The sequence below is a fragment of the Dendropsophus ebraccatus genome, chromosome 6, assembly GCF_027789765.1.
Source record: "Dendropsophus ebraccatus isolate aDenEbr1 chromosome 6, aDenEbr1.pat, whole genome shotgun sequence".
Lineage (NCBI taxonomy): Eukaryota > Metazoa > Chordata > Amphibia > Anura > Hylidae > Dendropsophus > Dendropsophus ebraccatus.
In genome coordinates this window covers 9350057-9638414 of record NC_091459.1, presented here as the reverse complement: position 1 = coordinate 9638414, position 288358 = coordinate 9350057, and the positions used below count along the sequence as shown (strand labels likewise).

General features: G+C 42.2%; 1 protein-coding gene and 1 long non-coding RNA gene across 3 annotated transcripts; both read right to left on the bottom strand.

Moving 5' to 3' along the window:
* Positions 1–68747: 68747 nt before the first annotated feature.
* On the bottom strand, positions 68748–83380 carry LOC138794637 (uncharacterized). Its single transcript, XR_011363481.1, has 3 exons — positions 83139–83380; positions 74950–75038; positions 68748–70869 (listed from the first exon to the last, which is right to left on the bottom strand). It is a non-coding gene; the product is annotated as an uncharacterized lncRNA (long non-coding RNA).
* An 18593-nt stretch (positions 83381–101973) lies between these two features.
* On the bottom strand, positions 101974–282799 carry KHDRBS2 (KH RNA binding domain containing, signal transduction associated 2). 2 transcript variants are annotated; one of them, XR_011363480.1, is made up of 11 exons: positions 282530–282799; positions 235367–235494; positions 209567–209683; positions 175461–175607; positions 157467–157594; positions 156235–156427; positions 132922–133004; positions 119372–119430; positions 111544–111718; positions 109594–109650; positions 101974–102150 (listed from the first exon to the last, which is right to left on the bottom strand). XR_011363480.1 is itself a non-coding variant. In XM_069973408.1 (9 exons), the coding sequence occupies exons 1-9, from the start codon at positions 282618–282620 to the stop codon at positions 111621–111623; spliced, it is 1044 nt and encodes a 347-aa protein (XP_069829509.1). In that variant the 5' UTR covers positions 282621–282799; the 3' UTR covers positions 111283–111620. The 2 variants fall into 2 exon arrangements, 1 of the variants encoding a protein (XP_069829509.1); XM_069973408.1 differs by lacking the exons at positions 101974–102150; positions 109594–109650 and having other exon boundaries at positions 111283–111718.
* Positions 282800–288358: the final 5559 nt, after the last annotated feature.

Here is a 288358-nt window from a genome sequence, read left to right as displayed (position 1 = left end):
GTTAATATAAAGCAAAAAAAAAAAAACTGGTTCCAACAACTATACAGGAAAACAAATATACAGGATAGCTATACTTTATTTATGATATCAAATGTCCTCTTTATAATAGAATTTTTCCTAAACCCTCTTAATAAACAAGCGTCTGTTTTTTGCCACTTTGGTTCTCTGACCCCTTTGCAATCTTCAGTAAATGATATATTGAAGTGGGAGCTCACTTGTCTTTTCCAGAGCAAAGAATTGCTTTAATAAGCCACTGTCTTCCCCATTAGGATTAAAAGAAATAATCTGCCTTCACAAGAACACTTTGGTTTAATAAAAGACGCAGCACAACAACATATTTAGCTCAAGATTATTTTCCATCTTAATGTATTAGCGGGTTAGATACACTTAAAATTTCTGTTTTCTATCAGGGGGATTGGATTGCAGAAGTTTACTGCCGCTTATAATTAACTCTGGAACTTTTAGAAGTGCAGTAATGTGCGAAACTGTGCCATGGACTTACTATACGCGAGACATATTCCTGTTACAATAAGCAGAATTTTTTTTTATTTTTTTTATTTTTTTTAATTGCTTACAGAAAGTAATTACTTTTTATAAATGTCTTCAGTGTGTTATAACTACATTTACTGGTTAAGGTGGGAGATATGTATTGGCACTGTACACTACGTTTTTGTAATCAGTTTTTTCATCCATTTTTCAAAAAAACATAAAAAAAATGGATGGGAAAAAGAATGCATTTGTGTGCATCTGTTTTGGGCTATGTTCACACTACGTAAAACAACGGCTGTTGTTTTCACCGGCCGGAATTTTGCGGTCAAAACAACGGGCGTAGAATTACGAGCATACGGGCTGGTCGTGAAACAATGGCCATTGTTTAATATTGCCTCCTAGCATGTTTTTAATCAGGCACAACTCCCACAAGAACACATACCACATTGTGACCCATGCTTCTGTGATCTGTGGGGCAATCTACTGGGGATGCTACTTGCAAAGGGGACCTGGCTAATGGGGAAGTTAAAGGATTTTTTTAATTAAAGTATTGTATTGTAAAATATTATATTACCACCCAAAAGGACTCTGCTATGGCCGCTGAATGGCTGAGCTGCCTTGAGACGTCACATCTCATGCCGCAGCTCACATCGGGAACCAGTAAGGTAAGTGACCGCCGCTGTCGGTAACCACCCCCTCCCCGGCCCCTTTAACCAAAAGCACAAGAAAAATCACCTCCAATATACTCAAAACCATATAAATAGGCTGCTGGAGTTTGGGGTTACTATTAGAGATAAACGAACCTCGAGCGTGCTGGAGTCCATCCGAACCCGAACTTTCGGCATTCGATTAGCGGTGGCTGCTGAAGTTGGATAAAGCCCTAAGGCTATGTGGGAATCATGGATATAGTCATTGGCTGTATCCACGTTTTCCAGACAACCTCAGAGCTTTATCCAAGTTCAGCAGCTAATCAAATACCGAACGTTCGGTTTTGGATCGACTCGAACCCGAACCCGGTTCGCTCATCTCTAGTTTCTATTCTATGGAGCAATTAAACAATACTGGATCTTTCCAGACCTATTAATCAGCAGTATGTCTGACCAAGGGATCAGGGATCAAGGATCAGGAAATCAATGGAGAAAACACCATGCCAGTGTTGGATATGGCACTAAATTAATGTTTCTTCCTCCTACGCGCTGGACATAAGATGGAATTTAGTATCTCGATATACATTCAATGCATTGACTATTAGACTTTTGTCTCCAGTTTACCTAAATTATCATCATGATAAAACCGTATGCCTTTCCAAAACCTTTGCCATACACTTCATTTTTACACGACGTCTAATTTCCTTCCGAGCAGTAATAATTTGTATCCACTCAATCTATTTCTAACAACTAAGGGAGAAGATTAAGTAGAACTGGAGAGGAGACTTTCATTAGTAAATAAGTATGAAGGGATTAAACACCCGTCTAGCTCTCTATGCAGACAGACGATTCTGATTCCAAGTCCCCTTCAGAAAAATTAACACAGCCTAAAAGGAAAGTAAAACTGCCTGCTGGCTGCAAAATTGGAAATTGCCTTCCTGGGGCTTCCTATATACTCCTCATTACTTGACTAAATCATTGTTCATTATAAAGGTAGCAGACAGTAATATAGATTAAGTTGGATATATCTCAAGACACCTGATTTTTCTTGGCAAAACATGTCTCAAAGTAATTCTAACAAAAGGAACAAGACAACAAGAGTAGTCTATGGGGAGGTACGTCAAAGTAAAAACGGGCCACAAAAATGTCACAATAGGTGTAATGTGTAGGGAAAATCTCGGCACTCACCAATAAGTTTCTTTCATTTTTTCAGTGCAGATGCATGAGTAGTTACAACCAGTAGGCATTTTGGCCAGGCATGGCCTTCATCCACCTGGCCAAACGTGTACTGACTTTAAAGCAACTCTGTACCCACAATATGTGCCCCCAAACCACTTGTACCATCAGATAGCTGCTAATTCAAGATCTGTCCTGGGGTCCATTAAGCAGGTGATGCAGTTATTGTCCCAAAAAAACAACTTTTAAACTTGCAGCCCTGTGTCAAATTGGCGTGGCCTAGAGTGTCCCTGCCTTAGGATTGCGACGCCAATCCGTCAGCACAAAGGAAGATCATTCAGCCGTTGCTGTGGTACCGGCCGGAATGATCTTCACAAACACCGGCCGTTCTGTGAGCCGGACGGGTCACAGAACTGCCGGTATTTTACGATGTGTGAACATGGCCTAAGGATGGTAATATAGCAATTTTAAGGAACATTATTTTTTTTATAAGGTTTTAATTTTTTAAAAGATGTCAAATGAAATATCATGCATATCATTGTAATTGTACCGATTTGAGGAACATATAGAACAAGTCAGTTTTACCATAGGGCAAAGGGCATAAACACGAAACCCTACCCAATAAAAAAAAAATTTATTTTATTTTTAATTTACAGCGCAAATTTTATTTTATTTTTTTACAGTTTCTCAGAATATTTTATGGAAAACTGAAGTCTGTATTTGCACACTACAAATAGTGGCACAAAAAATAAGGGCTCAATTGGGTTTGTAGGGGGAAAATGCAAGCGCTATGGCCTTTTAAACACAAGGAGGAAAAAATCATATGGCTCTCACTCTTATTCCTGATTCTTTATTCCTGCATTAAAGTGTCACTTTTTTTTTGGCAGAAATCAATAGTCCAGGCGATTTCAAGAAACTCTGTAATTAGGTTTATTAGGCAAATATGCCATTATCTGCATTCAAAAAGCCTTTCCCCATGTTTCCCCCCCCCCCCTTCTCTCTCTCATTATGAGAAAATCTCTTAGTCGAGCCCTGTGTAATCTATGGAGTGGGGAGGGGGGAGGAGAGAGATTAGTCGCCAGCAGAGAGCAGAGAACAAAGGATTACACAGTAGAAGCTGTATGAAAGCTGATAATCAGAGGTCAGTGCTGACTTCCGAGGAGATAGCTGCAAATGTAGCTGCAAATTAACTCTTTGTTGTCCTGTTTTGGTGCCTTATCTCCCTCCACCCCTCCCCTCTCCATAGAAAACCATGAAGACAGGGGGGAGAGCTTCAAACTGCTTTTTCATAACAAAAATGCAGTTTTCAGATAATAAACCCAATTACAAAGTTTTTTAAAATCCCCTGTACTATTGATTTCTGCAAAAAAAAAAGAAAAAAAAAAGGAATCTTTGTAGTTAGAATTTGCAATTGTTGGACTTGGACTTATTATTGTAATTCACCAAATACAAGCTGAGATGATTGTAAAGTTTTGTGATGCATCTCTATATTCATTTAATGCAACAATCCTGGGTCCTGAAACTTGGAGAAGAATAATTAAGCGATGAAGCAACCAAATCTGATTAAACTATTTTCCCAGTGGAATATCTCATCTCGGAAAATGACCCCAGTGTGTTTTCCTGCGTAACAATGGTAAAACCGCACTTGTAATTAATTTTTTGAGAATGACTCATAAATCATAAAGTAGAAGCCCTCACTATGGGTTCTCTGTTGGGAATGGCTTCCATTGGGGCCATCCACCCCGTGTGCTGCAAAAAGGAAGACGTGTATGCACAGGAAGCTCACTACCGCCCTCTTTCTATACCTTGAGTATGTGCAGTGTATAGATCTCTGTCTTACTGTTGCAGTGGTCACGTGGAATTACAGATGCTGCAAATAGCAAAAAAAAGAAGGAATGTAAGTATAGTATTATAATTTATTGCAGAAAGAGGAATTCTGATATAATTTGGATCACAGAGATTGTTTAAAATGACTTATACCAAAATAACTGTGAATTTTTAGACAGTAAAAAGGGGCATGACCTTGTAAGAGGAGCATGGTTTTGTTAAATGGACAAAATCCAATATTTAATCCCTTCATGACCAAGTCCATTGATGCACGGATATCCAGGTCAAAATGACTCACTGTTCCTCCCCGCCTTCTAAGAGCCATAGTGCTTTTATTTTCCATTGTGCTTTCATTTTTCCACCTACAGGGCTGGTTGGGGTGTAATTTTTTGCGCCATGATCTCTAGTTTTTATTGTTATCATATTGGTGTAAGAGAAAAATTTTGATTTTGACTTTGGCTTTGAGGCAGCTCAGCCATTCAGCGGCCGTAGCTAGTTAGCCGGTCAACTTTGCCATAGCATTCGCCAATGCTGTCAAGGGCTATGTGCGCCTGCCTGTGTGAACAATGAAGAGAAGGGGTACGCACCTGTGATATCATTGGCAAACTGTTAGGATGGCGCACATAGCCCCTGACAGCATCAGTAATAGATTTTATTAAGCAAAAGAGTTCCTTTTTGTACTCCAAGAGCTATTTTCCTACCTCCCCCCTCACTTCAGAAGAAGCAGGATTTCTGTGTCCATTATAGGGAGGGGTGGATGGGGGTGAGTGAGCACGGAGAGGAGAAAAGCAGGCCTATACAAAACATCATCCTGCAATCTTTTCTTACCAAGTTCCCAGACTAGAACTGACCTTTTTGACCTGTGAATCCAGCGTTTTATGTGCCTAGACAGTCTCCAAACTGTACAGCTACTTCTCCGCTCTCCCCGCTCACTCATCCCCCTTTGACCCCTCCCCCCTCCATAGGTTATAAAGGACTCAGCAAAACCCGTCTTCACTTTGCTCCTCTGTAATGAAGACGGCTTTGCCTGATAATGCACAGATAAGAAGTGAGAGGGGGAGCAGCGTACAGAAAGAGGCTTTTTCATCTTATAGAACCTATTGCACAGTTTCTTAAAATCACTTGTACTATTGATTTCTGCCAACATTTTTTTTAAATGATAGCTACACTATAAAACACTATGTTTTTGCAATCCGTTTTTTTTTCCATCCAATATTTGGCAAAACGGATGAGAAAAATGGATGCATTTTTGTGCATCCGTTTTGATCCATTTTCCCACTGACTTCCATTATAAACAGATCCGTTTTTTATTTTAACGGACACAAAAATTTGGTTGACTATGTTTTGTGTACATTGAAAAAGATGCATTTCGATCCTTTTTTTAATGGAAGTCAATGGAAAAAACGGATGAAAACGGATGCACACAAATGCATCCGTTTTTTGCAAAGAAAAAAAAAAAAAAGGATGGAAAAAAACGGATTGCAAAAACGTAGTGTGAACCCAGCCTAAAATTATAGTGACTGTCCAGAAATCGGCCAATGGCAAACTGTAATCTGGTCCTCATTCGTAAACAGATGTGTATCTAACAGTAGTTTTATGCAAAGACAGCGGTATACACATGTTTTAGTGCTTTCTCCAGTATAACCAGTTAAACCGCTTTACGACCTCACTAAGACTTTAATACCTTCCTAAATGCTTGTTCCACCACAGTAACAGTTTTACTTTAGTTTAATGTTATGTTCAGAACTCGAGATCCCATCATCTGAACTGTTAATTGATCCTTGAGAATATATATATATTTATTTTATACAGGTTACAAATTTGGCATTGAAAGAGTATCTAATTGCAAATTAATTTAAATAATTTAATTAAGTACTTGAATGAATGAGGTGAGGAGAAGGAAGTCAATTATTGGCCAATTCAAGTTTAAATGTAGCTTTAGGGAAATGTCAGTTACTTGTTGAGGAAGGAATCAATTACGGCCTAAGATGTCATCAATTAGAGGTCATTAAAGGCTCTCGGAAGTGTAACAGTAGACGGTTTTGGGGCATAATTAATCATTTTCATTACAGTATTATTGTATCATTAATAGAATCAACTTCCCTGGTGAATTGGTATTTTTAGCCTATTTAATGGGACGATTACACTGGTTTTAACGCCTTTTAGATTCTCATATACTTTATAGTTACTGAGTAAAATAAGTGCATTCACACGTTCCGGGAAATTGTCCGTGCGCACGGACAATTTTACAGCGCATTGCTTTCTATTGGGCTATTCAGACGTTCTGCGATTTCACAGATCCGTGATCCGTTCCTTTTAAAAATAGGACACGTCAGTACTCGTAACGGAAGCATGGAACGGATTTCCCATGGAAATCATGGAGATCCGTGTTTTTCCGTTAAAAAAACGGATGTGATGTAATCAATGTAATTTAAAATGCTGTAAAACAGATCAGTGAAAAAAATGGACACGGATGCAAAAAGGATGACTTTTTTGCACGGATCACGGAGGTAGCTACCAGACCACAATCACGGACTGGGAAAATCACTGAACGTGTGAATGCAGCCTTAAGGTTCTATCCTACCTGTGAGAGTTTCATATAGTACAAGAAGGTGATAGTTGACTAGTAGGACAACTCCGGCGGTACAAAAAAAAAAAAACACAACACACACATTTTATACTCACTATCCCTCCAGTGATGATCGCCACTTGAATTTCTGGTCGGCCGCGTCCCCGTCAGCTCTGGGCGGCGTCTTCGGATCTCCCTCTTTTCCGGGTTCCAATGAAGTGAATATGAGAGAAAAGGCTGCTGGTCGGCAGCTTTTTCATCGGCTGGAGCGCATCACATGACTTCCAGCAAGCTCAGCCAATCAGGGCTGAGCAAGATGAAAGCCATGTGATGCATTTCAGCCAATGAAAGGCTGCTGGTGCCTTTCAATTTCCCATTCACTTTACTGGAAGATGACAGGGAGGAGAAGGACCAGGCACCCCCCCCCCCCTCCCGATCTGACACAAGATGGCGGCCAGGAGAAGAGGACATAGTCAAAAGTTATAGGGTATGTATTCTTTATTTCACTTCTGAGATGGGAGAAGGTTGGAGTGGGGCCAGCTAGCTTATTAACATACATTACAAAGTTGTATAACTTTGTAGTGTGCGTTATATAAGATAAAAACACAAATCACCTGAAGTGTCCCTTAATGCTATTCATAATGAGAACAGTTTCCTCAAACAGTCAAAACATACAGATAGGTGAATTTAGATTGTGAGCCCTAATGTGGACAGGGACCAAAATTGGCAAACTATGTAAAGGGCTGTGGAATCAGTTGGCTCTATACAAACAAAAAAAGCATTTTTATAACAACAAAAAAAGCACATTGGGGAGATTTATCAAACTCTTGTATTTCCAGTTTTGGTGGGGTTTTACTATTAGGTTTATTCACTTCAATGGAAATAAGAGAGGTGCTGAAGAGAAGAGAGAGAGGTGCTGTTTCTGGAAGAAAGCATCCATGATTTATAGGCCTATGTTCACACAACATCAAGAAAAGAAAAAAGGTGTCCGCTTTTCTTGTAAAAAGACATCCATTATTGACGCAATTTAAATGAGTTCAATGCAATGCACACAGTTTATAAAATAACGGTTGTTTTCTGCGCGGACATCAAATAATGACAATTATTTTCGGACGTCTTTTGCAAACACCGGACGTTATTTTTTAGTTGTTCACAGACAGTTTTTCTTTTTCACCGTTTTTACTTTTAAATTCAATGGACTTTTCAATTAAAGACAAAGGGCGATCAGTCCACCTGACCTAGAATAACGGACCTACAGCTCTGATGGGCGGCCAAGCAGCAAAATGACGGACGTCATTTTAAATAGAGAGGAAAGAACGTTGTGTGAACATAGCCATGCAGAAACAAACCAGAAGATACTGTATCTGCACCAGGATCACGAGGCATGTTTTCAGTAGAGGTGAGCAATAACGCCGTCATCATCCTGTCACTTCAGGGAACGCTGTGTGGGTGGAACAATTTTCTCTTTTAGGAAAATTCTGTTTCAACAACCTGACTAGTGTGTAACCGATGGAGAATTCTGAGATAAATCACTGGAGACATTGTCAAATCCAATCTCCCACCAGTAACAGTGTGTGACTTCTGGTTAGAGGGCAAAGCAATTATTACAGTGGATCTTAACAATATCCAGTAATGGTAAAAATAAAAAATTAAGAAGTGTTTTTTCCCCCAACATGGAGGAAAAGTAAACCAGTGTCTTTCTATGTATTTCTATATCTAAGTATTTTACTAGATAAATGTGTCGTTCTTAATCTTTCCCAGCATAGGCCAGTCACCTGCACTAGATGATGGGAATATAATATGAAGTGCGGACTCTATAATCACATACAAACACTGAATTAAAATGATTACTTCTTATTCAAAGCAAACGTGCCCCTTTTCCTGAATGTTGTACAATATTAGGGCCCATGCACGTAGCTGTATAGGACTTGTGATGTATGCATGGGCCATGTGCGGGGGAGCTTGTGCAGTGTTGTGGAAACTCTGTGGGTGTAGGGTCACTTGGGCCCTTGTCACGGTGGCCAGGATAGGTGTTGGAACCGACCCCCGGACAAATAGGCCCCACACTCCAGGTTTGAATAGGTGCAGTAAAAGATTGACCAGAGACTTAACCACAAGAACTTCCATTTACTTAGACTCTTCAGTGCAATACAAGATAATAATAAGAAGACTTTGGCATGCAGGTGCAAGCAGGAGACAATTATGGTAGACTGTGAAGTGAGAATAGAGTAGAGTAGCGTCTTGAGGGCCTTGTCCAATGTACATAGTTAATATGGTTAAAAAAAGACACGTCCATCAAGTTCAACCAAGGAGGGGATGGATACAGGGAAGGGGGAGGGGCGCCCCCTTGTCTCTCCAGGCGGAGGCGGTGCCCCCTTGTCTCTCCAGGCGGAGGCGGTGCCCCCTTGTCTCCCTAGGCGGAGGCGGTGCCCCCTTGTCTCTCCAGGCAGAGGTGGTGCCCCCTTGTCTCCCCAGGCGGAGGCGGCACTCCCTTGTCTCTCCAGGCAGAGGTGGTGCCCCCTTGTCACCCCAGGCGGAGGCGGCGCCCCCTTGTCACCCCAGGCGGAGGCGGCGCCCCCTTGTCACCCCAGGCAGAGGTGGTGCCCCCTTGTCTCCCCAGACAGAGGTGGTGCCCCCTTGTCTCTCCAGACAGAGGTGGTGCCCCCTTGTCTCCCCAGGCGGAGGCGGCACTCCCTTGTCACCCCAGGCGGAGGCGGTGCCCCCTTGTCACCCCAGGCGGAGGCGGCGCCCCCTTGTCCTTTGAGGGGGTTTTACCTGAAACATCTTTTGCCCATATTTCTTGTAGGGGCCATTTATATATTTAAATAAGTTAATCCTATCTCCCCTTAAACGTCTCTTCTCCAAACGAAACAAATGTAATTCTTTTAATCTCTCCTCATAACTAAGATGCTCCATTCCCCTTATTAGTTTAGTTGCCCGTCTTTGTACCCTCTCCAGCTCTAGAACATCCTTTTTATGAATCTGATTCCAAAACTGGACAGCATACTCCAGATGGGGCCGCACCAAAGCTTTATAAAGCGGTAATATTATATCCCTGTCCCGAGAGTCCATGCCTGTTTTAATGCATGACAATATCCTGCTGGCCTTAGAAGCAGCTGACTGACATTGTGTGCTGTTCTGTAGTCTATTATCTACAAGTATACCCAGATCCTTCTCCATCAGCGACTCTCCCAGAGTAACTCCCCCCAGGACATATGATGCATGTGGGTTATTAGTACCCAGGTGCATAACTTTACATTTATCCACATTGAACCTCATTTGCCAAGTGGACGCCCAAACACTCAGTGTGTCTAAGTCATCCTGTAACATCTGCACATCCTCCATAGACTGTACTGTACTACAAAGCTTGGTGTCATCTGCAAAGATAGAAACATTGCTGTTAATTCCATTCTCAATATTGTTAATAAACAAGTTAAACAGATGGGGGCCAAGTACTGACCCTTGGGGTACACCACTTATTACCAGGGACCATTCGGAGTAGGAATCATTGACCACCACTCCCTGGGTTCGATTATTAAGCCAGTTTTTAATCCTGTTACAGACTAAACTTTCCAAACCCACAGACCTTAACTTACCCATCAGACGCCCATGAGGGACTGTGTCAAACGCTTTTGCAAAATCCAGGTACACTATATCCACAGCCCCCCCCCCCCCCCCGCCCCCCCGCAACTATGCCAAGATAGTATAGCTGAGGATAGAATTAACAGAAGAAGAAGAAGATAGTTATGTATAGATACTTTGAATCTGACCGCCTTTTGCCCTATAGCATTGGCTTCCCGTCCTGCTAGGGTAGTACGAGGTCCCAGGTCCCTGAGCTAGGTTAAGCAGACTTTCCAAGACTTGCCAGAACAGCCATGTGTTGCATTAGGCTATGTAGGCTTACATGCTGCTTTGTCCTACTGGGGTCAGTACCTAACTCCAGGTATACAGCCCTGTGTCTTGTTAAAGGTATCGCTGGCATGGACAAGGTTCTCCTCAGATGACTTCTCTCCCTCCAAAGGGTCTAGCACTGCATGCTAGCAGTAGTTAACAGCTTAGAATACATCTCTCTTGCTCTGTGTGTCTCAGTCTCTCTCCACCTCTACTGACTAAAGAAAACGAACCCTGACAACTAGCTCCTGGTTTACCTTAACTAGGCGTATGGAAGAGAAAAGAGAAATAGGGTGAAAGAAGATTGAAAAAAGGCCTGCACCTGTAATAGGTGGAAAACACAACATGTGACAACAACAGTTAACACATGAGACCTTCAGCTGTGAAGAGTACAGTATATTTCAGAAATACAACAGTGACACCTAGTGGGGAAAAACACACAATACACTTTCTGTCATCCCCTTCTGTGAGAACCTGAGTGAATTACTTTACGCAGGTGTGCTGGGACACTACTCATGGAGCAATGTAGGGAAGAGTACTTCTGTACTTATTAATTCCAGAGGAGCAAACTGTGATTTCTTTATTACTATTATTATTATTATTATTATTTTTTTTTTTTTGCAGGCGTCTGAAATATGTGAACATGCTATAAGGGACCTATATATTCCATATCATATATCCGTACTTCTCAAGGGTTGTTCTAGGCCATAATATAGCCGTGTGCATAAGTATAAGCTCTTGACTAAATTTAATAACTTTTTTGAATGCTTTATTTTTATCTTTTCGAAATTCCAGGATTTAGTCAGGAAATCTATAAAGATTTAATATCTACCATCTACCTTTATGTGAGGCTAATGCCATACAGAGCATATCAAAGTAAAGCTTATAAAATGAGCCGATGGCAGCCGTCACAAGTCGGAAGTGAATAACTCAGGAGATTATCCAGGTTGGAGATATTTCAGATAAAAGCAGTGATCCCATTGACAAACACTACATTCAGCTCCTCCTTACCCTCTTGGAGATAACAAGAGATTTAATTCAGCCGTACAGATAATGTAGCTATAGGCGGTCATCGTTCATATGACCATGGTTTTGGATATCCTTGATAGCTGACATAATAAAATACCAGGGAAGTATTGTTAGAATTATAGCTTACTTTTCTTTCTTTTCTTTCAGATCAAAGATATGTAATTTACTTCTTTTGAAAATTCTTGTCTTCCAGTACTTATCAGCTGCTGCATGTCCTGCGGGAAGTTGTGTATTCTCTCCAGTCTGACACAGAGCTCTCTGCTGCCATCTCTGTCCATGTCAGGAACTGTCCAAAGCAATCGCAAATCCTTCTTCAAGTCAGTGTTTGACTCCTTTAAGAAAGTCTTCGAACATAATTGGGATTTAGAATACTGAGTCAGACAATCCCCAAAAGAGAAAGTTACCCATTTGTAGACAGCTGCTTAATCATTGCTGCCCTTAGTCAGTAGAGAGTAGGGTGCTAGCTGGCTGCAGAAAGGTCTATTGTCGTGGATTTAAAGGGATAATGTTTTTCCATATGTTTCCACAGATTGGTAACCTTCCCTACTGGGAAGTGCCTGGCTTTGTTGATGGAGTCAAACACCGACTTGCAGGGAAAGCGATCTCCCTCCGAAAGGTAACATCGGAGATCTGTGCGACATTTCTTGCTTATCCTTCTTCACAGAATTCCCAGTGAAGCATGAATGGCTTCACACATCTAGATGAAGAAACATTATCCCTCTGGTCCCACGATTACAAAAAGTTGTAAAACTCGCTTTTCTCGAACTCAAACCGAACCGAACATTTTACTTTTTGCCAGCCAATCAGTGCAGAGCACGTAGAAGTGTCAGAAACATCATTGCTGAGGTGTAGGGGTCTCATTGGCTGCTAAAATCACATGACCATCTCATATATAAATCACTGTGATGTGTTCTGGACGCCATTTTCTCCGGTGGGACTGGCCTCGGGACCGCCGCCAGTTCTGGCACTGCACAGGTCATGACCCAGCTGATAGACTGGCCCCTCAGCCAGTAAGTGACTGGGGCGGGTCGCAGCTCTACTCACTGATTGGTCGAGTGGCCAGCCCATCAGCCGGGACAGGGATTTTTCCCTAAGTCATGACGTCATCACAACTTGGGGTAAGATGACTTCCAGTGGGGATTCCTAGGTCGGTCCCACCACTCACTGCGGGCACGGAGAGGGGTAAGTTGTTACTTAAAATCAATTTCCCCCCTCCCCCTGCAGGCTGCCGAATTTTAGAAAAAGCTGGACTTCTCCTTTAACTTTGCACTGGTCATTGTTAACAGAATAACTAAACTTGTCATAGGCTAAAGGGGCGTCCGCACTAAAATCTCGCCGTAGCATTTTTTAAAGGGCAACAAATTGCTCGGAAGTTTAGAATCAAATGACTGGAGTTTTAAGCGGGACTGTTTACCTCTTATTGTATCTACATTTCTTTTATCCAGAGAATGCATTAATGAGCAATTTCAGTAGATCTGGAACATTTCATTCCGCTCCGCCATGTTGTGTATTTATAGCCGCGCAGGATTATTTACAATCTGCAGCGACATCAGAACGGCGCTTTATTTATAGAAGTGCAGAGCTTAACTACAAGCCACTCTATCTGCTCTTACATCGCCGCTCTCCGTTCCAAATGGTTGAACCTGAAAGCCGCGATTGCCGACACCTCTGTGTTTTGTATCCTTCCCCCTTTAGAGATATGACATTTGGAACCATTATTGAAAGTGATGGCGTTTCCCTTTGAAACGCATTGGCTAGCGTCCAGTTACCCGGAGCTGGCGTGCTACATTTTGCCTATACTGTATATCTGATCTCAAATCTATTGTTATGGTACATATATCTACTTATTGATCTATAATACACCGAGACAGCAGCACAACGCATTAAACGACAGGTGAGGGTGCATGCAGTTCAGACCCAGGAGCTACGTCTATAGAGATGTTTTATCCCTATAATAAATATTACTTTTCAGCCTGAAAAAGAGTCCATCACAGGATTCAAACTTTGGGGGACATTTACTATTGAGTCTAAAATTTGCGATTTGTCTACAGAGTATTTGTTTTTTTTACCCAGCTGAATATTACTGATTCGCAGCAGCAGCAGCAGCAAATCCCCATAGAAAACCTCTCCTACTCTGGACAGTTCCTGTCTCGGACAGAGGTGGCAGCAGAGAGCACTGTGTCAGACTGAACAGAATGCACCACTTCCTTCAGGATATACAGCAGCTGATAAGTACTGGAAGACTTAAGATTTTTAAATAAAACTAAATTACAAATCTATATAACTTTCTGGTACTAGTTAATCTGAAAGAAAAATATTTTCGCCGGAGGACCCCTTTAACAAACTATTCATACATTTTTCAATAGAATATTCTCAGAATATTCACAAAATAAATTGTGCGATCACATTCATCTGGTACTGACCAGACGTAAGCCTGCACCTATTTGTGCAAATGATAACTTTTGCGCAAATTCCTGATCTTGCAAATGTTTGGGTGAATACACAAAACCGGAAGCTTAAAAAAAATTGCATCTAAAAAATATTCACCCTTCAAATACTGGTTCCTAAATAGAACTTAGACCAAAAATGGGTGAAAAATCGAATTATTCACCTAAAAACAAATGTATTTTTGGGCACTTGGGCATTGTAGTTTTTAGGCACTTGGGCATTGTGTTTTTTTGGGCACTTGGGCATTGTATTTTTTGGACACTTGTACTTGGCATTTGGGCATTGTATTTTTGGGCACTTGTACTAGTCACTTGGGCATTGCATTATTTAGGCACTCATACTAGGCACTTGGCCATTGTATTTTTAGGTACTGTACTAGGCACTTGGGCATTGTATTTTTAGGTACTGTACTAGGCACTTGGCCATTGTATTTTTAGGTACTGTACTAGGCACTTGGGCATTGTATTTTTGGGCACTTGTACTAGGCACTTGGGAATTGTGTTTTTTGGGCACTTGGGCATTGTATTTTTGGGCACTTGTACTAGTCACTTGGGCATTGTATTTTTTAGGCACTTGTACTAGGCACTTGGCCATTGTATTTTTGGATACTTGTACCAGGCACTTGGGCATTTTATTTTTGGGCACTTGTACTAGTCACTTGGGCATTGCATTATTTAGGCACTCATACTAGGCACTTGGGAATTGTATTTATGGGCACTTGTACTAGGCACTTGGCCATTGTATTTATGGGCACTTGTACTAGGCACTTGGCCATTGTATTTTTGGGCACTTGATGCAATCCATTCACTTCACCTCTTTATACAAGTCTGCAGAGTGATGTTCTTCTACAGAATCTGTGAGTTTAGTTTTCCTTCTTTATTTTATTTCAGTGCACTACATTTCTCTCTTTTCCTTTTTTTTTTTTTACTCTTCTGAGAACTGTGGCTAAAACGACATGGAAGAGAGATTAAAGTCGGGCCTGCTCCGGCTTAGTAACATCAAACGCCACGAACAGTATGAGGCTGGGATGAAGTGAGCCATGTAGACTTTGGTTTCAATACAAAGCAGCTCATTGTTATTCCTGGAGTGCACGTTCTCTCCTGTTTTACAGAAGTTTTAGATGCCCATTAGCAGTCATAAATATCATATCCGCTGAGATTACAAGCCGTTTAATCCTCACCTTATTAACCCCAAACAGGCTGCATTTAGTATAACTCTCACCTACATTCAGTTGAGTCACTCCATGGCGGTCACTTGCTTTGTCTCGTGACCTTCTGTTCCCGAAAGATAAAAATACACCTGCGATAAGTGACCGCGACCTTCCGGCTACCATGGAAACTGCATATTTGTTTTTGACTACTCTTCCAGAATGAAATAAATGTTAAGTATGTCTATGGGTCTCATGACGCCTCCTTTTATCATACGGCGTTTTATCCTTAATTATCCAATGCATTATAGATCGTTTGCATTAATATATTATAAAGCATTTGGACAAATGATCTGTACATGAATATACGGCCTCCCCGGAGATGACATATCCTCAGCTACAGAGCTGAGAGGGAGATATCAGGCATGAGTCTATGTGATCGATTAGTACAACATTACTGCTCATTATCAGAGCTGCCTGACATTTGGTGGAATGATTGATCTGGATACGGCGTACACGGAGCAGGAGGTATTAGCGGCGGTGCTAATGGGAGTGCATGGCTTCATTAGAGCGTAATAATAGTGTAGATATTCTTAATATCAGGCCAGGGAATTTCTTATAATAAACAATAATTAAATATTCATTGAATATGCTGATTTTACCCATTACAGGAAACCCGCAGATAGCGATAATAGACATATCAGGCTTCCATTGAAGGGGTTATCCAGCAAAAATTTTATTTATTTTTTTCCCTTCAAATCAACTGGTTTCAGAAAGTCATATAGATTTGAAATTTACTTCTATTTAAAAATCTCAAGTCTTCCCATACTTATCAGCTGCTGTATGTATTGCAGGAAGTGTTTTTTCTTTCTAGTCTGACACAGTGCTCTCTGCTGCCATCTATGTCTGAGACAGGAACTGTCCAGAGCAGTAGCAAATCCCCATAGAAAACCTTTCCTGCTCGGGTGGCAGCAGAGAGCATTGTGTCAGACTGGAAATAACACATCATTTCCTGCAGAACATACAGCAGCTGATAAGTATGGGTGTATAATTTTTAAGTTATTCACTTCATTCTAAGATTTTGATTCTGTTTATTTTTTTGTGACGCATTGGGGGACATTTAGGGCTTTGCACCTATTTTTAGGTGAATTTTTTTTTAATCATTTTTGGTCAGTTTGGTAAAAAATATTTTTAAATATATTTAAAATTGTCCACAAATATTTTACACGTTTGTAAAAACAAATTTTTACAGATACAGTGGTACCTTGGTTTAAGAGTAACTTGGATTAAGAGCGTTTTACAAGAAGAGCTCACAGTTTTTTAAAATTGTAACGGTGTAAGAGCATTGCTTTGGTTTAAGAGCTCCCTGTACTGGGTGGGAGGGGGAGCAGGGGAGGGGCATGGTCTGCATAGCGGGGTCTACAGCCCTGTACTCTCACCCAGGAAGTCTCCCTCACCTTCCAAATCATAGCATATCCACTTCAGGCTGGGGCTTACATCAGGGGACATGACTGTGGAGGTAATTTCTTCATAGCTGTAACCCCTTTCTCCCCAGACAGAGAGCGCTACATTTATGTGCCCACAGATACCTTGCTCGTTCCTTCATGCCCCCTGCAGCCTCTGTAAGCCCTTATGTTTCCCATCCTCTCCATTCCTGATATAATGTTTCTGCACTCACACACTCATACACACTGCTGCTATAATGTGCCTACACTTACACTCAGCTATACACACTGCTGCTATAATGTGCCTACACTTACACTCAGCCATTTACACTGCTGCTATGATGTGCCTGCACTTACCCTCAGCTATACACACCTGCTACAATGTGCCTGCACTTACACTCAGCTATACACACTGCTGCTATAATGTGCCTGAACTCACACTCAGCTATACACACTGCTGCCCATGGTGGGACTATTAAAGGATTATCTTATCTTATAATGTTCCTGCCCTCACACTCAGCTATACACACTGCTGTATACAAAAGGGGGAATGTTCTGTGAGCTTACATACAGTGTGAGGGCTGCCTGTTATCTGTTGCTGTCTGAGAATCCATCCGAGCTCAGCCACAGTACAGATTTCCAGGGGGCGGGGCAAACAAGAATTGACAAGTAACACAGAGGCAAACACAGGACTGAGGGGACTACATGTATAATAATGTATATTGCAAAACTTCTTATCATGGCCTAAGCTCACTAAAATTAAACTGACAAAATATTTTATAATTACGCTTTAACATTTTTTAGAATTTTAAATGGCTCTTCTCTCTCTGTAGTCCTTTATATTTGGGTCACTTAGCAGGAGACTCTAGATCTGTTATACAGTATGGTAGTAAGCATTTTTTTTTTTTTTTCATTTTTATTTTACTCTTGAAATTTTTTTTTTATTATTATTTTTATTATTTATGTAACAACCGCTAAGTTATTCATGGATGAAGATTATTCATTAGAATTTCATTGAGCCACAATTACCTGTGTGCGCCAGATTGATAAATCAGTTGGGAAAAGCAATGTCAGTGGGGGAAACAAGCCGAATAGTCAATCAGGGCCTATGTTATTATATACTTGATATACATACATATTCAACATGAAGAATACATGCTATACATGGCGTAACAACACAGTAAAGCCTATGTACAATCGGGTTTTCAGGCACGTTTTGCCCCAGAAATGTGAGAATCGTTACAATTGCTTCTCATAACATGAAGTGTCTATTGCTATTTTCAATTTAGAAAAAACAAACAAAAAAAAAAAAAACCCCTAGCTGCTGAGACTGTATGTTTAGTGTCATGCTGAGTGCAGAATGGGAAAACTGATAGCTATGGAGATCCCGGCTTCTCCGCTGCTTTATTCCACTCATGACAAAGCATTGAGTGCATGGGTCTCTTCCCTGACAGTCGGTATTAATGAGAATTGGAAAATTGGAGGCCACATATAATTTAAGCTTCAGTCCCATCACGACAAAAACAAATGTCCAATGTATTTACCATCTTATCACTGCTGGGGTGTAAGGTTAGGCCCTGCTGTTTACAAATACCATCCTAATAAAAACTACACTGATCAATACTGAGGTTTTCTGCGCAAGTCTAGCATGTAGAATAGTTGTACCGGAGTCAAAGTTCATTTTGGCTTAAAGGGGTACTCCAGAGAAAATATTTTTCTTTTAAATCAGCTGGTTTCAGCAAAGTTATATAGATTTGTAATTTACTTCTATTTTAAAATCTCAAGACTTCCTATCCTTATCAGCTGCTGCATGTCCTGCCTTAAACAGTGCTCTCTGCTGCCACCTCTGTCTATGACAGGAGCTGCTCTGGACAGCGGTGGCAGTAGAGAGCACTATGTCAGACTGAAATGAAAACATTTCCTGCAGGACATACAGCAGATGATAAGTATGGGAAGACTGGAGATTTTTTTTTTTAAATTGAAGTAAATGACTAATCTATATATCTTTTTGAAACCAGATGATTAAAAGAAAAATATTTAACAATTTTAGATGTGGTTGGTTCCTGCTTTCTCTCGTAGACATCCATTGTTTGTTTCTCTTTCTAGAAAAAAAAGTGTTTTATTTTTATCCTTTTTTGTTTATTTTTTTTTTTAAGTCAGAATTGGTTCAAAAGGAATAGGACATATATATAGGACTGAAGGATCCAGTTTTAACCAGGCTGATGCCACACAGAGCATTTTCCCTGCTTTTTTATTTTTTTAGCAGAATAATGCTGTGGGCAGATGTTAACTTGAAATTTATACAGAAATATGAAATGTCCTCGCAATGCTTTTTTATGCAGTTTTTCTTCTTTTAAACGGCATCTATCCAGATCCTCATAGCGGACCGTATACAGAGGCACATGACGCTTTATATATGGGGCTTCCTGCACTGTTTTGATTAACTAACGGTTGGAATTATATATAAATTAGGCCATTAGATGCCCCGTGTGTGTGTGTTTACTAATTCTAATTACTAATTACTAATACTAAATCCATGTGCCTCCATGTAAGGTATGTTATAAGGATCCATCAGCCATTTAGCATGACTTTAAATTAGAATGCTGGCATAAGGTATACATACAGGGTACATAATAAAGAAGTCATACTTACCTGTCCCTGAGCACAGTGTCATCAAATCACTGTCAGCCTAAGGCAGGGATGGGGAACCTTCGGCCCTCCAGCTGTTGTAAAACTACAATTCCCATCGTGCCTGGACAGCCGAAGCTTTAGCTTTGGCTGTCCAGGCATGATGGGAATTGTAGTTTAGCAACAGCTGAAGGGCCAAAGGTTCCCCATTCCTGGCCTAAGGTCTGTGTCTCCCAGCTTCCTGGCAGAAAGTGCCTGCTCAGCCAGTAAACGACTGCAGAGGTCACTTACTGGCTGAGCAGGCATCTGTGAGTCAGCTCGTGACAATGCACACCCAGGAGCTACAGGAAGCCAGAGGGGGTCTGGAAGCGGTGACAAGGACAGGTAAGTATGACTTCTTTATTATGTCCCCCCCCCTCCCAGCGACCTTTATGAATTTTTAAATTATGCCTGGACCTCTCCTTTAAGGGCAGTTTGTGGTAGTTTTTTCGAACCAAATCCAGAAGTGAATTCAAAAGGCCGTACTTTACATTGTGTTAACAGCTATTGTTTCTGGATGCTGTTCGCCGAACAGCGTTCGGAAATAATTGGCATGTTCATTATTTTAATGTCCGTTCTAAAGAATAGGAAGTAGCGCAGACAGGTAAGTATGGCTGCTTTATTGTTTTACTTTGTATTTTGTTTTACAAGTATTTTGTTTTACAAGCAAGCCAGGGAGGGTGCAGAAAAATAATAAATAAGCTATACTTACCTTTCCTCGTGCTGCTCCTGGGTCCCATTGACAGCTGCCAGTGACCTGCAGCTCTTTCATCGGCTGAGTGATTGGCCACTCTGCCAATCAGTGACTAGGGCGGCAATTGCTTAGCCGGTCTGGGATGTTGCAGCTGGAAGAGCTGGGTATGTAATGTACTCGGTTTCCAGCAGACAATTACTGGTCAGTGGGACCCGGGAGTGACGCAGTAGAGGCACAGGGACAGGTGAGTTTAGGTTGTGTATAAATTTCCCACACCCCTTTTTTTAAATTTAGTGGGACTTCTCCTTTAAACAGTTTCAGAGCTATGAACAATGATGCTAGGAGCTCCGAAACAGTTTAAATATTTGCACCAATGTACTGACACAATGCTCAACACTAATGGGGATAAAAGGCAGAAACCTCTCCTGATGAAAAGAGTACCCATCTGTAGACAGTGGTTTCAGGTGCTTGATATCTTCATATATACTTTGTTATATGTAGAGCTTTCCAAATATCTTAAAGTGTCACTGTCATTTCCCCCCCCCCCCCCCCGAAATCAAGGCGATCTTAAGAAACTTTGTCATTGGGTTTATTAGGCAAATATGCCATTATCTGCATTCAAAAAGACTTTCCCCAGCTCCCCCTCCCTCCTCTCTCATTCACTGCTCATTATCAGGAAATCTTGACTCTTTTACATCAGTTGAGCCATGTGTAACCTATGGAGAGGGGAGGGGGGAGGGGGGAAGATTAGTTGCCAGCAGAGAACAAAGAATTACACAGTGGGAGCTGCATGAAAGCCGGTATTCAGAGGTCAGAGAGGTCAGTGCTGTCTTCAGAGGAGATAGCCCGGTGATGTCGCTGTAAATTAACTCTTTGTTGTCCTGTTTTGGTGCCTCATCTCCCTTCACCCCTCCCCTCTCCATAAGAGAACCATGAAGACAGGGGGGAGAGCTTCAAACTGCTTTTTTATGATAAAAATGCATTTTTCGGCTAATAAACCCAATTACAAAGTTTCTTAAAATCACCTGTACTATTAATTTCTGCAAAAAAGAAATAAATAAATAAATAATAGAATTTAAACAACAGTGACACTTTAAAGGGAACTCAATCTCCTAAATGACAAATAAACTATGGCTTGTCCTGTGTGTATGATACTATTTTCCTGGGGCCACCATATAGATATTTCCGAATATCTTTAGTAGTAGATTCTTTACTACAATGTTTGAGCTGCCTAACACAAATTAGTATTATTTTCATTAATTTTTTTTTGCTTACTGAATGTGTTTTTTAGTGTTTGAAAGTTGAAAACAGGGACAACATTGTTTATTTTCTACTAAGGATCGTCTGCAGTTAAGGGCATCGACTTAATCAAGGTGTCTTTGGCTCTCGGGTACTTTGCTGCAGGGATCACATTTTGAGTCTTGAAGCCGTGCTTAACTACAACACTGAACAATCATTTCCATTGTTCATTCTGTCAGGTAGTCAGAGGTACAAGTTCAGCTCATTTGTTAGGCCACTTACAGACTATACACAGAGGAGATGCCAGGACATGATATGTAAGTCATTCTGTGTAAAGCTTCACATCTATTTCCAGCTCACAAAGCAGGAACACCTTGAGTTGCATCGGTTAAACAATTTAAACAGTTATTGAATCTCAATCAAGTCTATGTATTGGCAATGTGAACTTGCATGTATGAATGTATTTATGCATTGTCTTGCTGTATAGGTTATAGCATGTAACAACAGCAGATGTATAGTATCAGCACCCGTCACTTTAAAAATCTGCTAACAGAGGGGCTATGTGTGCAGCGGATCTGTGAAGTAAAGAGCCTTCAGCTCCCCTGCACCTGCGGAGCCTCCAGCTCCACTACACCTGCACAGTGCATTATACCTCATTAAGAGGTCACAGTGCATTATACCTCATTAAGGGGTCACAGTGCATTATACCTCAATAAGGGGTCACAGTGCATTATACCTCAATAAGGGGTCATGATTAAGGATGCGATAGCATCAGAAACGTATTGACATCTTGGGAGAAGTATGCTGATGTGTCTGTGATTTTATGGCCCTGGTCCTGTACATTGTTTTGGATAAGCTAAGCACCTGTTGGATGATGGACCGTGTGTAGCAGTCCTCTGTCCACTGAGCTGGCTATCACCTTGTGTGGTGTCCCACCACGGGTGTTGCTATCGGTCACATCCTTCGCAAAAGCCTGTACTTATTGTAAGTTAGTGGTGATGTAGTAGTGATAAAGTTTCGCCACTAGATGTCGCTATTATAGGTATGTGTACTTAGTTGCTGCACGGCTGAAGTATGGAAAGGGTTATTGTTTACTTACTGTATGTGTCACATGGATCTGTGAACCTATGGGAGTGTCTTCTTCTTCTGTCCTATCATCTTTTACTTTACTTCTTCTTTATGCACTCTTCACCCATTCACAGGGCACCTTACAGGGAGATGTAGATAGGAAATCACGTGGGAAGAGGAAGTGTAGCGTAGTCTTAGTCAGGTTCCTGTATGGTGAGGAAGCAAGACAAGATGCACCTAACAGTTTCTCCTCAAGCAACATTGCTTAGCACTATGCAGTGTTAAACCCCTGACTAGGAGAGTCACGGTGCAGGACATTATCCTCAACAGCAAAAAGCTAGGAACTGATCCGGATAAAGCAAAGTTGCTAGAAGCCTATGAACTCTATCTCGCAGCACAGTTGTCAGCAGGAAACCCTCAGCATTTCGCTCATCCCAGGTAACAGGGTCTGGGGCTTGTGGCACCCTCTAGGATGGGTCCCCCAACACTTGTAGGGGGAAACAGGTGGTTCATTCTGACAAAAGGTTGATGCACAGGCACAAGTATTCTCTCTCAAGTATTCTTATATCTCTACCTCATCTTCCAACATCCCGACAGAGCACATTACTACTTGGGTTGGGACTCTCCCGACATCCTCCTCTCTGCTTCTCTGATTCTTCTACGTATCTCTCAGCATGCAACCCAGTCAGCACGACTGTACTCCTCATTATGCTGAATCCTGTATTATTAAGTGCATTATCAAGTGTTCTATCAAGTGTAAAGTATCCTGTCAATGCACAGCTGTATGTTCTGCTGCACACAAGTACTTTCCGAGTAAACAAGAGATTATTTATGGTAAAGAGACTCTGTGATTCTTCGCCCCGCACCAGCACAGTATGCACACACTTCTTGGGACATTTCCCCTTTCTGTGGGTGGCGGTACCGATAGTCCGGGAGGATCACTACACCACTCCGGCCCACCATGATAACAGCCCAAGGGACCCCTCAGCAGCCTGGCAGGTCACTGACCACAGGGGAACAAGGCGTATCTGGCCCTTTGAACTAAAAGCAGGTGTGCCACCATACCTGTGTGCCCAACCGGCACTAGCATCACAACATAACACACTACGGTCCGGGTACATCTCGGCCAACCACCACAGGAGTGGCGTCACACTCTACCATCTAGCAAGAGGCCAGCCGTACCTCCGCCATAGTACCGCGGGGGGGCACCACACTTGCCTGGTCACAGTGCAATATACCTCATTAAGGGGTCAAAGTTATATCTAATTAAGGGGTCACAGTGCATTATATCTTATTAAGAAGGGAACAGTGCATTATATCTCATTAGGTGGGCACAGTGCATTACATTTAGTTGAGGGGACACAGTGCATATTAAAATAAATTGAGGAGATATACAAATTGAGGGGGTAATGTGTGTATTGTAACTCATTTCCATGTGTAGCAGTATTATATTCTGAGGATGTACAGTAGTTTGTTGCAGCATTATATTTAGGAGGGACGGTGTTCACAGGGTGCAGTGTGTGATACTAAAAGAATCTTAGTTTAGAGGATGAGGATCTCCTTGATCTCCTGCAGAGAAAAGTAGATGGAAGAAGTCATGGACGTCTAGATTAGGTGGGGTAGAAAGGCAAAAACTACGAAGAAGATGTCACCTGAGAGTCACTGGTCTCATTGTGTAAAAGTAAATGTTGGGCCAGGCTGTACCCTACACCTACAGAGACCACACAGTCAATAACAGCAACAATACCTTCATTAACAATATATATGTCACGGCCCTGGCAGTGGTCAGAGTCCTGGGACGGCAGAGCGCACATCCAGGGGCCCAGCACCGCCTCTTCAGCCCTCTCAGGCGCCTCACCATCCTAGAGCGCAGCCCCGCCTCCTAGGGCACGTGCCTGCCAGGTGTCTCAAATTTAAAGGGACAGTACTTGCCTAATTGGATGTGCACCCAATCACCTCCCTTCTAAAGCTGCACCTGTCCTGACATTCTTTGTTGGAGCCTGTGCACACTTCCATAGTGTGTCATCCCAGCTCTCTGTGATTCCTGCCTGTGGTTCCTGCTATTCCTACTATCTGTGGATCCTGCCTGTGACTGCTATCCCGCTTCCAGCCGCGTGTCCTGCTGTGTTCCAGCCTGCTTGCCTACCTGTCTCCAGCTGCACCTCGCCCACCACCGATAGCGAGACAAGCTAGGGGTAGCGACCTGAGGATTCCCTGCCGCAGTAAGTCCATCCCGCCTTGCGGTGAGCACTGGGGAAGACCAATGGCCCCTTAGACTCCACTCCCTTGTGCAGGTTACTTCATCGCTAGTGGTGGTACAGCGGATCCACAACTCCAGTCGTTACAATATACATTAGACATACCATCCTGGACATAGCCACTATCTTTACAGCCGCCATATTGGATCAACATATCAAAGAAGACCACAATTGTCTCAGAATTGCAGCAATCAGATTTGCAAATACCTCTTGTAGTTTAAAAGTTATCATAAGTTCAAAAGTTTTAAAAAGTTCATTGAAAACTGGATCTGTGTTCAGCACCAGGGACAACACATTGAACACTTCAAATAGCTATGCATGAAAGGGAATGGTTTCTTTGTTGCTACCATTTGAACCTCAAAATATATTGCATATCTGATTGTGGTAATTGATTTCTGACTGATTACAGAGGGGAAAGCTCATTTTAAGTCAAAGGAGCCCAGTTATTAGTATAGTTGCTGGTACTGTCCTGCAGTCTCATGGTGGATGCTTAGGGGCAAGGTGGTGTTGTTGGTGGGGGTTGGCTAAAGGGGGCAAATACTTAGTGGTGTCAAGTCAGTAAAAAGTCTGAAGATTACCTACTGTGAGCATCTAGCTGATTCTGAGAAAATTATCTTCATACTGGGGGTATCTACCTGATAGGGGCAATATCCCCCGCTCTGGGGGTGTCTAGGTGATGGAGGGAATTATCTATATAATGTTGGCATCTACCTGATGTGAGATTATCTACCTACTGTGGCATCTAAGTGATGAGGGGGAAATATCTACTCACCAGGGGCATCTACTTAATGGGATAGGATAATCAACCTACTCAGGGTAACTACCTGATGGAACAAATTATCTAGCTTCTAGGGGCATCTCTATGATGGGGGTAAATTAGGAATTATCCGTCTACTGAGGCCATTTACCTGATTGGGGGGATTATCTACCTACTGGGGGCATTTACTTAATGGGTGAAATTACCTACCTACTGAAGACCTACCTACCTGCAACAGGTGAGGCATTATTTGTGGCACCTAAAGTAGGGAAAAAGTGGGACATCTGCTGCAAAAATGTAGCGCCAAAGATTTTTGTCATGGTCGGAAGAAATCTTCATGGATGTCTGAGCTGGATAGAGAAGAAAAAAAGGAGAATCCCTCCAAGAAAAATCTACTTATTAATCCTTGGATGTAACTGCACTGTAATCACTTATACGGTCTGCAGATCCAGTGTAGAGCTGTAATCAGCACTATATTGTCACTGTATAGGGGGAATATTGATCTGTATATAGTGTTTTTTTTTAAATACAATATTGGTATGATGTATTGCCTAGTCACAATGTGGTGGTAATGGCAGTGGTTATTGTGTGCTGGTATTTTCGGTCCCTTGAACAGTGATATTCACCTGTGTATACTGGGGTACTACGGTATTATTTATACACTGCTGTGGTTCTATATTATTCTCACATGGAGGAATTATTTACTTTTTTTTAATCCCCGCTCCTTGAGAAAATTCTGCATGCGCCACTGATGAACAGCAACGCATAAACAATATGCATCCCCACTCTTTTCCTTTCAGGGTCTGGGTTGGGGCAGGTGCTGTTCTGTAATGAATTGTGTTGTATTCTGACGGAATACTGACCCCGGCGTTATACCTAACCTGACCTTGTCATTAAATTCTTCCTAGATTGAATACTTGTTGCTGACCTCTGGACTTTTTGACTTCCTATCAGCCTGTTGTTCTGGGATTTGTATTTCTGCTGAACATCGACCTTGGCTTGACCTTGCTGCCTGCTTCTGTATTTGTCTTGAAGACCACATACATAGTTGCTTCATTTTTATTTTAAATCGGTGGAGCAAAACGAATGGTTGTAAGGTGAACTTACTCTTTGTTGTTTCTGATTGCAAAAAAGAACATGAACATATGATCCTTTCAGACAAATTCCATCAAAGCTGATATTGCGTATTAGTTTTTCTTTACTATGATCAAACACATGTACAGTACATGCTATCTTTTTGTAGAGAAAAAAAATCTTGAAATACAAGGCCTCACGCACACATCTTATTTAACCTGTAAAAAAAAAAAAGAGGACATGCATTAATGACATCCATATTTGTGGAACAGATGTGCCCATTGAAGTCAATGGGTCAGTGTGAAGTAGATTTTACCTTCAGTATGTTGGCAAAATCTGCGGTTTTCCTACAAACCTGGCCCAAGCTCCCCCCAGAAGCCAGAAAATGGTTTCACGAGAGACCCTGTAAACTTTTGTGGGAGTTTTGGCCGACAATGACATTTACTCCAGATTGCCCCTTTTTTCCTGACACCTTCAGTTTTTTGCAGATCTATAAATGTGGATGACATGCAGATAACATACAGATACTTGATTGATTTTTTTTTTTTTTTGCGGAAAGCTTGCAGATCAACAGAAAAAAAACTTTAGAGAATATTTACTACTAAGTCTAAAATGTGCAAATTAACAAACCATGCAAATTTTTAGGTGAGTACTCAAAACAAGCAGATTTTTTTTTTTTAAAAAAGTTGCCCGTTGAATACTGGTTCATAAATAGAACCATAAATAGAAAAATCCAATTATTTACCTAAAAATGGGTGCAAAGCCCTTGATAATTCCCCCCCCCCCTTTGTAAACATGAGGCCTATTAGTGTTAAAAGGGTATTTAAGGTTCTAAGACTTTCATACACAGTAAGGCTATGTTCACACAATGTATATTTTCATAAAAGTACGGTCGTTGTTGCAATGGGCAACAATGGCAGTACTTTTTCCGAAAATATATGTTGCTTTGTCTTCTATGGAATCCCGGCCGGAGCGTATACACAAAGTATACGCTCTGGCCGGGATCTCTTGCGGGCCGTAGAAAACTGACATGTCAGTTTTCTGCGGACGCTATTCAGTGAATAGCAGCCGCAGAAAACCCTGTCGGTTCACACTATGGAGCAAGTGGCTCCTGCTGCTCACTCCAGAGTGTGCAGTGTGGAATTCAGATGCGGGTGTGCACGGATGCGCCCGCATCAGAACTCTGCGGCTGCAAAGATCATCCGGCCGGTACTGCATTACCAGTCGGGATGATCTTTTCAGAGACTGGCCGGGTCACGGATCAGCCGGTCTCTTACGTAGTCTGCACATGGCCTAAAAGCTATTATCTCCAAATAAAGAAAACTTTTTACATAAAGAGGCGACTAAAATTCACGGTTAATCAGGAGACAAATCCGCGAGAAGTGCCAGGAGGGAGGTGCTCTGCATCGTCCCTCCTTGCTTGTTCTACTGAGCAATCAAATTTAATGTGGGGGAGGCACATGTACTACACATAAGACCCCTATTGAGCGACGAGCCCTTGAGGATTATCTCTTTTGCTGCATAATTGCAGGTCAGATAAACACCAGTCCTGAGGTTCTCCTATTGGCAGCAGGTGAATGTGGGAGGTGACAGCAGCTAGACTCCCTGCCATCAGCTTCTCATCTAATTCACACACATAACGGAATTGCTGCGGATTTGCTGCAATTCCTGGTACTATCAGTTTGTATGGGTTAACTTACTCGGAGCAGTATGTAAAGCATCACCCCCCCCCCCCCCCATTAACTCACCACAGCCCAGTGAATACTTTACCTGTCTGCGCTCCGGCCTCCTTCTGTGGCCCCCTGACGTCCCGCACAGCCAATCAGTGCGCTGTCCCGCTGCAACCACTGATTGGCTGAGCAAGACGTCAGAATGCCGGAAGCCACAGAAGCAGGCCCGGAACATGGATGGGTAAAATATTCATGGGACCACGATGGGTTAAGGGAGATGGGGTTTAGATACTCACAGCAGTATAAAAAATTCAGGTAAACCTATACAAACTGACACTATCGAAAATTACAGCAGATTTCTCTGCGAACTCGGAGCGTGATATCCTCTGCGATTGCAGTATGTGGGAACCCCCCCTTAAGAAAAGTAGTCAACTGAAACAATGTCCGAAAAACCATGCACTTCAGAGAGATCTTTGCAGTCTATATATTGTTCTAATCCACAATTGTACATATAGGGGGAGATTTATCAAACATGGTGTAAAGTGAAACTGGCTCAGTTGCCCCTAGCAACCAATCAGATTCCACCTTTCATTCCTCACAGGCTCTTTGGAAAATGAAAGGTGGAATCTGATTGGTTGCTAGGGGCAACTGGGCCAGTTTCACTTTACACCATGGTTGATAGATCTCCCCCCCCCCATAGTCTGTGAATGAATTTGTGAACATGCAAGAAATGAATTGATTATTTCACAAACTAAAATAGAAATTCTTTAATTATTATTTTCATGTCCTTCTTTTTTTGTATTTTATTTCCCTGTATTTAAAGTCCTTCATGTTAAATCAAGATTTGGAAATTGCTAAAATCTTTTCTTTTTTTTTTAAACAACAGTTTTGGAACAGAATTACTTCAGCTAGTTCTGTCACAACGTATCCGACAGAAGGAGGCACAGATGTGTTCTTAAAATTATCCTTGAAAAGTGTAAATGAAAGCAATTTAAAAATGACCCGAATTAATTTTCCAATATGCAAATCTCTTGTGGGAATCGAAAGGTCAAACAAATTTTGTAAACTTTAAAACATGTCCTTAAATTTTTTAGCAGATTTGGGTAAATATCAAGTTATCTATAAAAATATATAAAAACAAATACAATTAATGAGTATTTATAGATATTAATTTTAAAGTAAAAATATTAAAGTTGCCATATATTTGGCATAAATTCAACATTTTTAATCATACAGAATAACAAATAGCTCGCTAATGCCTTAATATTTATTTTCTACTCTTGACATTATTACTTGGCTGTAAGTTGGAAAAAAGTCTTAAAGTTAAATGAAATTTTTATTTGGTTTTCATCTTACATTGAAAAGCTTGTTCCCGAAATAAATTAGATTTTAGAATAAATTAGAATTTGCTTAACAATAATGGCCTGTGAGCCAAAGTATATTTAAGTGTACCTGTCGTTTCACAAAACTTTTGACATGTCACAGAGATGTGTCAAGAGTTTTGATCGGTCTGGGTCTGAGTGTTCACACCTGTAAGGATCAGAAGATGGAGTCGGGAGAAGACTACACTAAGCGCGGTCCTCTCCGGCTCTCTGTCAAGTGATCAGTCAGACCTATAATGGAGCCTGACTGATAAGTCCGACTGATCACGTGACACACAGGTAGGAGAGGACCATACGGTCTTCTCCCGGCTCCATCTCCCGATCGGTACAGATCTGAACACTCAGACCTGGACCAATCAAAACTTTTGACATGTCTCTATGACATGTAAAAAGTTTTGCGAAACAGTGACATTTTAAGTACCGTATTTTCCGGCATATAAGACCCCGAAAAATCAGGGTTAAAGTCAGGGGTTGTCTTATACGCCGGGTATGGTCGCCCCATATGGTGGGGGGGGCTCAAAAATTGCCCCATCCCCATTGTATGGGGCGACCACTATAAAAAAAACAAACATTTAACTCACCTAGGGCCCGTTCCTGCGTTCGCGCGCCTCCGGTACCGTTCCCGGCGCAGGCAGTGTGACATACACTAACTGCGCCGGAGATCGCCGAACCTCTCCCCGGCAGCCGAGCGTCTCATCAGAGATGCTCCGAGACGCTCGGCTGCCAGGAGAGCTTCGGGAGAATGAGATGCGCCGGAAGTTCCTGAAGCCTCTCTCATTCTCTGGAAGCTCTCCTGGAAGCCATGCGTCTTCGAGCCTCTCTGATGAGACGCTCGGCTGCCGGGGAGAGGTTCGGCGATCTCAGTCTCCAGCGCAGGTAGTGTATGTCACACTGTCCGCCCAGGAACGGAACCGGAGGCCGGGAACAGGCCCTAGGGGAGTTAAATGTTTTTTTTTTTTTTAATTTAGCTGCAGTTAACCCCTATCTGACTGCAAATAATAAAATCGGTACTGGTGCTTAATACACTGTGTGACCATGTCCCAACAAAAACCAAGCCGCTGACCTGGTATCCACATCAATAATAACCACAGCAATGGGACTGTAATCCAACTTGAAGTTGCAAAAATATTTTTATCTTGGAATAGAAATGATACAAATAAAGTCTTTTACATAAATAATATAAAGAAAGTCACCACAGTGTTACAGACGGACGGACGCCAGATGGTCTTCGCACCAAGCTCCGGTGCACGGCAAGTCTCAGTCCTTACGAGGCTCTCACCCTCTGGGAAATGATGACGCAGAGACGTACGCTACGTTTCGAGGGAGGAGCCCTCTTTCTCAATCGCTAAGACCATCTGACCACAGCAGGGCTAGCGATCAGGCAGGGGTTAACATTTTCCGGCATATTAAGGCGAGCCCCTGACAATCTGCTTAAAATTCAGGGGTCGTCTTATACACCGGAAAATACAGTATATAAGATGGACTAAGCACCCAGCTGGGAAGAGAAGCCCACAGCTGCTGACTTCTCCTGGTGATATCTGGTGATTATTGTAGGTCCTAACACTCAGGCCCAACCAACATTTGACAACTGTGCGATGTCAAGAGATTTCTTTTTTAAGAAATGCCATACCTAGTGTATGTCGGCAAAAGGGCGCAGCTTTTTTTTTAGCATACCATTTGTGCCCTGCTTGCCTAATGGCTTATAGGGGGTGGACCAGCAAGGTAGGAAGGAGGTGTGCCCCCCCTGCACCTGATTTATCATAATTTACACCTGCTAAAACCTAGACCAGTTCCAGAAGCAGACTCATATTCTCTGGATTTACTCCGGCCTCCTGCACACATCTGTGGCTGTTTTTACGGTCAGGAAATACTAATCCTAAAGCCTTTTAGGAGACTACTCCTGAAGTTAGGGGGAAAAAACATACGTACTGGCTGCAGCTGTGTCCTCCTCTAGCTTCTTCTCCTCCCTTCCCGCTATGTGGGTGCACAAGTAGGTTCACTTGTGTGCTAGCAGCCCTAGCCTAGGTGGTGATGCTGGTCCGGGCTGGCAAGCAGCGCATTCAGAATTCCAGGTGCTCCCATAGGGTTCTATGGGGAATCCGGTGCAAAATTCTAGAAAAATATAGAACATGTCCTCTGTTGTCCTGACTTACTTTCCGGCAAGGACACCTTTCATAAAGATTTCTGAAGGCTGTGTGTGCTCAATAGAACTATGGGACAGAAAATGAGGCATGAGGGAGGGGATTTAGCCATGACCAGTGTACAGGTATGACCGTCTTGATAAATCCCCCCAGTCTTTAAAGCCTAGATTATCCTGTTCTAAAAGAAGTTGATGTTATCTAAGGTTTTTTTTTATACAACTGAAAAGACAAAAGACTCTTTTCAGAGATAAGTTTAGGAAATAAGGGAGCTTTACTAACCAAAATAAACCAGAACTATTGCATTAAAGGGATTGTTCACCCAAATTTTTTTTACTTTCAAATCAACTGCTGCCAGAAAGTGCCAGAGATCTTCCAGTACTTACCATCTGTTGTATGTCCTGCAGGAAGTGGTGTATTCTTTTCAGTCTGGAGAGCAGGAGAGGTTTTCTATGAAGATTTTCTCCTGCTCTGGACAATTGCTGACAAGGACAGAGGTGGCAGCAGAGAGCACTGTGTCAGACTGGAGAGAATACGCCACTTCCTGCGTGACTTTATTATGCCTCAGTTAGTTACTAGTTCTGTTGTTACAGATGTATCCTAGCATTTAATTACTGTGCTTATTTTAAAGCAAACAAATATGGAGACAGCCGGAGCCGCCGAAGCTTTAAATAAATTGAATCCTGTTAAAACAGCACATAAACATAAATGAGTTGTGCGTTTGCTGTGAGGCTGAGCTTCTTCACGTTAATGTTGTAGCTATCAATATGCATCCGGCTTACTAATGTGCTAATTAGGTCTGTAAGGATAATATTAGTCGGAAAACACTTCAATCTTTCTGCAGAACATCGCCCTAGAAAATGCCGGGATACTTTCTTGTTTCACCTTCACAAAGTCTCTAATGTAATACTAGACCAACACTGTAATACATCCATGTTGCTAAATAAATCAACACTGCTTCTATGTGACTCTAGTGATAAACACATTATAATGTTCTTTAACCCCTTCATGTCAGTAATACGTAGATATACATTTCTACTGCACATACCACGTGCAATAGGAATGTATATCTACGTTCCTGACTTCAGGGGTTTGATGAGTGCGGGGCGGCTGCAGTGAGAGCGGTCCTGCACACATCAGTGTCCCGGGATCCCAGCATAATGAGAGGCAGCTGCGATCCCACAGCTGCTTGTTATTAACCCCTTAACTCCTTCCAGACCGAGCCCTTTGATGCACGGATGTCCGAGTCAAATTAGTGCAATGTTCCTCCCCGCCTTCTAAGAGCCATAGCGCTTTTATTTTTCCACCTACAGGGCTGGTTGAGGTGTGATTTTTTTTGCGCCATGATCTCTAGTTGTTAATAATATCATATTGTTGTAACAGAAAATTTTTGATCGCTTTTTATTAATTATTTTCTGATATATTAAAAAAATCAGCAATCTTGATGTGTGTGTTTTTTTTTCCATGCCATAGCATAGCACAGATCAGTGTTATCGGCAATCTATGCATAGAGCCTGCCATAAAGCAGACTCTACGCATAGATCGCCCATTCGACTGGACGGAGGTAAGTGACTTACCCCCACCCGTCGGTACAAGCCTTGTTGCGGGGGTCCCGATCACTCAGTGACAGGAACTTGTCCTTGTACCTCGTATGAGGTGACATTTTTTTGCACCATGATTGGGTCGCTGGACCGCTGGGCTTCTCTCCCCTGTGGGAACTGGCTTTGCGGTGGTGGTGGTCGTCGACAAAAACTGCACCATGGCTAGAGTAGGGACTCGTGTATCAGAGACCTGCACATGGTACATGAGGCAATATAGTTTGATCAAATTGTATACTAACTTCTGATGTTGCTTTTTAATGTAGCTGAACAAGCTTTAGTATCAACCATGGGTGCGCTGTTCAGCCATTTCCATGTTCTCCAGGCTTTTGCATTTTTGAAATCTGTCCGTTTTCTTTGTGGTTTTGCACTTCTACCAGTAAGACCCATATGTGACCAATTAGCGGAAAGTGATGTGCATGGTAACTACCTCCTCTTTCCCACTTTAGCTTGGAGCACATGGAGTGAGCTTTTAGATGTGTTCACACTAGGTTTTGGCTGCGGGCCATTGCCTCTTCTGGCCGTGCCTACGGGGTGGAGCGGCTCTGGCCATGTGGGCTTGTTTCTGCGACATTGGGGTCGCTGGACCACAGGGCTGCTCCCCCCTGTGAACACTGGCTTTGCGGCGGTGTTGGTCGCTGGCGAATGCTGCACCATGGCTACAGTAGGGACTCATGTGTGTCATAAGACCTGCACGTGGTACATGAGGCAATATGGCTTGATCAAATTGTATACTAACTTCTGATGTTGCTTTTTAATGTAGCTGAACAAGCTTTAGTATCAACCATGGGTGCGATGTGCAGCCATTTCTGTGTTCTCCAGGCTTGTTACAAAGTTATATAACTTTGTGATATGTGTTTTATAAGCTAGAAACACTATTCACCGGAGTTGTCCTTTAAATCATCAATGGTGGCCATGTATACCTTATTATCAATTAAAGGTTCATTTGTGCGAAAAAAATGCCGCCCTCATGGTTTCTCTGCCAGGGTAGCATACTAACATTTTTAAAGTACAATTTCTACAATTCTGAATACAGTTTTGTTTGAAATATTTGCCTAAATTGCTTTGTACTAACAAAGTCATTTCCAGAGTTTATGATTTTCAGCAGCCGGTGGACTAACAAAGCCATCGAACCTCTCTCTGAAAGATTACAGCGTCTTTGATGTAAAATACTGTCAGCTCGGTGATAAATGATAGCGCTGTTAGTAGATGATGCCGTAATTAGGTTTTAACATAATGTACTTGAAGGAAAGATTCTTACCTCCAAAAGATGTTTTTCATAATATCACAAACACAGTAGGTTTCGTATATAAAATGCTGTTTTTGTCGCCTCTCATTACGCCATATTTGTCATTATCCGTAATCCTGCACTATTAAAGTAATTCTACAGCAGTATTTTGGCATTATAGAACACATTAAAGGGGGTTACATACTAGAATAAATCTATGTCACAAAGTGCCAATTTCTAACATTCCGTAATTTATGTGTCAAAAATTTACCTCTGGAAAAAAAACCTCAAACACTTTTAAAGGGGTTGTGTCAAGAAAACTTGGTTTATACTGATGCATTATATTAAATGAAACACATTTTTAAAGGGAATATGTCACTAGGTGTATTCCGCCTTAACCCCTTAAGGACAGAGCCTGAAATGGCCTTAAGGACAGAGACAAATTTTATGAATATGACCAGTGTCACTTTATTCATTAATAACTTCGGGATGCTTTTACCTATCTGGCTGATTCTGAAACTGTTTTCTCGTGACATATTGTACTTTACATTTCTGGTAAAATGGCGTCGATACTCATAATGAATCTTTATGAAAAACACCAAAATAATGTGAAAAATTGTGAAAAAATGCATTTTTCAAACTTTGAAACCTTTCTGCTTATACAGAAAATGGTTATGCCTCATAAATTATATATTAAATAGCATTAGCAACATGTCTACTTTATGTTGGCGGCATTTATTAAACTATATTTCATTTTTTTTAGACAATAGGAAGCTCTAAACATTAGCAGCAATTTTCCAAATTTTCTGTAAAATTTCAAAATCAGATATTTTTAGAGACCTGTTCAGGTTCAAAGTGTATTTGAGGGGCCTGTATGTTAGAAAGCCCCACAAAGCACCCCATTTCAGAAACTGCACCCCCCAAAATCTGCAAAAGCACATCCAGAAAGTTTTTTAACCCTTTAGGGGAGTCACAGAAATAAAAGCGAAGTGTGTAAGAAATTTGAAAATTTTTATTTTCTGTGCAGAGATTTTATTGATCCAATATCTTTCATAATGATAAACCTATTAGCAGAGAAATGCACCCCAATATTGATTGCCCCGTTTCTGCAGTTTATAGAAATACCCCATATGTGGCCCTATTGCGCTATTTGACGCAACCACAAGCCTCAGATATAAGGGAGCGCCTAGTGAATTTCAACGCCTCCGTTATATTTGGTCATTTTTGACCATACCACTTCAGGTTGGCAGAGGCTCTGGGGTGCCAAAACCTAAAAAACACATCTAAATGGACACCATTTAGAAAACTGCACCCCTCAAGGAATGTAACAAGGGGTGCGGTGAGCATCTGGACCCCACAGGTGCTTCACAGATTTTCAGAACAATGTGGTGTAAAAAAGGAAAAATTCTATTTTTTACACTAAAATGTTGTTCTAGCATTCATTTTTAATTTTTACAATGGGCTAAAAGAAAAAAAACACATCAAACATGTAGCGCAGTTTCTCCCGAGTACGGAAATACCCCACATGTGGACATAAAGTGCCAAGCGGGCGCAGGACGAGCCTCCAAAGGGAAGGAGCGCCAATTGGCCTTTGTAAGCTTGATTTTGAATGGATTTCAAGGGCCACGTCGCATTCACAGAGCCCTCGTGCTGCCAAAACACTGGAAACCCCCCACAAGTGACCCCATTCTGGAAACTACACCCCTCAAGGAATCTAACAAGGGGTTCAGTGAGCATATGGACCCCACTGGTGACGGGCACAAATGTGAAACAATGTGACGTGAAAGGGAAAAATTTCATTTTTTCACTTTCACGGCACAAATGTGGCCGTCATCAAGGGGTCCATATCCTCACTGCACCCCTTGTTAGATTCCTTGAGGGGTGTAGTTTCCAGAATGGGGTCACTTGTGGGGGATTTTCAGTGTTTTGGCAGCACGAGGGCTCTGTAAATGCGACATGGCGTTCATCATCCATTCTGGCCAAATCCAGCCTTCAAAATCCAAATGGCGCTCCTTCCCTTCGGAGGCTTGCCCTGCGCCGACATGGCGCTTTATGTCCACATGTGGGGTATTTACGGACTCAGGGGGAATTGCTCTACACATTTTGTGTGTTTTTTTCTCTTTTAACCCCTTGTGAAAATGAAAAATTTAAGGCTAAACAGACATTATAGTGTAAAAAATGTAATATTTCATTTTCACGCCATATTGTTCCACATTTGTTTCCGTCACCAGTGGGGTCCATATGCTCACTACACCCCTTGTTACATTCCCTAAGGGGTGTAGTTTCCATAATGGAGTCACTTGTGGGGGGGGTTCAACTGTCTTGGCAACACAGGGGCCTTTTAAATGCAACATGGCCCCTCGAAATCCATTCCAGCCAAATCCAGCCTCAAAAAGCCAAATGGCGCTCCTTCCCTTTGGAGGCTTACCCTGCACCCGCATGGCGCTTTATGTCCACATGTCGGGTATTTCCATACTCAGGGGAAATTGCTCTACACATTTAGTGTTTTTTTTATCTTTTAACCCCTTGTGAAAATGAAAAAATCAAGACAAGATCAATGATTTAGTGTAAAAATTAAACATTTTTTACACTAAATGTTGGTCTAGCCTTTTTTTTTGTCCTTTTCCACAAGGGGTTAAAAAAGAAAGTGAACACAAAACGTGAAGGGTAATTTCCCCTGAGTACGAAAGTACCCCACATGTGGATATAATGTGCCATATGGGCAGAGGGCAAGCCACCAAAGGGACAGAGCGCCATTTAGAGGCTGGAATGGAGGATGGAGGCCATGTCGCAATTACAAAGCTCCTGTGCTGCCAGGACAGTAAAAACCCCCCACAAGTGACCCCATTCTGGAAACTACACCCCATAAGGAATCCAACAAGGGGTACAGTGAGCATATGGACCCCACTGGTGACGGGCAGATAAGTGGAACATGTGCCATGAAAATAAAAAATACAATTTTTTCATTTTCACGGCCCAAATGTGGCCGTCACCAGGGGGCCATATCCCCACTGCCCCCCTCGTTAGATTCCTTATGGGGTGTAGTTTCCAGAATGGGGTCACTTGTGGGGGGTTTCTACTGTCCTGGCCGCACAGAGGCTTTGTAATTGCATCATGGCATCCTCTAATGGGAATGGCGGCCATACCTATTTAGCTGGGGAAAAGGGACCATTCTGATTTATTTGGCGGTATTAGGCCAATTATTAGTTTATAAGGTTGAAAATGACAGGTGTCCATCAAATTCAACCTGTGTTGATCCAGAGGAAGGCAAAATAAAACCCTCGTAAGGCAGACGACAGTAGCCTTATCACAGGGAAAAAATTCCTTCCCGACTCCATAATGGCGATCAGAATAATCCCTGGATCAACGTGACCCCTGAAATAGGAATAAGGGACAGAATTTAGATAATGTGGAACTCCAATGATGTGTGGTGCGCCTTGAAGCAATCCAGTATGCAGAGGCCGGGGGGATCAGGACAGGTGTTACTGTCACGACCAGTCACACCAAACACACAGAGACAGTGAGCCCTGAGCTCAGCCCCGCCCACTGTCCCTACCTAATTGCCGCAATCTGCCCTAAAATGGCAGCGGACAACTTGGCGGCGATCCCTGGCCTGGATACGTGAAACAATAGACAAGACAAAACGAACAAACACAATAAGAATGGTCAGCAATCCGGGTCACAACAGTCTGGCAGCAAAGGTACAAAATCAGGACCCAAAAGAGTAGTCAAATAACAGGCAATATGGTCGGGGGCAGGCAGCAAGCAAGAGAGGTCAAAAGATATAAGGCAGAAATCAGGAGAAACCAGAAAACAGAACACACAAGCAGGCAGAGACTAAGTCAATAACCGGAAAGGCACAGGCAGAAGCTGCAATCTTAAATAGGAGACCAGGAACCAAGTCCAGAAGATGATAGGAGGGACCAGCTGTCAATCACTGAGGCAAAGGCAGGTTAACCGTTACATGACCAGGGAAGCTTAGAAGCACAGACACGGGTGGGGCAGGGAAAACAATTAGCAGACCAGAAGAAATAAGACACAGTTCAGACAGGGCAAAAATAAGGCAAACAAAACACAGAATAAATGGAAGATTATGGCCAAAATCGCAGTCTTTGGCGCAGAGGTCGAATCTTCGCAGCAGAGGGTGGCACTGATGCCTTTTCAGGTGCGATCATGACAGTCACACTGGAAAATGGTGTCCTTCCTGATCCCCCGTTACGCCACACTCTGCACTTCTTCTGGGGTCTCCTGTTTTCCAGTGTGGGGGACGTCACCTGGTAAATGTTGTCCTGGTGCGATACGGGGTCCTTCATATCCAGAAGCGCTGGGTCCGCTCCATGGCTGCTAAATATTAGGGCTTTATTACTACTTCTGATATTTACGGATCGTGCGGCAAGCTACAGTAGCTCAGGCAGCGAGGGACCGGAAGAGGGGGTGCTGGTATAAAAGTTATCCCCGTACAGGTGGTAATCTTTATTCAGCAATGGGAAGATCAGTTCCCGAACGATCTCCCCACTAACTCGGAGGATGGGGGGGGCATCTGGGGGCTGGATTTGGTTGTCCCTTCCTTCATACACTCTAAGGGTACGTGCACACTGCGGAATGGCGAAGGATAACCCTTTGTGCATTCCGCAGCTGGCACCCGCCGGTGGACTGATGGAGGCGAGCGTCTCCACCCGTGTCATAGACTCCATTCTATGCACGGGCGGATTCTGCCCTCTGTCCAATGTGTTCATTCTTTGGACGGACGACGGAATCCGCCCGTGCATAGAATGGAGTCTATGACACGAGTGGAGACGCTCGCCTCCATCAGTCCGCCGGCAGGTGCCAGCTGCGGAATGCACAAAGGGTTATCCTTCGCCATTCCGCAGTGTGCACGTACCCTGGATCTGTAAGTGTGCCCTGAGGTACTCTCACAGAGTTTGGAGAATTTCACGCCATACCGTCATCTCTTATTGGGACGGTACTGGCGGAAAAGACGTGTCTGGGGGGCAGCGTATGCTACGCTACCCCCAGACACGTCACTGGATGATGAGGATGATGAGGATGAATGGAGGAAAGAATGGACCCTCCATTCATCCTCACTGGCTGTTTCGGTGTCGGAGGCAATAATAACGTATGCGTCCGACACCGAAAACACCCTGGGGGCCATCTTTATACGGGGATTGGTATATGGGGTATGTAAATGTGTAGTGGTGTAGTGTAAAACTTTATTTCATGTAGTGTAGTGTAGTGTAGTGTTTTTTAAGTGATTTTTTGACAGTAAGAAAAAATATCCCTTTGCCAAGAAAGGAGCTGCTGATAAATGCCGCACTTATGTGCGGCACTTATCAGCAGCCAGTGGCGGTAGGATATAGGGGGGAAAAACGCTCCTACGCCAAAAAGGAGGAGTTGCTTATGAGCGGCGCACTTATGTATGATGCTGATCAGCACTCAGCGGCGTTAGGGCGCAAAAAAAAAAAATCTTTTTAACCCAAAGCAACTGATCAGTGAATGATATTCACTGATCAGCCGCTAGGGGGCGGTAGAGCGACGCTGACGGAGATTGCCGAGGTCCGCCGAACCCGAGGACCCGAGCGTTTCCGAAGATTTTCGACGCTGGACGACCGAACCCGGAAGTGAAGCGAAGAAGACGCGAGGACGGCACGGACCACAGATCGTCGCTCCGGACGCCCAGATCAGGTGAGTATGGTACACCTGCACCACACACACCTGTTCTGCACCCCTCAGCTACCTTGCTGAGGGGTGCAGAACGCGACAAAACTGTTTTTTTACAGTTTGATCGCCATGATGGGCCGGCCGGTACTGGCCGGCCTATCACGGCGATCGTGGGGGTGGCATCGGTGCCATCATTGGTGGGGACACTAATGGCGATTGGTGCTGTCTCGGACAGCACCAATCGCCATTGCTTTCCGGGTCACCGGGTCACCGATGACCCGGAAAACTGTTTTCAGCTGCTATATGCTGATCTGTATAGATCAGCATATAGCAGCGATCGTCGGCACGGGAGGGGTTAATCACCCCCCGTGCCGACGAGCAGAGATGGCCTGCTATACATTATAGCAGGCCATCTTCCCCGACCGCTGTGTGTGAACACACAGCGATCGGGAAAACATCGGGCGTAAGTATACGCCCGTTTGCGTTAAAGCCCACCCTGCGGGGGCGTATACTTGTGCCCGATGTTGTTAAGGGGTTAAATGAAGGCAGCATAAACTAGTGACAGAAATGCTGAACAGATCGGTGTATTTCTTACATCATTCTGTTTAGCCGTTCTCCTAATAAGCAGGAGAATAGGATTCTTGTCACACACCTTCACCTTTCCCCCCCCCCCCCCGCCCTCCAGCTGCTGATTGACAGTTGACTGATTATATACAGCATGGATAGATAACTGGCAATCAGCAGCTGTTGGGCGGAGTTTTTTGCGTCTCATGAATGTCCAGGAATACTGGGCTCATGCACATAATGGAGAGGACGACTTATTGTCAAAGAGACTGGTACCTCCTCCTGCAACACCAGAGACCGGTACCTCCCCCTGCAACAACAAAAGGTGCAGCACGTGTCCTCACATACTACAAGCACACTCCGCATCTCTCTGACTGCTCTGGAGCATTCCTTTAATGTAATCTAATTGTTACCATAAAATATAGATCATAGCGGATTTGTAAATGAATAACCCCATTTTTATTGTATGTATCAATGTAATTCTGCATATTGTAGATGATGGAGGCATTTCTAGAATTTCATTGCCTAGTATGATAAAAAGGAAAGAATAATACAAAATCAATAATGTACTAAAACTCCTATAAAGGGCTCATTCGCACAGTTACAGCAGAGCTCTTTGTTCCTTTCTATAGTTTTCCAGTATAAGCAGGAACAAATCCCAGCAGGTTGTAGCCGAAACCCCTTCTTTTAAGAAAAGGTTTCCCTTCTTTCTTCTGCTGAGACCCATTCTTATATTTGAAAAAAAGGAAGAAAAAAAGAAAAAAAAAAAAAGACCTCAGATAAAACCATATGAATAAAACAAAACAGAAATCCCTTTCGCGCCTCATTTTCACAATTTTTTTTTCTTTGCTGGCTTTATTATTTTGATATACCATATTATCATGATTTTTTTTCCCCTCAACGTTTCAAGGAAAGGCTGTGGAGAAAATCCCATAGAAACAACAATACCTTGAGCATACCATGTTTTTTAAAAAAAAAAACAAAACAAAAACAAAAAAAAACAGTAACAACAAACTTGAAAAACACTAAAAAAAAACCACCAGAAACTTCTTGTCTCTTGACTTTAAAATAACGTCTTGTAGTTTTGACCTTAAAATGTAGTTAAATGCTACCGTATGTTCACACACAGTAACACAAAATATGGCCGTATTTTTAAATGTAATAATGGGCTATATTGAAGTTTATGGGGAACTGACCACCAGTAGAGAAAAACAGCCATAATTAAGTATGGCCGTAAAAATAATGAACATTCTAATTAGAGATGAACAAACTTTTCAAAAGGCAGGTTCGCCAAACTTTTTAGCAGTTCAGATTAGTTCAAACTCTAACTGAACCGCACTAAGGAGCTAAACTATTGCAATACTTACCTGTCTGTGCTACCCCGGTGTCCTGTTTCCCTGGTCTCCAGTGTCCCCCACAGCTGCCTCAAGCCTGCTCAGCCAATCACTGACTGAGACAGAACATCGCTGTGGCCAGTGATTGGCTGAGCGGGCTGTTGCTCGCATCTCAGGAGTGACAGCCCAGCACAGCCAATCACTGACTGCAGTGCTGTCCTATCTTAGTCAGTCAGTGATTGGCTAAGCATGCTGTCGCAATGCTAAGTTTTTCGACTCCTCACGAGTTACAAAAAGGACCCATCAAGGCACACTAAGTGGGCTATTACTTTCGAGACAAGTCTATCTTGCAAGCAAGGAACAGAGAGTCCAAAGACTCAGGACCGAGCTAGGTGAGTATCTGTTTTGTTTTTAATTTTCCAATAGGACCTAGCAAAAAAATTTTTTAAATTGAAGAAGACCCGTCAGTAGCTTTTTAGCACCTAAACTAATTTGCAACAAGTTCCTACCCTGAATTCATAAATTTCATTCTTATTTCAATCCAGTGTTCTACTGCTGACAAATAAACATTAGAAGTCATATGTAAATTGGGGCATAGATCCCACAGGGCATTTACAATGTTAGTGAAAATGTGTGGTTATTTGATGTCTCTAACATGGAACCCATTTTGTATCTTCTATTTGAAGGATATTATAGATTCCATGTTGTATTTCAACTAAGATGAACTCTTAACAAAATTACCATTCTTCACAGCTGTATGAACTCAATTATCTCACAATTGCACAACTAGAATAACTTTGATATCTAGGCTTTTGTTTCTTTTGTTGATTTATATTCACATAAATTAACATCATGTTCTTCATTCGGTTAATTTCACATATGGTTAGTTGGAGTTTGTTATTATTTAGTTTGAAGATTATATTGAGCATCTTGTATGAATGTTTGGAGCTGGCCACTCCACGGGAATGGACAAGAAAGACACACAACAACTGTGTATTCCATCCTTATACTACAGTAGGTTGCGTAAGCCATTTTTAAAATTGGTATAAAAAGCTGTGTGGTGTCCTGATGAAGGCAGAAGCCCTGTAACCATGCATAGAGGATGCTCTTCATGCTGTTACTTGTAACCGTGACTTGGGAATGCCTGGCATGATGTTACTCTCCCAGGGGATCTCTGTCTTTGTCATTGGTTTCAACTTCAACAGTTCTTAACTTTTCTATCTAGAATTTTTTTGTAGCTTTTTTGTAGCTAGGTAACAGGACAAGACAGACAAACATCAAAGGATGGTAGTACGGGCCAGGATCCAACCTAACAGATGATGCAGTACAGAATCCAAAAATAGTAGTCACAGGTACAAGATCCAAGATCAGAATAATCAGATAAAGAGATACAGATATAGAGAAGCAGGGTACGCTTCACTCGCTCAGTGAGATTAAATAGCTAGCAAAGAGTACTGAACAACCAAACACTTTATAGGAGGCCAGGGTCCCGGTCCAGCATGTGATTGGACCAGGCACACAGAACACAGGCTGACAAAATAAGGTTAAATGTTAAATGACCAGAGGGAACTTGGCAGGAAAGAGATGGGTGTGGTGATGATCAATCACTAAGGAAGAAGGAATTGAGCTGTGTTCCGACAGAGTTCAGACTGTTGCAAATGAAACACAGAATTCAAATACCAAATCATGACTAAGAGCACTTTCTTGGCCGTATATCACAAGCCTAAAAACGTGACGAGTAGTGATGAGCGAACATGTTCGTAAATGTTCGTATGTTCGTACGAACATGATGCTAATTGTTCATGTTCGCCGATCACTATGTTCGGAATGGTTATAACGATCATTTTTAAACATATTCGAACTTGGAAACGTATGCAACTGCGTAATTTACACTTGATAATCTGTACGCATGTGTGTAACTCTAGACCAAAATAAACGCAATATGTATGCAATCTGTACCCAAATGAATGCAAATAAAATACATGCGGCCTGTTCCCGGTTAACCTGTTCCAAAGATTATAATAAGAAAGGGGCCTGGCAGGGGCGGATCAATGCTATCGGGGTAGAGCAGCGCTACTTACCGGTACCCCTGTGCTCCTAATGGTCTTACCGGACAGTGGGGCAAGCTACTAACTGCACCAGAATGGTGCCAAGGAGGAAGGTAAGAGACATACCTTCCTTCTCTGAGTCTCCTGTGCAGTTGGGAGATTTGTCTTACCTGCTGATAGTACCCCTTTAAAGGAGAAGTCCGGCAATTTGTAAAATGTGTCAGCCGGCAGAGGGGAAATTAAATACAAGTAGGAACTTACCTCTCTCCGTGCCTGCGGTGAGCTGTAGGAATGGCTTCAGGACCCCTGCCAGGCTCTGGGATCTCCGGCGCTGACACGTTACAACCCAGCTGATGGATTAGCCACTCGGCCAGTCAGTGACTGGGGCGGGACATTGCTCCATTCACTGATTGGTTAAGCGGCCAATCCATTAGACGGGACAGCCGGAAAAACGCCTTCTGGCGGGGGTCCGAAGGCCGGTCCCGCTGGTCACTGCAGGCACAAGGAGAGGTAAGTTCCTGCTTGTAATAAATTTCCCCCCTGCCGGCTGCCGCATTTTAGAAAACGCCGGCCTTCTCCTTTAAAATAAATTTTTCAATCTAGGTTTATCAAACTACAGTATTTTCCTAAATAAATAACCTAAAATGAAAGTTTCCGTAGTGAATATCTTATGACTGTGGGTCACTTTAATTATTTCCCTTACACTGCTAAGGCCATGAACCCATGTCTTTGAAAAGTATAATAATTTTATATTAAGCTGATTTTCACAAAAGCGTTACATCTGCAGATGGTGTTCAACTGCATGAAATTAATTAGTATATGTGCCGGTTCTACTTAATTAATTCCGCTGAGGCCCATGAAATGTGATTTTTAATAAAGGCTTTTAGCTTTTGTCTGTTCATGTGTTATATACTGTATGTTGCACATTAGAGAGAATAGTGAATTAAATGACGGGATGAAAAAGCGTTCTTCTAAGTGAATACACTTGTTTCTTTATTCATCTTACACTAAATTGATGCTAAATTCAAATATCTTAATTAACAACATTTATACCATAAATCCTGGAGGTAAACGTGAGCTATCCATAATAATATCAGTATTTTTGTTGGATTAGTTAAAGGAGAAGTGTGGCCATTTAGAAAACCCGGCAGCCGGCAGGGCCGGAGGGGGGGGGGGGGGGATTTGATAACAAGTAGGAACTCACCTCTTCCCGTGCCCAGAGGACCAGTCTCAGGACCCGTGTGGGGCTCGGAGATCTCTGGAGCTGACACGTCACATTGGCTGATGGACTGGTTCCTCAGGCAGTCCGTAACTGGGGCTCCACGGCAAGGTAACGTATATTTTCTTAACAATCGTGGTCGTTGTACAACGCCCGTGGTTTTACGAAAATATACGTTGTGTGAAAATAGCCTTAATATGCTTTCTTTACAGTAAATTGAAGTCCCCTCAGGGCCCCCCTATGAGCAATACCATGATTCCATTGCTCAAAAGGATCAATGCAGTACATGTGTACTGCAATGATCAATGTAATCTATACTCGATTGTTTTAAACTTCTAAAGTGAGCGCCTGGGTACAGAGAAGAATAAAGTTGTGAGCTTTCTGTGTACCCTTTTAACAGGGCATGAGGGTTATACCTGTCATGTGCCTACACCCTACATTCTAACCCAAAATCCGATGTATATACGGTATACAACGGATGGTTGAATCTGGTCTGAAATTAAAGATAATGCCACCAGAATGCCTCTTGGGCAGACAACAAGCTGACAGTACAGTTCTAGATTTGTTTCACTCAGCAACATGTTTTACCGTAAGCCGAAGATGATTCACACTGGTATCAAAACCCTTACATAGAGGACATTGCTGACATTGTTGAAATCATGTAGCGAAGAAGCAAAGAAGTGACCGTTTAGCTGTTCAACAAATATTTCAATTTTTTGGGTGAAAAATATTATAAATCTTAAACTGTACAGAAATTGCCGATAGCAAAACAGAGGTTTGTGTACTTACTACTTAGTAAGATACGTGATTTTATATATAGAATTTAAACTGCTTATCCATTCCTGGAGCCTCGGGGTAACTAAACAATTCAAATGTCCTATGTGCTCGACTTAAATTGATTCAATGTTGCAATTTATTTTTAGAATTTGAGGGAAAAAAAAAACACTAAAAGGGTTTTCTGAAACCATCACAGATACACTGAACTAAAGTGCTGAAGCATTCCCTGAAGGCCACTAGTGCTTCTTTATTTATCCAAGGACACTGGCTTGTCTATATACCACTATGTCTACATGGTACTATATCTATATGGTACTCTGTCTATACGGTACTCTGTTCCCCATTAGGGCTCTTTGAAGTGATCACACAGTCCAGACATTTGCTGTGGCAACCAAAGGTCTCACTTAGGCTCCAATATCCTGACTATGGAAGCCAATAAGGACTTGATTGGATGTAAAAGTCCCCCAAAGCCCCTTCCCCAATAAAGATTAAAATCACACCCCTATCCCATATTATAAATAAAACATATAAAAATAATTAAATAAGCAAACACATTATATACTGTAGCATGCGTAATTGTCTGATCTATTAAAATATAACAATCATCATCCTGTACGGTGAATGGTGTAAAGAAAAAGAGGGGGGAAGGCGCCAGAATTGCAGATTTTTTGTTACATTATTTGTTTAAAAAAAATTATAAAAAAAATTATAAAAAATGTTCGATCTACACAAATATGGTATTCATAAAAACTAGAGATTATGGCACAAAAAATGACACCCTATACAGCCCTGTAGGTGAAAAAATAAAACTGTTATAAGAGTCACAATATGACCATTTAATTAATAATTAATTGCAAAAAAAAAATATTTAATTAAAAAAAAAATATTTGAAAATCTGTATAAATCTGCATATGGTTGTGTTCAGACTAACCTATAGAATAATGTTTTCATGTCGCTTTTACCGTATAGTGCATTACGTGGACACAGAAACCCCCAAAAAGTTACCATATTGCATTTTTTTTTCCAATTTCACTAATTTATTTTTTTTATAAATAATATTTTCTTATGTCATACATGTTATGATAGAATGAAAGACGCTATTACACAGTAAACCTATTCCTGGGAAAAAAAAAAAAACAAGCCCTTACATGGCCCTGTAGATAGAAAACTGAAAGAAGGCGAGGAGGAAAAAACGCAAACGCAAAAATGAAAATTGGTGTGGTCCACTGGGTCATTTTAGGCCGGGTCTCAAGGGGTTAATTGTTTTTAAGTGGGTGTTTTAATGTGTATTTTAGTTTAATGCAATAATAAAGAATAAAATTATATATTTATATTATATGTGTATATTTGGGTGGGATCTATAGGTTTTCTGTTCCTTAGTTGTACAGTAGGTCTGAATAATATTGATTTTATTTTATATTTTTAATTTATAATCTAAAATTGTCGAAAAGAAGAACGGTCTTTGTTACCCATACCAACCAATCACAGCGCAGCTTTCAAAGCAGTACAACCAATGAAAGCTGAGACCTGATTGGTTGCTATAAATCTATCTACTTTTCTATCTAGCGTAATACTTATCCCAAGCTTTGGAGTTACATCACCTTGGCATAACATTAACGGCTTCTAACGTTGTTCCAAATATAATTGTATGAGTTGTTACAATTATATTTTCAGTCTTACACATTGACACGAGATAACAGTATTCTCACAAAAAAAAATTGCAAGAATTAGTTATCTCTTTTACCACATTGTATTTTTAGTAGCATTAATAAATTCCCACCCATGGGTTGTAGACAGTATGCCTCTCAGGTAATCGGTGAATAAGTACCATATGTCCTTGAAGATGCCGGAAGTAGCAAAAAAATACTTAAAATCCCATCACGACGACAACGATGGCATCAGTTTGGAGATATATGTGGACGTTCTTCATTAATATATTAAAAGCAGTGACATGAAGGTTTAAGTCGAAGCTTTTCTTTTGTACGTCTCATGCAAATGAGCTGAGGGAGGTAGCTGATGTTCCAGGTGGTGCTTGCAGCGAGCGCGGTAGGGGATATATGATCCAGAAAATTCTGTCCTTGTCTCCAGTCTGTTCTTCCACAATTAGGTTTGCGCACGGGAGTATAAATCTGTCACTATGAAAATATGCGTTCTGCATTGGTATATTAAGCCTCCCTTATTCTCTCATTACACTGCCGTTTCGCTTCGGAGAAACAAAGGAAAACAACATTGCTTTGGCAACACGGAAAAATACTTTTTTGTCTAAAAATGTCCTCGCTTTCAAATACCAGTCATATAATGCAGCGGTACGATAAAGCCGATGCCGGCCATACAGAAATTGAGTTTTGTCTCTGATCAGTTGGCTTTATTACAAGGGACAGGGGTATTGATTTTAGCCTGAAACGCCAAATATAGCGGCTGACAGAATCACACCTCAGATTTGTGGTCTAAAAGAGAGAAAGAGAAATGCACGCGAAGACAAGGAAAACGGCAAACAACTGGTTTCCCCTGATAACTCCGGCAATAAGAAAAGAAATAGGCGGTGACAACTTTGAATAGCGCTGCTCTCGACCCTTAGGTGGTAAAGAAGACGTCCAAAGAATGATCCTAATAAAACAGTCGTCTTGTATTGAGTTACGGTCCTATTACACGGAGCGATTTTTAGCAATTAACGACTAACAATAAACGATCACAAACGGGATTGTTTATCGTTAACCGGAAATCGTTCACCATATTACACAGAACGATGGACGTTAGTTACCATCGTAAATACGATCGTTTCTGCAATCGTTACTTCTGATCTCAGCAAAACAATGAACAATGTGCAATTACACTGAACGATTAGTGAACAAATGCGGAACTTGAGCGAACGAATGTGGAATTACAGCGAACGATTAACGAACGATTAACAATAATTTTAGGTTCAGATCTAAATCAACAATCAACAACATAAGAACAATTTTTTGCAATGACACAGAACGATTATTGTTTAAATTCGATTTAACGATTTTTCACACGATAATCGTCCTGTGTAATAGGGCCCTAAAGCTATGTTCTCACTACGTTCTTTTTTGGAAAAGAACAGACGCTGATTATATTGAAATCGGCGTCTGTTCTTTTCTGTAGGGGCATTAAATTGAATTTAACGCAATGCTGCCTGCATCCAGAAACAATAGCTGTTCACACAATGTAAAGTACGGCCGGCTGCCGTACTTTAAATTGTAGTAAATGGTTAATTGATTTGTGGGCACAACCAACGGTGCCTGCACGTCAATTGTAAAAGGATAATGGGGGAGATTTATCAAACTGGTGTAAAATAGAATTGTCTCACAGATTCTTTGAAAAATTAAAGGTGGAATCTGATTGGTTCATAGGGCAACTAAGACAATTCTACTTTGTACCAGTTTGATAAATCTCCCCCAATGATCTTGCGGCCGATACAGCAGTATAATGCTATGTAATGGATGGTGTTATATGTTGTGTGAACAGCCTAATAAAGCCTTTGCCAGATACAATCCAAATTAAAAGAAACCCAAATTCTTAAAACGTTAACAAATATAGTGAGACCCAAGTTTAGAATTTTTCTTTAAATATACAGTATGGTTGAGATCGGACATATGATAGCTGGCAAATGTTTTCATGATGGCCACCCTATTCCCTGCTATGTTCCTATTGTGGGCGATGAAGAGAATGTGAAGGAATTGTTAGGATGTATGGTGACCAGAGAAGAGCGAGCACCAAAATACAGCAATGCTCGTTACTTGAGTCGAGTCAATTTTTCAATACTAAAGTGCTCGAGTCCCATTGAGCCCCATTGAAATCAAAGGGAGATTCAAGTATTTAACCAGGTGCTCCTGGTATCCAGTTAACCTGAAAGTGATGGTCTGGCCCCCAGGAGGTTAGGTTAACCCAATAGGGGCCAGACTGTGCTCTGTTGGTGGGGAGAGGAGCGGGGAAATTATAATGCATTTCCACAGTTTTAGGCTATGTTCACACTACGTAAGTTTCCGGCCGTAGCGCGTTCCTGGAATAAGCGGCCGGAGACTTAATGGAAAGTATACAATGTACGGCTGCACAGTTCACACTACGTACGAACTTACGCCCGGATCGCACGCGGCGCCGTAAAAAATGAACCAGACCATTGTTTGAGGACGAAAATGCCGTAACTTATGCCCGTAGCGTAACATGCGGTCCCGTACGTAGTGGTGATTTCTTCATTTTGCAGCTTTTTGTGCCGATCCAAAAGGTTCTGTGGGGTATCCGGGGCTAGGCGAAGCTTTCCAAGTAAAAGACCGCTGTCAGATCGCTATGTAGGGCACTCGGGAAGCGTAAGTAGACTACGGGCATAAGTTTGCGGTCCGTACGTAGCCGGCTGCAAGTAGCGTAAATCTCCGGCCGGAGTTTACCGCGTATATGTCCAGCCACGAAAATATGTGGCCGGACATATACGCAGTGTGAACATTGCCTTAAAGAGAACCTCGCTCACCAGAGGTGAGTCCGACGTCCATAGAGAATGACTGGAGCTGTCCATTCTCTATGGGCGTCAGACTCATCTCTGATGAGCGCGTGCTCGGCTTTGGACAGGGATTTCTCGGCGGAGGGATGGGCTCCAGGACCGGGACTTCGTGGAAGCGGTAAGTATATGGGTCTGCTTAGAACTTCAACAAGCTTTTTGTAGACGAGCCCCCAAGCAGCATGCAGTACTCAGTACTTTTTGGTAGCTGATCTGTAATAGTGCTATAGTGCACTGCCATCTAATGAAGGGGGTGACTCTCCTATTTGTGCTTTACAATAAATATCCAGGTCTAAAATACCCTGACTCTTGTGGACATTCATCTGGACAACGCTAGTGAACAGTATATATATGTTTTTTTTTCTTTTATTTTACACCGTTTGCATGGGTCCCTTTAAGGGAACATCCTATTTTGTATACTACCAGCTTTAGCAGTCCTTAGATGTCCCCAGCCCCATCTACCTTCAGCTTCCTGCGCTTAATCCTGACAGTCGTACCCCCAACCCACAAAGCCAAAGGGCAGAAAGGTGAGCAGATCTACTGCATCATTTACTATCCCTATTTTCTCCTTTCTCTCCCTATCTATAATGGTGACTATAGAGAATAAATTAGTGTTGACTATAATGGGGTCTTGGATTAGACTGGAACATAAACAGGCAGAGACCTTACCAGACCTGAGACAAAATAAGGCTATGTTCACAAAACGTCAAAAATGGAGAAAAAACGTTCGATTTCGCTATTTAAAAAAACTTATGTTTTTGCCACAATTTAACTGACTGCAATGCCATTGCATTGGAGTCAATGGGAGAACGGATGTTTTTGCCGCAGACGTCAAAATAATGAACATGAACATTATTTTCGGACATTTTTTGCAAATAGCGGACGTTTTTTATTAGTTGTTCACACACAGTTATTCTTTTGTCACCGTTCTTTCTCCGTTTTTACTATTAAATTCAATGGATTTTTCAATTAAGCCGAATCCAAAGGGAAATTAGTAACCCCAAACTAGAATAATGTACAAAGACCAGTCATTGTACTAAGGGGATGCCAGGCTTCTAAAAACGTCCGTTATTTTAGACTCAAAATAATGGACGTCATTTTAAATGGAGCTGAAAAAACGTTGTGTGAACATAGCCTAGGAGTGGTAAACATCAATGATGAGGCTTAGAATCCATTAGAAGCTATAGAAGCCTAAGAAAATTAAATGCATTCAGAACAGCTATAATGTTTTATAAGAGATGATTTTTAGGCTATGTTCACACTGTAAAATAAAGGTAAAATATCCCTATATTTTTAATATAATAATGCCTTCCCGTTGATATTCCATTGACTGCTATTGAAAAGTAATCTGTACAGCGTTATATTACAAGGTGTCACCTGTACGTAATAGATGAAAATCACAGCTCAGCTGCTTTCTCCTTGTGGAAAGGTCACAGAGCACACCCAAGCACCTTTCCTAATTATGTCAATGGGACAGCTCCCGTCTATTGTCCCCTTTGTTCTTGGAGCTTAAAGTAAAGCACATTTAAAACTGCTGGTAAAAACAACTCAGGCAAGATGGCTGCACTTGTAATCATTTACAAAAAAAAATTATTAAAACATTACAATGAGAAAATACTATAGCAATATAAAGATGTATGGTGACTTACCGGCCATTCGTGCGCCGTAGAAAACGATTAGAAAAAAAAGAAAATGTTTTTGTATCTGACTCTAATCAGTTGCCTAAAATGACATGACCTTTAAGGGGTTAAGGGCGGTAATTTGCTATTTCAGGGGATAGAACCATCCAATACTCTACACGATAGGCTTACATAAAAGCTTGTAGGAATCTGGAAGGGATGAATGTCAGCGATTAAAATAAAGGTCCTACAGAGGGTGGTAAAAATCTGAATAGCCTAATAGTATCCTCTGACATTTCTTTATGGGAAACACTTGTCACTTGCCTGTAATACCTACTGATACTGGGAATGACAGAAAGTGTGTGGAATTCATAAATATTATTTTAGTATCATTCTTTTTTTCCTGTTTCAGTTACATTTCACTATTTTTAAATGTGGAGTTCTTGAATCTTCTACTCAAGTAGTTTTATGTTTATTCTATTAAATATAGTTATTGTTCTTTAAGGACCATTTAGCCATGTCTTATGTTTAAATTTGGAATGCTTTTGTCTTTGTCAAAATTGCTCGGTAGCATAAACTAGTGACAGAAATGCTGAAGAGATCCGTGTATAACTTACATCATTCTGTTCAGCCGTTCTCCTAATATGCAGGAGAATAGGATTCTTGCCACACCCCTCCCCCGCCCTCCAGCTGATGATTGACAGTTGACTGCCTTTACACAGCATGGATAGATAACTGCCAATCAGCAGCTGGTGGGCGGAGTTTTGTGTTTCTCATAAATATCCAGGACTACTGGGCTCATGCACATAATGGTGAGGACTCCTTATTGTTTGTGTTATTCAGGAGGAGATCTCTGGATCAGCTGCACAGAACAATGTAAGTGATACATCATTCTGTTCAGCTTCTCTGTCACTAGTTTATGCCGGTGTTAGATAGGACACCATAAACCTACTGACAGAGTCTCTTTTAACCCTTCTGGGCCCATGAGGTGCCAATACACCATGGGTCAGGAGAGCTAGCATGGTGCTGGCTCAGTTGGCTGCTACCTGACACCTACAAGCAATAACTAAAATTGAAGATCACTCTGATACTGATTATTTACAGTAACTGTGTAAATGCCTGTACTGTGGAAGACTTTACTAAAAGAGTGCACATTGAATAGATCATATATGTGTTATACTAATCAATAAGCAATCCAATTATTGTTTTTAATAGGCTCATCGGGGAAGATAAAAAAAAAAGTGTGTTTATGAAGTTTTTTTAAAAAAAATCCTGCCCAATAAAAATTCTTTTCCCATTTTCCAGATGAAAAAAATAAATTTGGTATCTGATCCATCATGGATCAACGGCATAAATGGAAAAATAAACATCACATCCCAAACCAGAAAAAAAATGGATTAAAAAGTGACCAAAAACTCATTTCTATTGATATAAACTACAAATCACAGTGCAAAAAGTTTTAGAGGTCAGAAGGTAGAATAATACACACACACACACACACACACACACACACACACTATATATATTATTTATTTTTATTTTGTAGTAAAACAAAACAAATAGTATGTGATATTGTTGGAATCGTACTGTTTAAACATTATTTATCCTCTTTTTTTTATTACACTATTTTATTTGTATAGTTCTGTTTGTTTCTGATAAAACCTTATTTCATCTTTCTTATATTTAGCGAGCTCCCCTGGGATCTCATTAGTGGGAGTGGATGTGTGCCGTGCTTTATTTGCTTTTCCTATAAAATAAGACATAAAAGGCGACATTTTGTAGGTTTTGTCCTAAGGCTGAAAAAGTCCCATGATCTTTTTCGTTGTTTGTGCTCGGAATATCACCTTTAATTTAAGCTGCCACGCTGCGGTGAGTCATATAAAACTGTACAAATAGTGTCTGTAAGAGGGCGAGACTCTGAAATAGATGACACGTCTGAAACTCTTTACAAGTTCTTTCTACTGAATTCACAATCACTCTTTATGTTGCCTTTTGAGCATATATATATATATATATATATATATATATATATATTACAGACTGTTACAGTCTGCTTACCACCTGCCATCTTCACTTCCTATAATCCTTGTTAGAGATGAGCAAAGCGAATCTGGTGAATCAAGATTTGCTGCGATTCGTGCTGTCAGTTTGCTTCATTCTGCAAAGTGAATTCCCGCCAATTTGTATAGGGACAGTGAGAAGAGGAATGGCGGAAATTGGAGTGACTGGCTGATTGCCTTTTTTTTTTAAAAATTGTGATTTTACGCTTTAACAAATTCGCCCTTCTGTAATAGTCCCAGTGTTGTAGCTTCTATAGTTTGGCTGTTTTAATGAAATTTGTTTCATTCGATTTGAGAAAAATTCTGACACAAAGATCGCCAAACAAACTTCCGCCTGCTTCACTCATCTCTAATCCTCATCACAAGTTCATGTAGAAGTGTTTCCTTAGTCCCTTCTGTCCAGATCTGAAACAGATCATAAATGTAGGACACATATAAAGGAAAGACTGAGACTTTTATGCTGGTCAAATTTATTCCTTTATTTTTTAAAATAAAAACAGGTTTGTTTGAAACTTGCCAACAGGGGGGAGGTGATTCCTTTTCCTGTAAGTTCTGTGTCTGTGTGAAAACTCTAAAGAGAGGGAATCCCATCGGAGGCATTCCTAATGACGAGGAGAAATGGAGAGGCAGCGCAGACCTAGGGCACAGACACTCTAGGCCACGTCAGTTTGACACAGGGCTGCAAGTTTAAAAGTTGCTTTTTAGGACAATAACTGCATCACCTTCCAAACAGACCCCAGGACAGATCTTGGATTAAAAGCAGCTATCTGACGGTACAGGCTTTTTGGGAGGCAGATTGTGGGCATAGATGATCGAACAGCAGAAAATCTTAGGTTCTATAGAACTCGAACCTTGCCGAACCTGCCCCATTTGATTCCTGATGCCTTCCCAGTCCGTAGGGAAGGAGGAGACCACCCGGGTACAGTCTGGAATTCCGGGATTCAGCCTAGTTAATAGGCTGTATCCCGGAATTCCAGGCGGTTCTCGGGCTGTCTCCTCCTACCCCACGGACCTGAAAGGCATCGGGAATCAAATGGGGCAGGTTCGGCAAGGTTCGAGTTCTATAGAACCTAAGATTTTCCGCTGTTCGATCATCTCTAATTGTGGGGACAGATTTTTTTTTATGTTCCATTCATGCCAATGAAACTACGTTGCGAAACCCCACCCAAACTGGAGACGAGAGTGGTGCTGTCTCAGCACTCCGTGGTGTGATGACAGTTGGATCAAGAAAGCACTCGTACTCACCAGAGGAGAAGCCTTCTACGCAGGGGCGTAGCTAAACGCTGATGGGCCCTGGTGCAAAATTTTAGTTTGGGGCCCCCCCATGTCTTCGGATGAGCGCAGTCACACACACACAGCGCACAGACACAGATACACTCAGCGCACACAGCCACACTCAGCGCACACAGACACACTCAGCGCACACAGCCACACTCAGCACAGACAGCCACACTCAGCACAGACAGCCACACTCAGCACACAGCCACACTCAGCCAACAGCCACACTCAGCACAGACAGACACACTCAGCACACACAGCCACACTCAGCACACAGCCACACTCAGCACAGACAGACACACTTAGCACACACAGACACACTTAGCACACACACACACTCAGCACAGACAGACACACATACACACTCAGCACACAGACACTTAAATGAGGAAACTTTATCAGCAGCTTCATGCCCCCCTCCTCCTGCTTTCTCTTTCTCCTGGTGCCATGGCGACCGCTGCGACCCCTATAGCTACGTCACTGCTTCTACGTTTTATTAGAAGTCTGAGACACAGGGAGGGGGAAGAGAAGTTACAGGCGCGGGGCGTCTCCTAGGGCATTGCCATTTCGGGTCCACGCCCTTCTACCCCTTTAATTGGATATGTTTAGTACATTAGTAAAATACACATAGAAGCAAAGATAACTGATGCTATGTTTACATAAGCCAAAGGCTTATTTCTTAGGACGCTGTTTCAGTTCGGATATCCTTCAGTAGAGTAAAACGTTTGCACACCCCAAACAGTGCGCCTAATGACCCCTAAACATTTCACCATTCCGTCTAATTGGCGTGCGCCCTCGGAGGAAGCCGTGTGATCTCCACCAGGAGGGGCTATGGATTATCTCAGAAGTTGCTGCTAAAAATAATAGCGATAAAAGATTAAAATAGAATTCATTTGATTTCTAATTAGACGTCGGCTGATTTCCTCACCTAGGCACGTGCACCATTTCTGGAACATAAAATGTTATTAAATTTTTCCGCTTCAGAGATAATAGAAGGAATCTGTAACCCGACACATTTTCTTTTGTCGCTACATGGTCGGTAATCGGAAATAGATGATGATTCTTATTACTTTCTTCCCGATTGTTATTCTGGTTAGTTTTTCTACGCAGCTAAAAGTGAATTTGTAGATTTAAGTTTTAACTAAACTTAGCAAAGTAAGGGAACTGTTCTTGTGGTAACATGTTGGCAAATTGTGACTCCTCCTGCTAATGTACAGTATTTGCCTATACAGATGGGTAAATATTAGACAGTTAATATTTGGATATATTAAATTGGTTAGCCACATATAAACGATGAATGTATGTGATTTAGGCCTGATTCACATCCGTGGCTCTCGCTCCGTGGCCGTGGACTGGCATCTACTGACAAAACTATGGATGTGCATTTGCAATTGTCTGCAGAGCAGCAGTGGCACAAACAACTTTATTAAAGGAGAAGTCCGGCCACCCTTTTTTTAAAGGCAGGGGCATGGGGGGAAATAACAAAGGGTAGTAACTCACCTCTCCCCATACTTCTTCAGGGCTGGATCACTGCTCCAGGACACCCACCAGGCTCTGGGATCTCTGGCGTGGTAGACGAAGACGTCACCACCGAGCGGATGGACTGGCTGCTCAGCCAGTCAGTGACTGGGGCGGGACACCGCTTCAGTCACTGATTGGTTGAGCAGGCTGTCTATAAGCCGGGACAGGCATTTTCCCCAGAGTCGTGACATCATCAAAACTTGGGGGAAAATGACTTCTGGCAGGGGTCCCTGGGCCGGTCAGGTGGCTCATCGCGGGAACGGGTAGAGGTAAGTGAGTCTTCATTTTTACTTTCTTCCCTGCCCCTGCCGCCTGTTAAAAGTGAGATGAGGCCGGAATTCTCCTTTAACAATCGGTTATTTGTAGCAAATACAGGCTGCACAATGGCTTACCCATTTTTTTCTTTGCGGCACAGATCACGGCCCCATGGTTACAAGTATGGATGTGTGTATGAGGCCATAGAAATTAATGTGTCAACTATCTTTCCTCATGTTATTTTACTTTCTGTATGTCCCGTCATAAAGATTTCTGAAGCCCCATTTCCCTAACCACCTGTCCATCTGCTTGGTGCTCCTGTTTATGACTTGTTGTCCTAAGAAGGAACATATGACCTTACAGCGTCTCCCAGCCTCCTCCACTGTGTCTGCTCTTGTTCCTAGTGCACAGTCTCATCCAATATGTGATGTAATGGTCACATGCTCCTCCATAGTCCTCTTACGGATAGAAGCACTGTCCAGATGGCCCAAACAGACTGGCGATTGGGGGCCAATGCTTTATCATTATAAATAATTGGGAGAAAATAAAATACAGTAAAAGAGTAAGTCACTTACTTTTATTATTCATGAGTGGCCAACCTTTTTACTGAAACCAAAGTGGAATCTATTTTCTGTTTTGTTAAACATATTTATACCTGCATTTTTTTTTATTATTGCTCTGCCACATCATAGGAGTAGAACAATGGAAAAACATCTGGGCAGGATCTGCTGCATGTCTGGTGAGGCCCCGGCATCCTCTTGGTCAGTCTGATGAGGGCCCGGCATCCTCTTGGTCAGTGTGGTGAGGCCCCCGGCATCCTCCTGGTCAGTGTGGTTAGGCCCCCCGCATCCTCCTGGTCAGTGTGGTGAGGCCCTGGCATCCTCCTGGTCAGTGTGGTGAGGCCCCGGCATCCTCCTGGTCAGTGTGGTGAGGCCCCAGCATTCTCCTGGTCAGTGTGGTGAGGCCCCCGACATCCTCCTGGTCAGTGTGGTGAGGCCCCCGGCATCCTTCTAGTCTTTCTGGTGAGGCCCCGGAATGCTCTTGGTCAGTCTGTTGAGGCCCCGGAATGCTCTTGGTCAGTCTGGTGAGGCCCCGGCATCCTCTTGGCCAGTCTGGCGAGGCCACGGAATCCTCTTGGTCAGTCTGGTGAGGCCCCGGCATCCTCTTGGTCAGTCTGGTGAGGCCCCGGCATCCTCTTGGTCAGTCTGGTGAGGCCCGGCATCCTCTTGGTCAGTCTGGTGAGGCCCCGGCATCCTCTTGGTCAGTCTGGTGAGGCCCCGGCATCCTCTTGGTCAGTCTGGTGAGGCCCCGGCATCCTCTTGGTCAGTCTGGTGAGGCCCCAGCATCCTCTTGGTCAGTCTGGTGAGGCCCCGGCATCCTCTTGGTCAGTCTGTTGAGGCCCTGGCATCCTCTTGGCCAGTCTGGCGAGGCCCTGTAATCGTCTTGGCCAGTCTGGCGAGGCCCCTGGCATCCTCTTGGTCAGTCTGGTGAGGCCCAGCAATTGCTTTGGTCTGTTGGGTGACGCTCCAGTAGAAAAAGTTTGAGAAGCGCTGCTCTAGAGAAGTAAAGAGTCAATTGCTAATAGAAATAGGGCAAGAAACATACAAAAAATTATAATGGTAATTTGGTAATCTATCACTTAATCTGTCACTAATGTGTATATGTAGATAAGGCTGTTAGTATATCTGATGCAGAGTGATATTACCAGGTGATATTATTGCCTTGTATACCAGGATCACTTGTTTATGAAATTCCAGTTTAATATAAAATGAAGCCAATATATTACGATACCTTACCATACTCAAACCTCTTTACGCACAACTTTCCTTTGCACATATTCCGTCTTTGAGAGTATAAATAGCATATTTGCTCTAATATCGATGTCATTATATACTGCTGGGTTTTAGCTGCATTTGAAATTCTAGAATACACCTCCTTAACTAATTCCAGAGAAGGAAAATAAAGCTGACATGGTACAAATTTTGGCAGTAATGTCTATTACCACCTCAGCAGTATATTTGATGAATTCCACCCACAGATAGAATTTAATCTAGTAGTCACTGCAGGGCATTATCATTTATTCACAGCAGTGAACTTTACCCTGCAGAGCAGTAGTCCGTACTTAAGGGTTTAGGCTGGTCATACTACACGGTAAGACCTGCAAGTCTTGGTCTCTCTTGCCACCATTCCCACAAGTTCTGGTTGTTTACTTTGTGTTTTTGTGTGCTTTGCGTTCTCCTTTCAGTTATATCTATTATTTGGTTACTTGTCTGGTAAAGTTAAAAAAAAAATAATAATCAGGGTTTGTATATTCTTAAAGATCTTAGAGTGAACTTTAAAGAAGTAAGGTGGATTATAAAATCCAGCAACCAACATGGGGGAAATTGATTACAAGTACTAACTTACGTCTCCCCGTGCCCACAGTGAGTGGCAGGATCGGCCTCAGGACCCCTGCTGGAAGGCATTTTCCCCCAAGTTGTGATGATGTCACACCTCCAGGGAAAAGGCCTGTCCTGGCCGATGGAGTGGCCGCTCAGCCAATCAGTGACTGGAGCAGTGTCCTGCCCAAATCACTGAGTGGCTGAACAGCCAGTCCATCAGCTGGGTCGGGATGTGTCAGCTCCAGAGATCCCGAAACCCGGCGGGGGTCGTGAGGCCACTAACTGCGAGCATGAGGAGAAGTAAGTTAGTACTTGTAATCAATTTACCCCTGCCAGCTGCCGGATTTTATATTCTGGCGTGAGGCTTTGGTAAGGGCAGTTTCCGTTGGGTGTTTGGGGCGGAAGTCGGATTGCAGGGAGTAGAAAAGCAAGTTGGAAGAAAAGTGGGAGGAGAGTTAATGGTAGACATGTTGTTTCAGGAGTTTTGAGGCATAGGGGAGAAGTTAGATGGGGCAGTAGCTGGATAAGGAGGTAGGGTCAAGGGATGGCTTTTAAAGGATGGGTGTGATGGTTGCATTTTTTTGATATGGAGATGGGAAGGTGCCAGTAGTTAGTGATAGATTGAAGAGATGAGTTAGTGCTGGGACAAGTGCTGAGGAGAGGTTGGGGCTAAGGTCAGATGGGATTGGGTCAAGTGGTGAGGTGTGATGTGGAGAGTAGTTTGGAGAAATGTTTTTCAGTGATAGTGGATAGGTGATTTAGTGGTCCTTAATTTACTGTTTGAACAATGTGGCAAAATAAAAGCTACTATATAAAGACCAACATATGAAATGACTCTACTTTGCAGGAGACAAATAATTCCACTAAACTATGGCCAATACCCTTACCACCACACCTGTATCCAGATCAATATCCCCCCATACAGTGCCCTTCTAGTGGTGATCCCAGCTCTACACAGGAAAAAGACTCCTTCCTACCATGACTCATCTCCGCAGGACCTGCAAAACATCCTGGGATCCACATTTTTCCACTCATTCTCTACTTTCCCCCCCCCCCACTTTTAGTACCCCAAATAATGCCCCCCGCTCCCCTTGGATCCCTGCATTATTTGTGTAAGTGGGTTAATTGGGGGGGGGGGGGTTGTGGGGTGGGTATGACTTCTGTGGGTAGGTAATTCCACACCATTTTGTAGATGCCTTCCGTAGGTAAATAATATCCCCACTTTGAGTAGGAGCCCTGAGTAGGTCATCCACCTTCTTGCGTAGGTCTACCCTGTGTAGACAAATAAAATCCCAGTAGGTTATAGCCTCCTATTAAGTAATCCCCAACCTATTCTCCAATCCCTAATCAATTAGGTAGATGACCTACTAGGTAGAAGATAATCTCAGTATACCTTGTTTTAGTTTCCGAAACATGGAAGATTTTAAGGTCTTGTGTCACCATACCAACCCTTATTCCTATGCTGTATTAGTACGCATGGATGTCATGGAGGTAGGGTCTGCTCTGGTGGACAGTGTGTTTGTGCATTATACGTACAGCTGTTTATGTGAATAGCTTGCATGGGATGTTATACCTTGTCTACAGTAGCCACATAAAGGAAGTCTGTAGCCAGATGTGTCACTCCGTCGATAAAAGCCGATTGCTGGAGATTAGAAAAGACAGAGGCTTACTTGTAAAGAATGTTGTGTTAATAATAATAATAATAATAATGATAATGCAATATATGTCATTTATAGACATTGAATGCACAAGGAGTTGTATAACAATTGTTTTATTGTCTTCCTTTAAAAACATTCCCAACCGAATACACATAGGTTTCTTCTTTTGCAGTCCTAGCAGTTGCAATATAACTTAGCATTCAATATATTCAAAGTAGGACAATCTGTCCTATAAAGTAGCAACGTGGATAACATATTACCGAACTTTAATGTACTTAAAAGATGAATGTATTGGAAAGAAATGACTCCTTGCCGTGTTGTTAATGTATCCTTTGCTTACCTGAGCAATACTTTCTAGATTATTTGATGACAAAGTTATGAGGCTCAGCACGGTGATCTGCCAAACAGAATAGCTTAAGCAGTGTTATTTAAAGGAACACTCAAGGCACATAATCCCTTTTAGGCTGCATTCCCACGTTCCGTGATCCTGACGGATCACAGACGTGGAATGCATGTACCGGAGTCCCCCCGCGCCCGGACAGCATCTGTAATTAGATGCTGGAAGCGGGGGAGACTATTCATAAGTGCCGCGCTGTAATGAATCAGCCGCGCGGTGCTGTTACTACAGCGCGGCACTTATGAATACAGTCTCCCCCGCTCCCAGCATCTAATTACAGATGCTGTCCGGGCGCGGGGGGACTCCGGTACATGCACTCCACGTCCGTGATCCGTCAGGGAACGTGGGAATGCAGCCTTAGACTCTGCACTAGACAAAACACAGTTCACCAGTAAAATCCAGCAGCCGGCAGGGGGAGGGGGGAAATTGATTAAAAGTGTAGTGACCCAATACGGGTGCTTAAGCTTTGTTGCACTTGAGTAAGGTAACTCTCTCGGGCTCACACAGGTGGGATGAGGTGAGTGTCCAATGTACTTAGTGTGTTTTCCGACTAGGTGTCACTACTGTATTTTGTGTAACCTATCTTTTGCACAGCTGAAGTCTTCCAGAAGTTAACTAGTGTATGTCACATGTTGCCTTTTATCCACTCACAGGTGCAGGTGCTTTCCCTCCTTTCTTTAACCCCTTAGCGACCCATGACGTATCTGATACGCCGGGACCCAGCTCTGAACGGCGCTGATCCCGGCTGACCCGTGCAGCCGGGCAGTGCCTCTATTAGCCAGCGCGGGTCCCGTTGCCGCGGCGGCTAATTAAGCCTCTAAGTGCAGCTGTCAAACCTGACAGCTGCACTTAGAGGCTTTCCTCCGTGCATCCCTGGTGTCTAGTGGGACGGATCTCCCCCCCGCGATGTGATTGCGGGGGGGGGGGGGGGAGATCCGTTCTTCTGCCCGTGCCGGGCCTCAGTGTCGGAATGACGCTGATCCCGGCTCGGCAATAGATTGCTGTGGCCTGCAGCAGGCTATAGCAATCTATGACCGATCTGATCAATCTTTGCTGTGTATATACACAGCATTGATCTCTATGAGAGATCAGTGCTATGTATATACAAGTCCCCCAGGGGGACTTCTAGTTAAAGTAAAAATAAAAGTAAAAATGTTTTTTTATTAATAAAAAAATCCCCTCCCCTATTAAAAGTCCAACTCACCCCCCTTTTCCCATTTTATAAATATAAATAAATAAATAAACAAATATGTTTGGTATCGCCATGCGCGTAATCGCCCGAACTATTAATCACATTACTGATCTCGCACGGTAAATGGCGTAAGGGCAAAAAAAATCCAAAGTGCAAAATTGCGCATTTTTGGTCGCATCAAATCCAGAAAAAAATGTAATAAAAAGTGATCAAAAAGTCGTATATGCGCAATCAAGGTACCAATAGAAAGAACGCATCATGGCGCAAAAAATTACAACTCACACAGACCCATAGACCAAAGGATAAAAGCGATATAAGCCTGGGAATGGAGCGGTTTTAAGGAACATATATCTGTTAACAATGGTTTGAATTTTTTACAAGCCATCAGATATTATAAAAGTTATACATATTACATATCGTTGTAATCGTAACAACTTGAGGAACATGCACAGCAAGTCAGTTTTACCATAGGGCGAACGGCGTAAATGCAAAACTCCCCGAAATCAAAACAAATTCCTTTTTTTTTTTTTTTTTTAATTTGACAGCGCAAATGAGTTTTTTCCGGTTTCGCAGCATATGATATGGAAAAATAATGCCATTGCAATGTCATTGCAAAGTTCAATTGGTTTTGCAAAAAATAAGCGCTCATGTACGTCTCTAGGTGAAAAAATGCAAGCGCTATGGACTTTTAAACATAAAGTGGAAAAAGCAAAAGTGCAAAAACGAAAATTGGCTTTGACCTTAAGGGGTTAACCTATCTCTTTCATTTTCTTTTCTCCACACACACAGCGAATCCCAATCACAGCCAGGGTTAGTTAGATCCCAGTAGTTAGGTCCCTGTGTGTTGGAGTAGGAGGTAGACTAGAGTCTAACAGAGACACTACTAGCAAGTTACCGTTTTCCTCTATGAGCACTAGAACCGCTATGCAGTGCTAAATCTTCACAAGGGGAAAGAAGCCTAACAGGGATCACCTTGCCCACGCTGTGAACATCTCTAAACCATGCAGGGCAGTTACCCCAAGAGTCATAGGAACTCATCCCAGTGGAACAAAGGTACTAGAAAAAGTGTACGTATTCCACTGCGCAGCGCAGGACAATCAACCCAGATAACAAAGCCTGGGGCTCATATTACCCACCTAGGATGGGTAGCTCGCAACTAGGGGCAATAAGGCGATCAAGACTAGAAAGTCATAAGTGAGTACAAGTATTCTTTATTCTCTTCTACTACACACCTCTACTGCTCCATCAGAGAACACTTCTACATCGGGCAGGGACCCCCTGGCAACTCCTCTACTCTACTCTCTCTACTGCAAAGCACTTTGTTACCTCAAGCACCTGATCTCTACCTTAACTGTTAACACCTGAGAAATCACAAGACTGTAACGATTGTATTGCATGTTTTTTTTTGGCAATGGAGCTGTTGACAGAGGCGAACAGATCGGCCCCGCTGATCCCTGTGGTGCGAATAGGGCCGTCTAAACACAAAATTACGCTCTTCGCAGACTATGTCATCTTGATTACATCGGATCCACTTCGCTTCCTACAGGCCGTTTTTGATATTCTACACAGGTTTAGTGCTATCTCCTGCTACAGAATTAACAATCTCAAGTCGCAGATCCTCCTCCTAAATGTTCCCCGCAGGTATTGGCCTCATTAAAAGCAGCCTACCCTCTAAATTGGCCATCTACCTCCATGTTGTATTTGGGAATCAAGTTATCATCTCCTACCTTGTCACTTTATCACATTAATTTCCCGCCACCTCTGCTATGTCTTGAAAAGGAGATTAATGCTTAAAAAACCCTTCTATACGTCCTGATTACGTCGCATAGCAGCCTATAAAATGCTTCTTCTCCCTAAACTTCTCTACCTTTTCAGAACTATCCGTAGCTCTCGACCTCAAGACTTCTTTACAAGATCTACTAAACAACTAACGCAATATGTGTGTGTGTGTGTGGGGGGACTCTAAGTCTCGTCTTGCCAGGAAAGTAATGTCTTGGCATAGGAAGGGTGGTGGCCTGGGCCTTCCAAATATTATGGACTATTAATGGGCTGCCATCCTTGACCCACTGAAACATTGGTGGGCTGCTCACTCCGACAATACTTGGGTTGAAATTGAAAACGCTGTTGATGGTTTGCCGTCACTCAAATCCTGAAATTGGGGACCATCACCCGACCGCTTCCGAAACTCTTGACAACTCGGACACTGCGTGGGATCTACTACTACGAATGCCCCAATGGAACCACATGCTCTCTCTGGATACTTTCCCTATCGACATCCCATTTTTGCATATAGCGCACTGGAAAGCAAAAGGTATTACCTTGGTGAAGGACTTATATGATGATTCTGCCTCCCTGCATTTCACACACTTGATGGAGAAGTATGCTGTCTCCAAGAGAGACTTTCACAAATTCCTGCAAGTTCAAAGCTTTCTTGCTAAGCGCCCGTTACAAGGGATTTCCTTCAACGACCTTACCATGCTCTTCTTCACTACCATGTCCTCTATGGTCAGAGGTATTACCCTGTTCTATGACTTACTCTCAGACAACTTTTCTCTAAACCATCTGTGTTTGCCAAGTGGGAGGAGGAGCTACAGGAGCTATTTCGGAGGCCCCGTGGAGATCCATGCTGGAGATGGTGTACAAATCAATTCGCTGTGTAAACCACCAGGAGGCTGTTCTTAAGACTTTATACAGATGGTACTTTCATCCCCCCCACCTACATTCCATCTACCCAACTTGCTCACACCTCTGCAAGAGGAACTGTGGTCAAATAGGCACTCTTGTGGAAGGCGGCATTTCATATCATCCAGCACTACACCCATGTTCTCCTGCCACATAATCCTCAGACTGCCATACTATCTCTTGGCATCAATAAGTTCCCGCTGTCTAACAGGACAGTGATGCTCCATGTCCTGATAGAGAGCAGGATGGCAGCCGGCAGTTAGAGCAGAGCAGGGAGAGACTAACAGAGTAATATAGGGACAGAAAGGAGAGGAATAATTAACTTTTTTTTAAATTGTGATTTTCCGATTTTTGGCACTTTTACAACATGCTTTAACTAGTTCCCCCTTTTGTAATAGACCCAGTACTGTAGCTGCTATAGTTTTGGCTGTTTTAATGAAATTCCTTAAGATTTAATTCAAGAATATAAACGAATTTGACCCAAAATTCGCGAAATTTACATAATGAATTTCTGCCTGCTTCGCTCATCTCTAAACACAATCTTTCTGTTAATATCTTATCTTGTAAAATTTGTTCTGTCTGTTCATCATACCCAACTTCATAAGAAAGAAATACTTCTTGTGTAAGCAAATCTAACTTCAATTAGATTGGAACACACTGTAAGCTGTAAATAGAACTAAGCATGTTACATTTTCTCTCCCCACATACGGTAGGTATTCTTGATCCTCTCTGATAAATCGACAAGCAGAGTAATTAGTGTCTAGACAGAGAATCACAGTCACGTTATGTTTCAGTAAACACCGATCAACCATAACATTAAAACCCACTGACAGGTGAAGTGAATAACATTGGTTAACTTGTGACGGTAGATCCCACCAATGGGTAAGATATAAAAGATAGCAAGTGAACAGTAAGTTTTTAAAGTTGATGTGGAAGAAGGGCAGATAGGCAGACTTTATGGTCTCAGCTACTTTGCCATAGGCCAAATTGTAATGGCATGATGACTAGATCAAAGGATCTACCAATCAGGTCTTATAGGGTGTCTCATATGCGAGACATCGGTTGAATAGGTAAAAGTGTCATGGGAACTTAAGGCCCATTAACACATGTGAAGACTAAAGGCTAGTCAGTGTAGTCTGATCCAAATAAAGGGCTACCATACCACAAATGACTGAGAAAGTTAATTTTGACTATGACAGGTATAAGGACAAACAAACAGGGCCGGACTGGCCGTCTGGCATTTTCGGCAATTGCCAGAAGGACCGGTGGCCTCAGTGGGCTCGTCCTGTGCTCCTTTTGACCAGGCAACTCCCTCCCTCGTAGGCCTATTTCAATATTGTTGCGCCTACACCCTTTATTAGGGCAAATAGGGACCAATATAGATGTGAAGTTTGCAAACAGTCCTGTTTAGCGGCAGTGGGATCAGCAGAGCAGGCAGCAGCAAAAATACTAGTAGCTCTATAAGTTGTAGCACTAGAAGCCGAGGAGAAGGTAGCAGGTAGGTGACGTCATCACAACTGGGGGGGAAAATGCCTTCCAGTGGGGGTCCCTGGGCAAGTCACATGGCAGATGGCAGGCACGGAGAGAGGTAAGAACTGGTTATTACCCCCCCCCCCCCCCCCCCCCGCCCTTTAATAAAAAAAAAGTACTTGGCTAGACTTCTTTAAGCGCTATAGTTTTAAAAAAAGATTCTTATGGTTTGGCATTTCAGCTCTTTCATAAACTCAATTTAGTGCATGAAAAAAATCTAATAAAAAGAAGGCCCAAGTATCCACGTGGTGGTGCTTTATACCTGAGGGCCGTGAGCATGCCAAACACCACACCAAGGCCACAAGATATTTCTAAATACTACGGATTTAGGTTCATAAATGTTTTGTTGACTTTTTTCAGTAAATACTTGTTGCATTATAGAAAAAAAGGCATTTAAAATTGAAAATTTACAAAAATATTTGATTTTATCTCTAGTTTGCTTTAATTCCTGTAAACAAAGTTCAAACCTGCCATCAATTCTTTGCTTTATGAATGCTTTTTTTTCAACCACAAGATTACAGCTGATCTCTAGGATCAAAGCCATTAACCGATCTTTCATCAGCTTATTTGCACACAATCCCTTCTAGGAAAAAGAGATTTCCAAAAGTCACAATACAAATAAACATCATGAAAAATTGTCACCCCTGCCAATCAGCTGTTATGGTTCAGTGGTGTCATAGACCAGCAATATATATGCTACATTAACAATAAAAGCACAACAAAGCCTATGGAAAAGTGTCCATTAGTGTACACATTTGGGGGGGGGGGGGGGCCCAGTAAGGGCTGTGTTTGTGAGGTCGGTCATGCCATGATAAGCTGGGCAAGAAGGGGTTAAGTAATAGTATTATGTCAGGGGCTTTTATTCTTGGAGAAGCAAAAAAGTTTGAAGAATCCTAGAAATACATGTTATTCATGGTATAGCATATCAGATTTTTAATTTAACTTATCCAGGAAAGTGGGTGAACTTCAAGTTTAAGTGATTCTGCACGCAGTGATAGCAAATATAAAATTGGAAAAGGGGGGTGATTTAAACTTTTATTATGGAATGGGATTTTTTTTATTTATAAAAAAAGTTTTTTTTGTTTTTCTTTTAACACTAATTTGTAGTCCACCTAGTATGTACTGCATTAATCTCTGCATTTGGCATTCAATTACTAAGAGTTGGTGAAGCCCATAGTAAACGATTGCCGAGCTGGGATCAGAGTTATGGTATTGCTAAGCCTGGGACCTTGCCTGGCAAGTATGTTGGATCCCCCCTTTATGATACTATAATGGGGGGAATCCCACCACTAGACCCCCATGGATTTAACGGCATCTTCTCCCAGTTTCCCAGGACTGGATCCAGTTTTTCCCAGCACCTGGGGAGGAGCAGCATTGAGCATCAGCTGACTGATGAGCAGATTGCAGAGAAAATTAAGCACTTCGTTTCATTATTACTGTAAATCTGTTCATCTCCATTTGTAGATATCATATAGGACATGCAACATTGGTCCAAATATAAGGGATAACATTCCTTTAATAACACGGATACAAATATTTTATGCTTTACGGTTTTTATTGATTTTTTTTTTTAATGTAATAATACTGTGGACGAAACATTTGCTGTATAAGCAATACCAGATCTACAAAGACAATATGAAACTGAAAACAGTCAAATTGTACAATAAAACTGACCATAAACAAGTAACATTTGCCAAACCCAGCGAAACAATAACCATGCATGCTCAGCGAAGCATTCATATATTTGTTTTTATAACAGGGAGAGAACAGCTGGTCCTGCAGCACTATGACTGTGGCTTATCTCTTGCAAATACAAGGAAATAAACATTCTGAAAGCCAACATCCTCCATCCTTCATTCTACCGACACCAGCATATTTGGCCGACATTTATTTAATGTGCATGGTCAGTTCAGGTAAAAATAAATGAAATTATTGTGCCTGTGTATCACTAATCAACTCCATAAAAACACAACTATAATTTTTGTTAACCATAAGTGTGATCATGAAAAGAACTAGAGGAAGGAGACACAGAAAATTAGTTGGAGGGAAACCACATGGCAAAATAAATCAGGTTTGTTCTGAAGATATAATACAAGATAACAAATCCTTACCCCTTACAGGAAGCTGTGGCCTTCCCTATTAGATTAACACCCACAATCAGCTCTGTCCTGGTCTAGCAGATTGACCCTTTACAAGCAGCTATGTCCTAATCTAGTATTTTAACCTATTAAAATTACCCCCTCAGAGATGGTACTACCCAGAGAAGAAGAGAATGACCACTCAAAAAATAATACTGTAATACTGTGGAAAATCATCCATTTTTATGATTATATGGATTTTAGAAAATCCATTGTCATTTATTGCATTTTTCTCAGTTGCACATTGGGCCCTCTTTGAGTCTCTGACATTAAATGAGATTTATGACTAAAGCAATTCCTTTTTAACGTACTAAACCACACCATACTGTACAATATAATAAGAGGGAACATATGTTCCCTGTTAAGAGATTCAGAACAAATGTTTTTTGCATACCTAATGTAATGATTTTAAAGAAAGTACAGTAGTTATGTCCTGAACAATGGTATGGTTGGCTGGGGTAGTTAGGCCACTAAATGTATGTAAAGTATCCCTAAATCCCCCATCTGTTCTAGAATTAATAAACAATTTTGGGACATCCTCTTTAACTTTACAAACTACACATTTCAGTAGGAAATGTAAAACAAAAGGCAACAGGACCGGTGGTTTGTTTTATCAAAATGTATAAGAAACATGTTTCAGTGTGAGGGTAACCCCAAAATAACTAAGGGATATTAGTGTTGTCCTAGGAAACAAGCCACAATATTTAGCTTTGTGTTTTCCATTGTTAGGGTTTGTGCACACGGATTCCGGGTGGATCATCCGCCGCAGATTCCGCCACTCGCCCCCACTCACACCCATGCCATAGACTCCATTCAACAGGTTCTTTGGGAATCCACCCAACCATAGAATGGAGTCTATGGTACGGGTGGAGATGTGCGTGGGTGTGAGCGGGGGTGAGCGGAGGAATCCATGGCAGGTGATCTGCCTGGATTCATCAGTGTGCACATATCCTTAAAGGAGAATTTTGGGAAGAGGGTACCGTGCACTAACCTCCCCAGCTCCAGCAGCAGGTAGGTAGCAGGGGTCCTCCTTGGCCGGTGACTTGCTGAGCGGGCCTGGAACATCATGTCCCAGGTCCTCTCTCTTACCAGGATGCAGCCGGGGTCCAGGGGACTGGAGCTGCGGTAAACGGGTACCAATGATGGAACTGGAAAGGTAAGTGCACGTTATTTCTTTTATTGTCTTGCTCCCCGGCACTTTGGCAAAAAAAAAAAACCCCTGTCTGGAATTCTCCTATAGTGTTTTATGCCTCACTTATTCTTACCTAAATGGAAATTAGGAGCATTAACTACGACCTTTTGGCTTTGACAGTCTTTGTCTGCCATATAGAACAGTACATCCCAAGTAAGTACAATAAAAACACTGTAGGCCAATTTTCCTGTGGCAGATTTTTCAGTTCCACCATATATTATGCATATTTACCAACTTTTTCCAACAGACCCCCTTCCCGAAAACCAATTTTCAATGTAATTTGATCATATTCCATGAGGTTTCCCTGTATAGTAATAATAATAATAATAACAATAGAGAGTTGGTAATAAAGATGACTAAATAGGATACAATGGTATTTTCTTCACATTCCACTTTAGCACCGTCCTTTATCCTGTAAAGAAAAGGTGTGAAATCAAGTTAACAAAAGGCTCTTATATAAATACAATAATAAAAGGGCAACTTAAAGGGGTTGGCCACTTTATAGTAAAATAGGTCAGTACAGAGTATTAGTAAGTGTACTCACTGTATATACTGACAGCAGCTCCCTGTGTACCTCATAGAGCTAAAATCAGACTCCCCTCCTCCAGGCTGGGCTGCCCTGCTCTGTTTTGTTTCAGTCCATAAAATGGCCGACATGGAGGAGCATGTGACCAGGCCCTGTCCCCTGTGTCCTCCATAGACATATACAGGCTCAGTGGTGGACACTGGGGGGCAGGGCATGGTACACATGCTCCTCCATGTCAGCAATTTTATGGACCAAAACACCACAGAGCAGGGCAGCCCAGCATGGAGGAGGGGAGTCTTATATTAGCTGTAAGAGGTACACAGGGAGCTGCTGTCAGTATATACAGTGAGTACACAGGGAGCTGCTGTCAATATATAGTGAGTACACAGGGAGCTGCTGTCAGTATATACAGTGAGTACACAGGGAGCTGCTGTCAGTATATAGTGAGTACACAGGGAGCTGCTGTCAGTATATAGTGAGTACACAGGGAGCTGCTGTCAGTATATACAGTGAGTACACAGGGAGCTGCTGTCAGTATATACAGTGAGTACACAGGAGCTGCTGTCAGTATATACAGTGAGTACACAGGGAGCTGCTGTCAGTATATACAGTGAATACAGGGAGCTGCTGTCAGTATATACAGTGAGTACACAGGGAGCCGCTGTCAGTATATACAGTGCGTACACAAGGAGCTGCTGTCAGTATATACAGTGAGTACATGGAGCTGCTGTCAGTATATAGTGAGTACACAGGGAGCTGCTGTCAGTATATACAGTGAGTACACAGGAGCTGCTGTCAGTATATACAGTGAGTACACAGGGAGCTGCTGTCAGTATATACAGTGAGTACACAGGGAGCTCCTGTCAGTATATACAGTGAGTACACAGGGAGCTGCTGTCAGTATATACAGTGAGTACAGGGAGCTGCTGTCATTATATACAATGAGTACACAGGGAGCTGCTGTCAGTATATACAGTGAGTACACAGGAAGCTGCTGTCAGTATATACAGTAAGTACACAGGGAGCCGCTGTCAGTATATACAGTGAGTACACAGGGAGCCGCTGTCAGTATATACAGTGAGTACAAAGGGAGCTGCTGTCAGTATATACAGTGAGTACAAAGGGAGCTGCTGTCAGTATATACAGTGAGTACATGCAGCTGCTGTCAGTATATAGTGAGTACACAGGGAGCTGCTGTCAGTATATACAGTGAGTACACAGGAGCTGCTGTCAGTATATACAGTGAGTACACAGGGAGCTGCTGTCAGTATATACAGTGAGTACATGCAGCTGCTGTCAGTATATAGTGAGTACACAGGGAGCTGCTGTCAGTATATACAGTGAGTACACATGAGCTGCTGTCAGTATATATAGTGAGTACACAGGTAGCTGCTGTCAGTATATATAGTGAGTACAGGTAGCTGCTGTCAGTATATACAGTGAGTACACAGGTAGCTACTGTCAGTATATATAGTGAGTACACTTACTAATACTGTACACTGAGCAATTTTACTATAAAGTGGCCAACTTTTTTAAAACTCAACTTCATGAGTTTTAAAATGTATTAAAAAAACATGGCTGCTGATTTACCACAGTGCCCCATAAAAAACAGCTAAAGCAGAGTATAAACACTTTGTGAGAAAAAATGTAACTACCTAATCAAATTGGTATAGTGTACAAATTAGTTCTTCGACAGTAGAAAACTATATCATACTATCCACATCACGTGTGTATAACTGATAGGACCAGATAGGAAAACTTCATAATGCTAGTAAAAGTAACCAAATTCAATAGAAAGAAATGTCCCCATACTAAACCACAACGGTACAGGAAAGAATGGTTGCCCACTTGATTACCCATGGACCTATAGGTTTAGCAAACAGATCTCCAGGCTTATTAGAAATCAGGTACTTTTGATGGAAAACTTTCATCCAACGTTTTTCCAGTAAACTTGTGATCTGTAAGTTCAGGTTGAGACAGTCAGGGCAAAACCCAAACTAGGCCTGACACCTACTACTGAACTCACCTACTACTGAACTACCACTTGTAGTTGGTATTGGGGCATTTGTTTACTGAACATGATTGATTTGGGTTAATTTTAACAGAGTAACCAAAATATCACAAACCAAAGCGTAAAAAAAAAACCCACGCAAAAATGTTAATGTAAAAAGAAAAAACCTAGGAGACCAGTGCTGCTCTTTTATATCCATATGAAGGTACTGTATGTTTTCACTACTCTAATAGCAAATAATATTATGCATTGTATGTTTGTTTTGTATGAAGCTGTAAAAAAAAGCATTTCGTAATACGTTCAACCAAACCCAATTCAACCAAGAAAGAGAGGTGATGAATGTAGGGGGTGTGGATGGATGAAAGAGAGGGGATGTGGATAACCAGAGAAAATAATCCCATACTCTACACCAGGGGTGTCAAACTCAGGCCCTCCAGCAGTTGCAAAACTACAATTACCATCATGCCTGGACAGCCAAAGCTAAAGCCATCGGCTTGTAATGTATGTATATTTCCCATTGACTATACTTCAAAGCTAGATTATAGTTACCTAAATATAGTTGAAGCAGAGATACATCCATGTATACCAGCCATATATCCATATTAAAAAAATAAAAAATAATAATTATATATATATATATATATATATATATTCACTACCATTCAAAAGTTTGGGGTCTCATTGAATTGTCCTTATTTTTGAAGGAAAAGCACTGTACTTTTCAATGAAGATAACTTTAAATGAGTCCTAACTTTAAACAAATACACTCTATACATTGCTAATGTGGTAAATGACCATTCTAGCTGCAAATGTCTGGGTTTTGGTGCAATATCTACATAGGTGTATAGAGGCCCATTTCCAGCAACTATCACTCCAGTGTTAGAAAACCCTTGTGCAATCATGTTCACACATCTGAAAACAGTCTAGCTCGTTACAGAAGCTACAAAACTGACCTTCCTTTGAGCAGATTGTGTTTCTGGAGCATCACATTTGTGGGGTCAATTAAACGCTCAAAATGGCCAGAAAAAAACTCGACAGTCTATTCTTGTTCTTAGAAATGAAGGCTATTCCTTGTGAGAAATTGCTAAGAAATTGAAGATTTCCTACAACGGTGTGTACTACTCCCTTCAGAGGACAGCACAAACAGGGTCTAACCAGAGTAGAAAAAGAAGTGGGAGGGCGCGTTGCACAACTAAGCAAGAAGATAAGCACATTAGAGTCTCTAGTTTGAGAAACAGACGCCTCACAGGTCTCCAACTGGCATCTTCATTAAATAGTACCCGCAAAACACCAGTGTCACCATCTACAGTGAAGAGGCGGCTGCGGGATTTTGGGCTTCAGGGCAGAGTGGCAAAGAAAAAGCCATATCTGAGACTGGTCAATAAAAGAAAAAGATTAAGAAGGGCAAAAAGACACAGACATTGGACAGAGGAAGACTGGAAAAAAGTGTTGTGGACGGATGAATCCAAGTTTGAGGTGTTTGGATTACAAAGAAGAACGTTTGTGAGACGCAGAAGAAATGAAAAGATGCTGTAAGAATGCCTGACGCCATCTGTTAGCATGGTGGAGGTAATGTGATGGTCTGGGGTTGCTTTGGTGCTGGGAAGGTGGGAGATTTGTACAGGGTAAAAGGGATTCTGAATAAGGAAGGCTATCACTCTGCACCGCCATGCCATACCCAGTGGACAGCGCTTGGTTGGAGCCAATTTCATCCTACAACAGGACAATGACCCTAAACACACCTCCAAATTGTGCAAGAACTATTTACAGCAGAAGCAGCAGCTGGTATTCTATCATAGGTAATGGAGGGGCCAGCGCAGCCATTAGATCACCACCCCATTGAGCTGTTGTGGGAGCAGCTTGACCGTATGGTACGCCAGAAGTGCCCATCCAACCATGTATTTGACACTGGGAATATGATCCTTAAAATACAGAGGAATCCTTATTCTACTTACCCTTCTGATAAGCAGTATTGAAACAGAACATAGACGACTGGTTGACCGTCAAAATTAGTGACATTTTAGGTATGCCTCAAGAAGAAAATCTAAAAAAGGAACAAAAAATTAGATATACATAATTTATTAAAATTACCATATTTATTTATGTTATATCAACATTTGAGTTTCTATCTAGTGATAACTGGAGTAATAGCAGCCAGACGATGCATTTATCAAGCCTGTTTTAGCTTTTATATTTGAAATAATAAAACATCTGCTGCAGTAAGAAGAGAGAACACATTTTCTAGTAGCCACATAAGTCAATGCCAAAAAAAAGGATGTGAAAAATAAATATGTGCTGCACATAAAGAAAAAACAATGAATAAGGGCCGGCTAAATCAAATTACCACTGCCAAAACGTTAATTGTTTCCACTTAATTTCATTTATGTGGTGTTGAAGTGCTCATTCATTTGGAACACAAAATGTTCTCTTCCGAATAAAACATTGTGTAAACTATAAGACATTCTGTTATTGGGAAAAGGACAAAAAAAAATAATTTTTTTTAGACCAGTAATCAAAAATTGGTCTTACTCCAGTTTCACACATACAGTATTGCAGCAGATTACACACTGCGAGTTTCGCAGCAAAATTCGCTGTGAAACACTTTCTTATATTCTCTATGGCTTTACATACTCGCTGAAGATTTTTCACTCCGTTGTGAGAAATTAAAGCCCATTCCCACTTAACCCACTGCTTTTGCACCTTGGTTGACATAGGAGTGTGGTTTCGTATAATAGTACTAGAGATGAGCAACTGAAATTCAGTTCAGAAATTTGCTAAAGAAATTGATTCAGGAACAAATCAAATTTTTCGAAAGTTTGTTCTGAATTTCACGAAAATTACATTGCAACAAAAGCCTGGGTGCAACGGGTTAATGTTTTGCAGCCAGGTAATGGGCTGCAAGGCAACCCCCTCCTCCCCGCAACATCACACTTTCTCCTTTACTATATATGTTGTAGCAAGTCAGCTCCTTTGCAGTGCACTGAACACATACATTTTCACTAGCTAGAGACAGATAGGTAAAGGCAAGGCTAGAGAGGGTTATAGAAGGTTGGTTAGGTAACAGTGGAGGAATAGTGTAAGGGTAGTAGAGTAAACTGTGTAGCTGTGATATGGCTCCTGTCCTGTCTACTTGTGTGCCAGTACACCCTGTCTACAGCTCTCCTGTGTGTCAGGTTACCTCAGGTGGCCTTTTCTAAAACCGTGTCTGGCAGCAGAATAACTGTCATTGACAATTTTACAACAGGTCACCTGATGTAACCTGAAAGGTGACTGACAGATTTAACTTCACCCAGGAGAGCTGTGGACATTGGTAGACCACTGATGTACAATGAGCCACCGTAAACAGCTCTCTTGGGTGATGTTAACCCAGTGGGTCACCTGGCAGGTAATCCTAGGGACACCCTAGGTGTTGGTGAGGTGCAGTAGAAATCATTCAGAAGGGATACAAGGTATTATTGTTCAACAGTAACTTTACTCAAATGTCAAGTACAATGGTGTAAAGGTCTATTAATTACTGAGTGTCTTCATAGCTGCCAGCCAGAGATAGATCAAAAAGTTTCTCTTTTAAATACAACACATATACCTCATATGCAAGATAAAGCACTAGTAAACAACATGTGTAATCAGTGTTCATTATGGTACAGAGTATCTCTTTATCAAAACTAACCCCCCTATAACAATAGTCAATTTTCCTGCTACATACATGGTGTAATGACAAGGAACTTTTCTTGACTGTTACATTTGGTCAACATGGCACATAACCAATAACTGCTCAAAGGGTGCAATCCACATAAGGCTTTCTAACTGGTCCTACTTGGCAAGAAAATCATGCAGGGCCAAGAGGTAACCTAACCTCAACATGTTGCCCATAAGACATCTGGGCACCCTCTCACACTTGGGCACCTGTGGAGGTAAAAAAATGATGTGGCAACACACCCAGACGGGATATGGGACTTTTCCCATGGCCCTTGCATATGGGTTTTCCATGTTCCAGGTTATGCATACAGTCCGGAAGGTTGTCCCTTTTCACAGAGCTACTGGCAACAAACATGGTACAGCCATGTACTAGGTATTTCACAAATCCATGTCCTTTGGGTTTGTTAAACTCCGGCTTGCCTTCCTCCATTTAGGACACACCTGGGTCTGGGAGCTCCATACTTCTCCTGATATCCCACTCCGGCTCCTTCCTCTGTCCAAACCATGTACAGTAGGTCAGTCCACTCTGGAACTGCTGCATGCACACAGCTTGACGTTCTTTCTGGGACTGCTGCACGCTGACAGCTTGCCAGCCTTTCTGGGACTTTTATCCCAAAGTCTCTTTCTTGAGGTTCAATGTTTGATACAGGCTCCCAGTAGAAAGGTGGTGGGGTGTGTCAAAGTAGCTCCTCTTCCCAGCCGGACTTGATTGCCTCCCTGTAACTGGGCAGTGATGGAAAGGGACATGTGGCACATCCTCCTCCTCCGCAGGCCACCCCATAGGGACTCATGGATGACTGGGCTCCTCATTCTCCTCAGGCCACCCCAATGCACCGGTGAATGCCAGGGCACCTTATACTCTTTGGGTCACCCCATAAACACTTGTGGATGTCCACACTTCAGATAAGCACCTCACTCAAGAACCCTTGCATATTGCTGCCAACTTGCCCCCATATTTTTCTCTACTGTGGTCTCACTTTCATGCAGGGCCGAAAACACGGGGAGAGATGCCACTCCACAGGGCTGGATACACAGGGGCAGCTTTCTAATGGTGCTTAGTAGGCTTTTCTTGCGCTGGTTTTGATGCATTTTTCTGTGGGAGGGTTATACAGCAAAAATCACCTTTTTTTTGCCAAAAAAGAACACATGTTTTGTATGTGGTTTTCATTACAAAAAAGCCCTATATAGTCCCACTAATGTTGCTGCCATAGTTTAGTTGTTCTAGTGAAGTTCCTTTAGGGTTCAGTTCAGACTAACCCGAATTTTGAGCCAAAATTCTGCAAATCTGTCAAATTGCCCTCAAATGTTGCCTATTAGCCATGTGTGTGGCCGGACTTAACCACGGTTCCCAAAACTTCCTAACAGCTTTGGCGTATTGTTCTAGATAGCTGGCAATTTGTTAAAAAAAAAACATCCTGCTTATGTTAGTATGCACACCCTCTCTTAAAGTCTATCTTCAAGTGCAATATAAAAGCATGTCTAGCAGTCAACAATCTGTCACCAAGAGGTACACTACCTACAAGTAGCTTCTGAGAGGAGAACATTTTACCTCCTGCTGTGGCAAGACTGTGTGGCTGTGATATGGCTCCTGTCCTGTCTACTTGTGTGCCAGTACACCCTGTCTACAGCTCTCCTGTGTGTCAGGTTACCTCAGGTGGCCTTTTTTAAAACCGTGTCTGGCAGCAGAATAACTGTCATTGACAATTTTACAACAGGCCACCTGATGTAACCTGACAGGTGACTGACAGATTTAACTTTACCCAGGAGAGCTGTGGACATTGGTAGACCACTGATGTACAATGAGCCACCGTAAACAGCTCTCTTGGGTGATGTCAACCCAGTGGGTCACCTGGCAGGTAATCCTAGGGACACCCTAGGTGTTGGTGAGGTGCAGTAGAAATCATTCAGAAGGGATACAAGGTATTATTGTTCAACAGTAACTTTACTCAAATGTCAAGTACAATGGTGTAAAGGTCTATTAATTACTGAGTGTCTTCATAGCTGCCATCCAGAGATAGATCAAAAAGTTTCTCTTTTAAATACAACACATATACCTCATATGCAAGATAAAGCACTAGTAAACAACATGTGTAATCAGTGTTCATTATGGTACAGAGTATCCCTTTATCAAAACTAACCCCCCATAACAATAGTCAATTTTCCTAGCTAATCGATAGCTGGCAATTTGTTAAAAAAAACATCCTGCTTATGTTAGTATGCACCCTTTTTTAAAGTCTATCTTCAAGTGCAATATAAAAGCATGTCTAGCAGTCAACAATCTGTCACCAAGAGGTACACTACCTACAAGTAGCTTCTGAGAGGAGAACATTTTACCTCCTGCTGTGGCAAGACTGTGTGTCTAATTAGGCCACAGCTGTAATAACTTACATATCCTCCTGGGACATATCTGCATGCTGAGTTCCACAGCAAAACCATATTTCTATACGGGTAAAAAAAAAATTTGTCAATGAGAGTATACATAGCATTTCACACCAGCTACATAGAGTACAGGCAACGGTATTCTGGAGCTGAGTGTTCTACGCCTCTAGTGCTCTGTGAGCTGTATAGAAGCCCCTGTGCAGCATTCGGGAGGAAAAGAACCTAATCCATCATCTTTGGTGTAAAGTGAAACTGGCTTAGTCGCCCCTAGCAACCAATCAGATTCCACTTTTCATTCCTCACAGACTCTTTGTAAAATGAAAGGTGCAATCTGATTGGTTGCTAGGGGCCTCGGTGGGACAGTTTCCGCTTGCTGTCGCGGCATGTAATAGCACCAGCAGTGAGCAGGGAACGAGGAGCAAGTTGACTTGAGAGGTCGGCGCTCGCTTGCTCCCGGTGATGAGAGATGATCGAACATTGAAAAATCTTAGGTTCGATCGAACTCGAACCTTGTCGGACCTTTCACATTTGATTCCCGATGCCTTCCTGTTCCGAGGGGAAGGAGGAGACAGCCCAAGTACCGCCTGGAATTCCGGGATACAGCCTAGGTAATAGGTTCGACAAGGTTCGAGTTCGACCGAACCTAAGATTTTCTGATGTTCGATCATCTCTACCGGTGATCGCCCCGTGTAATAGGGCTTTAGCCATTGTGGCAAATTGTGAAATAGAAAACAGATTAGATAGAACTTGAATTACAATCTGTACTAGAAATATTAGGATAATAAAAACCAGCTCAGGATTTATTGACACCGATGCAAGTTATTTCTTTTTCTATGTGGAATTAGAGAAGAGACCATGAGAAGATTCTCCAGGTAAATTATCCAGCACTGACGCACGGTCAATAAATCTAACTGTTCACGGCACAAAGAAAAAGACTCAATTAAGGCGAATGCTTTTTCAGATTTATGCTAAAATTGTGAAATTAATTTGAAAATGTTCTACTAGAAATAAAATACACGGGGAGAATGAAGAATTATACAGATATTCAACCCAAGCTGAATCTGTGCAACAGAGCAGGTCTGCATTAGACACCGTCAGGAGAGCGCACAATGACACCTGCGAAACACAGCTCCCACATCTACTGAAACAACAGGAATATGATGGACTGTATTTCACTTTCTAGATTGCCGATATTGTAAAATGACATGCAGCTTATGGCTTTGTTCACACTCGTTAAAAAAACAACAACTTTTGTTTAAAAAACAAACATCCATTATTGCATCATTTGCATTGAAGTCAATGGTATAATGGGCGTCGTTTGCACACAGTGTATCAAATCGGGGACGTTGTCTGCGCCGACCTCAAATAATGATCATGACAATTATTTTCAGATGTCTTTTGCAAACAACGGACATTATTTCTTAGTTGTTCAAACAGTTTTTTATTTTCACCATCCTATAAATGAAGGTTTTTCTACAATGTTAGGCACACTACGTACTTTTTATGCAAAAAACGGATACTGATTGCAATGGAATCAGCATCCATTCTTTATTGCAGGGGCAGCATTGCATTAGATTCAGAAGGGACATTAAAATAATGGAGCAGAATTGCATTGAATTCTTTAGAACGTGGGTTAAAATAATCTACCTGTAATAATGTACGTCCTGGGTGTCTAAGGTGCGCTTCATAACATTAATGTTAATGACAGGCTGCATAGCAATGATCAGTGTATGCAATCTGATGATTGCATGTAAAAGTGACCTAGGGGGACTTAAAATGTAAAAAAAAAAAAAAAAAAAAAAGTTAAAATGTTTTTAAAAATACTCCAAAGCCCCTCCCCCAATAGATTAAAATTACCCCCTTTCACATTATATAAACAAATTATATAAAAAATAATTAAATAAACATATTATATACCGTAGCGTGCGTAATTGTTTGATCTATTAAAATATAACAATTGTCATCCCGTCATCCCGCACGGCGTAAACGAAAAGATGGAGAAAACTGCCAGGATTACCGATTTTTTTCCCTCATTACATATTTAAAAAATTAATAGAAAGTGATCAAAACGTCTGAGCTACACAAATATGGTATTCATAAAAACTAGAGATCACCCCATACAGCCCGGTAGGTGAAAAACTAAAACTGTTATAAGAGTCACAATAGGCCCATTTTATTATTAACTGATTGCAAAAAAAAAACAACATATTAGAGAATCTGTGTAACCTGCATGTGGTTGTGTTCGGACTGACCCATAGAATAATGGTATTATGTCGCTTTTACCATATAGTGCATTACGTAGACACAGGAACCCCCCAAAAGTTAACATATTGTATTCTTTTTTCCAATTTCACTATTTATATTTGCATAAATAATATTTTTGGGGTTCCAAATGGTAGAATGGAAGACGCCATTACAAAGTACAACTATTCCTGAAAAAACAAGCCCTTACATGCCCCTGTAGATAGAAAAATGAAAGTGCTAGAGCTTTTAGAAGGGGAGGAGGAAAAAATGAAAATGCAAAAATTAAAATTGGTGCAGTCGGCTAGGTCATTTTGGGCTTGGTCCTCAAAGAGTTAAAAAAATAACTCCTAGCCCAAAAAAACCCTTTAAGGTGGTCATACAGAACATTAGAACTAGAGCTAGAATACTTACCTGTCTGCGCTCCCCAGGGGCCTATCTGTTTGCATCTCCAAGTCCCCCACTTAGTGACGGCCCGCTCAGCTCATCAATGGCTGAAAAGGGACAGCACCAGCTGATCGGCTGAGCAGGCTGTTAGTGAGGGCCTTAGAAAAGCACGGACAGGTAAGTATGGCCCCCTTTATTATTTTTAATATAACATCAGCACTATATATTCACTTCTACAACGCTATGGATTTAATTCTCACAGTGCAATCAAAATCCGCTGCAAGAACTGAGTACTATAGACTTTAATCTCTGTACGGTACATGTGAACGTACTCTTAGAATAAAGTTAGGTTGTCAACTTTACCATACAAAGACTGATGATTGCCTATATATATATATTTGGAAGATGAAGAAAAATCTAAATTGGGGGGTTTGGAAGGAAGTTAATGGTAATTCCCTTTTCTCCATTTTTATACTTTGAGTATGATTAAAAGAAAAAACACGACACGTTGTGAACCCAACATTATAACTGTTTATCCTAATTTTCTGCATATTAAATTCTGATGACTTAGATCTGTTTTTTTTTTTTTAACATTTGGGAACATATAACTTTGGCACAGAGGAAACCATTTCATTTTTAATCTCTGAGGTGTCATCTATTGATGTGGAAATGAAAGCGTTACCAGATGGAGGATTTGAGATAATTTATGATACACTAATCAAAAATAAACGAAAATTACAAAACTATCTGATCATCAGGGAAAGTGCAATGTGCTTATAAAATGAAGTTGATGAAGTTGCTATGAAAGCATGTTACGTAAACAGAAAACTGGAGAAAAGTTTGATTTGTAGTAAAAATTTATATTCCACAATAAAGCATCTTTATTACCTAAAATTCCAAAATTTACTGATAAAGTTTTTATCAGTAATAAAATATTTAAAAACCTGATCTGGCTCACAGATCAGTTAAATTGGTCACCTGAGCAGATTAACTTTAACTTTATCCAAGCCTTAAAAAAAAAAATCAAAAAAAAAAAATCACATGTTTGAAGAGACCATGGCACTCATGAGCCCTGTAATCTACTTTATGTTTATTTTATATTATACACCTACAACTGAATTTCCTGCTGAAATGACCATAAAACACCAAAATTAGACAAAATGCAAAAATTATTTTACAAAAAGACATGTTAAAAAAACAACACAACTTGGAAAGATAGAAGCCAGTGCTAGGACTGCTGAATGATACAGTTCTTAATGTCGCAACTTATCGATCTCCTCCTCTAAGATTGGAGGAGTGAAACATTGTTGGAGTCTGAGGTGAAGACCAATGAGCTGGGACATCAAGCACTGTATCTTTCGTATACTTGGTATTGTTGCATCTTGAATAAAGTTTACATTGCACATACAGTACAAGCCACAGCATGAAGCATAGCACTTACATTTTATAGGTCTGTTTTATGCAATTGCGGGGTGTTTTTTCTTGTTAGCACATGCACATGATGCACTGAAATCACTTTATATTGCATTAGGCCGTTCCCAGCTGTCCGGCCTTCTTCCTCTCGAGCTGCAGTGCTCAGCAGGGCAGTAGCCTCCTAAAACAGCTGACTTGTAGGGGTGCTGGGGGTGACCTTGATGACCTATCAAAATGTAAACCTTAAAGGGAAACTATCAACCTGCTGATATATCCTCATTGCACAGGAGACTCAGAGGAGGAAGGTGTGTATGTTATAGTATGCCTCTTACCTTCCTCCTCGGCACCATTTCAGTGCAGTTAATGGTGTGCTCCATGGTTTGATGAGACCGTTAAGAGCACTAGAGCACCATTAGTCTGACCGGGTCTGGCCAGATGGACGCTAGGGAGGCGGGCAATGCTCCTAACGGGTACTCCAGTGCTCCTAATGTATTTGCCAGACCATGCAGCACACAGCTAACTGCACTGGAATGGCACAGAGAATGAAGGTAAGATACATAACTTCCTCCTCTAAGTCTTCTGTACAATAGGGACATATCAGCAGGTTAGGTTCATCTAACCTACTGATAGTTCCCCTTTAAGACAACCGTGTTAGAGCGTACCAGTCATAGTTCTGGCTTCTACAGTATACTTGCTTCATCTGTCAATGTAAGAACCATGACACGTACCCTTTAGTGTTTTATCGCAAACATAAAATCCTACAATTAGTTTAATCTCTTTTTGATTGAACTTAAATTTTAACTTAAATTTGTATAAATTTATTTTTATGTAAATTAATTTTATGTAAAAATACAAATGAAAACATTCTGGCTTTGGACTTCTATTCAAAGAAGCTGAACCATTCCAGTGCTTGCTGTCTTACTATCTTACTTTAAAGGAGAAGTGCGGGGAAAATTTTTATTAAAGTATTGTATATCCCCCCAAAAGTTATACAAATCCCCAACATACTGTACACTTATTACGGGAAATGCTTATAAAGTGCTTTTTTCCCTGCACTTACTACTGTATCAAGGCTTCACTTCCTGGAAAACTTGGTGATGTCACTTCCTGGATAACATGGTGATGTCACTTCCTGGATAACATAGTGATGTCATTTCCCGGATAACATGGTGATGTCACTTCCTGGATAAACATGGTGATGTCACTTCCTGGATAACATGGTGATGTCACTTCCTGGATAACATGGTGATGTCACTACCTGAATAACATGGTGATGTCACTTCCTGGATAACAAGGTGATGTCACTTCCTGGATAACATGGTGATGTTATGACCCGACTCCCAGAGCTGTGCGGCTGTGGCTGCTGGAGAGGATCATGGCAAGGGGACACTGAGGGACACAGGGCACTGGAGAGACACTGAGCACCCCCTGCCATCACCATCTCCAGTAGCCACAGGCCGCAAAGCTCTAGGAGTCGGGTCGTGACATCACCATTTTATCCAGAAAGTGATATCACCATGTTATCCAGGAAGTGACATCACCATGTTATCCAGGAAGTGACATCACCACGTTATCCAGGAAGTGACATCACCATGTTATCCAGGAAGTGACATCACCATGTTATTCAGGAAGTGACATCACCATGTTATCCAGGAAGTGAAGCCTTGATGCAGTAGTAAGTGCAGGGAAAAAAGCACTTTATGTGTATTTCCAGTAATAAGTGTATATTGGTGATTTGGGGGGATATACAATACTTTAATAAAAATTTTTGCTGGACGTCTTTAAGGAAGCGCTGTCATAATTTTTGTGCCAAACAAGCCTTTAGAAATGTACATTGCAGACATTGCATCTGATACTCTGCTATATAGCTTTTCAGGTTAAATGCTCTTATTGCTTCATAAATCAATTTCCATTGAACCTCTCTCTAGGGTTCTTATTTCATTAACCTGTTTACTACCGCCTATCCCTTCATTATCCCATTGTTCATTTCAGAAATCTCCAAAGTGACTTGCAGATCTCTTTTCTATTGATTAACTTTAACATGGTCCACAAGCAGCTCTCTGGCTCCAAAAACAGAATTCTACATATTATCAAAAGAGATTCCATTCCCTCCCTCCCTTCTTTTTAATATGACAAATTCTCTGGAAGAAAATTGTTTAAAACGTAGTCTACAAAAATGTTCTGTTTAAAATAAAAAAAAAATCCACAGATAGTACCTTGCCTGTATTTCATTAAACATATACAACATCCCCTTATTGGTACAAATCCAATTAAAAAAAAAATTATCTTCATGTTTTCTGCAATGAAACAGTTGGATATAATTTAGCAGTCTCCCAATTGCTGGATGTTTCGCACTGTATTAATATTTTGAGAATGTTTTTGAATCTGAATCTCATTTAGAATCTCTAGATGGCCAGAGTGACTTTCAGGATAATAGGAAAGTCTTTTAGACAGCACTTCTGTGTCTATGGGTGGTGCTTGCAGTAAGAAAAAAAATTCCAGCGATATTGTAAAAGTTCAATCTCGGCACTCACCATAATGCTTCATAATTTTTATTGTAGAAAAAAAATCCATCACAAGATACAACAGCAACAGCTTCGGCGTCAAGCTTTTCTCAACTTCATTAAAATTATGAAGCATTATGGTGAGTGCCGAGATTGAACTTTTACAATATTTCAGGATAATACAGTATTATTCATGCTGCTAACCACCTTGTCCTATAGATTAGGTAAGGAAAGCAAAGCAAGGGACTGGCTTACCCATAGATTCCCATGATGAGTGAAGGGTATAGCTAAAGAGGTGAACACATCTGTCTGGTCCTGTCATTAAACTATCAGCAGTGCCATGTGTGTCAGGTAGTTTTTCAAGTAGGAAAGTCTTTTAGACAGCACTTCTGTGTCTATGGGTGGTGCTCGCAGTAGGAAAAGAATTCCAGCGATATTGTAAAAGCTCAATCTCGGCACTCACCATAATGCTTCATAATTTTTATTGTAGAAAAAAATCCATCACAAGATACAACAGCAAAAGAACGTTTCGGCGTCAGGCCTTTCTCAACAGTTGAGAAAGGCCTGATGCCGAAACGTGCTGTTGCTGTTGTATCTTGTGATGGATTTTTTTCTACAATAAGAATTATGAAACATTATGGTGAGTGCCGAGATTGAACTTTTACAGGTAGTTTTTCAGTGTCATTACACTGAAGAAATAACATGCGCATTTGGCTTAATCAACATCAAAATAGTGAAAAGAAGAATGACGTACTCACCAAGTCTCTTATTCTATATGAGACACTACATACGGGGAGATCAGCGTGCAGCAGTTGCTGGAAGGATGGCAACAGCTGTTTTGTGGGTAAATTCTTGCTTCCTAGGCAAGAAAGAGACTTGGTGCCCCTGTTAATAATCTGTTGACCTGTTTTACCAATTTATGCTGAACCCCATCATATCTCTGCATAGAGATCACCAGCACCTCAAACCATAGGGATTGGAGACAAGCAAATTTACAGTACAAATGAATAGCTTTGTTAGCTCAGGTAGCTGGCTTTCTTTGAACTCTGTGCCGCTCCCCCCCCCCAGGTGTCTGGAAAAGCTGGATCTAGTCCTGGTAAGAGATGTTTTCCAGGACTGGGTCCAGCTTTTCCAGGCACCTGGATTGGAGAAGCAAGGAGTGACATGGATTTCAAAGACAGACGGATGATAAGTAGATTGCCGAGCTAACAAAGCACTTTTATTCATTTGTGCTGTAAGTTCGCTCATTTCTAATAGGCAAAACAGTTAACCTGGCTATGCTGCACAAAAAAGGGAACAATATAGTAATGCAATCACCTTCTGCCGCATGAAATGATCGCATCACCTTCTACCGCATGAATGTATTCCAATAGGAAAATGTTTATTCTGGCTAAAAAAAAAATAGCAAACCGAATGCAGGGCAATTTGTAAATGAGGACATATGGCATGGTGTTTGCTTAGTGCTGATTATAGACAAAACTTTAAAACGTGTGTGAACATGACATGTAAAATTATATAACTATATGGTCTTTATGTCTTTAGTTTGGCATATTTTTGGTTGGCATAAATTTTTACTGGCAAATGTTAAAATATATTGCAGAAAAGAAGTTCTAAGTGCGAAACGTTCATATAAACTAAATAAAAAGTTAGGAAATTAAAGGGATACGCCAGAGAAAAAAAAATGTTTTCAAATCAACAGGTGGCGCAAAGTGATACAAATTTTAACATTAATTCAATGTAAAAATCGCAAGCCTTTAGATACTTTTCAGATGCTGCATGTCCTGCAGCGAGTAGTGTTTTCTTTTCAGTCTGACACAGTGCTCTCTGCTGCCACCTCTGTCCATGTCAGGAACTGTCCAGAGCAAGAGAGGTTTTCTATGGGGATTTTTTACTGCTCAGATGGTGAGGTGGCAGCAGGGAGCACTGTGTCAGACTGGAAAGATAATGTCACTTCCTGCAGGACATTCAGCAGCTGTTAAGTACTGTAAAGCGTGAGATTTTTTAAATAGAAGTAATTTACAAATTTAAATAACTTTCTGCGCTCAGATGATTTAAAAACAATTTTGTTTCCCAACAGAGTACCCCTTTAAATAAATGTACATACTCTGTGGAAGAGTACTAAGAACACTTATTATTGAACCACCTCCCAAAAAAACAGATGGATTTACGACAAATAAAAATGAGCCAGGATAACCTGCTGGCTGTGGACATAATTTGGGAAATTTCATGTATGAGCTTCAGTATAATCAAGGCTTCATTATTCACATTAATAATTTGGTGAGATTTAAATATCTAATCCCTGCAGGCATTAGACTAACATTAATTCATGCTCTTTTATCCACATGTTTAGATTACTACAAAGCTTTCAGCGTGGCCCTTTCAGAGAAAACACACCAATTAGCTAGAATGCCGAATGCTGTGTCTAGACTGCTCAGAGCTTATCTCTTCCACCACCAACAGAACGGGATTCTTCACACCATCAGCTAAATTGTATCTTTTCCTGGGAATAAATCCCTTGTTTTGTTATAACTTAAAGCCAATGCACCATCATGTACATCACTTTAGGTTCTTTACCTAAACGGATTGGCGCCAGTGCGGGGATAGGCCTTTTTTTAAACTTCCTCCCGATTCCTGCAAACGGCATCCGATCGCTGTGCCCGCTAATTAGCCTTTTAAATGCAGCTGTCAAAGTTGACAGCTGCATTTAAAATGCTGCCTATCCCTTCCCTGGTGGTCTAGTGGGGGGATCACCCCCCACCCCTCACCTCGCTGTTGTGGAGGAGCGATCCCCGCATCTGATATTGGACGGGGTCTGCGCTATAATCCCGCTTCGGCATTCTATTGTTTTCAGCTTCAGCAGCCGAAAGCAATAGAATGCCTATCTCATGGATCTATGCAGTATAACCATACTGCTTAGATCTCAATGAGAGATCAGTGTAGTTATACTAGAAGTCCCCCAGGGGGAATAACCCTAACCCCAGGGGGGCTTCTAGTATGTGTGTAAAAAAAAAAAAGTTTTATTGTTAATAAAAAGCCCCCTCCCCTAATAAAAGTTTAAATCACCCCCCTTTCCCCATTTTATAAATAAAAATAAATAAATAAACATGTTTGCTATCGCCGTGTGCGTAATCTCCAGAACTATTAATTTATTTCATTTCTAATCTCTCACTGTAAACGGCGTAGGCACAAAACAATTCCAAATTGCAAAATTGGGCATTTTTGGTCACATCAAATCCAGAAAAATTGTAATAAATAAAGTGATCAAAAAGTCAAATAAGCGCAATCAAAGTACTGATAGAAAGAACACATCATGGCGCAAAAAAATAACACCTTACACAGCCCCATAGACCAAAGAATAAAAGCGCTATAAGCCTGGGAATGGAGCAATTTTAAAGGAACATTAATTTATTAAAAAAGGTTTACATTTTTTAAAAGCCATCAAATAATATAAAAGTTACACAAGTTATATATCAACTTGAGGAACATGTATAACAACAAGTCAGTTTTACCCTAGGGCAAACGGCGTAAATACGAATACTCCCCAAATTTTAAAAATGGGTTTTTTGTTGTTTTTTTTTTACTTTCATCACACATTTAATTTTTTTTTCTGGTTTTGCAGCGTATGCAAAAGTTAAGCCTGACATTGCAAAGTACAATTACTGGCGCAAAAAATAAGGGCTCAAGTGGGTCTGTAGGTGAAAAAAATGTGAGTGCTATGGCCTCTTAAACATGAGGAGGAAAAAACAGAAGTGCAAAAACTAGGCTGGTCCTGAAGGGGTTAATTCGAATGGAGCCGTATCACAGAGGGGAGGGGAGATCGTCACACTGGGGGCCATTGGGCCTGCATTCAGTCCAAATGTTGAGACCCTGTATGACAAGACAGATCCTTAACCTGTTCAGTGCTGAACTAGCGGGCGATTCCAGCTGCAGTGATAAAACGATTTTCCATGGAGATTCTCTGCATTATCCTGTCCAGGGGCGCAACTACCACCATAGCAGCCATAGCAATTGCTAAGGGCCTGCCACATCAGGGGGCCCAATAGGCCACTCCTGCAATACATTGGGCCCCTGAAATGTCATTAATTCAGGAAATTAGCACCAGGTGCCAGAAGAAGACCAATAACTTTGTCTAATTGTGATCACTGTTCTTTTTGTTCTTTTTTCAAATATCCCTTTTATGTTTTTATTCTGTGCTTTAGAATATATACAATCTTAGGACAACACAATGTCCTTGACATTAAGGAAATAGTGTGTTCTCTAATTTTGATCGCCACTGTAGATACTATTATCTTAAGTAAAAAAAAGGAAAAGTTCAACAGAGAACAGCTTATGCCTCCTTAAAGGGGTACCTCACCAAAAGTTTTTTTTCCTTCAAATCAACTGGTCCCAGCAAGTGCCAGAGATTTGTAATTTACTTCTATTGAAAAAATCTAAAATTTTCCAGTACTGATCAGCTGCTGTATGTCCTGCAGGAAGTGGTGTATTCTTTCCAGTATGACACAATGCTCTCTTAATAGTTTATCTTTATCAATTAACAAAATGCCAAGTGAATGAACAGAAGAGAAATACAATAGGGGGTTCTGATAAGTCTTTGGCTGTACCAAGAAAGATATGAGATAGGAAAATACTTTACATTTATCCCACACACTTTCCACTGATGTCAGCACACTTCCTACATCGCTATTCCAAGTTCTGTAAGCCTTGCAAAAAGAAGGATTTCGGTTGTGCCCCAAACCAGCCGTGGCATCAGAAATGGTGTGAAATTTGTTTCCCTTGAGGTGTTTCTTTAGGTTTGGAAACAGATGATAATCGGAGGGAGCAAGATCTGGTGAATAAGGTGGGTGGTCAACCAGCTCGAGGCCTAGCTCCACCAGTTTTGCCGTGGTCACTTGCGGAGACGTTGTCTTGCAGGAACAAGATTCCCTTGGACAGCTTACTGCACCTTTTGGCCTTCAGAGCTGCCTGCAATTGGTCCAAAAGTTCAATGCAATACCTTGTTTTGATGGTGGAACCATGTTGAAGGTAGTCCTCTAGCAGCATACCCTCCTTATCCCAGAACACAGACGCCATCCCCTTAGTGACTGATTTGTGCTCCCTGAATTTCCTTGGACCAGGAGAACCACTGTGCCTCCACTCTTCTGACTGCTCCTTGGTTTCAGGGTCTTACAAATGAATCCAGGTCTCATCCATAGTAGTGATGAGCGAATACTGTTCGATCGAATAGATATTCGATCGAATAGTGAGATATTCAAATATTCGATATTCATACGAATATCCCGAGAATATTCGATAAATATTCGATAAGCGTTCAAATCCCCCAGCTTCCGGTTTCACCCTCCAAATGGTCAAATAGATGTTTTTCACTAATCGAATACTTGTTCCCATAGACTTTAATGGGATCGAATATTCGATCAAATATTCGAATATTCGCGGGATATTCGTACGAATATGGAATATTCAAATATCTCACTATTCGCTCATCACTAATCCATAGTGACCAGTCCATCCATAGTGACCAGCCTCTCCAGGAAGTTCTTATCAGTCCAGAAACGCTGACAAATGGAGCAGGAATTTTTCACTTACATGCTTTCCTGATCTGTTGTCAGACATTTGGGGACCCACTTTGCAGATGGCTTCTTCATGTTCAAATGTTCATGGATAATGAAACAAACACGTTCAGGAGAAATCCCCATGATGTCTGCTATCCATTTAGCTGAAATTTTCCAATTCTCCAGTATGAGGTTGTGCACAGCATCGATGATCTCCGGGACAACAACCACTCTCGATCTTCCAGGACGTTCCTCATCATTGGTGCTGAAGCGGCCCGTTTTAAATTTGGCAACCCAGCTCGTACCTGTAGAATATAAAGGGCATTGATCCCACAATGTCTGTAAAATATCACCATGAATATCCCTCGCGGACTTTCCTTGCAGAAACAAGAATTGCATCACTCCTCTGCTCTCATTTGCTTTGAATATCGCCTTAGACTCCACCATTTTGGTTTTCTGTGCGCCTAGATTACTGTTGCCTTAAAGGGTTACTCCGGCGCTGATAGAAAAATCAAACAATAAATCATAAACATAATTTTTACATTTACCATCCCTCCGGAGTCTGTCTTGGTTAGAATATTCCTCTGTTTGCAGGTCCCTGAAGCTCCAGTTGGTGGTTCATTTTTTCTTTACTTCCTGGTTTGGGCTTTCCCATGATGCACTTTGTCTCCTGTGATGTCTAACTGACTCTGTAGAACTGTTAGATGGCTTACAGCTTGCTCAGTCAATCAGAGCTGAGCAACCTGTGTCATATGACAAAGGGAGGCTCACTTAACAGAGCTTAGACCCGCCTTCCTCTTGATGATGTCATTGTCACAAAATGGCTGCCACAGAAAACCTGGGGTCAACAGTAATTAGGTAAGAATGACTTTACTTCACTTCCTGGGGCAGATAGGTGATTGAAGCATATTACAAAGTTATATAACTTTGTAATGTGTTTCAATTATTGGGAAAAAGCTTTTTGCTGGAGTACCCCTTTAGGCTACATACACAAAATTTGGAAAACATATATTAGACACATAAGGCCTTCATGTGATGTAACATCCGTTACCAAAGAAACAAACAAAAAAGAAAGAACACAAAGTCAAAGACTTATGAGCAGCCCCTATGGGGCTCTATGGGGGCCATATCACCACTTCCAGGGCTCCTGGCTCCTCATTATGATGTAAATAGTTTCTAATGACTCCTGCCTAAAACTTTGGCACAGTACTGTAGTTTTGTAACACTGGCACTTTGCTTTAAGAGACTGCAGGCATCAGCTAGAGCATACAGTATGTAGTAGATACTTGGAACAACCTTCCAGCAGATGTGGTTCGTAAATCTACAATAACAGAATGTAAATCTGCCTGGTATATACATATATATATATATCCTAAGAGAATAAGAAGTGAAATACTAAAGCAGCCAACTAGATGTAGCAATTGGTCTTTTACTGCCGACAATCTTCTATGTTTCCACAATGTAAAAATAAGGGCAAAATAATGGCCGATATTAATGTTCATGAGGATCACTGAGGAAATTCATTAATTGCTGGACCTGGACCGCTTAGGACGTGGCTTCGGATTATAATATGGTCAATCAGGACAGGATTTTATGGAATAGAAGATGGTGCTGCGCCCTGGCATGGGCAAGGGGAGCCACAGCGCTGGAGCCAGGAAATGCAAGTCCAGCCCACTCTAATCAATCTAACACTATTGGAAAGGCTGACTACTATGTGGGGCACTATTAGGGAGGCTGACTACTATGTGGTGCACTATTGGAGAGGCTGACTACTATGTAGGGCACTATTGGGGAGGCTGACTACTATGTGGGGCACTATTAGGGAGGCTGACTACTATGTGGTGCACTATTGGAGAGGCTGACTACTATGTAGGGCACTATTGGGGAGGCTGACTACTATGTGGGGCACTATTGGAGAGGCTGACTACTATATAAGGCACTATTGGAGAGGCTGACTACTATGTGGGGCACTATTGGGGAGGCTGACTACTATATAAGGCACTATTGGGGAGGCTGACTACTATATAAGGCACTATTGGAGAGGCTGACTACTATGTGGGGCACTATTGGAGAGGCTGACTACTATGTGGGGCAATATTTGAGAGGCTGACTACTATGTGGGGCACTATTGGAGAGGCTGACTACTATGTGGGGCACTATTGGAGAGGCTGACTACTATATGAGGCACTATTGGGGAGGCTGACTACTATGTGAGGCAATATTGGAGAGGCTGACTACTATGTGGGGCACTATTTTAGAGGCTGACTACTATGTGGGGCACTATAGGAGAGGCTGACTAATATGTGGGGCACTATCGGAGAGGCTGACTACTATGTGGGGCACTATTGCGGAGGCTGACTACTATGTGGGAAACTATTGGTGAGGCTAACTACTATGTGGGGCGCTATTGGGGGGGTAACTACTATATCGGCACTATTGGGTGGACGTACATGGCTCTGACAGTGGCAGGAATGCCGTACACATGCTTGCTTCATTAAATATCAAGGTTGGCCCACAACTTTGTTTGACACCCGGGTTTGACACCCCTGATATAAAACTGATCAATATAATTAATTGATTACGACCATCCAAATAATGAACACTATTTACAACCTGAATTTGCCTTTTTCTTTCATCTGTTCACATATTGCTTTACTTAAAACCAATATAACGCTTGTATTCTCCTTGTATTTTACCGTGTGTGAACCTAACCTTATTCTACCAATAAAGTCGACCATGAGCAATGGCCGAGACTGCAAATAGCTGAGTATTAGAATAGATAGATAGAATAGATAACACAGACAGAAATGCAGGTAACATGGGGAAATAAGTGTAAACATCTGCAAGCAGTTTGTGTAGAGAGAGGTTTACAAAGTGAAGGATATGAAGCAAAGGTGAAGTTCTTTTCATAGCAGGTTGTCTGCAGGCGACAGCGGCTCAGTAATGATAACGCCATCTGCAAGCAAACTCTGACAATAGGTCCTTGTATTTCCAAATAACATCCTCACACCTAATAATTCAATGACATCACCTGAAGGAAGGGATTACAGAAACATTTAGATATTTCCTATGATTTATCTGTTTAGTTATGTTTCATTGCTTAGCAGTAAGGCTGGGTTTACACTACATTTTTGCAATCCGTTTTTTGCAAAAAACGGATGAAAAACGGATGGTAAAAAACGGATGCAACTGTGTGCATCCGTTTTGATCCGTTCTTCCATTATAAAAAAAACTGATCAAAATGGATCATTTTTTTTAACATACACAAAAACTTGGTCGACCTCATTTTTGTGTCCGTTAAAAAAAAAACGGATCCGTTTGGATCTATTTTTTTTTAATAATGGAAGTCAATGGAAAAACAGATCAAAATGCATGCACACAATTGCATCCGTTTTTTCATGTTTTTTTTTGCAAAAAACGGATTGCAAAAACGTAGTGTGATCCCAGCCTAACTTTTTCAATTCATCCCACTCACACTGCAACAATACTTTAGTGCACACGTAACACTGAGCGTGACTGTAGGCTAAATTATAGGACACTGTGAGTTTGAAATGAAATTTATGCTGTGGAATTGAGGTAGGAGGTTGCTAATATGCCTCTGCTTATATTACAACTAGAGATGAGCAAAGCGGCTGGAAATTTGTTTTGTGAACTTTGTCAATTTTCGGACAAACTCATTAAGATTCGCAAACCAAATCTTAAGGAAAAGCCCAAACTAAAGTAACTGCAATACTGGGACTATTACAGAAGGACAAATTTAACTATTTTAAATAATAAAAAAAAAATGCTGGACATCTATATGCAATGAATCATACAAAAATGGCTGTATTCAACAATTATTTACCAAATATAGTAGACTGACAGGGGGATATACAGCAACAGACCCCTAAGGAAGGTGTAGGTAATCATATGATCCGTATAAGGCCTTGTGCAGACTACGTATGAGACCGGCCATTCCATGACCCGGCCGGGTCACGGAACGGGCGGTCTCATTAAAGATCATCTTTAGGGCCACAGAGTTCTGATGCGGGCACATACGTGCGCACCCGCATCAGAACTCCCTACTGCACACTATGGATAATGCCGGCGCCGCAAGAGATCCTGGCCAGAGCATATACTATGTGTATATGTTCCAGCCGGGATTCCATAGAGGCCAGGTAACGTATATTTTCATATTAATCACGGCCATTGTTGCAACGGCAACAACGACCGTAGTTATACAAAAATATACGTTGTGTAAACATAGCCTAATAGTGCAAATATAGCTACACACAAAACCGGATAAAAAAAAAGTGTGAAAGACGGTGTAACCAAGTGCTAAGGCACTAGGGGGGATTTATCATTTAAGCACCTGGAATAAACCAAGGAAAAGGCTATAAATCTGCCCATTTTTCCCCAAAGATCCAACCCGCTCACCTGATGGGTGTGCACAGGGGAGGGGGTGCATCAAGGTGGGGGAGGAGGAGGAGTGGCCTTCTCCTGCACCTGATTTATTATGATTTATGCCTTCATGGTAATCTCCGGAGCAGGTATACATTTCTGTGCCGCCCATGAAGCAGGCAAAGAGCCACCAGATTTACTAAGAGGTGCCAGCTTTGAAAAATTTTTCCCACATAGTGCATAAGTCAACAAAGCCCTGCTGATTCAATAAGGGCAGAAATTTTTAATCTTATCTGGCATTACTAAGGCTGGGTTCACACTACGTATATTTCAGGCTGTATTTGGTCCTCAAGTCAGGTCCTCATAGCAACCAAAACCAGGAGTGGATTGAAAACACAGAAAGGCTCTGTTCACACAATGTTGAAATTGAGTGGATGGCCGTCATATAACGGTAAATAACTGCCATTATTTCAATATAACAGCCGTTGTTTTAAAATAACAGCAAAAATTTGCCATTAAATGACGGCCATCCACTCAATTACAACATTATGTGAACAGATCCTTTCTGTGTTTTCAATCCACTCCTGGTTTTGGTTGCTATACAGCCTCACAAATACAGCCTCAAATATACTGTGTGTGATCCCAGTCAAAGCGTACCAGTCATGAGGTTACGTCATCTGATTGGCATGCATTTGCTCCTGCCTCTTGAAGTTCAGGTAAGTTCTATTCTTGTCTAGAATAGAATTTTTTTTTTGCATTCATGTACGAACAGATTGCCTATGTTACACACATGTGTACAGATTATCAAAACGTAAATTACGCAGTGGCGTACATTTGCAAACTCGAATATGTTTGAAAATGATCGTAATAACCATTGCGAATATTGAACAAATTGTTCACGATCTGAGAACACAAACAATTTGCGTCATATTCGTACATTTACGAACATGTTCGCTCATTACTAGTTACATGTGCCAATAGTGGATTGCATTCAAAAAATTTTCTTTGCAGTTCTTTTTATTAAAAAAAACAACAAAAAAACAGAAATTGATATGCTGTATATCTCTATATCTTCCTGTTGCATTTACTTGTGGCTTTCAATATATTTTAAAAGCAACGCAAAATCAACAACTGCAAATTTATTGCAGATTTCCTCATAGACAGATGTGCCTTTAAGATCTGCTTCACAGGTCAATTCAGATTTTTTTTTACAAATACCATAGACATTGCTACTACTGTAAGAAGAGGATTTTCTGCATATAAATTTATGGTGGAAAACCCTCAGCCTGCTGCCCGTGTGAACAGAAACCACCAATAAAGAAAGAAGCTGAACCACTCAAGTAATTGCAGAAAAATAGAAATAATTTTATTATTAAAACCATAAAAACATGAATATCCAAATACCAATAACAATGGTCTGAGACTGCTGACACGTAACACAGAAAAGGGCTAGAGGTGAAAAACCACTACTCAAGTGTAAATAATAATCGTATAAAGTGCAATAACAAAGCAGCAGAGTATGGCTATGTTCAGACAACGTCAAAAATTGAGAAAAGGCGGATGATTTTGATATTTTAAAAAAGTCATTTTTTACCGCGATTTAACTGACTACAATGGCAATGCATTGAAGTCAATGGGACGACAGATGTCCAATGCACACAATGCTTTGAATAACGGACGTCAAATTACTGAACATGATCATTATTTTCGGATGTCTTTTGCAAACAGCGGACGTTTTTTATTAGTTGTTCACACACAGTTTTTCTTTGTCCACCTTTCTTTCTTTGCTTTTACTATTGAATCAATGGACTTTTCAATTAAACCGCATCTAAAGGCCAATTAGTAACCAAATTAGTATAAACACCAAACACCAGTCATTGCAAGGGGAGGCCAAACTGCTAAATAACGTCCGTTATTTTAGACTCAAAATGACAGACGTAATTTTAAATGGAGCTGAAAAAACATAGCCTATATAAGTAAACTAGAGATGAGCGAACCTGGAGCATGCTGGAGTCCATCCGAACCCGAACTTTCGGCATTTGATTAGCGGTGGCTGCAGAAGTTGGATAAAGCCCTAAGGCTATGTGGAAATCATGGATATAGGCCTTTATCGAGGGGTACCCATGTGAACACAGCATTAAAGAGGAACGTAGATATGCCCATAATGTACCACAGACCCACATAATGTAATGCAGACCCCAGACAGACGCCCCAAATGTAAATCAAACCCCAAGAAGACTCTAGACTCCCAGACAGATTCCCATAGTGTAATATAGATCCTCATAATGTAACACAGATCCTAGTCCAACCCCATTAGACAGACCCTCCCAATATAATACAGACCCAACATAGAGCCCACAATGTAATACAGACCTTAGACAGACGTCTATAGTGTAATACAGCCTCCAATAAAATAATCCAGACCCCAGACAGACCCCCATATTTAACTCAACACCCAGACACACCACCATAATATAATACTGATCCCCAAAATGTAATACAGACATCTACAATACAATACAAACCCCAGATAGACCACATATTTTAATACAGACTTTAGACAAATCCTCCATATTTGTAATATAGACCCCAGAGAGAGACCACCATAATGTGTTACAGACCCCAAACACCCATTATGTAAAACAGACCTAAGACACCCCATAATGTAATACAGACCAGAGGCAGACCCCATGATGCAATACAGACCCCAGATAGACCTCCATTTAATACATACCTCAGGAAGACCCCTATAATATAATACATATTTCAGACCATCCCCATAATGTAATACAAACTCTAGACAGACCCTCCAGGCGCACCAATAAGACAACACTCATAATGTCATACAGACCACAGAGAAACCCCTACTGTGTAAGGCTATGTTCACACAGCATATTTTTTCGTATTTATACGGCCGTTGTTGCAATTTGCAACAACGGCAGTATAAATACGAAAAAAATATGTTGGCCGGGTGTCTATGGGATCCGGCCGCTTGCTTCATAGCGTGCAGTGGGGATTTCTGATGCACCCGCATCAGAACAGGAAAGATCCTGCAGTACCAGCCGGAATGATCTTTGCAGAGACTGGTCGCTCTGTGACCCAGCCGGGTCAGGGAACGGCCAGTCTCTTACGCCATGTGAACATAGCCTAATACAGAACCCAGACAGACCCCCATAATGTAATAAAAACCTCAAAATGACACCCATAATGTAATAAAGTACCCAGACCAAGCCCCTATAATGTAATATAGATCCTCATAATATTATAAAGACCTCAGTCAGACCCCCACAATGTACTACAGCCCCCAATAATGTAATTTAGATGCATAACAGAGTCCCATAGTGTAATACAGAGCCCCCCCAAAATACTCCCAAAATGTAATACAGACTGCCAGTAAAGACCCCCATAATATAATACAAACTTTAGAAAGACTCTGATATTGTAATACAGACAACACTTATAGTGTAATACAGACCCAAATTATGTAATACACCACCCAGACCCCATAATATAATACAAACTACAAAAAGACCCCCTATCATATAAAACAGCACACTAATCCAGACCCCATATACAGACCCCCAGAATGTAATACAGGTTGAAGACAGTAATAATGTCCCCAATCAGACTGTCATAATGTAATACAGACCCCAGAAAGACCCTTGTAGTAATACTAACCCCAGACACACTGCCATAATGTAATACAGACCCCAGACCAAGCCCATAGTCTATTACAGACCTCAGACAGACTCCATAATGTAATACAGCCCTCAACCCCCTATAATGACTCAAATACATAAAATAAAAGTCAATGAATAAATACTAAGACTAAGAGACTGAATAAAGATGAATAATAGACAGAACTCTTTCTTGGGTTTGTGCGCTAGTCAATAGAATTATACCCCAAACAGAATGTTTTTTGGTGAGTACAATTCTAACCTAGGGAAGTGACACCATTATTCTACTTTTTACGGAAAATGCGAAGAAAAGAAATGAGAAATATAAATGAAGGACTCCAAAACAACTGCAAGAATGCTCTGTGTGAATCCCCTGTGTGTTTTTTGTGGTCCAGTATGTCTTCAGCCAAAAAACTGTAAAAATTCCATGTTTTTCCCGTCAGCTCACTGTTAAGACTAAAATAAAACACTCTTTAAATACTTCAAGGAAGCATCGTCACCCCAGCTGCTGGGGTGAAGCCCGCCAACCCCCGATAGAGCCCCTTATACTTACCCCTTCCTCGAAGTCCCGGTCCCGGACGCCGTCCCGTTGCCGAGAAATCCCCATTGGAAGCCATGCGCACGCTCACCAGAGATGAGTCCGAAGCCCATAGAGAATGGCTGCTCCAGTCATTCTCTATGGGTGTCGGACTCTGGTGAGCGCGCGCACGGCTTCCGACGGAGATTCCTCAGCAGCGGGATGACGTCCGGGACCGGGACTTCGAGGAAGGGGTAAGTATAAGGGGCTCGATCGGGGGTCGGCGGGCTTCAACACGGCAGCCGGGGTGACAGGTCCCCTTTAAGATATAGTAGGCAATACATATAGATTTCATTATTACATACAAAGAATACGTACTACCAACATTTATTTTCTTTGAAATTCTGATACTAATTGAAATCACTTACCATTGCACAGATGTAACAGAACAGTCAGGATGACTCTCAGCTCTTCTGTCCAATTTCTTTCGGCAACATATTTACATTGTAGGACTCGATCTGCAGTTTCTTCTAATGTATAAACTGCAACAAAAACATCCAGGGAATCGTCATCTTACTTAAATAAGTTCTAGGCACCCGTGGTTCGGAGGGCAGCACCAGGGAGCAGGGGGAAGGAAACTTTTTTTTTTTTTTTAGTCTCCCACCTCCCGTTCAGACTTGCCACTAAATCTGGTGTCTTTTTGAAGGGGGTCGGGTGGTATGGCGGTATTGGCCACGTCTGGTATGGAGGTGTTATCCAGTCACAGTATGGCGGTATAGGTCAGGTCTGGTATGGCGGTGTTATCCAGTCACATTAGGCAGTATTGGTCAGGTCTGGTATGGTGGTGTTATCCAGTCACATTAGGCAGTATTGGTCAGGTCTGGTATGGCGGTGTTATCAAGTCACAGTATGGCGGTATTTTTCAGGTCTGGTATGGCGGTGTTATCCAGTCACAGTATGGCGGTATTTTTCAGGTCTGGTGTGGCAGGGGTTAATGTTGCGCCTGGAGCTATTTTCTACCAACTTACCAATCCTGTGGTGAGAATTCCGTCAGACAATATGCAGACGTATCTAATCATTGATTCAATGTGGAAATTTATTTAGGCTGGGTTCACACTACGTATATTTCAGTCAGTTTGCCATTAAATGGCGGCCATCCACTCAATTACAGCATTGTGTGAACAGATCCTTTCTGTGTTTTTAATCCACTCCTGGTTTTGGTTGCAATATGAAGACCACAATACTGACTGAAATATATGTAGTGTGAACATAGCCCTAAGCCGTTAAAAAACATGAAAAACACGATTCAGACAATGTTTCTGCATGAAGAGAAATGAATGTGGCCGAAACCAGGCTCCCATTTTTTCCTCAGTAGTCGCATGCTGTTACCAGGATTATTGGCCATACGCATATTGGTTACCGCATATCTGGTTTTGGCTGCATGTGGTGATGTACAGTAAATGTGGGAACGCGGCCTAAGACTGATCAGATATTATTATGATGTTCAGAAACTAAAGAATAGTGATGCTGATTGGTGAGTGAAGATGGGGCATCTGCAGGTGTAGAGGCTAGGGCAGCAGCAGCCGGTAATACAGCCCTGGCTCCTGTATAACAAAAATATAATGTAAGGGCTAGTGCTAACCAAAAAAAACAGGTCGAGGAGACAGGTTAAGACTATGTTCACACAACGTTTTGAAAAGAACGGCCATTGTTTTCTATTAAAACAGCTGTTCCTTTCATATTGCATTGAAATGCATTTAAGTTAATGGAACAACGGCTGTTGTTTCCACACAATGCATTGAACAACGGACGTTGTTTGGCACTCATAACAACAGCTGTTGTTCAATGCATTGTGTGAAAACAATGGGCGTTGTTCCATGGGTCTTATTTTGGTCAGTATGTTTACCCAAAACCAGGAATGGAACCGACAGAGAAAAACTATAATGGAATGATTTGCATCTTTTCTATGTTTTTAATCCATTCCCGGTTTTGGTAAAAAATACTGACCATATTACTAGAGATGAGCAAACCGAACTTCATGAACCGAGGTTTGTTACGAACGTTGCAAAAGTTTGGTTCGGTATAGAACCAAACTGCCTGCAAAGTTCGTACCAAATCTCGGTTCAAGATGGTGGCCGCACAATTTAAAACACATAGAAAAAGGGTATGCTCACCTGTCCGCACTCCTCTGTTGTCCTCCTATGGGTCTCCTCTGTCCTCACTGATTGCAGCCATCTCCAGTTCTCTGAGCCAATCACTGATTAACACGAGACAGCACCACGGCCAGTCATTGGTTAAGTGGGCTGTCACTCCTGAGTGTGACAGCCCGCTGAGCCAATTACTGTGTAATTGCCACATGGGTGATAGTGCCCCTCATATTCACCTTTAGGGTTGTAGTAGTCACAAAATATAGCTATAATAAAACAAAACAAAAAATATTGAATGATTTTTCCCACAATTATATATGACCAAATTTATTGCAACAAAAGAAGAAAATAACCCAGTGACATTGCTGGTGGCTTCTCCAGTAAATTAAAATTTAGCATTGCCCCTAAAAAGTTTTACAAATAATCAATATACACTTATTACAGTAAATGTAATACAAATCACCAAAATACACATATTATGGGAAAAGCTTATAAAGTGCTTGTTTCCCTGCACTTACTACTGCATCAAGGCTTCACTTCCTGGATAACATGGTGATGTCACTTCCTGGATAACATGGTGATGTCACTTCCTGGATAACATGGTGATGTCACTTCCTGGATAACATGGTGATGTCACTTTCTGGATAAAATGGTGATGTCACGACCAGACTCCCAGAGCTGTGCGGGTTGTGGCTGCTGGAGAGGATGATGGCAGAGGGACACTGAGGGACACAGGGCAGTGGAGGGACACTGAGCATCTCTCTGCCATCATCCTCTCCAGCAGCCACAGCCCGCACAGCTCTGGGAGTCGGGTCGTGACATCACCATGTTATCCAGGAAGTGACATCACCATATTATCCAGGAAGTGACATCACCATGTTATCCAGGAAGTGAAGCCTTGATGCAGTAGTAAGTGCAGGGAAAAAAGCACTTTATAAGTATTTCCTATAATAAGTGTATTTTGGTGATTTGTATAACTTTTGGGGGGCAATACAATGCTTTGATGAAAATTTTTGCTTGACTTCTCCTTTAAAGTGAATGTACTATCAGGCCGGGGCTGAATCACTGGAGGCAGGCTGACCCACCCACAGTGGAAGGAAACCTCTGCCCCTCTATGATATGGCTCCATTCATTCTAATAGAGCCGTGTCATAGAGGGGTGGGGGTTTCCTCCCACTGGGGGTGCTTCAGCAACGAGTGATTAAATTGTTCATCGTGATCTTTCAACATGTTCTAAAATCGTCGTTAGTCGTACGCAGAAAATTTGCAGATCGCTTCGTCTAAACAGCCTTTCACCAATTCACCCTTAATGTGAGATGGTCTTAAGTGATCTTAAAACAATCGTAATAACGAATTTTTCAAACGATTCATCGTACCATATAAACGTTGATCGTTATAAAAAACACATTGTTACTTCAAAATCGTTAATTGTTCGATTGCGCAAATTATCGCTCTGTGTAAAGGGACCATAAGGATCCCCTGCAAGGAGATACATAGAGCAGAGAGCAGGGTAAAGGAGTGCTCAGATAAATGCTTCCCCCGGATTCTTCTAGCAAATATTTTTAAGTGACAGTAATGCTTTAAATATAAAAAAATATGCAAAAGAAGAGCCCATGGAGCCTCACCGAAGAGTTTCGAAACACAGGACTAGCCAGATATCCCTCCAGGAAGGACCCAGCTAAGGGGTGGCTACTGTAGGGAAACCACCAAAACCACAATATTAAGTGGCCCTTTAAGTCAATGTAATGACAAGGGAAAAACCAAGGCCAGGTATCGATCCACATACAGCTGTTTCGGGGTGTTGCCCCTCATCAGTGTGGAGCAGAATTCTTTAAATATAAGTAACATTCCAGCATTTTGCACTTCAGAAATGTTTACATTCTAGTTCTGTTTCTAGCACAGAGCAAACATGGAACTGTCCGGCAAACATAATAAAACAATCTGAGGGTAAATTCACAAGGGCGTCTCGCACAAGAAATCCGCAGCTAATCCGTAGCTAATCCGCAGCTAATCGGCAATACACATATTATTCTTATTATTATTAATACATGCATTGCGGATTAGCTGCGGATTTCTTATGCGAGACGCCCGTGTGAATTTACCCTGAAGATAATCCAATGGTAGCAGAGCACAAGAAACCACGTCAACTGCCTGACCCACCCATAGACTTATTGGAAGATAGATTTTGTCCTAATAAACTCACATAGTAAAGCTGACACCATATATAATATAAGTCCATCCACCTCAACCTATTATCTTAAAATGGTGATCCAGTGGAAAGAAAAACTCATATGGAGAAATTGCTTCCACATATTACTTGGAAGAATTCCTTCCCCATATCTAATTACAATAAATTATTTGATCATATCCCATTTCTAATATCTATATATATATATATATATATATATATATATATATATATACTGGTGTCTAACAGTATATACAATATTCATGTTTGTTCTAACTTGTGATTTGTATAGAGGCAAAATGATGTTCTTGTCATGTCATCTTTGCTTCTTTTGATGCGTCCCATGATTTTATTTGACTTGGCAGAAGCTGTTTGGAGGCACTTTCCAGCTAAAGTTACTAAAGTTAACTGTAAAGTTTACTGTTTTGATTTCTCTTTGTCTGGTGGCATTACCTAGCCTTTAAATATTTAATATTATGGTATAAATGTATTTTCTTGTCCTTAAAGCGACTCTGTACCCACATTCTGATCCTCCAAACCACTTGTACCGTCGCATAGCTGCTTTTAATACAAGATCTGTCCTGGGGTCCATTCAGCAGGTGATGCAGTTATTGTCCTATAAAACAACTTTTAAACTTGCAGCCCTGTGTCAAATTGGCGTGGCCTAGAGTGTCTGTGCCCTAGGCTTGCACTGCTTCTCCGTCCCTCCTGTCCGCCTTCCTCATCATTAGGAATGCCCCTGGGCAACGATTTCTTCTATTCACTTGACAAGGGCTTGCCAAGGCAGGCTTCCATCCACAGACAGCCATTTCGGGGTTTTTGCCCCTCGTCAGTGTGGAGTAAGCCCTTGTCAAGATCGCAATACTCGCACCTTGAGTTAGACATTGACAAAAAGGGGCCACCCTGGTGTTTCCCTATTTATGTTCCAATACTCGCAACCGAGTGGGACTTAAGGGGCTATTTATCAGGGTGGTGTGGTGCTCTCCCTATCTTGGAGACACCCCGTGGCAACAGGCTAGTGATATCTGGCTATCCCGTGTTTTGAGACTCGCAACTGAGGCTCCACGGACTCCTGTTTTGCATATCTAACTGCACCTGTGCCTTAACCATCCAGCACAGGTGCAGTGCTCAGACAAGTGATGATTAGGAGAAATCCTGCCCAGAGGCATTCCTAATGTTGAGGAGGGTGGGTGGGGAGCAGGGATAGAGGGATGAAAAAGGTGTGGCAGGCCTAGAGCACAGAAACTGTAGCCGACGTCAATTTGACACAAGGGTGCAAATTTAAATGGAGCTTCACACGTACCAGATCCGCAGCGGATTTCACGCTGCGAGTTTTCAGCTAAATCTGCTGTGGATCCTGGTATAGTGAAGTTTCTGGTATATGTGACCCGGCCCCTTTAACCCCCGGCTGCCCGCCACCCGCAGCCCCGGCCTGGGGCATACATTATCTGCTCAGCGTCGTGGCTGTGTGTGAGGCTCCCGCCTCCCCTTGCTCATCAGCCACGGCAGCACTGATTGGCTGATGAGGAGTGAAGGGAGCCTGAAGCTTCACACAGCCCTGGCGCCAAGCAGGTAATGTATGCTCTCAGCCGTTGTTGCGGGCGACGGGTGAAGGGGCCGGCGGACTAGAGCTCTCCTCCACCTGTAAGTTATCTGACTTATTTATGTCAGGTGCTCAATATGATGTATTACTTTGTTGGATATATAAGCAACCCTGTATGACCTGTCTGTACTCCTGACGAAGTTCCGGGTTCGGGACGTAACACGTAGGGTGTTTTGACCCCATTCAGCTGACCACACTCTATCTGGGAATACATCTTGATTTTTTGATTTAGGTTACCACTTGGATATATGGTTAATTATTTATCTATGCATATTGCACTTTGAGGGTTTATGCACTTGCACTTTGTATATTTATATATATATATATATATATATATATATATATATATATATAGTTTTTGTACATTTATTTATTCATTCTTAGATTGGTGTATTGCATATATATATTGTATAGAGTGTTGGTTCGAATATAGTAGCTGTATATGGGGAGGTAGGGACTCTATGTATTGCTCGAGGGTCCCTCCTGGATATATTTGGGTGTTTTAAGTGTTTTTAAATTTTGGGTTTGTGCAGGGTTGTTTTGTGTATGTACAGATATAAGAATAAAGATTATGTATACTTTTTGAATTTATTTTTGTGTGCTTGGTGAGTTATGACATACCTCTGTCTCTTGTATACGGATTTGGGGTGAAGGGGCCGGGTCACATATCTGCAGCGGAATGAAAAGTCCGCTGCGGGTATGTGACCCCATAGAATGTGAAATCCGCTGCGGATACGGTACGTGTGAAGGCACCCTAAAAATTATTTTTTAGGACAATAATTGCATCACCTGCCGAACAGACCTCAGGACAGATCTTGGATGAAAAGCAGCTATCCGAAGGTACAAGTCGTTGGGGGGGGGGGGGGGGGGGCAGATTGTCGGTACAGAGTCGCTTTAATGCATAACTTTCCTTTTATTACAATAAAAAGATTTTCCAAGCAAAATAGAGTGATGAGCTCTGCACAGGATAGCTCATCAGCCACTCCTCAGGGTAATGGCAACTACTTTGGCAAAGTTAATTTGACACTGCCCATGCCTCCATATAAGTAATAGAGTCAAACCTCAGCCTGTACGATGTTTTAGTCCATACCTATTGACATGGCAGCTTTATCTTATAGGTTTATTACTATAGGAGGTGGCACGAAAAGGCCCATGCAGTGTATATGCAGAGAAGTAATATAGGAGCAGGGCAGTTTCTAGTTAGTCTAGTTAACAGGGTAAATCTCCGAAAATTGCCCACCCCCCATACTATTCAGATAATGCTGACATTATTAGTAATGTTACATAATTATATCACTGTAGATCAATTATCCCCCCCCCCCCAAATGATTTTAGGGGTGTGTAGACTTTTGTTGACTATGGTATGGTGTCAATTTAAATCAGTGGGTTATGGAAGAAGAGACCCTATTTGTAAGCACACCTCACTATGGCCAAGACTAGAGATAAGCGAATCGCTCACCTAAACGAAGTGAAGCGATTTGTTTCATCTGCACTCCGCTTATCAAGCCTGTTGGCTGCTCCGCTCCATGCGGCTCCTTCCAGGATGCCAGGAAAAGCTTGATCCAATCCTGGGAAACATCTCTCAGTTTCCCGGGATTGGATCCAGCTTTTCCATGGCACCCGGGGAGGAGCGCCAAGGAGTAGAGCAGTGCTGAAAGGCCGGCGGCTTGATGAGTGGAGCGCAGAATAAATGAAGCAATTTGCTTAGTTTAGATAAGAAATTGGATCCAGTGCCATAAGCTTTAGAAGTTTTGTTGTCTCTTAATTTGCATATAACTAAACCGTATACGACAGGAGTGACAGATTAAAACAACAGTTATATCTTCTGATTCATGGTAAGAAGCACTATAGTCCACTGCCTTTATTTTAGCTTTTACAGAAACAGCCAGCCAATTAAGGTCAACCAAACCGTACAACGTCAAAAATTAAACTTACTCACAGGAGGGGGTACAAACTACGCTTAAAACATCACTTTTAAAGTAAATAGCTAAAAAAAAACAGTTCCCACGTAACAAAACATCAGAAAAAGATGATAAATAACAGGAATACAAACAATAAACAGCTCCCTATCATGCCAATCATGAGTCACATGACAAAAGAAGTAAATGTGGTACCTTACGAGTGTGTTCATGTAGATTCTGGATCGGGCAAAGGCAGGAGCTGTCCACACACCACACTAGATTGATACAAAATAAGGGGCAAAGAGGAGTTAACCCTATTAAACCCTACAAGAGAAATGTGGTACAGTAGGTTACCACTGCTCACCCAGGGTCTTTGGAGCACTCACCCTAAAAAGGGCGACCCCTACCGCTATCTATCCCTTTGATCTTTCCCTATTGAAGCCTACACAAAGTTGCCCTACTTGCGTTTCCAACGGGTTTCTTCCATATTCTGGAGTCCTCTGGGAGGAATATCAAAGCAGGCAGGAGGTAATAAATCAATAACAATGATGACTAAACTAAGGATCTACAGAATTATAGTCGACTAGTAGGGGTAACTATGCACAGAGATAGTGGTCTAAGTCGCATCCAACTAAGCTCTACAGTGGCTTTCCTGTGGATACCACATTTACGTCTTTTGTCATGTGACTCAGGATTGGCATGATAAGGAGGAGCTTTAATCTTTTTCTGATGTTTTGTTACATGGGGACTGTTTTTTAGCTATTTACATTAAAAGTGATGTTTTAAGCCTAGTTTGTACCCCCTTCTGTGAGTAAATGCCTTCATTTTAGACTGACAGGTCCACTTTAAAGGGAAACTCTCAGGTTGGTTATGTATCTCGCCAATGGCAGCATAAAATAGTGACAAACATGTTGTTCTCAGTGGTCTGTTGCTGATGCGTACAGTAGTTTAAAAAAAAAAATACAGAACATTCAGAAGCATGCACAAAATAATGTAGGATTTACAGGATAGTTTAAAAAAAGGCATCCCCAAAAATAAGGCATCTTCCAGACGTAAGATCCTCACTGCCACCAGCGTTATGTCTAGTTATGCTGGTTTGTGATGACAACAACTTTACAACTATAATGTTCTTTTTTTTGTTGTTGTTAAATTTTTTTGTGAATTCTTCATGGAAAAATAAGACATCCCCTAAAAATAAGACCTAGTGCATCTTTGGGAGCAAAAATTAATATAGGACACTGTCTTATTTTCAGGGAAACACGGTACATGTAACTGCCAGACCACTGAAAACAGGGGGAGGAATCTATGAAATGTGCACCTGATGGATGTCAGGAAGAAAGACGCATATATTTGTGCAAACTATCGTGATTATGATGATCAGGTGTGAATCTGGATCAGGTGTAGCATGGGGGGGGGGTTATGTTAGATCAGCATGCACCAGTCTTGATACATGCCCTTTAGTATGTCTATCAGTATATTTACTATGTTATGCTACACTTAACCAACCTGACAGATTTCCTTTTAACAGAAAACAAAAAAATAAATAACTTAAAGGGGTACTCCGGCGAAAATCTTTTGCTTTCAAATCAACTTGTTTTGGAAAGTTATGCAGATTTGTAATTTACTTCTATTAAAAAAAAATCTCAAGTCTTCCAGAACTTATCAGCTACAGTATGTCCTGCAGGAAGTGGTGTATTCTTTTCAGTCTGACACAGTGCTCCCTGCTGCCACCTCTGTCCAAGACAGGAACAGTCCAAAGCAGTAGCAAATCCCCATAGAAACCTCTCCTGCTTTGGACAGTTCCTGGCTCGGACAGGGGTGGCAGCAGAGAGCAAAAGAAGACATCACTTCCTTCGGGACATACAGCAGCTGATAAGTATGGGAAGACTTGAGATTTATAAACATAAATTAGCTTTTCACCAGAGTACCCCTTTACAGATGAAAAACAGGTATTAACTGCACATTATATTCCACTGTAACAAATTTGGAGTTAAAAACATAACGTCTGTGATGCTTACCTGTCTAAGAAGCTCCGCTTCTACTTAATATCCACCGCTCTTGGCTAAGCACAATATCTGAAATGGAATAATATCAATTTACTAAACACAACGTACTTGTTTAAGCCGAATATTAACGATAGACCACAACAAAAACAGCTAAAGTGTAAAGGGTAAGCATGCAACTCCGACTGTAATGGACTATCCAACAGTTATGCAATATCATAAAAGCTTATAGTGTATTCTCATCAAAAAAGTAAACCAATCACAATGACAAAAAGCCAGAAGTATTAAGATTAAACGAAAAAGAAATCTCGGGAATAGAAATCCTTTTGGTGGCCCTATTTCATGCTTTTCATTTCCACAATATATTACGTTAAATAGCTGATGTTAGCAAGCGTAGCATTCCTGTTATAGTTAATTTTAGTTCCGTTTAGTTAATTGAGATTTAAAATTTTGATATCACTAGTTAATCTTAATTATCGGTTTAAGAGCCTACAATCCTAGTTGTTCCCTTCTCGTAGGTTTACTTTTTTAACTATAAGTAGCTTAATAGTTGAGAATATTTAACATTTACTCGCATACTGCAAAATTACAGAGTTACTATTAGTGTTACCTGTTTAGGGTTTAGTCATCCTTTGACTCCTGCGACACTTTTCCTTTAATAATCATCAGTCATCAAATCTGATAGTCTCAAAAGAAATATCAGCCCCATTAAACTGCTTTCAAGGTTGGTGACATTTAGCACTGGAAATTACAAATAAAGTTTTTGAAGTCGAAGTTAAAGAGCAACATCTGGGCGGTGACACTGATGATTATTGGTAGTAAAGATAAATCGTTATTACGATGATGCAGTCAACACACTCCTAAGAGTGACAACCAAAAGCTTAGACAATGATTACAAAAAGTTAAAATAGATTTTAACAAAAAGTTAAAATAGATTTAATGTTTAGGCTGACTCTTGGCATTAGGACAGTCTAACGTCGGTAAGTAGTAATCTTACCTCTTTTAACTCCATTACATTCTCGCGAGAGACATGCTAGCGGTGGTGCAAACAAGTCAGAGTTTTTGTTTAGTAAGACGAAGCTTAGAGAGTCGTTTAGAAGCCATTTAAACACCTTGCACATTAGTGTTTTCTAACCGCGTATGAAATAACAGTTTAGAAGGTTAACTTTTAAATTATTTAACAAGCAAGAGTTATTAAAACTTTTAAAAAAATATTACACAAGATGCTTAAAACAAAACTTGGGGTCATTTTGCAAAAACTTTTTTAAAGGCATTCCTAGAAAAGGAAATACATCAGGCATTTAAGGCTACAGTCGAAAGCAAAGTGATTGCAAGTTTAGTTTCTTACAAAATGTCAGCTTTATTGACAAAATTCTAGCAGACATGTTTGACAAATTATGATTTCCTATTTAGAGAAGATTACACATTGATCTTTATGTGATTGTTTTAAACAAATACAGATTAAAACACCGACAGATTCCGTTAGCTACATACATTACAGTAGCCGATTAGTTTTCAAACCCCATTAAAACAGCATTTTTTAAAAATTAAATTTACAAACTTAATACCGAACATTTTGTTTCTCACACGTATTATAAAAAGCCAGTTTAAGACATCCTCTCTACAATTTAATTATGTTATGTTCAAAAATCATATTCAAAAAGTTTAGCATCCCTATACAAATGAAATTCCAGGCCTGGCATGTTGTTTTTTTTTTTTTTTTTTTGTCTCGACTTTACCAATGCTGTCACACGTTCATGCTTTTAGAAAGTTAATACACCACAATGAACAACAACCAACAGTACACATTTTCCCGTTTCATGGTTTTTAGACAAAATGATCCTGCATTTTTTCAGTCCATGTTTAAAAAAATATTAAAGCCAATGCTACACCACGTTATCGCACATACAGAAGTACATTGGGAAACCACAAGCAATAATCCCCAAGATAAAAATGGATTATTACTTGTCATGTTGCTGTTTTATGCAGAGCCATAAGGCAATTAATTGTCTCTAAGAGGAGGGCACAAATGCTGAAGGCCTTCAGTATCTACCATATGGATGTTCTCTGTAACCTCCTCTAGTTGTTCTTTGTAGAGGTGCCTTTAAACTGGATCGCGATGAGGACCATTCTTCCTGCCCTAAAACCAAGGAAAATAGAGAGATATATATCCCTTGAAGATTTTTGGTATGTTATTACAGGTTTTTGATTTGTTTTAGCTGCAGAAATTTGTAAACTTTTTCACATTGGTTTACAAAGTGTAAACTAACATTCAGGTATATGGAAGAGAGGGGACATTGTACTATTGATACAACTGAGTCTTCCATTATGTTGTTGAGATTTGCACCCAAGATAGAAGGGACTGCTGTTTTTTCCTCCAACACTACTCTGATTATAACCCTTGGGCCAATTCTCCCCTCCTGCAATTCTCAACAATCCCCCCCTATAGCGCCGGGAAAGCTGAGGAGGAAGGCAGTAGCGAAGTATAATAGGTCCGCTTTGGGCGGTAGCCTGGGACCCTGAGCTCCTGGGGGGCCCATGGCCACTCAAAAAGACATACTTTCAGTGGTGTAATGTCTCCTGGCTACAGGTTTTTTTAAAAAAAAAACACTGCTTTTTTGCAGCAATTTTGCACAATTGACAAATGATGACATTATCTATCCTGTACTATGAACACTACACTAGAGCTGCCAAAGTTACAGTGGGTTGGGGTGAACAGCTTGGTAAACAGCCCAGGGCCTATGGTAAAGTTAATCCACCCCTGGAGGCAGGTATGTGTCTTACTTTCCTCCTTAGTGCCGGTCCCACGCTGTTAGTTGGAATAAAGTCTGCTCTGGAGCACCCTTAGGAGCACCGGCGCTTCCCCTCCATTGATTTTCATTAGAAGAGGAAGGCCAGATGATGCAGCAGTGCTCTTAACAGTGCTCCGGAGCGGAGTTTACCATGGCAAACATCGCAGGATCTGCGCCGAGGAGGAAGGTAAGACACATCCCCGATGCTTTGGAGGGCTATCAGCAGGTTAGAGTCGTTTAACCTGCTGATAGTTCCTCTTTAAGGGTCTCACAGGAGCAATGTAGGCTTTTATAGTAAATATGAAGCTCTAAAAAAAACAGAGCTTCTACTAGGTATTAACAATCATCAACATATTGTGATTACATAAAGAAATATATTAGATATAAATATCACTAATAGGACTATATTGTAATCTCTTCTTCTCATATTAAAGGAGAAGTCCGGCCAAAATTAATTTTTGATATGTTGTTACTTATGAAAAGTTATACAAATTTCTAATGTACATTAATTATGGGAAATGCACATATAGAGCTATTTCCCTTAATTTAGTAGATCAGGAAGTGTTAGAAATATCTCTGAAGAAGTGACGTCACGACCCAGGGTGTAATTCCTATGGAGTGTCCAGCAGGGGGCGCTCTCTATATAGAAGTCTATGGGACTTTATTGTTTCTATGGGTTTCTATGTAATGTAATGTAATGTAATGTAGTGTACAGTGCTTTATTGAATGAATACATCTATGGAATACTTTGGGGAGCAAGTGTCCTTGCTCCCCAAAGTATTGCATAAATGTATTCATTCAATACACAGTAAGCCCGCCGATCCGCCGCATTTCCGCCGCATTCCCGCCGATCCGCCACACGCTGCTCCGCCGCATTCCCGCCGATCCGGACCATATACATTGAACTACAGCTCCCATCATCTGCTTCTAGTATGAACAGGTGATGGGAGCTGTAGTTGGGTAAGGGATATGACATGCCGCCGGGCGCAGGGGGGAGCCCCCCTCCTCCTCCTCCTTCCGTGATAACTTCCGCCTATACCAATGCTGAGTCCCTGCCTGGCCGCCGCTCTCCGCTCTCCCCCCCATACATACCGGCTCCCGATGCATCCTGGTGTCCGCGCTGATGCCGGGAGCCGGTATATGTGAGCGGAGAGCGGCGGCCAGGCAGGGAGTCAGCATTGGTATAGGCGGAAGTTATCACGGAAGGAGGAGGAGAAGGAGGGGGGAGCGCTCCTGTGTACTGAGCGGCTCCCCCCTGCGCCCGGCGGCATGTCATATCCATTACCCAACTACAGCTCCCATCACCTGTTCATACTAGAAGCAGATGATGGGAGCTGTAGTTCAATGTATATGGTCCGGATCGGCGGGAATGGGGCGGATCAGCGTGTGGCGGATCGGCGGGAATGCGGCGGAAATTCGGCGGAAATGCGGCGGATCGGTGGGCTTACTGTGTATTGAATGTATTGAATGAATACATTTATGCAATACTTTGGGGAGCAAGGACACTTGCTCCCCAAAGTATTCCATAGTTGTATTCATTCAATAAAGCACTGTACACTACATTACATTACATTACATAGAAACCCATAGAAACAATAAAGTCCCATAGACTTCTATATAGAGAGCGCCCCCTGCTGGACACTCCATAGGAATTACACCCTGGGTCGTGACGTCACTTATTCAGAGATATTTCTAACACTTCCTGATCTACTAAATTAAGGGAAATAGCTCTATATGTGCATTTCCCATAATTAATGTACATTAGAAATTTGTATAACTTTTCATAAGTAACAACATATCAAAAATTAATTTTGGACGGACTTCTCCTTTAAGTTAGTTATATAAGTAATAAGTTATATAAATAATAATTGTAATTCCATATAGGTTTCCGTTTGCCTGTCCTACCAGGAAATCCTATTATTATTATTCTTAGAGAAACTTTCCAGTCGGCTGTTGTGAACTACTTTAATTTATTTTGTATAGTTATGTTCCCTTTGAGATACGTAATCCCCTTTTTCTTTCCTCACATGCGTGATTTTCACACTTCTCTTTATGTCTCCGATAGGCCTCTTAAGTGCTTCTTGGTACTTTAATAAGTCAGATCAGAGTCTTGTAACAAATGTTCATAGGCTGCCTGGTCAAAACCAAGAAAGGAAGAGCCTGCCTCTGGATTACTGAAGATTGCAACGAGCATGAATGAGAGGATTTTACTGTATAGTTTCTGCTTTCTTACAAATTCTCCAGGATTTTAATTTGCCGGCTGCACCCTAGAGTCTAATATAAATATTTCAAGTCTCGGTTACTTTGATAGTCTTACGAAAATCAGGCCAGTTTGTTAACACTTTATGGTTCTAATTTTCCTGCTCATTTACTTGAAAAGAAACATGAAATAAGCAAATTGCGTTTTTATAATTCTTTCATTATTAAGTCTCTGTGTAGAACCGCCCGCAAACATTTTACAATTAAAATGGTACACCCAGCATAATAATTTCGTTTATTTTAATTTTTTGCACAAATCAAATGAAGAGCACTACCTACTATTCTACCATCTTAGACTTAATACCTATAATATTGGCAGATGTTCCATCCACATGCAGTTCATGGTGTTAGCTTTGTTCTAAGCAATCAGGTAAGGTTAATGTCAGTTATAAAGTGAATCAGTCATCCGGTATAGGCTATGTTCCCACAACATCTTTTTTTGGCTGTTTAAGTCTAAATATTAGAGATGATCGAACATCGGAAAATCTTAGGTTCTATAGAACTCGAACCTTGTCGAACCTTCAGCATTTGATTCCCGATGCCTTCCCAATCCATGGGGAAGGAGGAGACAGCCCGGGTACCACCTGCCTATTACTTAGACTGAATCCCGGAATTCCAGGCGGTACCCGGGCTGTCTCCTCCTTCCCCACGGATCGGGAAGGCATCGGGAATCAAATGCGGAAGGTTCGACAAGGTTCGAGTTCTATAGAACCTAAGATTTTCCGATGTTCGATCATCTCTACCAAATAATGGACTTTCGAATATTTAATAATGACGTCCGTTATTATGAAATAACGGCCATTCTATAGACCTAAACTCCCAAAAAAGATGTTATAGCCCCAATTACACAGAGTGATCAGCAGGAGAAAGTGAGCCCCGTCCTGTCAGGTCAGCGTTCACTTGCTCTTCGTTCCCCCACTTGCTGCCAGCGCTATTACACGCGCCAACAGCAAGTGGGGGGGCGAACTGTATAATTGTTAAACAGCGGTCTGCTGTTGCCACTCCTGTCGCACAGAGCAGCGGAAGCAGATGGTTGCTATATGGATCGTTGATCTTTCAACATGTTGAAAGACATCAAAAGGCAACGATCAGCCGGCAACGTGCATGACAGATGATCGTCGCCTTTTATTACACAAGGCCAAATATGTCCGTTAGTGTATTAGGGCCTTAAGGGAACATAGCCTAATGCAACAAAGTGTGGGAAGAGGTCTGCCCTATTAACCAAAAAAAAACAAAAATTTTCGAGCTTCTAGTGTCCAAGTGGTACAATATTATTTATTTTATTTGGGCTTGTGGCAGAGCTTTCCATCAACTATACTGACTTGGACAATCATTGGACAACATAATCAGAAAAGAGATCTGCTATACCTTTGGTTTGGCTCTCGGAGGCCTCTGGTCTGCTATTTAAATAAAAGCATGATTTATACAATGTCTGATATGTGAGCAGATCTTTGTAAATGACGACATACAGTAAGGTGGTATAGGACCACACAAACACAATAATTATAGTTAAAGCAGCACAAGAGCGAGTGTTTGTTCTGTCAGTGTAAAATCTGTGTACGTTTCTCACGCAGCCCGTTCCATTACGAATTAAGTTTTTCAGATTTTGGTACATTAACTGATGTGAGAAAGCAGTGCTCTGAGGGGTTGGTGTCACTTCTGCCCACAGTCTGTTCAATCACAAATTCAATTCCGTTTTTGTGAAAGAGCAGTAGTATGTAGGGTGGTTTGCTTCACCTAGGACAAAAATCCTTTTGCTACTCCCCCCAAAAAACATTGCCACTGGAAACAAAACCTGTTGCTACTTCCTAAAAAGGGTTAAATTCCTTGGAAAAAGCAATTGATTCTTCCCATATTTCCATGTGCATATAAACACCTCAGACATGTGCCACCAAAAAGGGATCATTCCACTAGTGCAGTGTTTTTTTTTTTAATTACCATCTTTTTACCTATAGCCATATATATTGCTTTAACTTTGACATTAACTTAAAGTGACAATGTCAGCTCCTTTTTGGAACAGGCTGGCCTAAAGGTCTAGGCCCCAACCCCTCTAGGTCGGCCCACCAATGGGCGTCAAGGGGGTGGGGCCAACAATGGTGCGGTGGGCGGGGTTAAGTGGTGCTATTGCTGCGAGGCCCCGCCCACTTAACACAGTCTGCCGTTGATAAAAGATGACTTTTTACTTGAGCAAGCACCACAACGTATGATATAAAATAAGGTATGAAAATCGCTAAATTTACCCTTTATACCTGTGTAGAGATGTCAGAATGCACAAAGGGGGTGACAGTGTCACTTTAAGCTAAAAAGTACTAAGATCATTCATCGGTGACCTAATAGTGTTATACAGGACTTTTAGGGCTTTAAGACATTGTTATTAGAGATGAGCAAATTTACATCACAAAGGAAGCAAATCACTTTGTTCGTCAGTCGGCTTAATCTCCATGCCGCTCTGCTCTGGGTGCCTGGAAAAACTGGATTCAGTCATGGGAGAAGTTTCCCAGGACTGGATCCCGCTTTTCCAGGCACCTGGGGTTGAGCGGCAGACTGTGGCACGGAGATCAAAGGCAGCCGCCGTATAAGCCGACTGCCGAATAATGTCAATTCGCTCATCTCTAATTGTTAAACATAAATTTTAAAGTTACTGGTTAAGTTCAGGTTTAGACCAATGTAGTTGAGTCAAAATCAAACTTTCTGCTGAAGTGGCAAAATCGAGCTTTGGAAACGTTCACTCTTCTCTAGCCATTAAAATCTGTTGTTTCATTGGTGTAGCAGAGTTACCTCAAAAGTAGGAAAACCTAGAACAAGCCTATGAGGTTGAAAGACAAACCCAAAAACCCAGCAATATGAGTATATGTTCTCATTTATCTGTTCTAAAGCTACAAAACAAGTTACTTCATGAAACTAGATTTCTTCAAGAGAAGCAGTGCAACTATTTACTTATTTACCATTTACCTTTTTTATAGCTGGTCTTCAAAAACTAGCATATTTTACATTAGACCGACATTTAATCACATTGTATGTGCAAAACAGGAGTCCGTGGAGCCTCGGTTGCGAGTCTCAAAACACAGGATAGCCAGATATCTCTAGCCTGTTGCCACGGGGTGCCTCCATGATAGGGAGAGCACCACACCACCCTGATAAATAGCCCCTTAAGTCCCACTCGGTTGCGAGTATTGGAACATAAATTGGGAAACACTAGGGTGGCCCCTTTTTGTCAATGTCTAACTCAAGGTGCGAGTATAGCAATCATGACAAGGGCTTGCCAAGGCAGGCTTCCATCCACAGACAGCCGTTTCGGGGTTTTTGCCCCTCGTCAGTGTGGAGTAGGATTCTGACTAGTTGGGGCAATAGCAAATCGACCAACAAAACACAGTTATCACTGAACTCAAGGAGAACAGTGAAAAAAATTCCAATGAAGTACTCAATCAAGAGTCTCCACTGATGCCCCCAAAAACCGACCGACATTTAATCACATTGTATGCCCTGGCCACCGGTTTGTCAAATTGAGATACTCAAATAGGTTTGTAATTAATTAATTTAGTGGCAATGAAAACCATAAAAACACAGAAACAAACCAACAATTCACAGCTGATAATTGCCAACAATTGGATTAATTCAGCAGTTTCAGGCCATGTTCCCACTTAGTACAACACCAGCCATTCTGTGATTCGGCCGGAAAACAGAACGGCCAGTGTTACTGAAGATCATCCTGGCCGGTACTGCAATCCTGGCCAGATGATCTTTACTTCTGCTGAATTGGGATGCAGGCCGTGTCTGGCAGAACAATAGCCGTCATTGTTTGTCAGTCATTCACCGCTGCTGGATGAAATTAATCCAGTGAATCACCCGTCAGGTAATATCTTTAGTCCTTTATTAAAACCATGTCTGACAGGGAAATAGCCGTAATTGTCCGTCAGTGACCCCCTGCCGTCCACAGCTCTCCTTGGTGAAGTTATCACTTTAAAGCAACTGTCAGGATAAGTTTCCTATTTATGACAAGCGAGAGCAACAGAACTAGCAGTGATGGTGGGAGAAGAGGCAGCACAAGCAGTCGTGGTGCCATCAGGTGTGCAGCTACCTGTAAGATCCAGTGATAACATTTCCACCTGCCATCCTGCAGTCCTGGATTGGTGAACACAGAGTTTGAGTTTCACTCTAGCCAGTAGCCAAACCCAACGCTGATTCTGTTACTGCTTTCACCGTCAACTGGCTGTTCTAAGCACTATTGAGTCAACGAGATTGCTGTCTCTGCTACCGATTCCACCATCATCTGGCTGTTCTAGGCCTTACTGGGTCAAAGAGAGTGATGCTACTGTTTCCACCATTACTTTTTTATGTGTTTTTTGGGGCAGTTTTGCCACAACAGCTGAAACAATGCCTGAAACAAGCAGAACTCGAACGTTCGGCAAATTCACTCACTACTTATCTCTATAGAGGAATACATCTGCATAGGGGCCGAGGTATTATATCCCTGGCTTCTATGACCTGTGCTTTTTACTCCTCCGCTTACTAAGACCATCAGGGAGTTTTAATTAATCTGTTGTCCAAAGTCCGGGTACATTTTATAGTCTGAAAAATATGGTTATTTGCAATTAATTTATAATAGAAATTTGGTGAAACTAAGAAGGGTTGTCTTGTTGAGATTATACTTTCCTGCTCCTTTTTTTGGACAAATGTTCATACAGTTTGTACTGACGATAGCAGAATTATACGTATGCCCAGAACTGAAGCGCCAATCTTACCATAATTGTTGTAGTTTTCTTCGCTTGTCCCATGTCCATAATCATAATATTCTGGAACACTATAAAGTAAAATCAAAAGGTAATTAACATTACTTAAAGAGCTTGACTGAATAATCTGTTAAAGCGAACCTGTCACCCGTTTTCCAGTGTCCTGTTATTGACACCATCGGTAACAGCTTAGCATTCGTTGAACCCCCCTCTCCCTGTCTCATCCAGGGGGAGCATGAATAACAGCAATGGACTGAGGCAGGCAAAGGGGGCTCAATGGACACAAACCCCCACCTTTGTGACACTGTCGTTAACTGATTGGGCCAATAACATCACACAGGAAAAGTGGAGTGACAGTATCACTTTAACACCTATAATTAAAAAACCTTAAAAATATTTCATATCTATGCCAATCATTAAAGAGCCCTAGATGACCCTACATGACCTTTCTTGTAAATGTGCAATGCCTTTTGTCCAAAATACATGAAAAGTTGCAAATTTTTAAGCAAAAAAAAAACCTACACACAAAAAATTATTAATACTTCCCTTATACACATTGTTATCCTGTGCAATTTATTAGAATTCTAAATGAGGAAGATATGTTATCTTGACATGTACTTATGTAGTTGTTTGTATTTTTGGAAATTTTAGGCCCCAATTAACATAAATTTTTTATTTAACTTTCTGATGCTTTATGATTTGCTATAAAATATCAAATTTAACAAATGGTACAGCATTATTAGCTGCCTAGGGACATGAATTTTCTATGGTAAACCAGAATAGAGTTTTGTTTTTGTTTTTTATTTACATAGGGTATATGTTGGTGGAAATTCATCTAAATCTTAAAGGAGAAGTCCGTCCAGGAAGTAAAATAATCATTACGGTCAGGGGATAGGGTGAAAATAAAAAACAAGTTATGGTCACCTGTCTCGGTGCCTGCGCAGAGCCACGTCCCACTCCTGGACCCAGCTGGCTGTCTTCTAAGCTTTCCGCTGGGTACGTCACAACCCAGCTGACGGATGCCCCCCTCAGCCAGTAAGTGAATGGGGCGGGACATTGATGCAGTCACTGATTGGCTAAGCAGGCTAAACCCCACCAGTTTGTGACGTGGATCCTAGGTCATGACATACCCGGAACCCAGGAGAAGATGACAGCCGGCATGGTCTGGGAGCTACATGACTTAGCACAGCGCAGGCACTGGGAGCAGTAAGCATAGTGTCTTTTTTTATTTCCCCCCTCCCCGTAATTGTTTTATTTACTCCCTCCTGAACTTTTCCTTTAAATAAAGAGACAGTTCAGCATACGCAAAAAGACAGTCTGTGTAATTTTCTCTGTTTAACGCACATTGCCTTTGGTGGGAGTTACTGGCAGGATAATGTCAGATTGGTTGAAATCCTTGTAGAGGTAAAAAAAATAAATAAAATGACTAACGGTGATGTGACAACTCCATAAAATATGTCCCCGGAAAGACTTTATACATGTTGCTAACTAAACTGGATCTTAAGTGAATTTCTCCAGTAGTGCGAGCTGACACCTGTCACATTATAATTAGTTGCGTGTGACTGCTTTCACGTCTCTACCGGTAACCGACAAGATCAGCGCACCGTTAAATGCTTTAAGGTTATCAAGTATTGCTTTCTGGTGTAATCAATTATATAACAGGCCTTCCTAACTCAATTTCATTGCTTTACTGTTGACTGAGTAAGAACATACCATAGAAATAAACACATATAAAAGTCCATACTAGGCTGGGTTCACACTATGTTTTTGCATATTTTATTTTGCAAAAACAGATGAAAAAATGGATGGAATTGTGTGCATGCGTTTTTCCACTGACTTCAATTATAAAAAAAAGGGATCAAAAAGCATCAGTTTTTTTTTTTAACATACACAAAAACGTACTTGACCTTATGTTTGAGTAAGTTAAAAAAAAAGGGATGCCTTTAGATCCGTTTTTTTTTTTTTTTATGGAAGTCAATGGAAAAATGGATGAAAATGGATGCCAGCGATTGCATCTGTTTTCTATGCGTTTTTTTTGCAAAAACAGGTGGAAAAAAAAACGCATGGCAGAAACATAGTGTGAGCCAGGGGTGTAGCTAGGATTCACGGATTCATGCAAAAATTTTTAAGGGGCCCCCCTCCCCTACACACAACACAAAGCTCTGTATATATATATATATATATATATATATATATATATATATATATATATATATATATATGTATACATGGTGATGGTGCATACATATGATGGTGCACTGATAACCCCTGACCTCCGCAAAGAGCTCTGCATATTTTCCTACTTGGTTGCAGCTGGAGAACAGAGGTCAGAGGTTATCAGAGGAGTAAAGCTAGTTAACCCTTTTTTGTGTTGCAGCATGTAAGTAAACACTGGGTCACTTACACACTGCAGTAGATAAGGAGTTAAGCAGAAGCACACACGCTCTTACCTTCTCCCCCGGGCCCCCCACCTGCACGGGCCCCCAGTAGCAACTGCCTACCCTGCCTCTATGGTAGCTACGCCTCTGTTGTGAGCCCAGCCTTAGGGCCCTGTTCCATGGGACGATTATCGTTCAGATTATCGTTAAATTGTTTGAATCTAAACGATAATCGTTCGTTTGAATAGCAGTTAACGACTAACAACCGAACGAGAAATCGTTGATCGTTTAATAAGACCTGGACCTATTTTTATCGTTGCTCGTTTGCAAATCGTACGCATTGAATAAGAAGTCGTCCGACCGCAAGAACGATCATAAGTAACGATTATCGATCCATGTAAATGCGTGGCTGATTTTAGGTATTTCGCAATAGCGGTCATTTGGATCGTTTATCGTTAACGATTATGCAAACGATAATCGTCCCATGGAATGGGGCCCTTACACAAGCACTGCTCACAATATGTGAGCAAGGTTACGTGAAGAACATCTTCTTTGTGTCACTTATTATCCGGTGTGTACCATAGCATCCAGCCTTTGACTTTTGTCTGACAACTGCATTTCTTGCTGAGATGAGATTTTGGATGAAATATGTGAACTGTGGTCGCATTTTATCTAACCTTTACTTAATTTGATCTATAAAAAGTAACAAGTGTATTGAACCTGTTAATAAAAGGGTCTAAAACGTGTGCTGTGAAATAAAATAGGTTAATTGCCTGCAATAAAGCATGTCTCAGTCCTGCCCAGGGGGAGCTATGCGCTGGAGAAGCTGATGAGTGCTGCCAGCAAAGGAGTTCACCTAGATTATTGCAATGGAAAGGAACCAAATAAAAACTAGAATGGAAATGTGAAGGAGGCTTTGCCTGGGCCAATAAATAGGCACTTACATCTGGGGTGTCCATCATTCCAGTACAATAATATGTGAAACTGCATATAGCCTTAAAGGGGTTGTTCATCAATTTTTTTTTCTTTTAAATCAACGGGTGCCAGAAAGTGCTGGAGATTTGTAATTTACTTCTATTAAAAAAAAAGTCAAGTCTTGCAGTACTTATCAGCTGCTGTATGACCTGCTATTTTTCCAGTTTTAAGAGCAGGAGAGGTTTTCTGTGAGGATTTGCTGCTGCTCTGGACAGTTCCTGACATGGACAGAGGTGGCAGCAGAGAGCACTGTGTCAGACTGGAGAGGATACATCACTTCCTGCAGGACATACAGCAGCTGATAAGTAGTGGAAAACTTGAGATTTTTAAATGGAAGTACATTATAAATCTCTGGCACTTGCTGGGACCAATTGATTTGAAAGAAAAAAAATTGGGGTGAACAACCCCTTTAAATTACTGCTATAATTAGGTCGAGAAACAGGTTCAAGAAACTTTATATCAACTTTATTGCTTAAATGCTTGATAAAAAAAGAGCCTTACTTTCTGAAAATCTATCCGCATCCTAGGCCTCCAGGACTGTGCACAGAGCCCCTAGGTTCATGTATTATGGAGCCGCAGGCACTGCTGAAGTGTGTCGGCTCCAGATGGAGATGCTGATGTGATGGAATATGTAACAGTTGTTTTTCTCAGGGATTCTGTGACAATAAAACCTCTGTATTCCTTCTCATCAAATTAGCATTATTAGTATTAAGTCCCATGTACCCCTGAGGATGCCCGGTCTGGCAAAGCTTGATCAGCAGTCCCTATTTGCAAATTGCAACAACGGCTGTGATTTATACAAAACATACGTTGTGTGAACATGGCCTTAATATACAAGTACGTTTAACTTTGAAATATACTATTTAGGAGTTAATACATGTTATGTTTTATAAATCACTTTTTGGCTTAGTTATTATAGCCAACAGGTAAATACATGTCTATCCTTTGATCTGTTACAAATCTTGTTTTTATACATAAGACATTCTTTTTGCATTTTTAGGCTATGGTCACACAACTTTTTTTTTAAAGGCCGTTCTTTTCATATTGAAATGTGTTGCATTGAAGTCAATGCAAACGACGGCCATTGTTCACACAATGTATTGAACCTCACCCATTCACGCACCTGTTCTGTCCTGCCCTGGCTGGCGTGCATGTCCCTGCCTTCTAGGGCATGCGCCGCCTCTTGCGGATTTAAAGGGACAGTACATCCCTAATTGGTTGATGCACCTAAACACTCCCCTATAAATCCATGGATCTTCCTGACCCCTCTGTTGGATCCTCTGTATGGTTCCTAGCGTGTGGCCCCATGATTCCTGCCCGTAGTTCCTGTCGTGAGTCCTGCTGCACCCCACCAGCCTCCACTAGCAACCTAAGCCAAGGGTAGCGACCTAGGGGCTTTGGTAAAGACTGGGGCCCCTTAGACTTACCTCCCTGGTAAAGCTTATGTTGCTAGTGGTGGTACAGCAGATCCACGACTCCAGTCGTTATAATTTCTATGCAGTCAATGCAACAATGCCTGTTGTCCATACCATGTGTGAACACGGCCTTAGGCTATGTTCACACAACGTATGAGACTGGCCAACCCGTGACCCGGCCGGTCTCTGGAAAGATACTGCAGTACCGGACAGATAATCTTTGCAGCTGCAGAGTTCCGATGCGGGCGTATCCATGCGCGCCCGCATCAGAACTCTCCACTACACGCTATGGCCGGAGCTGCTCGCTTAACAGTGTGCACTGATAGGGTCAGTTGTTTGTGGCGCCGCTAGGGATCTCGGCCAGAGCGTATACCATCTCCGGGATCTTATAGACAGCAAGGTAACGTATATTTTCGTAAAAATCACAGCCGTTGCTTTACGAAAATATATGTTATGTGAACATAGCCTTAGAATGATTTTGTAAGACACTTATATTACACTTAATATCGTTAACATACTTGCATTTCTTACTACCCTAAATTATGAGGGATTTTGGCTTAGGTAACCTATTAGTCTAATATGACGGCACAGTAGTGTTGTAGGGTCAGCACTATTTATAGCCAATATTTGGAAGGCTTAACCATTGATTGCTCCTTTATATTATTGCATCAACTTCTAAAACCTAAAACCCTTGGTTGGTTTTGTATTATAGTGATTCTATCACAAAGGCAAAGTCTTCAATATATGTATCCCCTGGTGATGTGGAGATTGTTATTAAAGCAATGTGTTAGGATTTTGCTGAACAGCAGAACACAAAAAGTGCGAGGATGTACTTAACTTCCTTGTAAGAATGAGCTTCCTTTGTGCGCGGTAACTGCGCTTGTGATGCACAATGCAGATAAGAGGTGAAAACACAGACGTCTAATTCTGTATTCTAATTAGTATTTATAAACCATAGGATTAAGCCTTTAATCAATTATTGCTTTTGTGTGTTCAAAGCATGATAACTGGTACTTAGCAATATTACAGGACGAAGCCAGCACCATGCGAGGCTTAGCAGCTAAGAAGAGTACAAAGAGGGAAGGGCTTCAAAGTAATTTGTATGAAATATCCTTATTCTGAGTGTCAGTTTATACATGGATAATAAGGCGTAGAATAAGAACTGCATTATTAATTACATGAAATCCTTCTAATCACATGGCCGGCTACTTAAACTTCACCAAAAATAAAAACTCTCACACACTTAGTTATAAATGACAACAAGGAAATGATCCTGGGGGCCCACCAATGTAGAACCAGTGAGAAACGACGTGTCAGTCAGTGTTAGTGCAGGTTCTAAAGCTGGGGGCCTCCGGAGGATTCTCCGGTCCTGTGGTGGGACAGTCCGACACTGATCTATTCCTCACCCGGTAATAGATCCAGTGCGTCACCCCCGGCCAGTGCCCGGGAATAGACAGGCGCTGTATGCGGGAACAGTGGCACCGGCACCATTCTATCCATGTGCAAAACTTAACCCCTTCGTGCTGCAGCTAGTTTGGGCCTTAATGACCAGGCTAATTTTTCAAAATCTGACCTGTCTCACTTTATGCTCTTATAGCTCAGTGATGCTTTAACGTATGCTAGCGATTCTGAGATTGTTTTTTCGTGACATATGGCACTTTATGTTAGTGGCAAAATTTGGTCACTATTTTGTGTGTTTTTTGTGAAAAACATCAAAATATCATGAAAAATTTAAAAAATTTGCATTTTATGAACTTTGAAATTCTCTGCTTCTAAAAAAAGAAAGTCGTAGCACATAAATTAGTTACTAAGTCACATTACCAATATGTCTTCTTTATTCTGGCATAATTTGGTAAACATATTTTACTTTTTTAGGGTGTTATGGGGCTTAGAAATGTATCAGCAAATTATCACATTTTTGTGAAACTGATTTTTTTAGGGACCAGTTCTTTTTTTAAATGGATTTAGAAGTCTGGTATCCTGAAAACCCCCATAAGTGACCCCATTTTGGAAACTACACACCTTAAAGAATTAATCTAGGGGTATAATGAGCATTTTAACCCTACAGGAGCTGGAGGAAAGTATTCACAATTAGGCAGTAAAAAAATTGAAAATTTTAATTTTCCAATAATATATACGTTTAGATTAAAGTTTCTCATTTTCAAAAGGAATATGAGACAAAAAGCACGCCAAAATTTGTAATGCAGGTTCTCTTGAATACAACGGTACCCCATATGTGGGCGTAAACCATCGTATGGGCACACAGCGGGGCTCAGAAGGAAGGGAGCGCCAATTAGCTTTTCCAATGCAAATTTTGCTGAAGAAGTTTCTGAGCGCCAGGTGCGTTTGCAGAGCCCCTGTAGTGTCAGCAGAGAGAAAACCCCCCATAAGTCACCCCATTTTGGAAAGTACACCCCTCAAAGAATTCATCTTGGTGTGTGGTGACCATTTTGACCCCACAGGTATTACAGGAAAGTATTCAAAAGAAGACAGTAAAAATGAAAAACTCGAATTCTTCCAATAATATGTTCGTTTAGTTTTAAATTTCTCAATTTCACGAGGAACAAGAGGAAAAAAGTACCCCAAAATTTGTAACGCAGGTTCTCCTGAGTACAATGGTACCCCATATGTGGGCATAAACCACTGCATGGGCACACAGGAGGGCTCAGAAGGGAAGGAGCGCCAATTAGCTTTTTCAATGCAGATTTTGCTGCAGAAGTTTCCGAGCGACAGGTGCATTTGCAGAGCCCCTGTAGTGCCAGCGGAGTAAAATCTCGCCATAAGTCACTCCATTTTGGAAAGTGCACCCCTCAAAGTATTCATCTTGGTGTGTGGTGACCATTTTGACCCCACAGGTATTAGAGGAATGTATTCAAAAGTAGACAGTAAAAATTAAAAACTCAAATTTTTCCAATATTATGTTCTTTTAGTTTGAAATGTCTCAATTTTATGAGGAACAAGAGGAAAAAAGTACCACAAAATTTGTAACGCAGGTTCTCCTAAGTGAAAAGGTACCTCATATGTGGGCATAAACCACTGCATGGGCACACAGGAGGGCTCAGAAGGAAAGGAGCGCCAATTAGCTTTTTCAATGCAGATTTTGCTGAAGAAGTTTCTGAGCGCCAGGTGCGTTTGCAGAGCCCCTGTAGTGTCCGCAGAGTAAAATCTCCCAATAAGTCACCCCATTTTAGAAAGTGCACCCCTCAAAGAATTTATTTTGGGGTGTGGTGAGCATTTTGACCCCACAGGTGTTTGAGGAAAGTATTCAAAAGTAGACAGTAAAAATGAAAAACTCGATTTTTTCCAATAATATGTTCCTTTAGTTTGAAATTTCTCAATTTCTCGAGGAACAGGAGAGAAATGTCACCCCAATATATGTAAAGCAGGTTCTCCTGAGTAGAACGGTACCCCATATGTGGGCATTAACCACTGCATGGGCACACAGCCGGGCTCAGAAGGGAAGGAGCGCCAATTAGCATTTTCAGTGCAGATTTTTCTGAAGAAGTTTCTGAGCGCCAGGTGCGTTTGCAGAGCCCCTGTAGTGTCAGCAGAATAGATTCCCCCCAAAAGTCACCCCATTTTGGAAAGTGCACCCCTCAAAGAATTCATCTTGGGGTGTGGTGACCATTTTTACCCCACAGGTATTAGAGGAAAGTATTCAAAATTGGCCAGTAAAAATGAAAAACTCTAATTTTTCCAATAATATGTTGGTTTAGTTTGAAATTTCTCAATTTGACGAGGAACAGGAGAGAAAACGTACCCCAAAATCTGTAACGCAGGTTCTCCTGAGTACAACGGTACCCCATATGTGGGCATAAACCACTGTATGGGCACACAGCAGGGCTCAGAAGGGAAGGAGCGCCAATTTACAGGAGCAAAATTGCAGCTAGTAATGGTTATTAGAATAGCGCAGTTACTAAAATAGAATAAAAAAAATGAGATTACAGGTAATGTGGGGTGGTTACGGGCAACCAGGGGTGGTTATGGGCAACCTGAGGTGGTTACAGGTAATCTGGGGTGGTTACGGACAACATGGGGTGGTAACGGGCAACCTGCTGTGGTTACGGCAACCTGGGGTGGTTACAGGCAACGTGGGGTGGTTACGGGCAACGAGGGGTGGTTATGGGCAACGTGTGGTGGTCACGGGCAACCTGCTGTGTTTACGGCAACGTGGGTTGGTTACAGGCAACGTGGGCTGGTTACAGGCAACGTGGGCTGGTTACAGGCAACGTGGGCTGGTTACAGGCAACGTGGGCTGGTTACGGGCAATCTGCTGTGCTTACAGACAATCTGGGATGGTTACAGGAAACGTGGGGTGGTTACGGGCAACCTGCAGTGCTTACAGACAATCTGGGGTGGTTACGGGCAACGTGGGGTGGTTACGGGCAACCTGCAGTGCTTACTGACAATCTGGGGTGCTTACGGGCAACGTGGGGTGGTTACGGGCAATGTGGGGTGGTTACGGATAAACTGAAGTTCTTATAGGCAATCTGGGGTGGATACCTGTTATCTGGCATGGGCACCGCAATCTGGAGGGGGTCATTGGCAATTTGGCGTGGTCAGAGGCGACGTGTGGTGGTCAGAGGCAACGTGCGGTGGTCAGAGGCGACGTGCGGTGGTCAGAGGCGACGTGCGGTGGTCAGAGGCGACGTGCGGTGGTCAGAGGCATCGTGGCGTGGTCAGAGGCAACGCGCGGTGGTTACGTGCAATCTGGGGGGGTTACATGTAATCTGGCATGATTACGGGGAACCTGGGGGGTTATGTGCAACCTGGAAGGGTTACAGACAATCTGGGATTGTTACTGATAAACTGAAGTGCTTATAGGTAATCTGGGGTGGGTACATGTAATTTGGGGTGGTTACGGGCAATCGGGAGGGGGTCACTGGCAATTTGTGGTGGTTACGGGCAACGTGTGGTGGTTACGGGCAACGTGCGGTGGTTACGGGCAACGTGTGGTGGTTACGGGCAACGTGCGGTGGTTACGGGCAACGTGCGGTGGTTACGGGCAACGTGCGGTGGTTACGGGCAACGTGCGGTGGTTACGGGTAATCTGGGGAGGGGTTAGGGGTAATTTGGGAGTAAACTGCAATTCTTACTATAATAAAAAGTGTGTGTTTTATTTTTTTGTATGTTTGTCACTTTTTGTACTTTACACATTCATTTTCACTGTATTACTATGATTACTGTGATATTTTCTATCACAGTAATCATAGTTCAGTGACAGAGACCAAATTGGTCTCTGTCACTTTAAATTTTCAGAGTTGGCTGGTTGTGAAGCGCATGCGCACTTCATAACCAGCCAGGACGTCGAGGAGGAAGGAGCTCCGTGGATCCGGTGAGTATATGGGGAAGGGGGGGTGACTGGGGGACGGGGGTGACAGGGGGGGTGGGGGGTGACAGGGGGGGTGGGGGGCGACTTGGGGGGTGGGGGGGACATCAGTTTTTATCCCCTGTCACCAATCATTCATGGTGACAGGGGATAAAAAGTGCCTGGAGCACATGGCACAAGCGATCAGCGGTATATAGTATATACCGCTGATCGCTTGTACCGGGACCAAACAGGGGGGTCCCCGATGACTGCCCCATGCTCTCCGCTACCTCCGGTGGCGGAGAGCATGGGGCTTTCATTCATTTTAACTTTTACATCGCTGTGAACCGACATTAGTCGGTTCACATCGATGGCGGCGGCCATCTTGGAAATGATGGCCGCCGGGGGAGGGGGGTTAGTTATTGGGGCACTAGGGGGGGCTGATCTGAGGTCTGGGGGACAGTTATTTCATCTCCCCCCGCCGTAGATTCACGGCGGGGGGAGATGAAAGGCGGCGGCGGCACCGGTAATCTCCTTTACCGACGGTCGCCGCTATAACGTTAATAGCGTCGATCGTCGGTAAGGGGGGGGGCCGGGACGGACCTCACACACTGCCCCAACCCCTCAGCTACCTCCGGTAGCCGGGGGGATGGGGTGGGGGCCGTCCCGGCCCCGCAGCCTTATTCTCTGCCATCGCCGTAAAAAGCTGATGGCAGCAGAATAAGGACCATTAGTGACCGCCGTAGAAAGCCGTATCGGCGGTCACTAAGGGGTTAAAGCAAATGTACTGATGATACATTTGCTTTAAACCAATAAAGTTAAATACATTAAAAACATATGAAAATCCAAAAACATACACTCATAATTGGCATCCTCACATCTGTAATGACCCAAACTACAAAATTATCAAATTGTACCTGTACAGTGAATGTTGTAAAAGAAAAAAAAAATCAAGTATGACTCAAAATAAAGTTTTTTTTATTGTGAAAATGTAGTAAACAAAAAAACTGAGAATAAAAAAAATAAAAATAAATTTAGCAGTAACCCATAGGAAAAACAAATTTACTTGTTATTTGTTATGCGGCAAAGGTGACCATGGCAAAAAAAGAAACCCATTATCTTATTAATTCATGTAACCCAAAATGGTGCTATTAAAAAATACAACTTTAAACATAAAAAATGAAAAATTCTATTGTTTTTTTTCCCTTTACTTTACAGAATTAGTAGTGGAAATTAAGCCATGAGGCCTGCTGTGTGCCTAAACAGCAGAATATGGTTACATAAGGGGTACTGCTGTACGAATATGTGGGGTGCATATACCCTAATGTCAATTCGAATATGAGTAATTTTGGGTTAAATATACACATTATTTGGAAAAAAAAAATTAATTTTTCTTTTTACAGGCTAATGCCAAAAGCTTTCCTCAAATACTTTTAGATTTATCAAACTGGTGTAAAGTAGAATTGTCTTAGTTGCCCCTAGCAACCAATCAGATTCCACCTTTCATTTTTCAAAAAGTCTGTGAGGAATGAAAGGTGGAATCTGATTGGTTTCTAGGGGCAACTAAGACAATTCTACTTTTCACCAGTTTGATTAATGGGTGGGGTGTAGTTTCTAGAAAGGGGTCACCTCTTTGGGATTTACACTGTTCTGGTGCCGTGGCACAAATGCTCACAGTGTTCATGAGCGGTTCTTGAGCTAAACATGCCAGATGGCACTTGTTCCCTTCTAAATTTTATGACCACTTATAGAGAAGTGTTCTACTCTGGGGAAATTGTGTAAAAATTTTTAGGGTGCTTAGGCCTACGTTTCTTGCGGAAATGAGAAATTTTTAGTCAAAAATAAATTTTACTGGAAAAAAATGTAAATTTTCATTTTTGTGGCCCAATGCGAAAAAATTTCCCTCAAACATCTACAGGATCCAAATGCTCAATGAGGGGAGTAATTTCCACTGTACTAGTATGTGGGAAACTACAAACAAAGAATTAAAAATTTAAAAAATATTGAACAAAATTATGGAATTTTCGCAAATATTTGCTTATTGTAGTGACATAATTTTACCACTAAAACAAAATAGAATCTGCCAAAAGAAACTGTCTCAGAAATACTTGGATATGTTAAAGCATCAAAAATTTATTACCACTAGTGATGAGCGAATAGTGAAATATTTGAGTATTCGATATTCGTACGCATATCTCCCGAATATTCGATCCCATTAAAGTCTATGGAAACAAGTATTCGATTATTGAAAAACATCTATTCGACCACTTGGAGGTAAAAACCAGAAGCTGGGGAATTTGAACACTTATCGAATATTTATCAAATATTCGGTGAACTAATTGATAATATTCGATAGATCGAATACCTTACTATTTGATAGAATATCTATTCGATCGAACAGTATTTGCTCATCACTAACTACCACTCAAAGTAAGACAGGTGAGATTTCAAAAATTGAGCTACTGTATATCCTGAAGGGAAAAATTGCCTGCATCCTTATAGGGTATACTCATCTAGGACACTTATGGCATAACTACAGGATGTGCCATGTGCCACCTCTGGGACCCACACCGATCTTTAGATTGAGTTCTCCATGGCCAACTCCTGTCCTTTTGTAGCTGCCAGAAGTGGTCGGGAAACTGAAAACTGTCAAATCTGTCAAGTTTGGTAATTTGCTTAAAGAGTAACTGTCATTTCAGGGTCATTTTTTGAAAACATTAAATATCAACAGTTCAAGCGATTTTAAGAAACTCTGTAATAGGTTTTATAAACCGAAAGAGTTTCCTTCTGGACTGAAAAAGCAATCTCCCAGCCTCCCCCCTCACTTCAGAAGAAGCAGGATTTCTGTCTCCATTATGTGGCTATGGAGAGGGGAGGGGCTGTTAGGAGTGACAGAGCACGGAGCAGTCTTGCAAAGCACAACACCCTGCAATCTTCTCTCAGTAAGTTCATAGATAAGCACTGACCTTTCTGACCCCTGAATCCAGCATCTTAGGTGCCCAGACAGTCTAGAAACAGCTGACCTTCATGTCACCTCTTCCTGCTCCCTCATCTCCCTCGGCCCCTCCCCCCTCCATAAGGATAGAATGGAGAGAGCAGAACCCGTCTTCACTGGCTTCTCTGTAATGAAGACGTGTTTGCCTGATAATGCACAGATAAGAAGTCAGGGGGGGGAGGCTGGGAGATTGCTTCTTGAGTACAGAAGGAGGCTTTTTTGGCTGATAAAACCTATTACAGAGTTTCTTAAAATCACTTATACTACTGATTTCTGCAATAAAAAAAAAACTTTGCTTGACCAACATTTATGGTAAATCCTGTGGATATGTTATAAGTCTCCTTAATGGATATTCACCTTTATGGGGTTACACACACACTTTTCAAGGTTTACACACTGTGAATAATGGCAGTAACTCATGGATCCCTCATAGACTTATAGGTATAATACTGTACAGGACTTCATTCCGTGGTCAGGAATACTGGACATACCTCTGCAGCTGCGTTGAGTAGTTATCCTCGTAATCCTCATAGCTCTGCTCATCATAATCCTCTCCAAAGCCATCATCATAGCCCTGGAAACAAATACAGAAACAAAGCATTAGTAGAGTTAGAAATGTGATTCCACGTTTAGTAGAATAGTTGTAGGTCAAACAGTTTGTACAACAAATAAGATTTTGGGATGTTTACCTTATGGGGGACATTTAAGTTTATCATACTGTATGACGTAGTGGCAAATGCTTGTTTTGTGAATAATTTATTTGCATCTCAGCCCTCTGCCCCTCTTGCGCCAAAGAGGCGGGGAGAGATTGAATAAGGGCCGTATGAAGAGGGGGCATTGCCTCTGCGTGCGCCTAATTTAAATCAGCATGTAGACAAACCTTTTTGTTATTTGTCATATATTGCAAAAGTAGGCAACTATGCACTTGCTTTTCATTAGCAAAATTGCTTACTTTTATTTATATATTTTTGTATAACCTCCCTATAGTTGACATCTCGTTGCCCATATTACTGACCACCTCTCAACTCGGTTGCTGACAAGTATACTTTTCAGGCCTGTGGATTGTCCCTGGAGTTGCTGTGATCTCAGTCGGAGACACAGACTTGCATTGCTGATTCAGCTCAGCATTGCTGCGTCTCATCCTCCCATCCTAATGCAGCCTTTAGGTTATACTGGCCCAACACCGGCCGGTGTTTTTATGTTTCTGCGACTGTCAGAGCTCTGACAACCTAAGAAACATTTATTTCCATAAGGCCCATTTGGGGTGTGCATGGCAATCAATTAAGCAATTTCCATAAACACCACGGATGAGCAGCCGTTATTAATTGACACGATCATTCTTTTGCACGGCCGCACTGAACAACGTCCGTTGTCGGTGTGGTGTGTGCATGGAACAAAAGTCTATGCATTGATTTCAACACAATGCTGCCCAGGCTGAACAGAACGGCCGCTGTTTTAATTGAAAACAGTGGCCATTCTTTTTTTTTTTTTTTAAAGTTCACTGTGTGAACATAGCCTTAAAGGAGAAGTCCAGCAAAATCTTTTATTAAAGTATTGTATTGCCCCCCAAAAGTTATACAAATCACCAATATACACTTATTACAGGAAATTCACATAAAGTACTGTTTTCCCTGCACTTACTACTGCATCAAGGCTTCACTTCCTGGATAACATGGTGATGTCACTTCCTGGATAACATGGTGATGTCACTTCCTGGATAACATGGTGATGTCACTTCCTGGATAACATGGTGATGTCACTTCCTGGATAAAAATGGTGATGTCACTTCCTGGATAACATGGGGATGTCACTTCCTGGATAAAATGGTGATGTCACTTCCTGGATAAAATGGTGATGTCACTTCCTGGATAACATGGTAATGTCACGACCCGACTCCCAGAGCTGTGCGGGCTGTGGCTGCTGGAGAGGATGATGGCAGGGGGATGCTCAGTGTCCCTCCAGTGCCCTGTGTCCCTCAGTGTCCCCCTGCCCTCATTTTATCCAGGAAGTGAAGCCCTGATGCAGTAGTCAGTGCAGGGAAAGAACACTTTATAAGCATTTCCCGTAATAAGTGTATATTGGTGATTTGTATAACTTTTAGCTGGCAGTAAAATACTTTAATAAAAATTTTCACCAGACTTCTCCTTTAAGGTAGTTGAATATTTTATATGATAAACCACTTATAATAGCTCTCTCTTATCACATCTATGCCAATTCTACCATTGCCTGTCTGCCTAATGAGAGTCTAGTAATAACTTCCATTTTATACTATAATTTCTTTTTTCTGGGTTTAAAAGCATAAAGTACATTTTTATTTTGGAAGATATTTGAATGTAACTGAGGAGAGGAGAAACATAATTTGAAGAAAACAACTGTGCAATTTTGAGCACAAAATTAAAGGATAGATTAAAAAAAAACCTCATTTATTGAAGTATCACTTGAAAACTATGAACAAAACGAATTAGTAGGTGGCATTGATGGAGAAAACTGACAATAACTTTTATTCTCATTGTAAATGTAATAGGAACTTAGGATGCAGCTCATAAATCTGTCATCGTGTAATCTGTACTTTAAAATTCTAATGCTTAACAGTAATGAGACAGCATAATAACAATTTTAAAAAATTCTAAATATCAGTCTATTATAGCTCTTTTTTAAAGTTTAACAGTAGTCATAAAATTATGGAATATATTGTCCTCTTCCTCACACTTCAGCAGCTTTTGTTCTCCTGTCTTCTCCAAATCTGTACCCACCCTGACCCCCACCAAATGGCTGATACTGTCCTGCAGCCTGAACTAATCTATGCCTGGTGCCGGGGTCCGTTTGCCTCCTGGTGCTGGTCTTCCTGGAAAAAACATCTTTTATTCTGGCGGCACAGGGTCAAATAAGCCGGGCCTAGAGAATCCATGCGCTAGGCCTGAAGCACCTCTCTCTTCATGTCCTACCTGCCCCTGGGGCATACAGTAGCTAAGAAGAAGAAGGAAGAAGAGAGAGGCATTGCAGACCTAGGGTACGGTTGCTCTAGGCCCTGCTTTTTTGACAATGCATCGCCAGAATAAAAGATGTTTTTTTCCAAGAACAACTACACCAGGAGGCAAATGGACCCCATCACTATGCATGGATTGAGTCAAGCTGCGGAATAGTACCAACGGTTGGGGTTGGGAGTCGGGGTGGCTACAGATTTGCTTTAAAGTATTCTTTCAGAGTTGCTGTTCCTCTCACTCTGCACAGTTTAAAGTGACTCTGTAACCACAATCTGCCCCCCCAACCGTTTATACCGTCGAAAAGCTGCTTTTAATCCAAAATCTGTCCTGGTGTCTATTCAGCAGGTGATTCAGTTATTGTCCTAAAAAACAACTTTAAACTTGCAGCCCTGTGTCAAATTGGTTTGGCCTAGAGTACCTGTGCACCATCCCTCCTCCCCGCCTTCTTTATCATAAGGAATGCCCCTGGCAGAATTTCTCCTATTCTTCACTTGTCTGAACACAGCACATGTGCCTTAATGATCCAACACATGTGCAGTGTTCAGATAAATGATGATGAGAAAAAAATCCTGCCTGGAGCATTCCTAATGATGAAGAGGGTGGTGAGGAGGGACAGAGAGCCGGTGCAAGCCTAGGGTACGGGTAGTCTAGGCCACACCAATTTGACACAGGGTTGAAAGTTTAAAAGTTGTTTTTTAGGACAATAATTGCATCACCTGCCGAACGGACCCCAGGGCACATCTTCTATCTGACGGTACAAGTAGCTGGGGTAGGGGCAGATTGTGAGTACAGAGTCGCTGGAGAAATATAGCTCTCACTGGGCGGTCCTATTTATTAGAGAATGGCTTTGCACAAACCTCACTTGGTATTGTATGATTGCCTCGGCGCCCAAACTACCCAGGGTGCAATGACGCTCTCCACATTGGGCTATGCAGAACATGAAGTCTAGAATTACACTTAAAATTCTGTCTAAAAATGTTCACTTTGTAACTAACTTTGCAGCTTTTTTTGTAATGCTGGATTATTCTGAGGCCAAGTTGCTGATAAGATCACTGTGATTGACCCTCCCAGCATTACAGAGTTGCTACAAAGTTAAAGATAAGGACTTGTTTACATCAGCTGTCTCAGAAGGGAGGGGGGAGGAGGGGGAGACAGAGAAAAAAGCTCACATACAGATTTTTGTGTCTTCAGCAGAAAGAAATAGCTGAGAACTGGGGGAAGGAGACTGAATAGATCGGCGCTCGTTTACATTTATTATCGGGCCCCAATCGGCCCCTCTAATAGTACCCTAAGTCTGTCACATCATATCCTTGACTTGGCAATACTATACTACATAGGCTGAGAGTTAATAATATGTGATAACAAAGACGACTGTATTGTATGTGAGTGTTACAATTATATTTCCCCGAGAGAATAAAACTATAATTAGCATATATTAACTGGGACAGCCACCATACACAGAATGATTCACAATGAGCATCCTATCAGGAGGCAAGCTGTTTCACAATTACATGCAGTAACTATTCCATACTCTTTTTATGCAAACTGTTGGCAGGATATCAGCACAAAAACGCTTGGTTATAAAAAGAGAAAAGCACAGGAGGCACAGTCTTATACAAATTCAATTTCTAAGTGTGCAAACTGATCTTCAGGGCTTCTCTTTCAACATAAAAGTTCATTACTTGGATTCTTAGAATAAATGTTCCATCCAAAATTAATGTGGAATATAATAATATAAATAAAAAAGGCATAATAATACTTGACGGTATATTGGATTACCTGCTTCTTTTTTTCATTGTCTACCAGGTGCCAAGTGCTAGAGAAGAGCGAATCTACAGTAGGAAGGAAGTGAAGCTCTTCGTTCCCATCAGGATTCTGTTCATCTGGCCCAGAGGTATTTTTAAGCTATGGCCGGGGAGAGGGTGGTTATGGATGGCGGAGGTCACTTACCTCCCCGGTTCCAGCGCCGGTGCCCGGATCGCGCCACTCGGTACACCCGTCCCATAGCCGCTTCCTGGTGTGAGCTGCCGCATGAGACGTGACGTCTCAAGGCAGCTCAGCCATTCAGCAGCCGTATCGGAGTCCCGCCTCGGCCGCTGAATGGCTGAGCTGCCTTGAGACATCACATCTCATGTGGCAGCTCACACAATAACCACCCCCTCCCCGGCCATAGCTTAAAAATACCCCCAGGCCGGAGTACCTCTTTAAGTTCTGCTCCGCTCCATGCCGCTCCTCCCTGGGTAAAGGGAAAAGATAGACCCAGTCCTGGGAAACTTCTCCCAATTTCCCAGGACTGGATCCATCTTTTTCCAGCACCTGGGAAGGACTAAGGGTACCATTCCATAGGCCGATTATTACACCAAAAAATCTTTATATCGTTTGAATTTAAGCAATAATTGTTTCGTGTGTATGCAGACGATGAAAAAATCATTTGTGTGTCATTGATCGCAACTTTTAAGCTGACCATAAAATTTTTGTTAATCTTTCGCTAAATGTACACATTGCTCCTTCTTTTGCTGGGATCAGAAGGACTAAACGATCGTATTAATGATCATAGTAACGATTGTGCCTAATGACTTGTTCTGTGTATTATGGTGAATGAATTCAGGTCATTCCCAAAAGCGCTCAGTTGCGTTCCTTTATCACTGATCGGTAATGGTTAAAAATCGATTAGTCTAATAGGACTCTTACAGTCTCAATTTATTTCACACTAACAGACAGGGGCTATGTTCCCACAATGTAAAGAAAATTATAATAATTAATAACGGCCATTATCTGCCTGTCAGATAAAGAATCAGGGACACAGGGCAGCTGAGGCCCTGCACTGACACCTGCCCCGCTGATCCTGCCTACTTACCACTGTCTGCCATAGGCGGCAGCGGGTAATTGGGTGACAGTCCCTAACCTGGATATGTGAACCACAGAGACGAAGACAGAACAAACACACACAATAAACTCAGAGTAAACAAGATGGGTCGGTAACAATCGGTCGTTGCAGAACAAAATCAGCAGTCAGGAGAATAGTCAAAAGTCAAGCCAAAAATTGGGAAAACCAGGGAATAACAATCAGAAAACAGCGCTAGCTTAGTCACCCTCTAAAGAGGCTCAGGCAAGGAAGGATGATAGGGGCAGTGGTCTTATTGAGGCTGGACCCAGCCTCAGGACGTGATTGGAGCAGAGACTCCAGCCCTCTAACAGAGCTGACTGGCGGTGTCGGCTGCCAGTTAGCCTAAATATACTGACCAACACCTAAGTCGGAGCTGTGAGGCCCTAGCCACAGCAACAACCAAGGACGCCGTTGGCGCTTCCAGAGAGCCGTCCACGCTCTCCTGCAGTATAGGGAGTGTCACACGCCGGCCGGGTCTTCACACTGCCCTTAATTTTTCATTGTATGAACATAGCCAAAAAATAATGCTATATGTATGCTAAGACAGAGAAATGTCCTGCTGCGTGATTGCTGCTTGTTAGGCCAAAGACATATATCTAGGTTGGGTCTCTGTGGGGCAAAAGGGTAATTGACCCCCACACAGTTATTTCTGGGCAAAAAAAATGATATGTTCAAATTGTGAAATTTATCAAAGATTTACATTTTTATGTTATTCTTACACTTTCATCACCCAATATTCATATAATACAATGCAAACATTATAGATCAGCTGGCTGCTCTCGCTATTACCCAGGTGTTATATTCTGGTGCAATGGGCATCGTAGTTCCATTACAAATCTCACCTTTCCCTTTGTAATTGCCATATAATTGCATAAACAAGCAACAAATCTTCCCGCCATCTTGAAGCACTATATTCTAATAAAGCATTGCCTTTCCTGGTGCTTTGTTTCTTAGTTTGTAATCATGTTGTTTTCCCAGCCTTTACTTCTATCTCTGCATCGTTCGGCCTTATTCAATTACTATTCATTTAGGAGCTGGAAATCATTTTCATATCAATGAAAGAGAAAATTACTGACAATTAAAATCTTGGGCACTAAATGGAATTTGACGAACACAACTCAATAAAAGACATTCATGTTTCTAAAACCTGCTGCCTGTTTTACTAAACTAATGAATGGCTGCTGCTTTGGTCCCAATGAAAGTAGATTCCTTAGATAACCTGATTACGACCCATCCGTGCCAAAGGTAAGCTCCAATTTCAGCTGCACAAAATGACCCAACAGTGTTTTCATTCCTTTAGCGTCCTATTATGCGGCCCGATCAATACTGAAGATGAGCGCCGATCTCTTAGGTCTGTTAAATTGGCGCTTGTTTATGGGCCTATTACATGGCCTGATAATTGTTTAGCAAGGGCTGCACGGACATCGTTAGCGATGTCCGTGCAGCACTTGCCCAAACAATTTACATCACCTCTTCACACAACTGGTCTCCTTCTGCACTGTGCTTCCTTCCCGGCCCTGCGCACTACAGCTTCAGAGCTGTCTGAGCTGATAGGCCACTCAGTGGCAGGGACACCCGTGGTCGGGGGCCGCATAGTGATACGTGGTCGGGGGCTGATGACTTTAGGCCAGAGCCTAAAGCCGATGATCGTCATCAGCTGATCCTTTTGTCTATTACATGAAGCAATAATTGGCCTAATTGGGACGATTTGCCCGATTATCGCTCTGTGTAATAGTGCTCTTACATTTTTTTTTTCACTGTGTGGTATAATCTGTTATTTATTAACAACTCGAATGCCTTATATTGAATGATACTCTTGTTATGAACAAGGAGAGTTTAGCTCCAATAGACATAAAATCAAGTCACAAAACTATTAGGTCTGTAGCTTTAGGGCTGGGTTCACACTATGCATGACACCAGCTGTTCTGTGACACGAAATGGCCGGTGTCAGAGAAGTTCATCCCGACCGATACTGTAGTTCCGGCTGGATGAACTTCGTTTCCTTTTAATTGGGATGCGGGTGCGTACTGGTGTGCCTACATCCCAATTACCCCTAGCAGACAATGTAAAGTACGGCCAGAGCCACACTTTACATTGTCTGCACTGTTTTGTGCGTCCGCTACTCAATGAATAGTGGCCGCACAAAACTGACCTGTCAGTTTTCAGTGTGGCTGCAAGGAACCCCAACCGGAGTGTATACAGTGTGTATAAACTCCAGGAGGGATTCCATAGAAGTCAATGCAATGTATTTATTCAATTAGTAACAGCTGGTGTCGCAATCTGCAACAGCGGCCGTTAATTAATTAATTGAATAAATACGTTGTGTGAACATAGCCTAGAGATGAAAGGAAACAGTAAACCTACAACAATCAAAAGGGGATAGTTTTGATTTTGAAGCACACTTAAAGCAATAAATCTCTGCTCCAGAATGGTTACATGGACTCCATTTTGGACTCGATCTGTCATATTCTGTATCTTGAGGCCGTTTGTGTAACTTAAATCTCTCTGGCAGTCAATCACAATAGATAAAACTCCACCTCCATTCCTTGTCATTGTGCATAAGACTGGAGACAATCGCCCAGTGCTCCATATACAGAGCACCTCTGTCCGGGGGGTCTAATGGACAAGCGGTCAGTGCTCCATACCCGTAGCACTTCTGCCGGGGGGGAGGGGGGTATACAAGCAACCAGGGCTCCATACACACAGCACTTCTGCCGGGGGGGGGGAGGGGGGTATACAAGCAACCAGGGCTCCATACACACAGCACTTCTGCCGGGGGGGGAGGGGGGTATACAAGCAACCAGGGCTCCATACACACAGCACTTCTGCCGGGGGGGAGGGGGGTATACAAGCAACCAGGGCTCCATACACACAGCACTTCTGCCGGGGGGGAGGGGGGTATACAAGCAACCAGGGCTCCATACACACAGCACTTCTGCCGGGGGGATGGACAAGTGGCCAGAGCTCCATGCACACAGCACCTCTGCCAGAAAAAAGCTGCTGAGATAGGTGTTGTGCAGTAGACTCTGTACTGTACTTTATAGCGTTTATAGAGTTTGCTTACAGGCTGCTGTTTGTTTACAAGAAAAAATAGCGTGGTCCGGTTCCCTACGCTCCTAATGTGTCACTATTTCAGTAGGTATCCGCATTCTATAAAATTACAACAAGCATCCTTTTCACCTTTGATGATTGGTACATGAGGCGCACGCTACTAATTTTAAGTTGGGAACAGACCTTAAAAGTCAGTGAAGCTTAATAAGTGGAGCGTTCCTTTAATGAAGCAGGATCCTTATATGTTAACACTCATTCAGAAAACCAATTAACTCCGGCTCTATTGAACAACTTGAACAGGGAATAAATCAAGTGTTAAAATATTGGTGAAGAGCCAGGCTTGCTGTAATTAGGTTACTGATGTAGCCAAAGCTGCCTCCGACATGCTCAAGTAGACTGACAGCTTTGACTGTCTAAAGCAATTAGAATTTATTTCCCTGGCTTCAATGGTGAAAGCTGAACAGTGAAAACACAGGACAATTACCTTACAATTTTCCTGGCCTTTTACTGTGACATATTTCAGATACTTTCTAAATCTTGGCTACGTACTAAACGGTGGCTCACACTCCATTGCACTAGCAGTGTCACTTAGGTAAGAAAATTCTAAATCTCTGGATCAACTGAATTACACTGACAGTTACAGGAAAGGTTTGGCATGCCGCGGTGTACTACAACACTCCGGGGACCATTAGGTAGTACTAGTCAGGCCCGTATTTACCATTAGGTAGTACTAGTCAGGGCCGTACAGTTGCCAGTAAATCTGGTGTCTTTTCGGGGGGATGGGGGGATAAAAACCATGAAAAACCCAATTCAGACAATGTTTCTACATGTGGCCGAAACCATTCTCCCCCATGCTCCTCAAGAAGGAGCGTCTTCAAGTTTAGTGCCTAGGGCAGCAGCAGCTGTAAATACGGCCCTGGTACTAGTTACAATATATATGTGGCGGTATTATTTGTCCACGTGTGTGTGTAGTGTTAATACTGGGGATAATATTTAGTTACTATGGGGACCTTAATTAGAATGGATGCACGCCTCCTACCGAATCCTGACAGTCAGGCATAAATTATGATAAATGAGGTCTGGGGGGAGGCCACGCCACGCCCCCCCCCCCCCCCCCATCCCGTCTGCGCAGCGTGAGCAGGGGATAGGCAGGTGTATGCCAGGGAGAAGGGGTGAATCTGCGCCCTCTCCCTGGCGTACGCCCCGGCCGTAAGTTTCATAAATGTCCCCCTATGTGGAAATGTGTGGTCACTGTGTGGTGGTATTATTTTTATAATGTGGACTTTATTCAGTAACAGTAAAGTAGTAATATACTTTATATACTGTAATGATATTATTAGGTAACTGCAAATTGGCATTTGGTTAGTGTTTCTGATATTGTTATACACTGAATATTTTGTCTGCACGCAAAACTTTCTTACTTAGGATTTCCAGGGGGCATTACAGTTTTCAACTGAGGTAAGCAGAGAAGTTAACCCCTTCCCTCCTGGGCATATTTTCGTTTTTGCGTTTTCGTTTTTTCCTCCTCGGGTTTAAAAGGCCATAGTACTTGCATATTTTAACTACAGACCCACATGAGCCCTTATTTTTTGTGCACTTAATTGTACTTTGCAATAGCAGATTTAATTTTTGCATAAAATATATTGCAAAACCAGAAAAAAAAAATTATGTGCACAGTGAAATTGAAAATAAAACGCAATATTTTTTATTTGGGGTGGTTTTGTGTTTATGCCATGCTCCATATGGTAAAACTGACTTGTTATGCATGTTCCTCAGGTTGTTACGACTACAACGATATGTAACATGTATAACTTTTATATTATTTGATGGCTTATAAAAAAAATCTAAACCTTTCAAAACAACTAAATGTTCTTTAAAATCGCTCCATTCCCATGCCTATATGCCTTTATCCTTTGGTCTATGGGGCTGTTTGAGGCGTCATTTTTTTTGCCATGATGTGTTCTTTCTATCGGTACCTTGATTGCGCATATGCGACTTTTTGATCTATTTTTATTACAATTTTTCTGAATTTGATACGACCAAAAATGCGCAATTTTGCACTTTGGGATTTTTTGGCGCTTACACAGTTTACTGTGCAAGATCAGGAATGTGATAAATTAATAGTTCGGGCGATTACTCATGCGGTGATGTCAAATGTGTTTTTTTATTTATTAATTTCTTTTTATTTATAAATTGGGAAAAGGGGGGTGATTTAAACTTTTATTAGGGGAGGGTTTTTTTTTTACATACAGTAATATGAAGCCCCCTGGGGGACCTTTATATATAGCACTGATCTCCCATTGAGATCAATGCTGTGTATATAAAATCTGATGGATCTGTGCTCTATTATAATGGTCTGCAGCAGACCATCTAAATAGATTGCTGAGCCGGGATCAGCGTCATTCCGACGCTGAGCCCCTTCCGGCTCAATACACCTGATCACCTGATTCGGCCACTAGACACCAGGGACAGGGGCACGCAGGACTGTTAGAGGCAGCTGTCATGTTTGACAGCTGTATCTAACTAGCCTAATTAGCGGGCGCGGGAGTAAGCAGCCGGGATCACGTGCCAGTCGTCCTGCGGAGGAAAGGGGTTAATGGGGAACTATTAGCAGGTTAGATGAATCTAGCCTACTGATAACTTCTTGTTGTGCATGGGGTGTAAAGGATGAAGGTAAATCTCTTACATTTATCCTTGGCGCCATTTCTGTGCAGCCTGTGAGCCTGCCCCTTCTAATGATCATCAGTGGAGAGGGCGAGCGGAAGCTCCAATTGGCCTGACCGGACACAATCATATTACAAACTGCACAGGAATGGCGTCGAGGATGAAGGCAAGAGAATAAGACCATTTTTTAACATTTTACTTTATCCTAGTTGGGATCTTGACACCATCCTTGGATCATAAAGTAGAACCAAGACTGTGCATTTGGCCATAAAATTGTGCTCATTTTGTATTTCTTTTGCTCTAGTCTGAACACTGTCCTACTCTTCCCCTCTGCCTATTGATTTCTCTGCCAAACCCGAGTTCTGTATGGCCACTTCACAGTTAACTTTGTTTTGCTTAGGTGACTGACATTTGGCTTCTCCATTCACCCTTGCTGTTTCTGTTCTCGTGTGTGTGTGTTTGTGTGTGGTCCAATAACCTTCTGGACTGGGTCCCTGGTCTCCTATAAAGTGTGTCAGTGACCAGTGGTAGATGCTGGCTATTTTCAGCAGGTTCGGGCCAGTGAACCTGCTGATAGAAGCCAGACGCTCTTTACCTCCGGATTCCCTTGCCGTCCTCCGTATACCGATGCGGTCCGGTATTCCGGCGTTTTCAGCTAATTCCTGGTATGCTAATGAGCGGTCGCGGAGCATTTGGGGCATTCCCCATGCTCCTGGAGCACCCACTATATGCATAGCAAGCCGCTTATTACTGCGCATGTGCAGGGAGCAGCCGATTACAAGCGGCCTAGCTATGCATATATGAATATGCATAGTCTGGCGGGCCAGGAGGCGGCAGGGTAGGCAGCCCGAGCAGGTGCTCCAGGAGCATGGGGAATGCCCCAAATGCTCCGGGACTGCTCATTAGCATAAAACAAAACACCAAAAACACGGTATACCGGACCGCACGGGTATACGGAGGACGGCAAGGGAATCCGGAGGTAATGAGCGGCTGGCTCCTATCAGCAGGTTTACTGGCCCGAACCTGCTGATAGTGCCGCATTAAGTCTACTTCATTTAGCAAGCTCGGCTCCCTATGATTTCCCTGTGTTCATTCTCTGGCTTATCTAATCTCAGCACCCATACCTTGACTTTCCTGGTTTTCTGCCTGCCCTGATCTTTTAGCTTATGACCCGACAATCCCTGCTGTATCTGATTTTGTACTTTTGTGATTTTGTACTGCAGTCCTCTGGTTTTGACCTTGTCTTTCTGACTTTTCTTATTGTGTGTGTTTGTCTTGTCTGCGTTCCACGTATTTAAGTCAGGGACTGTCACCAAGTTGTCCGCAGTTGTCTAGGGCTGGTTGTGGCAAATAGAAAGGTACAAGTGCAGACCAGTTGTGCAGCCATTTTCGTGTTCTCCGGGCTTGTCCACTTTTTTCTAATGTTTGGACATTGCAATTCTCTGCCCTACTCTTAGTATACATTTACACACAGAGATTATCTGACAGATTTTTGAAGCCAAAGCCAGGGACAGCCTATAAACAAAGAACAGGTCATGAAGGAAACACTGATGTATTTATCTTATCTTTCTCGGGGAGTGGTAGAATGGTAGAAATTTTTTAATGAAGGCTGTTTAGAAAGTAGAATACACAATAAAAATAGTAGTCCATAGCCTTCAACCCCTTAACGACACAAGGCGTACATGTACTCTCTGGGGTCGTTAAGGGAGTTCAGAGGGGTGCTGCGTGGTGACCCCACTCTGAACCACCATGATCCTGGGTGCTATCTGCAGCCCGGGACCGTGGCAATTAGCGGTCATGGTCCAATCACCGTGCCCGCTAATTAGCCTTTTAAATGCTGCTGTCAAAGTTGACAGCTGCATTTAAAAGGCAGATTTTCCCCATCCCTGGTGTCTAGTGGGGGGATCGCCCCCTGTGCAGGGGAGTGGGCCCTTAGTGGGGGGGATCGCCCCCTGTGCAGGGGAGTGGTCCCTGCATCTGTACCTGGCTAGGGTCTGCGCCGTAATGGCGCTGATCCCGGCTCGGCATTCTTTTACATTCTATTGCTATCGATACTCAATGAGAGATCAGAGTAGTAATACTCTGGGGACTTCTAGTAAGTGTGTAAATAAAAAATGTATTAATAAAAAATCTCCTCCCTTAATAAAAGTTTGAATCCCCCCTTTCCCCATTTTATCAATAAAAATAAATAAATAAACATATTTGGTATCCTGATCTCTCATGGTAAAAGGCTTAAGCCAAAAAATTCTAAAGTGCAAAATTGCACATGTTTGGTCGCATCAAAATCTAGAAAAACTGTAATAAAAAGTGATCAAAAAGTCTCATATACGCAAGGTACCAATAGAAAGTACAGATTAAAAATATACTCAAATGGCGCAAAAAATGACACCTCACACAGCCCCATAGACCAAAGGATAAAAGCGCTATAAGCCTGGGAACAGAGTGATTTTAAGGGACATATATTTATTTAAAAAGGTAAAAAATTTTAAAAGTCCCCAAATTAAATAAAAGTTACACAAGTTACATATCATTGTAATGATAACAACTTGAGGAACATGTATAATAAATCATTTTTACCCTAGGGCAAACAGCGTAAACACAGCGTAATTTCAACCATGCATTTAATTTTTTTCTCATTTCGCAGCGTACTTTATGCAAAAATTAAGCCTGTCATATGGGTGACGCAAAATATAAGGGCTCATGTTGGTTTCTAGGTGAAAAAGCACAACTGCTATGGTCTTTTAAGCACAAGGAGGAAAAAACGAAAGCGCAAAAATGGAAATTGGCTCCGTCCTTAAGTGGTCAAAGACTGATGGTATTTGTCACCTATTTCATGAAAATGTAATTGACCTGTTTACACTGTCCTTTAGCAGCAATACCTGCAACCAAACTTTTAGTGCAATATTGTATAGATATATAACCTGGAAAATTATACGAATATACTGGCTTCACTAGAAAACACAACCAATATAGCTACATAGCTATGAATAGTACAGCTGTACATACAGTAGGCATTTGTATATAACTCAGTTACATGTGAAAAATGACCATGGTAAATATGATAGGATTAAATCGTTTTTTTAGATATATTTACCATTTTCGTGTAGTCAAGTTATAAAGTGTGAATGCAGATTTTAGAGGTAAGAATACAATATTCTAATGTACCTTGTGTTCCCGATTGGATTTCATGTCCTACTTTCGGTTATTCTTTTAGGTTTTCTTAGACTACTTGGTGCTTTACCACATAAACAACCTAAATGATTTATTGTAGTATGCTTATTTTATTAATTTATCCTACGGACCCACCTGTGGACTTCATACACTAGAAGATTAGGAGCAGAGTGTTAATAAATGTTGTCTGTGGATGATGATAAAAGCGTATACTGTATAATGTACTGGCCTAGTTATGTGTATTATCCCTATTTAGCTTCTTTGTTTCGTTGTTAGTTTATCCTGTCTTACACTAAGGCTAGGTTCACACATAGTTAAGTAAAAGCAAAATATGGCTGTAAAATAAGGGAAACATACAGCCATTCTCATTATCTAACAGTGTTCCCATGCAGTAAGAGACCGGCTGCTCTGTGACCCGGCCGGGTCACGGAACGGCCGGTGTCAGAAAAGATCATCCTGCCGGTACTGCAATATCAGCCGCACGCTCATTTGTGTGAAATCACAGGGTGTTCTGTTGCCGCTATTCATTGACATGTTAGTTTCTTGCGGCGCCGCTAGGGATCCTGGCCGGAGTGTATACTATGTCAATGTGTATGTGTATTATGTTTCTACACTCCGGCCGGGATTCCTTAGAAGGTACCACTACATACATTGCATATTAATCACGGCCGTTGTTACAACGGCCGTGATTATCACGAAACTTACTTAGTGGGAACATGGCCTTAAAGCAACTCTGTACCCACAATCTGACACGCCCCCCAAAAACCACTTGTACCTTCGCATAGCTGCTTTTGATCCAAGATGTGCCCTGGGGTCCGTTCGGCAGGTGATGCAGTTATTGTCCTAAAAAACAACTTTTAAACTTGCCGCCCCTGGCCAAACGTGAGTATCTGTGCCCTAACTTTGCACCACCCTCTTCATCATTAGGAATGCTCCAGGCAGATTGTCTCCTATTCCCCACCTGGCAGACCTGTGCAATGTTCAGCATGGAGAAAATGTTTCAGGGCCATTCCTAATGATGAAGAGGGTGGGGAGGAGGGACGGAGGGGTGGTGCAAAGTTAGGGCACAGACATTCCCAGGACAGATCTTGGATTAAAAGCAGCTATCCAAAGGTACAAGTGTTTTTTTTGTTTTTTTTTTTTTGGGGGGGGGGGGGGGGGGGGTCAGATTGTGGGTACAGAGTTTCTTTAATGTGTATGAAAACATGTCTGTCTGTGCACAGACTTCAATGTAACATATTATTATAGAGTTATTGTTAATAAAAAAATAATAACTTTAGGCTTTGTTCCCCCCTACAGTATCATAGCAGGAAAAAGTGTCCAGGAAATGATCTTGAACATTATTAGCGGCCATGATTATAAATAGATGCTGCCTTTCCTCTATATAGGATGGCACATTCCCAGACTGGGAACATAGCCTTAAAGAGTATTTGGCATTATAAATAACTTTTATGTCATCAGGCATATCAAAAGTTATTGATCACAGCAGCAGGGCAGTCCACTTCCCGGCTATGTCTCCTGATCAGCTAATTCCGACGATGCAAGTCTATGCGGCTACATTGCTGTGATCAATAACTTTTGACATGCTTGATGACATGTCGAAAGTTATTTTTAATGCCAGATACTCTTTAAGGTTATGTTTCCACAACGTACTATTTTTTTTGAAAAGAACGACTGTTGTTTTCCATTAAAACAACGTTCGTTCTTTTCATCCTGCAATGAAGTCAATAGAACAATGACCATTGTTTTCACACAATGTATTGTAACGACCGTTGTTTTGAGTGCCGATCAATGGCTGTTGTTCAATGCATTGTGTGAAAACAGCAGCCGTTGTACTGTTGACATCAATGCATATCAGTGCAGTTTAATGGAAATCAACAGCCGTTCTTTTAAAAAATAGTATGTTGTGTGAACATAGCCTAAATATGAACACATCAGCTCACATTATGGATTATAGACAGAGCTTCACAAAGGTTGGAGAAGAGAGGAGAGCTGCTACAAGTCAGGGGGGAGGTCGCATGTACTTAGAGCTCATACAGAAAAGTATAGAAAGATAGAATTTCATTCCTCAAATTACAGCTAAAAAATATTAAATAGGAGGGAAGAAGAGAAAGTAAGTAAATGTCTTTAAAAAAACTATTAAGTGTTTTTGTACAATAAGTCTATGTGTGATTCCAGCTTAAGTACAAAATTGTCCAAAGCCGTTACATATATTTGGTTATAATTTAAAAATAGAAAAGCACAGTAAAAATAGGAGACTTGGCCCTGCTTCTTATTCCACAAAGACAGCTTCCAGTGTCATTCACCTCCAATTGGACAAGATATGTCAAGGAGACCATTGAGTGGTGCTCAGCTAACATGTATCCAATGCAACCAACAAAACACAGTAATCACTGAACTGGAGACTCTTGATTGAGTACTTTGGAGTTTTTTTTCCTGTTCTTCTTGAGTTCAGTGATTACTGTGTTTTGTTGGTTGATTTGTCATTGCCCCAACTAGCCAAAATCCTGCTCCACACTGACGAGGGGCAAATACCCCGAAACGGCTGTCTGTGGATGGATGCTTGCCTCGGCAAGCCCTTGTCATGATCGCAATACTCGCACCTTTTAGACATGGACAAAAAGGGGCCACCCTGTTGTTTCCCTATTTATGTTACAATACTCGCAACCGAGTGGGACTTAAGGGGCTACCTATCAGGGTGGTGTGGTGCTCTCCCCATCGTGGAGGCGCCCCGAGGAAACAGGCTAGAGATATCTGGCTATCCCGTGTTTTGAGACTCACAAGGCTCCACTCTTGTTTTGCATATTTACATATATCCAATAAAAGTTCTAATAAAAAATAAAAGCACAGCAACACTCACTGAGTCAATCGTCGCAATTTATTTCTCACACAGAAACCAATAACACTAATGGCAGTTTTGTGCAGTTGTGCTTCGTCTAGTCTAGTGGTACCACTAGACCGGAAGAAGCACAACTGTGCCGCACAACCATTACCTTAGTAGAACCAACCTGCACCTGCTGTTCTTTTTTTTCTCTTGGAACTTATAATTTTAAGGCTATGTTCCCACACAGTATTTTTGCTCAGTTTTTTGGTCAGTATTTTGCAACCAAAACCAGGAGTGGATTAAAAACACAGAAAGGCTATGTTCACACATTGTTAAAATTTTTCCATTAACTTCAATTCTTAAAAAAACAGAGGCTTTTGTTTTTAGCGTACTGAAAAACATAGTTGACCATGTTTTTGTATACATTAAAAATAATCATTTAAAAATGGATACATTAAACAGACTGCAAAAACACCATGTGAACCCAGCCTTTATGCAAAAAAAATTGATGCATTTGTGCGCATCTGTTTTTATCGGTTTTTCCATTTATTTTCCATTATTAAAAAAAATGCTAAAAAACTGATCAAAATGCCTCGATTTTTTTAGTGCATACAAAAATAAGGTTGACCAAATTTTTGTGTACGCTAAAAAAACAGATGCGTTTTGATCCTTTTTTTAATAATCGAAGTCAATGGAAAAAACTATAAAAACAGACGCGCACAAATGCATCAGTTTTTTCATCCAATTTTTATCAGTTTTTCGCATAAAATAGATGGGAAAAAAAAACGGATTGCAAAAATGCAGTGTAAACCCAGTCTCAGTGACAATTGTAGATATTTGAAAGTGAGAAAATACCAAATACAGTAAAGGTTTCAGTCTTATTATGTAGTTTTTAAAGGGAATCTGTCAGCAGCACCTGTTCTGGTTCTGAGGTGCTGACAGTGTAATAAAGGTGTGTGTCTCTTAGGCTATATTCACATGTCCGTTGTTCTCTCCGCAATTGGGGGCATGCAATTGCCGTCACAACATAGAACCTATGGTATTCAATGGCCCTGTTCACACGTCCGTACGTGTGTACGGGCCGCGATCAATGCCGCAAAAAAAAAAGGACATGCTGTAATGCAGACCACATTTTGTGGCACAGATCACTACACTAATGAAGCGTCAATGTAGTGCTCCGTGAAGCACAGATGCACATTTGTATTGCGGGCGGCGGCTGCGGGGCCGCGGTCACGGGCTGCACTAGGGATGTGTGAATGTAGCCTTAATGTGTGTATTACCTTTCTTTTTGCCATCGGTGCTGTACTTTGTCCCCAATCTGTGCCGCAACTTTCTCTGCAAGTGTCAAAGAGGAGTAGTACTGGTGCATTCGTGCTGCACTTCGGCATGCCTCACCACTACTTCCTCCTTTAGCTTTTCTTGAATATTCTTTGCACCAGTCCTCTGGCCTCCTGGCGGCAAATCTTTGACTGCAATGGCCGTGCGCGCCCTTGCCAGTTTGTGAATGTGCCCTGGATCTGTTCGGTGTGCGTAGTGCGTAAAAGTGGCGCAGGGGCGATGACAACCGAAGCCTATGCCCTCAGTTGTTACCCTCAGCTGCTCAAAAGCACTACGGCACATGCGCGAATCCATCCACAGGAGCACGCACACTGCACAAAACCAAGGCGCATGTGCAAACTGGCAAGGGCACGTGCGGCTCTTGCAGATAATGATGACGTCGCCAAGAGGCAAGAGGACAGGCGCAATGAATATTCAAGCAAAGCTGGGAGGAGGAAGTAGTGAAACGCGGCACGACTGCATCACCACTACTCCTCTTTGACACTTGGAGAGAAAGTTACGGCACAGATTAGGGACAAAGTACAGCACAAAGAAAGGTGGCACACACACTAGGAGACACACACCTTCATTACACTGACAGCACCTCAGAACCAGAACAGGTGCTGACAGTTTCCTTTTAACTAAATTTTTATTGGTGTAGTATTTATACTTTCTTTTGTGCTGATTTATTACACAAAGTCTTGTAACGCTGAGCTAAAGTTGTTATCCGTTGTGCTTAGAATTCCTGCAGCATAACTAAAGCAGGGCATTATTTTTGACATTTCTTCTCAATAATGGAACGTTTAGGGAACTAATTGTGACTATAATGTTAATTGAACTCGGGCTCAGTCATGTGATTTACACAGCGGGATAATTAGCTGGTACTGTGCTCCGCATTAATGTCTGAAGAATATAAATTGATTAGACACATCAACCTTTTCCTGTCCTTTTGAATGAATTGCTTGGGACAACGCTTGCCTGGGGGTATCGCTTGCTCTGATTCATACAATAAATGTTTTCTCAACAAAGTTCCATGAAAGATTATAAAATAGAGACACAAAGGATCATTGTTATATTCTGTATTAGTTTAAAGATTTGTTTCTCAATAGTGTGAGTTTACATATTTGGCCCCTCGGAGCTTTTACTCTCTGTTATTTTCTCTTCCCGTTTCTCTTTGAACAGCCATTTCATAAGGCAGTTGAGTATTTCTAGTGCAGAAGTGCGCAGTGTCGGACTGGCCCACCGGAGGGTCGGAGAATCCTCCGGTGGGCCCCCAGCTTTAGAACCTGCACTAACACTGATTGTCATGTTGTTTCTCACTGGTTCTTTATTGGTGGGCCCCAGGATCATTTCTTCTGGTGGGCCCCAGATAACCCAGTCCGACACTGGAAGTCCGGCTGAATAACTGGGTAAATATAGTATGTTGTCTGGGAAGCAAATTCTGAAAAACTACAGAAAAAAACTATTCCCCAAAATGACAGCTAAAAAAACATTAAGCTTTTCTCTCAGCAATATTCCAGCAAGCAATATGTATTTGTAGATTTAGGAAAAGGGACATATCCCATTGACAAGAGAGAAGATGAAGTACAATTTTTTTACATAGTTCATGTGACATAAGGGTATATTCTCATATTGCAGAATTACTGAAGAATTACTGGGCCCTATTACATGGAGGGATAATTGGCCGAATCAGTCTATGTAAAAGAGAGAACGATCATCTGATGAAATGATCATCGGCTGATTGTTTCTTTAGGTCCAGACCTAAAATTATCAGCAGCCGACCGCACATCCCTACGTGTAATAGTGACTGAACAGCCGACAGCTGACGATTAAACAAACTGTTATACATTACGTGTCCATGTTCCAGGTCTCCTCCTGCGCTCTGCTTCTTCCCCGGTCTCACTGACAGGCCGCTAAGCCAATCACTGGCTGCTGTCAGCTCAGACAGACCGCAAATCACTAGCCACAGCGCTGTCCTGTCTCAGTCAGTCACTGGTTGTATGAGCGGGCTGTCACCCTCATCTCTGGAGATGAGAGTGACCGCCTGCTCGGCCAATCACTGACTGAGGCAGGACAATGTCTCAGTCAGTAAGAGGCTGAGTTGGCTAGGGGCAGCTAGAGACACTGGAAACCTGGAGGAGGACACAGAGGGAGTGTGGACAGGTGAGCGTACTTTTTTTTTTTCTACAGTATATTAAATTGTACAGCCAACATCTTCATGAACTTTGCAAAAAGCTTAATTCAATGCAAAACTGAACTTTTTGCAAACTTCATAACAAATCTGGGTTCGTATAAATCGGTTGTACCCTTTTTGTGTCTTCTTCCTATTCCAGGTACCATTTTGTGGGAACTTTTTCTGATCAGGGCTGGTAATTGACATACAGGGCAAGTAAGGCAGGGAAAGGGTGTGCATGCTGTGGCACAGCATCACTTTCTATGGCACTTAAGCTTCCAAGTAAAAATGCCATTTTATAACTCTGCAATTGGCCATCAGCAAAGACAAAGACATCATTTGTTCCATCTCCCCATCACCTATCTGTCTGTCACTGCAGCTGCGTACCTGGTTCAGACCTGAAGGATTCCTTTTTACAACAGTTCACCTAAATGTAACCTGTGAACCAGTTTATTGAAAAGTGACAACCTAAAAGGTGCCTTGAAAAGTGTAGAGGAAAGAAAAGCTCTTAGAGGGATGAAATTCTTCTCCAGGCTAGAGCCTTCCTTCAGAAACACATGTTTAAGTCAATGGCATAGCACATTTGAAGACTAAAACAGTTGACAACTTGTGTTTCTTTCAGTAACAAATTGCAATTTAAATAAATCAATTGAGAATGTCATGACTGTCTGGCAAATACTAATGAGGAATCTAATTGTTAGGCTGGGACCCGGCAACAGAGGACAAGTGATGCCCTATCGCTGGCACCCGCCCCGCGCTCTCTTCCTTTTGGAGGCCGGCCTTTTAGCAGGCTGGCCCCAACCAGAAGACCAGAAGATCACTGCAGTAATATAAGTGGTACACTTAGACAAGGACAAGACAAAACAAACACAATATCTCAGGGTCAACTATCCAAGTCAGAATCTATCGGTCTTCGGGGTACAAAATCAGAAGTCAGGATAATAGTCAGAAAGTCAAGCCAAAATCAGGAAAACCAGGGAAAAAACAATCAGGATACAAGGCTACCTTAGTCACACTCAAAGAGGCTCTATAGCAAGCAAGGAGGACACTGAGGGGAGTATATTTATGGAGGCTGGAGTCCCAGAGCGTGATTGAGGCTGAGAATCCAGCTCCCAACAACACACAGAGCTGACTGGCGGTGCTGGCCGCCAGTCAGTCAATTACAATAGAGAGCACCTGTGCTGATTGGCCAGGGGTGGTGAAGCCCCAGCCGAGGCAAGAACGTAGGACGCTGCTCTAGCAACGGGCCTGAACGGCTACCAGGGACACAATCAGAAGCAGCAGGAAGCCAGCCGCATGCTCCAACAGTGACGGGAGCCGAACGTGACGGCCAGCTCCTGACACTTATATTACTAGCTGAATACTCATTTGCATGGATTTAGCAGAATTTATAAATCACATTATCACATAAGTTAAAACCCCATTTCCTTTAGCCAAGTTCTACAAGATCACCAGCAATGAAATGACCAAGCTCTCATTCAATGACGGGACGCATGCCAGCAGCAACTTCATGATTAAATGTAAGAAAACTTTATTGCTGTTCATTCCATAAAACCTTCTCTGCTTTTACAATTAACTTAATACATTGTCAGGAAATTTTAATTATAAGATTCAGAACAATTATTTTATATGATCTTTTATTTTTGTTAAGTCTTGGACCCTGGCAGAAAGCGTCAGTGATGCATATCGCAACGTAGACGCCATTTTGATTAGTAGCCTGCTCCGGCTATATGATGTTCAGCTAAAGCACTCACACTTTCCCATAATAAAAATCTTCCTACTTTATTGCTATTACAGAAATACAATTGGATTTTTCAAGTATCACCAGCTGCTTGTCAGCCGAGCCTTAGCTCTTCATGTAAGTGCTTCTGGCATAATATCTAATCAGTTTTATTTAATCAATATGCCATCCAGCTGTTCTGATTCCACTAAATATAATTTAGGATTTAATCAAATAATACTAGACTTATATTTCCATGTCTTATTCTTGTACTTCTCAAAGGCTTTAATTTCAGAAATCGCTTTATAGGAAAGCTTTACAATTATAAAAACTGGAAATGTGCACAAATTTTTGCTAAAATTTTTTGTTGTATAATTGCATTAATTTAATTAAAAATAATTGTTAGGAAAATTGAGCCTCATACATGCTCACTATCTACTATCTCAAGTATTATAACTGATATTACCCTGTTTCCCCTAAAATAAGACAGTGCCTAATAATTTTTGCTCCCAAAGATGCGCTAGGTCCTATTTTTCCATGAAGAATACTCAAGAATACTTACCACAGTCCTGGGTCCTCAGTATGTTCTTGCTGCAGGCAGGAGAGAGATGTCACCCAGCAGCAGGACCTCGGAACGCGCAGCAGAATGTGACCTCGGGCGTTCGGGAGGATGTTGGGGCCATCGACCAGCAGTATGCCTGTGGCACTGGCGGTCAAGGATCACTAGGGGCTGGTGGTGGAGGGTGGTAGAGGGTAGTGGCATGGTGGCGGAGGGTGATGACGAGAGTCTTACTTTCAAGGGATGACTTACTTTTGGGGGAAGCTCTATTTTCGAGGGGATGCCTTGTTTTCAGGGAGGCTTTATTTGAAGCTAGTCTGTAAATCCTCAACTATGCCTTTATTTTCGGAGGATTTTATTTTAGGGGAAACAAAGTATCATGTCGGTAAAACTTGCAGTACTATATTGTGTAATTATAGGCATGATATGGCAGTAAAAGGAAGTTCTAACTTACATAATCATCATAGGTCTCAATGGCAGGTGGTGGTGCTCTAAAGCCAGGCGCAGTTGGAACTCCTCTTGCCCGTGGTGCAGCAACACCGCGAGCTACAGGTGGCAATGGCAGTGCTCCTCGGGATACTGGAGAAGTTCTTGGTACTGGCGTGCCACGACCAGGCAGTGGATGTGGAATGGCTCCTCCCCGATTCCTAAAGCAGGACACAAGATGTAAGTATTAACTGCTGACTGCTTATCCCGGCCTCTAACACTGAGACATGTACAATGTTACCTGCAGCATGGCCTCATAACTATGTTATTTACATTGGTTAATCTGACCTGTCCAAGGGTTTGCGTGCCTTACCCTATCCCAAACATACTGTTCAGGGTTCAGGGTAGGTAGGGTAAGTTTTTACACAAAAAAATGTAAATGGCCACAGATTTGGTTGGGGACAAAAAACTATAGTGTTCCTCTATGTTTTGCCTCGGGACCTAAACTGGAAGGCATTTTGCCATGAGTTGTGATGACGTCACGACTCGGGGGGAAATGCCTGTCCCGGCTGATGGACTGGCTGCTCAGCCAATCAGTGACTGGAGAGGTGTCCCACCCCAGTCACTGAGCGGCCACTCCATCAGCCCGGTCATGACGTGTTCAGCACAAAAATCCTGGAGCCCGGCGGGGGTTCTCAAGGCCTCTCCCATGAACAGGGATATGTAAGTTTTTACTTATCAAATTCCCCCCTGCCCCTGCCAGCTGCAGGATTTTAAAAGACTTCACCTTTAAATACATACATTTATTAATATCTATAATTATCTTTAGTTTTAACAATTTGGACATGTTACATCTAATGTAGTCACTGTATTTTCTGGGTTGTCTGTAGTTACACCACCGCTATGGTTCTGCAGCAAAGATGCTATGCTTGTGCAGATGCTTCTTTCCTCTTGCCTATGTACCTTACCGGGTTACGGGGAGTGCCCATTTCCTGAGCTTGTTCAGTGCCTTCTGGCTTGGCCACCTTGTTGTATGTACTTCCACTAAAGTGAATAGGCCAGCTCCCAGGCATGTGCAGTAGCCAGTGTTACATCCTATTCCCAGTATTGGCCTAATGTAGCACCTGGCACAGAGGATGCATACAAAAGTCCTGGATGTAATGTTTTACCATAGGTTTAAAGTGGTACACCCCTGAAGTGACTTTATTGCATTATATACATTCAGCATACGGTATGTTTTATGGTGATTGAATCCCTCACCTGGCGACAGCAGTTGGAACCATTCTGATTCCTCTACCTCTTGTTACTTTTCCACGATTGGACTCTTCCGAACCATTTAGATAGGACAGCTCTCTTAGTTGTTCTTGACGAATTTCATCATTGTAATCCTACATAAAAAGAAGAAAAAACATTTAAAATGTAAGATACAAAAGCACAGTTCAACCCAATACCAATACCCCACAAGGTAATGACTGGCAATACTTTCCAATCGCTGATGCATAGAAACTTATGTGACTGATCTACAATTTACCAGCACTTTCATTACTTAGATGGGATTCTGATCTTTATTAAAAAAAAAAGTTTATCACAGTCTATCCCAAAAGAACTGAAGCACAACCTGTCACCCCTGGATAGCCCCCTGAACCCACCCTACCCCTGAACCCATCCTTTGTTCTGTAATGAAACCCAACTTGTATAACACAGTAGGAGTGGAGTGCGAGCACCGATTATGTAAAGCGCACCCTACATTTACTGACCCCAGGAAATTGGTATAACTCAATAGGAGTTTACAGTGCCCAGTGAGTGAATAATATGAACTGTGTCTATACTGGTTCCAGTGAACTCCTATAGGCTACCAGTTACTTGGTAAACTGGACACTTGGTTGGCAGCTACAACAAACAATCCCCCACAATCATCCTTCCTATCCTCTCCTCTCTGTCCCTATATTGCTCTGTTAGTTTCTCCCTGCTCTGCTGTAACTGCCTGCTGCCATCCTGCTCTCTCCTTCACACACAGCCGACTGTCCGCCTCCGTTACCTCCACCTTATATAGAGGGGGAGGAGCTGACATCACAGAGGGGCCTGCAGCTGATTGGCTGGGTGCTAGTAATTATGGTTAATCCCCTTATCCCGCCCAGTGACACTCCAGACAGCATGTGCGGCCGCCATTTTGTTTATTTACGAATTTCCTAATCGGCAGGTTTTAGTTTCGCAAAACAAAGCAAAATGACAGCTGGATTCGCAGCAAATTTTGATTTGCCGGATTCTCTTTGCTCCTCTACAGTTGTGAGTTTGATTATTTTGGATTATTTTTATCTGCATAAACATTCATTTCTTTGTTTCCGCTTTGTTACCTTTAGTTGTCTCTAACATTCCTTTCTCTATATGTTTATCGTCACTGCCTTCTTGAATATCGCTCCTTATACCCTGTATACAGTACAATACATATTACATATATTACTGCAGCAGAAAATCTCAGTATTTCTGGCCTGAATTCCTTAGCACTAAATCTGCACCAAATTGTGTGAATTTTAGTGCAGAATTGTCATTGATGCAGATTACGCAAAGTTAAAAAAAGAAACTCAATGTATTTGTGGAAGTTAATAAGAAAGAAATCAAAAATAAATTTACAGTTTTGTGGAGTTTTTTAAAGTTCCCACAGCAAAAACCATTACAGTAAATTTATTGTGGTCGCTTCACTCCCCCGTTGAAGGTAATGGGCAAAACCTGCAATAAATTTGTAGCAAAGTTAATTGACATGTGGAGGATTCAAAATCTGCACTTTAAGTCAAATTCTGTGTTAAAATGTAATTCTCTAATGTGTCCATATAAGCTGTATTGCTATGCGTACAAATAATATTGGGGGAGATTTATCAAACATGGTGTAAAGTGAAACTGGCTCAGTCGCCCCTAGCAACCAATCAGATTCCACCTTTCATTTTCCAAAGAGTCTGTGAGGAATGAAAGGTGGAATCTGATTGGTTGCTAGGGGCAACTGAGCCAGTCTCACTTTACACCATGTTTGATAAATCTCCTCCCAAATTAACCCATAGCTGCACCAGGACGTTATTGAACGTCCTCGTGCCACTATGGGAGTTCAGAGGGGGGTCGCGCGGCGACCCCCCTCTGAACTGCCGTGATCCCGGGTGCCGCATGTAGGCCGGGATCGCAGCTATTAGCGGGCACGGTCCGATCGCCGTGCCCGCTAATTAAGTACTTAGAAGCAGCTGTCAAAGTTGACAGCTGCTTGTAAATACTTGCTGATATGCATCCCTGGTGGTCTAGTGGGGGGATCGCCCCCCTGCGGCGCGATTGCGGGGGGGCGATCCCCGCATCCATCCCAGGCCGGGGTCTGCGCCGTAACGGCGCTGATCCCGGCTCGGCATTCTATTGCTTTTGGCTGCAGCAGCCAAAAGTAATAGAACACCGATCTCATGGATTCATGCAGTATAACTATACTGCATGGATCTCTATGAGAGATCAGAGTGCATATACTAGAAGTCCCCCAGGGGGAATAACCCTAACCCCTGGGGGAATAACCCTAACCCCAGGGGGGCTTCTAGTATATGTGTAAAGTAAAAGAAAAAAGTATTTTTAATAACACAAAATCCCCTCCCCTAATAAAAGTCTGAATCACCCCCCTTTCCCCATTTTATAAATAAAAATAAATAAATTAATTAATAAACAAACATGTTTGCTATCGCCGCGTGCGTAATCGCCCGAACTATTAATTAATTACAGTCCTGATCTCGCAGGGTAAACGGCGTCAGCACAAAAAAATCCCAAAGTGCAAAATTGCGCATTTTTGGTCGCATCAAATCCAGAATAATTGTAATAAAAAGCGATCAAAAAGTCATATATGCGCAATCAAGGTACCTCACACAGACCCATAGACCAAAGGATAAAAGCGCTATAAGCCTGGGAATGGAGCGATTTTAAGGAACATATATTTTCTTTAAAAGGTTTTAATTTTTTACAAGCCATCAAATCAAATAAAAGTTATACATGTTACATATCGTTGTAATCGTAACAACTTAAGGAACATATATAACGAGTCAGTTTTACCCCAGGGCGAACATAGTAAAAACAACCCCCCCCCCCCCCCCCCCCAAATAAAAAAAAACATTTTTTTTTTCCAATTTCACCACACATATAATTTTTTTCTGGTTTCCCGGCACATTTTAGGCAAAAATTACATCTGCCATAGCAAAGTACAATTAGTTGCGCAAAAAATAAGGGCTCATTTGGGTCTCTAGGTGGAAAAATGCAGGCGCTATGGCCTTATATACACGAGGAGGGAAAAACGAAAACGCAAAAATGAAAACTGGCTGTGTCCCCTAAGGGTTAAATGAGTGTGTTTTAGACATACATTTAGGGGGGAGATTTATCAAAGGGAGTAAAATATACACTGGTGTAAACTGCCCACAGCAACCAATCACAGCTCAGCTTTCATTTTACCAGCTGATAGCTGAGCTGTGAGTGGTTGCTGTGCGCAGTACATGTAACACTTTTTTGATAATTTTGGGCCTTAATATGTGTGTGTAACACGTATAATTTGTGCGTGCAAGGCCTGTATATAACAAGTATGTGCTTAACCCTTCTGGACTGGGATGATTTTGGCCTTAACAATTTTGAAACCTGACCTGTCTCTTTATTCGGTCATAGCTCTGTGATGCTTTAACTTATCCATGCGATTCTGAGGATATTTTTAATGTTTTGTACTTGTTGTATTGTATTGTTAGTGGTAATTTTTGGCCTATATCTCTAGAATTTTCTTGTGAATAATTTCCTCATATTAAATTTTCTGTGTTCCCTGTGTGGGTTTAATCATGTGATAATTTTACTGCCAGCGTCATTACGCATGCAACGATCCTAAATATGTACTTTGTTAAGTTCTACATTTATTATTGAATTGGGAGCTTTGGGGATTATGCGTAGATTGCAATATATATATTTATTTTACTCTTTTACTTTATTTTACTGTTCCACCATGGGGACTTTACTCTTTGATGACAGGCAGTGATCTGCACTGCCATGTAATATGCCTGTAATAGGCAAAGCTGATCAGGGAGGTCATAGCAACCATCAGGACTGTGTGATTGCTTCGCGCAGCCCTGAATGTAAGCAGAGGGAGAATTCTCTCTGTTGTGCCTATAGATGCTATGATCGCATACCTCCTAACTTTTTGAACGGCCAAAGAGGGACACTTGTAGTTCATGCTAGGAAAATTTTACAGACATTTCTTTTTAATTCAATGATGCATATACACACATACAAGATCTGCTACACACTGATGCATGCTTTTAGTTACATTGATATCTGCAAAACTGCAGCAGATCCTGTATGTGTGAATGCATCTTTAGGCTATATGCACATTACGTAAGAGACCGACCGTTCCGTGACCCGGCCAAGATTATCCAGGCCGATACTGCAGAACCGTCCGGTTGATCTTTCGGGCCGCATCCGTGCGCGACCGCATAAGAACTCCCCACAGCACACAATAGAGCGTGCGGCCGGAGCAGCTCGCTCTATTGTGTGAAATGACAGGGTTTTCTGCGGCCGTTATTCACTAAATAGCGGCCGCAGAAAACTGACATGTCAGTTGTTTGCGGCGCCGCGAGGGATCCCAATCGGAGTGTATACCATGTGTATACACTCCGACCAGGATCCCATAGACCACAAGGCAACCTATCTTTTCGTGAAAAGTCCGGCCGTTGTTGCTGATTGCATAGCCTTAGGCTGATCTCTGAAAAGATTATGATGATCATGATATTTCGGGCCGCAGAGTTCTGATGCCGGCGCACCAGTGCCATCACAACTTCCCACAGCACACAATAGAGTATTCAGTGAATAGCGGCTGCAGAAAATTGACATGTCAGTTTTCTATGGCGTCGCTGGGGATCCCAGCCAGAGTGTATACTATGTGTAAATAGGACATGCCGGTATGTCATTTTGTAGCAAGGGGTTGATGAACACATAGGGGGCCATTTATGAAGACTGTGGGAGAAGGTGCAGATTCGTCCCTTCCCCTTGTTGTATGTCAGCCGTACACCCTGCTTGCCCAATAGGTGGGTAGGGGGAAGCAGCAAGGCTACTACAATCCTAAGTGATTCCCAGCCACCATTATTTTATAGCTGAGCCTTCCCTACCCGGCATCAATGGAGGGGCTGATGCTGCTCATGTTGATAGTAGGAAGTGTTGTATACTGTGTATATAGCTAATGTAGTCATGTATTATACGGCGCCATAGAAAAAGAAATACACCAAGCTAATTTTCTGAGCTTCCCAAGGTCTGGACTCTGCCTTAACGTGATATTTCAAGGTTACAAGCCATTATGTTAGCATTTTAGCCTGACTATAAATAGACAGTCCCATCTATCTATTATTGAGGTCTTGCGGATATTTATGCATGTCGACACTTTGTAAAGCATTGCTTTTTAACTAAATCAATCCAAGAATGAATGAGCTGCAGCGAGTATGCCAGCCACCTCAGCAGTTTGGGTAGTAGTCATAAATATTTCCTCATAATGGTCACATTACAAGCACTCCATAAATCACTTACACAACGAATGCCAGCTTCACACGCTAGTACTATGGTCAGTATTTAGCACCAGTATTTGGAAGCTAAAACTAGGAGTAGCATCTACACAGAGGAAAACAATAGGACGAATTATACTTTTTCAGTTATTTTTACACACCAGTCTAGTTTTGACAAATGCTGACGGATGGAGCAAAGTTGCTAATAGCCTAGAAACGATCTTGCAGCGCGGTTGTCAGCAGAGAACCCTCAGCATTCTGCTCATCCCAGGTAACAAGGTCTGGGGCTTGTGTCACCCTCTAAGACGGGTCCCCTGACACTGGTAGGGCAATAAGTGGTGCGAAGACCCAAAGGTCAAAACACGGGCACAAGTATTCTCTTTTTCATTTTAAGTATTCTTCTACCTCATCCTCCAACATCCTGGCAGAGCACAGTACTACTTGGATTGGGACTCTCACGACATCCTCCTCTCTGCTCCTCTGATTCTTCTGTATATCTCTCAACATGTAACTCTCAGCATGACTGTACTCCTCGCTATACTCCTACCACAGATCTGGATCCTGTATTGTCAAGTGTATTATCAAGTATAACATATCCTTTCAAAGCAAAGTTGTATGTTCTGCTGCACACAAGTACCTCCAGAGTAAACAAGAGATTATTTATGGTAAAGAGACTGTGATTCTTCGCCCCTAAACCAGCACAGTATACACACACTATTTGGGACATTTCCCCTTTCTGATGGTGGCAGTGCCAATAGCCTGGTACCTGGTGATAACTACCCAAGGGACCCTGTAGCAACCCAGCAGGACATTGTCCACAGGGGAACAAGGTACAACCGGCCCTTTAGACTAAAAGCAGATGTGCCACCACACCTGTGTGCCCAACTGGCACTAGCGTCACGACATAACATCACTGGGCCCAGCTGTATCTCGGCCAACCACCAGCGGAGTGGCGTCACACTCTACCATCTGGCAAGTGACCGGCTGTACCTCCGCCATAGCACCGCAGGGGCGCACCACAGTGACATCACCATGTTATCCAGGAAGTGACATCACCATGTTATCCAGGAAGTGACATCACTATGTTATCCAGGAAGTGACATCACCATGCTATCCAGGAAGTGACATCACCATGTTATCCAGGAAGTGAAGCTTGGATGCAGTAGTAAGTGCAGGGAATAAAGCACTTTATAAGCATTTTCTGTAATAAGTGTATATTGGGGATTTGTATAACTTTTGGGGGGCAATACAATACTTTAATAAAAATTTCACCGGACTTCTCCTTTAACTTCATCCTCAGCACCAATACACTATAGGGAGACATCAGCAGGCTTGATAGTTCTTCTGTCTTAGGTCTCATTCACATTTAATTTTTCAAGACCATGTATTATATCTGCAATCATTGTCCGCATTACGAAAAAAATGTGTACGCAGTGCATCCGGTTAATAGTTAAATTAAGGTGGGCCATATGTTTTGGTGAACGTTACGGACGTTTGTTCTGTAAAAATTCAGGATCTGCAAAATTATGGCCATAGACTTTTATGGGAGAATCCATATTGCCAATCCATAAAACTAAAGACAATTTGAATAGCTCAATAGAAATCAATGGGCCCTAAATTTGTCTGTAACGGCGAATCAGCAATTACAGATGAATTTACAGGACGTGTTAATAAGGCCTTAGTATTTCTGCTTATATGTGAGTTTACCCGGCCTGTCTAACCTTCCTACCTCACTTATTCACTTACACTAGAGTAGGGACAGGGGCCCACTGGGAGCCACCGTTTAGGGCAAATCTTCCAAACAGGTAGGGTCAGTACGTGGGTAAGAGCAGAGCTGCACTGTTCCCTACCTAATGTGATGGGCCGTTTCTTGCCTCACTAAGATCAAGTATTTAGGAGTTGTGGCATCCAGATACAGGTGAAGGTTACAGAGGAGGGTTCGCCTCCTTTAATACATTAATGGCATATAAATATGTTAGATTAAAGGGGTATTCCACTCAAACATAACTTTAGATATTTTGCTGTCCATGGTGAGACTAACAAATCATTCCACACTTTTTATTATCTCTTGAGTCTTCTTCCCCCAGTTCTGTGCTGCTGCATTCTGCTGAAGACACAAAAATCTGTGTGGGAGCCTTTCTCTGTCTCCCCTCCTCCCCCTACCTTCTGAGACAGCTGATGTAAACAAGTCTATGACTGGCTGTATCTGCAACATTGTAACTTCTTTGTATTGCTAGGAGGGTTAATCACACAGAGCACATTAGCAACTTGACCTCATAATACCCTCCCAGCATTACAAAGAAGCTACAATGTTGCAGATAAAGCCAGTCAGGCACTTGTTAACATCAGCTGTCTCAAAAGGGAGGGGGGAGAGGGAGACAAGGAGAAAGGCTCACACACATTTTTTGTGTTTTAAGTAGAAATCAGCAGTTTAGAGCTGGGGGAAGGAGACTCAATAGATAATAACAAGTATGGAAGTAAGTGTTAGTCTCACCATGGGCAGCAACATATCAAATGTTATATTTGAGTGGAATACCCCTTTAAACATTAAAATATTAGAAACAACTTGCAAGAGGTAGTAATATATATTGACAGTACTGTCTTACTACTGTATATAATAAACTAATGTGGATTTTTTTTCTTTAGTTCAGTTTAGTTTCCCTGTCATGCAGAACACGTTACTTTTTCTTATACTGTGTTTAGAAATTGTACAGTTTTTGACAACAATTTATTCCCCTTGGTGAAAGTTCATTTCTTGTGTCAGTCATTTCCTAATGTTCTTTCTTGATTTGACTTGATATGTGATGCCCAAGGTGTTCTAGGCTTTATTTTGAGTAGTTTTTTTGTCCTAAACTGACACGCTACAATAATAGTTTGTGTAAATGTGTGTGTATGTGAAGCTTTTGTACGTACTAAATGTTCATAGTAAGGCTAGGGTTCACAAAAAGTTTTCATAGTTTTTTTTTACAAAAACAGATGGAAAAACAGATACATTTGTGCGCATCCGTTTTGATCCGTTTTTCCATTGACTTCCATTATTTAAAAAAAAAACGATCAAAACGCATCATGCACACAAAAAACTAATCAGCCATATTGTTCAACTCTTTCAAAAGAGATAACTGGTTGTATAGATGCAAGGGCACAGCTGAAGGGCCACAAACATTTGGATTGGGTCTCACCCCCCTGCCCAGTTTCTCTTCAAGAACGTCAGCCATGTATTTTCCATTACTTTCAGCTACATTGCTTGGAGTCACATAGATCTGTCAACAGATTTATATTGTATATCTGGGGACAATGTAAAGTAGTATAAAAAAATATCTGATTCCAGCACTGTATCATTTACTTTGTTTCTTTTTTATTAAATCACTGTGGGTTCTGAGCTGCAAAGCATGCTGGTCCCGTCATTGATGTAGACTGACATGTTTGTGATTTAACGCTGCCCCGTTCACTTGCTGCTGATTGACAGCTGTCTGACTGTGCAATGCAAAGGTATAAAGCTGTCAATCAGCAAGAAGGGGCAGCAGCAGCAGCTCATAAATACACAGGACGGCACAGCAAACACTTTATTGGCAGGATGTTCTGCAGCTCTAAAGGGATTTAATGGAAATTAATAAAATTATTAAGGGAGACAGCAGTGGAATTAGGAACTCTTCAGAAAAAAGTTCCTATGGGTAACGAATGAAGAAAAAAATTAAAATAATAGAAATTAAATAAAAAAAAATCTCACCCCTCAGCTGTCACTCCAGTGCTGCTGTCACTATGGTTTCCCCTCCCAGAAGTGCTGAGAGGATATCTCTGTACATTGAACATGTTATGTTGCAGCAAGGGGTGGATATGGATTGTGTAGCCAGTTTAGTAGCATAGGAACCCATGGCATCAGAGGGCTCAGGCAGCCTGTCAGGCCCCGTAATGTTACTAACATAGTGATGGGCCCTGCTGCTAGTAGCGAAGAGTTAAAGCAAATGTACCATCAGTTTGGCACATGGATAGAATCCCTTTCTTCCACCCAGTGACTCTCCAGAAAGCATGTGTGTCCGCCATTTTATTTTTGTTTTTGCCAATTTACTTGTCAGACAGAAGCAAATTGACTGCCCGATTCGCAGAGAATTTTGATTCGCTGCATTTGCTTCGCTCTTCTTTAAATATGACCATTGTTGTTGCTTATGATAACCCTTGTACTTTCTGTTTAAGCCCACTTAAAGGAGAAGTCCGGTGAAAATTTTTATTAAAGTATTGTATTGCCCCCCAAAACTTATACAAATCCCCAATATACACTTATTATGGGAAATGCTTATAAAGTGCTTTTCCCTGCACTTACTACTGCATCAAGGCTTCACTTCCTGGATAACATGGGGATGTCACTTCCTGGATAACATGGGGACGTCACTTCCTGGATAACATGGTAATGTCACTTCCTGGATAACATGGTGATGTCACTTCCTGGATAACATGGGGATGTCACTTCCTGGATAACATGGGGATGTCACTTCCTGGATAACATGGGGACGTCACTTCCTGGATGAAATGGTGAGGTCATGACCTGACTCCCAGAGCTGTGCGGGCTGTGGCTGCTGGAGAGGATGATGGGCAGAGGCATGCGGCCATCATCCGCTCCAGCAGCCACAGCCCGCACAGCTTTGGGAGTTGGCCTTTACAGCAGCCTCCTCTTATCACTACAGACAGAACAGGAAATATCAGCTTAGTTTTAATTTTATTTAAAATTTTATTTAAAAATAAAGATTGCAAGATATCAGGATTATTTTATAATATAGATAGAGAAGTGAAAATTTTAAAAAAAATCACCAAAAATTATTTAAAATGTTTAACATAAAAACATTAAACAAAGAGTTATTTTTTATTTTTTGATGACACTGCCCCTTTAAATGCTATGAATATTTTTATTGAGGACTGCAATTCTATTCACTAAAGGTGATCATCTGTACAGTTTTACTTTCTTCTAGTTTTTCTTCTTATCAGAACGCGGAGCCCGGCAGGCGGTAGAAGAGTTAAATGCTGTTTTTTACAGAGAAACAGTATTGGTGAGTAGAGATGGTGATTTGATTTCAGTTTGCAATTTAAGTCATAAATCAGTCCTGATTAGCTGAAAATGTATTCACATATTTTCCATCCACGGGAGAATCAAGCAATGTGTTTTGCTGAAATCTACCGGTTGCCACATAACAAACTATTCACTTCAACTCCTCGAAACTAAATTCACTCAGATTGACTGTCAGACTGGTGTCAAATGAAAACTTTTCATGTTAACATTTTTCCAGCTGAAAACAGCTAGCCTTAAAATTGCATTTTTCTACCATAATTACATTGCAAAATTTTGGTGTTTTGTAAAACTCCAGCATGGAGTGATGTAGTAACGTAAGTGATTTGACAACACCAAGTGAGTGCACCAAAATGGCACCCAATCATGGAAGAAATTGCCGTCCTGCGGAAAGATTATGTTTATCGGTCCCTGTCATACACTGGACCCAAGAAATTTATGCTCTTTGTCTCATTTTTGTTATTCTGTTTGAAAAGTGTTATTTCAACTCTTTACAAAATTTACAATTTTATACCGTTTTGTAAAGTAAATAGCATAATTTGTTCGGCCGATCATAAAATAGTTCCAGGTAATCTAATGCATTGACCCAAGCGTGTTGCTAACTCTTCTCAAATTACCCCTCTATGTCATCTATCGGGTACTTTGGTGCTTCACAAGAAGGGCGTGCTGTGACATTTTCTCTCGGCTGCAAAAACTATAATACCACGTCATTGGGAATCTGCAGCATCCTCCCCCGTCCATCATTGCAGGAGTGGTTTGCCGAACTGAGTGCTATCCAGCATGCTGAGGAGCTGGTGGCTCTTTGCAGTTTAGAATTTTTTTTGCACTTATGCCGCTTACTGTGCACGGTCAGGAATGTGATAATTTAATAGTTCAGGCAAATGCACACGTGTCGATACCAAATATGTTTATTTTTATTTATAAAATAGGGGGTGATTCAAACTTTTATTAGAAGAGGGAATTTTTTAATACTAAAACCTTTTTTTTTTACATTTACAATAATTAGAAGTCATCCTGTGTTCTAATACAACTGCACTAATCTCTCATTGAGATCCGTGTAGTATACTTAATACAGCACTGATCAATTAGTGCTGTATTACTCTGGGCTGCTGCAGCCCAGATCTACAGATTTCCAAGCTGGGATCAGCGTCAGAGAACTTGGCAAGTGCATCACAGAATGGCAAATAGTCACAAAATATTCACATAAATCTGGGGTTTGACTTAAAATATGTGACCATCTGCTCAAGTCACAGACTTTTATAAATTCACCCATTGTTGATTTTTTCATCCAAATTTCCACTGTTCAGAGATGACTTTTCCATTGGGCAGAGTAGGCGTCTGTCTGGGGGCCCATGACTCGCCCTACAGGGAGCTGACTCCACCCCCCCCCCCCCGCCCCCCCCCCCCCCATCAAAAATAATACTAGAGGCTTTGATGCACCTCACAAATCCCTGCAAAGAGAGGCCAACGGACCCACGTGCTGCACAATTACATCATTCTAACCATCTTGCATGCATGCGCAGCGGGCTAGGGGTGGTCAGGGGGAAGGAGTAGGGTGGCTTCGGATGTGGCTAGGAAGGCAGGAGGAGTCGCAAGGTGGGGAGAGCTTGGTCAGCATGGGTGGGGGGATGGGGGGCTGTCACAGCTCTGCCCAGGGGCCCATAATGCTGTTAAGACAGCTCTGCCACTGTTCTGTGCCTATATCGGCAATGTTGAGAACTGTCAGTGTCACTTAATGAGGAACTGTCACCCCAGCTGCCAGGGCAGAGCCCGTCCGACCCCCCATGGAGCCCCAGATACTGACCCTTTCATGGGAGTCCCGCTCCAGGACCCGGTCCCGGCACGGAGGGATCGCCATCCGAAGCTGTGCGCGCCACGTTATGCTAATCACTAGAGAGGAGTCCGACGTCCATAGAAAATGACTGGAAAAGTCATTTTCTATGAACGTTGGACTCATCTCTATTGATTTGCATAACGTGCACAGCTTCAGGCGGCAATTTCTCCGCGTCGGGACCAGGTTTAGTAGCAGGACTCCCAGGAAGGGGTCAGTATCTGGGGCTCCATGGGGGGTCGGACAGGCTCTGCCGCGGCAGCGAGGGTGACAGGTTTCCATTAAGTCATAGGATTGCTATGGAGAGCCACACAGCAGTGAGTTGTGTGCCACATATAGATTTTTTTAAACCCCAATTAGGGATCCCGATCTACTGTATAACCTACAGCGGATATGAGATGCCTTCTTCACTAGGTAAATGAATAATGAAGCTTTAGGGCAGGTTCACAGGTTCACAATGGCAATGAAGCATCCATCTTCAGCCAATCCCATAACTACATTTAATGTTTCAAACCTATTTGATACAATAACAATAGAAATGTTTTCTGCAATATATGCGCGGGAACCTAGAAATATGGACTTTCAATTGCTAATCGAACAAACTACCTAGGCAGAAGCAGAAGCGGTTTGGGAGAAATAATCTCTTATTTATTATTATTGAAGCGTATAGCAGGTTGGCAAACAGCAACGGGTTTAATAACATTGATTTTATCCAGCTGTAGCTTTTATTCCCCGTACTACAGACTGTATTGGTCATGCTTCTCTAAAGGATATTTTTTATTATATGTTGTCGAGTGTTCTCTCTAAAGGCATGTCCTGAAATTTAACTTCTCAACCCGAGTCCCCAGAGTGAAAAACGTGAACTACACGTAAATCACGCCACAAGCCACTTCCGAACGCACCCCTGCTAGCGGCTGACCAAAATAATAGAGGGTAGAAACAATAAATTCTACAAGCAGCAATTACTCACAGTAAAGTGTCAGAACAAGGGTGATCGTGCTGCCCTGAATAAAAGACTGAAGGGCAAGGAAGATTATTTTTCAGCGCGCCATTTCTGGAGTCATTCCAAGAGCGCGGTGAATAATGCTCCTCACTTAGTTTCATGTTACAAAGAAATTTGTTCGGAATGCTAAAAGCAAATGGTGCAATCACTGTAGAGAAATACTCCGTGCAAAGACATAAACAAGATGAACCTTGTATCTCTAATCACCGAACAGGAAAGAACACACAAGAAACCTTTCCTAACGAGCAGAACTTAATTTTTCTACCTATGATTCTTAATAGACCTGAACACAAATAGAAACTGCAATGAGTAAGAGAATTTAAAAAAAATGTTAAAGGGGCACTCCAGGGAAAATCTTTTTCCTTCAAATCAACTCGTTTCAGGAAGTTATATAGATTTGTAATTTACTTCTATTTAAAAATGTTAAGTTAATGTTAATGTTACAGTACTTATCAGCTGCTGTATGTCCTACAGGAAGTGGTGTTTTCTTTGTAGTCTAACACAGTGCTCTCTGCTGCCACCTCTGTCCAGAGCAGTAAGCTGGACGCACTTTGTAAAGCCAAGAGCAATGGGAATTCTATGGGAATTTGCTACACTCTACAGTTCCCGACATGGACAGAAGTGGCAGCAGAGAGCACTGTGTAAGAGTGAAAAGAAAACAACACGTCCTGCAGGACATACAGCAGCTTATAAGTACTAGAAGACTTGAGATTTTTTAAATAGAAGTAAATTACAATTCTATATAACGGGGATAACCCCTTTAAGCTTTCATAGGTTAGGTTCACACACTGTCTTTCTTTTTTTCTCCATTTGACAGCTGCCTTTTTGGACGTCCGTCATTTGGAGGCCAAATAACGTCCGTTATTTTTAAATCAAAGTTGTCCTTTCAAATAACGAACGTTATTTGGCCTCAAAACGGTGGACATCCAAAAAGGCAGCTGTGGAACGGCCAAAAAAAGATGGTCTTAAATTGACAGTTTGACCAATAATTCTATGGCTATGTCAAAAAAAGAGAAAAGATGTCCGTTATTGCCATGATTTAATTGACTTCAATACAATCCATTTAAGTCAATGGAATGAGGGAAGTCCAATGTGCACAGTGTATAAAATGATGGACTTTGTCTGCGCGGACGTCAAAATAACGATCGTGTCAATTATTTTCAGACGTCTTTTACAAACACCAAACATTATTTTTTAGTTGGTCACACACAGGTTTTTTTTTCACCGTTTTTACTATTAAATTCAATTGACTTTTCAATTGAAGACAAACGGCGATCAGTCCACCTGACCTAGAATAATGGACCAACAGCCGTCACTGCATTGGCGGACATCAATTTTTTTGTTTAAAAAACAGACAGGAGAAAATGTAGTGGGTATATAGCCTATATGTTTGGTCACATTTATGAAAATCACTCATCAAAGCACCGCAGATGCTTATATGGAGTCTTAGGGGGAGATTTATCAAACATGGTGTAAAGTGAAACTGGCTCAGTCGCCCCTAGCAACCAATCAGATTCCACCTCTCATTTTCCAAAGAGTCTGTGAGGAATGAAAAGTGGAATCTGATTGGTTGCTAGGGGCGACTGAGCCAGTTTCACTTTACACCATGTTTGATAAATCTTCCCCTTAGTGTATGTAAACCATTCCATGTTAGTAAAGGGAAATAAGAATAAATAACATAATAATTAGGAACATAAACTAATATATATATATATATATATATATATATATATATATATATATATATATGCTTTATTCACTCTTGTTTTTTGAAAAGGTAAAATCAGTTAAAAACCTCAGGATAGGCTATGCCATATACACTTGAAAAAAAAAAAAAAAAGTCCTGAGCCTGAACTCTTATGGTTTAGTATTAAAGGAGAGATGTCCTTTTTTTAACATAACAACAGGCACCTCCCTCTCCGGCTCCAGCACTGGGGTCTCCTGTCCTCTACTTTGGTTTAGTGGCCGAGTCAGGACCCAGGGGAAAAAAAAAATGCAAAAACTGATGCATTTGTGTTGACTCCATTGACGTTTTTGTGTACATTAAAAGTAACCATTAAAAAACAGATCCCATTAACAGACAGCAAAAATGCAGTGTGAACCCAGCCTGATACGGATAGGGTCGTTTGCTAACAAAGTCTCTAGCTGTGAGTGTTTGGGACAGAGAACTAAGATTGACTTGTTGGTGACAAGCTCTATGATGCAATAGTGAACGTTAGAGATGAGCAAAGCAGCCAAAACTATAGTAGCTACAATACCGGGACTATTACAGTATGACAAATTTGTTAAAGCATGTTGTTGTAAAAGTAAAGTGTAAAAAATTGGAAAATCACAATTTACAAAAAAAGTCAAATTTCTGCCATGGATACCAGTGGACCTTGCTGGATCAGCAGTGTAATATCAATTTTTTTCCCAGGACAGTATTGGAGTGCGAGCGCTGATTATGTAAAGCGCACACTCAGTTCACTGACCCCAGTACCTTGGTATAACTCAGTAGGAGCTTACAGGACCCAGTGAGTGAATAATTTGGACTGTGTCTTCACTGGTCCCAGTGAATTCCTATAGGCTCCCAGTTACTTGGTAAACTAAACACTTGGCATCTACACCAAACAACCCCCCACAATCAGCCCTCCTCTCCTCTTCTCTCTGTCCCTATATCTCTCTGTTAGTTTTACCCTGCTCTGCTCTAACTACCTGCTGCCATTCTGCTCTCTCCTCCACACACAGCCGACTGGCCGCCTCCGATACCAAACCTCCTTATATAGAGGGGGAGGTGCTGACATCACAGAGGGGCCTGCAGCTTATTGGACGGACACTAGGGGTTATGATTAATCCCTTTCTCCTATCCAGTGACGCTCCAGACAGTATGTGTGGCCACCTTTTTTTTTTTTTTTTTTGCGAATTTTCTTGACGAATCTGTGTGAATTTTCTTTGCAGAACAAAGCAAAGTAACATGGCGATTCACAGCGAATTTTGATTTGACAGATTTACTTCGCTCATCTCATATATATCTCATATATATATACACTACCGTTCAAAAGTTTGGGGTCACCCAACAATTTTGTGTTTTCCATGAAAAGTCACACTTATTCACCACCGTACGTTGTGAAATGAATAGAAAATAGAGTCAAGACATTGACAAGGTTAGAAATAATGATTTGTATTTGAAATAACATTGTTCTTACATCACACTTTGCTTTCGTCAGAGAATCCTCCTTTTGTAGCAATTCCAGCATTGCCCACCTTTGGCATTCTAGCTATTAATCTGTTGAGGTCAGCTGGAGAAATTGCCCCCCACGCTTCTAGAAGCAGCTCCCACAAGTTGGATTGGTTGGATGGGCACTTCTGGCGTACCATACGGTCAAGCTGCACCCACAACAGCTCAATGGGGTTCAGATCTGGTGACTGCGCTGGCCACTCCATTACCTATGATAGAATACCAGCTGCTGCTTCTGCTGTAAATAGTTCTTGCACAATTTGGAGGTGTTTAGGGTCATTGTCCTGTTGTAGGATGAAATTGGCTCCAACCAAGCGCTGTCCACTGGGTATGGCATGGCGATGCAGAGTGATAGCCTTCCTTATTCAGAATCCCTTTTACCCTGTACAAATCTCCCCCCTTACCAGCACCAAAGCAACCCCAGACCATCACATTACCTCCACCATGCTTACCAGATGGCGTCAGGCATTCTTCCAGCATCTTTTCATTTCTTCTGCGTCTCACAAACGTTCTTCTTTGTGATCCAAACACCTCAAACTTGGATTCATCCATCCACAACACTTTTTTCCAGTCTCCCTCTGTCCAATGTCTGTGTTCTTTTGCCCATCTTAATCTTTTTCTTTTATTGGCCAGTCTCAGATATGGCTTTTTCTGTGCCACTCTGCCCTGAAGCCCAAAATCCCGCAGCCGCCTCTTCACTGTAGATGTTGACACTGGTGTTTTGCGGGTACTATTTAATGAAGATGCCAGTTGGGGACCTGTGAGGCGTCTGTTTCTCAAACTGAAGACTCTAATGTGCTTATCTTCTTGCTTAGTTGTGCAACGTGGCCTCCCACTTCTTTTTCTACTCTGGTTAGAGCCTGTTTGTGCTGTCCTCTGAAGGGAGTAGTTCAATTTCTTAGCAATTTCTCGCATGGAATAGCCTTCATTTCTAAGAACAAGAATAGACTGTCGAGTTTCAGATGACAGTTCTCTTTTTCTGGCCATTTTGACCGTTTAATTGACCCCACAAATGTGATGCTCCAGAAACACAATCTGCTCAAAGGAAGGTCAGTTTTGTAGCTTCTGTAACGAGCTGTTTTCAGATGTGTGAACATGATTGCACAAGGATTTTCTAATCATCAATTAGCCTTCTGAGCCAATGAGCAAACACCTTGTACCATTAGAACACTGGAGTGATAGTTGCTGGAAATGGGCCTCTATACACCTATGTAGATATTGCACCAAAACCCAGACATTTGCAGCTAGAATAGTCATTTACCACATTAGCAATGTATAAAGTGTATTTGTTTAAAGTTAGGACTAGTTTAAAGTTATCTTCATTGAAAAGTACAGTTCTTTTCCTTCAAAAATAAGGACATTTCAATATGACCCCAAACTTTTGAACGGTAGTGTATATATATGAACAATTTTACCTATGGCAGAATAAAAACATAGCATACTGCAAAAAATTCCTCTTAAAAATTTCTAAAACGGCTACACATCATAGTGCTGGAAAGGTATTGCATATAATAAAAAACGTAAAAGGAGTTTTATTACTTTGCTGCCACAGATAAGTTATAGAGCTATGAATTTCTAAAGTTTTTAACCTGACAAATAGCTGACACTTACCGGAACAAGAAATTTTTTAATCTCTTCCAGGGCATGACTCATACGTGAATAGGCTTCTCCCGGAGGAGCGAATACTTCAATTAATACGTGGAGTTCATCACTCAAGTGCGCATATTTTGCCTCGCCACTCTTCCTTAATTCTTCTTCCTGGCATTTAAATAAATGAGATCTCTTATTTTTATTGATTCACAACAAAAGGGCAGAGACGTAAAAGAACCGGCTGAGAATAGAAGGTTGTGGGCAGTAAACAGAAAACCTCAAAGTAATATATGCTTAAAGAAAAACCAAGTCCTAATAGAGATGTAACCATCAAATAAGAATGTCAGTGTCAATGTTCTCCGAAGTACATTGGGAAAGGAGAATTATATTATCTGACCTACTCACGTCAGGGTTTTTAGTACGGAATCCATTTTGGAGGAACCTAATCCCCATAGCAGTTATCTGCTAGGTCACAGGCATTGCTTTTCTCCATCAAAAGGTGTACACTGATAGTATTCATTGATGTACTACAAGTCTACAATGTATACAACTATATAGCCACAGAGTGACTTTTGTCCGCCATTGGTCACAATGGAGGTATACTAGCATCATTTTTTGCAGTGATCCAATGTGTGGGAAGTGCAGTCTGCTCTGCTTTCCTATACAGTAAAAAAAGCTATTCTGGAATATACTATACAAACAAAAGCAAAAGGACACTCTTTTAGCCTCCACTAGGTGCAGGACAGGCTCCAGGTATTTGCGGACCCTTGGGCAACAAAGCCCCAGCGGGCCCCTCATCCATCCACTATGCACAATCACTTGAGACACCACTGACATACACAAACACACATTACTGACACAGACACTGACACTAGGGATGGTCCGAACAGAGTTCGGTTCAGGTTCGTACGAACCCGAACTCTCGACAAGGATTCCCGCTGTCTGCCCTCTCCATGGAGAGGGTGGATACAGCGGGAGGACCGCCTGGAAAACTGGGATACAGCAATAGCCATAGGCTGTATCCCAGTTTTCCAGGCGGTCCTGCCACTGTATCCACCCGCTGCACGGACCGGGCAGACAACGGGAATCTGATGCCGAGCGTTCAGGTTCATACGAACCCGAACCTCGCCAGTTTCAGGCCATCCCTAACTGACACACACATACACACACACCCAATTACTGACACTAACACACACACACGTACTGACACACACACTTACTGACACTAACACACACACGTACTGACACACCCATTACTGACACACACACACTTTCACACACATTACAGACACTGACACACGCACTAACTGACAAAGACACTGACAGACACACACTCTTCCTGACACAGACACTGACACTGACTAACTTACACACACACACATTACTGACACAGACACTGACTGACACACACACACTTACTGACACTGACACACACACTTAAACACATTACTGACACTGACACACACACTTACACACATATTACTGACACTAACACACACACACTTATACACACACATTACTGACAAAGACACTGAAAGACACACATTTACTGACACACACTCTTCCTGACACAGACACTGAAACACACACTTACTGACACTAAGGGCCCTATTCCACAGGACGATTATCGTTCAGATTATTGTTAAATCGTTCGAATGTAAACGAATGTTCGGTTGAACAGCAGTTAACGACTAACGACAGAACGAGAAATCATTGATCGTTTAATAAGACCTGGACCTATTTTTATCGTTGCTCATTGGCAAATCGTTCGCATTGAATAAGACGTCGTTCGGTCGTTCGCAGTAGTGACGAACGCAATAGCGACGACAAGACGACCGCAAGAATGATCATAAGTAACGATTATCTTTCCATGTATATGGTTGAACGATTTCAGGCCTTTCGCAAAAGCGGTCATTTGGATCATTTATCGTTAACAATTATGCAAACGTGCTGATCTCCACACAGTAAGGTTCAGGACCTGCAGGTCATGTGATCACTAGTATTGAGCTGATCTGTCAAAATGTTCAAGTTTGGCAATGGAACGCTGATTACAGGTGGCTGCTGAAATTGGATGCTGCTGTCCTAGGGCTGCCATAAGTTGTTTTCCTGGCAGCCCTAGGGTGGAATCCAATCTCCCCCCCCCCCCCCCCCCCCCCCCGGGCAGGTCCTGCTCCTTTTATGTCTTCTGATGTTCAACCAACTCACCCTGCACTACAGTGATCAGGCTGAACATCAGAGCACCAGGTCCCTCCTCCTCTCTGGGCCCCTTGAGGCGCTGTGGGCCCCAGCAAGTTCTGTGCTGTTGCCGGCCCTGACTGGGTTGATGGTGGATTATAGCTACATTCAAAAAAGTTTGATGACCCATCCTAGACACATGAAGAAGATGGCTATGTACATTGCATAGTAGCTGTTCTGGGCCTCGCAGCTCAGAAATTGAAGTGACAGGGAGCTGAGCTGCATTAACCCAGTATAGCCATTAAGCAATGTACGGAGCCCCCTACTTCTCCAGTATTTAGATAAGACAGGGTCATGCCATTCACAAGTGGTGATGGCCATAGCTCATCTTCTTCCCCTCCATGCACAATGTCCTCTGCACAAGACACAGAGCATGCCCAGAAAACTCTCTCATAGAAGTCAATGAGCTCCCTCCAGACAACAGTTTTCTATAGTCCATGTAGCTGCTGTAAAGCATCGCTCTAAAGCTGGGTTTACATATATAAGTTTGCGTCAGTTTCAGTTTTTTTCTAAAAACTGACTACAACTAATGTCACAACTGATGCCAAAAATGCATTAGTTGTCATAAGTTTTTCTATCCTTTTTTCCTTTAAAACCATCGGTCGTCACAATTTGCTCTCATCAGTTGAGATAGTTTTTTCCTATATGTTTTCCTGTAATTTTCAATGGGATTTTAAGGTCCTTGCAGCGTATTGTCATCACACTGCGAGTATAGTGGCAGCAGGGGGCTATATACTACTGTGGGAGCTCACAGGGGGGCTATATGGGAGGGGGGAGGGCACATAAGGGGGGCTATGTACTAATGGGGGGGATCTCACAAGGGGCTATATGGGAGGGGGAGAGCACACAGGGGGCTAAGGGAGAGCGCACAGGGGGGGCTATATAATACTAGGGAGAGCACACAGGGGGGGCTATATAATACTGGGGAGAGTGCACAGGGGGGCTATATAATACTGGGGAGAGCGCACAGGGGAGCTATATACTACTGGGGGGAGCTTACAGGGGGGGCTATATACTACAGGGGGAGAGAGCACAGGGGGGGCTATATACTACATGGGGAGAGTGCACATAGGGGCTATATGGGAGGGGGAGAGCGCACAGGGGGGCTATATACTACAGGGGGAGAGTGCACATGGGGGCTATATGGGAGGGGGAGAGTGCACAGGGGGGCTATATACTACAGGGGGAGAGTGCACAGGGGGGCTATATACTACTGGGGGAGCAACAGGGGGCTATATATTACTGGAGGAGAGATATGTTTATGTCTGTATTATACAGACATGGCACTCCTCTTGGGCTGAATGCCAGAAGCCAGAGCCAAACGGCATGCGTCCTGCCCGACTAGGCCTCCGTCGCCGCATCGCCGTTGAAAACAATGGGATCAGTTCAATGATGCGTTTCCCTCCAGCGCTTTTCTCCTGCTCCAAAGGGAAACGCAGCCGCAAATCCGGTAATATGTAAACCTGACCTTAATGTACACAATGACGAGTTATAGATGATAAATCTGTACGTTAGGATATATTAACATGTGGGATAATCCTGAAAATGCTTCTTCTTCTCTACACGGGTTTGTTTCTGTTCCGAGCACATAGATTTCTGCAAATAGTACACGACATGTAGAAAAAGGAGTTGCTGCACATCACACCTATGGCTGACACTAATGTCACTGACCGACACGGTGTGGAGTTAGTGTAGGGACCCATGTGAACCAGGAGACCGACACGTGGTACATGGGGCAATATGGTTTGATCAAATTATATACCAACATCCTGGCGGTGTTTTTTTAATATAGCCGAGTGGCATTAGTGTCAGCCATAGGTGTGATGTGCAGCAGCTACTTTCTCTCCATGTTGTATTTTATTTTTCTCCCTTTTCTGAGCAGTTGGCACACCCCTTCGTAAGACCCACATGACCCAAATTAGCAGGATACACCTGTGCTCACATGTCAGTACCTCCTATCTTTCCTATTCTATCTGCAGCAGTAATGGTGAGTACAAGAGCATATTCACACTTGTGTTGTTTGGCGGCAGCTTTCTCCGCCGGTGGTGCCAACTGGGTTTTGGGGGGGGCACTTTGGGTTTGGTCCTGTGACATTGGGGTTGCAGGGTCATTCCATGGCCTCCCTTCCATGTTTGTGCATGCTTTGCGGGGTTAGCCGTTGCTGACCGACACAGTGTGGAGTTAGTGTAGGGACCCATATGAACCAGGGGACCTGCACGTGGTACATGAGGCAACATGGTTTGATCAAATTATATAACAACATCCTGGTGTTGGTTTTTAAATGTAGCGGAGTGGCATTAGTGTCAGCCATAGGTGTGATGTGCAGCAGCTCCTTTCTCTCCATGTCGTATTCTGCAAATAGTATTCACTTGAATAAATCTGCTTTGTGTGAATATACCCTGAGAAAGGTGCTTAGAGTTTTATGGCTGCATCTAATGACTCATTGTAGGAGATACGATTAGATAAGTTTTGTAGAATATCCATGCTAGAAATTTCTGGGAATTTTATTGTTGGCATTATCTATGGGGATTTACCTACACGCCATCCCTACACTACAATCTACAGTAGAAACATATTGGAAATGGCTAATGTGGCACAGGAGACATCCCAAATGGCCAAACACACAAACACAAGTAGACATAAAAAGCTTGCCTTGCATACACAATTTTTTTTTATTTTTTTTTCAGTAAGATTTTACTCTGCAGAAGAGATGTGCCAGTAAAAAGATCAGCGGTATAGATATAAGGAAGGGAATTTGATGAACCGCAGTAACGGAAAACAATTTAAACATTTTACTGGATTGTCAATAGCAAGCGATAAGATTTATGATGGAAGAACATTAGACGCTTAATTGTTGTTTGCACAGTGAAATTAGCAAATACTGTAGCCGCCATAGCAAGTACCAACCGGAGCTCTTAGGTGGAGTTGGCATCAGCATTGAGATGGTTTTCTCAACTTTTCTTTCAGAAGACAGTGATGTCCAAGCAAATAACTGCATTGTTTGACAACTAGTGACAGACCTATAGGTCACACATAGTATTTCCGTAAGTCTTTTTTTTTTTTTTTTTAACTGAAACCAGGAGTGGGTTGAAAACACAGAAGTTATGCAAATCTTTCCATTATAATTTTGCCCTGTCAGTTCCACTCATGGTGTTGGTTGCAAAATTTTTAGCAAAAATACTGTGTAAGAACGTAGCCCTAGTTTTTCCACATTTTGCTATGTTCCCACACAGTATTTTTGCTCAGTATTTTGCAACCAAAACCAGGAGTGGATTGAAAACACAGAAATTATGTTCACACACTGTTGAAATTAAGTGGACGGCCGTCATTTAATTGAAAATAATTGCTGTTATTTTAATGTTTGTCATTAAATGGCGGCAATTCATTAAATTTCAGCAGTGTGTGAACAGAGCCTTTCTGTGTTTTCAATCCACTCCTGGTTTTGGTTGCAAAATACTGAGCAAAAATACTGTGTGGGGACCTAGCCTAGAAGATGTTTCACACCATTAAACACTTATCCAAATGAAGTCTGTTGTCTGTATGGGTATTACCACAAATGATACTTATCCCATACACAATATTAGGCTATGTCCACACTACGTAAGTTCCGTAGTAATCATGGCCGTTGTAACAACGGCTGTGATTTTTACAGCACTTATGTAGTGCTGTAGTATACACATAGTACACACTCCGGTCGGGATCCCTGACATGTAAGTTTTCTGCGGCCGCTATTCAATGATTACTCTGTCAGTTCACACAATGGAGCGTGCGGCTAAAGCCGCATGCTCCATTGTGTGCAGTGGGGAGTTCTGATGCGGGTGCACACTGATGCGCCCACATCAGAACTATGTGGCGCTAAAGATCAGTACCGGCTGGGATGATCTTTTCTGAGACGGTCACGGAACGCCCGGTCTCTAACCAAGTGTGAATATAGCCTTAATATGTTAAGAAAATCTGTGCATTTATTCCCATGTTTCCGAAATGTAAAAATAAGAACAATTAAAGGCCGTTGTTGCAAAATAAAATAAAATAAAAGTTCATTATTAATGATCACGACCATTAATAACAGCTGTTATTTTGCAACAACGGACGTTATTTGATCCTATTTTTACATTGTGGACAAACAGCCTATGTTCACACATTTTTTTTTTTTTTTTTTTGCAAAATAACTAATTGTTTTCAAAATAACAAATGTTATATTACGACAGTCGTCAATAATAATCATGAACATTATTTCCGGCCGTCATTATCAAATAGATATTTCTCTAATAATAGCCTATGTTGTAATATATAAGCGAAAAGCAAATCCTGATACCAACTCAATGTGCAAAAAAAAAAAAAAAAAAAAAGGTATGCATTTAAAAAAACACACATATATATATATATATATATATATATATATTTATTTATTTATTTTTTTTAATTTTTTTTTTACATGGGAGCCTATGGGTGATTGATGGCTAAGGGACTCCTGATGGATTGCACCTGGCACAGCATTTGTCTTTGATGTATACATTTTCTCGTGTTTGTTTAACATTTTGCACCAAACATCTCAAGATTTGTTGGGGTTAGAGGTGAGTTAAGGAAGGACACACATGTAGAGACAATTTATTTACACCGCTGGGTCCCAATCCTATAGCTCTTTTTTTTTTATTACCTTAGTCTTTGTACTATTTCATTTACATAAAACCAAGATTATACATTAAAGGACAATAACAGAAATGTAATTTTGTGTGTAAATGTAGCCATCCTTTTCCTGCACTTTATACGTTTTACCTGCAAAACACAGATTGCAAAAACTTAGTGTGAACCTAGCCTAAGGAGAAAGGAGACTTCTCACAAGAAGAGGTGATCTGCTAACTGTTTTCATATGTAGTCTCTGACTATTGCAATGCTCTGTAAAATCCTATATTGGCTTTATGGACAACATATAGGAGATTAAAGGGGTCATCCACCTAAGAGCTAAAAAAATGAAAAGCTAGCTGCTCTTACTCACCAAGTCCCCCTGAGTATTTTGAGCTGTCTCCTGTCTTTTTAGCTACTGCCATTCCTGAGTTGTTATAAAAGTCAATTTGTGTCCAAGATGGCGCCGCCCAGGAAACTACATTTCCCATCATGCATCTCCCTGATTGGACTGCTTGCGTACTCGCCCCCTTAGCTTTCTTTCCTGCCCACTGCTGTCATTACTACTCCATAGTAAACACACGACTGTTTTTTTCACTGATTTTGCATCACATTACCCCAATATGTATTTCATACTAGTTGATGATGTAGCAGAGCAGATGCGTACATGGTGTAGCTATGTGCTGCATAACGGGCATCTGTTTACCGGGGGTGTAATGTAGGTTTAGATCTCTGCTTGCTGACTGTGAATGAAAACATTCTAGTTCCATCCAGACTCTAAGACCATCCATAACACTTACAATATACAGAGCTGTGACACAAAGACAGGTATATAAGCCTACATTCACTGACAGCAAGCAAAGATAGAACTACAACTTCTCATATTACAGAAAACTAGGCTCAGGGACACATGTAAGTCTGTGGAAGCAGCACCGGTGCATGGAGATGACAGATCATGTCTCCAAGTCAAGAGACAGATAACCCGGCCACCAGAGTGGAGATCGCATGTCCTGTGGGGGAAGAGAGAGCTGAGCGTGGTCAGAGTGGACATAGAGAAAATGAATTTAGACATCCAGAGCAGGTATGAGAAAAAAAAAATCGGGAACAGGTTAGTATTGGGAAGGGGGATTGTTTAGAATATTGTTTTTGTTACCCAGAAAAGCCCTATAACCTAACATCAGTCAATCATGTTTAACCCCTTAGTGACCGCCGATACGGCTTTTTATGGCGGTCACTAAGGGTCCTTATTCTGCTGCCATCAGCTTTTTACGGCGATGGCAGAGAATAAGGCAGAGGTAGCTGAGGGGTTGGGGCAGTGTGTGGGGTCCGTCCCGCCCCCCCCCCCCCTTACCGACGATAACCGCTATTAACGTTATAGCGGCAGCCATCGGTAAAGGGGATTACCGGTGCCGCCGCCGCTTTTCATCTCCCCCCGTCTTGAATCCACGGCGGGGGGAGATGAAATAAGTGTATATCAGACCCCAGATCAGACCCCCCTAGTGCCCCGATAACTAACCCCCCTCCCCCGGCGGCCATCATTTCCAAGATGGCCGCCGGCATCCCTGCGAACAAACGATGTTTGTTCACAGGGATGGAAAGGTTTAAATGAATGAAAGCCCCATGCTCTCCACCACCGGAGGTAGCGGAGAGCATGGGGCAGCCATCGGGGACCCCCCTGTGGGGTCCCGGTACAAGTGATCTGCGGTATATACTATATACCGCTGATCGCTTGTAGCATGTGCCGCCGGCAATTTTTATCCCATGTCACCATAAATGATTGGTGACAGGGGATAAAAAGTGATGTCCCCCCACCCCCCAAGTTGAGCCCCCACCCCCCCTGTCACCCCCGTCCCCCAGTCACCCCCCCTTCCCCTTATACGTTACCTGATCCTGGAGCCCCTTCCTCTTCGGCGTCCTGGCTGGTTATGAAGTGCGCATGCGCTTCACAACCAGCCAACTCTGGAAAATTTAAAGTGACAGAGACCAATTCGGTCTCTGTCACTGAACTATGATTACTGTGATAGAAAATATCACAGTAATCATAGTAATACAGTGAAAATGAATGTATGACGTACAAAAAGTGACAAACACACCAAAAAATAAAACACACACTTTTTATTATAGTAATAATTGCAGTTTACTCCCAAATTACCCCTAACCCCCCCCCCCCCCAGATTACCCGTAACCACCGCACGTTGCCCGTAACCACTGCACGTTTCCCGTAACCACCGCACGTTGCCCGTAACCACCGCACATTGCCCGTAACCACTGCACATTGCCCGTAACCACCCCAAATTGCCAGTGACCCCCTCCAGATTGCCCGTAACCACCCCAAATTACATGTACCCACCCCAGATTACCTATAAGCACTTCAGTTTATCAGTAACAATCCCAGATTGTCTGTAACCCTTCCAGGTTGCACATAACCCCCCCAGGTTTCCCGTAATCACGCCAGATTACATGTAACCCCCCAGATTGCACGTAACCACCGCACGTTGCCTCTGACTACGCCACGATGCCTCTGACCACCGCACCTTGCCTCTGACCACCGCACCTTGCCTCTGACCACCGCACGTCACCTCTGACCACCGCACGTCGCCTCTGACCACCGCACGTTGCCTCTGACCACGCCACGATCGATGCCTCTGGCCACGCCACGGCGCCTCTGACCACCCCAAATTGCCAATGACCCCCTCCAGATTGCGGTGCCCATGCCAGATTACAGGTATCCACCCCAGATTGCCTATAAGAACTTCAGTTTATCCGTAACCATCCCACGTTGCCCGTAACCACCCCAGATTGTCTGTAAGCACAGCAGGTTGCCCGTAACCACCCCACGTTGCCTGTAACCAGCGCACGTCACCTCTGACCACGCCACGTCGCTTCTGACCACGCCACGTCGCCTCTGACCACTGCAGGTTGCCTCTGACCACCGCAGGTTTCCTCCGACCACCGCAGGTTGCCTCTGACCACTGCATGTTGCCTCTGACCACCCCAAATTGCCAATGACCCCCTCCAGATTGCGGTAACCATGCCAGATTACAGGTACCCACCCGAGATTACCTATAAGCACTTCAGTTTATCCGTAACCACCCCACATTGCCCGTAACCACCCCACGTTGCCCGTAACCACCCCAGATTGTCTGTAAGCACTGCAGGTTGCCCGTTATCACCCCATGTTGCCTGTAACCACCCCAGGTTGCCATAACCACTGCAGGTTGCCCATAACCACCCCAGACTGTCCGTAACCACCCCAGATTACCTGTAACCACCTCAGGTTGCCCATAACCACCCCTGGTTGCCCGTAACCACCCCACATTACCTGTAATCTCATTTTTTTTTTTATTTTAGTAACTGCGCTATTCTAATAACCATTACTAGCTGCGGTTTTGCTCCTGTAAATTGGCGCTCCTTCCCTTCTGAGCCCTGCTGTGTGCCCATACAGTGGTTTATGCCCACATATGGGGTACCGTTGTACTCAGGAGAACCTGCGTTACAGATTTTGGGGTACGTTTTCTCTCCTGTTTCTCGTCAAATTGAGAAATTTCAAACTAAACCAACATATTATTGGAAAAATTCGAGTTTTTCATTTTTACTGGCCCATTTTTAATACTTTCCTCTAATACCTGTGGGGTCAAAATGGTCACCACACCCCAAGATGAATTATTTGAGGGGTGCACCTTCCAAAATGGGGTGACTTTTGGGGGGAATCTAATCTGCTGACACTACAGGGGCGCTGCAAACGCATCTGGCGCTCAGAAACTTCAGAAAAATCTGCACTGAAAATGCTAATTGGCGCTCCTTCCCTTCTGAGCCCGGCTGTGTGCCCATACAGTGGTTTATGCCCACATATGGGGTACCGTTCTACTCAGGAGAACCTGCGTTACATATATTGGGGTGACATTTCTCTCCTGTTCCTCGTGAAATTGAGAAATTTCAAACTAAACCAACATATTATTGGAAAAATTCGAGTTTTTCATTTTTACTGTCTAATTTTGAATACTTTCCTCTAATACTTGTGGGGTCAAAATGCTCACCACACCCCAAAATGAATTCTCTGAGGGGTGTACTTTTCAAAATGGAGTGACTTATTGGGAGATTTTACTCTGCTGTCACTACAGGGGCGCTGCAAACGCACCTGGCGCTCAGAAACTTCTTCAGCAAAATCTGCATTGAAAAAGCTAATTGGCGCTCCCTTCCTTCTGAGCCCTCCTGTGTGCCCATACAGTGGTTTACGCCCACATATGGGGTACCGTTGTACTCAAGAGAAGCTGCGTTACAAATTTTTGGGTACTTTTTTTCTCTTGTTCCTCGTGAAATTGAGAAATTTCAAACTAAACGAACATATTATTGGAAGAATTCGAGTTTTTCATTTTTACTGTCTTCTTTTGAATACTTTCCTGTAATACCTGTGGGGTCAAAATGGTCACCACACACCAAGATGAATTCTTTGAGGGGTGCACTTTCCAAAATGGGGTGACTTATGGGGGGTGTTCTCTCTGCTGACACTACAGGGGCACTGCAAACGCACCTGGCGCTCAGAAACTTCTTCAGCAAAATCTGCATTGGAAAAGCTAATTGGCGCTCCCTTCCTTCTGAGCCCTGCTGTGTGCCCATACAGTGGTTTACGCCCACATATCGGGTACCGTTGTACTCAAGAGAACCTGCGTTACAAATTTTGGGGTGCTTTTTCTCTCATGTTCCTTTTGAAAATGAGAAACTTTAATCTAAACGTATATATTATTGGAAAATTTTAATTTTCCACTTTTTTACTGCCTAATTGTGAATATTTTCCTCCAGCCCCTGTAGGGTTAAAATGCTCATTATACCCCTAGATTAATTCTTTAAGGTGTGTAGTTTCCAAAATGGGGTCACTTATGGGGGTTTTCAGGATACCAGACTTCTAAATCCATTTAAAAAAAGAACTGGTCCCTAAAAAAATCAGTTTTGGAAACTTTCACGAAAATGTGATAATTTGCTGATAAATTTCTAAGCCCCATAACACCCTAAAAAAGTAAAATATGTTTACCAAATTATGCCAGAATAAAGAAGACATATTGGTAATGTGACTTAGTAACTAATTTATGTGCTACGACTTTCTTTTTTTAGAAGCAGAGAATTTCAAAGTTCATAAAATGCAATTTTTTTTAATTTTTCATGATATTTTGATGTTTTTCACAAAAAACACACAAAGCAGTGACCAAATTTTGCCACTAACATAAAGTGCCATATGTGACGAAAAAACAGTCTCAGAATCGCTAGCATACGTTAAAGCATCACTGAGCTATGAGAGCATAAAGTGAGACAGGTCAGATTTTGAAAAATTAGCCTGGTCATTAAGGCCCAAACTAGCTGCAGCACGAAGGGGTTAATAAACTGCAGGATAATACATCTGTGTCATATTCATCTTAAAAGTTAAAATTCGACTGCTAAATCAAAGTCTTTGAGTAAAAGCGAATGAATTTGGTATAATTCATGGCAAAAATTTTGCGATGGGTTTTTAAGTGGTTAAGCCTAGTATCATACGTTTGTATACAATCAATTAAGCAGTATGCCCCGAGGCCTGAAAGAAAATCAATGACCCTATCAACTTCTGCTCATTTTATGTCACAATGAGTACCAATGAGAAGAGGACTTTCACTATACCACACTGTTTAACTACACATTTTATTCCTATAAATTACACTCTGTATGTGACATGCAACATGACAGGTATGTTGGAAGTAACAATGGCATAATATTCACCCTGCTGAGATAGAGATGATACCAACATGGATTATCTGTAAATTACAATAAGGCTAGGTTCCCACACAGTATTTTTGCTCAGTATTTTGGTCAGTATTTTTGCTCCGTATTTTGGTCAGTATTTTTAAACCAAAACCAGGAATGGATTGAAAACACAGAAGAGCTATGTTCACACACTGTTGTAACTGAGTGGATGGCCGCCATATAACAGCAAATAATTGAAGCTGTTGTTTAGTAACAACGGCCGTTAATTGCCATTAAATGGTGGTCCTCCACTAAATTTCAACAGTAAGAGAACATAGCCTTTGTGTTTACAATTAGAGATGAGCGAACCTTGAGCATGCTCAAGTCCATCCGAATCCGATCGTTCGGCATTTGATTAGTGGTGGCTGCTGAACTTGGATAAAGCCCTAAGGCTATGTGGAAAACATGGATATTGTCATTGGCCGTATCCATGTTTTCCAGAAAACCTTAGAGCTTTATCCAACTTCACCAGCCACCGCTAATCAAAGGACGAACGTTCGGGTTTGAATAGACTCGAACCCGAACCCGATTCGCTCATCTCTATTTACAATCCATTCCTGGTTTTGGTTCCAAAATACTGAGCAAAATACCAAGCAAAAATACTGACCAAAATACTAAGCAAAAATACTGTGTGGGAACATAGCCTCAAGCTCCTGTAATTGGTAACAAGGATTTTCTACCTGACCTAGAAAACTAAGGAGGCCTGAAAACAGAAAAGTCAACTCTTTAAAATCTTAAAGTGAATGGCGCTGAGCACAGGAACCAGGCAGTCATTTTTGACTGCGCCACCGGAATCACAGCGCTAAGCAGGTACTGCAAAAAATCATATACTGTTTATATTAAAAGGGGTTATCCAGCGTGGGGGCTATTTTTAGATGTGGCCGGGGAGGAGGTGGTTGAAAAAAAAAAAAGACGTCCACTCACCTCCCGATTCTAGTGGCGGGTCCCGCATCGTAGCGCTCCGGTGCCCGGTTCCCGGCCACTTGCTGGTCTCTGACGCGGGCCCGAGACGTGACGTCTCAGGTCCACTCAGCCACACAGTGAAGGAGGCGGGAACAAAAATGAGCCCGGACGGTGGGTTACCCAAGTTTAAAAATTGTTTGATGAAAAACTGTTTAATAAAAATGATTGAAACAGAAAATCCCGACACTCACCATTGACTCACTGCCTCACAGTTGACATATGGCCGAAACGCGTTCTGCTGTTCACACTATTATGGTTATGGAACCGAATAAAGTTATATGATGATAATGGTAAGTGCCAGGATTTTCATCTTATATACTGTTTTGGAACTGTGCTCCTTTCCTCGTGCACCTCTAGCTTGCACGGAGTGCCGCTCTAATTTTTTCTGATGTATACGAAAAGACCACCCAATTAACAAAGAGTTTACACTGTATTTACAAATGCCTATAGGAACCATTGGGTGTCTACTTTGCCAATGTACCACATTTCTACTAAGATGGTCCCAGGGAGGGCTAGTGAGGGCTGTACACAGCAGGGGGCATTATTACTGTGGGTGAGGACTGTACACAGCAGGGGGCATTATTACTGTGGGTGAGGGCTGTACACAGCAGGGGGCATTATTACTGTGGGTGAGGGCTGTACACAGCAGTGAGCATTATTACTGTTGGTGAAAGCTGTACACAGCAGGGGGCATTATTACTGTGGGTGAGGGCTGTACACAGCAGTGAGCATTATTACTGTGGGTGAGGGCTGTATACAGCAGCGGGCATTATTACTGTGGGTGAGGGCTGTATACAGCAGCGGGCATTATTACTGTGGGTGAGGGCTGTACACAGCAGTGAGCATTATTACTGTGGGTGAGGGCTGTACACAGCAGTGAGCATTATTACTGTGGGTGAGGGCTGTACACAGCAGGGGGCATTATTACTGTGGGTGAGGGCTGTACACAGCAGGGGGCATTATTACTGTGGGTGAGGGCTGTACACAGCAGGGGGAATTATTACTGTGGGTGAGGGCTGTACACAGCAGGGGGCATTATTACTGTGGGTGAGGGCTGTACACAGCAGGGGGCATTATTACTGTGGGTGAGGGCTGTACACAGCAGGGGGCATTATTACTGTGGGTGAGAGCTGTACACAGCAGGGGGCATTATTACTGTGGGTGAGGGCTGTACACAGCAGGGGGCATTATTACTGTGGGTGAGAGCTGTACACCGCAGGGGGCATTATTACTGTGGGTGAGAGCTGTACACCGCAGGGGGCATTATTACTGTGGGTGAGGGCTGTACACAGCAGGGAGCATTATTACTGTGGGTGAGGGCTGTATACAGCAGGGAGCATTATTACTGTGGGTGAGGGCTGTATACAGCAGGGAGTATTATTACTGTGGGTGAGGGCTGTACACAGCAGGAGGCATTATTACTGTGGGTGGGCGGATGGGGGGCTGTTCACAACAGGGGATCAATATTACTATGAGGTGGTGGGGGGTGCCGAGCAGGTGGGAAAAAGGGGAGGAAGTTGAAGGAAAAGTGTGGAGCCTAAGATGTTTGTCTGGCAGGTTCTAAAGAGATGAATTGTAGCTGGAAGAAACCATCATGGAGGGCTGGACCGAATGGAGATGGAAAGGGAAAGTGACACCTGAGATCGAAGAAGACATCACCTATAAGCCACTAAATGCATTTTTTTTGTGTTTTGTAGAACATTACTTGGTAGGGGTATCCCAAGGTGGAGAAGGTTGTGAAAAAATTCACTTTACCGCCGCCCCCTCCAGATTCATATCAATTTGTCATGTGGGAAAATTACTTGCCCACCCCTGTACTAGAGCTTCGATCATCTCTATCAAGGTATACATTTTTTTCCTTTCCTTCCACCTAAACAAAATTTTCATAAAGCCAAAAAATCTGCTTTAATTTAATAATTCACAAAAACACTTCTGAAATGAATCTACAAATCATTCTCCTTGCAGCAATAATGACCATAGGACCTGGAAATTCAGAAGTACAGATTGCCAAATAGTTAAATATTAATGTGGTTTACAACCTACGTAGGAGAAAAAGTCAATGAAGTATTTACTCTTTTGCTTTTCCTAATCACAGACACAAATACATGGCTACTAGAGATGAGCGAACCTGGAGCATGCTGGAGTCCATCCGAACCCGAACTTTCGGCATTTGATTAGCGTTGGCTGCTGAAGTTGGATAAAGCCCTAAGGCTATGTGGAAATCATGGATATAGTCATTGGCTGTATCCATGTTTTCCAGACAACCTTAGAGCTTTATCCAAGTTCAGCAGCCACCGCTAATCAAATGCCTGGTGTCTAGTGGGACGGATCTCCCCCCCGCGATGCGATCGCGGGGGGGGGGGGAGATCCGTTCTTCTGGCCGGCCCGGGCCTCAGCGTCGGAATGACACTGATCCCGGCTCGGTAATAGATTGCTATGGCCATAGCAATCTATCACCGATATGATGGATCATTGCTGTGTATATACACAGCATTGATCTCTATGAGAGATCAGTGCTATGTATATACAAGCCCCCCAGGGGGACTTCTAGTTTATGAAAAAAAAAAAAAAAAGGAAAAAAAGTGTTTTTATTAATAAAAAATCCCCTTCCCTAATAAAAGTCCAAATCACCCCCCTTTTCCCATTTTATAAATATAAATTATTAAATAAACAAATAAATAAACATATTTGATATCGCCATGCACGTAATCGCCCGAACTATTAATTTATCACATTCCTGATCTCGCACGGTAAACGGCGTCAGCGCGAAAAAATTCCAAAGTGCAAAATTGCTCATTTTTGGTCGCTTTAAATCCAGAAAAAATGTAATAAAAAGTGATCAAAAAGTTTTATGTGCGCAATCAAGGTACCGATAGAAAGTAAACATCATGGCGCAAAAAATTACACCTGACACAGCCCCATAGACCAAAGGATAAAAGCGCTATAAGCCTGGGAATGGAGCGATTTTAAGGAACATCTATTTGTTAACAATGATTTGAATTTTTTAAAAGCCATCAGATAAAAATAAAGTTATACATGTTATATATCGTTGTAATTGTAACAACTTGAGGAACATGTATAACAAGTCAGTTTTACCATAGGGCGAACGGCGTAAATGCAAAACTCCCGAAATCAAAACAAATTCGGTTTTTTTTTTCAATTTGACAGCGCAAATGATTTTTTTCCGGTTTCGCAGCATATTTTATGGAAAAATAAAGCCCGTCATTGCAAATTACAATTGGTTTCGCAAAAAATAAGCACTCATATACGTCTCTAGGTGAAAAAATGCAAGCGCTATGGACTTTTAAACATAAAATGGAAAAAGCAAAAGCGCAAAAACGAAAATTGGCTTTGACCTTAAGGGGTTAATGGCTACTAAATCTCGATCATCAGGTCATCGCTATCATCAGCCCAACAAGAGGGAGGGCAAATCTTAAAAAACAGAAATCCATGGCCCTTTGTAGCGCATGATGTGAGTAAAATTCTGAATTTAAAGCAAATGTACCATCAGGTACATCGCCGGTGCAGGGATGCTAGTGCCATGGTCATTTTTTGAATAGCGGTATGGTTCCCATGCACAACGCTGGCCCATTACAATCAATGGAGGAGGGCGGCCCGTCCTCCAATGCTTAGGAATAGACCGACTCGGTTTGCAGGAACTGGGCCATGCCAATCTATTCATATAAAAATGATGGTACATTGGCTTTAAAGAAATGTCGGTATTTGTAGAAAAGAAGGCAAATAATGCCACCTGCTTATATACCAGGAGGTGAATATAATTTATTGTATCCAGGACCCTGCTGCACAGTAGTAGGACAGAAGCCAAAACACGACATGGTGCTCATTGTGCAGGTATAGCGGGCTGTAATAATTCCATAAGGGTACTCTCAGAATTTATTCTCCTATTATCCCATTGATTAAGAAATCTCATTTCAGGTCTCTCGTGTACCCTATATCTTCACTGTTTTTATTTTTTTTTTATTTTATTGTATACAGGAAATTAATGTAATGCAAATGTTGCTTTCTTTTCTGTCAGGAAAAATTCATAGCACCTTCTCATTAAAGACAATTAAACTAATTTATCACTTCCCTCCTGAGTCTTAATCAGTTTATAATAAAAAAAAAAAAAAAAAACAGGCAGAAATTTAAATACGTGCAATAAATAATTGAAAATAAAGGGGAAATCTAGAAACTGAACAAGTTTTTTACACATAAGGTAAAAAATATATATTTGAGTTAATACAACATAAATGACCGACCTTATGGACATCTGTGATATTATACTGTGTGTTTTATAAATTTAGATGTTATGCGATTAGCAGTGTGATACTCACCTGCTGCTCTCCTGATGGTGTGCATGGTCACTGCCAGCATTTTCTGCTTTTATTTCTACACTAAGGAAAGGCCCATTCAGCCAATCAGTGACTGAGGCGGGTCACTGCTATGACCAGTGATTGGCTGACTCAGCATTTCCTACATGTTTAGATGTCTTATCAGCAGAGATTGGGTACTGTCTGTCAGCAGCTGCAGGGAATCTAGCAGGTAAGTATCACATTTTCTTTGTTATGTCAGGCTGAAATAGTCACAATCCCCCCACCTTTTTAAAAAATAAAAATAAAAATAAAAAATTAAGTTTTCACATAAAAAAATATATATATATAAATCACATAGAAAACATAAATCATAATAAGCCCCCACTCCTAATCTTCCCACCCCCAATTCCCTGTCTTCCCACCCCAACTGACCAAGGAAAGAAACAAGGGGAAAAAAAGAAGATTATTAAGGGACCTGTTGCCAGGTCAACCGTTATTCCGACTGTCCCCGCATACCGTAGATCCTATTATATTTCCTCACACCGCTCTTACAGTGAGAAAAATACATCTCTTCCAAAGCTTTAGTTCTTGCAGTGAAATTTAACCAGTTTTAAATCGAAATAGATGTCGCCTCAATCCACACTCATAGAGTTAAGAGCATTAAAGCCGAATAATAGCCATTTGTTCTTCAGTTATGTCTATTGTGCATCCCAAAATTATACGTCTTGTGGAGTAGGAGACGATAACCCCCAATCTTAGATATAATACTAATCAATCCCCTCTAAAATTTGTGGATAAAGGGGAAGCTCCATAACATGTGAATATAGTTGGAGTTTTCTTTTCCACACTTTGGGCAGTGATCGCCCACCAGTTTCTACCAGAAGCTTGTGCTTCTACCAGGCATGGATGACAAAGATTGGGGTCCCTTGTTTGTACACTTTAAGTATCTTTTATTGTTTTTTTGCCTCCGTACATAACAATTATATAATCCATATTCTTCAGTTTATAATGCATAAAAAGTCCAGTGTTTTCTTTTTATGCTTTTTACTGTGCACCAGTCAGCAGGTACACTAGTTGTAGAGGTCTGATTCAGGGCAGGAACCACTATAACTGGCTATAATGACTATACAAGACATGTACTGGTAATCTATGGTGCGAATGGTAATGCTGGAATGTAGTGAGAAGACAGGAGCACGGGAAGGAAGCAAAAAGCTTTCAGAGGTGCCCACTAGCGATGAGCGAACCGAGTCATCTGAACCCAGATTCGTTCTGAACTTCACTGCTGAACCAAACTTTCTGAGAAGTTTGGAGGGGTTTAGAAAGATGGTGCCACTCATTTTAAATAAATAAATAAACATTCTCACCTGTCCGCAGTCCCCCGGTGTCTTCTGTGGTGAAGGCTTGCTCAGCCAATCACAGGCTGACTAGGATGGGGCAGCACCACGACCTGTGATTGGCTGAGTGGGCTGTCACTTTTGTCTCTAGAGTGACAGCCCACTCAGCCAATAACAAGCCGTGCTGCTGTCCTGTCCCAGTCATCCTGTGATTGGCTGAGTGGGCTGTCACTCCTGAGACAAAAATGACAGGCTGCTCAGCCAATCACAGGCAACGGTGCTGTTCCATCCTAATCAGCCTGTGATTGACTGAGTGTGTCTTTACTGTAGAACATGCCGGGACAGGACTGGAGAAGAAGGAAGCAGACATGTAACTATAAGGAGCGGCCTTTAAAAACTTGCAGGAGTTTATCTGTTTTAATGCGGCTCATTAAAGTTCAGTTCAGCACAAACCTGACTTTTACATTAAAGTTCGGTGAACCTGCCAAACTGAACCTTTCAAAAGGTTCGCTCATCTCTAGTACCCACCATAAAAAGATTTGGTTCTCAATCCTTTTACCCTTGCAACGAAGCAAAAGTCTTGTAAGAGAGCTGAAACATTGCAAAAGTGAACAAATGGTCATTCACAAGGAGCGACGCCATTACCTCTATTCAAAAGAGCAGGAATTTATTCCCTAAGGAATCCTGATTGTAGGATTTGAACCTTAATAAAACAACAACAAAAAATTCCAGAAGTAAATGTGGTATATTAGGCTATGGTATATTAGGCTAATGTGGTATATTAGGAGTTCACACTACGTTTTTTCAATCTGTTTTTTTCATACACTTTTGCAAGATACGTATGGAAAAACGGATGCATTTGTGTGCATCCATTTTACATTGACTTTCACTTAAAAAAAAAAATGTCAAAATGCATCCTTTTTTTTTTTTAACGTACACAAAAATAAGGTCAAGTATGTTTTGTGTATGTTAAAAAAACTGATAAGTTTTGATCCGTTTTTTTTTGGAAGTCAATCGAAAAACAGATGCACACAAGTGCATTCATTTTTTCATCCATTTTTTGCAAGAGCGGATAAAAATACACGGATTGCAAAAACTGCGTCTACTGCACCAACCATTGTGTGAACCCAGCCTAACCAGTATACAGTAGTACTTACTGGTTGCTGGGGTCTAACTGCCAGGACCACTACCTATAGATTTCTGGCTACCCACTCTCCTATAATTAGAAAGTTAAGAAGCCGAGGAACGCCATGCTCCAACATTCATCAGGACTGGCTGGGCAGCTGAATAAATGTAGTTGGCAGAAGGATTCTATAACACGAGCATTATGGGACTGGCTTACATTTCGCACTGTAGTTTTGCCAAGGTGCAATGCCAAGGACTATAGATAGGACAGTAAGGATGAGGTATATTTTCCCTTCTTCTTCCATTTAATTACAGAAAGTCAAATAGATATATTTTTTATATATATTTCAAGTTTTAAAAAATATTGGATTGGAGGAGGAATAATAAAAAAAACAGTAGAGTGCGGTAACAATCTAATAGCTAATAGACAGCAGGATGTGCGCCAGTGATAATTAAGCCTTTCAGATTACCAACAATGAATCTGCAACGTTTTAGAAACCCGCCAACCATTCTAATATCATTTCAGTGGAATCATTCCTGCAGTATGCTACAATTTATGAGGAATATGGTCTTGATGATTTCTTTGTTCATCGCAGCAGAATTTCTGTATAACCATCGGTAGTTGCCATGGTGTTTGATAAAAGAAGGACGGATACTGTAGAGACAGACGAGTGCCACAACTGTACATGGGCAAATGCCAGTTACTAAATCCCATATGCAGTACGTGTCGTCCTGCAGAGAGCAACTGCAGATACAACAAAAAAATGCTACAAAAAAAAAAAAAAAAAAAAAAAATATATATATATATATATATATATATATATATATATATATATAGGCAATATTACTGAAAAATATCATATTTAAAGCATACCTATCGTTTCGCCAGTATGGCAGAAAGACTCCTGCAGGTATGCTGTCCTCTTCTAATGAAATTGCTGCACTGGCAAAATTATGGGTAGACTTTAAAAAAAGCAAATCACCGTGTTTTTGGGTGCTCAACTACAAACAATGCTCAATTTACTCAGCCCTAACATATATTTAAAGGGGCGATATGTCCCAGTTGCACAGGAGACAAGAGAAGGCAGCTATGTCTCTTACCTTCCTCCTCTGTGCCGGCCTGGTGCAGTTAGTTGTTTGCTCCACAGTCTGGTGAGACCGTTAGCAGCACTGCCTGCCCCCACAGCACCAACCTCGGCCACCCCTGGCCAGCCCACCCCATTCTAATAATAATAATCAATGGAGTGGGCCAGCTAAGGGCAGGCCAGATCTGCACTATGGGGGCGGGTAGTGCTTCTAACGGGTGCCCCAGGACTCTTAAAGGACTCACCGGACCATGGAGTACACAGATAACTGCACCGGAATGGCACCAAGGAGGAAGGTAAGAGACATGCCTTCCACCTGGGTGTCTCCTGTGGGACATATCAGCAGGTTACATTCGTCTTTCCTAATATGTTTTATATATACAGCCCAGCATACCATTTTATTTATATATATATATATATATATATATATATATATACACACACAGAACTGCATAACACTATATATATATATATATATATACACACACACACATGCAGCCCAGTATACCATAATATATACAGCACAGCATACTACTTTATATATACAGCCCAGCATACCATTATATATACACAGCCCAGCATACCATTATATATATACAGCCCAGTATACCATTATATATATATATATACAGCCCAGTATACAATTATATATATATATATATATATATATATATATATACAGCCCAGTATACCATTATATATACAGCCCAGCATGCGATTATATATATATATATATATATATATATATATATATATACAGCCCAGCATACCATTATATACATATATATATATATACACAGCCCAGCATACCATTATATATATATATATATATACAGCCCAGCATACCATTATATATATATATATATATATATATATATATATATATATATACAGCCCAGCATACCATTATATATATATATATATATATATATATATATATATACACACACTCTCCGGCCACTTTATTAGGTACACCTGTCCAACTGCACGTCACCACTTAATTTCTAATCAGCCAATCACATGGCGGCCACTCAGTGCATTTAGGCATGCAGACATGGTCAAGACAATCTCCTGCAGTTCAAACCGAGCATCAGTATGGGGAAGAAAGGTGATCTGAGTGCCTTTGAACGTGGCATGGTTGTTGGTGCCAGAAGGGCTGGTCTGAGTATTTCAGAAACTGCTGATCTACTGGGATTTTCACGCAAACTATCTCTAGGGTTTACAGAGAATGGTCCGAAAAAGAAAAAACATCCAGTGAGCGGCAGTTCTGTGGGCGGAAATGCCTTATTGATGACAGAGGTCAGAGGAGAATGGGCAGACTGGTTCGAGCTGATAGAAAGGCAACAGTGACTCAAATAGCCAACCGTTACAACCAAGGTAGGCAGAGGAGCATCTCTGAACGCACAGTACCTCCAACTTTGAGGCAGATGGGCTACAGCAGCAGAAGACCACACCGGGTGCCACTCCGCTCAGCTAAGAACAGGAAACTGAGGCTACAATTTGCACAAGCTGATCGAAATTGGACAGTAGAAGATTGGAAAAACGTTGCCTAGTCTGATGAGTCTCGATTTCTGCTGCGACATTCGGATGGTAGGGTCAGAATTTGGCGTCAACAACATGAAAGCATGGATCCATCCTGCCTTGTATCAACGGTTCAGGCTGGTGGTGGTGGTGTCATGGTGTGGGGAATATTTTCTTGGCACTCTTTGGGCCCCTTGGTACCAATTGAGCATTGTTGCAACGCCACAGCCTACCTGAGTATTGTTGCTGACCATGTCCATCCCTTTATGACCACAATGGACCCAACATCTGATGGCTACTTTCAGCAGGATAATGCGCCATGTCATAAAGCTAGAATCATCTCAGACTGGTTTCTTGAACATGACAATGAGTTCACTGTACTCAAACTGGGATGTGGTGGAACGGGAGATTCGCATCATGGATGTGCAGCCGACAAATCTGCGGCAACTGTGTGATGCCATCATGTCAATATGGACCAAAATCTCTGAGGAAGCTTCCAGCACCTTGTTGTATCTATGCCACGAAGAACTGAGGCAGTTCTGAAGGCAAAAGGGGGTCCAACCCGTTACTAGCATGGTGTACCTAATAAAGTGGCCGGTGAGTGTGTATATATATATATATATATATATATATATATACACAGCCGAGTATACCATTATATATACAGCCCAGCATACCATTATTTATATACAGCCCAGCATACCATCATTTTATATATACAGCCCAGTATATCATTATACATACACCCCAGTATACCATTATATATACAGCCCAGTACACCATTATATATACTGCCCAGCCTTCGATTTGCTATCCCCACTGCCTGGCTACACTGGTGACTAGGGATAAGCGAACCGGCTGAGGTGGAGAGGGTGGATACAACCTTGAGGACCTCCTGGGAAAACTGGGATAAAGCCATAGCCATAGGCTGTATCCCAGTTTTCTAGGCGGTCCTCAGGCTGTATCCACCCTCTTCACGGAGCGGGCAGACAGCGGAAATCAGAAGCCGATAGTTCAGGTTCATACGAACCCGAACCTCAGCCGGTTCGCTGCTCCCTACTGGTGACTCATTTTAAGGCTGTTAGAAATCACTACTCCTAAATCCTTTTGTACATATTGCACGAAGATTACTAAGCTTTATAATACCTTTATTTTCAACTTCATCCACTGCACCAACAGCATCTACCTTACCAACAATACCAGCACCAACCACTGCATTTACTGCACCAACCACTGTGTCTACTGCACCAACCACTACATCTACTGCACCAACCACTGCATCTACTGCACCGACCACTGCATCTACTGCACCGACCACTGCATCTACTAAACCAACCACTGCATCAACCACTGCATCTACTGCACCAACCACTGTGTCTACTGTACCAACCACTGCATCTACTACACCAACCACTGTGTCTACTACACCAACCACTGCGTCTACTGCATCAACCACTGCATCTACTGCACCAACCACTGTGTCTACTGTACCAACCACTGCATCTACTACACCAACCACTGTGTCTACTACACCGACCACTGCATCTACTGCACCGACCACTGCATCTACTAAACCAACCACTGCATCAACCACTGCATCTACTGTACCAACCACTGTGTCTACTGTACCAACCACTGTGTCTACTACACCAACCACTGCGTCTACTGCACCAACCACTGCGTCTACTGCACCAACCACTGCATCTACTACACCAACCACTGCATCTACTACACCAACCTTTGCATCTACTGCACCAAGCACTGCATCTACTGCACCAAGCACTGCGTCTACTGCACCAAGCACTGCGTCTACTGTGCCAACCACTGCGTCTACTGCGCCAAGCACTGCGTCTACTACACCAACCACTGCGTCTACTGCACCAACCACTGTATCAATTGCACCAACCACTGCACCGACCACTGCATCTACTGCACCAACCACTGCATCTACTGCACCCACCACTGCATCTACTGCACCAACCACTGCATGTACTACACCAACCTTTGCATCTACTGCACCAACCACTGCATCTACTGCACCAACCACTGCATCTACTGCACCAACCACTGTATCAATTGCACCAACCACTGCATCTACTGCACCAACCACTGTACTTTTGCACTGTACTGTACTTTTTGTACCCATCTGTGATGGATGCCAACCATCCCTCTTGAACATCTCACCTGCAAGAATTTTAACTAACAAACCCAAAACCTTCAGTCTTACACCACTGCCTTAAAGGGGTTATCCTGCTCTACAAAAACATTGCCACTTTCTTCCAGAGGCAGCCCCCTCTTGTCTCCAGTTTGGGCAGGATTTTGCTGCTCACTTTTATTGAAGTGAATGGAGCTTAAAGGGGTTATCCAGCGCTACAAAAACATGACCACTTTTCCCCCTACTGTTGTCTCCAGTTCAGGTGCGGTTTGCAATTAAGCTCCATTTACTTCAATGGAACCGAGTTTCAAAACCCCACCCAATCTGGAGACAACAGTAGGGGGAAAGTGGCCATATTTCTGTAGCACTGGATAACCCCTTTAATTGCAAACCGCACCTGAACTGGAGACAGGAGTCCTGCTGTCTCTGAAAGAAAGTGGCCATGTTTTTGTAGCACTGGGTAACCCTTTTAACCTATTACAGAGTTTCTTAAAACGGTTGTACTATTGGCTTTATGTGCCCCTTTCCCTTGTACAAATATTAAGGTGTCATGACTTCTGGCTCGGTATAGTAGCTGAATTGACAGTATCATTATAAGAGTATTGTAAGTGACACTTAGTTCCGAATAGATATGTCCGTTTTAGCACAACAATTGCTTTGCTTATAATAAATGCTTCAAATGAGAACTGTGCAGCAGAACAGAAACATCTTGGGAGAAATCTGTAGCCTCTGACATCTAAATTAGTGGCTCATTGTTCCATAGTGGCTAGCGGAGCTCCGCCGCAATCTGCACATCAGCAGAAACTAAAGACAATTTGTATCATTTCACAAGCCCCGTGTGTTATAGAAAGTGCTGAGGCCAGGAAACAATGGCGGATCGGGCATTATAAGAGACAATGTTACACTGTAATTCCGATTATCATTAATGCTTTCTCAAACTGTTAACTGGAATTCTTAGAAGTCACAGAAACCTATTAACACAAAGTGAAACTACAACAGTGCTCATATGCAGTTTGTATAATTAAAGTGCAACTATGGAATATTTTGTCAGTTTAGTTTTAGTTTAGGCTATGATCAGAATTTTTGCAATATAGATTAATAAGCTTAATTGAACAGTTTTTCTTTTTAATACACGTAGTTTAATGTCCCCTCAGCTCTGTGTCTGCCTCTGGGTTACTTGTCAATTCTCGTTTCTGTACTGTGGCTGAGCACAGACGGATTCTCAGACAGCAACAGATAACAGGCAGCCCTCACACTGTATGTAGTATAGGCGCACAGCACATTCCCCCTCCTCACAGACTTTACTGAGTGATCAGCAGCACTTCTTCTCCCTAGCCTCCACGGACTTCACTCAGCAGGCACTCACCCCTCCCTCCCAACTCCACAGACTTCACTCAGCAGGCGCTCACCCCTCCCTCCCAACTCCACTCAGCAGGCACTCACCCCTCCCTCCCCATTCCACGGACTTCACTTAGCAAGCACTCACCCCTCCCTCCCAACTCCACGGACTTCACTTAGCAAGCACTCACCCCTCCCTCCCCATTCCACGGACTTCACTCAGCAGGCGCTCACCCCTCCCTCCCAACTCCACGGACTTCACTTAGCAAGCACTCACCCCTCCCTCCCTCCCCACTCCACGGACTTCACTCAGCAAGCACTCACCCCTCCCTCCCAACTCCACGGACTTCACTTAGCAAGCACTCACCCCTCCCTCCCAACTCCATGGACTTCACTCAGCAGGCACTCACCCCTCCCTCCCAACTCCACGGACTTCACTTAGCAAGCACTCACCCCTCCCTCCCAACTCCATGGACTTCACTTAGCAAGCACTCACCCCTCCCTCCCAACTCCACGGACTTCACTTAGCAAGCACTCACCCCTCCCTCCCCACTCCACGGACTTCACTCAGCAGGCACTCACCCCTCCCTCCCAACTCCACGGACTTCACTTAGCAAGCACTCACCCCTCCCTCCCCATTCCACGGACTTCACTCAGCAGGCACTCACCCCTCCCTCCCAACTCCACGGACTTCACTTACTGGTGCAGGGGTCGCTGCTGGCTGGAGAGGACAAGTTTGGCAGTAGTCAGGCAGTGTGCTAAGAGCAAAAGTGAGTGTCACTGAGGGAAGACTACCACTCCCAGCACAGCAATAGTCATTCTATAGTACACATAGCACTGACCATCAAATGTCTGAAGCAGGTGCCCCTCCTCCATGGCTGACAGCATCCTAGTGTTATGAGAGCCATATGCACGTATGCTGCCTGAGAGGAGGATTACAACTCCCAGCATCACACACTCCCTGTGCACACAGTACTGCAGCTGGTGCTCCCCCCCTCACACACACACACACACACACACACTCCATGGCTGACAGCCGCCTAGTGTTATAGAAGCAGTTTACTGTCATTGCACATATGTCTCCTGATAGGAGGACTACAACTCCCAGCATCACACACTCACTGTGCACATATTTTTCTGAGCCAAATAACTGGAGATTTATCGGCCAGCACACAGGCTATCAACACAGTTTAGAGCTCTTTTTAAAGGGTAACGTGTAGGCTTTTTATTTGAATAATTTTTTTTTTTTTATTATTATTTTTTTTATGTTACTTAAATTATAGTTACACTTTAAGGCTATGCTCACACACCGTAAGAGACCAGCCGTTCCAGAATGCCCGGTCTCTAAAAGGATCCTCCCGGCTGGTCCTGCAGTCCTGGCCGGATGATCTTTGCAGACGCAGAGTTCTAATGGGGGCGCATGCGTGCACGCCCGCATCAGAACTCCCTCCGCACACTATGGAGAGTGTGGCCGGAGCCGCTCACTCCATAGTGTGCACTGACAGGGTTTTCTGCAGCCGCTGTTCAATGAATAGTGGCCGCAGAAAACTGACATATCAGTTTTCTACGGCGCCGCGCGAAATTCCGGCCAGAGCGTATACTATGTGTATACGCTCCGGCCGGGATTCCATAGAAGACTAGACAACTTATCTTTTCGTAAAAAGTACGGCCCTTGTTGCTGATGGCAACAACGGCCGTACTTTCACGAAAAGATACGTTGTGTGAACATAGCCCTAGGAAAATAATCATATGTATTCTATGTTTATATTATTAATTACATGTCTACAATTTTAAAGAATTTTAGGTATATAGTTTTATAGTAACTGAGTTGGGTCTAAATATATATATATATATATATATATATATATATATATATATATATATATATATACATATACAGAAGCAGCCACTTACTACTGGCATCCTGGGGATAATGTGACTAATAGAAGCTGCGCTCCATCTGCCTATATACAGAACTTTTATCTAGATACAATACTTTCTATCTAAAAAAAACATAGAACATGCTACTATTTGCTGTAATCTACTGCATGGGCTGTGTATTACAATGTATATTTTATTCATTTGGCAACCATCTACTGTATAATCATAAAATTGAGCTGGATAACCCTCAAAATGTACCAACATAACACCTACAATTGTATCATAATAAGGCAGAATAAAAGCAGAATAAAACGTTTAGACGCCTACTGGGTGATATCATTATGTTACTAGAAATTCTAAGGTGCATTTCCCACCACAAGCCGTGCAGATTACACATGCTCATCCTCTTGGGATTAGATGATCTATTCCCAAGGTAACACAAGCCTCTTTATAGTTTACGTGGAGGGGAAGAAGCTGGGAAATAATGAAAGGTAACATTCATTGATTTAGTCTATATCAGGGATGGGGAACCTTCTGCTCTCCAGCTGTTGCAAAACTACAATTCCCATCATGCCTGCTGGACAGCCAAAGCTTTAGCTAAGTCTAAGGAATCTAAGGGGCCTCTAGGGAGCGGAGTCTAAGGGGCCACTGGTCTTCACCAGCGCCCACCGCAAAATGGGATAGACTTGCTGCAGCAGGCAACCCAAAGGGGGCTACCCCTGACTTGGGTTTTTTGCCGTGGGCGAGGTGCAGCTGGAGACACGTAGGCAGGAACACAGCAGGACTCAAAGGCTGGAACCACAGGCAGCAAGAACAAGAAACAGCAGGAACAGGAACAGCAGACACAGTGCAGGAACCATGGGCAGGAATCACCGGAGAGCTGGGATCACACACTATGGAAAGCTTGCAGAGGCTCACATACAAGGGTCAGGACAGGATGGGATTTATAGGAAAATGTTAGGAGAACATAACCAATTAGGGACGTACTGTCCCTTTAAATCTGTGGAAGCCGACCAGGACAGTGTGAAGCATAAGTGTGAAGTGGTGAGGCTCCCCCGGGGGCTGAAGAGCCAGTAGCACCCGGGCACATGGGCTCCGGCGTCCACTGGAATCTAAAGGGTGTACATAGGCATATGGCTGGACAGGGCTATTCATCATGATTCTGGATATACTTTTTATACTCTGAGGGCCCTATTACACGGGACGATTATCGTGCGAAAAATCGCTATATCGTTTGAATTTAAACGATAATCGTTCTGTGTAATTGCTGGCAACGATTGAAAAATTGTTCGTATGTCGTTGATCGTTGATTTAGAGCTGAACCTAAAATTATCGTTAATCGTTCGCTGTAATTCCACATTTGTTCACTCAAGTTCCGCATTTTTTAGTGTAATTGCGCATTGTTCATTGTTTTGCTGGGAACAGAAGAAATAAACGATCATAGTAACGATCGCAATAACGATAGTAGTAAAGATCGTATCTATCGACCATCGTTCTGTGTAATATGGTGAACAATTTCAGGTTAACCATAAACAATCTTGTTTGCATTTGTTTATCGTTAGTCATTAATCGCTAAAAATCGCTCCGTGTAATAGGACCCTTAGCCTTTTCTGTGCTGGGATATAAGCCTTGTTGTTAATATGAAAATTAGGCTCAAGTAGAAAGGGGGCATTCCCTAGCATGGTAAGAGCCCAGGATATTCCTCTCCTCCATTCCCGCTTACATAGGCCTTTAAAAGACAATGGGAGGTGGGGAGGAAGAGATGATGGGATGGCTTCCCTTGGCTCTTGCTATGTTGGGATACACCCCTTAAAGGGGTTATCCAGCGCTACAAAAACTAGCGCTGGATAACCCCTTTAAGCCTCATTTATGTTTTAAAAAAAAGGCCTATATGTCGGAGCTGGAAAGGACTATAGAAATTGTAAAGCTACGCCTAGATATCTAGCGATCAAAGAAAAACTCCGCTCAAAGAAAAACTCCTGTCCTGTTCAGACAGCCGGCATTTGTCAGTCACCTGCCCCTTGCTTACATACATGGGTTACATGAAGCAATGTAAAAATACCTTATAGCTCACAATCCCTTTAAATCACTCTTTAGTGGACTGATCCCTACAAAGTTTTTAAAGAAAAAAACTAAAAAAAACCTTTATCAAAGTCTTTCTAATCCAACCATAGAAATTAAGCTGAAAAATTGCAGCGTCTTTCTCGTTTGCTGGCTGATTCTTTACACATCTGCTCAGGGAAGCATGGCCGCTAGAAATATCAGCTAGTGGATTAATTTGACCCATTCTGAGTCAAGAGACGTTAGAGGGTGGATGTGAAACTACAGGAGCGGAAACTAAGATAGTGACAAGTAAACCCGTTCAGGCACTTCAATGTGCAGCCAAAAAGTCACTACAGAATTTTTTATTCTATAGCACTAGATGATAAAGTTATCCAGGTTAAAGTTATCCAGGTTGGCAAGATACATAGATAAATGATACCCTGTTTCCCTAAAAAATAGGACAGTGTCTTATATTAATTTTTGAACCAATAAATGTGCTAGGTCTTATTTTCAGGGGACGTCTTATTTTTCCATGAAGAACAATTCACATTTACTGTTGAAAAAAAAAAAATAACCTTTAACAGTTATTATGGCGGCAGGTGACAGTCTTCATGTCCTGCATGCAGCTGCTCTGCAACGGACAGTGAAGGTAGGGGACAACGGCGGCGGGCTAAAGAGAATCCCAGGCACCATTCCTGTTTGGGGGGGGGGGGGGGGGGGGTTACTAATATTGTGTAGGGCTCTAAGAGGCACATTATTACACATGGAACACTAAGAAAGGGGAGTTTATTTAGAGGTGGAGAGGATGTTGGAGAAGACTTTAAAGGGGTTATCCAGTGCTGCAAAAACATGGCCACTTTTTTACAGAGACAACATGACTCTTGTGTCCAGTTCAGGTGCGCTTTGCAATTAAGCTCCATTCACTTCAATGAAACTGAGCAGCAAAACCCTGCCCAAGCTGGAGACAAGGGTGGGGCTGTCTCTGAAAGAAAGTGGCCATGTTTTGTAGCGCTGTATAACCCCTTTAAAATCTCCTTGTGTCTGGAGTTGTGGCTGGAAGATGTTGCCATAATAGTGTGGGCTGTATAGTGAAGAAAAGTGAACAACTCCTGGATGTCACTGGATGTAACTGCACTGTAATCATCTACACAGTCTGCAGGGCAACTGTGTAGAGGTGATATCTACCATTATATAGTCACTTAATACTAGGGGAATACTAGTCTAAGTATAATGGGGTGTTTTTAATAACAGTATGGCAGTATAATTCAGACAGTATATGGTAATAATATATGGTCAAGGTTTAACAAAATTTGTTGACCCTCGTATAGAGGCAAAATTAATCTTGGCATGTTTGGTTTTGTTCATTAACCTTATTATGGTAATATGTAGGATTATAATATTTGGTAATGATATGACCAGGTATAATATTCATTCAGTATGGTCAGTGAGGTGCCAACTTGCTCCCAGTTGAATTATCTGACTGGTTATTTGATTCGGCTAACCAGGAACCTAACCCAAATGGCCCTATAATTCTCCAGATTAGTGGTGGGGTCCCAAAACTCACCAATTATAAAGTCATAGCATATTGTAGAGATATCTTATACCCTACTAAGGCTGTAAACTCCATAACATAAAAACTGCATAAATAACTCGTATGCACCTGCATCGGTCTATTCTGTCATAACACGGCTCAATAAAAACATAAATATATATGTTTTCTCATTACATTACAATTCTAAGGCTATGTTCACACACTTCACGCATTTGAAAGCTTCACAGCAGAAATCACCCAGAAATTCCTGGCTGTCTTACAATTTGCACACAATGTCCTCTGCTGAATTGTATTCTGTAAAAACCTAACTCCAGGCATTATAAAGAAATCTGATGATGAAACAACATAACTCTCCCAATGCACTCCAGCAACTCAGCTAAACTGTTTCGGATGAGTCTGATGACAAGCTTGCCACTTCCTATAACAATCAGCTGAATCACGAATGCAGCTCTGAATTATAACACAGGCTATGAAGTAGAATTGGCAAAAAATGAGTAAAACATTGTGTTTAAAGAGGAAGTAAACTTCAATGTAGATTTATTTATAGTCTTACGATAGTGTCCAAGAGGTTTAGCTAAATTAAAGGAGAAGTTCGGCAAAAATTTTTATTAAAGTATTGTATTGCCCCCCAAAAGTTATACAAACTACCAATATTCACTTATTACGGGAAATGCTTATAAAGTGCTTTTATCCCCGCACTTACTACTGCATCATGGCTTCACTTCCTGGATAACATGGTGATGTCACTTCCTGGATAACATGGTGATGTCACTTCCTGGATAACATGGTGATGTCACGTCCTGGATAACATGGTGATGTCACCCCTGACTCCCAGAGCTGTGCGGGCTGTGGTTGCTGGAGAGGATGATGGCAGGGGGACACTGAGGGACACAGGACACCGGAGGGACATTGAGCATCCCCCTGCCATCATCCTCTCCAGCAGCCACAGCCCGCACAGCTCTGGGAGTCGAGTTGTGACATCACCATGTTATCCAGGAAGTGACATCACCATGTTATCCAGGAAGTGACATCACCATGTTATCCAGGAAGTGACATCACCATGTTATCCAGGAAGTGAAGCCTTTGTGCAGTAGTAAGTGCAGCAAAAAAGCATTTTCCGTAATTAGTGTATATTGGTAATTTTTATAACTTTTAAAAGGCAATACAATACTTTAATAAAAATTTCCGCCGGACTTCTTTTTTAATAGCCGAAAGGAGTATAGTTTACAGATGCTCCTAGTAGTCCTTTCAATAATCAATATACCACAGAAGCGTAATTCTAACTAGGAAATTAAAATGGTTTTAGTGGGGGGGGGATTATTAAATTGATCTTACCTAAATTTCCGTCCTAGTGTCCAATGTTGGATTTATTGAAGAAATCTACACTAGCTCTGGGCCGTGTACAGTTTTCACCATGAGTTCAAGCCACCAAGCATGTAAGCAGGGCAAAGATCGGGAAAAAGACGCACATAGGGGGGAATGTATTGTTGACTCTAATAGCTGCAATTTTTCTATCTAATTTTAGCCATTTGCGCACGTCTTAAAAAAAAAATTGCACACAGAATTAAAATTGTGCACAGCATTTTTTGAAACATGTGAAATGTATAAATGTATTCACCTGGTTCAGACCAGACATTTGCCAGTAGGTGCAAATTTTAAATTTTCACACACACGATAAGGCGTAAATCCTGGATCATGGGAAAATTAGGGTAAATACACAAAACAGATTATTAAAAAAAATGCATCTAATAATTATTTGCACGTGGAATATTGGTTCATGAATATCACTTAAACCAAAAAATGGGCGCAACCAACACTTATTTACTGAAAACAGGTGCAAAGCCCTTGATAAATATCCGCCGTAGAATCCAGGGGACATCCAGGACATAACCCTGGGCAAGCGTTACTGTATCATCAATCATAAAAGGGGGTGCTAAGGGAGGGGAATAGGCAGGGTGGGAGGACTGTGTTAAACAGCTGAGGGAAATCAAAACAATCTGGGAATTGCAGTACTGACCAAATGGTCAACCAGGAAGTACAATCACGAAATACAGATGTTTGAGCTGCAAAACAAATAGATGTTGTTGGTTTCAGAACCAGGCAGAGAGGTAAGTAATGCCAAATACTTCTGCGGCATATTTATTCTTTTAATGGATGTATCGGAGGACCCCTTTAACATAGCATGCTTACCTTTGCCTTGTCCCTCATTGACCCTTTTCCCAGGATAGACATTTTTGCACCAGTTTCTTCTTGCAATCTTTTTAAAGAATTTCCTCTTGGTCCAAGTAACTTTCCCACAAAGTTAAACTAAAAAAAGAAAAAAAAATAGATTAGATTTTTTTAGCTATAAGAAGAAAACAAAAGTTGCAACCCAACCACTGTCGGCAATTTTGAAGGAAGGTTAGCGTTTTTCATCAAGCCGAATTGAATTGAATTTTTGTAGGGACATGATGGCCCAAGAAGCTGCAGACAGCAGTGGGGCCAAGCAGCTGTTGGAACAGATGATGAAAGGATACAGTAAGGTACGGTAGGGTAGGGTACGGTAATGGGCTAAATTTAATAGACACATATTTTTTTTTTCTGCATTACAAACTATGTTACTAAACCTAGACTGCCATAGGCGTCATACTATACTTTACTATACTAGGCATCATTCTATACTATACATAGGCATCATACTATACTTTTTTTACTAGTACTGTAAAGTATGGTATAGGACAGGGGTCCTCCACTGGCGGACCACGGAGACCAGCTGTCCGGATCCCTGCTGCAGCTCAATATACCTGTATACTGAGCTGCGCTCTGCACAGTAACTATGAGCGCTCGTAACGAGAGCTCATAGTTACCATGCAGCAGCACTGACAGAGAGGGAGCCATTGGCACCATTTCTGTCAGTCACTCTTGTGGCCGCAGCGGTCTCTCTGTCTCTCCAGGACATGGGAAGAGCAGCCTCTTGTGACCGCTGTGGCCACAAGAGGGGAAGAGATGAGGAGACGCCCAGACCCAGGTGAGTATAAGTGTTTTTTTTATGTTATATGCTCAAAGAAAGGGGGAGCACAGGGGGGCTATATACTACTGGGGAGCACAAAGTGGGGGTCTATATACTACTGGGGAAGTGCACAGGGGGGCTATATGGGAGGGGCAGCACACAGGGGGGCTATATATTACTGGGAGGCACAAAGTAGGGGTCTACATACTACTGGGAGAGTGCACAGGGGGGCTATATACTACTGGGGGAGCGCACATGGGTCTATTAACTACTGGGGGAGTGCACAGGGGGATATATACTAGTGGGGGAGTGCACGGGGCTATGTACTACTGGGAGAACGCACAGGGGGGATATATACTACTGGGGGAGTGCACAGGGGTCTGTATACTACTGGGGGAGCAACAGGGGGGCTATATACTACTGGGGACAGTCACCCCCTTTGAACCTAATTTCAAAGGGCTGGTAAGATAGAAAATATGCTAGTTTTCCCACTAATAAGCACCAATTCTGTATGTAAATAGTTCAACAACCTTTGTGAAAAGTTAACAAAACACATTTACTACTGATGTTCAGCTCGGACCTTCACCTGACAATAGACCCAGGTAAGTGGACCTTCACTAAAGGTTGTTGAGTACTGGTATAGGATAATATAACCTCTGAGTAGGCCTGTTCAACAATTATTATAGAAACAAGTGATATAAATAATTGATTTTAGGAGGAGTTTTATTATCGAGATGAAACGAATGAAAATTACATATTAAAAACTTTATAACAACAACTCTTGGATTCTCGGATATCCCGACCATTACATATTGCAGAAAGTGTTAATAATAAAACATTAAGGTGAAAATAAAATAAAGTGTCCCTGCTTAACATATAAAACAGGCACGGGGAACTTTTGGCCCTCCAGCTGTTGCAAAACTACAATTCCCATCATGCCTGGACAGCCAAAGGCTCTCCTGGCATGATGAGAATTGTAGTTTTGCAACAGCTGGAGGGCCGAAGGTTCCCCATCCCTGATATAAAAAGTAAAAGGATTACAGTTTCAAAGAGGTCTATGGTTAATAATATCAGATAAAAACATAACGTACAAAAGCAAAGTCTGTGGTTCGTGGCATGAGATGATCTAATTATGTATGGCTGGTGCATTAAACCCAGCGGGTGGCAGCCAAAATAAGAGCTCTACTACTGTCTAGAGAGGCTTTCAACAAAAGCAATATCGGGAGATGCTAGCTAAACATACAAAGGTGAAGAAGATTAAAGAAAGCCTAAGCAGGAGAGATCTATGCACAGCACGCATACAGTTAATTATTAATACACCTGCCAGCAACAATAGCACAAAAGAATAGATTTTCAAAGCTTAAGGTAGGGGGGGGGATCTCTTCTCACAGAGCAGCATGAAAGTATGGCCTAATGACAAAAGAATAATGACAATATCAGTAAGAAAAGGTCAAACGACAAAAAAAAAGAAGAAAATCGTTAGAACTAAACACAGTCTATAAAGATGACAAACTCCATAGATTTTAGTAACTCTTTTTCTAGATGAGGTTACACTTTGGGGCTATGTTTAGATCTCGTAAGAGACTGGACGATCCGTGACCCGGCCGGGTCACGGAAAGGCCGGTCTCAATAAAGATCATCCCGGCCGATACTGCAGAGTATTGATCGCGGGCGCATCCGTGCACGCCCGCATCAGAACTCCCGATTGCACACTACGGAGCATGCGGCCGGAGCCGCTCGCTCCATGCCGTGCACTGAAAGGGTTTTCTGCGGCCGCATTTCACTGAATAGCGGCTGCAGAAAACAGACATGTCAGTTTTCTACGGCGCCACTAGAAATCCCGGCCGGAGCGTATACTATGTGTATACACTCCGTCCGGGATTCCCTCAGAAGGCAGCACAACGTGAGTTCCATAGGAATCACAGCCATTGTAACAATCTCAGACCAGCCCTTCCAACCTACACCTGAGCAGGCAAGGAGTGAAGGCAGCAGGTGCTGCAACTTCACTGTGCTGTGTGGTGTTACAGGTAGAGAATACAGCGTGCTGTGTGGTGTTACAGGTAGAGAATACAGTGCTGTGTGGTGTTACAGGTAGAGAATACAGCGTGCTGTGTGGTGTTACAGGGAGAGAATACAGCGTGCTGTGTGGTGTTACAGGTAGAGAATACAGCGTGCTGTGTGGTGTTACAGGTAGAGAATACAGCGTGCTGTGTGGTGTTACAGGGAGAGAATACAGCGTGCTGTGTGGTGTTACAGGTAGAGAATACAGTGTGCTGTGTGGTGTTACAGGTAGAGAATACAGGGTGCTGTGTGGTGTTACAGGTGGAGAATACAGGGTGCTGTGTGGTGTTACAGGTGGAGAATACAGCGTGCTGTGTGGTGTTACAGGTAGAGAATACAGCGTGCTGTGTGGTGTTACAGGTAGAGAATACAGCGTGCTGTGTGATGTTACAGATAGAGAATACAGTGCTGTGTGGTGTTACAGATAGAGAATACAGTGTGCTGTGTGGTGTTACAGGTAGAGAATACAGTGTGCTGTGTGATGTTACAGGTAGAGAATACAGTGTGCTGTGTGGTGTTACAGGTAGAGAATACAGTGTGCTGTGTGGTGTTACAGGTAGAGAATACAGCGTGCTGTGTGGTATTACAGGTAGAGAATACAGTGCTGTGTGGTGTTACAGGTAGAGAATACAGCGTGCTGTGTGGTGTTACAGGTAGAGAATACACTGTGCTGTGTGAACAGAACCCCAATGACATGATGCAGTACTGCAATTTAATAATTCAGTAACACAATGAAACTGCAATGTGTGAACACAGCCTAGATGTTCAGCAACTGATTTGGGTGTGGAATGGGCAGGGTGGGGGACTCTGATGAACAGCTGAGGGAAAGCATTGCATTATGGAACTTGTGTACAACTGCTCAACCAGGATGTACAGCCACAAAATACAGAACTAAGACCCCTAAAACAAATGGATTTTTGGTAGTTTCTAAACTAGGTCAGTCAGGTAGGCAATGCTATATACTTTTTCAACTGCTTTATTTATTTTTACCTCTAGCATGAGTTCCCCTTTTAAAGTGAAAAACATACAAACAATAGGCAAGCAAGCAATCAAGGATACGAACTGATCTTGACAAGGGATTTCATTATGTTCTCTACATAATAATAATAATAACAGCACAGAAATATTAGAAATACAAGTTACCAAACCTTCTGAATTGTGATTTCCAATGGATAACAAAACAAACACATAAAGGTTTCTCGTTGCAAGCATTGTAATATAATACAGTCTCGGCATTGACGCGATTTAATATATTTTCAAGCAAAATGTTATGTGGCATATTAACTCTAAACTAGGAAACATATTTCCCTTTGCACCCGTAAAAGCTTTTAAAGTGCTGTGGCATGAAATGCCAAATGACATATTCTAAAAGCAATCAATATTCTTTCCATTTGCTAGTAAGAAAGAAACATGCCAATCTGTCATTCCTGGCTTGTTGATATGTAAGTTGTGTGAGCTTTTAAAATGATCTTCATCTCTCAGTCCTATATAGAGCAATAGCTTGCATTACACTGTAAGCAGATTGCGGTCCCAAATGACTTGCAAAGTACAGGCAATCAATGTAGGAGTGCCTGCTTCCAGAATATTCTGCGTCTCACCAAATAGGAAAAGATGTGGTGTAAATAAAGTCTAGAGTCACAGACAACAATCATTTCCTGGAATATAAAAGCATATTTAAAGGGTTACAATATGGTCATTTAATCTCTTCACAATTTTTGTGGGCCTTAAAGGGGTTGTCCAGTGAAAAACTTTTTTTTTTTTTTTTTTTTTTTTAAGATCAACTGGTGTTAGAAAGTTATATAGATTTGTAATTTACTTCTATTAAAAAATTCTCCAGTTTTCCCATACTTATTAGCTGCTGTATGTCCAGCAGGAAATGTTTTATTTTCAGTCTGACACAGTACTCTCTGCTGACATCTCTGGCCGAGACAGGAACTGTCCAGAGCAGGAGGGGTTTGCTATGTGGATTCATAGAAAACTGAGTTCCTGTCTCAGCAAGAGATGTCAACAGAGAGCACTATGTCAGACTGACAATAAAACAACACTTCCTGCAGGACATACAGCAGCTAATAAGTATGGGAAGACTTTAAACCCTTTAAAGGGGTTATTCAGCGTTACAAAAACATAGTGCTTTCTTCTAGAGACAGTTCAGGTATAGTTTAATTATTATTATTATTAATTATTATTAATTATTATTATTTGTTGTTATTATTTATTAATATCATATTGGTGTAACAGAAAAATTTTGATTGCTTTTTATTATTTTTTCTGATATATCATTTTAAAAAATCAGCAATCCTGGTGTTTTTTTTTTTTTTCGTTTACGGCATTCACTGTGTGGAAACAATAATGTTATATTTTCATAGATCGGACAATTCCACACGCTACAATATATAATATGTTTATTTATTTATGTTTTAACATTTTTATTTTTATAAAGGGCAAGGAGGTATATTAAACTTTTATTAGGAGGGGGTTTATAAGGGTTTTTTTTAATAGTTGTAAAAACTTTTTTTATTACACTTTTTAAAAAAACACACATACTTCACTGTAAAGCATGCAATCATTAGATTGCATATACTGATCTATGCTATGCCATAGCATAGATCAGTGTTATCGGCAATCTATGTACACAGACTGCCTGAGAGCAGACTCTATCCAAAGATGGCCAATCCAACAGGTTGGAGGTAAGTGACTTACCCCCGCCCATCAGTACAAAAGATCGGGACTGGCTGCGGGGTTCCCTATCACTCACTACCTTAAACGCCGCAATCGCTATATGGCAAAATTTGGTCACTAACGTGTGAGTTTTTTGCGAAAAACATCAAAATATCATGAAAAATTAGAACTAATTTTTCTTTTCTTAGTATTAAATTTATGCTTTTAAGCAATCAGAAAAAAAAATGTAGGTGACACATTCGAATTCATGAAGATCTTATTTAACTTTGACTGGGTTTTTTTTTTTTTTGGTGGATTGAGGATTGGTGGATATATTGTTCAAATATTTTGTGGTTGATTTATTATAATATAGCACTGCCATAGTGACTGCATCTAAGTAAAAAAACCAAAAACAAAATAGACATAGGCCTGCACCAGTTTGAGCGATTTTTAAAAAATTTGCAAATAATAAATTGGGAGCAAATCCTGGATTATGGGAACTTTTGGGTGAATACTCAAAATAGGCAGATTAAAAAAAAAGTTGCATCTAAAAACTATTCACCCGTCTAATACTGGTTCAGAAATAGACCAAAAATGGGTGAAAAATCCAACCATTCACCTAAAATAGGAGCAAAGCCCTTGATAAATGTCCCCTACAATGATTACGCCCGGCATTTAGCAGTCACTGGTCTTCTGTAACACCAGCAATGAAGTTGTTACTGCGGAGGAAAGTGTCATTACACTTCACTGTAGGGAAAGCATCACACACCAACATCCGCGAGACTGAGAGCGAAGCTTTCTGAGAAGTCCTTTATTCTGGCTCATAAGGAGGGATCTAAGCAGGAGGACCCCACTCTGATGAAATATATAGGCTCTAATAGTGTGAAACGTATAGGGACGGCTCATTTATCAAAGTTTGCTATCTAAATACACTATAATGTACAGCTTTTTAATGGTTTTTAAGTTGTATAGCACAAGGCAAGATTTGATAACTATTTTACAGTATACCCCTAATATTCATAGAAGGGTTAACATTGTAAATGTATTACTTAGGGTACTATTACAGATTGGCGCTTGTTTACTGAGCCTGTTACACAGCCCAATAATTGTTTAACAAGGGCTGCATGGACATTATTACCGATGTCCTTGCAGCCCTCGCTTAAACTGTATACATTACCTATCCATGCTGCAGGGCTCCTTTTGCTCTCTGCTTCTCTCCAGGTCCCGCGCGCTCTAGCTTCAGAACGGCCTGTTTCAGCTGACAGGCCGCTCAGCCAATCACTGGCCGCGTCTGTCCTGGCCTGTGATTGGCTGAGCAGCCTGTCAGCTGAGACAGACTGCTCTAAAGCTGTAGCGCGCGGGAACCAAGGAGAAGAAGACTGCAAGAGGAGCCCTGCAGCATGGATAGGTAATGTATACAGTTTGGAAATCGTCAGCCGCCGCCCGCGCACCGCTATTATATGTAGCGATGCACTGTCGCCTGACAATTATAGGTCCAAACCTATGTCAACGATCAACCGATGATAGTTGTCATCAGCTGATCATTGTGTTTATTACACGGAGTGATAATTGGCCGGATAAGACCGATTCGGACGGTTATCATGTAAGGCCCCGTTCTCACTGAGCAAAACTAGCGGAATTCCGCGGCGGAATGCCGTTAGCCTCCCTCTCATAATGGGAGTCTATGGGAGGCGCGCGCTCCTGCTCTGTCCATGCTGAAGAATAAACATGTTCATTCTTCAGAGCGGACCGAGCAGGAGCGCGCCTCCCATAGACTCCCATTATGAGAGGGAGGCTAACGGCATTCTCCGCCGCGGAATTCCGCTAGTTTTGCTTAGTGGGAACGGGGCCTAATAGTACCCTTATATTGATACTAAGTTACATCCTGTAGCGCAAGGGTAGGGAGCCTTGGCTCTCCAGCTGTTGCAAAACCACATCTCCCATCATGCCTGGACAGCCAAAGCTAAAGCTGGACAACCAAAGTTCCCTCCCCCGCTGCAGTATAATCCCAGTTTTTTGATTGACAGCTCGTACAAGGGGCAGCCTACAATTTGTTACTTTCAACTGTAGCAATAAACCTACATAACTCTCATACAAAGATAGGGATCAGCAGCAGAGTCATTCATTTGTTGATGGCTTTTCTCTTCAGAAACTATATTCAGCGCGCACTTAGGCTACGAGACCGCTCAGCAGTCAGACATCTGTTTCCTTTTTATCCACTGCAGTAGTTTCCATGCTGAGATATAAGCAAGAAATGAATGAGTGTTTACAACCATTAGAGAGCCAAGACGGGCAGTAAACTAGGACATAAGTAGCATCTAGGACCATCGGTTTGTGTACAAATGTATTGATCCTCACTAGTTACAATATAGTGAATGTATGTAATTGAAGTTGTTTAGTGTATTTTCCACCTGGCTGATTTAGCACACATTATGGCCAGTGTGAGATTTACATTGAGGCCTATGGGTGGAACTGATCAGAGGAAGCTTGTTAAATGTAAAAATGAAAAATACTAGAGATGAGCAAAGCAGCCAGAAATTTGTTTTGCAAGTTTCGCAAATTTTGGGTAAAATTCATTAACTTATTAACTACTTCACTTATCCCAGTAAATTAGTATTCCTCAATAGGAGTTTAAAGGAGTTCAAGTGCCCATTGAGGGAATAATATGGACTGTGTCTTCGCTGGTCCCAGTAAATTCCTATAGGCCCCCAGTTACTTGGTAAACTGGACACTTGGTTGGCAGCTACAACAAACTATCCCCCACAATCAGCCCTCCTCTCCTCTCTGTCACTATATCTCTCTGTTAGTCTCTCCTATCCCCTCCTCTCTGTCCCTATATCTCTCTGTTAGTCTCTCCTATCCTCTCCTCTCTGTCACTATATCTCTCTGTTAGTCTCTCCCTGCTCTGCTGTAACTGCCTGCTGCCATCAAGCTCTCTCTGCCACACACAGCCGACTGGCCGCCTCCGTTACCGAACCTCCTCATATAGAGGGGGAGGGGCTGATATCACAGAGGGGCCTGCAGCTGACTGGACGGGTGATAGGCATTATGGTTAATCCCTTTCTCCCGCCCAGTGATGCTAGAGACAGCATGTGCGGCCGTCGTTTCGTTTTTTTTGTAAATTTCTTAACAAATTGGCGGGAATTTGCTTTGCAGAATGAATTAAATTGATGACCAGATTCGCAGTGAATTTTAATTCGCCGGATTCGCTTTGCTTATCTCTAGTCAACATTCCTCATTTTATACACTGTGTGCATTGGACATCCGTTAGTCCATTGACTTCAATACATTGCATTGAAGTCAATAAATTCGCAGAAAAATGTCTTTTTAAATAGAAAAAACTGCCAACTTTTCTCTTTTTTGACATAGTGTGAACATAGTCATAGAGTGAAACTTCTATAAGGCTTCTATATACTTTTTTCATAGTGCATCCAAAGAGACAATAACTTCCAGGTAATGCCGCAGTGTAATTCTCTATTTGACAAATTACTACCCTGGGACGTGTGTCACCAGCATGAACAGATCACACATTAATTTCTAGCTACAGTATATATTTAATTAAAATTTAAAAAAATTAAACATGTGAACACACCTATAGCTGTTAACATGAAGTATTAGATTAGGCCCTGTTCATACTGCATTTTAAAGGGGTTGTCCGGCGAAAAAAAATTATTCACAGAATAACACACATTACAAAGTTATACAACTTTGTAATGTATGTTATGTCTGTGAATGGCCCCCTTCCCCGTGTCCCACCACCCCCACCCGTGTACCCGGAAGTGTGGTGCGCTATACATTACCTGTCGCGTGCCGACCACGGTCTCCGATCGTCAGCAGTGACGTCTTCTTCGGGAGCTTGGCGGATCTTCCCGAGTGCCGGCCGCCCTCTGCAGCGTCATCCGAAGCTCAGCCGCGATTGGCTGAGCATAACTGTGCTCAGCCAATCGCGGCTGAGCAGCTGATGACGTGGCCGCGTCATCAGCCGCTCAGCCGCGATTGGCTGAGCACAGTTATGCTCAGCCAATCGCGGCTGAGCTTCGGATGACGCTGCAGAGGGCGGCCGGCACTCGGGAAGATCCGCCAAGCTCCCGAAGAAGACGTCACTGCTGACGATCGGAGACCGTGGACGACACGACATGCGGTGAGTATAATGCACCACACTTCCGGGTCTAGCGTGGGTGGGGGGAAACACGGGGAAGGGGGCCATTCACAGACATAACATACATTACAAAGTTGTATAACTTTGTAATGTGTGTTATTCTGTGAATAATTTTTTTTCGCCGGACAACCCCTTTAATGCTACTGTATAGTATACATTAACATACGTAACAAAGTGGTGAATGGTTGGAACTACTGTTAAGGCATAATAGTGAAAAGTATGGTTGAGTCTAACTACTGCAATACCGATGTAGGACCGTATAACGTTGGAGGTGCACTGGAGACAAAACAGCAATCCAATAGTTCAAAAAGATAAAGAATCCGGCACTCAACCAAAGCTGCAACAGTCTTCAGTTTATTGTAGACATCGGGCGCCAGGCAGTAAAGGGGGAAGATGTTGACCGGGTACGACAAAGCGCATCCAGCGCAAAACAGTTGCCTCTAGAGAAATGCCCACTCGCCATCTTCCCACTTCCCTACCTAGCAGCCAATGTCTACAATAAACTGAAGGCTGCTGTGACTTTGGGTGAGTGCCGGATTCTTTATCTTTTTGAACTATACATTAACATACGTTGTTGAATGTTAGTCTATGGCTGTGCTATTGTATACATTTTGGTATATTTTGTTCCTTTCAAAATGTATAAATTAAACGTGGCACAAAAATCCAGTATGAATGGGGCCTCATCTGGTACATCATGGTAACAGCTAAGGATGCCTTTACTTAGAGAGATTTATCTGACATATTTTCTAAGCAAAACCAGGAACAGACTATAAACAGGGAACAGGTCATAAAGAAAAGACTGAGATTTCTTCTCTTCTCAAATCCATTCCTGCGCAATCATCGCCGAACTGACTGCCGGAAGAAAGGTAAGAGGCCTCTGTCATCCAGTTAGATTGATTGGAACCCTTGCAGTCACACTGCGAGGGGTCCTGATCAGACAGTGACAGGAGTGCAGGTCCTGTCACTGTTTTAAATGCTGCAATCGCAGCACTGCAGGGATTAATGGTGGGCCGTGGCGCGATTGTGGCAGCCCGTCATTAACAGTAAGGACCTGGCTACCGATTGCAACATTGCAACTGGTTACCATGCGCTATGAAGTGCACTTAGCTCCTGAGCTCACTTCATAGCACCACTGGACCCACTGGCATACCGGTATGTCATAGGTCCTAAAGGGGTTAAAGGAGAAGTCCGGTGGGGGTAAAATACCACTACAGGCAGGGGGCAGGGGGAAACTAATAAGGCAATATGCTTACTGGCCCTGGGTACGTCACAACCCGGCCTCAATGTCATAGACTGGTGGGGTTTAGCCCACTCAGCCAATCAGTGACTGAAACAAGACCCGCCCCAGTCACTGACTGGCTGAGTGGGGCATCTGTCGGCTGGGTCGTGGCGTAGCCGGAAGGGAGCTCAGGAGACAGCTGGCGAGGTCCAGTAGCGGGATGCGGTCTGCACGGGCGCTGAGATAGGTGAGTATAACTTGTTTTTTTAATTTCTCCCCACTCGTAATGATTTTTTACTTCCCGGCCGGACTTCTCCTTTAATATTTTACATTACTGTATTTTATTGCAAATTATTGCAATTGTGGTCGAATTTTACACAAAATAATTTGATATTACACACTGTGCATGTAATGCGATTCCTTCTCTTCACTGACTCTAAGTAATCGAATCAGGTTTAGGACATTTCCCTGTGAGACACCAGTTTGCTAAATCATGAAGAAAATCCATTTGAGGCCTGACAAATAGAAGGAGTATAAATCGCATATTTGCCATTACAATGCTAAATGTAGCATCAATTTTTAAAATTCTATAAAACCAATTTCATATTACTGCCCCTCGTATAGTAACAGATTAAAAACCAATCACTCATTCTAAAATACCATCTTGTTCTCATAAAAAAATATTCCAATTATGTAAAATGTGTCTTCACCTGATAAAATATGTCACTAGCGGAAGAAGAGGTTTTACTAAACAGCGTTAATACACAGAGTCTGCTAATAAGTTATGCTGTCCGAAAATAATAATAGTGTATTATATTTTAATCTTAAAGGGGTAGTTCACTAAAAAATTATTTCTTATAAATCAACTAGTGCCAGAGAATACAAATCTCGAGTCTTCCAGTACTTATCAGCTGCTGTATGTCCTACAGGAAGTGGTGTATTCTTTCAAGACTGACTACAATGCTCTTTACTGCCACCTCTGTCCATGTCAGGAACTGGAAAACCTCTCCTGCTCTCCAGACTGGGAAGAATATACCACTTCCTGCAGGACATACAGCAGCTGATAAGTAGATATTTTAATAGACGTAAATTACAAATCTCACTTACTTACAAGTTCTCACTTAATTATATGGAAGTTTTGTGGGCATGCTAAGGAGATGTGCAGGGACGGTGTGGGCGGACACCTATAATGGGATTCTGTCAGCTGTAGGTGGGGTACTTCACTTCAAACATCAGTAGTCAGGTTATAGTAAGGGTATGTTCACACTGAAGAATAGGAGAGGAATTTCAAGTGGAATCCGCACTCAATTTAAAGCGTATTCCGCTTGAAATTCCACCTATAAACTATGTACAGAGCAGTGTCCCAGTGTGTTCAATGGGGTGTCCGCTCTGTTGTTCACATAGCTGATTTAACGGACGGAATGTTCTGATGCAGATCTACTCGAATTCCCGTAGAGCTGAAGAAGTAATTTCAAGCAGAAAACTTTCCTATTCCTCAGTGTGAACACAACCTAAGAGAAAACTAACTACAACCTTGACTCTTGTGACCGCTCTGTAAGAATACATCATTGTAAGTGACTGCTCTGTATGTATAGGTCATAGTTAGAGATGAGCGAACTTTTCAAACGTTCGTTCCGACCGGACTTCCAGATTTTTTTTTTAACGTTCGGTTCGACCGAATTTCGGATTTGTTCGGATTACATAGTTTAAAGCATCTATATGATACGGGGGTAGTGTATTTGGTTGAATTTAGGGCTCTAGATGTCAGTAACATCATTATATTTTCAATAACTCAAAGTAAATTATTTTTTTTTAGACTTTAATATTCACCATTACAGGGTCTATGCAGGAAACTCACCATTACAGGGTCTATGCAGGAAACTCACCATTACAGGGTCTATGCAGGAAACTCACCATTACAGGGTCTATGCAGCAAAAAGGTCATACATGCAGTAAAGGAGCAGCAGTAGTCATTGGAGGCCAGTGGAGGTCCAGCAATAGTCATTTGAGGCCAGTACAGGAGCAGCAGTAGTGAACATAGAGGCCGCTCCTCTTAAAGCTATACCGACGTGATACAGGGGGTGGGCTAGTGCAACATCCCTGCTGGTTGGAAGTGTTCCGGGCATCAAGAAAAAAAAATGTAAAAAATTTCGGAGCGGACTTCCAAAAATCCAAATCCGACCGGACTTGGACTTTTGGGAAAATCTGACCCGGATCCCATACCGGCCGAAACGGTTCGCTCATCTCTAGTCATAGTAAGAGAACATTGTACCTTTGTTTACAGCAACATATTGCCATTAATATAGTTATACAACCGCTCTTTCTTTGTACAACTGCAAGGTTGAAGAGGTAGTTCTGAGCCACCTCCATGCCCTCTCCATTGCCCCTCCATGCCGCCTCCTCCATGCCCTGTCTACGTCTCCTTCATTGCCCCCTCCATGCCCCCTTCATGCCTTATCCATGCCCCCTCCATACTCTCTCCATTTCGCCTCCTCAATGCCTCCTCCATGCCCTGTCCACATCTTCTCCATGCCCCCTCCATGCCTCCTCAATGCCCCCTTCATGCCTCTTCTATGCCCCTCCATGCCTCCCCCAAGTCCCCCCATGCCGCCTCCATGTCCCCCCATGCCGCCTCCATGTCCCCTCCATACCGCCTCCATGTCCCCCCATGCCTCCTCCATGACCCCCCATGCCTCCTCCATGTCCCCCCCATGCCTCCTCCATGTCCCCCCATGTCTCCTCCATGTCTCCTCCATGCCTCCTCCATGTCCCCCCATGCCTCCTCCATGTCCCCCCCATGCCTCCTCCATGTCCCCCCATGCCTCCTCCATGACCCCCATGCCTCCTCCATGTCCCCCCATGCCTCCTCTATGTCCCCCCATGTCCCCCAATGCCCCCTCTATGTCCCCCCATGCCTCCTCCATGTCCCCCCATGTCCCCCCCATGCCTCCTCCATGTCCCCCAATGCCCCCTCCATGTCCCCCCCATGTCCCCCCATGCCTCCTCCATGTCCCCCCCATGTCCCCCCCATGCCTCCTCCATGCCCCCTCCATGTCCCCCCATATCCCCCAATGCCCCCTCCATGTCCCCCCCATGTCCCCCAATGCCCCCTCCATGTCCCCCCCATGTCCCCCAATGCCCCCTCCATTCCACCTCTCTGTCTCTGTAGCTGTTCTAGGAAAGAGCAGGTTTATAACATTATAAATGGTTGTTGCAGTCACTGCTGGTGTCTGCAGCCGTATAACCCACACAGAGCCGAGTCCTTATAACTATGATGTGACTCTGTGTTACTTGCCTTCCTCTTTATTACACATTGACGGACTGGAGAGATGTGTTATTTCCTGTAAGATTATAAGAAACTGAGAGATTTCCTTCCTACAGGGAAATAATGTAACAGAGAGTTGGAATGAACGGAACATCCTTGGCTTGTCATAGATAACAGGATTGGATTTGGGATCACTCCCGACTTCTCACGTCTAATCCAGTTACTTAGAAAGAGGCAGGTTTTCCTGTTTAAATCTGCCATGATGGAAGCGTTTAAAGGGGAACTATCAGCAGGTTAGAGGAATCTAACCTGCTGATAGCCTCCTATAGCGCCCGGGACTCTGAGGAGAAAGATGTGTGTTACCTTCCTCCTCAGCATTGCTCCCACGCTGTGAGTCAAAGTAATCTTTGTTCCGGTGCGGTGTTAGGACCAATGCTTATAGCCCACCTGCTCCATTGATTATCATTAGAAGGAGTGGGCCGATGACGCGGCAGGGCCATAGTGTTTAGTCAGACAGAGGTGGCAGCAAAGAGCATTGTGTCAGACTGGAAAGGAAACACCACTTCCTGCAGGACATACAGCAGCTGATAAGTACTGGGATAATTGAAAATTTTAACTAGAAGTAAATTATAAATCTATATAACTTTCTGAAACCAGCTGATTTTTAAAGATTTTTCGCCAGAGTGCCCCTTTAAAGAGAACAGTGATCCCGTTATAAAACTGGTAAAAAGAAGCATGTGAAGTGGGAGATGAAATCTATGACTGATCAGCCTATGAGTCCTAGTAGTGACCCAACTTCCTATATATCACTTTACCTAATTGACTAAAATCTTTACTATAAATGCTATTGGAATAGATAGTGCTGTAAAATAAAACACCGCCTCTGGATACGCGATAATGAGTTTAGAAACTCCTTGGTTAAACTTTCTTGATGTCTCTGTTCAGGCGTACCGTATAATCGAATTCAATCATTGAAAAGTTCAATACTTCCACTCTTTCAACCCTCCAGCATCCCAGACACAATTTTAGACGGAGTCCTGGGTGAAATGCACATTTAAATTTTGTAAATCAAAAAGGCATAAAGCATGACGGAACGGCTCTCACATCCGGCTCAGACAACGAACCGCCACATAAAACGGGATTGTTCCGTACTTTCCAGTGTGTAATACAGAAGTGTAAGGCTGGTTATTTTTTAGCTGAACAAATTTCAAGAAGTACCGTACACCTAACAATCTGCTGCTTACACGGCCGCTAACATGCTGCCCTCGTCTCTGCTAAACGAGAAATGACAGAAAAGCATTTCATAGAGTAAAGAAGCGCTGCGGTAAAGTGTAACGGTGTTCATATATCTGCTTGTTAGGCGGTAAGTATTAATAAGCAAGGGCAATTCTAGGTTTTCTGCCTCAGACGGCTTCCCCGTCACGGAGCCTTGGACGCCACCCGACCGCTACTCTTTCACATGAGCACCCAATACACACACACACACACACCCTGCCAGTGTCGGACAGGGGTATCTGGCGCCCACCAGAGGAAATGATCCTGGGGGCACACCATTGAAGAGCCAGTGAGAATCAACATGTCAGTCAGTGTTAGTGCAGGTTCTAAAGCTGGGGGCCTAACGGAGGATCCTCCGGTCCTGTGGTGGGCCAGTCCGACACTGCCCCCTGCGCCAAGCTAACCACTCACCTCTTAAAGTTGTGCAAGGATATATATAGCACTTCCAATAATCGATAGAGCTCACCGAGGGTCGCTCTCGGCTTTGAGACGAAGCGCACAACATGCAGAGAGAAATATCACCAACCCGGACAAAGCTTGCAGAACAGGTCCCTCCAAATGACGGGCTCTCTTCTGCCTCTGTGTCATGTGATCAGTCAAGCTCCATTATAATTCTGACCACGCTTAGCTCGGTCTTCTGCCGGCTCTATCTCCCGATCGGTACAGGTCTGAGCACTCGGACCGATCAAAACATTGGACATTTCACTATGATGCCTCTATTACATGTCAAAAGTTTTGTGAAATGACAGCGACACTTTAAGGTCATCATTCCATAAGTAACAACATTGTATAAAAAAATTCGAGTACACTCACCCAATAAAACTTGTTTTTTATTTGGTTATTTTATGCAATCCATAAACCGCTTATTGGCTGGAACACCGGCACCTTCAAACGTCCTTGAAGGTGCTGGCGTTCCAGCCACTAAGCATTTTATGGATTGTATGAAATAACCAAATAAAGGACAAGTTGTAATAGGTGAGTGCATTCTCATTTTCTTCTACTCTTACATAGACTCGAACAGACTTGATTGCTTCAGAGAGAAGCACCCCGGCAGATACCCCAAAGGTTCCTTGCATAGAATTGACATTTCAGTTCTTTGGGCGGACAGCGGAATTCGCCGGCAAATATCATTGACTCTATGGATTGGGCGAAACTTTAAGTGGAGGCAGCGTAGTGTGCATGTACCCTTATACAGCCTCTACAGGCTGCCTTGTTGTTCCTCCCACATTCCTCTCGGACTCTCTACTTTATTGAAAGAGTAGTAGATGCCTGGAACAAACTTCCAGCAGATGTTGTTGGTAAATCTACAATAACAGAATGTAATCCTGCCTGGTATATACATATATCTATCCTAAGATAATAAGAACAACCTTCTATGTTTCTATGAAAATACTTCCTGATTCTAACAAAATGTCTCTGCCTGTAAATGCAGCGTGCTGGCCAAGATCTCAATATCTTTTTATGGGGATGTCCATTACTTGACTGGAGTTAAAGGAAAAATCAGGCGAAAATTTTATTAAAGTATTGTATTCCCCCCCCCCCCCAAAAGTTAAACAAATCACTAATATACACTTATTACGGGTGCTTCTTTCCCTGCACTTACTACTGCATCAAGGATTCACTTCCTGGATAACATGGTGATGTCACTTCCTGGATAACATGGTGATGTCACTTCCTGGATAACATGGTGATGTCACGTCGGGATAAAAGGGTAATGTCACGACCCGACTCCCAGAGCTGTGCGGGCTGTGGCTGCTGGAGAGCATGATGGTAGGGGGACACTGAGAGACACAGGGCACTGGAAGGACACTGAGCATCCCCCTGCCATTATCCTCTCCAGCAGCCACAGCCCGCACAGCTCTGGGAGTCGGGTCGTGACATCACCATGTTATCCAGGAAGTGACATCACCATGTTATCCAGGAAGTGACATCACCATGTTATCCAGGAAGTGACATCACCATGCTATCCAGGAAGTGAAGCTTTGATGCAGTAGTAAGTGCAGGGAAAAAAGCACTTTATAAGCATTTCCTGTAATAAGTGTATATTTGGGATTTGTATAATTTTTTGGGGGCAATACAATACTGTAATAAAAATTTTCACTGGACTTCTCCTTTAATATTGTGCCACATAAACCCGTCCATGGAGTCTTTTCCTACAGTAATAGGAATACATTATGCTCCCTGTAATGGGTCATCGTGCTATTAAAATGCTGAGCTGATGGAATTTTCCATTTATATTTTTCACAAGTAACTTTCCAAGTATCACACGGCTCAAATATCAAACCGAGCTAAAAACAGTGCCTGTGATAATGGATGGATTCATTTCCAGTAACATGGCACCGTGTCAGCACATGAATGCTAGCGCTGCAAAATAAAATCAAAGCACCAAATTACATTCAGGATTATTATATGATCATTGGACTTTGCCAACGGGGATAGTGACCAAAATCATCAAAAACTGGAGGAGACGGAATTCGTACGGCGTTTCATTTGTCTTCTCATTCAAGCTGGTAATACAAAGCATGACATTTAAATTAGTGCCCTGTTTTTTAATGAGCCCATAAAAGCTTTAATGATCTTCCGAATATCATTATCATCTTAATTGCAAGAAAAGCTTATTGTAGTTTTAATGTTAGGATGCTAGACTTCAGTTATAGTACTGGTATTGGAGAAATATTCGCTGGCATACACTGCGATAGATTCTGTATTCTGCTCGGAAACCAAATCCTTTATGACACAAATATACAATGTCCATGAAATGCAAATAATTAGAACTTGTATGGTTTCAGCAGGAATCTGTGTAGCTAACATTGATGGCAAATATGTTGGTGCTATTTAAATAAAAATTATTATTATTAATATTATAGGCCATCTTCACACAACGTATGTATTGAATGAATCACGGCCATTGTTGCAATTTGCAACAATGGACGTGATTTATTTAACACATACGTTGGATGTAAATGAATGGAATCCTGTCCAGAGCGTATACCCATAGTATCAGTCCGGTTGGGATTCTGTCCGGCCGCACGAAAAACTGACATGTCAGTTTTCTGTGGCTGCTATTCAAAGACATGTCAGTTCACACAATGGAGCGTGCAGCTCCAGCCTCATGCTCCATTGTGTGCAGAGGTGAATTGGGTTGTTTGTGTAAAACATTAAGGCTGGGTTCACACTATGTATATTTCAGTCAGTATTGTGGTCCTCATATTGCAACCAAAACCAGGAGTGGATTAAAAACACAGAAAGGCTCTGTCCACACAATGGTGAAATTGAGTGGATGGCCGCCATATAACAGTAAATAACGGCCATTATTTCAATATAACAGCCGTTGTTTTAAAATAACAGCAAATATTTGCCATTAAATGGCGGCCATCCACTCAATTTCAACATTTAATTTTTTTTGTGTGCACCAAATGCAACGTAAAAATGGAGTCGGTGCTGCTTAACATGCAGGGCTCGGAGTCATCGCAGGCAAACCTGACTGCTGTCACTTACTAATTACCTTCCTCTTATCAGTAAGCTCGGCAGAAAATATGAAGCCCGCTTTTTCTTGGATTTGAACAAAGTAAAATACTGAAAGGAAAGTACACTCCCCTCCACTGGTGTTTAAAAAAAAAAATCACTTTTCCTCTAAGGCGTCATTCTCCGTGATCCGTGGAAAATCATCTGGAATTGCATCTGTTTCTGTATCAGTAAAATGTGAATAGTACTAGTTTGCATAAATTTGATCCATGTTTTTTGAGGACATCAAGGATCCGTGACATCCGTAAAAAAATGGATCCCATAGACTTCTATTGGTAATCCGTACCGCAATCACGTCCTTTTTTTTTTTTTTAACGAACGGATTATGGATCAAAATTAACACAGACTGTGTGACTAGCCCAATATAAATCAATGTGCTCTAAGTTGAATAGTAATTACAGATCCGCAATTACGGACAACTTTATGAAACGTGTGAACGCAGCCTAACTCAAACACAGAATCATAAACCAATGCACTGGGGTCCCATGCAAAAAAAGCATATTAGGGCTTCTTTCAGTTATACAGATATCTATGGGGTCCTGCTGTACCTCGGTATGTCTCCAATTTCCTTCTATACAAATACAAAACAAACAAACCTCCATTGTATAGCATATTGCAGCTGATTTCTGTATAATATGACACCGTACAATTGCACACACAAAGCCTAAGGCTCCGGGCAAATGGCTATGCCATGTGCAGGAGACCTAATAAATGGCAATATGGTCCCTTTGCCATCCTCCTCGTATGATATATTGGAGAAGTTTATTGTCTGCTGTACATGATAAATATGTAGTGCTATCAGCTTATGATTAATAGGGTGTTTTCTATTCATAGAATCTTATCTGTTCCAGAAGCACAAAAAATGTGGAGTATATCAAAATTGTATTTGTTGAAAATGCTTAGAATTGCTTCTTATGCATCACTAGATCGGTCAATTGATCCACCTTCTGCTTGTTGAATAACACCTTGATGGATTACACTTCTGTACAAGCCAACACGCATCACTTTACTGATTGGATAGAATAAAAAGTGTTTACCTTTACGGACACGAATAATTATCTTCTTTTGGATATTCCTGCATAATATTTATTTATAGGCTGGGAGGTAAATTATCTGCACTGTCAGATGGGGAATCTGAATCACGCATCACTCACCTAGTTCTAGATTTAAAGGGGAACTCCACATAAGGAAAACTTGTTTTCTAATAAAAGTACATGAAAAGTTATATAGATATGTCTATACAATGTATTACCGTACCTGTGTGATTCTGCCACACTGGTAGCTGATTGTCATGAAGGAAGTAAAGAAAAATGGCGTCTATGCCAATCCACATTGTTTCCTGCTCCCACTGCTCTCCCACCTTAGGAGACAAATCTTCCATGCCTCTGTCTTACATTGTGTGTGTTTGCTGAGCACAGGCTGATAATGCAGACAGGGGGCAGGGAGTGATCTCACAGGAGGCTTGGCTGGATCATCATCTCTGACCAGCCAGAAACAGCTGCAATTTCACTGATTGTGCAGAAGTCTGCAGTGAAATTAGGGCTGCGTTCACATATGTTGGAATTCCATTGCAGTACTGCAGCGTATTCACCAAAATTATGCAATAACACAAGTAAATGACGCTAAACGGCATAGAGGATCAGAGCCGGCACTGCCGATCCCATCTGGACAAAAAACGCGACACCCCTCTGAACTCCCTTTCCCAACCCAGGACAGGTACAGGTCCTGGGTCGTCAAGAAGTTAACATGATTTTTTAGTTTAAAAATTCTAACGTTTGCATAATCTGATAGGGACTTCTTATTTATTTACTAGACAGACAATCTGTAAAACATTTAATTAGGCCATAATGAAACAGTAAAAGGGATTATTTTATTTAAAGGAGAAATCCTGTCCCAAACAATTCCATCACAACCTACTGTCCGACTGTGGGCGCCATTTTGGGTTGTGATGTTTTATACTCCTGTCACTCCTGGGGAGTTTCTCCCACAGGATGGCAACTCCTTCCTCTTTGTTCTCCTCTGTGTTCTTTAGTGAGTGGGCGGGATGCAAAGACTGGAGAAAACTGTGAATGGGCGGGACAGATGGGCTGGTAACAGAAGAGGAGGACACCAGGGCATGTACGATTTGAGCTCCACGCACCTAAAGGAAGAATGGAGGATTGGCAAAAGGGGCCGTGTGGGTGTCTCAGAGCGACAATTCAGGGCTCAAAGAAGACACACGGTAACAATGATCCCTACTTGATTTAGCAATTTTTTTTCCACCCACATCGGAGTTCTCCTTTAAAGAGTTGCTACCTAAAAAATTTCCCAATGAGTAAGAATAGACCTTTGCATTTTATTTAGTTTTTTTCTGTTTACATTCAAAGAAAGGAAATAGTTATAGCCTGAACAATTACAATTTTTCCCCACATGAAAATTTTGCCGTTATCGTAATGAGAATGAAATAGCGTTGATTTAGATATTCAAAATGAACATTGATTTTAGTGCCATGTAAAGTGGACCCATTATGGGTAATGATAAATTATGCCATCTTGCATTGCATTTACACAACAGTAATTGCTTTCCTCTAAAGTATTTCAGCAATGTCTATCTGCTTTCTATCTAATTACATAGTAAGAGTATCCAAATGCCATACAAATAACTGGAAAATAACACAATATGTCTTAAAGAGATCTCTTCTTATATATCTCATTTAATGCTCTGGCTGTACAAATAATAGGGTACTGCAGTAGCGTCCGGGACAATCTTTTCTGACACCGGCCGTTCCGTGTCTTACAAAGTAGGAACATAGCCTGACAGTAGAAAGGGGACGAAAAAAGAAAACAATAGTAGCTCAGCCTCCCTCTCCATGTAGATCGACCTCTGCAGAGGTCACAGAGGTTACAGAACATGCTTACAAACATATATACATATTGTTCCTGTAGGTCCATTATTCCAGGTCAGGTGGACTGATTGCCCTTTGTCTTTAATTAAAAAGTCCATTGAATTTAATAGTATAGACATTGAAAGGACGATAAAAAAAAAAGAAAAACTGTTTGTGAATGAGGTAATTGGATAACCTCTTCAACATTCCGAGATTATTTGGATAAAAAACACATAAAAATAGGAATATGTTTATATGATTTAACCCCTAGAGGACCTTGGAAGTCCCGAATGCCTTAAGTTATGAGCAGTTGGGCCCTCACCCTTCATGACTGGCTGCACCCCTTAAAAACAGCAATCGCAGTGTAAGGCTGGGTTCACACTATGTATATTTGAGGCTGTATTTGTGAGGCTGTATAGCAACCAAAACCAGGAGTGGATTGAAAACACAGAAAGGCTCTGTTCACATAATGTTGTAATTGAGTGGATGGCCGCCATTTAATGGCAAATATTTGCTGTTATTTTAAAACAACGGCTGTTATATTGAAATAATGGCCGTTATTTACTGTTATATGACGGCCATCCACTCAATTTCAACATTGTGTGAACAGATCCTTTCTGTGTTTTCAATCCACTCCTGGTTTTGGTTGCTATGAGGACCTGACTTGAGGACCAAATACTGCCTGAAATATACGTAGTGTGAACCCAGCCTTAAAGTGTAAGGAGCAGGAGCAGCTCCTGTCAATTACAGATAAGGACCCCCACAGTATGATTGCAGGGGTCCCGATTGCTTTCCCAAACCTCCAGAGGTCTCTTACCTTCCTCTGTGCAGTTTAGCCGCTGTTTTGCTCATAGAGTCTGCCACAGGCAGACTCTTTGTGCAGAGCACCGATAACACTGATCAATGTTATGCTATGGCAAACGTCCCCCAGAAATTATGACGCAAAACACCCCATACAGCCCCATAGGTGAAAAAATAAAACCGTTATAAGAGTCACAATAGGGACAGTTTAACTATTTGCAACAAAAAAAAAACTTTCATTAAAAAAAAAAACTTTCATGTCACTTCTACCGTAAAGTGCATTACATAGACACACGAACCCCGCAAACGTTACAATATTGCATTTTTTTTTTTCCAATTTCAAGTTTGATTTTTATAAATAATTATTGGGGATTTCATCATACATGTTATGGTAGATTGAAAGGCGTCATTACAAAGTACCCTTTGTCCCACTTTTGTTACATTATATAAAATAAAATTAATAAAAAGTGATCAAAACGTCCTATCTTCACAAATATCGTATTAATAAAAAGTAGAGATCATGGCGGAAAAAATGATACCCCATACAGCCCCGTAGGTGAAAAAATAAAACCGTTATAAGCGTCATAATAGGCCCATTTAAAAAAAAATTAATTGCAAAAAAATATTTATTTAAAAGCTTTATTTAAAAGCTATATATAACATTGAAGAATCTGTGTAACCTGCATAAGGTTGTGTTCGGACTGACCTATAGAATAATAGTATCATGTCGCTTTTACCATACAGTGCATTACGTAGACACAGGAACCCCCCAAACGTTACCATATTGCATTCTTTTTTCTAATTTCACCTATTTATATCTTCATAAATAATATATTTGGGGTTCCATCATACATGTTATGGTAAAATGAAAGACGCCATTACACAGTACAACTATTCCTGTAAAAAACAACAAGCCCCCACATGGCCCTGTAGATAGAAAACTGAAAGTGCTGGAGCTCTTAGAAGGGGAGGAGGAAAAAATGAAAACGCAATTGGTCACATGGGTATTTTTGAGCCGGGTCTTCAAGAAGTTAAATAACATCATTCTGGCGACTTATTCAAATAACAAAACTTTAGCATAATAAGAAAAAATATCTGACTGATAGAAGGCTGAAAAAACTAATTAAAAAATTCCACAGGTCCACATGGAGGTAAAAAAAAAAAAAAAAAATTTAAATCTATATAAAATATATATCGGGTCAGTTGTAGCGAAATTGCTATTGGCTAAAATTTTTTGCTTTATAGTTTATATTTACTATTTTATTCACGTTAACATTCACATCCATGTTAGCGCCATAGCAATAAATTTGAGGTAAGATTCATTGTGAATCCTCGGCACTCGGACGCCCTCAGTCTACATTTGTAGAAGTGCCCTGATCTGTGCGCAGTAATTTAGTATCCGGCAGAAATGGCGCTGGTTTAATGAAGCATCTGTGTAAGCCAAACCTCTAAAATGGTTTTACACTAAAAAAGAGATGAAGGAATCTCAGCCATCAGTCTCTGGCCTAATATTCTCTGTCAGCAGCTCTGCATAAATCTGTTCATCTGTATCAGGCAGCTTCCCAGGCCTGTATCCTACTCCGCTCTCTAAAGGAGGTTTATCCTTCAGATTTATGACATCGTTCAATAAAAAACGTTCGCTGGAAAAGTCAACTGAGATTTATCATTAAAAACATAAATCCTGGAGATTTCCGCTCCTCACCCTTCCCTCTACCTTCTCATTTACACAATTCATCAAGTTCCTTGCATATGATATTCTGAAGGTAACTGATAGTCACATGTCTCTAATAGTATCCTTACAGTATTTGACAGTACTTACATATCTAGAACAAAATAAAATTAAATATACTCTGTCAGTAGTTATATGGCGTCCTATCTCAGGATAGCATAAACTAGTGACAGAGAAGCTGAACAGAATGATGTATCACTTATATTGTTCTGTGCAGCTGATCCAGAGATCTCCTCCTGAATAACATGGACAATAAGTATTTCTCTCCATTATGTGCATGAGCCCAGTAGTCCTGGATATTCATGAGAAGCAGAAAACTCCGCCCACCAGTTGCTGATTGCCAGTTATCTATCCATGATGTGTATAGGCAGTCAACTGTCAATCAGCAGCTGGAGGGCGGGGGGAGGGGTGTGACAAGAATCCTATTCTCCTGCATATTAGGAGAACGGCTGAACAGAATGATGGAAGTAATAAACCGATCTGTTCAGCATTTCTGTCACTAGTTTATGTTGTCCTTATTTAACGCGGGCAGTTCACAGAACGGCCGGTTTCTGAAAAGATCATCTTTGCAGCCGCAGAGTTCTGATGCGGGCCTATCAGTGCACGCCCACATCAAAACTCGCCAAAGCACGCTATGGAACGTACGGCCGGAGCCAATCGCTCAATAGTGTGTACTGACAGGGTTTTCTGCGACCGATATTCAATGTATACGCTCCGGCCGGGATTCCATAGACGGCAAGGTAACTTATATTTTCGTAAAATCACGGCCGTTGTACAACGGCCATGGTTTTATGAAAATATACGTTGTGTGAACATAACCTCAAAGCAAATGTTGTACCAGGTACACCATTTAGCTTTTTTTTTACATTAACAGACCGGTGCCAGAGCGGGGATGCCGGTGGCACGGTCCTTTTTTTAACTGACACCAATTCCCGCGAACGGCGCTGGTCTATTCCCAAGCACCAGCCCGCCCCAGAGCACTAGGGGAGGGCCCTTCGGCCCCCAGTGTGACGAAGACCCCTCCCCTCTGTGACGCGGCACTATTAGAATCAATGGAGATGCGTCACCGTGGGGAGATTACCACACTGGGGCCGGCGGGCCTGCCTCTGGTGGTCCGGGGCAGGCTGGTGGTTGGGAATAGACTGACAACATACACGGGAATTGGGTATCAAAAAAGGACCGCGCCACCCGCATCCCCGGTCTGTTATTGCAAATAAACCAAAGCGATGACCCTGTTGGGGCATTCGCTTTAAATTAACTCCAGTAAAGGTACTCAATTTAAAAAAAAATTATATCTGACTACTTTGGGTGCAATTTACTTTCTTCTAAACGTGATATGTCCAACGTTATTTTTAAACTTATTTTGTACTATATCTTTATGGGGGGGGGGGGGTCTGTTTTTCTAACACAGAGCTCAAACTAGCATAATCGTGTAAATAAAATTACCTTTGGATACTGTTTAACTGGTATCAGTACTCTTTCTGACAGTTTGATGTTTTTGTTGCTGATGATGTCTAGGTATTTCTTTTCTTCATCTTCTTTTTTTGCCTCAGACTCTTGAAATTTTTCAATTTCTGCAAAATAAAAATACAAATCTGTTTCAGTATGTTCCCAGCAAGGCGAATGAGTTGTAAAAGTGGGATGGATGTCGGACGTTTTATACCAGACTTTGGCCGTCAGCATTTTTTTTGTTTTACTGTTTTAGCAAAAAAAAAAAAATAAAAATAAAAAATCGCCAAGTCAATCACCCGACCCAATCTGTTTAATTACAAATGCAATGTATACGCCAAAACAGAATCCATTGTATCACCGGCCATATGGTTATGGGCTCGCCTCTGGAAATGGAACATACAGTGGATGCAAAAACCATACAGATGGACTTAATCATATCCTAATATGGGTTTTTACTTTTTTTTGTCTGTTTTTGACATTCATCTTGATAAAGAGAGATAAACAAGCAGAAGAAAAAGAAATGTTTAACAGACTAGAATGTAACTGTAACAAAGCATTTCCTTTAGGTAAACAGCCCTCTAGCTTGCTGACAAATAAGCTTTCTTTGCTTAAAGGGAACCAGTCAGTATGATTGTGCGGATATGGTTCCCAGCTACACAATATAGATCTACTGGGCAGCTACCAGCCGCATCGACAGCCGAGGCTTTAGAATAGGGAAAAAGTAATTTTAATCGGGTTAGCAAGGCCGGAAGAGGTGTGGCAGCTAGTCATCTGGGCGGGGAGCTCTTTGATTGACAGAGAGCTGTGACTAGTCACGGGTGGCTCCCAGCCCAGATCACTACTTGCCACCCCGCTCCCGACCTCACGTGCCCGATTAAAACTACTTGAGCCGTTATTAATTGACATGCTAATTTTTTTTGCACAGTTGCATCGGACAACGGCCGTTGTAATGGCCATCATTGCATTGATTTCAATGCAGTGCAGCCCAGGCTGAAAAGATGAATTTATTGAAAACGATGACCATTCTTTTAAAAAATAGTACATTGTGTGAACATAGCCTTATCATGCATTGATTTATACTTTTCAAATTGTCATTTTCATTACCAGCTGAAGTGTCAGAGAGGCAGGACCAAACCACAGGAGAACACTCCCCCCCCTCTGCTGCTCAGCCGTGCATGATTGACATTCAGTGTTCGGCTAAGCCCTGAGGGTCAATGTATCAATGCAGGTGGTTTCCTGCTGTAGTTTGGCATCACCTTTAAGACAATCAGCTGGTAACAAAAAGGATGACTATAGCCCCTATTACACGGGCCGATGATGAGGAGCAAGTACCGACTATTTAGATGAGCGCTTGCTTGCTCCTCATTCCCCGCCCGCTGCCGGTGCTGTTACGCGCACCAACAGTGAGAGGGTAAGAGTGGGTGGAGCGAAGAGCTGCGTGAGGGGCTCCCTGGACGATCTTTAGATCGTCCAAGGAGTCCATAAGATATAGCGGTGGTCTGCTGCCCCTGCTCCTATTACAGGGAGCTACGGCCAGCAGACCGTCGTTATTGTTGAAAAGACTTTCAACATGTTGAAAGACAAGAATCAGTTGCCTTTCAACAGGAGCCATTACACCAAGTGATTATCGGCCATAAAGGTCGATAATCGTCTGAATATGTCCGATAATCACTCGGTGTAAAAGGCCCTTAAAAGTTTATAAACAGCGATCAGCAGCACTCCAGGTCCTGCCAGCTACTTCCCCAGGGGCGTAGCTAGGATTCATGGGCCCCATAGCAAAAAAACTGTATGGGGCCCCCCTCCCCTACACACTAAAAAAAACTCTCTTGTGGCCAGAGGCAGAATCCTATGGTTATATACATAGGTGCAGGAGCAGACTACCTTTTGCTTAACCCTTTATTTACTGCAGTGTGTAAGTAACCCGATGTTCTCTTACATGCTGCAACACAAAAAAGGGTTAATACAGAAGACAATTAGCTCTCTCCTTTACTACTCCTGCACTGATAACCCCTGACCTTTGCAGGAACTCAGAGAACAGAGGTCAGAGGCTATCAAAGTAGTCAGGCAGAGAGCTAATTGTCTTCTGTATTAACCCTTTTTTGTTTAGCAGCATGTCAGAGAACACTGGGTCACTTACACACTGCAGTAAATAAGGGGTTAAGCAAAAGGACACAGGAGGCTCTTATCTTCCCTGGGCCCCCTCCCTCCACGGGCCCCATAGCAACTGCCTTCCCTGCCTCTATGGTAGCTACGCCACTGTACTTCCCCATAGAACCAGTCTGCCCGTCTACCTGGAAGCTCTGACTACATGAAACAGCATCTACAGACTCCGCCACCATACATATTACAAGTCTCCTTTTCTAGCGAGTTCATTGTAAGCTCCTTCCCCATCAGAAAAGAGCAGACGCTGCCAGGGCCGTTTCTCACAACACCTCTGGATGTTAATCACTGCTGACCGCAATATAACTTGTGGACGTGGCTCCCAGATAAATCAATTAGGGCCGTTGTTCTCTGGATTGGAACACAACAGAAGAAATGTAGCTGTGCTAAGTTACCAACCATAGTACGACACAATAACATGTCATTAGCAAAGACACCCAGCGAAACCAATTACTATACTACATAAAGATCCCAGCTTAGAGGACACATCGCTACTGTGCTATTTACTTAGTGTACATGAGTATAAGTCTGTATGGCTGAATCGTATTAACAATGGTAGGAGCAAGTTCTCCAGATTAAAGGGGTACTCCGGTGAAAATCATCTTCCCTTTTATCAAAGCATCTCCATTTGTGACTGACAGGATGTACAGTGTACACTTAAAGGGGTACTCAGTGAAAATCTTTTTTTTTTTTTTAAATCAACTGGTTTCAAAAAGTTTTATCGATTTACAAATCTCCAGTCTTCCCATACTTCCCATGTATTCTTTCCAGTCTGACACAGTGCTCTCTGCTGCCACCTCTGTCCATGTCAGGAACTGTCCAGAGCAGCAGAGGTTTTCTATGAGGATTTGCTGCTGCTCTGGACAGTTCCTGACATGGACAGAGGTGGCAGCAGAGATCACTGTGTCAGACTTGAGAGAATACACCACTTCCTGAAGGACATACAGCAGCTGATAAGTACTGGAAGACAGGAGATTTGTACACAGAAGTAAATTACAAATCTATATAACTTTCTGAAACCAGTTGATTTAAAAAAAAAAAAAAAAAAAGTTTTTGCCACAGTACCTCTTTAATTTAGAAACATAGCTTTAGGTTAGAGGTAGAAGGCTGAAGGAAATGTTTTAACATGTTTGCTATATGAACTTTATACAAATTTAGGCCACGTTCAGACAATGTATTTTTTTTATTAACCCCCTCCCGCCGCTGCACAGTAAATTAACGTAGTTCCAGTCTATGGCGTCTATGCTGCAGTGACTTTAATTTACGATGCAGGATGACACAGGTGTAGAAGCTGCGATTGTGTCATCGACGGCGGGTCCCGCTATAAGTTATAGCCAGAGACCCACAGCAACTCTCAGCACCAGTGCCACGCTCCGATGCTGAGAGTTAACCTTATAGATACTGCGGTCAGCACGACCGCAGCATCTATAGGGCTCGTAACAGAGAATTCTCCCTCTACAGAGGGAGAATTCTCTTGTATCCATCGGGGCTCTGCAAAGTAATCGCAGAACCCCCGATGGTAGCCTCAGACTTCCGGTTTCCTGGCTACGGAGGCCGTGGGGGGAGGGAGGGAAGGCAGGGCGCGGGCCATGGTGAGGAAGGAAAGGCAGGGCGTGTGCCGGGCGCGCGGCCGTGCCCTCTGCCCCCTACCCTCACTCCCCTGCTGCTGTTACAAGATTGTGACAGCGGCAGGGGACAAAGGAGAGGGGGCAGACATAGGGACATCATCTTATGGGATCATTATAATCCCATAAGCTGATGTCCAAAAAAGACCTGGGCGTTAAGGAATCAGTGACCTATGGTCGTGAAAGGGTTAAACAACGACCGTTGTTTAATCACAGCGTCGGCCAATTGCTGTGGAATCCTGGCTGGCTGGTAGTACAGTGTATTGTAACAGTAATTACACTGGGTAACGTACACTAGTGGAAAAGTTAAAAAAAAAAAAGGTTTGCAGTATAACATTCGAAAAAATCCCCCCTAACCTTCCCCAATAATAAAAGTGCATTTTATTTCCCATCTATAACAAACTGTTAAATAAAACACCTAGAAAACACAAAACTTATACATGTTTGGTGTTGGCATGTCCACATCAACACAAGCTATAAAACTATATAATTATTTTTATCTCCAGGTGCACCCTGTAAATAAAAAAATAAAAAAAAAACATACAGAATTGCTGTATTTTAATGCTTCAGAAAATATTTGTCATAAAAGAGATCATACATATGTAAAACTTGGTATCAATAACAACTATTATTTTTCCCGCCAAAAAATGAACCCAAAAAAACTGCTCCATGACGCAAAAGATAAGAACGCTATGGATCTTGCAATGTGGCGACAGTTTTTGTTAAACTGTTTTGTAAAAACATTTAACTTCCTTAATACCAAATAGCCTAACTGAGATGTCATTTGATAAGACTTTAAACAGAGCCTGGTTATATACAACATTGGTAGTGTTATATACAGAGCCTGGTTATATACAACACTGGCAGTGTTATATACAGCATTGGCAGTGTTATATACAGCCTGGTTGTATTCAACATTGGCAGTGTTATATACAGCCTGGTTGTATTCAACATTGGCAGTGTTATATACAACATTGGCAGTGTTATATACAGTCTGGTTATATACAACATTGGCAGTGCTATATACAGAGCCTGGTTATATACAACATTGGCAGTTGTTGCTAGGTGCATAAACCTTAAGATTTTTACCAGATTCAACTCTGGAGCAGCAAACTACAATTTTCCATGTGGAAAACATGCAGCATCAAGATTTATGCAGCCACCTGCAGTTATCAGTCTTGGACCTTGTTTATTGTCCTTTCAAATGATGCTTAACAGGAAACTGCCTGGCATTATTTCTATATGGAGACACAGCTGAAACATTATTACTATATGGCGACACAGCTGGGGCATTATTACTATATGGAGGGCACAGCAGGGCGCATTATTACTATGAAGCAAAGCAGGGATCATTATTACTATATGGAGGCACATCAGGGGACATTATTACTATGTGGGGGCACAGACAGGGACATTACTTTATGGAGGCACATTAGGGGACATTATTACTATATGGGGGCACAGCAGGGGACATTGTTACTATATTGGGGGTCATAAAAGAGGATATTATTACTACATGGGGGAGCCTACATAGGGGGTAACCAACATACCTACTCACTTCTGCGCATGACACCAAACAGCAGAATTACTAATGTATAGGACCCTATAGGTAGGAAAAATGTAGGAAGGATGTTGAAGGAAAAGTGTGGAGCCTAAGGTGTTTGCCTGGCAAGAAAGTGTGGTGGGCTGGGCCAGATGGAGAGGAAAGGGAAAATTACACCTCAGATCAAAGAAGATGTCACCTGTGAGTCTGAGGCTAAGGTCCCCCCCCCCTCCCGCGCACGCCTCAACGCAGTCCGCATCTACCATCAACTGTCCCTCGGAAACCATTTCAATCTCTTATGTGGCCCCATGGGAAAACTAATTGCCCACCCCTGGAATAGAAGAATTAACAAAAAGGTAAAAAAGACGCACTAGAAAAGAGAACCTCACAACTCATAGAGGCTTTTATTGTACAACATCCTACCCTTCCCGTAGTCCTCATTCTTCTTGCCTAAGTAATGAGAAATCTATTGGTTATATCACTCTTCCAATGTTCTGACACTTCTGAAGAAGCTTTAACCCATCGCACCTTCTCGTTATGACCCGAACAGCCAATTATTGCCGCTGATTTATCACCAGGTCTGCAATAAAAAGCTGGAAGAGGTGACACTATATCTGGGCATAATTAATGAACATGAGAGGGATAACGCTATCAGACAGCGCCTCATGTACTCGCTGTATCAGGAACATACTGAGCACTAACATTTACTTTATTTCACCTAAATGTTCAAATCAGTTCATTTTATAAGAAAAAATGGTTTACGGTCACACACAATGGAATTCAGAATGTTATGTGTACTAGTGTTATACTTATTATATTAGGCCTGTGGATGTTATGTGTACTAGTGCTTTACTTATATTAGGCCTGTGGATGTTATGTGTACTATACTTATTATATTAGGCCTGTGGATGTTATGTGTGCTAGTGTTATACTTATTATATTAGGCCTGTGGATGTTATGTGTGCTAGTGTTATACTGATTATATTAGGCCTGTGGATGTTATGTGTGCTAGTGCTTTACTTATTATATTAGGCCTGTGGATGCTATGTGTACTATACTTATTATATTAGGCCTGTGGATGTTATGTGTACTAGTGTTATACTTATTATATTAGGCCTGTGGATGTTATGTGTGCCAGTACTATACTGATTATATTAGGCCTGTGGTTGTTATGTGTGCTAGTGTTATACTTATTATATTAGGCCTGTGGATGCTATGTGTACTATACTTATTATATTAGGCCTGTGGATGTTATGTGTACTAGTGTTATACTTATTCTATAAGGCCTGTGGATGTTATATGTGCTCCTGTTATACTTATATTAGGCCTGTGGTTGCTATGTGTACTATACTTATTATATTAGGCCTGTGGATGTTATGTGTACTAGTGTTATACTTATTATATTAGGCCTGTGGATGTTATGTGTACTAGTGTTATACTTATTATATTAGGCCTGTGGATGTTATATGTGCTCCTGTTATACTTATATTAGGCCTGTGGTTGCTATGTGTACTATACGTATTATATTAGGCCTGTGGTTGCTATGTGTACTATACGTATTATATTAGGCCTGTGGTTGCTATGTGTACTATACGTATTATATTAGGCCTGTGGTTGCTATGTGTACTATACTTATTATATTAGGCCTGTGGATGGTATGTGTGCTAGTACTATACTTATTCTATAAGGCCTGTGGATGTTATATGTGCTCCTGTTATACTTATATTAGGCCTGTGGTTGCTATGTGTACTATACTTATTATATTAGGCCTGTGGTTGCTATGTGTACTATACTTATTATATTAGGCCTGTGGTTGCTATGTGTACTATACTTATTATATTAGGCCTGTGGTTGCTATGTTTACTATACTTATTATATTAGGCCTGTGGTTGCTATGTGTACTATACTTATTATATTAGGCCTGTGGATGTTATATGTGCTCCTGTTATACTTATATTAGGCCTGTGGTTGCTATGTGTACTATACTTATTATATTAGGCCTGTGGATGTTATATGTGTTTCAGTTATACTTATTCTATAAGGCCTGTGGATGTAGATAACTATAACAGGGAATGTGACCGTAGAGGTCTATGAATCGATGCTGCACATTGTATTACATAGATATTCTCCCCTAGAACCAATTGTACTTATTTAGGGTGTGATACTTTAGTGCATTTTACTATAATTTCTAACGGCATATTTAGTGAATACAACATCTGCCACTTCACAGTTCTATTGAAGATACATCGCTGAGCTTTTTTTTTTTTTTACCTGAATCAATCGGTGCCGATGTAAGGATAGCTGCGGCATGGTCCTTTTATTAAATAGCCTCCCAGTTCCTGCACTCGGCACCGGTCTTTTCCCGAGCACAGTCCCACCCCGAGCACTGAGAACAGGTCCGCCGCCCACCAGTGTGGCACTATCCCCTCCCCTCTGTGACATGCCTCCATTGATTCCAATGGAGCCACATCACAGAGGGGAGGAGATTTTGTCCCACTGGGGGCTGGCAGGCCTGTTCCCAGTGCTCCGGAGTGGGCCTGTGCTTGGGGAAAGATCGGTGCCGAGCGCAGGAACTGGGAGGCTATTTAATAAAAGGACCATGCCACCAGGATCACCGCACTAGTGCCGATTGATAAAGATTAAAAAAAGCACAGCGATGTACCCGATGGTACATTCACTTTAAATTACCATAGGATTCTATGGTGGTCCAGGTTTGCTTTAGCGGAACAATACAGATTATAAAGCTGTGCTGTCAGGTCAACGCTCGCTTGCTCCTTGTTCACGGTGCTTTTACATGTGCCGACAGCGAGCGGGTAAGTGGGGGGGTAAGGGCCACGGGGAGCTGCGGGGGGGCTCCCCAGACAATCTTTAGATCATCTTGGGAGCCCATAGGAGATAGAGGGGGTCTGCCACCACCTAGCGGATATTGCGGCGCCAGCAAATCGTAGCTTTCCTAGTCTTTAGTGTCTCATTCTCTAGGTCCCTTGAAGTGCTTTCTACCATCTATTTTAGTATCATTCAAACACTATACATGTGCCCGTCTTTCTATAACTGTCTGCAGCGACTCTCTTCCCGCACATGAGGATACAAGGTTACATGTGTTTTGGTTCTAAATCCTGTTCTGGATGACTTGCATTAGTCTATTCCGATCTCTTGAAATGTTTTGTTAGGTATCCCCGGAGCACATTTGGCTGATATCTCTTTGGTGTGCCGGTCTTGTTAGTGTCCATTACTGCGACATCTTACCAGCGAGTGGTTACATGTGCCCATATGGCTCCAGGTCTGGGAACAGGCTGGATGTGGCTCTGCTATATATATCTATATAGTAAAATGTTTGGTTAATTCAGTGTTTTATGAGCAGTTGGCTGAACTAGTCTATGTTGTTGTCTACACATTCTGCTCCATCTGTTATACCTAGGAATTCTGCCCAGTTTTGCATTATTGGAAATTCTGAATATAATATTTGTAACATGGTGGAAAATCTTGTAAAAACTAGAGGGGTCATGATCAATTACGTGCAACAGAAGGTTTCTATATCCTGCCTATATATCCCACATCCTCACTGAAATCTACAGCAGCTTTAATATAACATGCAAAAGTCCATAGCACAAACTCTACAAAAGTTGTACTAGAAAAAAAAAAGTCATAGACAAAATACAAAAATGTCTATTTTTTTCTTATTGTTCTTTCTCTAGTGACTAAACAGGTACACGGTTCTGTTGAACTCTTTTAATAGCTTATTGTACATTGTATTCCCTGAGGTTTATGCTATACACCGAAGGCCATTAAGGTTTCAAATCACTTTAAAATTTTTATTGAAAGGGAATCTGTCAGCTGCAATTCATGTTCCAACTGACTGACACTGTTAGGCTATGTTCACACAATGTTTTTTCCTCTCCATTTAAAGGGGTTATCCAGCGCTAAAAAACATGGCCACTTTTCCCCCTCTTGTCTCCAGTTGGGTGGGGTTTCAAACTCAGTTCCATTGAAGTAAATGGAGCTTAATTGCAAACCACACCTGAGCTGGAGACAAGAGAGGGGGGAAAAGTGGCCATGTTTTTGTAGCGCTGGATAACCCCTTTAAAATCATTTTGCAGTTCGGCTGCCTGTCATGGCGGTTGTTTGTACATCAGTACATTTAATTGAGAAGTCTATTGAATTTAAGGGTATGTTCACACTATGGAATCCTGGTGCATTACACACTGCGGATTTACTTCTACTTAAAAATCTCAAGTCTTCCAGCATTTATCAGCTGCTGTATGTCCTGAAGGAAGTGGTGTATTCTTTCCATTCACCAAATCACCATTTTAGCAACATTATTAAATTATTTTGTACTTGCTTTATTAGCATATCGAGCTTGGGAGATGGGTGAAAGATAGCTTTTAAATGGACTTTCATCACAGATGGCGAGGCCCGGGCACCCTCTTGGTCAGTCTGGTGAGGCCCAGGCATTGCCTTGGTCTGTCGGGTGAGGCTCTGCACTGGATTACTATGGGCTGCTGGAGTCTATAGTAATTCAATGCAGAGCTAGGATCAGTGCTGACCTCCAGTCCGGCAACAGGAACTGGTCACCCCTCTGCAATTACATGGTGGGAGGGGTGGGACATATCCACTAGACCACCAGGGATGGCCTATGGAGAGCATTTAAATGCAGCTGTTAGTTTTGGTAACATACAGATACATCATGGGACGCTAAGAGGTTAAAATAATGTAACTTTAACCCCTTAGCGACCCATTACGTATCTGATACGTCATGGTGCCACGGGGGGAGTTCAGAGAGGGGTATGTACAGCCGGGCAGCTAATCTATTAGCCAGCACGGGTCCCGTTGCCGCGCTGGCTAATTAAGCCTCTAAATGCAGCTGTGAAACCTGACAGCTGCATTTAGAGGCTTTCTGCCCATGCTGGGCCTCAGCGTCGCAATGACACTGATCCCGGCTTGATCTTTGCTGTGTATATACAAGTCCACCAGGGGAACTTCTTGTCAATGTAAAAAAAATCCCCTCCCCTAATAAAAGTCCAAATCACCCCCCTTTTCCCATTTTATAAATTTAAATAAATAAACAAATAAATAAAGTTATATTTGGTATAGCCGCGTGCGTAATCGCCCAAACTATTAATCACATTACTGATCTCGCACGGTAAACGGCGCAAGTGCAAAAAAATTCTGAAGTGCAAAATTGCACATTTTTGGTCGCATCAAATCCAGAAAAAATTTAATAAAAAGCAAAAAGTCGTATATGCACAATCAAGGTACCGATAGGAAGAACACATCATGGCGCAAAAAATGACACCTCACACAGCCCCATAGACCAAAGGATAAAAGCGCTATAACCCTGGGAATGGAGCGATTTTAAGGAACATATATTTGTTAACAATGGTTTGAATTTTTTTACAGGCCATCAGATACAAGAAAAGTTATACATGTTATATATCGTTGTAATCGTAACAACTTGAGGAACATATATAACAAGTCAGTTTTACCCCAAGGCGAACAGCGTAAACACGAAACCCCCTGAAATGAAAACAAATTCCTTTTTTTTTTCAATTTGACAGCGCAAATGATTTTTTACCAGTTTCGCAGCATATTTTATGGAAAAATAATGCCTGTCATTGCAAAGTACAATTAGTGTCGCAAAAATAAGGGCTCATGTGGGTCTCTAGGTGAAAAAATGCAAGTGCTATGGACTTTTAAACATAAAGTGGAAAAAGCAAAAGCACAAAAAACAAAATTGGCATTGACCTTAAGGGGTTAATGTACAGACTTGGCTTCAAATCAGTCTACACTGAAAAAAATGGTATTGTCACAAAAATGGCGGAGTGTGCTTAGTCTGGTCAGTGGCGTCCATCCATTTGTCTCCAGTAATCGGATGATTTTCCAGAATAATGATAACAATTACCGGCATGGGAACAAATACAATCTAACTAGCAATGTGCAACGTCAGGGGGAATGATACATGCTCAATTACATTTTTCTCAGCTGTAACCAATAAATAGCCTGTAGAAAATAATTGCTGAAGAATTTATATTCCCTATAGGATCTGTGTAAACGCCGCTATCTGGGAAATGTAGCAATGGCGTGATATGCCGGGGTCTTACTGCTTACGATACCAAGAAAGAGCCGGACCTTAGTGCTTTTATTAACTCATATTGGCAATAAGTCTTATCCTACCATTAGGAAAAATAGTCATTTTTCTGATTTTCTGATTTAAAAGGAGAAGGCCGGCGAAAATTTTTATTAAAGTATTGTATTGCCCCCCAAAAGTTATACAAATCACCAATATACACTTATTACAGGAAATGCTTATAAAGTGTTTTTTTTTTCCCTGCACTTACTAGTGCATCAAGGCTTCACTTCCTGGATAACATGGTGATGTCACTTCCTGGATAACATGGTGATGTCACTTCCTGGATAACATGGTGATGTCACTTCCTGGATAAACATGGTGATGTCACTTCCTGAATAACACGGTGATGTCACTTTCAGGATAACATGGTGATGTCACTTCCTGGATAAAAATGATGATGTCACTTCCTGGATAACATGGTGATGTCACTTCCTGGATAACACGGTGATGTCACTTCCTGGATAACATGGTGATGTCACTTCCTGGATAAAATGGTGATGTCACGATCCGACTCCCAGAGCTGTGCGGGCTGTGGCTGCTGGAGAGGATGATGGCAGAGGGATGCTCAGTGTCCCTCCAGTGCCCTGTGTCCCTCAGTGTCCCCCTGCCATCATCCTCTCCAGCAGCCACAGCCCACACAGCTCTGGGAGTCGGATCGTGACATCACCATTTTATCCAGGAAGTGACATCACCATGTTATCCAGGAAGTGACATCATCATTTTATCCAGGAAGTGACATCACCATGTAATCCAGGAAGTGAAGCCTTGATGCAGTAGTAAGTGCAGGGAAAAAGCACTTTATAAGCATTTCCCGTGTATATTGGTAATTTGTATAACCTTTGGAGGAAAATACGATACTTTAATTAAAATTTTCGCCGGACTTTTAAGTCTCCCTTCACTCTAAAGTCATTCTTTCTGGTTTCTCATGTTGGATATAATCTGATTTGTAATGGAATCAAACTACCATGAAGTGATATGCTGGTTACTGAGATCACAGAAAACGCTGGACTTAATAAATGTCCCCCTATGTGTATATACTCCGGCCAGGATTTCCTCAACCTGCAGCACTACGTAAGTACAGCAGAAATCACGGCCGTTGTAACAACGGCCGTGATTTCTGTGGAACTTACGTAGTGTGAACATAGCCCAAAACTGGAAAAGAGTTAAGCAGCTTCAGTGCTGAGCAATGCTTTCCAATAAATGAGAACTTTATGAAAGTTAAATGTAAAACATTATAGAAGGGCGTCTATTAGCAAAACGGACATTTGTTTCTTGGATATGTATAAAAAAATATATGCAAATCTATCTACGAATCATTTGTACCCAAGTGCCACTCAATCCTCCTTTTGAGAAAAGCACTTTTTTGCACTATATTCACACAGTTTTTTTAGCCATAATTATGCAGCTAAAAAAGCTTTTTTATTTAAAAATAAAATGAATTTACAGATATGTTTTCAGCAGTTTTTGCAGATTTTTTTTTCCAGCTATATTTTAAGCCATATTAAAATGTAACAAACAGCAATTAGGTTTGAAGTGCTTGTGACAAGTATAAAAAAAAAGTGAAATGATGCCGGAGATTTGTAATTTACTTCTATTAAAAAATATCAAGTCTTTCAGTACTTCTCAGCTGCTGTATGTCCTGCAGGAAGTGGTGTATTCTTTCCAGTCTGACACAGTGCTCTCTGCTGCCACCTCTGTCCGTGTCAGAAACTGTCCAGAGCAGCAGCAAATCCTCATAGAAAACCTCTTCTGCTCTGGACAGTTCCTGACATGGACAGAGGTGGCAGCAGAGAGCACTGTGTCAGTCTGGAAAGAATACACCACTTCCTGCAGGACATACAGCAGCTGAAAAGTACTGGAAAACTTGAGATTTTTTTTTAATAGAAGTAAATTATAAATCTACAGCACTTTTTTGGACCATTTGACACCCCTTTAAACAGTTGCACGAGAAGAAGTGATTTGAAGAATAACAGTTGTGACATTTGAGCATATCATCATGACTAGTGGTGAGGGAATTGCTGTTCCATCTGCGCTTCGCTCATCAAGCCGCCGACCTTTCAGCGCTGCTCCGCTCTCTGCCGCTCCTCCAAGTATACCGGGAAAAGCTGGATCCAATCCTGGGAAACTTCTCCCAGTTTCCTAGGATTGGATCCAGCTTTTCCCCTACACCCGGGAAGGAGTGGCAGGGAGCAGAGCAGCGCTGAAAGGCCGGCAGCTTGATGAGCAGAGCGCAGATGAAACAAAACGTTTCACTTTGTTTAGTTTAGCAATTCGCTCATCTCTAATCATGATCATAATTAGAAATAAGGAGAACAGCTTCTTATAGTCTATACCATATACACCATATATACCATATGTACCATATACCATATATACCATGTATACCATATAGGCAATATACCATATATACCATATAGGCAATATACCATATATACCATATATGCAATATACCATATATACAATATACCATATATACCATGTGTACCATATACGGTATATTGGATGACATTCATCCTTTAAATAATTTTAAAAATTTCAGAATCTGTTTCCTATTATTTTGCAGACCCTCGCTGCATCGTGTCCCTCGGCCCGGGCACCCAACCGTGCTTTTCACAGCAAATGAGCTCGGCCAATTATTTCCATACCTTGTTAGGCTGTTTAAAAACATATCAAAAACAAGCATTAAGCAACAACGAGATCTGCCATTACATTTACCTAGCTCCTCCACCTCCATAAATAATCTAGATCCCGCGAGTGTCTACAAGGTAACGCAGCAGTTACTAAACAGGAGTCCATAATAAGCACTCCGGCTATCGGCTCCATCTTTCTGAATTACCAGCTTTGATCTTTTCTTAATTTCCTTTTCACAGTCGTGTTGATTTGTCTTTGATCTTCCACATTCTAAGGATTTCCTTTAAAAGAAAAAGAACACTTCTAGACTGTTTGATGAGAGAAACGGACGGTTTAGGCATCTCTCTGACTTTCGCCTCTGATAGACAACATTGAAAAGAAAGAATAGTTCATGTCGAAATCAATTAATTTTACAAAATAAAAACAAGGTGTAATTGGCATTTTGTTTTATTACAGGTGAATAATAAAGTCCTCAAAAAATATATATATATATGACATAAAAAAAAAAAAAAAATCATGATGACGTTACATCCCAGTGCAATATGTAATTTATTTCCCACCACAAATATTCCCTATAATTCCCTACGAGGGAGAAAATGTAACATTTGAAAAACTTTAATCACTTGAAAAATATTGAACCTTTAGAGGGATGTGTCATCTGCTAAAAAGCCCTGTGGGGGAATTATCAATGTGTTAAATTAGGCCCGCCCCTTTTCCCTGGCCGAATTCACAAAGAGGCGCACGGTCGTCCGGATTCAGTAAGAGGTGTGCGCCCGGCGTACCAAATCTACACCTGTTTCCAGCAGGTATAGATGTGAGTCATGATGTATGCATGCGCGCAGGTATAAATCATGATAAATGGTGTGCGAAAAGAGGCCACGCCTCCTCCCCGCATCACCCCGGCTGGCATGTCGGCTGATCATTGCCTTTTGTTACACAAAGGGATTATCTGCTGTAATGGCTGATAATCGGCCACATACGGCCGATAATCGCTTCCTTTAATAGGGCCTTAAAGTGACTCTGTACCCACAATCGCGCTCCCCCGCCCCAAACCACTTGTACCTTCGGATAGCTGCTTTTAATCCAAGATCTGTCCTGGGTCCGTTCGGCAGGTGATGCAGTTATTGTCCTAAAAAACTACTTTTAAACTTGCAGCCCTGTGTCAAATTGGTGTGGCCTAGATTGTCTGTGCATAAGGCTGCATTCACACGTTCCGGGAAGTTGTCCGTGCTCACGGATCCGTGCGCACGGACAATTTTACAGCCCATTGCTTTCTATGGGGCTATTCAGATGTTCCATGATATCACGGATCCGTTTCGTTAAAAAATAGGACATGTCATTACTCGGAACGGATGCACAGAAAGGATTCCCCATAGAAATCAATGAGATCCGTGTTTTTCACGGATGTACACAGATGTGACATCCGTGTTCATCCGTGAAAAACACGGATGTGATGTAATCAATAATTTAAAATGCTGTAAGACAGATCCGTGAAAAAAACGGACACGGATACAAAACGGATGCAAAACGGACTGTTTTGCACGGATCACGGAGGTAGCTGCCGGACCACAATCACAGACCGGGAAAATCACTGAACGTGTGAATGCAGCCTTAGGCTGGCACAATCTTTCTGTCCCTCCTCCCCGCCCTCCTCATCATTAGGAATGCCGCTGGCAAATTGTCTCCTATTCATCAGCTGTGAGAACACGGCACATGGGCTGGATCGTTAAGGCCCCTGTGCAGTGTTCACAGTGTCGGCTGACGTTTTAAAAAAACAACTGCTATAGCATCGGTCTGCTGGCTGTTGCTCCATGTAATAAGAGCAACGGTCTACTCATCTATGGGCCACCTGGACAATCTAATCATCCGTTTAGATGGAGCGATAAATTGCCCGATTGATCATTTAACAATTTTGCAGCAACAATTTGGTTCTCATGCCGATCAGCGTCTTAAAGGAAGCGATCAATTGTTCGAAAAAATAGTTTTTACGATCATTTTAGGATCGCTTGAGGCCATTTCACATGCTAGGATGAATCTGCAAAAGACTGTTAAGGCTAAGCGATCTGAGCATTATCAGTGATGATTTGAGAACATGTTAAAAGACCACGATGAATGATTGTTATCGTGAAAATTTGAGCGATAATTGCCCTGTGTACATGGACCATAAAGATTGTCCAGACAGCCCCACCAGCTCCTCCCGGCTTAAAGTGTCGCTGTCGTTTTTTTTTTTTTGTTTTTTTTTAATCTGCATTCAAAAAGACTTTCCCCAGCCCCCCCCCCCACCTCCTTTCTCTCATCCACTGCTCATTATCAGGAAATCTCAAATCTTTTACATCAGTCGTGCCCAGTGTAACCTATGGAGAGGGGAGGGGGGAGGAGGGAGATTAGTCGCCAGCAGAGAACAAAGGATTGAAACACAGTGGGAGCTGTGTGAAAGCCGGTATTCAGAGGTCAGAGAGGTCAGTGCTGACTTCAGAGAAGATAGCTTGTGATGTAGCTGTAAATTAACTCATTGTTGTCCTGTTTTGGTGCCTCATCTCCCTCAACCCCTCCCCTCGCCATAAGGGAACCATGAAGACAGGGGGAAGAGCTTAAAACTGCATTTTCTTAAAATCGCCTGTACTATTGATTTCTGCAAAAAATATTTAAAAGACAGTTGCACTTTAATTTCTGTGAGTGTAATAGCTAAGACAGTGAGCAGGAACAAGGACCAGGCGAGCACTGACCTAGCGCTTGCTCCTAACTATCAGGCCATCTAATACGGCCCTACGAGTGAACATTGGCTGGAGCATATAGAAGGCCAAGTACAATCTTTTTATGTTTAGTTTTAGAAATAATACAAAGAACTGTATAAATAGATCTGCTCCTGCAGAAGAAACCCTCCTATGTATGGGGGCTATGTAGTGGCAGTGTTAAGCAGTCCTGCTGTGTTTTATTGCACATATCTATGGTGACTATTTACAGAAAGACGTATAACACCGCAGCGTCTCCTTATAGAGCAACTAGACGCTTCACAATCTGAGAAGAAAACCCAGGAAAACTCTTAATTAATGAGAAAGGAAACTCAATTAGGCAGAGGGGAACTCTTATTTATTCACTTAAACCACCGCAGCATGCACAATGTAACAATATTATGCCGGATAATCTGATAGAAGTGTGATACACAATGTAACCCAGTAACTATTTGCACACCTTATGCACTTAGAGTAAATGTAATAACAACACAGAAGTCCAGAACGGCATCATATATAGATGCATCTCATCCATCTGATGAGAGTTTCCAGCCTGGCACTTCTCGGCCTCCGTGCACCGCGGATAGATTGTAGGCACAGGTGAGAGCCGGCGTTGTGTTATGTGTGACTCTGAAGCATTCATACTGTACAGACTTGGTGGTCACACACATTGAATGATAGTGTCAGGAATGTGCAGTACCCTGGCGTGAACTGGGCCTGTTTTTAAATTTGTGTTGCTTCTCAGCTTCCCGCAATGCAGGAGTTACACTGCTCACTGCTATCCTTGATTGCTGCAGCTGAGCAGTGTCTTTTGACTGCAATATTACTCTTGCTGTCTGGAACCTTGAGGATCAGAACGCCGGTCCAATGGGGATCCGGACCGGGCTCTTGATCCTCATAAAAAAAGAAAGCTGAGCCAGTCCTTCCCTGCTGGCTATTAAGGTTCATACCCTGATCCCAGCTCCCACTGTGGTGAGCCGGGGCAGCTCGTTGGGAGTAGTAGTTACTGATAGCAGGTTTAGCCCAGTTAGTCAATGGCCAGGTATTATGTCACGGTTATGGCACGAGGGGAGCTGACTAACTGACGGGCATCTGTCCAAGCGGGACCCCGTTACACCACACGATTCTTCGTTGTCCTTAGTCGAGGCACCAATAACCAGACCAATGCCAAGGTTCAGAAACAACGGTAGTTGTACGTTTATTAACTCAGTGGTTACTAATAGCAACAGTCTCTCTCTTTCTGGACGCAGCCAGGATTGAAGTAAACCTAAATATAACTGATGGTAGTAGATGATGCTGCAATAGGCCGTGGTGTAGTAGCGTTACTTTAGGTGAGGGACAATTAAATGATGGGCGTAGTAGCCACGGGAGTACGATGCTGGATAAACAGGATACTTGCTGTTAACAATGACGGAGCGGCTGCGACTGGAAACGATACCCAGATCTTAGATAAATATGAGAATTGAAGAGTCAGGATGATCTGGACTAGACAGGAATACTTCAGACCAACAATATATAGGATACCGCAGGGTTGTGGCGTCTTTTACTGAGGAGACGCAAGGAAACACGTCCTTCCCCCTTGAAGGTAGAGGGAAGTCTCTAGAAAAAGGGGTGTGACCAACTGATCCCAGCCAGAGCTCAACAGCTGTTATGGTTACTATGGCAGCCGGGGAGGTCACATGATACCAGGCCAGTTGTATCATCACAATACTAACCAACAAATAAACCAATATGTTTTGACTTATGTATGCCTTATAATTAGGGAAAAATGTTCTGTTCTGGGCCACTACACCCCTGTCTATTCCTGCGATCCCCGTTCCTAATTCCTCTGCCTGCTCGACTTGTTACCTGACCTCCCGCCTAACCTTTGACTATCCGATAGTTTACTGATTTTGTACTGGGTTGCCCATTTAGTTCTGACTTGGCTTGTTGACTTCCCTTTATTGTGTTTGTCTGTCTTTTTTGTTCTGTGTTGCACTTATTCATTACAGGGAACATCTTCTTGGTTGTCCGCGGTTACCTAGGGTCGATTGAGGCAAGTAGGTAGGGACAGTGGGTGGGTTCATACTTGGGGCCCACTGTAGCGTCTTGTCCCTACCTCCCCTGTCCTGACAGACACCCTTAGAGAACAAAATTTGCCTGCATATTTACATTAAAAGTACCATTTTTAGTTGGTAGCATTTTTTCCCCAGTAGCAGGGCTTCAAATTTTAAAATATACATAGAGACATGAAGATTTCTACATGGAGAAATTAGACTGGAAGGTTAGACAGCAGCTCCATGAGATGTCAGGATAGTAGCATTTCCTCTTACAGTATGTTCACACAATTTTTGTAAGTTTTTTTTATATTTATTTTGCTTCTATATTCCATGTGTAAATTTAGGGACTTTATAAATTTGGACTATTTAAGTACTGATGTATTTTAAACTCATTAATAGGCAACGTTCACACATATTTCTGTCAGTCTTTTTTCAACCAAAACCAGGAGTCGGTTGAAAACGCAGGAACTGGGCAAATATTTTCATTATAATTTTACACTGTCAGTTCCACTCCTGATTTTGGTTGAAAAAATACTGACAAAAATACTGAAGGAAATACTATGTGTGAACATAACCTTACAGTGTAGATCATTATAGTTCAAATGGAAAAAATAGACTTTTATGTAGCTCATTATTAGATTAAAATATAGTTTTGTTTTATGCCAATTTTTTACGCCTATACTGTCTTTTTTATACTGTCTAATTTGCATTTATTTGAATGTGTGAACACAGTCTCAATCTGTTCTATTTGCTCTATGACTGGTTATTGAGTCAGGCATCACAGTAACCCTTAACGTAGCAATCAATTCCCAATAATAGAACAATCATTGTTTAGACCCTATTAAATCATTATTAAAGGTAATCTGTCACTAGGTATATGGTGCCTTAAATTAACTAATGCTGAACAGATCGGTGTATTACATACATCATTCTGTTCAGCCATTCTCCTAATATGCAGGAGAATAGAATTCTTTCCACACCCCTTTTCCCTGCCCTCCAGCTGCTTATACACAGCATGGATAGATAACTGCCAATCAGCAGCTGGTGGGCGGACTTGCTAATGTCTCTTCTCATGGGACCTCCTCCTCCTTTCTCAGGTAAGTGCTGTATATCCTATAAACCGGGTAAATACCTGTTATTGTGGTTAAACTCCTGAGAAAAAATGTTAAAGCACTTTAAAAAACAAAGATTAGAATGACCTTCAAGCTGATACTGGGTTATGAATCACTCTCTGTGTGAAGAATATTCTAATATACATCTAAATTACCATGCAAGCGAAATAATCAGGATTTATTCACAATCATGGGCTTGGTTTTACATTCTTCATAAAGCTCTCAGAGCCAGCCGGTCAGGAAGGAAAAAGTTTCATTACTCCATCCAAATGTGAAATATGGATTTATCTAATAGGTCTCTTGAAGGGAAAGTCCGAGGCTGCAATTATTTTTAGAAAGGGGGGGGACATAATACCTACCACTACTCACCCGTCCCCGTGCCTGTTCAGCGCCGGATCGTAGCCCCCTGGGATTTTCTTCTCAGCCGATGTATGTCACAACACGACTAATTGTCTGAGTCACTGATTGGCTGAAGGGCCTGTCCATCAGCCGGTTTGGGCATCATGACATCCTCACAACTCGGGGGAAATGCCCTCCAGCAGGGGGTCCCGGGCCTTCTGGCACGGTGATTCATGGGCACGTTGTTCCTTAAAATGTTTCCCCCTGCTTCTGCCGGATTTTAAAATACAAAAACGCCTGACTTCTCCATTAAAGGAGGGACGGTGGTTACTAAATAATAATATTGAAAATACAACAGCTCACCGCAATGGCAAGATACAGACCCACTACAGACATGAAAATAGTTAAAAAAAAAAATAGCAAAAAAAAATTCCCACAAAAATAATGAGGCTCTTGGTTACCAAAACAGTGTAAACTACCCCACCACATTAAGGTGGCCTCATATCGGGGCGGACCCTACACTGTACTATGGCCTCTCTATGGCATGTAATACGCCTATGCTCTGGGCATGCAAGATCCATCTTATACCGGCAACAGTAATTACACCACCTGGGTGGGATGGGTGGAGCGCACGACCAAGTAGAGGCAGCCGCTCCCCCATCTGAACACAGAAAAAAAAGACAAATTTGGTCAACTCTCCTAGAACACCATTCACACTAGGCAGGAGCACGTTGCTATGGCTGAAATTGAAAAACACAGAAAAATGCAACAGCTCACCGCAACGGCAAGATACAGACCCACTACAGACATGAAAATAGTTAAAAGCAGCCCCGCCCCCAACTGCTAAAAAACCTCCACAAAAATAATAATGGTTACCATTTGCAAACAGTGTAAACCACCCCACCACGATAAGGTGACCTCATGTTCGGAAATGGATTTATAGAGGAAGAATCTCAGTCTTTCCTTTATGACCCGTTCTCTGTTTATAGTCTGTTCCTGGCTTTGGCTTTAAAAATCTGTCAGATAAATCTCTCTGTATAAACGCACCCTAAAGCCCCTATTACACGGGGTGACTGTGAGGAGCAAAAAAGCGCTGTCAGCTATTACATGCACTGGCAGTGTGCGGGTAAGTGCAAGGGGGGCTGCCCAGGTGATCGCTAAATCGTCCAGGCAGCCCATAGAGGACAGCGGCAGTTTGCCGCCACTCGTATTCCATGGAGACACGGCAACAGATCGCTGCTATCATAGTCGTCTGTCTTTCAACATGTTGAAAGACAAACGACAGCAACGATCAGCCGACATCGTTCATGTCGGCTGATTGTTGCCTTCAATTACATGGGACGGCCGTAACAGCCCATAGGAGATAGACATCTATGTCCTGCCCTTTTTCCCTGAAAATATGACAGTGTCTTTTATTAATTTTTGCTCCCAGAGATGCGCTAGGTCTTATTTTCAGGGAATGTCTTTTTTTTTCCATGAAGAAGACTTCACATTTATTGTTTAATAAAAAAAATTAATATTTATTATATACTGTTCAGCAGGGACAGTATTGCACATTACAACCACCAGGGGGAGCTCACCACTGAACACTCATACAGCACAGCAGGGACAGCATACAGTATGGCAGCAGGCGACAGGATAATAGCAGACTGTGTGCAGCTCTACATCTAGCGGTAGAGGTCAATGGGGATGGGGGCAGGCTACGAGCCTCTTGATGCGTTGCCTGCATGGAGAAGGGAACATCGGGGTTGGCGGCAGGTGACAATCTTCATATGCTGCATGCAACTGCTCTGCAATGGTCGATGAAGGTAGAAGAAAGCGGAGATGGGCTAGAAGAATCACAGTTGCATGGTCTGGTGTTCTGTTTGGCGGCCATAATTCCAAACAATAACTTTGGAAAGTCTTACTTTCGGGGTAGGGGGCTTATATTTAGCAATTCAGTAGGGCTAATTTTCGGGGGAAACTAACATGGATATTGTATTGGTGATAAGCCATCACCTAGATTAGTTTAGAAACCTCTCTCTAAAACTACTATACACAATGGCTACATTTAAATGCTGGAACTGGTGCTGTGTGACTGACAGTTCTGTTCTGCTGCACCGTGCAGACACTAAACACAATGCCGTCAGCATTACCATATAACGCTCACATACATAAACATTTCCCCCGGATGCCAGATATAAGCAATATTTATCTCCATCACCAGAGAGTAAATTTAGAACATTGTACGATACTAATCCTGACATATTATATTAATACAGTGTAGTGTAACCTGCAGCTCACACCGTGTTTCTACATGAAAGCCGCAGCCTCACACTATAGTAGGATTCTCAATGTTTTGCAAAAGAAAGGCTCAACTGTCTATAAGAGCTTTATCATCCAGTTGTATGAGAAGCAATAATAAATCAAAGAGAAGGGAGAAGGACGGAGCATATTTAGCTCTCAGGCTTGTGTTTTTTTTAATGAAAGTTCAGTGTCCTAATAGATGGCAATACAATTTAAAGCATGGGGGGGGGGGGTTACCATATACATAAATACAGTATAAATCAATTAAAGGGAATCTGTCATCAGAAAATGAATTATTGGTTAAATAATGTTTTTATCTTCAACACATATTTTTAAAGACATTTTTTCAAATTTTCCATTTTTCTATCTATATTATAAAATAATCCTGGGATCTTGCAGCTTTTTAATTTTCACCCCTGGGGCTAAAACAAAGCTGAGACTTCCGGTTGTGTCTGTGGTGATAAGAGGAGGCTGCTGTAAAGTGATCTGTACAGCATTGCAGCGTCATGTGACACCAGTAGATAGAGACAATAGCAGCTCCCTGTGGAATGACCTCTTCACAGGTCACAGAGCGTGCTCAGTTATGTTTCATGTTCATCTAAAGGGGACAGAGTCTATCTATTATCATCTATGTCCATGAGTCTTGCTGTTCAGAACAGCCCAGGATAGATGGCTGCCCCCATAACAACGTACAAAAAGTGAAAATAAAAAAAAATTAAAAATTAAAAAAATAGAAACATTGAAATAAAAGAACAATTTTTTGTATCTGACCCTAATCAGTAAAAGAACATTTAGGTGACACATTCCCTTTAAAGCCATATTGAAATAGGAAATATGGAAACAAATCAGTATTCTAAAGTAGCAGATAACTCTGCTGAGAGGATGAAAAGTTATACCCTGGTGAAGTAAGCCTTGTTCACATGGAGTTATCTTTCACATGAATTTGGATAGTGAATCCATATTAGAATGAGGCTATGTTCACACACACTATTTTGGTCAGTATTTTGATAAGTTTGTTTATTGTCTGTTTTTTTTTTTTTAAAGAAAAAACAGCAGTGCGCTGAATGAATGTGAAAACCAAGTGAAATCGGCTTCTTATTGTTTTCATTAGGCCTCAAATCCACGGCACAGATTTTAAACAGAAAAACTGTCAGTCTGAACATAGCCTAACAGTGATATATTTCTTTAAACTCTTAATGACCGGGATGTGTACATGTATATCTTCCAGGGGAATAGAACTATGAAGCCAGCTCAGGAACTGAGCTGGCTTCATAGAGGGTGAGGACCGGCTGCTATCAGCAGCCAGGTGCCCATCGTTAATGACGGGCTGCCACGTTTTACATTTGCCGGACATTAACATATTTTAAAAATATAAAAAAATATGATACTAATAAAAAACTATAGATTTTGGGGCAAGAAAAATGACAATCCAACCAGCCCTGTAGGGGATAAAATAAAAGCGTTATCACTCCTAGGAGGCGAGGAGGAAAAAGCGAAAATGCAAAAATGAAGTTTGCAATTTACATTCATTATTTTTTTTGTTGTTGTTATCATGCTGTAAAACTAAGCTGAACTTACCAGAAATCCAGGTCCAGTCTCCTGAAGGCTGCCATATAACAGCTATACTTACTGTATCCAGGTCCAGTCTCCTGAAGGCAGCTATATAACAGCTATACTTACTGTATCCAGGTCCAGTCTCCTGCAGGCAGCTATATAACAGCTATACTTACTGTGTCCAGGTCCAGTCTCCTAAAGGCAGCTATATAACAGCTATACTTACTGTATCCAGGTCCAGTCTCCTGAAGGCTGCTATATAACAGCTATACTTACTGTATCCAGGTCCAGTCTCCTGAAGGCTGCTATATAACAGCTATACTTACTGTATCCAGGTCCAGTCTCCTGAAGGCTGCTATATAACAGCTATACTTACTGTATCCAGGTCCAGTCTCCTGAAGGCAGCTATGTAACAGCTATACTTACTGTATCCAGGTCCAGTCTCCTGAAGGCAGCTATATAACAGCTATACTTCCTGTATACAGGCCCAGTCTCCTGAAGGCTGCTATATAACAGCTATACTTACTGTATCCAGGTTCAGTCTCCTGAAGGCTGCTATGTAACAGCTATACTTACTGTATCCAGGTCCAGTCTCCTGAAGGCTGCTATATAACAGCTATATGTCAGGATGGTATCTCTGCGGAGCATTATGCGCCCCTCGGCTCGTGCTGTGCGGCCGAGAAGGCGCTGAATTTCTTGTATTCTGTTTTTGTTGCAGTGTGTGAACACTGGTTTATATGCTCACCTTGGTTGGAAGACACACCCGAATTCACCTGCTGATTTCTGTCTGGCCATGTTATGGTTAATCTGTGTTTTGGTTCTGCTGTGACTGACAGGTCTTCCTGCCAGTGATCTGTTTTGTTCTCAGGTGTCTGTGCTTGGAGATCAGGGGGATGGTCCAATTACGTTCTGGACCAGAACCCTGACCTCCTATATAACTAACCCCAGTCTGTGCTACCATTGCTGGTTATTGACTTTGTCTCTGCCTGCTTGTATCCTTGGTGTATTTGTATTCTCTGATCTTTGCCTTATTTCTTGACCTCCCTTGCTTGCCGCCTGCCCCTGACCATATTGCCTGGACTTTGACTTCGTCTATTGGTTTGGGATTTTGTACTTTTGCTGCCCGATTGTTGTGACCCGGACTGTGGACTATTCTTTATTGTGTTTTGTTTGTCTGTCTTGTCTTTGTGTCCCACCTAGCTAGTGAAGGGACCGCCGCCCAGTTGCTCGCCGCCATCTTAGGGCGGATTGTGGCAAGTAGGTAGGGGCAGTGGGCTAGGTTAAGTGTCAGGGCTCACTGTCTTGTCTTGTCCTGTTGTCCGGTTCCTGACACAAAACTTATTGTATCCAGGTTCAGTCTCCTGAAGGCAGCTATATAACAGCTATACTTACTGTATCCAGGTCCAGTCTCCTGAACGCAGCTATATAACAGCTATACTTACTGTATCCAGGTCCAGTCTCCTGAACGCAGCTATATAACAGCTATACTTACTATGTCCAGGTCCAGTCTCCTGAAGGCTGCTATATAACAGCTATACTTACTGTATCCAGGTCCAGTCTCCTGAACGCAGCTATATAACAGCTATACTTACTGTATCCAGGTCCAGTCTCCTGAAGGCAGATTTTCTGACTTGTGCTGATTGAAAAAAAACCAGACTAAACACACAAATTCAGGCCAGTACAGAGAGTCACAGCTCAGTGTGTCGATCAGTCGCATGACGTCCTTCTCTCTGTGAGCGCTCAGATGGCCTGGGATACACAGGACTTCCTGTTTTCTGACTGTTTCCTGTTCTTTGAGGGGGAAAAAAGTCACAAAACAGGAAGTACGGTGTTTTCCATGATAACTAAAACAAAAAAAATAATGAATGTAAATTGCAAACTTGCTTTATAATCACATCTACTGTTGATTTAGATTTCGAAAGTTATAACGACAGGTACACTTTAAAGAGAACCAGTCACAGGGCTTTTCAGTCCAGGCATGATGGGAGTTGTAGTATTGCAGCAGCTGGAGAGACAAGGCTCCCTACCCCTGGTCTAGGCGATTGGTTCTCTTTCACCATAATGAACATTCTAACTACCATTCCATACAATTTCTTTTCCTGACACGATATGTTTCATCATACCAGCCTTGTAATGAAGGAATGTGTTTGGCGCATTAATACCAGATAACATTTTAAACCAGACAAGTACAAAAATGAAGACAAGCAATTGGAATAACTGCAGCCATCTATCTGTCAGCGTTTCAAGGTTCACATTTGTTGAAAATTCCCTTGAACGCATAAGGGCTATTGAGAAAGCCATTTGTAGTCGTACGGCAATTCTTAATTAATCTTCCATTGAGAAAAACATACTGTTCTTTGACAAGGCGCCACACAACTATTGTACTGCGAATTATAGCTTGGAAAAAAAACAACACAGTTTTCTTAGAAGCTACAGTATACATAATCTGCTATGGTAAGGGCCCTATTACACGGGACGATTATCATGTGGAAAATCGTTATAGCGTTCATATTTAAACAATAATTGTTCTGTGTAATTGCAATCAAAAAATCGTTTGTACATCGTTGATTGTTGATTTAGGGTACTATTATATGCGCTGACTATGGCCCGATCATTTTAGTAAGGAGCCGCAATCTACTAAATTGGCGCTTGTTGACTGGACCTATTAGACGGCCCAATAATCAGCCAGTAAGGGTTGCATGGAAATCCTTAGCTACCTTACCTCTCCCCGCTCCTGGTCTTCTCTCCTGTGCTCCGCAGCTTCCCGGTCCGAGGAGGATGGTAGCAGGTGTTTGGGCAATCATCAGCCATCGGCCGCACATCACTATTACACGTATTGATGCACGGTCGGCGCCCCGCGATTTTAGGACAAAACCTAAACCAATGGTCAGCCGATGATCGATGTCATCGGCTGATCGTTGTCTCTATTACAAGGAGTGATAATCGGCCCGATCCAGACAATTATCGCTCCGTGTAAAAGGGCCCTTAGATCTGACCCTAAAATCATCGTTAATCGTTCGCTGTAATTCCCCATTCATTCACTAATCGTTCCGTTTACATGGAACGATTATCTTTCGAGTTTTCGCTATAACGATCGCATTTGAGCAATAATCGACTCGTGTAAACACAGCAAACGATCAAGTGATGAGCGAGAAATCGTTCAATGTGATCTTTCAACATGTTCTCAAATCGTCGTTGGTCTTTCGCTAAAAATTCGCAGATCACTTTGTGTAAACAGTCTTTCAAAGATTCACCCTATGTGTGAGATGGACTTAAAGAGAACCAATCACGGAAGATTTTTTTTTTTATTATTATTCCTTAATTCTATTTAAATTACTTTTTTATTAATATTTGTAAATAGAATTAATACATTTTCTGGCCGCATTTTTAATTTAGTCATGTTTCTCTTTACTGTCACGCTCCGGCTGCTTTCAAAAGAGCCGGCGCATGGCAGGAAAAGCTCCCGTGAGCCCTTTCTCGCCGCTCTGTAAATACACAATGATCTTGCGCTATACAGCACGAGATCGCTGTGTATATCTGTCCTAATTAAACCTATTAGTTTACTCATGAAGATACAGACTGCCTTTGCAGTCTGTTTCTTACACTTTACCTACTCCTCTGAAGCGATGCAGTAAGGCCGAGCGCCATTTTGATGACGTCATTTGCGTTCCAGCGGTGCGTTCCATTCATCAAGATGGCGGCCGGCCACGCTACACCGCTACACAGGATGAGGTAAAGTATAAGATACGGACTGCAAAGGCAGTCTGTATCTTTATAAGTAGACTTCATGGAGATACAGACTGCCTTTGCAGTCTGTATCTTATACTTTATCTAATCCTGTATAGCGGTGTAGTATTGCCAGGCGCCACCATCTTTATGATGTCACTTGCGTTCCAGCGCTGGAACGAACTGCTGGAACACAAGTGACATCATCAAGATGGCGGCGCCCGGCAATACTCCACCGCTATACAGGATTAGGTACAGTATAAGATACAGACTGCAAAGGCAGTCTGTATCTTAATGAGTAGACTTAGGGAGAGAGAAACTTGTATTATAGGGACAGTTAATTTCAGGTGATAGGTTCTCTTTCAGCGATCTTAAAAAACGATCGCAATAACGATTTTTCTAACGATTTATTCGTCTAAATGCGGATCGTTATAAAAACCAAATCGTTGCTTCAAAACCGTTAAACGATCGTTTGGGTGAATTATCGCTTTGTGTAAACGGGCCATTATTCCAAATCGTTCCTTCTCTTGCTGGGATCAGATGGAGTCAACGATCGTTCTAACGATCATCGTAACAATCATAGCTAACGACTATCGTTCTGTGTAATATGGTAAACGATTTCAGGTTAAAGAAGAACAATCGTTTGCGATCATTTATTGTTAACCGCTAATCGCTTTGATTTGTAGAAATTCGAAACTATTTGCATTGCAATAAAAAGTGGGGGCGCGGGGTTATGGATGCCAAAGGCTGCCTACTCTTATCCATGCATTCTGGCGTATGTACGGCATAAAGAACACAAAGCATATCTCCTCTTCCAATCCTCCTTCTCCAGCTGAGAAGTTATCTAAATTATTAAAATCTTCCTGACAGATTCTGGACCACATTTTGTTAAAATGTTGAAAGTGCTTGTAGTAATCACCTTATTTAAAGCAGCGTTCTCCATCTTACAGTTACTTCCCGCGGTGCCTCAATTATCACTCTACCAGGCGTGCCATTTTCTTCCAGCTATTTATAATTACGAGGACGAACACACTATCACATATCAGCTTTAAGAGATCGACCCAGTCAGCTATTATAAAGTGAAGAAAATCTGCAATCTACATTTTCTGACCTTTTATATAGATACGAGGGGAAGGGGGGGGGGTGTTGCTAAGATCGGTGTTCCATCATACTCCACTCATAAGTAAGTCCCTGCTAGTGTACTTTTCAGATGGATTTATCAGGAGACGCGCACCTCCTGATAAATACAGGCACATCTAAGGGTCCTATTAGACCAATCGATTTTTAACGATTAATGATAAACGCACACGGAACAATAGAGATGGTTACAATGATTGTTGCTAAAATCGTTTACTCCATCTGATCCCAGAAGAAGAAGGAACGAGTGGGAATTACACTGAACGATTAGTGAACGAATAGGGAATTACAGCGAACGATTAACGACAACGATCAACGACACATGAACGTTTTTTAGATCATTGCCTGCAATTAGATAGAAGCATTATCGTTTAAATTCGAACGATATAGCTATTTTCTGCATGATAATCGTCCCCTGTAATAGGCCTTTGGCTGCCCATGTAATGAAATTAGCTTCCGTTCTTTTCTGCAGCGGTGGCATTGCATTGAATTCAATGCAATGCCGCCCGCTGTGTGCCATTATTTTTAGAATTGACATTAAAATAATGAACATGCCTATTATTTCCAGATGTGGTTCATCGAATAGCGTCCGGAAACAATAGCTGTTCGCGCAATGTAAAGTACGGCCGGTGGATGTACTTTACATTGTCGTCAATGGTTAATTGATTTGCGGGCACACCCAATGGTGTCCGCAGTTCAATTGTAAAATAATGTTCCTGAGGAGGAGGGGGTGAAAAAAATAACATCCACTTACCTCCCTGGTTCTTGTGCTGACGTCCATATTCCACCTTTGCCACTGAATGACTGAGCAGGCTATGTCATGTCTTAGGACCAGGAAACAGCCACACACTGGAGACTTAAGCAGCAGAATACAGACAGCAGTGCAGGAGCCAGGGAGGTAAGCGGAGGTTATTTTTTTCCGAACCCCTCTAAAACATAATAACTTTTATAACATGAAAAGTGCCACTGTATCATTGTAGTAACCATGTTACTGAGTCTGTGCTAACCAGCATCTCATCCTGGCCATCCTTTACACAACCACCTAATAATTCCCCCTTAAAGGGGTTATCCAGCGCTACAAAAACATGGCCACTTTTTTCCAGAGACAACACAAAGCCACTACCCAAACTGGAGACAAGTGTGGTGCTGTCTCTAGTAGAAAGTGGCCATGATTTTGTATCCCTGGATAACCCTTTTAAGTTATTACACTGATTTCTTCTCTGACTACCGCTGTAACTTAAAACTACAACTGGATAACAAGTCACTGGCTCCAATAATTACAAAAAATATGTCAATGTATATATATTTTTTTATAAATTTATATATTACACATGTTCATATTCAATGTGTCATTTCCTTGGATTATCCAGAACCTGTTCCCGTTCCTACAGAACACTTATTTTCCCCTACTATAAAGTGATACTTTATACAGAAATATATACCAATATAAACTCATTTCTATAACCACTGCCATAGTAAAGTAAAAAAAATACAATATTTTAAAGAATCTGAGAAAGCAAAACACACTTTAACAAAATGGAACCTAGACTAGGGATCCAAGTTTTACTCTCTCTCTTTTCATAGCTTATTATGGGAATTCATCTTTCCTAAAACCTATATGAAATCTAATGTTGTAGTATTTCCTTCTACATGTCTCCAGTTATCAAAGCAGACAAGTAGTGACATGCATTTTAACAGTGCAGTTGATCAGATTAAAATGGCCCTGCTCCAAAGAAATTAAATTGAAAATACAGGTTCAGAAAAAAAGCAATCCCATCTGGTTTGTAAATATGATTGATATAAAGTATTAACCCAATAGAAGCCAACAAATATACTTGTGTGTGCAAATAACTATAGTATTTATCTTTCAATGTTTCCCTTTTCTGGCTTCAGTGTCGGCATCCATGACTGCAGCATCTGGCTGCTAACAAATACTTCTCTGCTGCTCAAGCCCCAGTCTCTACTGCGCAGCCAGTGCAAGAGAACTCAGGTCTAGTCTAGCAGAGCCATGGTCCTAGTGCTCAGACTGCACAGTGGTGTCAGAGAAGAAGATGGAGATCTTCCAGGAGCCAAGTCTATACCTACTTAAGACGATGAAGTGGGAAGACCAGGGAAAAGAAAACTGTGTATCCACTGTGCTGAATATCTCCCCAAAAATAGTCCAAAAAGTAGCCTGAAACTAACAGTATAAAACCTGTTATATCACTACCTTACTCTCTTACTAGAGTCATGAAATTCTAACTATACCAGCAACTAGGTGACATTCCCTAACCTGTGATAACGTGATACACAAAACAGGACAGAGACAAGACAAACACAAGGCTAGTCAAACAAGTTGAGGTAAAAACCAAGCAAGTAATGCGGTACAAAATTAGGATCCAAGTAGCGAGGTCAGGAAGTACAAAAAGCCAGGTAACCAGGTAAAGCAGACAGAGAATGCCGATGCATGGGGAATGCTAAGCACACCTACAAGTAAGACTAATAGCTAGCATAAAGAACAGGGCAGTAAAACATTTATAGGAGGTCAGGTACCTGGTCCAGACCTGACACAAAAGTGAGTGGAAAGACCAAATGTCAATCACCAAAGCAAAACAGAGGTTAACTGTTAGGTGGCCAGAGAGAACTAGCAGGAAAGAGATGAGTGTGGTAAGAAATCAATCACCAGAGCAGGAGTAGAGCAGAGTTTAGACCGTGTTTAGACAAGTGCAAATAAAACAAAGAATTAGAATACAAAACAAGGCTAAGGGTGCAGTCTCGGACAGATAACAAAAGCCGAGGGCCTCACTGAACAGGCATTGGCGTGACAGCCTTCTTTGGAATTCGGAATTTATCCACAGCTCGTGCAGGATGACATACTGTTGGTTACATTTATTATCCTAACACATTGTACATTTGTAGACTTGTAACCGATTTCCATTGCCAGTATCTCTAAGGTATACTGATCAAATATACAAAATATGTTTTAGCTCACTTACCAAATTAACTGTCTACTACCAATGCAAACATACTGTAAAGCGATATTCTGCCGGCATATGATGGCTGTGTATAATACAGACAATGATCAGCTGATGACAACAATCATCGGCCAATCCTGTCTTTAGGTCCTAACCTAAAATCATTGTCTGCTCGATGTGCATTGTTCTGTGTAATATTGATGCACAGCCAATGGCTGACGATTGTGTAAAAAAATTTAAACGTTTATACATATCTGACTACGCTCCCCAATGCTTCTGCCCACTCCCTGGTATCTTCCTGTCTTCTGCCTGCTGTCCGTAGTCACTGGTAGAACTGCAGAGCCGGCCTCTGAAGTGACAGGGGGCTCAGCCAATCACTTGCAAACTTAGTCTTCGAATGCTCCAGATTTATCATAAGAAATCAAGCTGTTTAATAAATCTGGCGTATATGAACTACTAACCAACACGGACCCTCTCCCAACTCCAAGAATAGTCACCTATGCCTACTGAGCTACATGTAATATTTACGTCAGGGACATTGCTAGGAAATTAAATGGCTTTCCATTCATTCATGCACATGGCAGAATTTTTGGATGGAAAATTCCGTCACGGATCCGCGTTCCGCCAGAAGAATTGACATGGCAATTCTTGGGGTGGATTCCCGCTAGAGGAATCCTTTAGATGTCAATAGGACTAAAATTTAATTCGGTTCACATTCTGCTGGAATATTGCACAAACTCTGCTCCAATTCTGCCAGAGCTGAATAGGCAAGGAATTTCAAGCAGAAAACTTCCTACTTCAATTCCATGAGGAATCTGTGCAAATTCCGTAGTGTACACGTACCCTTACACATCGGCTGGATACGGGGATCTTGCCTGTGTGGTTCATCACGCAAAAGCCTGCGGACAAGCATATTCCATTAATGCGGGTACAATACCATCGACACGCTGCACTAAATAGGCAGTCTGTTCTTGCCTTTACTAACCTAATGCAGTCCTAAGGCCCCCTGGCTTCCATTTGTTGTATCCATGTTTTCCTGAACTCCCTAGGGCTGCGTCTAACTTCCTCAGCCACCGGTATTGAAATGCAAAATGATTAGACTTGAGCATGCTCAGGTTGCGATCATCTCTAATAACTATACATCTGTCATGAGCCGGGGCACGCGCTTGGCTCCCGAAACTGCTGGAGTGCGAGGCTGGCCTGGCAGAGGAGCCGATGGCGTCCCTAGTGATTGGCCTGGCTTGTTGCTAGGGGTGCCCCGACGGCTTGTTGCAGGAGGTGCGGCTGTGCTTCCTTTTAATTTAATTGGCATCAGGTGTGTTAGGTTTATGCACTGACTGGCGGCAAGCACCACCAGTCAGAAGTCTGTATCTGGCCTGTTGCTGGGACTCCAGGCCCCATAAGTATCCTCCTCTTCTTTCTGTTCCTTGCCTGTGATAGAGCCTAGTTTACCAGTGTGTCTTGCCTAGCGTTCCCCGCATTGTGTACTTGGTATTCTGACTGTCTGGCTTTTGAATTCTCTGGATCACGTTTTGTACTGCGCCGCTATTTTGTTACTGACTCGGACCCCTGACCCTGATTTATTGTGTAGTGTCTGTCTTGTCTTTGTTCCATGTGTACACTTATACAGGACTAGGGACCGTCGATCAGTTTTCCGCTGCCATTTAGGGATGTTGAGGCAATTAGGCAGGGACATGGTGCCAGCCTCAGGGCTACACCTGGCTTTTGTCGTCCTGGTCCCATATCCTGACATCATCATCCATTATTCCATCATCCATTATTTTATATACTGTTTGGCATTCACGTTATTGTTTTTTTGTGTTTATGTATTGTGTAGAAAAAAAGGAATCTATCAATTTCTAAAAAAAAAAAAAAAAAAATATTCAAAATTCTTTTTAACTTCGAGTTAAAAATGCAACATTGATTCTAAAATTAAAAAAAACTATACTTTGTATAACACATTATCCAATATATTTTAGGTGGGAAATCAATTATTGGGAAACCACATAAGAATGAAATGTCAGTGGAGGGAAATAAAGAGCTTAATGAAGCCTCGGATTCACTCTGGGCAATGGTTTCTGTGGGTGGACGCGGCTCCGGGAGCATCGCTCTGACCTACTGTACCAGCAATCATTATATAAAGATCTCCAGGAACTCCGACTAAATCAGAAGGTTGCACAATGTCCTCCTATCCATCCTCCAATTTGGGATTTCTCAGTAAATGTGGACCTGACTGCCGACAGTTTGATTTTTAATTATCACCTTCCAGCCCTAAAACGCAAATCGGCATCTCTGCAGAATATGTAATCTACCTCTCGCTATTGCCGCTGCTGTTCTGTAAAAAAAACAAAGAGGCTCCATGACTGTGGTCAGACGTCCTCAGAAGTACAAGGCACAGGCTACATGTTTCACAATAATTGGACTGGCTGTATTCCTCCAGTCAGCCATTCCTGCGGCAGTATCCAGTGTCAAGGACAGTCAATGGCTAAGTGGGCTGTCACTGCCAAGATGAGTTTATCTCACACGTAGCAAGCCGAAGAATGAGCAGGGAAATGGAAGGGGTTACAGGGGAGCTGAAGGGTTCCCAGGAAGGTGAGTAAATTGTTTTTTTTTTTCTTTATATGTTTTTTATAGCAGCCCCAGCAATATAAAGACAATTGTATATATCTAGAATACCCCTTTAAGGAATAGTAAATGCTAATGCTTAGACGTGGACAACAGTGTTAAAGCTTGGTTGACTTATATGCTTATCAAGTTTAAGAATTTTAAAGGAGTATTCCACTAAAACATAACTTTTGATATGTTGCTGCCCATGGTAAGACTAACAATTCCTTCCATACTTGTTATTATCTATTCAGTCTCCTTCCCCCAGTTCTCAGTTGCTGCTTTGAACTGAAAACAGAAAAAAAATTGTGTGTGAGCTTTTCTCTCTGTCTCTCCCTACTCCCTTCTGAGATGCTGATGTAAACAAGTCCCTTACCGGCTTTATCTGCAACATTGTAGCTTCTTTGTAATGCTGGGAGGGTTCATCAGAGATAAACTTGCTGATGAACTTACTGTGATTATCCCTCCCAGCATTACAAAGAAGCTACAATGTTGCAGATAAAGCCAGTAAGGGACTGGTTTACATCAGCTGTCTCAGAAGGGAGGGGGAGACAGAGAGAAAAGCTCTAACACAGATTTTTGTGTCTTCGGCAGAAAGCAGCAGCTGAGAACTGGGGGAAGGAGACTGAATAGATAATAAGTATGGAAGGAATTGTTAGTCTCACCATGGGCAGCAACATATCAAAGTTATGATTGAGTGGGATTATTTTTCAAGTACAATAAAACATTCTTTTTAAAAAGTTCCGGCCACAAACACCTCACCCCCTCTGCACTTGGAATAACGTACTATATTAGTTTTGTTACTGTAAGTAATTGATCTTGCCTGAAATGACTATGCCAATAAACATGTTACTGCAGATCGCTGAAGGGGCGTATGGTTTTATGATGGGATCAATTACATTTATTTGCTTTGTCGATTGCTTTTTTTTGCTTTTTCTATCTTTATTTCTTTTAAACACATAGTTATATTATTATCAGTATTAACCAGTTCCAACAAGTATGTATATTGTCGTACATAACAGACAGCACAGCTCCCTTATTTCATCCTAACAATGCCCACAGCTCTTTCCTCACCATGCTATGTATTCTATTGAAGAAGAAGATCTATCTGAATTCATGCTTGAGATGAAAGTATCCTTATCCATCAAATGGTTGCTTTGTAGTATAGGTTGTGCAGGGTAGTATATATATCATGTGATTTTATGTACCATGTTAGTGCTGTGCACTATAGACAAAGGGCTTCAACAGATGGGATCAGAGATAATACTAATCCCAGCCATTAAACCCCTTAGATTACTGATCGGTGGGAGTGGGTCGGGAGATTTTTAGACGTTGCAGGAGGCGACTGTTGATAGGTGGGAGCTGGCGGGCAGGTTGGCTGAGTCCGATACACCATCGGTGAGGGTTGTTGTGACAGATGTTGAGTCCGGGTGGTGTTGTGACTTGGTTTTGGCACTGGACTGACTCCTAAATGATACTTCCGGGTTTCGCCAGGTGGAGGCCCCAGGGCATATGCTCCGGGTGCCCTCCCTTTAATCCGGCCCTGCTTGTAAGCAACCCGTAACCTAATGTAGTCTCTCTTGTGTACCATGGTGTAGCCATGGTTTGTTCTCTAATCTACTGCAGGTGCACAGTACATGCCAATGGGGAAAAAATCATATGTACACATGACCAGACTTCAGCAGTCTATGATCTAACTAAAAGGGGTTATCCAGCACTACAAAAACATGGCCACTTTCTTTCAGAGACAACACGACTCTTGTCTCCAGTTCAGGTGCAGTTTGCAACTAAGCTCCATTCACTTCAATGGAACTGAGCAGCAAAAACCCGCCCAAGCTGGAGACAAGAGTTGTGTTGTCTCTGGAAGAAAGTGGCCATGTTTTTGTAGGCCTGGATAACTCCTTTAAAGTTGACATGTCCATTCTTTGGGCGGTGGGCAGAATCTGACAGCAATGAGTCTATGGGATGGTCAGAACTTCAAGCGGAGGCCACCCAAAAGAATCTGCTTGAAGTCTCTGTGCGTATCCCGCAGTGTAAACATATCCTAAGGGAAGCACACACCTACCGACATAAGAAACCAATACAGCAGTTTTAAAGTGTGGGAAGATGACAAATTGTTTAGCTATAAAGCCCCATAAGCACATTAAAAATATGAAAATATCACACACATACAACACATAAAGCTGCAGTGTCACTTTTGAAAAAAACGGATGCATTTGTGTGCATCCGTTTTTCCATTAACTTCCATTGTAAAAAAGACAGATCAAAACGGATCAGTTTTTCTTTTTACGGACACAAAAGTAGTGTCAGCTACGCTTTTGTGTCCTTCAAAAAAAACTGATCCGTTTTGATCCGGTTTTTTTTTACAATGGAAGTCAATTGAAAAACGGACGCACACACATGCATCCGTTTTTTTTTTTTGCACAAAAAGGATGAAAAAACAGATTGCAAAAACGCAGTGTGAACCTAGCCCTATAGTAAGATTCTTTGTGTTTTCCATAGCAACTAGTCACAGCTTTAATTTCTCATACTTCCCTGATAAAATGAAATCTGAGCTGTGAGATTCCTACTTTAAGGGTCAGTTCACACTACGGAATTTGCACAGAATTTCAAGTGCAGTATGCGCCGTGGACTCCGCTTGAAATTCTGAGCAAATTCCGTAGTGTGAACAGGCCCCAAGACAGTGTGCTAAATTTCCCCCTCAGCATTTTAGATGAAAACAGGCTGTGATAATGGCTGATAACAGAGAACCACAGTTAGGCCTCTTTCAGACATTCTTTAGGGTGTTTACTACTGAAGCAATACAGACCCATTCATTTGAATGGCACCATTCACGGGTCTGTATGTGTTACGGAGCCGTGGTTCATGCCGCAATGGTGTTGTCATTAGCCACGGGTTCATGGCTATGAAACATGTGACTGTAGCCGTATGGAGTGATGTGTACGTCCAGTCAGGACATTTACAAAAACCTTGTTGGCCATCAAAAGTACCTATGTGCGAAATTTGGGCCCCTTGGAGGACGGACATACAGATATTCAGTTTTGCAATACATATATTTTATATATATATATATATATATATATATATATATATATATATATATACAGAGTTGGGGGTTACGCTAAGGCTACAGAATGGACCCTGTATTATACTGACAGATTTATTAATATATTGGTTATTCTTTATTGTATTATAGAGAAGAACCATGCGGGAGATGGGACATCTTAATTATTCACACACACCAGAGCAATAAGTTACCATAGCAACTGCCTCCTTAGTGTACTACACTAGCTAGGAGAAAGGTCCGGAAAGAAGGCGGAGCTATTCTAATGATCTCCCCTCAAGAGACAGTTGGCACAGGAATTTCCGGGCTTAGTTGAGCGCAGCTGTGGTAGGAGGAACATCCACTGAGGGGAGTACAGCCTGTGAGGAGATTTACTGGAGTCTGTATAACCACTAAAGAAGACAGTGTGATATATAGGAGTTGTGGAGCCAAGGAGCTTATTTTACTGATGAATTCGCCAAGAGAGTGAGCCTGATCCACTAACTCATCAAGGTATCACACTTAGGGGCAACTCCTACACATACCATTAATCATTTCTGGGATCCGAAACGTTGTAGCTTACGGCCCGGCCCAGATACCCTAAAAGGACTCCCATTCTACTGAATTGTGGTTCAATACCTACCAACATACAAAAAGGGCGACTCCACTCATACACACCAACAATCTCCATGGTAACATCAGTCACCCATCTCTGGCAGTTGGCCATGTAGAGAGATATTAAAGAGGACCTGTTACCCCCCGTGCCGGGGTGACAGGCTCCCGACCCCCCGTTACAGCCCCCTATACTCATGTGATCCCACCGGGTCCCGCTTCCTGAGCCGGTCGGGTCACGGAGATATCAGCATCAGATATCAGATAGTCCGATGCTCCGTCATTCTCTATGGGCATCGGACTCTCCTGTCAGCGCGCGCGCCGGGCTTCGGGTGCTGATATCTCCGCCTCAGGAAGAGTATAGGGGGCTCTAACGGGGGGTCGGGAGCCTGTCACCCCGGCACGGGGGGTGACAGGTCCTCTTTAAGCACAAAGAAACTGTTCAAGTTATATACTTCAATGGTGAGTAAAAGTCTCTGTTGTCTGATTTTCTCTGCACCTCATCACCATCAAGGGCTTCTCCATTATCACTGCAGGCAGCAGAAATAGAGGAGCCCAGGGGGAACTACAAATACCATCATCACCAAGCATCTAGGTGCAGTCCCTCTTCTATTTCAACTCATCGGCATCTAAGCTGGGCCCAAAGCAATCCTTAAAGGGGTACTCCGGGCCTGCAGTATAATCTGTGTACGGCTGGGGAGGGGGTTGAAATAGAAGCCGCTCCGGTTCCATCAGCGGCTCCCGGATCGCTCCGCCCTGAACCCCTGTCCCTCGGCCGCTTCCTGATTAGAGCTGCGGCTTGAGACGAGCAATGCACAAAGGATATCACTGCATTGAGCGCTTTACCCAGCAGCCAACAGTGTTATCTTTGTCTGGTCTCCCTAAAATCATTGACCTGTTTCCCTTATGGCTCTTCTCTGCATTGCCCCAACCTAGCCAGAATGCTCATTGCTGACGCATTTCAGACCTGCTGGTCCTTAATCATGACTCTATACAAAAAAAACATAAAACATAGTGTATACAGTATTTATAGAGAAAATAACATAGACCGTGTTACAACTGGGACCTGAACATCCTAAAAATACCGTTTGCTGCAAATTGAAGAGTTTGAACAGTTCAAGTCCACGTTCATTGTGAAGAAGTCTACACTGCTGTATTGTAAGAAGTGGATATGCTGGGTATGAGAGGTAGCCACCATAAGCAGGCAGCTCACAGACCCTCACATGCTAAACGTCTTGGTTCACTAGATGCTTCAGCTTCACCTGCTAATGCAATAAACATTCACAGATTTAATGGGAACTAGGAGCTAGAAGTTTTCTCTCAGTATCCTTGTCCAAAACGTACACCAAAAAGCATAACTAATGCACAATGTACACTGGTTCTGTCTTTAACTAGCATTGTAAAGAATCCTTTCTTCTTAAAGAGACTCTGTCAGTAGGTGTATGCTGTCCTATCTTGGGGTATCATAAAGTAGTGACAGAGAAGCTGAACAGAATGATGTATCACTTACATTGTTCTGTGCAGCTGATCCAGAGATCTCCTCCTGAATAACATGGACAATAAGTAGTCCTCTCCATTATGTGCATGAGCCCAGTAGTCCTGGATATTTATGAGAAGCAGAAAACTCCGCCCACTGCTGACTGGCAGTTATCTTTCCATGTTGTATATAGGCAGTCAACTGTCAATTAGCAGTTGGAGGGCGGGGGGAGGGGTGTGGCAAGAATCCTATTCTCCCACATATTAGGAGAACAGCTGAACAGAATGATGTAAGTAATACACCGATCTATACAGCACTTCTGTCACTAGTTTATGCTGCCCTCATTTAAGGCAGTATATACCTAGTGACAGATTCCCTTTATAGAAACATCTGTACTCAATTCAAGAGTTACAATTCAGCATGGTGACATGCTGAGTCAGCGACTGGCTGGGAGGGGAAGGTTTCCAGCGTGTCAAGATATCACCAGCAATAGGTGTGCACTGGGGACCCTGGCACTACAGAAATGGCAGCAGTACGTGAACAGGTAAGTATTTCCTATTTTGTATTTTTAACATTTTTTTGCCAGACAACTCCTTTAACTATTTTTAAAATTATTTTGGGTTCGGACCAGATGGATTAGCCTTCACCCACTACCTGCATCAATAAGCCTTGAGTTACCACCATCACCCTGTCACTGCTTTTTTTTTTTTTTTTTTTTTTTTTTTTGGGTAAGTACTAAAATACTGCACGACAGAAACGCAGTGCCCTTTTATTATATATATAATGGGATTTCATTTAGTGTAATATTTGTATTCCCTAACAATACCACACACTATATATCCAATTTCCTTCCATCTACCCCTGGGTGTTAGAACCTGTATTCCCTGCTGCACATCTTATTTCATTAATGCTTCTCTCCCCTGTTGTTTTCTATCTCCTTGAGTATATTTCTTACACAGATTTAATATAAGCACCATGTTTTTTTATGTTGTTTCTTTGAGACTTTTAGAATTCATCAACATTTCTTTAATTGTATAGACTGTGCTGACAGACAACAGGCTCACAGAAGAAGTAACTCTTCTGTTTAAAGGGGCACTTCAGCGAAAATCGTTTTCTTTCAAATCAACTAGTTTCAGAAAGTTATATAGATTTGTAATTTACTTCTATTTAAAAAGCTAAAGTCTTCCAGTACTTATCAGCTGCTGTATGTCCTGCAGGAAGTGGTGTTTTATTTTCAGTCTGACACAGTGCTCTCTGCTGCCACCTCTGTCCATGTCAGGAACTGTCCAGAGCAGTAGCAAATCCCCACAGAAAACCTCTCCTGCTCTGGACAGAGGTGGCAGCAGAGAGCACTGTGTCAGACTGGAAAGAATACACCACTTCCTACAGGGCATACAGAAGCTGATAAGTACTGGAAGACTTGAGATTTTTAAATAGAAGTAAATTACAATTCAATATACTGTATTTCTGAAACCAGTTGATTTGAAAGAAAAAAAAAATTCGCTGGATAACCCCTTTAAATGTTGCGGCGGCCTGAATGCTGGGCCAAATAAGTATGGGGGGCATACAGGATTTATGGGGCCCATGCAGGTTTTTGCTTCTCCCCTGCTGGTGGTGAGGGTATAAACACTCAGAACCCAACCAAGCAAAACTTTTGCTATATCTCTGTGACCAGTGTCGGACAGGGGTATATGGGGCCCACCAGAGGAAATAATCCTGGGGGCCCACCAATGAAGAACCAGTGAGAAACAACATGTCAGTCAGTGTTAGTGCAGGTTCTAAAGCTGGGGGCCCACCGGAGGATTCTCTGGTCCTGTGGTGGGCCAGTCCGGCACTGTCTGTGACATGTCAAAAGTTTTTTTTCCTAATAACAGGGACAATACTTTCTTTGCAGATTAGATGTGTCAGCGAGACCCTGCGGAGCGGCGGTTCTGTTAGTTGGGTAAGGAGACCCGTGATCACAGTGCTAGAGACAGACAAAAGAACCGCTACAGCAACAAAGGAAGACGTGACAAACAGATCCCCACTTATCAACTCCTACACCCCACCAGGATGGCAGAACATTAACTATAGGTAAGTATTACTTTTTATGTTCCTGTGCATCGGAGATTTTTTTGGCTTTTATTAGTCCATAATAAATAATAAATAAAACTGACTATAATGACATCTACCATAGATTCTGAAGCCGCCCGACGTGTAATATAATACACAAGAAAAGTTATTTGGGATAATACACGCTCCCCGGATGGTACAGAAATATTTTTACCCCAGGACACAAGAGCATTGCCAATAAAATACATTTTATATCAATTATCAGAAGATTTATAACTATGTCAGGGTATATGATGAAGTCATTTACATTCAGCCAGTTGCATATTACATGCTGCACTTTACAGAGGAAGAAGATGGAATATTTTTACTTCTTATAGTTATAACACAAAACGACACATAAATCTTGGTATGAACTCTACTTGGAAACAAACAAGTATTACAAGAGACAAAACCTGTATGCAGCTATGTGGTACACGATGAGAAACTAAATCATGTATCACCAAGATATAGTATATATATATATATATATATATATATATATAATTATCTCTCTCACTCTATATATACATATACATATACATATATATACTATTCTACAAGTGCATCTAAAAGGAGCCTATATGATCCACTATTATAAAGCGTTCCGAACCAGAATTCATACTAACATCTGCATGTAGATGACAATGTTTGAAGGGCAACTCGCTTATGACAGGATCCTGGTGGGAGTAACAACAGGGTCCTGGTGGGAATAATGAGAGGGTCCTGGTGGGAATAATGAGAGGGTCCTGATGGGAATAATGACAGGGTCCTGGTGGACATAATGACAGGGTCCTGGTGGACATAATGACAGGGTCCTGGTGGACATAATGACAGGGTCCTGGTGGGCTGGTGGACATAATGACAGGGTCCTGGTGGGCTGGTGGACATAATGACAGGGTCCTGGTGGACATAATGACAGGGTCCTGGTGGACATAATGACAGGGTCCTGGTGGACATAATGACAGGGTCCTGGTGGGAATAATGAGAGGGTCCTGGTGGGAATAATGACAGGGTCCTGGTGGACATAATGACAGGGTCCTGGTGGACATAATGACAGGGTCCTGGTGGGCTGGTGGACATAATGACAGGGTCCTGGTGGGCTGGTGGACATAATGACAGGGTCCTGGTGGACATAATGACAGGGTCCTGGTGGACATAATGACAGGGTCCTGGTGGACATAATGACAGGGTCTTGGTGAACATAATGACAGGGTCCTGGTGGGCTGGTGGACATAATGACAGGGTCCTGGTGGACATAATGACAGGGTCCTGGTGGACATAATGACAGGGTTCTGGTGAACATAATGACAGGGTCCTGGTGGGCTGGTGGACATAATGACAGGGCCCTGGTGGGCATAATGACAGGGCCCTGGTGGGCATAATGACAGGGCCCTGGTGGGCATAATGACAGGGTCCTGGTGGGCTGGTAGGAATATTGACAGGGTCCTGGTGGGCATAATTGCAGGGTCCTGGTAGGAATAATGACAGGGTCCTGGTGGGCATACCACTATATATTAAATGCAGTTTAAATAACATTTATCTACTACAAATACCCGGCTATTAATAACTGAGTTGTGCGATAATTATAGTCATCCTGGCAGTATAAGTATATGTGCGGCTGATACAGGGGTCGGATTCTCTCATTTGAATAAAAAGAAAAAAATAATAATTAATTTCTGAATAAAAATAATAAATTATTTCTATTATTATCCATCCTAGAGCACTGTACATATGATAAGAGGGTCAAGATGCAATAACAGTACATGAAATACAAAATATTAAAGTACAGGCAACGTGATGGTGAGTGGATGGAGACAGTCGCTGAGGGGATAGATAGGGATGGTGAGGGGATGGAGACAGTCGCTGAGGGGATAGATAGGGATGGTGAGGGGATGGAGACAGTCGCTGAGGGGATAGATAGGGATGGTGAGGGGATGGAGACAGTTGCTGAGGGGAGATTACATTGTACTCACCTTGCCCACCCCAGTGCCGCTGCTCCCAGTCCTTCTATTTACTTCCCCTGACTCTCCTGATGATATTCTAAATCTACTATAGGCTGCAGAGTGTTCGGAACGCCATCAGGAGAGCTAGGACAGTGAGTTATCAGGGTACCCAGGCAGCGGAGCAGACCGGAGCACTGGAGCAGGCGAGGTGAGTACATGAGTACTGTGTCATTTATTATCTTATAACTCTAGCATACAGCAGCTTTTACATTAAATTAGAGGATTCCTTTAAGCAGTTTTTTTAATAAAACCGTATCCCATATACAACTAAAATATGCAATATATATATATATATATATATATATATATATATATATATATATATAAAAACACGCACTACAAGATGGAGAACATACCTAGAACCTACCTATACATCAAGTTATGTGCAAGCTGGTGTCCTGCATCAACTTCTTGTAACTAGTACAGAGGAGCGAACCGATTCCCTAACTTCACTATATCCACATTTACAACCAAACCTGAAGCCGTCACAATACAGGGATGAACTCAACTCCAAAATTCACAGCGGATCGATGTGCCCATTCTGTGCCAGCGGGTTAATAGGTGAAAACTGATTGGCAAGCTGTCATCTACGGCCAATCGATCGGCTCATCTCCATGAAATACACAGCAATAGAAGTGAGGACTGATACAGAAGCGGCTACAGTATGTTATAGATAAAAGGAATCGTATAAAAGGGAAGACGAAAGCCGAGGTGCCAAGGATATAGTTATACTGCCCGGGAGATGCTGCCCGCTCAGCAATGGCAACTGCAGTAAAGCCTGATGGCTGGAAACATCCTGACAGCACACAGGTGTATACAGGTATGGGGGGACATCCTGACAGCACACAGGTATATACAGGTATGGGGGGGACTTTCTGACAGCACACAGGTATATACAGGTATGGGGGGGGACATCCTGACAGCACACAGGTATATACAGGTATGGGGGGACATCCTGACAGCACACAGGTATATACAGGTATGGGGGGGGGACATCCTGACAGCACACAGGTATATACAGGTATGGGGGGGGAGACATCCTGACAGCACACAGGTATATACAGGTATGGGGGGGAGATCCTGACAGCACACAGGTATATACAGGTATGGGGGGGGGACATCCTGACAGCACACAGGTATATACAGGTATGGGGGGGACATCCTGACAGTACACAGGTATATACAGGTATGGGGGGGATATCCTGACAGCACACAGGTATATACAGGTATGGGGGGGGGACATCCTGACAGCACACAGGTATATACAGGTATGGGGGGGGGGACATCCTGACAGTACACAGGTATATACAGGTATGGGGGGACATCCTGACAGCACACAGGTATATACAGGTATGGGGGGATATCCTGACAGCACACAGGTATATACAGGTATGGGGGGGGGGACATCCTGACAGCACACAGGTATATACAGGTCTGGGGGGGGGACATCCTGACAGCACACAGGTATATACAGGTATGGGGGGGGACATCCTGACAGCACACAGGTATATACAGGTATGGGGGGGACATCCTGACAGTACACAGGTATATACAGGTATGGGGGGGGGACATCCTGACAGCACACAGGTATATACAGGTATGGGGGGGGACATCCTGACAGCACACAGGTATATACAGGTATGGGGGGGGGACATCCTGACAGCACACAGGTATATACACGTATGGGGGGGGGACATCCTGACAGTACACAGGTATATACAGGTATGGGGGGGGACATCCTGACAGCACACAGGTATATACAGGTATGGGGGGGGGGGACATCCTGACAGCACACAGGTATATACAGGTATGGGGGGATATCCTGACAGCACACAGGTATATACAGGTATGGGGGGGGGGGACATCCTGACAGCACACAGGTATATACAGGTATGGGGGGGGGACATCCTGACAGCACACAGGTATATACAGGTATGGGGGGGGGGGGACATCCTGACAGCACACAGGTATATACAGGTATGGGGGGGACATCCTGACAGTACACAGGTATATACAGGTATGGGGGGGGACATCCTGACAGCACACAGGTATATACACGTATGGGGGGGGGACATCCTGACAGCACACAGGTATATACAGGTATGGGGGGGGACATCCTGACAGCACACAGGTATATACAGGTATGGGGGGGGGGGGACATCCTGACAGCACACAGGTATATACAGGTATGGGGGGGGGGACATCCTGACAGCACACAGGTATATACAGGTATGGGGGGGGGGGGGGACATCCTGACAGCACACAGGTATATACAGGTATGGGGGGGGACATCCTGACAGCACACAGGTATATACAGGTATGGGGGGGGGACATCCTGACAGCACACAGGTATATACAGGTATGGGGGGACATCCTGACAGTACACAGGTATATACAGGTATGGGGGGGGACATCCTGACAGCACACAGGTATATACAGGTATGGGGGGACATCCTGACAGTACACAGGTATATACAGGTATGGGGGGGGACATCCTGACAGCACACAGGTATATACAGGTATGGGGGGACATCCTGACAGCACACAGGTATATACAGGTATGGGGGGGGACATCCTGACAGCACACAGGTATATACAGGTATGGGGGGACATCCTGACAGCACACAGGTATATACAGGTATGGGGGGGGGACATCCTGACAGCACACATGTATATACAGGTATGGGGGGGGGGACATCCTGACAGCACACAGGTATATACAGGTATGGGGGGGGACATCCTGACAGCACACAGGTATATACAGGTATGGGGGGACATCCTGACAGCACACAGGTATATACAGGTATGGGGGGGGACATCCTGACAGCACACAGGTATATACAGGTATGGGGGGGGATATCCTGACAGCACACAGGTATATACAGGTATGGGGGGACATCCTGACAGCACACAGGTATATACAGGTATGGGGGGACATCCTGACAGCACACAGGTATATACAGGTATGGGGGGACATCCTGACAGCACACAGGTATATACAGGTATGGGGGGGGACATCCTGACAGCACACAGGTATATACAGGTATGGGGGGGGGGGACATCCTGACAGTACACAGGTATATACAGGTATGGGGGGACATCCTGACAGCACACAGGTATATACAGGTATGGGGGGGGGGACATCCTGACAGCACACAGGTGTATACAGGTATGGGGGGGGATATCCTGACAGCACACAGGTATATACAGGTATGGGGGGACATCCTGACAGCACACAGGTATATACAGGTATGGGGGGGTGGATGAGGCTGCTGTATACACACAGTGCTATGTCCATGGCATGACTGGCACACTGCAGGGACATGCCACCCCAGGTGCCCCACTGCCCCAGGTGCCCTTACCTTCTGCCAGGAGGCGCATTGCATGCACAAAGGATGGGTCCAGGCTGTCCTTCTCTGCCATCAGCTCCGGCAGGTATTTCTCCTCTTCCATCACACGGCGCCCCCCTAACCTTGTCTGTGTGACTGGCTGCTGAGCCCCAGATAGAAGACGGGAAGAGAGGAAGCAGCCGGAGAGCAGAGCAGCCCCGGAGCGCACACACCGCCGCCGCTGCCGCCTCCTCTAGCCCTGTGCCGCCTCCTCTAGCCCTGTGCCGCCTCCTCTAGCCCTGTGCTGCCCGCCGCCTCCTCTAGCCCTGTGCTGCCCGCCGCCTCCTCTAGCCCTGTGCTGCCCGCCGCCTCCTCTAGCCCTGTGCCGCCTCCTCTAGCCTTGTGCTGACAGACTCTCCGGGAAGGAGTGAAGAGCACAACACTCACCACACCATAAGCCAGAACGTACGCGCTCCCCCTGCTGGCGGCTCTGGGGAATGGCAGCACAGACACTGGCAATCACCTTTTGTCTTCTCTCTGCTCCAGTCTCAGCCTGACAGATTTCTATTCAAGTACAATCGTGTTACACCAAATTATGTGACACAGAACTATCTACCAAGCCATGTCCCTCACTATGTCAGATATAGCTGTGTTTCTGCCTATTACCCTATGTATCCAGTTGTAGCTGTTCAGCTGTATTATATCTGTGTCTGTAAATCTATTTCACATCTATCTGTCTGTCCATCCTATATCTATGTGTCTATATCTTTAAACCCGTCTATTTATCATCTATTATTCCATCCAATTGTCTGTCTGGATCACTATCTATCTATCTATCTATCTCCTATCTTTCATCTATCTATCTATCTATCTATATATCTATCTATCTATCTCCTGTCTGTCTGTCTGTCTGTCTATCTATCTATCTATCTCCTATCTATCTATCTATCTATCTCCTATCTATCTCTCTATCTATCTATCTATCTATCTATCTATCTATCTATCTATCTATCTATCTATCTCCTATCTATCTATCTATCTATCTCCTATCTATCTATCTATCTATTATCTATCTATCTATTATCTATCTATCTATCTATCTCCTATCTATCTATCTATCTATCTATTTATCTATCTATCTCTTATCTATCTACCTATCTATCTATCTCTTATCTATCTATCTATCTTCTATCTATCTATCTTCTATCTATCTATCTATCTATCTATCTATCTATCTATCTATCTATCTATCTATCTATCTGTCTCCTATCTATCTATCTATCTATCTTCTATCTATCTATCTCCTATCTATCTATCTATCTATCTATCTATCTATCTATCTATCTATCTATCTATTATCTATCTCCTATCTGTCTATCTATCTATCTATCTATCTATCTGTCTCCTATCTATCTATCTATCTATCTATCTATCTATCTATCTATCTATCTCCTATCTATCTATCTATCTATCTATCTAGTTCCTATCTATCTATCTATCTATCTATCTATCTACCTATCTATCTCCTATCTATCTATCTATCTATCTATCTATCTATCTATCTATCTCCTATCTATCTATCTATCTATCTATCTATCTATCTATCTCCTATCTATCTCCTATCTATCTATCTATCTATCTATCTATCTATCTATCTATCTATCTATCTATCTCCTTTCTATCTATCTCCTATCTATCTATCTCCTATCTATCTATCTATCTATCTATCTATCTATCTATCTATCTATCTATCTATCTATCTCCTATCTATCTATCTCCTATCTATCTATCTATCTATCTCCTATCTATCTATCTATCTATCTCCTATCTATCTATCTATCTATCTATCTATCTATCTATCTATCTATCTAACTATCTCCTATCTATCTATCTATCTATCTATCTATCTATCTATCTATCTCCTATCTATCTCCTATCTATCTATCTATCTATCTATCTATCTATCTATCTCCTATCAAATCAAATCAAATCAGCTTTATTGGCAGGTCTAAATAACATATTAGCATTGCCAAAGCAAACAGGAGATATTTGGGGGATGGGTAGGGAAGATGGGTAGGGATGGGGGGTAGGGACGGAAGTCTGTGGTATCGTATGTGGCGGGATGGGGGGGGGATATTGGGGGTCAGGTAGTTGGAGTCCATGATGTATCACGCTCCTCTCAGTCTATGGCAGGCAGTGACGTATTGTGCCGCTATAGTTGCTGTGGTCTCTTCATCCCCCAGCAAGATGGGTAGTTTCTCTTCCTCCTCCATGGTGGAGAAGCCTGGAAGGAGATTGGAGAGTCTCCTATAGTGAGTGTCCCTCACTGCTGAGTATTTGGAGCAGTGTAGCAGGAAGTGGGCCTCATCCTCCACGGCCTCCTGGTCGCACTGCTGGCACAGTCGGCTCTCCCTGCGCTTGTACGTCTGTCGGTGCCGCCCTGTTTCAATGGCCAGGTTGTGGGCGCTCAGTCTGTAGCGGCTCAGGGTTTTCCGGTCTCTGTGGTTGGGTAGTTTCTCCAGATATGGGGCCAGTTGTGGGCACTCAGTCTGTAGCGGCTCAGGGTTTTCCGGTCTCTGTGGTTGGGTAGTTTCTCCAGATATGGGGCCAGTCTGTAATCCCTCTGTAGCCTCTGGTATATGGTCAGTTTCTGGGATTCTCTGATGTCGTTCCTCCAGACGCTGATGTAATCCTCAGTGACCTCAGTGTGTGCCGCAGTCCTGAACTTCCCGGAAGTACAGGCCAGCGGTCTACACTGAGGTCACTGGTGCGCGTTTTGCTGAGGAATCCCCGGGACATCCCATAGAGAGCACATATCAGCCGGGGGCCGGGCCGACAGGAGAGAAGAAGAAGATGAACGAGGTGCTAGGTGAGTTATGGTTTGTTTGTTTTTTTGTCTGGGGGCCATCTATAAGGGAAGAGTGCACAGGGGGGCTATATACTACTGGGGGGAGCTCACAGGGGGGCTATATACTACAGGGGGAGCTCACAGGGGGCTATATGCTACAGGGGGAGAGCGCACAGGGGGGCTATATACTATTGGGGGGAGCTCACAGGGGGCTATATACTACAGGGGGAGAGCGCACAGGGGGGCTATATACTACTGGGGGGCTATATACCATTGGGGGAGCACACAGGGGGGCTATATACTACTGGGGGTGCTATATACTACTGGGGGGAGCGCACAGGGGGGCTATATACTACTGGGGGGAGCTCACAGGGGGCTATATACTACAGGGGGAGAGCGCACAGGGGGGCTATATACTACAGGGGGAGCTCACTGGGGGCTATATACTACTGGGGGGAGCTCACAGGGGGGCTATATACTACTGGGGGAGAGCACACAGGGGGGCTATATACTACTGGGGGAGAGCTCACAGGGGGGCTATATACTACTGGGGGAGAGCTCACAGGGGGGCTATATACTACTGGGGGAGAGCTCACGGGGGCTATATACTACTACTGCAAACATGACCAGTGGAGTTGATACCAAAAGTTTTAGTTTGGTCTCATCTGACCACATGACCTTCCCCTATGCCTCCCCTGGATTATCCAGATGGTCATTGAAGACAACAAATGGGCCTGAACATCTGCTGTCGTGAGCGGGGGGACCTTGCATGGCCTGCAGGATTTATATCTATGACTGCTTATTGTGTTACTAATGGTAATTTTTGTGACTGTGGTCCCAGCTCTCTTCAGGTCATTTACAAGGTCCTCCAGTGTAGTTCTGGGTTTATTCCTGACCTTTATCAGAATCATCCCTACCCCATGAGGCAAGACCTTGCATGGAACCCCAGACCGAGGAAGATTGAGAGACATCTTTTATTTTTTCCATTTCCTAATGTGTCAACAGTTGTTTCTTTCTCATTAAGCTACTTGCCTATTGTCCTGTAGCCCATCCCAGCCTTGTGTAGGTCTACAATTGTGTCCCTGGTGTTCTTATACAGCTCTTGGCCACAGTGGAGAGGTTAGAGTGTGATAGATTGAGTGTGTGGACATGTGTTTTTTAAAACAGGTGCCAATAATATAGGTAATGAATTCAGAATAGGAGGAGGGTCTTGATGAAAAACTAACAGGTCTGTGGAAGCCTGAATTCGAGGTGATTAAATACTTATTTAATGAAATAAAACGCTAATTAATTATTTATAAATCATACAATGTGATTTTCTAGAATTTTCTCCATTTTGTAGGCGGGAAAAACTAGCAAAGCAGTGCTTTGCTTACAGTACCCATAGTATCATATTATACACACAAAGCCAAATTCCACCTGTCAAGGGGTGGAATGTATAGGAATGAATTATGTATTAGGCAGCAAGTGGACAGTCAGCTCTTCAGGTTAATGTGTTGGGAAAAGGAATAAATGGGCTAGTACGGATCGGAGGGAATTTAGGTTAGAGCGCCATCAGGACAGCAGGTCTTATATGCAGCGCTTAGAACCTACTATAGGTTTAGGGCCCTATTCCACCGGACAATTATCGTTTGCATAATCGTTAACGATTAACAATCTCAAACGACCGCTATTGCAAAAGACCTGAAAACGTTCACTCATTTCCATGGAACGATAATCGTTATTTATGATCGTAATTGTGATCGTTTTTTCTTCGCTATTTATTCGCTATTGCGTTCGTATCTATCGCGAACGACCGAACGATGTCTTATTCAATGCGAACGATTTGCGAATGTTTTGCGAACGAGCAACGATAAAAATAGGTCCAGGTCAACGATCAACGATTTCTCGTTCGATGGTTGATCGTTAACTGCATTTCAACCGAACGATTATCGTTTAGATTCGAACCATTTAACGATAATCTGAACGATAATCGTCCGGTGGAATAGGGCCCTTAGGTATAGGGGTAAAGATAAGCGAACCGAAGTTCTGAAACTGAGATTCGTTATGAACTTTGCAAAAAGTTTGTTTTATGACCAAAGTGAATGTTTTGAAAAGTTTGTATTGAGTTGGCGGCTGCACGTACAGTACAATGGTAGGGCGGGTGCAAGGGATTAACCAAAATATTTTGCACACTGCTAATCGGCTACAAGACACTGCCTTGCGAGGTCATACTTCCTTCTTGAGTATATACAGTATGAAGGAGGGCACTGTCAGCACTGTCAGCCCGCCATTCAGCTCCTGTACAGTGACCAGAACCAGGGCAGATTCTAGGATTTTTTGGTGCCTGAGGCAAAATCTGAGATGGCGCACCCCATCAAGGGTGAGGCAGGGGGAAAAGTGAATAAGGGAAAAGTAGAAGGTCACATGTCCCCCGCACCCATCTCTGTATCAGGCCTCACCAGTTCTGTTACAAATAGAGCCAGGTCAATCCTATGTAGGTACCCAACAGCATCCAAACTTCTAGTAAGTCTTCAAAACTTTATTGTGCTCACAAGCAATGACCACAAGTGACCACTGCCCTAGCCCTATGGAATCTCCGGTCCAGGACTTGTGCATTTGATGTTTCTTTACAATCACAATAAAGTTCTACTGCAGTTACCCTCAGGCTAATGCGTGATATTTGACATGGGACACCTGGCCTTACACACCAGGTTCGTCCCAGTCTCGGAAGGTGTACGTTTGACACTAGGGTTTGCCTGTGGAACTACGCCCGGGGTCTCTAACTGGGGATCCCGGTTGAGTTAGTTGCCGCCCGTTAGGAGTGACTTGCCTAGCCAAAGCTGGGGGATCACTGGTACTGACGGGGGTGGCAGCCCCCTCCTGTATGGGCGATGCCCTGTTTTATGGTAGCTCTTATCCCATATACCCGGCATACCCTCGGCCTTGGTAATTGCCACTCGTGATATCCCTGGAGATAACGACCACCTAGCTTGTTCACATGACAGCTTTGTGAAACATTAGTGTACCCTGAA

Excerpts from the sequence above, each read along its gene's own strand:
- KHDRBS2 (XM_069973408.1), bottom strand. The coding sequence starts at position 282,620 with ATGGAAGAGGAGAAATACCTGCCGGAGCTGATGGCAGAGAAGGACAGC. Across the intron at positions 209,684-235,366 it reads CAGTTAAACAGTATCCAAAG|TTTAACTTTGTGGGAAAGTT; the intron begins GTAATTTTATTT and ends TTCTTTTTTTAG. Across the intron at positions 133,005-156,234 it reads TTGAGACCTATGATGATTAT|GGCTATGATGATGGCTTTGG; the intron begins GTAAGTTAGAAC and ends ATTTGTTTCCAG.